The 219,273-nt window shown below is 43.9% G+C and overlaps 2 protein-coding genes across 7 annotated transcripts; one reads left to right on the top strand and one right to left on the bottom strand.

Annotated features, from left to right (window-relative positions):
* Nucleotides 1–22,149: 22,149 nt before the first annotated feature.
* akna (AT-hook transcription factor) lies at nt 22,150–103,524 on the top strand. Of its 5 annotated transcripts, none has more exons than XM_052036790.1 (23): nt 22,150–23,174; nt 37,663–38,158; nt 42,091–43,337; nt 44,853–44,927; nt 55,861–56,005; nt 59,552–59,685; nt 60,601–60,660; nt 62,921–63,054; nt 64,371–64,608; nt 68,047–68,198; nt 69,904–70,089; nt 70,259–70,517; nt 75,992–76,095; nt 77,068–77,300; nt 77,849–77,990; nt 78,470–78,622; nt 79,668–79,780; nt 88,499–88,630; nt 89,646–89,741; nt 90,154–90,270; nt 94,656–94,788; nt 95,538–95,706; nt 97,572–103,524. In XM_052036790.1, exons 2-23 carry the CDS (start codon nt 37,822–37,824, stop codon nt 97,689–97,691), a joined length of 4,479 nt encoding a protein of 1,492 aa, XP_051892750.1. In that variant the 5' UTR covers nt 22,150–23,174; nt 37,663–37,821; the 3' UTR covers nt 97,692–103,524. The 5 variants fall into 5 exon arrangements, with proteins under 5 accessions (XP_051892750.1, XP_051892751.1, XP_051892749.1 ...); XM_052036791.1 differs by having other exon boundaries at nt 59,537–59,685; nt 77,068–77,273; XM_052036789.1 differs by having other exon boundaries at nt 59,537–59,685.
* A 143-nt stretch (nt 103,525–103,667) lies between these two features.
* Nucleotides 103,668–217,342, bottom strand: LOC127581972 (syntaxin-binding protein 1). 2 transcript variants are annotated; one of them, XM_052036795.1, is made up of 20 exons: nt 216,709–217,342; nt 157,110–157,158; nt 155,800–155,882; nt 150,975–151,051; nt 149,359–149,437; nt 147,580–147,683; nt 137,009–137,157; nt 132,215–132,299; nt 127,316–127,446; nt 125,672–125,779; nt 124,568–124,628; nt 119,565–119,630; nt 119,314–119,394; nt 115,814–115,952; nt 114,140–114,249; nt 112,853–112,954; nt 110,107–110,192; nt 107,463–107,617; nt 106,769–106,894; nt 103,668–104,947 (listed from the first exon to the last, which is right to left on the bottom strand). In XM_052036795.1, exons 1-19 carry the CDS (start codon nt 216,743–216,745, stop codon nt 106,785–106,787), a joined length of 1,812 nt encoding a protein of 603 aa, XP_051892755.1. In that variant the 5' UTR covers nt 216,746–217,342; the 3' UTR covers nt 103,668–104,947; nt 106,769–106,784. The 2 variants fall into 2 exon arrangements, with proteins under 2 accessions (XP_051892755.1, XP_051892756.1); XM_052036796.1 differs by lacking the exon at nt 106,769–106,894 and having other exon boundaries at nt 216,709–217,339.
* Nucleotides 217,343–219,273: the final 1,931 nt, after the last annotated feature.

Below are 219,273 nucleotides of genomic sequence, written 5' to 3'. Positions count from 1 at the left end.
CACTGCAGTAATTCAGGAAGTTAGCTCACTGCTGGGAATGGACAATGACACAGAACAACACAGGAACAGGCCCTTTGGCCCACCAGGACTGGGCTTGCCAGTAGTGTACAGATCCCTACAAATAGATTAAAAAATCAAACCCAAATTAACGGTACCAACATTCAGTCTGGTCTACTTACATCTCCTGCTTCAGAAGATGGAATAGAAAATGCAATATTACAGAATGGAACTGATGTGTGTCCAGTTAAAGACCTCTTAAGACCACGGTGAGTACAGAACTAGTTACAGCAGCAACAATGAATTCACTGACAATACTCACCATAATACAAATCATTAGTGAAACAAAATCCTAAATTTCAGATGTTTCGAAATTCGAGAATTCTAAGGAGCTTAAGAAGGGACTTAGGAGAGCTAGAAGGGGACATGAGAAGGACTTGGTGAGTAGAATTAAGGAAAACCCCAAGACGTTCTACACGTACATGAGGAACAGGAGGATGACCAGGGTGAGGGTAGGACCGCTCAGGGATAAAGGGGGAAACGTGCCTGGAGGTAGGGGAGGTCCTTGATGAATATTTTGCTTCAGTGTTCACCAGGGAGAGGGACTTTGAAGAATGTGAGGTCAGCGTAGAACAGGCTAATGTGTTGGAGCAGGTTGAGTCAGTGTTGGAGCTTCTGAAAAACATTAGGATATATAAGTCCCCAGGACCAGACGGGATATACCCCAGGTTACCACAGGAAGCAAGGTAAGAGATTGCTGGGGCATTGACAATGATATTTGCATCCTCCCTGACCACAGGAGTGGTACCAGAGGATTGGAGGATGGCAAATGTTGTTCCGTTGTTGAAGAAAGGTAATAGGGATAATCCTGGAAATTATAGACCAGTGAGTCTTACGTCAGTGGTGGGCAAACTATTGGAGAGGATTCTTAGGGACAGGATTTATGAGCATTTGGAGAAGCATAGTCTTATTAGGGATAGTCAGCATGGCTTTGTGAAAGGCAGGTTGTGCTTCATGAACCTAATCGAGTTTTTCAAGGAGGTGACAAAACAAATTGAGAAAGGTAGAGTGGTGTATATGGACTTTAGTAAGGCATTTGACAAAGTTCCTGTAGCACGGAAATCAGTCCATGATTACACAATGATCCAGAGTATCTGCTAACTAAAGAGTAATGCTGTCTTTGCTCTGAAACTGACCGAGGCTTCTACACCCTGTACATGTGGAGTTAAACTTGGAAGTTCAAAGTTGTCACCCAAGAGTCCCGATTCCTCCAGAGGCTACACTGACGCAGAAAAAACATACTTCAACACTTCACTCTCTGTACTTCATGGAAGGCCTTGTTTACATGAGGTATCTGAGTGGTTTTACAGTTTTACAGTTTTCTAAGTCATAATTACAGCTGAACAATCCCTCTTGCCTTGAAAAACTAACTTTAGAAGGTGAGACATTCAGTCACTAAATAATGTTTAAAAATTGCAGAATTAAAAACAAAATTTCTCTCTCACCCAAAATGCGAGTCATGAGTCTGAGTCTTTACTTCATTCCTGTGTGATGATTTGCACGAGATTGTAGTCCCTGCCTTTCAACCTTCTGCTTTGCTGCCTATGAGAATTCTTTGATCTGACTGGTTAATCAGAGTCTTGTTGTGGGCCCAGTAATATGGATCACACAAAGGACAGATCAGTCTACAGTTGTCAGATTGGAGGCTCACACACACACTGGCTACTGGTTTGAGCACAACTTCTCTCTGAGTCCCTTCACTGCAAGTGCAGAACCCAACCCAACGTTGGCATTAAGCAATGGAGCATAAAGTGAGACAGATTCTGGTACATCCCAGATGGACTCACTCAATGGGAATATCTGTCCTGCTTTTCTGTATTTTTCTCCAATCACCATGAGACTGTTTCTTGGTTCTAGGTAATCCTCAGGAATGTTCCTTACAGCCTGGTTAAGTCTTAATCTGGTTAAGGTCTTTCAGAATCTAACTAATGTGGTTAAATATTCTGGACATACAACCATATCAGTATCGCTGGGCTGACCAACAAGTGGACTAGGGAAATATTGTCATAAATGTACTTGATACTGGTGAAACCACACCTGGGGCACGCTGTGTGGTTTTGGTTCATTTATATGAAGGATATACTGGCATTGGAGGCAGTGCAGAAGAGATTCAGTATGCTCACTCCTGGGATGAGAGGGTTCATGAACAACTAGAGAAGTTAGATCTATATTCTTTGGAGTTTAGAAGAACAAGGCGTGATGTTATTGAAACGTATAAAATTCTGAGGAGGCTTGAGAGGGTAGATAATCACAACAATCAGGGAAATGTGGTTAAGGGATAGGCAGGACTGGCAGCTCAGTGTTCTGGGGTATAGAGGTTTCAGACAGCAGGGTGCAAAAGGGGAGAGATGCTGCACAACTGATCAGAGAGACCATTAGAGTGGTATGTAGGGAGGATGTCCAGGAGGGATCAGTCAGTGAGGCTGTATGGGTAGAACTTAGGGCTAAGAGAGGGGCGCTCACCTTGACGGGGTTGTACTACCTGCCTCCAAATAGTCAGCGGGAATTAGAAGAACAGATAGGTCGGCAGATGGCAGAAAGGGTGTAAAGGCAATAGGGATGTAGAAGTGAGGAACTTTAACTTTCCCAATATCAACTGGGATTCTCTTAGTGCAAGGGGCTTGGATGGGGTGGGATTCATAAAATACATTCAAGAGGGTTTTCAGAAGTTGTATCTGGAGAGGAGGCTATACTCGACCTTACCTTAGGGAAGGGGAATGAGCAAGTGATTGAGATGTCTGTGCAGGAACCCTTTGGGAACAGTGACCATAGTTTAATGAGTTTCAAGGGAGTCATGGAAAAAAATGTTGGTCCATGAGATGGATCCCAAATCTGGGGGAAGGTGGATTTCAATGGGTGGAAGAGAAGACATAGTGAAAGTAGATTGGGAGCAGCCAACAAAGGAGAAAACAACATTTGGTAAGTGGGAGGTGTTTAAAAGCAAGATTGTAAAAGTTCAGGGTCAGCATGTCCCTGTGACGGTAAGAAGCAAAGATGGTAAGTTTAGGGAACCTTGGTTAGTGAAGGATATTGAAAGAAGGAAGTGTATGTCAGGTGTAGGAAATTGGTATCAAAGGATGTGGAAGATGGAGAGTTAGGGAGGGAGGGAGGGTTATGTGGTTACAAAACTTAGGAGCACCAAACAATCTGCTGGGGGAACTCAGCAAGTCAAGCAGCATCGGTGGGAGGAAAGGAACTGTCAACATTTCCTGCATAACCCTGCATTAGGACAAAATTTAGGGCCGGTTATACAGTATAAAACAGAATGGATGAGAACTGGTTCTTGCAGAGAATGGGAATTCTGTCCTTGAGGGTTGTGGAAGTTGGATCACTGGAGGTGCTTCAGGAGGAAGGAGATACATTTTTGGAAGATCAGGGAACTGAGGGTAATGGAGAAGAGGTGAGGCCTAGGACAGATCAGCCACGATCATACTGAAAGGCGGGACAGGCTTGAGTGGCCGACTCCGATTTTCTTGTGTCCCACTGAGCGCAGACAGGAGCAACCTGGTCTCTGGACTCCAGTGTCAGAGGGCTGTAAGGGGTGGGCTGGGGCTGAGGAGAAGTGCAGAGTAGGCGGTGGCTGCGTGGAGCATGAGTCTCTAACCTCATGACCCAGCCTCTCCCCAGACACTCTGCGGCCCTGGGGGAGCACCGTGTGGGAACGTGGAGACAGGTACTGATGGTGCACAAGGGTGACACTTGTCTGGTTTTTGTCTTGAATAGTTCTTTGACGAATATTGTTCAGACAATTTGGTTTGGACCTCACCAGGTGTGGCCAAGCGTATGTGAAGATGATCAGCACAGAACGAAGCTAAGATAGAAAGGTGTTTCCTGGGATAAAGGCATCATTGGCAGCATTTACCGATCATCTTCGAGAAGGAGGTGGTGTGTGGCCATCAAGAACCACTGCAGTCTGTCTGATGAAGATGCTCCTGCAGTGTCGTTAGGGAAAGTGCTCCAGAATTTAAGTCCAGCAATGATGGAGGAATTGCTGTCCATCTAAATTCAGGATGTTTTGCAACATGGAGAGGAATCTGCAAGTGGTGGTGTTCCCCTGTGCCTGCTGCCCTGGTCCTTTGAGGTAGAGGTCACAGGTTTGTAATGTGCTTTTGGAGTAGCCTATTCCATGGTCCACACTGCAGCCACTGTGAGCTGGTGGTGGAGAGTGAATGGTTAGACTGGTGACCAGGTGACCTATTCATCCTCTGGCTTTGATCTTTAAGGGTGGTCACTTGAGGATAGAGGGCATCTTCTGACCACTTGGTCCCTGTTGCAGTCTGAATCCAAGCACGAGAGGACTGGGGTGCCAATAAAGTGAGAGCTGATAGTACAGAGCTGCTTAAATGTTGTGTGAGCTGGTCTAATCCAGGCAAACGGAGAATATTCCATCACACTCCTGTCATTCCCTCCACCATGGTGGAAAGACTGTGGTCTGTCAGGAGATGGGATGCTCACTCCAGCCTCTGACATGCTCTTATAACCACATACTTCTGTAGTTGGGCACAGAGTTGTACAGAGCAGAAACAGGCCATTCGGCCCACCATGTCAACGCCAACTATTTTGCCCATCCATGGTAATCCCATCTACCCACATTAGGTACATATCCTTAAATGCCTTGCTCATTTATGTGCCTGTTCAAATGTCAAATAGTGATTGTGTTTGACTCCACCACCTTCCCTGGCAACAAGTTCCAGATATCAACCGCTCCCTGTGGGTAAAAACAATTTTCCCCTCAGATCCTCTCTAGATCTCTGCCCTCTCACCTTAACCTCATGCCCTCTTGTTTTTGACACCTTTATCATGAGTAATAGATTCCAACTATCTACCCCATGTACATAAATCCTATCCCGTAGAATACGAGTTTCTGGTAAGAGGTGAGCCTCAGGGTGCTGATGGTGGGATCTCAGCAATGGTGGTGCCATTGTATGTCAAGGGCAGGTAATTTGCCCCTCTCAAGTTGGAGACAGTCATTGCCTGGCATTTAGTTGCCACTTATCAGGCCATGCCTGAGTATTGCCTCAGACTTGCCACATGTAGGAGTGGACAGGTTTCATTATCTGCGACGATGCAAATGGAATTAAGATTCAATTGACATCTAAATGTTATGAGGTGTCTGCTGACAGTCTGACAGAAATGCAACCCAACATTTGCTCAATCTTCCTGTCCTCACCTTCCAACGGGGGCTGAGGCTGCAACTTTGGCAGCTTGTGGAGATCCCACCCAAAAATAGCGACATCCTGTTGCTCTCATTGTAGGTGCATTGCCCACTGACGGTTGGACTTCAACTGCAATGAGGAACTAAATGGTCAGAAAGTAGAGACACAAGTAGAGATGCTGGAATCTGGAGCAACGCACAACATGATGTTTTGGGTCTAAAGCCTTAGACCTGAAATGTGGACAATTCCTTCCCCCCAACCCCACCTCCCCCGCAGATGCTGCTCCACACGCTGAGTTCCTCCAGCAGATTGTTTGTTGGTCAGAAGATAGCTGTTGTCCTCAGGTAACCGCCTTTTGGTCCAAGTGTGGACAGTTCTGGGCTGGGCTGTCCTGAGAGCATGACCGCTCTCTGAATGTTGGTCACTTTTCTGGGTGTGTCTGCTGCCCAAGTGGAGATTTGGAGAGTGAGATCACATTGCGTACATCTCAGGGTGTGGTGTCCTCTGGCCGGTGTGGACACTGTCCCATACGGTGGGCATGGGGAGTGTTGACCAGCCCACTGCCAGCGCCCACCACCGTCTCTCCTCCCTCGTATCCTGCCCCATTCACCCTCCCACCGCCCTCAGACCCTGTTCAACGCCCACCACCTCTCCCCGCTGACGGGTACCCACCCCCACCAATCGTGGAGCAGTTCGACAACTGACCCCGCCCCATTCTTCGGCAAAAACCAATGGTCGCGGCGAAAACGCAATTTACCGGTGGATTAACATAAATTATGATAATAAACCGCCGCTCGGAAATTTGTTTACTTTGGAACAAAGTGAGGATTCGGCCGGTGGGCGGAGTCGACGCTGGGATCTTTCTGTGCACCTGCAACGCTGGCGGTAAGGGGTTGAATCGACCGAGAGGCGTCCCAACCGTCCCTCATCCCCCTTCCACCCCTCAATCCTTACCCCCCATCGCTCTCCTCAACCCATTCCCACCCCACCTCAATCCTCATCCCCTTCACACTCTAACCCGTCACCGCCCCCCTCCCATCCTTCTCAATCCCTTCCCATCTCATCCCCGTGTCGAAAGGAACAGGAGGGTTTTGTGTCTGGGAGGAGAGGAGGGGAGGGGAGATTTCAGTGCGGTTAATCTTCGGGATTCTCTGTGGAAGTTCAGTCCCTGAGTTCATTCAGAACTGAGGTGGTGGATGTCTGGATATGAGGGGATATGGGCACTGGGGTAGCAGGGCAGCTTCTGATCTTGTGGAATGGAGACACAAGGGACTGTGGATGCTGGAATCTGGATAAAAACCGAACTGCTGGAGGACCTCAGTGGGTCGGGCAGCATCCGTGAGGAAAGTGACAATTCCCTTCCACCCACAGATGCTGCTTCCACCTGTGAGTTCCTCCAATGGAGACACCTCCTCTTCATCACCATTCAGGGTCCCAGACAGTTCTTCCAGGTGAGGCAGTGCTTCACCTGTGAGTCCAAGGGTGTCATTTATTTCATCCGGTGTTCCCAGTGCAGCCTCCTGTACATTGGTGAGACCCGACGCAGATTGGGTGACCGCTTCATCAAGCACCTTCGATCTGTCCGCCGCAACAGTCAGGACCTCCCGGTGGCCACCCACTTCAATTCCACATCCCACTCCCATACTGACATGTCTATCCACAGCGTTCTCTGCTGCCACGCTGAGGCCAGATGCAGGTTCTGCAGACTGAGTCCATGCTGGAGTCTCCACTGCATCCCTCTCCATCTCATCTAACACCACATCCTTCTCTTAGAATCATACAAACAACAACACAGAAAGGGTCCCTTCAGCCCAATGTAATGTCTACCTACACTAATCCCATTTGCCTCAATTTTGTGCCCATATCTCTCAGCTTTCCTACCCTAGTACCTGTCCAAATGCCTTTTAAATGTTAGAATTATATCTGCCTCCACTACCTTCACTGGAAGCTTCATCCACCCTCTGTGTGGAAAACTTACCCCTCCAGTTCTAGACTCTCCTGCACTGGGTAAAAGGTTCTGACCATCTATCTTATCTCTGCCCCTCATAATTTTATAAATCTCTACAAGGTCACCCCTCCACCTCCTACATTCCAGTGAGAATAAACCCAGCCTCTCCAATCTCTCCTTATAAATACAGCCCTGCATTCCAGCCAACACCCCGGTGAATCTCTTCTGCAATCTCTCTATTGCTACCACATCCTTACGACCAAAAATCTGCACAATACTCATAAATACAATCCAACCAAATGTTGTATACAACTGCAACATGATATCCCAAAATGTTTACTCAATGCCTCGGCCTATGAAGGCAGAGGTACCATATGCCTTTTTCACTACGCTATCCACCTGTGACACCACTTCCAGGGAACCATTGACTTGCAACCCAAGGTCTCTCTGTAACTAAAAGTTACTCTATATGACCTACCAGAATGTGACCTCCCAAAGCACATTGCCTTACTGTTGTCTGGATTAAACTCCATCTGCCACCACTCTGCCCAACCTTCCAGTTGATCTATGTCCCGCTGTATCCTGGGACAACCTTCTTTGCTATCTACAACTCCAACAATGTTCATGTCACTTGCAGAGTTACTAATCATAACACCTTCATTCTTATCCAAGTCATTTATCTATATTACAAACGAAGGTATCAACGTCAATCCCTGTGGTACACCACTGGTTACTGACGTCCAGTCAGAAAACACCCTTCCATGACCACCCCCTGTCCGCTATCACCAAGCCAATTTTGGATCCATTTTGCCAACACCCTTGGACCTTATCCTTCTGGACCAGCCTACAATGTGGAACCTTATCAAAAGCCTTACAAAACGCCATATAGATGACATCTACTGCCCTGTCTTCATCAATTTCTTTGGTTACCTCCTCAAAAAATCCAATCAAATTTGTGAGACGTGATCTCCCTTGCACCAGATTATTCTGAATTCTAATTAGCCCTGTCCCTCAGAATCTTCCCCAAGGATTTCCTTACCACTGATGTAAAGCTCACTAGCCTGTAGTTTCCAGACTTATTCCCACAGCTCTTTCTGAACAGGGATACACATTAGCTATCCTCCAGTCATCTGGTACCTCATCCATGGCTAATGAAGATGGAAAAATCTTCATCAAAGCCTCAGCAATCTCCTCCCTTTCTCCCCTTAACGTCCTGGGATAGATCCCATCCAGCCCTGGGGACTTATCCACCCCAATGTGCTCCAATATATCGAGCACTTCCTCCTTCCTGAGATTGACATGCTTCAGAACGTTAGCGCACTCTCCCTTAACTCTCCATCCTTAACATCCTTCTCCCTGGTGAATACTGATGAAAACTATTCATTTAAGACCTTGCTCATATCCCCTTTGTCCCGCTTCCCTTCTGAGCCATGGAGCCAGACTCAGTGCCAGGTCTCTGGCACATGGAATTATGATGTCGTAGCCATTAGTGAGACTTGGTCACAGGATGGGCAGGACTGGCAGCTCAATGTTCTGGGGTTCTGATGTTTTAGACATGATAGAGGGGAAGGTATTAAAGGGGGAGGGGTAGCATTACTCAGCGGGGAAAATATCACAGCAGTGCTCAGAGAGGACATACTGGAGGGCTCGACTACTAAGGCAATACGGGTGGAATTGAGGAACAACAAAAAAACAATGACCATGTTCATGGGACCATATTATAGACCTCCCAATAGTCAGCAGGATTTAGGGGAACAAATTTGTACAGAGGTAACAGACAGTTGCAAGAAAAATAAGTTTGTGATAGTAGGTGATTTTAACTTTCCACATATTAACTGAGACTCCCATTCTGTAAAGGGATTGGATGGGATAGAGTTTGTCAAGTCTGTTCAGGAAAGTTTCCTTAATCAATATGTAAAGGTCCCAACTAGAGAGAGCGGGATACTGGATCTCCTCTTAGGGAATGAGACAGGGCAGGTGACAGAAGTGAGCGCAGGGGAACACAGTGGATCCAGTGATCATAATTCCATTAGTTTCAAGATAATTATGGAGAAGGACAGGGCTGGTCCTCGGGTTGAGATTCTAAATTGGAGTAAGGCTAATGTTGATGGCATCAGAAGGGATCTGGCAGGCATGGATTGAAATAGGCTGTTTTCTGGCGAAGAGATGTTTGGTAAGTGGGAGGCTTTCAAAAGTGAAATATTGCGAGTACAGAATCTGTATGTTGCTGTTAGAATAAAAGTGAAGGCTAACAGGTTTAGGGAACCTTGGTTATTGAGGGATATTGAAGCCCTAGTAAAGAAAAAGAAGGAGGTGCATATCAGGTATAGGCAGTTAGGATCAAATGAGGCACTTGAGGAGTATAAGAGAGAAATCAGGAGGGCAAAAAGAGGACATGAGGTTGCTCTGGCAGACAAGGTGAAAGAGAATCCCAAGGGTTCCTATAGCTATATTAAGAGCAAAAGGGTAGCAAGGGACAAAATTGGTCCTCTTGAAGATCAGCGTGGTCAATCTATGCATGGAGCTGAGAGAGATGGAGGAGATCTGAAATGAATTTTTTGTGTCTATATTTACTCTGGAGACAGACACAGAGGCTATAGAACTGAGGCAAAAGAGTAGTGAGGTCATGGACTGTATCCAGATAATGGAAGAGGAGCTGCTGGCTGTCTTGAGGCAAATTAAGGTGGATAAATCCCCAGGGCCTGACAAGGTGTCCCCTTGGACCTTGTTGGAGGCTAGTGCAGAAATTGCAGGGGCCCTGGCAGAGATATATAAAACATCCTTAGCCACAAGTGAGGTGCCAGAGGACTGAAGGATAGCGAATGTTGTTCCGTTGTTCAAGAAAGGCTCCAAGAATAAACCGGGAAATTATAGGCTGGTGACCGTAGGTAAATTATTGGAAGGTATTCTAAGGGACAGGATATATAAGTATTTGGATAGGCAGGGCCTGATTAGGGTTAGTCGACATGACTTTGTGCATGGTAGGTCATGTCTAACCAATCTAATAAGAGTTTTTCGAGGAGGTTACCAAGAAGGTTGATGAGGGAAAGGTGGTGGATGTTGCTTACATGAACTTGAGCAAGGCCTTTGACAAAGTCCCACATGGGAGGCTGATCCAGAAGGTGAAGTCATTTGGCATTCAGGATGAAGTAGCCAACTTGATTCAATGTTAGCTTAGCGGGAGAAGTCAGAGAGTGGTAGTAGATGGTTGTCTCTCTGACTGGAGGCCTGTGACTAGTGGTGTATGCCGCAGGGATCGTTGCTGGGTCCGTTGTTGCTTATCATTTATATTAATGATTTAGATGATAATGTGGTAAACTGGATCAGCAAATTGCGGATGACACCAAGACTGGGGGTGTAGTGGACAGTGAGGAAGACTATCAAAGCTTGCAGTGTGATCTTGACCAGCTAGGAAAATGGGCTGAAAAATAGCAGATGGAATTCAATGCAGACAAGTGCGAGGTGATGCACTTTGGGAGGATAAACTAGGGTAAGACTTGCATTGTGAATGGTCGGGCTCTAACGTGTGAGGTAGAACAAGGGGACCTGGGAATACAGATCCATATTTCCTTGAAAGTGGCATCACAGTTAGTTAGGATCGTAAAGAGAGCTTTTGGCACATTGGCCTTCATCAATCAGGGCATTGAGTACAGGAGTTGGGATGTTATGTTGAAGTTGTACAAAACGTTGGTGAGGCCAAATTTAGAGTATTGTGTGCAGTTCTGGTCACCTACCTACACGAAAGATATCAATAAGCTTGAAAGAGTGCAGAGAAAATTTTCACAGATGTTGCTGGGACTTGAGGACCTGAGTTATAGGGAAAGGTTGAATAGGTTAGGACTTTATTCCCTGGGGCGCTGGAGAATGAGGGGAGCTCTTATTGAGGTATACAAAATTATGAGGGGTATAGATAGGGTGAATGCATGCAGGCTTTTTCTCCTCAGGTTAGGTGACTCTAGAACTAGAGGTCATAGGTTTAGGGTGAAAGATGAAATATATATACTCTGTACTGACTCAAAGTAACTGCACTGTGTAATGAATTGACCTGTACGATCGGTTTGTAAGACAAGCTTTTCACAGTACCTCGGTACAAGTGACAATAATAAACCAATACCAATACCAATAAAGGGGAATCTGAGGGGGAACTTCTTCACTCAGAGGGTGGTGCGAGTGTGGAACGAGCTGCCATTGGAAGTGGTGGATGCAGGTTCAGTTGTAACATTTAAGAGAAGTTTGGATAGGTGCATGGATGGGAGTGGGTTGGAGGGATATGGTCCAGGTGCAGGGAGATGGGACTAGGCAGAAGATCAGGTTAGCATCGACTAGGTGGGCCGAAAGGCCTGTTTCTGTGCTGTAGTACTGTATGACTGTATCCCCTGCCTGCACACACAGATTACTCCTCTAGGCCCTGACGGGACCTATTCCTTTCTAAACTATTATCTTGCACTGATCATTCCTAATAAACTGATCAAAGGTTTCAGGATTCTCCGTAACCCTACTTGTCAAAATCACTTCATGGCTTCTTTTTTGCCTCCTGATTTATTTCTTTTCTCTCCTACATCCCCTATATACCAATTTCCTGACATACACGTCCTTCTTTTCTCAGATCAAGCCTTCAGTATCTTTTGATAACCAAGGATCCCTACACTTACCATCTTTGCCCCTTACCCTCACAGGGACATGCTGACTCTGAGCTCCCACTATCTCGTTCTTAAACCACTCCCATTTTTCAGATGTTGTTTGCCCTCTAGCAGCTGCTCCAATCCACTTCCTCCAGCTCCTGTCCTACACTATTGAAATTTGCCTTCCCCCAGTTTCGGGCTCTAACTCAAGGACTAACTTTACCTTGAAACTTACCAAACTATGGTCATTGTTCCCAAAGGGTTCCTGCGTGAACAATTTTATCTCCTGCCCATCCTCCTTCCCTAAGATAAGGTCAAGTACTGCCCCCTCCCTCGAAGGATTCTCAACATACTGCTTCAGAAAATACAAACTCCTCCCTGTGTAAGCCCCTAGCACGAAAGCAATCCCAGTCAATCTTGGGAAAGTTAAAGTCCCCACTACGACAACCCCATTGCATTTACACCTTTCTGCAATCTCCCTACATATCTTTTCTTTCAAATCCTGCTGACTATTGTGATGCCTATCATATAATCCCATCAAACTGACCACCCCTCTCGTATTCCTCGGTTCAGCCCATATTGACTCATTGACCGATCCCTGCAGGAATTCTCCCTGTATGGCCATGATGCTCTCCCTGATCAGCAGAGCAACACCCTCCCCTTTTGCACCCCCTCTGTCACACCTGAACTTCTAAACCCTGAGACATTGAGCTACCTGTCCTGCACTTCCCTTCCCTCAGCCACATTTCCATAATTGCAACAATATCACAATCCCACCCGCTGATCCACACCCTCAACTCACCCACCTTTCCTGTGAGGCTCCTTGCATTAAGTAAATCCATTTAAGCCTACTGGCCCTCTCAGGCTTCCCCTCCTGTCTCTGTCTGTCCTGCCCACTGGACTTGCCTGTTCAATTCAAGTCAGCATCCCCACCTGCTGCACTGTCATTTTGGTTCCCAACCCTTGCCTCACTGGTTTAAATCCTCCCGAGTGGCACTAACAAACCTCCCTGCAAGGATATCGGTCCCTCTCCAGTTCAGGTGCAACCCATCCTTCCAGTTCAGGTTACCCCTGTCCCAGAAGAGATCCCAATGATCCAAAAACCTGAAGTCCTCCCTCCTGCACCAGCTCGTTAACCCAATCTTCCTATTTCTATACTCACTGGACCATTGGTGAGTTTGTGTACGATCACAGCAGCTGGAGAATTTAACTTTTAAGTGATTAAACAACTTTGGAATGAGAAGCTGTTGGATTGTCGTTCTGGTTCAAGGAAGGAAATGTGCTGCCTTCACACAGCCTCCCCCAAATCTGTTTGACTCTTAACCTCCCTCTGAAATAGCTCAGGGGCATGTCACTGAACATCCCTGCGTTAACCCTTGTAGTTACCTGGGATGGTCATGGTGAACTCACAGTCAATCACTGAGCAGCAACCTGACCCAAAAATCCATGGCCATTAAAGGGTACACGTTTGGTCAGATACACACAAATCTTAATTTCTGTGTAGGTAGCACCCACAATAGCACTCAAAATGGAAGCACATTTCTCACACATAGTGTGACACTCTCACTGATATACTTCCCCCTTTACAGGAGATGCTGCCGTATAATCAGCCCCAGGGAGTGGCAGACTGGTGTGGTCGGACCCATGTCCATCTACTCAGTTGCCCAGAGGAGGAATCCTGCTGATCAGTCAGCTCAGAGGTCCTTGAAAATGACGGTATGGTCCTCCATAACACTTCTGCTCAATTCCCATCCTACTCTCTCTTCTGATTTACAAGCTGGAGGTAGGGTGGAGGTATACCCATTCCCCCATGTGGGAGATGATGAGGACACTCCGCACTCTCCCAGGGTGGAGATGATAGAGAGCACAAGCCACTTCCGGGGCCAGGACACAGGAGAGTGATGGTGAAGGTGCTCTGTCTCTCATTCTGACAACCACCTGTATAACAGCAGCACTTTGTTGTGTAGAGGTGGAGTCAGCAGGTGGGGAGTCACAGGGAAGAGAAAGGCCAACTCAGGTACGTGGCAGGGAGAGGTTACACCCGAGTTCTGCTGCCGAGAACTCGGGGAGGCAGCCAAACGATAGTTCAGACAGTGGCGGGTCCACAGAGGTCAGAAATAATCCCTTTTTGGGTTACTCTGTTATTTGTAGCCTTGAGGATGCTAGCAGAGTCTTGGGGACAACCCCCAACTTTGCTGATATGGGGAAGGCTGGAATGTGGAGTCTCTGAAGGCTGGTATTGGTATTGGATTATTATTGTTACTTGTACCAGGTCCAGTGAAAAACTTGTCTTGCATACCGATCGTACAGGTCAATTCATTACACAGTGCAGTTACATTGAGTTAGTACAGGAGTATAATTGAGGTAAGTACAGGTAAAAATAACAGTACAGAGTAAAGTGTCACAGCTGCAGAGGAAGTGCAGTGCAGGTAGACAATAAGGTGCAAGGTCACAACAAGGTAGATTGTGAGGTCAGAGTCCATCTCATCATATAAGGGAACCATTCAATAGTCTTACAGGGTGGAGAAGGTTGGTTCCTCACACTGAGTTATGCCGAGAGCTGGGGTTTGAAAGATGCCTCAGAGCTCAGGTGTGACAGAGCTGCCTTATAGGGTGGAGAGGCAGGAATATGTTTGGTGATTAAAATATCCTTCCCAAATCATCCATGAGTTGGGTTTATTTTAACATTATACAGTGCCGAAAGTCTCCAAGTGGATTGCATGTTACAGTGAAAGTCAGGCAGCATGGCATTGTTTGCCTGTCTAAACAATCCCTCAAGTACGGATCCTTCAGTCTTCAGTGGGAGTGCTGGTTGGTCCGGTCCAGTGCCTGGGGCCAGTGCACACACTGCACTGTGAACATGGTTTCGGGCTAAGCAGAGATTCCATTATGTCCTGATGTGTTTGCTTCAATGACAGCTTTAGGCCTTGAGGCAACATTATTAGCGATGAGAGGATCTCTAGCCTCATCAGGGAGACGTGCCGTGATCCTTGACCAAGACATCATCATTAATTACCCAGGCCAGCTCATGGCAGAGGTTGGGAGGTATAGATCTCCACCCAAATCTTACCCACAAAATGCAGATTTTGTGAGTAAACTCCAGTTCTATGTTATGAAAGAGAAATTTGTGGATCTGTTAATTTACTATTCAGAAACTTGATTCCATCAATATAAATTGAACACCAAAGTATGAATTTGTTTAATGGTACAGTCTGTAATAGTTCCTGTTCCTCACTGTTTGCAAGGAGTTGTGATCTCTGTGCTTTGCTGCCTGTATTAACACTGTATAGTTTGCTGTTTTGTGCTAAAGATTATGTTAACAAGTTCTGGTGTTTTGACAAGTGACAGCTGCCTTCTCTGTATGTCCTTGTGAATGGTCATGAATGAAAAGGTTGCACTTTTTTGTTTTCAGGGATTACTTGTTCAGTTTAATGATTCAGAAGAGACATTTGGGAACTGAGGAACTTAATCCTTTCTGAGGTTTACTGGTTACAGTTACAGATATAAAAGCAACTGAAGGCATATTGATCCCATTAAACATGCCTCAAATGGTTTAAATTCATACTTGGATCTGTCAACTGTTTGATTTAGAGTCAATAAAATATATCAATTTCTCGGTGCTTTCCGAAGCTGTTTCGTAAAGAAGTTAGTACATAACCTCCGGATCTCCCAAAGCTTTATTCAGCTGATGTCTGTCTGAAATGTAGTTACTGTTTTATCATGTTTTAACCATCCATCCAGTTGTTGTTGCTGTTGTTGGTGGTGGTGACGTGTGTCCTGATGCAGGGCTTCGACCTAAAATGTTGACGATTCCTCTCCTCCCACAGATGCTGCTTGACCTGCCCAGTTCAACCAGCAGTTTGTTTGTGGCCCATGTATCATCCAGTTAACATCATCTGGGGTATGTAAAGCCAAACCTGGAGAAATGCTTTGGGGGGTCTGAAAGTTATGAACTACTTTCTTTATGAAACAACTTTGGAAAGTATGAGAAGTTGTTGAATGCATTCTGTGTTAGTACATAGTCTGTTTGGTGTTTTCTCCACATGACCCTGTTCTCCAGAATTTTGGTTCACACATCATCCAATAGAGCTGGGATGATGACAGAATTGGAAGGTTAGGCTCCCTTCTCTGTGAAGAGGGCTTTATTCAATGTTCATTGTCCCAAAGTGGGTTGTGCAGTTGGACCAGGAGCTTCAGAGGAAGTAATGAGAACCCGCTGCTTTGTGCATCTTGCACTGAAACACTGGCAAATGGGAATGAAAACAGTGCAGTACCAACATCTTCTCCAGAGCTGCCATCTGTATAAAGACCTGCAGGATCCCCTCAATGTCAAAATCAGCCTCTGCTATCTCCATTGTGACTATTAAGACTTAGGGATCACTGTTCAAAAAAAGGCAGAGATGGAGGATCATGAGTCCATGGAACTCCCGTTCCCAAAAGACAATGGAAGAAAAGTTTCTGAATATTTTGAAGTAAGGTTAAATAGGTTCTTGATAGGCAGGAGGTGAAAGGTAACTGGGGTAGGAGGGGTTGTGGGATTAAGGTTACAGTGAGATCAACCGTGATCTTATGGATCTTGTGGAGCTGACTGGCCAACTGCAGCTCCTCGTTTTACACTTCCTATTGCACAGTGACTATTCTACAAAATTCTTCGCTGGATATAAAGCACTCTGTGGTGACCTGGAACTGCTTCATGAGTGCAAGTCTTGAATATTTTTTTTAACTAAACTTAGTTACCCATTAGCCTCAGAAGAGGGAGCTCCAAATCAAGTTCATGACAGGTGCTTCCACAGGTCAGGATCACTGCCGCATCCACCCCCCAGCACCCAACCCACCCACCCTGACTCAGAGCCAGCATCTGGCTCAGTTTTACATCAGTCTCAGATTTGTCCTCTTATTGCACCTTGTAATCTCACCCCGCACAAATTACAAAGTTAGATTCAGCTGTATAGCTGCCCTGAAGGTTTAAGGTATTTGTACATCAAGACAGGTTTCTATCTCAGTTGGAGTTGACTTAACTGCAGTAATTTAAAATCCTTGGATTCAAACCTCTTGTTGTGATCATTCAGTGATCCTTGGGCTGTATATGTGTACAAGTTCCACATCCTCATTGACTGGTTTCAGGGGGCATTCTGAACAAGTACCAGAATGTTCAGTCAGGTCACTGATTGATCATGATCTTGTGACATCATGGAGCACACCCAAGTGGCTGAACAACCTCACCTGACCCCAGACTCAGTGACAGTATCTTTGTCCCACAGTGATAGTTGTTGGCAGGTAGTGAGACCCAGGTACCGAGCTGTTGTGCTCAAACAACTGTCAGTGTTATTGACGAGTTAACTGCCCTGTACAATCTCAGTACAACTGTGTAACCTGCACAGTATTACAACAGAATTATGTGGCCAATAAAATCCCTTCTCTCTGCAAGGAAAGAAATCTCAGAAGAAGCTTACCTAAGGTTTAGAAAGCATGGATCAGACAGGCTCTGGACAGTTTACAAGGTAGCCAGGAGGGAACTTAAGAATGGACTTATGAGAGCTAGAAGGGGGCATGAGAAGTCCTTGGCGAGTAGGATCGAGGAAAACCCCAAGGCGGTCTACATGTATGTGAAGAATAGGAGGATGACTAGAGTGAGGGTAGGACCGATCAGGGATAAAAGAGGAAACATGTGCCTGGAGTCGGAAGGGTAGGGGAGGTCCTTAATGAATACTTTGCTTCAGTATTCACCAGTGAGAGAGACCTTGATGTTTGTGAGGATGGTGTACAACAGGCTGATACGCTAGGACATGTCGACGTGAGGAAAGAGGATGTGCTGGAACTTTTGAAAAACATTAATATAGATAAGCCGCCAGGGCCAGTCAGGATATATCAAAGGTTATTACGGGAAGCAAGGGAAGAGATTGCTGCGCCTTTGGCAATGATCGTTGCATCCTCACTGGCCACAGGAGTAGTGCCAGATGATTGGAGGGTGGCAAATGTTGTTCCTTTGACCAAGAAAGGGAGTAGGGATAACCCCGGGAATTACAGGCCAATGAGTCTTACTTCAGTGGTGGGCAAATTACTGGAGAAGATTCTTAGAGTTAGGATTTATGAGCATTTGGAGAAGCATAGGCTGATTAGGAACAGTCAGCATGGCTTTGTGAGGGGCAGACCATGCCTCATGAGCCTGATTTGAGGATGTGACAAAGCACATTGATGAAGGTAGAGCAGTGGATGTGGTGTACATGGATTTTAGTAAGGTGTTTGATAAGGTTCCTCATGGAAGGTTCATTCATAAAGTCAGGAGGCATGGATCCAGGGAAACTTGGCTGTGTGGATTCAGAATTGGCTTGCCCATAGAAGACAGAGGGTGGTTGTAGATGGAGCATATTCTGCCTGGAGGTCGGTGACCAGTGGTGTTCCTCAGGGATCTGTTCTGGGACCCCTGCTCTTAGTGATTTTTATAAGTCACTTGGAAGAGGATGTGGAAGAGTGGGTTGGTAAGTTTGCTGATGACACAAAGGTTGTGGTGTTGTGGATAGTGTAGAAGGTTGCTGTAGGTTACAACAGGACATTGATAAGAATGCAGACCTGGGCTGAGAAGTGCAGATGGAGTTCAACCTGGAAAAATGTGAAGTGATACACTTTGGAAGATCGAATTTGAAGGCAGAATACAAGGTCTCTTAGCAGTGTGGAGGAACAGAGAGATCTTAGGGTGTATGTCCATAGATTCCTCAAGGTTGCCGCGCAAGTTGATAGGGTTGTTAAGAAGGCGGATAGTGTGTTGGCCTTCATTAGTCGGGGTATTGAGTTCAAGGGTCTCGAGGTAATGTTGCAGTTCTATAAAACTCTGGTCAGACCACACTTGGAGTATTGTGTTCAGTTCTGGTCACCTCATTGTAGGAAAGATGTGGATGCTTTGGAGACAGTGCAGAGGAGATTTACCAGGATGCTGCCTGGATTGGAGAGCATGTTTTATGAGGATAGGTTGAGTGAGCTAAGTCTCTTCTTTTTGGAGAGAAGGAGGATGAGAGGTGACCTGGTAGAGGTGTACAAGATGATAAGAGGCATAGATCGAGTGGACAGTCAGAGACTTTTTCCCAGGCAAAAGTGGCTAACATGAGGGGGCATAATTTTAAGGTGATTGGAGGAAGGTATAGAGGGGATGTCAGAGGCAAATTTTTTACACAGAGAGTGGTGTTTGCGTGGAACGCACTGCTGGCAGAGGTGGTGGAGGCAGATACATTAGGGACATTTAAGAGACTCTTAGATAGGCACATGAATGATAGAGAAATGGGGAGCTGTGTAGGAGGAAAGGGTTAGATAGAGCAGGATAAAATGTTGGCACAATATTGTGGGCCGAAGGGCCTGTATTATGCTGTAATGTTCTATGTTCTAAGATTCTGGACCAGTATTTAGTGCACTAAGTGATGTGCACCTCCCCCAATCTGAAAGGGGAATGTTAATTATACTTTTAGTAATCTGCCCATCTTGATGCCGAGGCAGCTGGGGAGGTGGAAGGGTTATAATAATCCATTTATCATCTTGCAGTATTAAGTCTGCAGACGACACAGCATCTGGGTGTGTTGATCCTGCAGTCTGTGAACCAATCCCTGAGGCAGCAGCAATCCCCTGTGACCAGCTCTCACAGAAACGGGAGATATTGTGAGGGGGCCTCATCACTGCTGCAGAGTTTAAAGACCACCCTGATCTTCAAAGTCAGGGTCATTTGAACTCTTGGGAATTTCAAATAAAATGATAATTGTCACACATAGCAGAGATTAGGCTGGGGTGCCGAAGACACTGCAGTCAGGGAAACATCTTCCCTGCATCCAGCCTGCTGAGCTCTTTAACAACTTTGAAAGTTTCAATGAGATCTCGTCTCGTTCTTCCAAATTCTACAGAATACAGTCCCAGGTGACTCAATCTCTCCTCCCACAGTGAACCTGCCATCCAACTGGTGAATCTTCACTGCCCTCCCTCTGTGATGAGTATATCCTCTCTCTGTAAATGAAAGTTAAAGAAACTGCAGATGCTGGAAATCTCAAATAAAAACAGAAAATGCTGGAAACACTCAGCAGGTCAGGCTGCATCTGTGGGAAAAGAAACAGAGTCAATGTTTAGGGTCATCAAAACTGGGAAGGAGACAGAAGCTTTTAAGCTGCAGGGAAGGTGGAGGGAGGGGATGTGTCTGATGGGGTAAAACCGCAGTGACCATGGGGATAAAACTTTAAACAAGGTGATCTGGTCAGTGAGTGAATAGGAGCAGTTAGAGAGTGAGAACGTAGAGAAAAGAATGTAGGAGTTTGTGAAAATGCAGCGCAGGAGGCCATGCCTGGCAGGTCAGGCTGGGTGTGTCCTCCACTCCCAGAGGTAAAGGAAAAATAGGGGGAAAGAGAACAAAAAGCTACTGCGCACAGTTCTGGTCGCCCGGAGATAGGAAGGATTTCATTAAGCTGGAGAAGGTGCAGAAAAGATTCAGCAGGATGTTGCCGGGACTGGAGAGTTTGAATTATAAGGAGACACTGGACAGGCTGGGACTGTTTTCACTGGAAAGAAGGCTAAGAGGTGACCTTATAGAGGTTTATAAAGTCATATGGGGTATAGATAGGGTGAATAGCCACAGTCTTTTTCTCAGGGTAGGGGAGTCTAAAACTAGTGGGCATAAATTGAAAGTGAGGGGGAATTGGAAATTGGTTTATTATTGTCACTTGTACCCAGGAACAGTGAAAACTTGTCTTGCAAAACCGTTCATACAAATAATTTCATTACACAGTGCATTGAGGCAGTACAAGGGAAAACAATAACAGAATGCAGAATAAAGTGTAACAGCAACAGAGAAAGTGCAGTGCAGGTAGACATTAAGGTGCAAGGTCATAACAAGCTAGGTTGTGAGGTCCAAGAGTCCACCTTAAACGTACTAGGCAACCATTCAATAGTCTTATAACAGCGGGATAGAAGCTGTCCTTAAGTCTGGTGGAACATACTTTCAGACTTTTGGGAGGGAGGAGAAGAAAGAATGTCCCAGGTGGGTGGGGTCTTTGATTATGCTGGCTGCTTTACTGAGGCAGCGAGAAGTATAGACCAAGTCCATGGAGAGGAGGCTGGTTTCCATGATGTGCTGGGCTGTGTCCACAATCTCTGCAGTTTCTTGTGGTTCCAGGCAGAGCAGTTACCGTACCAAGCCGTGTGATTCATCCAGATCGGAGGCTTTCTATGGTGCATCGATAAAAATTGGTGTGTCAAGGGGATATGCCAAATTTCTTTAGCCTCCTGAGGAAGTAGAGGCGCTGGTGAGCTTTCATGGCCATGGCATCTGGAAAGATTTACAGGGGACCTGAGGGGCAAGTTTTCCACATGGAGTGTGGTGGATATATGGAACAAGCTGCCAGAGGAAACTGTAGAGGTGGGTACAGAAGCAATCTTTGAAAGACATTTGAACAGATCCATGGATAGGAAATGTTTAGAGGGATATGGGCCAAATGCGGGCAAGTGGGACTGGCTCAGGTGGGCAGCTTGGTCGGCGTGGATGAGTTGGGCTGAAGGGCCTGTTTCCGTGCTGTGTAACTCCATGTCTCTGTGACTGAGCCCACGTCACAGGTGGATGACTGACGCAGACAGAAACCAAGTTAACTGAAGTTGTAGAATTCACTATTAAGTCTGGATACTGAAACCACCAGGAACATCAGGGTAAGTGGTTGATGTCTGGAACGTGCTGCCAGAGGTGGTGGTGGAATCACTACAGCAGGCATTCAGACAGAAACTTCCAAGGCATGGAAGGATACGGCCCTAATGTGGGAAAATGGGATCTGTGTAGATGGGCAAAACAGCCAGCATGGGCATGATGGGCCGAAGGACCCATTTCTGTGCTGTATGACTCAATGACTGGGGTGAGCTGATGGTGGGAGTGATGTGGTTGAGGGCTGCAGTGCTGTCCACTGAACACAGATGTGAGAGCACGGAGCTGACATTGGGCTGAAGGGACCTCCCCTCCCCTTCCTCTCCCCCCCACAGACCACTTCCCTCCCCTCCTCCTGCTCCTCCCCTGCTCTCTCAGCTCCTCTCCTTCCTTCCTCCCCTCCCCTTCACCTCCCCTCCCCCACCCACTTCCTGCCGTATAAGGAATCATCAGGATCAGTTTGCAGGTGAATTTGCATCAGAACGGGTCCTGGAGGGGCACCTGGTGAATCTTCAGTTAGGTGTGTGGATAATTTGATGGGCAGGGCACTAGTAACTTCACAGAGTGGTGTGCTTGGCTGTTGTTTTAGTCACACAGACTCATGCTGAACTACAGATGCTGCCTCTGTAACTTTTAAATTCGCACATTTTATTGTGGCTGTTCACCAATAAAGCTTTGAAATCCGAGCAGAGGAAACGGAAACTATATTTACTGCTGAGCGCTTGACATCACATGAACTGCATGAGTCACTTCCCTCCCTTGTAATTTAGTTCCCTGAAGCTCATCTCCGGCTGATGAGCCTCTGACTTAAGTCTCCCCAGACAGTCCTGTTTGTGTCTGAGTCGCCTGTAAGTTTGTTCAACTTAGATGTGTGCCTTTTCAGAGAGAGCCTCTGCCTGTGCCTGCCATTCCTTGAGGAGCGGGAGGCACTGATGTGAATTTCTGCACCAATGTATCGAGGCTGATGAACTAAAGATGTCTTTGTTTCGAACTCAAGGGGATCTTCATTGGCTGCTCCTCCCTGTTGTGCAGTGTTGAGCCCGTCTGCTTTGTGGGATTTCAGTCTTGGAAATGTGCCAGAGGCCAGGGTGTGTGCAGTAGAATGGAGCTCCCCTGCTCTCTCTCTGTTGAACTGCAATCAGCTCACCTGCAGCCCAGCTGAATGTTCCTGCAGACAGGACAACTTGAACCAGTGCAGAAATCCAAACCAGTCTGCAAACCGTCTCTTGTGTACAGTCAGTCTGTGTGTACAGTCGGTCTGTGTGTACAGCCCACCGTGTTTAACTACCTTTGGGATCAGGACAAGACTTGACTGTAAAACTGCGATTGGTGTTTCAAGCCCTTTTTGTCATTTTCTGTGCAAGTTTTCCCCTGTTTCTGGAGCTTTGTCAGTTGTAGTGTTGTGAGATTGTGGATTGGGATTTGTCACAGGACAGAGACTGAAGAAACTGCGCAAAATGACCAGCTCTTTGCCTGTAAATCACAGGTTTTCTACACTCAGTGCTGCCATACTGAATCTACATGGAACCTGTAATTGGAGAAAGTTCTGTGTCAAATAACTATGCATGTGGCCTTAAAAGCATTATAACTCTGGCTGCCACAATGAGCCTTCCATTGCTTGGTTACTGCTTTGTATTCTGTGGTTACTAAGCTACCTCTCTCAAGTTGGAGCACAGAGCTCACTGGACATTCCGAAGACACCCTAAACCCTGTTCGTTCTGGCTGCAGAAATGGTGAGTTCCTGATTTGCTTACCTGATTCTCAATCCATTTTAGAACAAGTCTGTACTAGTGAATAAACTGAAAATTGAGCAGTCTGGTTTGAAACTCCCTGGAAGTAGTGTAATTCCTCTGTTGTTACCAGCAGTCTCCTGCAACCTGAGAACAAAGGCATGAAGATTTTTCCTGCACTCCTCACCAGTAAGCTTGAGAAAACATTGTATGGCCAGAAAGCTCCTTTCTCACTTTATTCCTTCTGTTCCTGTCCAGTAACCTCATGGGCCGAAGGGCTTGTTGCTGTGTTGTTCCAAATGAGCTTCCCAGAAAGACGTGGAATTAGGGGCTCCTGCACTCCCCACACACCACCAGCCACTTCCAATCCTTCTCTTGCACTTGGGGTCATCTGATCCCTGCAGCCCATGCACTGCCTCACCCCTGACCCCTCAGTGAGCACGCGCTGACTTTGACCAACTCTTGCCAGGCAACAGCTCAGTTTCAAGAGTCTTCCTTCTCCATTCTAGAGCCTCCAACACCTACTCCCCACCTCTGTAACCCCCTCCCAACACCACTCCCCAGCTCTGTAACCCCTCACAACACCCACTCCCAGCTCTGTAACCCCTCCCAACACCCACTCCCCAGCTCTGTAACCCTCCCAACACCCACTCCCCAGCTCTGTAACCCCTCCCAACACCCACTCCCAGCTCTGCAACCCCTCCCAGCACCCAATCCCCAGCTCTGCAACCCCTCCCAACACCCACTCCCCAGCTCTGTAACCCCTCCCAACACCCACTCCCCAGCTCTGCAACCCCTCCCAACACCCAATCCCCAGCTCTGCAACCCCTCCCAACACCCAATCCCAGCTCTGCAACCCCTCCCAACACCCAATCCCCAGCTCTGTAACCCTCCCAACACCCACTCCCCAGCTCTGTAACCCTCCCAACACCCACTCCCCAGCTCTGTAACCCCTCCCAACACCCATCCCCAGCTCTGCAACCCCTCCCAACACCCACTCCCCAGCTCTGCACCCACTCCCCAGCTCTGTAACCCTCCCAACACCCACTCCCCAGCTCTGTAACCCTCCCAACACCCACTCCCCAGCTCTGCAACTCCTCCCAACACCCACTCCCCAGCTCTGCAACCCCTCCCAACACCACTCCCCAGCTCAGTAACCCTCCCAACACCCACTCCCCAGCTCTGTAACCCCTCCCAACACCCATTCCCCAGCTCTGCAACCCTCCAACACCCACATCCCCAGCTCTGCAACCCCTCCCAACACCCACTCCCCAGCTCTGCAACCCCTCCAACACCCACTCCCCAGCTCTGCAACCCCTCCCACCCACTCCCCAGCTCTGCAACCCCTCCCACACCCAATCCCCAGCTCTGTAACCCCCTCCCAACACCCACTCCCCAGCTCTGCAACCCCTCCTATCACCCACTCCCCAGCTCTGTAACCCCTCCCAACACCCACTCCCCAACTCTGTAACCCCTCCCAACACCACTCCCCAGCTCTGCAACCCCTCCCAACACCAATCCCCAGCTCTGTAACCCCTCCCCAACACCCACTCCCCAGCTCTGTACCCCTTCCCAACCACCCAATCCCCAGCTCTGCAACCCCTCCCACACACCCACACTCCCCAGCTCTGTAACCCTCCCAACACCCACTCCCCAGCTCTGCAACCCTCCCAACACCCAATCCCCAGCTCTGCAACCCCTCCCACCCACTCCCCAGCTCTGCAACCCCTCCCAACACCCACTCCCCAACTCTGCAACCCCTCCCAACACCCATCCCCAGCTCTGCAACCCCTCCCAACACCCAATCCCCAGCTCTGTAAACCCCTCCCACACCCAATCCCCAGCTCTGTAACCCCTCCCAACACCCACTCCCCAGCTCTGTAACCCCTCCCAACACCCACTCCCCAGCTCTGCAACCCCTCCCAACACCCAATCCCCAGCTCTGTAACCCCTCCCCAACACCACTCCCCAGCTCTGTAACCCTCCCAACACCCACTCCCAACTCTGTAACCCCTCCGCACCTCCTTCCCTTTATTCCATGGTCCACTACCCTCTCCTTCTTCAGCCCTTTGCCTCTTCTACCTATCTCCTCTCAGCTTCTTGATCTCCCCCCTGCCCCGCCCTCCTACCTTCCCCCCCCTCACCTGGACTCACCCATCACCTGCCTGTGTATGCTCCTTCCCCTCCCTCGATCTTCTTATTCCAGTTTCAGCCCTCTTCTTTTCCAGTCCTGATGAAGAGTCTTGACATGAAATGTCGACTGTTTATTTCTCTCCATAGATGCTGCCTGACCTGCTGAGTTCCTCCAGTATTTTGTGTGTGTTGCTCCAGCTTCCAGCATCTGCAGGATCTCTTGGTCTCCTTTTAGTCTGTGTCCTGCGGAAGCCTAGTCTGTCTTATTTACTCTGTCTGGGTTCTGTTGACCCTCGAGGCTCTGGAATTGTCTCCTATTCCACTCTTCTCCTTTTAAGATGCTGATTAAAACTCACCTTTTGATGATGTGACCAAATATTTTCTCTTGTGGCTGATGAAGCTTAGTTTGATCACTCTCCCTTGAGCTGCTGTACAGGTATGGTGAAGGTCAGGTTGTCCAGCTGGTGACTGCGCAGGTGGAGTTTGCCCACAAACTGCTCCCCTGGAGCACCACTGGTTGGTACGGAGCCAATCTCTTCCATTGTGTGTTGCTTGATTAATGCCTCAGAAATCAGACTCTCCCATGTTCTGCACCGCACAGTTCCAGCACATTTTACTCTCCACTGCCCATCTTTCATCTCCTGCTATTCACACCTCATCCTGACAGATCAGCTGGGATTAAGACAAGACAAGACAAGACATCTTTATTAGTCAAATGTACATCGAAACACACAGTGAAATATATCTTTTGCGTAGAGTGTTCTGAGGGCAGCCCGCAAGTGTCCCCATGCTTAGAGCCGTAGAACCGTACAGCACAATACAGGCCCTTCGGCCCACAATGTTGTTCTGAACTTTAAACCTCGCCTAAATCTATCTAACCCCTTCCTACCACATATCCCCCTATTTTAAATTCTTCCATATGCTTATCTAACAATCTCTTGAATTTGACCAATGTACCTGCCTCCACCACCACCCCAGGCAGTGCATTCCATGCCCCAACCACTCTCTGGGTAAAAGACCTCCCTCCCTCTGATATCTTCCTTGAACTTCCCACCCATTACTTTAAACCCATGCCCTCTTGTATTGAGTATTGGTGCCCTGGAAAAGGGGTGCTGGCTGTCCACTCTATCTATTCCTCTTAATATTTTGTATACCTCTATCATGTCTCCCCTCATCCTCCTTCTCTCCAAAGATAAAAGCCCTACCTCCCTTAGTCTCTCCTCATAATCCATACTCTCCGAACCAGGCAGCATTCTGGTAAATCTCCTCTGCACCCTCCCGGTGCCAACGTAGCATGCCCACAGCTTTCTAACCCTTATGTCTTTGGAATGTGGGAGGAAACCAGAGCACCCGGAGGAAACCCACGCAGTCACGGGGAGAATGTACAAACTTCTTACAGACAGCAGCCGGAATTGAACCCGGGTCTCTGGTGCTGCAATAGTGTTACACTAACCGCCACACTATCGTGCCCGCCATTAGGAATAGTAAAGGGAAAAAAAAATTGGTGGAGTTGTCTATAGGCCACCAATAATAACATTTACAGTGGCACAGGCAATAAACCAAGAAATAGATATAGCGGAGGATGTGGAGAGTCTACAGAGCGATATAGATAGGTTAAGTGAGTGGGCAAGGGTCTGGCAGACCTCCCTTGGACAGCACCAACAGCAGTTGTGTCATCTGGGTGATCTTGGCTCCACCTTCTCACAGACTCTCCCTCTGCTATGCCCTCTCTGCAACTTGAACATGATTGTTTTGTCACCTCTCCAGTTCTAATGAAGGGTCTCGAATCTGAAACATAACTCAGTTTCTTCTTCCACAGATGCTGCCTAACCTGCTAAGGATCTCCAGCATTTATTATTTTTATTTCACGGACAGGTTGCATGCCAGTGTGGCCCAGCTCAGATGTAACCACATGATATAGGAGCAGAATTAGGCCATTCAGCCCATCGAGTCTGCTCTACCTTTCAATCATGGCTGATTATTTTTCCTCAACTCCATTTTTCTGCCTTCTCCCTGTAACCCTTAACCCCCTTGCCAATCAAGAACTGATCAATCGCTGCCTTAAATACACCCAAATCCACAACCCTCTTGAGCAATGAATTCCACAGATTCACCACCCTCTGGCTGAAGAAATTCCTCCTCATCTCAGCTGTAAAGGGATGTCCCTTTATTCTGAGGGTGTGCCCTCTGGTCCTAGACTCTCCCACTAATGGAAAGATCCTCTCCACGTCCACTCTGTCCAAGCCTTTCAGTATCCATGTAACCAATATGCCTGTTTGTATCATTGGCAGGCATGGACAGTGTAAAGTTCTATAGGTAGGCATGAACTGTGGGCTGGACTCCACGAGTATAGACCTCTGCCTTGGCACCTCATTCAGGGGAAGGCACCTTGGACGCAAGGGCCAGCTGTTGTCTGCAGTGCCCTCCCTCCTCTCTCTACTCCACACGGAGAGAGATCAACACCCATTGTCCAAGAACAATTTGATACCTTTTCTCTGTCACTAGCTCCAGTATTTAGTGATGTCACTGACTTTTTGATGCTAATGTACTGTTAATGGCTTTAGTCCTGCAAACTAACTCATTATGTGCATCTTGGATTAAACTACATTTGTTCACTGTCCAATAATGAACAAAGCTGTTCTCATCTCCCATGAACTGCCAGTGGTTTGTGAGTCTGAATGGAAGCCACTCCAGCATTAGCATCACCCAGGTGACTCCTGCTGACATCCAGACCACCTGAACGCTGGGAGCCCTCGGCATTCTGAGTTGTATCATTGGTCTTATTTAGGAATATGACCAAAGAGCATTGTTTTTCAAGTGTGTGGAAGATGTACCCATGTTGAAATTGAACAATTTGCTCTGTTCAGATAATAAAAGTTCCTTCTGAGCCTTTGGGTGGCCCTCCAAGAGGTTCAAGGCCTTGGAAACATTCCATTGTTTGGTGTTTCTGTTTTGAGACCTGTTGTCTCTCGGTGCCTCATGTACATTCTGGATTACTCCGAGCTCACCCTACATTAATATTAACAGATGAGCAAAGGGGTGTGTATTAAACTCTAGTCGTTTCACCTTTTTTACGCCTGTAAAGGTTCTCTCTTTTTCCAGCTGTGTAATGCTCAGTGCTGGGGGTTTCCTGCCTCCTGTCTGGGGCCCAGAGTTAGCGCATTTACGGTCTTTGTGCCATTAATGCTCGGATTGTTCAGGGAGTAAGTGAGTGGCAGAGATTAGCTGTGTCCCTGTCTGCACTCCATTAGCTGACCTCAGCCAAGACAATTAGTGTCCAGTTGCAGTTGATTGGGGGCGGGCAGCTGGCAGTGATTACAGGCACGCGATGGAGAATGGTCCAACCTTCTTTGGTGAATGTCACAGCTGTGACTTAACTGACAGCACTGGGGTAGTTGGCACACAGAGTTCATTAAGAAATAGAGCACATACAGTATCAGCAGTGTCAGCTACATCGCTGGAGGTGTGTGTGTTTCACTGCAAACTGCAACCTTAAAATTACTCCACACAATCTGGGCCCAATTAGGCACCGACCATTGTGTATCTCACTTCATTCAAAAGGCTGTGTTCATGTGAAACCTCTGAATGCTGCTTGATGCTGCGTGTTGAACACTAATAGTCTGTAACTGTCACTGTGCCTTGTAGATGATGAAATGCTTCTCGTGTGTTGCACAGTGAAGAGAAGCTGCATTTCCCAACAGGGCTCGGACATCCTCTCCGCCCATCCCACCCCACATCGCCTCATCTTCCAGACTCTCCCTCCCTCGGACATTCTCTCCGTCCATCCCACCCCACCCATTGCCTCAGACACACACCCCCCTCCATGGAGAATTGAGGTTGTTGTTGTAATGCTACAGATGTTGGAGAAATTAGGATTAATGTCCTCAGCCTCTTCTGTGTTTAAACTGTTGTTGGATCCTGAGTGTGATGTTTTCATTCTGTTCTTAGGCCATGTTAGAACAGGACAATTCTAATAATTGAATCCCCGATCAGCCCACAACATTGTCCCCCAACACCACTTGATTTTGGCCTTAAAACCCCCTTGCCCTCCACAAACCCTCCCTCCCTGCCTGCGCCCTCCACAAACCTTCCCTCCCTGCACCCTCCACAAACCCTCCCTCCCTGTGCCCTCCACAAACCCTCCCTCCCTCCCTGCGCCGTCCACAAACCCTCCCTCCCTGCGCCGACCACAAACCCTCCCTCTCTGCACCCTCCACAAACCCTCCCTCCCTGCACCCTCCACAAACCCCCCCTGCACCCTCCCCTCTCCCGACACTGTATCTGCCCCTTCTTCAAAATGTGTCCCAACTTCTCACACTCTGTCTCGTCAACTTGTGAGGAGCATCAGTGTTTATCTGGGAGCTGTTGGGATGAGAGATGTCACTCAACAGTGCAGCCAAGGGGAATCCAGTGGTTGTCCTCATCCTTCAGGGCAGCTGCACCACGTGGGGAGTTTCTGGTTTAAACCGCACTTCTGATGAATGTCGGGGAGGTCGCTGGTACCATGAAACAGTGTGTGGGAGATCATCAGATGCAGGTTCAGCGTTCAGGCACCCTGGACAGTGGAGAAAACATAAGCAAAACCAAAGTGGGAACACAGGAGATCACAGCAAAGGCACGAGCACTTCTGGATAACATAGAAACATGGAAATATAGAAAACCTACAGCACAATTCAGGCCCTTCAGCCCACAAAGCTGTGCCAAACATATCCCTACCTTAGAAATTACTAGGCTTACCCATAGCCCTCTATTTTTCTAAGCTCCATGTACCTATCCGACAGTCTCTTAAACGACCCTATCGTATCCGCCTCCACCACCGTTGCCGGCAGCCCATTCCACGCACTCACCACTCTCTGAGTAAAAAACTTACCGCTGATATCTCCTCTATACCTACTCCCCAGCACCTTAAACCTGTGTCCTCTTGTGGCAACCATTTCAGCCCTGGGAAAAATCCTCTGACTATCCACACGATCAATGCCTCTCATCATCTTATACAGCTCTATCAGGTCACCCCTCATCCTCCGTCGCTCCAAGGAGAAAAGGCCGAGTTCACTCAACCTGTTCTCATAAGGCATGCTCCCCAATCCAGGCAACATCCTTGTAAATCTCCTCTGCACCCTTTCTATGGCTTCCACATCCTTCCTGTAGTGAGGCAACCAGAATTGAGCACAGTACTCCAAGTGGGGTCTGACCAGGGACCTATACAGTTGCAACATTACCGCTCGGTTCCTAAATTCAATTCCACGATTGATGAAGGACAATACACCATATGCCTTCTTAACCACAGTCAACCTTTGCAGCTGCTTTGAGCGTCTTATGGACTCGGACCCCAAGATCCCTCTGATCCTCCACACTGCCAAGAGTCTTTAATACTATATTCTGCCATCATATTTGTCCTACCAAAATGAACCACTTCACACTTATCTGGGTTGAACTCCATCTGCCACTTCTCAGCCCAGTTTTGCATCCTATCTATGTCCCGCTGTAACCTCTGACAGCCCTCCAAACTATCCACAACACCCCCAACCTTTGTGTCATCAGCAAACTTACTAACCCACCCCTCCACTTCCTCATCCAGGTCGTTAATAAAAGTCACAAAGAGTAAGGATCCCAGAACAGATCCCTGAGGTACACCACTGGTCACTGACCTCCATGCAGAATACAACCCTTCAACAACCACTCTTTGCCTTCTGTGGGCCAGCCGGTTCTGGATCCACAAAGCAATGTCCCCTTGGATCCCATGCCTCCTTACTTTCTCAATAAGCCTTGCATGGGGTACCTTATCAAATGCCTTGCTGAAATCCATATACACTACATCTACTGCTCTTCCTTCATCAATGTGTTTAGTCACATCCTCAAAAAATTCAATCAGGCTCATAAGGCAGGACCTGCCCTTGACAAAGCTGTGCTGACTATTCCTAATCATATTATACCTCTCCAAATGTTCATAAGTCCTGCCTCTCAGCATCTTCTCCATCAACTTACCAACCACTGAAGTAAGACTCATTGGTCTATAATTTCCTGGGCTATCTCCCTTTCTTGAATAAGGGAACAACATCCGCAACCCTCCAATCCTCCGGAATCTCTCCCGTCCCCAGTGATGATGCAAAGATCATCACCAGAGGCTCTGCAATCTCCTCCCTCGCCTCCCACAGCAGCCGGGGTACATCTCATCCGATCCCGGCGACTTATCCAACTTGATGCTTTCCAAAAGTGTCCAGGACGGATTCCTGTCACAGTATGTTGACAGGCCAACTAGAGGGAATGCCATATTAGATCTAGTATTAGGTAATGAACCGGGTCAGGTGACAGATCTCTCGGTGGGTGAGCATTTGGGAGACAGTGACCACCACTCCCTAACCTTCAGCATTGTCATAGACAAGGATAGGAGCAAAGAGGACAGGAAGATGTTTAATTGGGGAAGGGCAAATTATGAGGCTATAAGGCTAGAACTTGCGAGTGTGAATTGGGATGACATTTTTGAAGGGAAATGTACTATGGAGATGTGGTCATTGTTGAGGGATCTCTTGCAGGATGTTAGAGATAAATTTGTCCCGGTGAGGCAGAGAAAGAATGGCAGGGTGAAGGAACCATGGGTGACAAGAGAGGTGGAACAAGTAGTTAGGAGGAAGAAGGCAGCATACATAAGGTGTAGGCAGCAAGGATCAGATAGGGCTCATGAGTAATATAGGGTAGGAAGGAAGGAACTTAAGAAGGGGCTGAGGAGAGCAAGAAGGGTACATGAAAAGGCCTTGGCGAGTAGGGTTAAGGAAAATCCCAAGGTTTTTTTCACATGTGAAGAGCAGAAGGATGACAAGAGTAAAGGTAGGACCGATTAGAGACAAAGGTGGGAAGATGTGCCTGTGGGTGGGTGAGGTTCTCAATGAATACTTCTCTTCGGTATTCACCAAGGATAGGGGCCTTGATGAGGCTGAGGACACTGGTGGTAAGGTTAATGTTCTGGACCATGTTGATATCAAGAGAGAGGATGTGTTGGAGCTGTTAGAAAATATTAAGACAGTTGAGTCCCTGGGGCCTGATGGAATATTCCCCAGGCTGCTCCGCGAGGTGAGGGAGGAGATTGCTGAACGGTTGGCTAGGATCTTTGAGTCCTCATTGTCCACGGGAATGGTACTGGAGGATTGGAGGGTGGCAAATGTTGTCCCCTTATTCAAAAAAGGTAGTAGGGATAGTCCAGGGAATTATAGACCAGTGAGCCTTGTGTCTGTGGTAGGCAAGCTATTGGAAAGGATTCTTAGAGATAGGATCTATGAGCATTTAGAGAATCATGGTCTGATTAGGGACAGCCAATATGGTTTTGTGAAGGGCAGATCATGCCTCACAAGCCTGATAGGGTTCTTTGAGGAGGTGATCAGGAAGATTGATGAGGGTAGTGTAGTAGATGTGGTCTACATGGATTTTAGTAAGGCATTTGACAAAGTTCCACATGGTAGGCTTCTTCAGAAGGTCAGAGGGCATGGGATCCAGGGAGGCTTGGCCATGTGAATTCAAAATTGGCTTGCATGTAGAAAGCAGAGGGTTGTGGTGGACGGAGTGCATTCAGAGTGGAGGGCTGCATGTAGCGGTGTCCCACAAGGATCGGTTCTGGGACCTCTACTTTTCGTGATTTTTATTAATGACTTGGATGAGGGGGTAGAAGGGGGGGTTGGCAAGTTTGCAGATGACACAAAGGTCGGCGGTGTTGTGAATAGTGTGGAGGACTGTCGAAGATTGCAAAGCTGAGAAGAGGCAGATGGAGTTCAATCCAGAGAAGTGTGAGGTGGTACACTTTGGAAGGACAAACTCCAACGCAAAGTACAAAGTTAATGGCAGGATTCTGGGTAGTGTGGAGGAGCAGAGGGATCTGGGGGTTCATATCCACAGATCACTGAAAGTTGCTTTGTAGGTGGATAGGGTAGTTAAGAAAGCTTATGGGATGTTAGCATTCCTAAGTCGTGGGATCAAGTTTAAGAACCGCGAGGTAATGATGCAGCTCTACAAAACTCTGGTTAGACCACACTTAGAGTACTGTGTCCGGTTCTGGTCGCTTCATTATAGGAAGGATGTGGAAGCGTTGGAAAGGGTGCAGAGGAGATTTACCAGGATGCTGCCTGGATTAGAGAGTATGGATTATGAGGGGAGACTAAAGGAGCTAGGGCTTTACTCTTTGGAGAGCAGGAGGATGAGGGGAGACATGAAAGAGGTATACAAAATATTAAGAGGAATAGATAGAGTGGACAGCCAGCGCCTCTTTCCAGGGCACCAATGCTCAATACAAGAGGGCATGGCTTTAAAGTAATGGGTAGGAAGTTCAAGGGAGATATCAGAGGAAGGTTTTTTACCCAGAGAGTGGTTGGGGCATGGAATGCACTGCCTGTGGTGGTGGCGGAGGCAGGTACATTGGTCAAATTCAAGAGATTGTTAGATAAGCATATGGAGGAATTTAAAATCGCGGGATATATGGGAGGAAGGGGTTAGATAGACTTAGGCGAGGTTTAAAGGTCGGCACAACATTGTGGGCCAAAGGGCCTGTATTGTGCTGTACTGTTCTATGTTCTATGGTTCAAAAGTTCCAGCACCTCCTCTTTCTTAATATCTACATGCTCAAGCTTTTCAGCCCGCGGCAAGTCCTCACTACAATCACCAAGATCTTTTTCCATAGTGAATACGGATGTAAAGTATTCATTTAGTACCTCTGCTATTTCTACCGGATCCATACACACTTTCCCACTGTTACACTTGATAGGTCCTATTCTTTCGCGTATTATCCTCGTGCTCTTCACATACTTGTAGAATGCCTTGGGGTTTTCCTTAATCCTGCCCACCAAGGCCTTCTCATGTCCCCTTCTGGCTCTCCTAATCTCTTTCTTAAGCTCCTTCCTGTTAGCCTTATACTCTTCCAGATCTCTAACATTACCTAGCTCTCTAAACCTTTTGCAAACTTTTCTTTTTGACTAGATTTATTACAGCCTTTGTACACCACGGTTCCTGTATCCTATTGTAACCTCCCTGTCTCATTGGAACATACCTATGCAAATCTCCACTCAAATATCCCCTGAACATTTGCCACATTTCTTCCATACTTTTCCCTGAGAACATCTGTTCCCAATTTACGCTTCCAATTTCTTGCCTGAGAGCCTCATAATTCCCCTTACTCCAATTAAACGCCTTTCTAATCTGTCTGTTCCTATCTCTCCCCAATGCTATTGTAAAGAAGATAGAATTATGATCACTATCTCCAAAATGCTCTGAGAGATCTGACACCTGACCAGGTTCATTTCCCAATACCAAATCAAGCAAAGTCTCTCCTCTTGTAGGCTTATCTACATATTGTGTCAAGAACCCTTCCTGAACACACGTAACAAACTCCATCCCATCTAAACCCCTTGCTGTATGGAGATGCCAATCGATATTTGGGAAATTAAAATCTCCCATCACAACAACTCTGTTATTATCGCACCTTTCCAGGATCTGTTTCCCTATCTGCTCCTCGATATCCCTGTTACTATTGGGCGGCCTATAAAAAACACCCAGTAAAGTTATTGACCCCTTCCTGTTCCTAACCTCCACCCACAGAGACTTTGTAGATAATCCCTCCATGTCGTCCACCTTTTCTGCAGCCATGACACTATCTCTGATCAACAGTTCCACTCCCCACCTCTTTTGCTTCCCCCCCTGTCCTTTCTGAAACATCTAAAACCTGGCACTTGAAGTAACCACTCCTGTCCCTGAGCCATCCAAGTCTCTGTAATGGCCACCACATCGTAGCTCCAAGTATTGATCTAAGCTGTAAGCTCATCCGCCTTGTTCACAATACTCCTTGCATTAAAATAGACACATCTCAACCCGTCGGTCTGAGCGCATCCCTTCTCTATCACCTGCCTATCCTCCCTCTTGCACTGTCTACAAGCTTTCTCTATCTGAGAGCCAACCGCCTCTTCCCTAGTCTCTCCAGTTTGGTTCCCACCCCCCAACAATTCTAGTTTAAACTCTCCCCAGTAGCCTTAGCAAACCTCCCTGCCAGGATGTTTGTCCCCCTGGGATTCAAGTGCAAACTGTCCTTTTTGTACAGGTCATACTTGCCCCAAAAGAGGCCCCAATGATCCAGCTAAAGCCCAATCACTCTGCTACCTCTCACTCCACTGCCCACTCCGAATGCTGCCCGCTGGATATGGCGGTCTTTTTAAACCTTGCGCGCCCTACCCGCTGACATCACGCGCCTGCGCAGTCTTGCCCCACTATGCCCAAGTAGTGAAAAAAAACACTTAGCTGCTCGGAAGTCCTCGGCCGATTCCTCTCGCTGAAACGAAACCTCCGAAGTTTTTTTCTTTGCTTTTTTGCATAAGCGTAAACGTAAAATGTTAATGTCCAGGCACCAGGCTTTCTAATGATACAGATGGTGCATGAATCCAGCTTGCATTTATCTGAAGCATCTCTTCTCTAGTGATCATATTTTAAAAAATTCAGTCTAATTTTACCACTCATATAAATGAAGACATGGTCCTTGAGCGTCAGTAGTTGAATGTACTGGGAATATGAATAGACTTTCACTCACAGGCAAGGCAGCATTTATTGCCCATCCCTAATTGCCCTTGAGAAAGTGGTGGTGAGCAGCCTTGAACCACTGCAATCTGAAGGTGCTCCCAAGGCGCTGTCAGGGAGGGAGTTCCAGGATTAGGACCCAGGGATGGTGAACAGCGGTATATAATATTTCCAATGGCATTTGGCTCCCTGGTCCCCTTTCTCTCAGCTAGTTGTCCACACACAGTCGTTGGTAATACGGATATGGTCAGATTATTGTGTAAATTACTCCACTGAGATTAATCGCGTTCCCATGGCAGCCCTGTTGGTCTCTTGGTGGTGTTTGTGGGGACGGGTTGGGTACTCTAACTGTACCTTCTGCAGTGTTGGTTCCATTTCAGTGATACACCTCTGTCTCCAGAAAGCACTCTCTCCCCACCTCCCTCTAGTTCCTGCTGCTGTAACTACTTCTTGTACAATAAAGTGAACCTTTTAAAACCAGCATCATGCTTAAGCTCTGTGTCACAATTAGTGAGTCAGTAAGTCAGTGATGTCACAGTCGGACTAGTAATGAGACCAGAGAGCAGCTCCCACTCCCGCCCCACCCCAACAAAACACTGTGGCAGGTTGGCTCCACCTGTTGGGATTTCTGATGAGGGGAGGATGATCTCCCAGCATCAACACTGATGTTGTTTATCGACTTATAATTTACAGGTACCGTGCGGTGAGAGATTGGTGTGAATCTTGTGTTTTCCATCCTGCAGACCAATGCCCTTCACACCCACTCCTTTACCAGTAGCAGGCGGGGAGTACTGTCAACCAAAACAAGTCACGTGATTCCCAGTGCTATGCAATGCTTGTCAAGAGTGCCCACGTGATTCCCATTAGGGATAAAGAGATTGCTAATATAAATGGCAATGGACATACTAACATTGATTGACCAGTGAAATTGCTGAAGATTGATTCTGAGGCTGCATAATTCGTGTTCAGGGACAACGTTGTTAAAGTAACATTCACTGTTTTTAAACTCCTTTTCTTGGTGATTGAGTAGCGAAAGTTACAATCGATTATACATCAGCTGCATTCAAAAGGAGAATAAAACTCTGAATATTTTTAGTACTTGGGATCCAAGTCCATAGCTCCCTGAAAGCAACTACACAAGTAGACAGGGTGGCAAAGAAGGTGTACGGCATACTTGCCTTCATCAGTCAGGGCATTGAGTTTAAGAATCAGGAAATCGTATTGCAGTTGTGTAAAACTCTGGTCAGGCTGCACTTGGAGTATTGTGTTCAGTTCTGGTCGCCCCATTACAGGAAGGATGTGGAGGCTTTGGAGAGGGTCCAGAAGAGGTTCACCAGGATGCTGCCTGGATTAGAGGGTATTAGCTATAAGGAGAGGTTGGACAAACTTGGATTGTTTTCTCTGGAGCATGAGAGGCTGAGGGGCAAATTTTGTATACACAGAGCGGTGGGTGCCTGGAATGTGCTGCAGGGGTGGTGGTGGAGGCAGATACAATCATGGAGTTTAAGAGCCATTTAGACAGGCACGTGAACAGGAAGGGAATGGAGGATATTGATCTTGTGCAAGCAGATGGGATTAGTTTAGATTGGGATCGTGGTCAGCACAGACATTGTGGGCCAAAGGGCCTGTTCCTGTTCTATGTTCTATTAACCTACACATGTTCTGTGCATGAACCCTAACTGTACCACGTGGCGCTCTGCTGACGCTCAGTTAATGTAATGCTAAGTGACAAGCTGACAGAGTAGATCAGCCTTCATTTTGGTGCATGCTTTTCCCGGATGCCCTGAAATATTCTATTACTGTTTCATTTTTGCAGGCGGGAGTCCTAAATTACTAAAGAGGCAACAGACTGAGCAAAGACCAAAGGCCCAACTGATCCTGATCAGAGACAGAATGGAGGATTGTGTGGACTCTGCCTTCAGCACTTGCAGTCCTTCTGTGGTCAGTCTGTAGCACAGTGAGCTGAAGGAACAGGATGGCAGTCTCTGAAACACCAGTGGTGGACACAGACCTGGATCCTGAAACCGATTTAGACGATGAAGACATTTTCAGTCAGATGGATGAGAATGGGATAATCGGAATGGACGAAGTCAATGAATATTATCTGCAGTACCATCCGAGGATGGAAGACAGTTTGGAAACGGTGGAGGAAGATGGAGAGATGATGGACGTGCACAATGACCCTAAACTCAGTGGCCCAGCACACCCACAGGACTCTGTGGATGATGAGAGCTTTAACATCAGTGAGTTCCAGGATTCAGATCCTGCTCCTTTGTCTGCAGAAGAAGATCCAAGCCCTAACCATCTGATGTGTAAGTAATTCAGTGCCTTGCACATTTCTGAAATGATCCGTGCTGCAGCTGTTACCTGCTCTTAAACTCATTATGATGATTGGAGCTCATCTAATCAGAGAGGCCAGTGAGGGAGGCATGTATTTAACTGACGTTCAGTCCAGGGAGGTGAAACTTGAAGGTGACATGGTTTGTCTTTTTCAGCGTAAATGTGCAGAATCAGATAACTAAGCTTGAACAGAGACCATTCTATTACATGTACTTAACTCATTATTTACATTTACATAAGAAAGGGCAGGAGATTATTTCCATTTTATTAATAACTTTGGTTAATTATCTGTTGTTGCTGAGCTTTGGTTTCAGGTGGTCTGACAAGAGTCACATTCCCACCTGTAGGCTGGACATTGCACTGTAATGTGGGGGAGCATGCCGCAGCCTGACCTCTGTAGTTACCCCGGCCCCTCACACCCACCACTCGGGAGTGAGGTGGGGCAGGGGGAGGTAGGACTGGAGCTCTGCTTAACTTTTCCTTTCTCTTCTCTGAAAATGTATTCACTCAGGACAAGAAGGCTTTGAAAGTCATCACTTGCTCAAACGGCATGCTTAGTTGTGGGCATACTATGTTGGCGCTGGAAGCGTGGTGACACTTGTGGGCTGCCTCCAGAACATTCTACGCAGAAGATGCATTTCATTTTGTGTTTCGATGTACATGTGACTAATAAAGATATCTTAACTACTGAGTCCACACTGAGCAGGGAGTGAACTCAGTAGTTAAGATAAGATATCTTTATTAGTCACATGTACATCGAAACACACAATGAAATTGTGTCGCCTCATCATAGGAAAGATGTGGAAGCTTTAGAGAGGGTGCAGAGGAGATTTACCAGGATGCTGCCTGGATTGGAGAGCATGTCTTACGAGGATAGGTTGAGTGAGCTCGGGCTTTTCTCTTTGGAGAGAAGGAGGATGAGCAGTGACTTGATAGAGGTGTACAAGATGATAAGAGGCAGAGATCGAGTGGACAGTCAGAGACTTTTTCCCAGGGCGACAAAGGCTAACACGAGGGGACATAATTTTAAGGTGATTGGAGGAAGTTATAAGGGGGATGTCAGGGGTAAGTTCTTTACACAGAGAGTGGTGGGTGCATGGAATGCACTGCCAGCAAAGGTTGCAGCAGCAGATACTTTAGGGACATTTAAGAGACTCTTAGGTAGACACATGAATGATAGAGAAATGGGGGGCTATGTAGGAGGGAAGGGTTAGATAGATCTTAGAGCAGAATAAAATGTCAGCACAACATGGTGGGACGAAGGGCCTGTACTGTGTTGTAATATTCTATGTTCTATGAAATGCAGGATAAAACTCCCAAAAAAACCAGTAGGGTGAATGTCAAATCATCTGGAGCAAACTAGTGTTCAACAAAATCATGTCAACTTGAAATTATTATTTCGTATATTTTCTTGACACAGAAGGAGGCCATTTGGCCCATTCAGTCTATGCCAGCTCTCAGAGTAATCCCATCCCCTACTTACCTCCCTGTAACCTGTTCTCTTTCACCTACCCATCACTCGTCACCTGTCTGCACTCAGGATAATGACAGTTAACCCACTGACCAGCACACCTTTGGGATGTGGGAGGAAACTGGATCATCCAAGGGAAACCCACGTGGTCACACGGAGGACATCCAGGCTCCACATAGACAGCAGCTGAGGTCAGAATCAAACTGGGGAGAGTGAGACAGCAGCCCTGTGTCACCTTCAACACTTCTCCATTTACGGCTGGTTAGAGTTCTCGCAGAGATTAAAAACAGCTTTTTTTTGGACAACTCTGCAAGGGGCAAAATGACAAACTTTGAGATGATCAGGAGCCTCATTAAGTGCAGCAACCATGTTAGGGATTTAAATCTGATCTGAAGATAGTACATGAGGATTCTGGCAATGTGTTCTGAAATGGCTGAGCATCAGAGTAGGCTGGTCCTTTTCGGATGAACAACAACATTTCCAGGCATATTCTGGTTGCCTGTATTTCGGATCTATTAAATTAGATGCACAAGGTCAACAAGTAGTCAAAAGGTGCTGGAAATCTTCAATAAAAACAGAAAATGGAGGAAATACTCAGCAGGTCAGGCTGCATCTGTGGGAAGAGAAGCAGAGTCAATGCTTCAGGTCAAAGGCCCTTTGTCAGAAATGGATAGGAGACAGAAGAAACTGGTTATGCTGCAGGGAGGGTGGGGAGGGGTTTGTATCTGGTAGGGTGAAACCGGGGAGACCATGGAGATAAGCTGTAAACAAGGTGATCTGGTCAGTGAATGAATAGGAACAGTTAGAGAGTGAGAAAGGAATGTAAGAGTTGGGAAACGCAGAGCAGGAGGACATCCCCAGCAGGTCAGGCTGGGCACATCCTCCACTCCCAGGTGCAGGGTCTGATGTAGGTCCTGATGCGGGTCTCAGCTGAAACGTTGACCAGTTTAATTAGTTTGGCACAACATTGTGGACCAAAGGGCCTGTTCCTGTGCTGTATGTTCTATGTTCTATGTGTGAAAGTGGCTCAGACTAATGATGCCTTTCCCCAGAATTTACCAACAAACTACTCACCACACATTTTAAAACACCAAGTCCAGTTCGTTTTCTTTCTGAGGAAAGTTTCCCATCCATTGTGCCCTGCAGATATTTTTATATCCCTGGTCTAATTTGCTTCAGTTGTAGATAGGTTGGCAGAGGGGCTCCTGGGAGATTCCCTTCAACAGTTAATCAACTTAAACAGATGTTGGGACCAGCAGCAGTAACACAGGTTTGTTTTAATTCAAAAATAGTGCAAGTGGTTCAGCTTCAGTTAGTTCAGGACAGCAGGTTATTCATTTTTCTGGGCCTGACACCTTCCTGTGAAAGAACAATGAAAGGTGTGGTATCAGGGAACTTGGAAAAACTCAAAGTAATAAAGCAAAGATTATTTCCATAATAAATTGGTTGTTCTTTGTAGGAGTAACCAGTGCTACACATTCTTGGAACTGTCCTCTTTGTAAACAAAATGTAAATCAACAACCTTAGGTACTTGCCATTGCCATTAATAATACTGAAGGTTCACATTGAATGCTGCTCATTCTCAAAGTGCCCCAGTCACATTTAGCAGGACTAGGAGTGCAGTAATTGAAGCATAAAGCTGCAGTGGGACAGATTCAAAACATTGTCCCACAATGCTGCCAGATGTTCCTCAGAAAGCACCTGCTCATCCCTTTGAAAATGATTCAGGATGAGGAAGAAGTGAAAGATGACAGTCTTGGTTCTGTGACAGCATCAGACAGACAGACAGACAGACAGACTGTGCTCTGTTGGAACAACATTGCTGCTTGGTTCACAGCTTAACTTGACTGACAATTTAGACAGGAGTTCAGCTTGGTCCAACCAGCTTCGGCGTTTAGTCCCAGTATGCTGCTTCTGATGACTGACAATGGAGATGAAGTGCATTGTTTGTTCAGTTAAGTCTAACTGAACACAGATTTTAAGCCATGAAAACACTGTGGCACCAGAATTCCTCCTTGACATCCTGCCAACTTCTCAGAGTCACTCCTCTGACTCCTTGCGAAGTCCTTAACCTGCGTTTTGCACCTTCCCACCATCAGCAGGCAAGCTACCTTCCAGCCACCAAAGTGCTCTTTCTTCACACACTGAACCTCACATTTTCTATTTTTGTCATATAATACAATAACAAGAGTTGAATTTGTTACTGAATTAATACAAAACTACTTCAAATGACTTAGAAGATACCACTGCCAAATTGTTACTGGCAAACACAATCTCAACTCAGCTCAGCTGCATGTAAACATTTTACTTCCATGAAAGTCACTGGGATGTGTGTGTACTGGGTGCTTGAGCTGGTTAGTATCGAGAATCAAAATAATCCCACTGAACTCTTTGTCCTACTTTCCTCTTACAATATTTTTTTCCAAATCCTAGATGAGTCAGACCCACAAGAGGAGGACGGGATTCTCAATAATCAGGATTCAAAATCTTTCTGGTATCATGAGCAAGATCAACAGATTGACAAAACTGAAGACAAGGAAGATCTAGGAACTTATAACTTTCAAAATAAAGTAGTTTCAGGGGAGCAGGATGAAGATGAAGAGGGATATGCCGGCCTGCTGTTCGAAGAGCAACCCAAGGAAACAAATCCAGGCATGATTGGAGACTCATGGGGCAGGTATATAAAAGCACCAAGTATACTAGACCACGGGGATGATTTTTCAGTGCAGAGAATAAGGGTTAACACAGAGAAACTTTCTGATCAATCCATTGAGAGTGTTAACTGCTCAAAAACTCAGGGTAAAGACTCCAGCCTATCAGCTCAGGATTATTACTCTGAAGACTTTGAAACAATGTTTTCCAATAACGTGGACCATTTGGGAGATGTGTTAGAACTCACCCATGATAGCAAAGGATGTGCCAGTGAGATTAGAAAGGAAGGGGAGGATAACTCTTCATCGAATCACCCAGTGTTACATTTTAATCAGGTGCTGCTAAGTCATCTCTCAGTTGAAGACCTGGTAAGTGAGGCAGATCTTGAGGCTGAAACTATTCCCGGGTCACCATGCTCCGACAGTGTTGGAGAATCAATGGGAAGTCCTACCAAAGGAAGAGCTTTTGTAAAAGGAAGTCCAGATCCAGGGAGTGGTAACACAAGACAAAATGATAAAATCAGACAACCTCAGGTCAGTAAAGCAGCATCTAATTGCCATGTCAAGCTAACCAATCATCAAAAATATCCTCTTAGCCTCAGTAAACCTTTGATATTAACAGATAAAAACAGCCAGGACAGCCGGCAGATAAAAACTCTAAACCCACAAAGAAGAACGGTTAATCAAAGAGGATCAACGAAGCCATTATCACGAAAGATAACCTCAGAAACTGCAATTTATGGCCGGGGTCAGCTCAATTACCCCCTGCCGGACTTCTCGAAGGTGGAGCCCCGCGTTAAGTTCCCCAAGGATGAGCAGACCTACCAGAAGCCCAGGAGTAAGACCACTAGCACGGGTACGAGCAGGAATGACCCTCAGCTTCTCGTCCGTTCTCCTGCAGATATTGTCCGTCAGGTGCTGCAGAGCAGCAATGATTGCCCTCTGATCACACCAACACCATCCGGGGTCAAGGTGGTGGAAGAGTTCAAGTGCCCACAACAAGCCACAGAAATGGTTTATCAGCTGCAGGTAAGAAGCCAGGAAGCTTGGTGGTTCCACCTTCAAATGATAACGTGAGGTGGCTCATTTGGTCAAAAGATTTGAATAGTTGGTCAAAGTCAAGATTTTTGGAGCTTCTCCATAGCTAAAGCAAGTAGAAATAACTTCCATTTCTATAGCACCTGCCACAGTGTCTGGTTGTCCCAGAGTGTATTAGAGACAATGACCTGTATTTGAAGTGTCTCTGGTGTTAGCACCCTGTATGCACACATTTGGTCAGATAGTCTGTTTCGGAGACATTGGCTGAAGGATAAACTTGATCCTGACACAAAAGAGCAGTCTTCTCATCTTCACACAGTACCATGGGATCTTAGAGGGCGGACACCCTAGTTTAACAAAGCAGCCAGAAAAGGTACCCTGACAATGCAGCCTACCCTTATTACTGCCACTGTAACAGTACAGTATTCCCACAGAATCATTCCTTCCATAGTACAGTGCTCCCTCAGAATTGTCACTCAGTGTGGCTGCCCCTTCAACAATTTGGCGCCCCTTCAACAATGTAGCACTCCTTCAGACCTGCCTCTCCGAGAGACAGTGTTCCCTCAGTACCAACCTCCGACAGATAGTGTTCCCTCAGTACCGACCTCCGACAGGGCAGTGTTCCCTCAGTACCAACCTCCAACAGGGCAGTGTTCCCTCAGTACTGACCTCCGACAGACAGTGTTCCCGCAATACCAACCTCCGACAGGGCAGTGTTCCCTTAGCAGTTACCCACTCATTTCGTTTCTCTGTCAGTGGGGCACTCCCTCACTCCTGTCCCTCCCCCAGTGTGGCTCTCCCTTAGTACCGTCCCTCCCCAGTGTGGCTCACCCTCAGTGATACCCCTCCCCCAGTGTGGCAGTCCCTCACTACTGTCCCTCCCCCAGTGTGGCTCTCCCTCAGTCCTGCCCTGCTGACAATGTTCAGTACCACAACTAACAATGCAGTGCTGCTCTGTTCTGCCCCTCCAGCCGGACAGCATTTCTGCAGCACTGCCCCATCAACAGCACTAATTGTTGTCCATATGTCAGTGTCCAGTTGTGTCTTTAGCTACACCCAGAAAATATCTCTTTGCTTTGGCCATTTGTCCAGTTGTTAATTTCAAATACCATTTGGAACGAAGGTTTAAATGAGCGTCTATCTAGAAATGTTGAGATGTGATATTAGAGATCAAATGCTTTATTCATCTGGAAAAAATGAGACTATTCATTACATTAGCAGAGAGACTAAGTTGTTTAGTAGAAAGCTGTTTACCAGGAATGAGTCAGAATTTGCCCGCTGACACCACAGGATCTAAACATTAATTGTGCTGTGCTTCTTTCAGAAGTTATGCCATTGATGGATTTGGTAAAATACCTCTGTGCTTCCATTTCCTCTTCTCACCTCTGCCAGAGGGCACAGAGGGATATTGAGAGAGGGCTGAGCCATGGTGGTGATTTAGGGTCAGTTGCCGTGTGCCCTGGGCTGTCAGCAGGCCGAAATCATAGCAGATGTTTCTTGTACTAGGAGGATTATCGGCGCCTGTTGACCAAGTACGCTGAAGCTGAGAACACCATTGACCGGCTGCGGATCGGGGCCAAGGTAGGACACACTGAGGCAGTGAATGTGGGAGGAATATTTTCATTGAAAAATTGAGGCTTGGAATTCACATCCATTGTGCACACAGCAGCCTGTTTAATGATGGAAAAAGTATTTGATCTTTATTAGAGGCCGTTAGAAGAATTTCCCAATTCCCAGAAGGAAATTCCTAATTCCAGCTATTGGTTTCTGTCCTGAGACAACGATGTCTGGAGTTGGTTATTGGCTGTAGATCTGCTGTTGACATGGTGCGGTGGATATCGTACACCTTTCCTTCACTCAGAACTCAAGTTACTCCAACCGACATTCAGATCAATGTTTGGTCTCCGGCTGCATGATCAGGGTTATTTGTCAAAACTTGGAGAATGTTGTCTGACTCTCACAGTCCCTCTTTTGGGGTTAGAAGAGCTGAGACTGAATAGAACCCAGACAGGCAGGTTGAAGAGGTGATACAAGATGGACCAACAGACGTTCAGGGCCCGACTGCTACAACATGCAGTAGTCTGCAGGACCCGGGGGATTGCATGCTCCCCATCGAGCTCTCACCAAAAAAGACCTCTGCCTCTGACACTCTCCTGTTGTGCTGCCATTGTAGGAGTTCTGGTCTGGATCATGGGCAAGGGACCTCGGGGAAAGGGTGCAGGGGTAAGGAGCGTTGTGACATGAGGGGATTGGGGCGGGGACCCAGAGGGTCCAGCTGGGTCAATGCATGGGGTTGCCAGTGCAGGTGACAGCTTCTTCCTGCATCAGCATATCAGGCATATGAGGGCACGGAAAGATTCACAGGCTTCAAGCGATTTAGTCGGTCTCCGTTTTCATTAATGAATGATTTTTCATTGAATCTGAATCATGAAAGAAAACGTGATTTTTCATGATCCAGTTCCAGGTACACTTGGTTTGTATGTTTTGAGGGAGGTTGTGATATGATTCCTGTAGGGCTCATGACTTCCTCTTTTTAAGTGGGTGAGCAGCATGTTTGAAATGGTCATATTAATGGTGATGGTTGGGTCAAGTTGGAAATTGTCACCCCTCAGACTTCAGTCAGGTGTGGATTGATAATTGGTAATTAGTTTATTATTGTCACATGTACCAAGGTACAGTGAAAAGCTTTTGCTTGCGTGCCAACCAGACGGATCATTCTGTACATAAGTACATCAAGGTAGTAAAGAGGAAAAAAAAACAGGACGCAGAATAAAGTGTTACAGTTACAGAGAAAGTGCAGTGCAGGCAGATAGTAAGGTGCAAGGGCCACGACGAGACTGTGGACAGGTTGGGTCGGGTATGGATTGGCTGTGGTCAAGTCAGGGTTTGATTGGCTGGGACAGAGTTGGGCTCTAGTCAGATTTCACCTTTATTTCTGAACAGACCAACTTGCCCGATCACTGTTTATCGCGTATTACCAATATTGATGGTAACGTCATCTCTGCACACCCTGGGGGCCAGTCTGGTGAGGTTGGTGTTAGTCAATCACTGGACAGGATATTTTTGCAGTAGCTGTTGCAGTCTGTTGTATCCTCAACCTTGCTTCAGGGACTCTTGCTCTCAGACCCTCCACTGTCAACTGCCTGGTTGTCACCATTACCATACATCTAAGCACCTCGGCATCTAGGCACCCAGACTTGGATGCAGGGTCCCTTCCCTCCTCAAAATTTAAACTCCTTGGAACTGCTCCCTCAACTTCCTCATTATCTGCAGTCACATCTGGAAGGGATTAATTATCATTCAGGCTGTTTGGTCAGTTGACACACCAGGGAGTCTGTAAGAACCGTTGGATGTTTAAAAGCTCTCTAATTGATACTGTCAATGTAAAGGCTGTGTGAATCCATCTTTGTCACTCTTCAGTTATCTTTGTTTCACAGTCGATTTAACCTGGTTCCTCTCAGAGTCCTGAATGAGCCCGGGCCCAGGGAATGGCTGTTGTTGATGGGCTTTCATGATGCTATTTTCACTGATAACTACCTTACCCTTCAAGGGTTCTCCGTGCTCATTAATTGTCTTGTAATCAAATTTACAAAGGAAATGCTTGTACCTGGATTTTGGATTACATCTATTCTCAGAGCTAACACTAAATTGGATCCCCTGCAAAAAATTCAGAATTGGCCAATATTCTTTTCAAACCCAGAAACAAACTATGGAGCATCAGAGGCTGCGGGGAGACTTGATAGAAGTTTATAAAATTACGAGAGGCAGAGACAGTGTAGACAGCCAGAGTCTTTTTCCCAGGGTAGAAATGTTAAATACTAGAGGACATGGGTTTAAGGTGAGAGGGGGAAAGTTTAAAGGAGATTTATGGGGGTGGGCGCCTGGAACGAGCTGCCAAGGGTGGTGGTGGAAGCAGATATGTGAATAACATTTAAGAGGCACTTGGACAGGCACATGGACAGGCGGGAACAGAAGGATTTAGATCATGTGCAAGCAGATGGGATTAGTTTAAACTGGCATCATGGTCAGCACAGACATGGTGGGCTGAAGAGCCTGTTCTTGTTCTACGTTCTATGTTTTGAAAAGGACTTGCACAATTCCCATGGGGACCCCACTCAGGTCAGTGCATCTATTGACACACTGCTGCTCAGTAGCCAGGGAACATTAGAGCACAAGTAGCAGTAGTCTCTGCTCTGCTATTAAATATCCTGGATGATCTTTCGCCTTTGTGCTATTTTCCTCAACTAACCACATATCCCTAATAGCCAAACATTTACCAATCTCTGTGTCGAAAATACTCAGCGTCTGAACCTCCACAGGCATTTGAGAACAGAATTCCAAAGATTCCCTACCCTCTGGGTGAAGAAATTATTTCTCACCTTTGTCTTAAATGATTAAGTCCTTGCTCTGAGATTGTGACCCCTGGTTCCAGATACCCCAGCCAGCAGAAACATCATCCCTGCATCTACCAGTCAAGCTCCGTAAGAATTCTGCATGCCTCAAAACGATCACCTCTCATTCTTCTAAACCCTTGAGTACAGCCCTAGTCTGGTTAATCTCTGGTAATGCTGCACACTCACCATCCCAAGGATCAATCAGGTGAACCTTTGTAGTACTCTCACTGTCAAAAGCATATCAAGGACCAATACATAGTAATTCCAGACGCAATCTCACTGGGGTTCTATACAATTGGAGCAAGATTTGTCCAATCTTGCAATAACGGCCAGCAGAAGATTTGCCTTCCTAGTTGCTTGCTGTACCTGGATGGACCAGGATACCTGGGTCTGTCCAAACACTAAAACCTTTGAATCACTCCCCATGAAAAGATTACCCCACCCTTTCACTTTTCTACCTCGCAGTTCTCCACACTATATTTCAGCTGACATCGCAACCCAAAAGTTATCTTTTAATTGCAACTCTTTTTATCTCTCCATAACCCTGGGATAAAGACTTGTACTACCTATGCCTATCTATCCTACCTACCACCAGCCTACCTACCTACCACCAGCCTACCTACCTACCAACAGCCTACCTACCACCAGCCTACCTACCTATCACCAGCCTACCTACCACCAGCCAATCTACCACCAGCCTACCTACCCTATTTATGCCTCTCATAATCACACTGACAGGAATTTCATGTCCTCACATGTTAAATCAGGGTGATGTGCACACCACTGCTCACACCTACAGAGTGGACATCTCGCCAAGAGTGTCTCTTATCCAGAGGTCAAGTTTCCACATCAAGAAATAATCAGATACTTTAACCAGATATTAAAGTAATTGGGGCAGGAATCAAGTATTTGCAAGTTCTATTCAAGTGGATCTGTAAGGGAGACGGAAATCTCTAACTGTTACATATTGAGAATAATTTTTCTCATATTTTGAAAACAATTTTAATTTAAAAGGGAATTATTTTCAAAATCTCTGATTTGGTGACTAAAACGCAGATATTGGCTGATACTGTTACGTTTTTATGGGTTTTTCCTTGTTTTTTCCATCAAACAGCTTCGGTTTTTGGTAGTGGGAGTAGACTTTTTTATAATAAAATACTTCAATTTTTTTTTCCTTTATTAACTATTACATGTGATTATTAACTGAGAGTATTGTGATCTTAAGTATGATTTAACACAACGTATTCAGTAGTATTTTTACTCTCTTTTTTGATGCATATATTCTGTATTTTTTTCATGGATTTAATAAAAATATTGTAAAAAAAAAGTAAATTAGCTTCAGGATTCCCTCTGTGACCACTTGTGGCCTTCATTCAGTGGAAGATTCAGAAGGGACAAGGTGATAAAGGATGCAGCCCCACTTGATATTTTGATTTTTTGAGTCATAGAGTCATACAGCAGAGAAACAGGCCCTTCAGCTCAACCGGTCCATGCCGACCACGATTCCCATCTAAGCCAGTTCCATCTGCCCACATTTGGCTCATATCCCTTGAAACCTCTCCCATCCATGGACCTGTCCAAGTACCTTTTAAATGTTGTTAATGTACCTGCCTCAACCACTTCCTCTGGCAGCTCATTCCACATACTGACCACACTCTGGGTAGAAAAAGTTGCCTCTCAGGTTCCTATCAAATCTCTCCCCTCTCACCTTAAACCCTGGGGTAACAGACTGCATATATTCACCCTATCCATGCCCCTCATAATTTTATATGCCTTTATAATATCACCCCTCATTCTCCTATGCTCCAATGAAAATAGTCCCAACCTGCTCAACCTCTCTCCATAACTCAGTCCCTCGAGTCCTGGCAATATCCTTGTAAATCTCCTCTATTATCTTTCCAGCTTAATGATATCTTTCCTATCGTAGGGCGATCAAAACTGAATACAATATTCCAAATGCGGCCTCACCAACTTCTTGTACAACTGCAACATTACATCCCAACTTCTCTACTCAATACCCTGACTGATAAAGGCCAGCATGCCAAAAGGCCTTCTTCACCACCCTGTGTATCTGTGACGCCACTTTCAGGGAACCATGTACTTATACTCCTAGGTCCCTCTGTTCTACAACACTCCCCAGGGCCCTACCGTTCACTGTGAAAGTCCTACCCTTATTTGTCTTGCTGTTCTGAGAAATTTTCTGGTCCCACAAAGGGCTTTAGACCTGAAGCATTAACTCTGTTTTCTCTCTCCACACATGCTGCCTGACCTGCTGAGTGTTTCCAGCATTCGCTGTTTTAATTTTAGATTTCTGTCCTCTGCTTTTTTTTGATTTTCCTCCCAATTTCACCTTGCCCCATCCCCCTGCTCTCCACCACGTCTCCCTTTCTTTGCCGTGCCCCTCACTTCTCCCACCCTAGCCCTTCCTGCCCTCTCACTCTCACCCCTCCCTTCTCCCTTACCTCACCCTCTCATCAACTCCAACCCCACCCAACCTCTCCCTGCCCTAGTACCAATCTCCCATGATCCCCCCTCCCCACCTCTCTGACCACCACCCCCACCATGCATTCTTCATGCTTCATTCTGTCCTGTAATTCTGTACATGGTGTTTGAATTATTTCAGACACAGAGGTCAGCATCAGAGAGCTGGTCTGTGGGGTCTGGGTGTGCTTTGAAGGGGCCTCAGTCAGGAGAGGCAGCTGCCATGAGCAATGTGTGTGCTGTGTGTGGACACTGCCAGTGCCTACAGAGTCCAACACTGACCCTGAGTAATGCTCCTTAATTTGCAGTTATTTGTAGTGAGGGATGAAGAATGTGAGAGATTGAATAGAGCCTGTTACTTAGCGAAATGAATGCACACAGATTGTCCAACAGCTTGATAAGTTTAAGTAGATCATAGAAATATATCACAAGGGCATTGATTGGGTTTTTTAATATTCACTATTTTTGAAAACACATTCTGGCTTTGTTGTTTGAACACAGTTTGAAATCCCAGCTGAGGGAGAGTGGGGATCCACAGTGGGAGGTATGTACTGAGGGGCTGTAATGTTGATTGTCAGGTCTGATTCCTTCAAGGGCTGGGGAGGAATCTCTGGCCTTTCACTCTGTGACTCTGAGTTTGGTTATCCTGTTGCTGTACAAACAGTGTACACTGATAGGCCTCCCACTGTGCACTAAAACCACCAGCAGTGTAAATCTGTGGAAGTTTATCAGTTTCTCTCTCTTTGTTCACCACCTGCTGAGCTTGTTCTTGTGGCAGGAAATTTGGCAAATCTCCATATGCTCCTTTTGCTGATTACATTGGCCAATTTATTCCCTTTGCCCATCGTCAGTAAGTCTGTAAGTCAGTAAGTCAGTAAGTCAGTAAGTCAGTGCAGATGGACTTGAACTGAGGTTCTGCACATTTCCAGACTAACTGCCCTCATAAACAAATGGAAAGCCGCAGCAGCATTGTGTAACGTTGGATCGGGTTTGTGTCATTCCAACATATTCCACACATTGACAGCTGGAATATTACATTTACCTCTCTGCGACCCCATAGGTTTCCTCTGGGTGTACTGGTTACCTCCCAGATTCCAATGCCCCTGTGGGATGGTGGGTTAATTGACTCTAAGTGTGTGGCTGACTGGTGGAATCTGTGGGGAGTTGATGATAATATGGAAAGAATAAAATAGGATTCATGTAGGTTTCTCTTTGTCTTCCTTACTTATTTTTTGCCCTACTCCTTCCTTTTCCCTCCTATACACTCCTCTGCTATCTGTGTACACACTGCTTCTTCGCAATGGTTCCCTATTGTCGTTCCTCCGTGGAGTCTCCACATTATAGTTTGTTCTTTCCTTTTAGCAGGATATATTTTTGAAGACTATTTAAATATTTCCTGTTGTTTACCAGTCATTCTTTCCCAATATTGTCACTTGTTTTATCTTCCAAAGTTTTATTCTCAACCCTCAAAATCACTTTCCCCAGCATACAATCTTGGCATTCATCATACCGAAGTTCCTCTCTATGATCATCTTAGAGGGTATTTTGTTATGTCAGCACTACCTTTCTGTTCCCTTACCCATTCTGGTCTTTCTCGATAACAAGACCAGAAGAGAATCCTTTGTTGGGGTTTTTACGTATTGAGTTACAAAGGAATCCGGCACACATTACAGAACAGCATTCCTTTGACCTCCCTCTTCTGTCCAGTCAATATTCTCCAGTAATTATTATTCTAAAGTGGCTACACAGGTAGATAGTGTGGTTAAGAAGGCTTATGGAATGCTTGCTTTCATTAATGGAAATATTGAGTATAGGAGTCAAGAAGTTATGATGCATCTCTATAGAACTCTGGTTAGGCCGCATTTAGAGTACTGTGTGCAATTCTGATCACCTCACTATAAGAAGGATATTGGAGGCATTGTGGACAGCGAGGAGGGCTTTCAAAGCTTGCAGAGAGATCTGGACCAACTGGAAAAATGGGCCAGAAAATGGCAGATAGAATTTAATGCAGACAAGTGTGAGGTGTTGCATTTTGGAAGGACAAATCAAGATAGGACATACACAGTAAATGGTAGGGCACTGAGGAGTGCAGAGGAACAATGGGATCTGGGAGTTCAGACACATAATTCCCTGAAAGTGGCATTACAGGTAGACAGGGTTGTAAAGAAGGCTTTTGGCATCCTGGCATTCATAAATCAAAGTATTGAGTATAGGAGTTGGGATGTTATGGTGAGGTTGTATAAGACATTGGTGAGGCCAAATTTGGAGTATTGTATACAGTTCTGGTCACCTAACTATAGGAAGGATATCAGTAAGATTGAAGTATTTACTAGAATGTTGCCGGGTCTTCAGGAGTTGAGTTACAGGGAAAGATTGAACAGGTGAGGACTTTATTCCTTGGAGTGTAGAAGAATGAGGGGAGATTTGATAGAGGTTTACAGAATTATGAGGGATATAGACAGAGTTAATGCGAGCAGGCTCTTTCCACCTAGATTAGGAGAGATAAGTACAAGGGGACATGGCTTTAGGGTGAAAGGGGAAAGGTTTAGTGGTAACATTAGGGGGAACTTCTTAACTCAGAGTGAGGGGAGTGTGGAACGAGCTGCCATCTGACATGGTAAATGCAGGCTCACTCTTAAGTTTTAAGAATACATTGGATAGATACATGGACAGGAGAGGTCTGGAGGGTTATGGACTGGGTGCAGGTCAATGGGACTAGCAGAATAAAGTTTTGGCACAGACTAGAAGGGCCGAATGGCCTGTTTTCTATGCTGTAGTGTTCTATGGTTCTATTGAGGCTTTAGAGAGGGTGCAGAGGAGGTTTACTAGGATGCTGCCTGGATTAGAGGGCACGTGCTATCAGGAGAGGCTGGGCAAACTTGAGCTCTTTTCTCTGGAGCGGCGGAGGCTGAGGGGTGATCTTTTGGAAATGAATAAAGTTATGAGGGGCATAGATAGGGTGGACAAGCAACATCTTTTTCTCATTATTGAGCGATTCAGTACCAGAGGACATGCATTTAAGGTGAGAGGGGGTAGGTTCAGAAGAGACACGAGGGGTACGTTTTTCACTCAGAGAGTGGTGGATGCCTGGAATGCGTTGCCTGATAGGGTGGTGGAGGCAAGTTCATTGGGGGCTTTTAAGGGGGGCTTGGATGGGCACATGAATGGGAGGAAAATGGAAAGATATGGGCATTCTGTAAATAGGAGGGATTAACTATGTCAGCACAGCATTGTGGGCCAAAAGGCCTGTTCTGTGCTGTACTGTTTTATGTTCTTTCTGTTTCTTATTTGTTTCCCTAATTTGTTGATATACTTAAGGTACATGGGATCCATGGAGACTTGGTAGATTGGATTCAAAATTGACTTGGCCACAGAAGACAGAGGGTAGTGATGGCGGGGTGTTATTCTGACTGGAGTCCTGTGACCAGTGGTGTTCCGCAGGAATCAGTGCTGAGACCTCTATTGTTTGTGTTCTATATACATATAAATGATTTGGATGAAAATGTGGGTGGGCCGATTAGAAAGTTTGCAGATGACACAAAAATTGGTGGAGCTGTGGATTAGTGAGGGAGGTCGTCAAAGAATTCAGCTGGATATAGATCAGTTGGAAATGTGGGTAGAGAAGTGGAAGATGAAGTTTAATCCGTAAAGTGTGAGGTGCTGCGCTTTGCGAGGTCAAATGTAAGAGGAAAGTATACAGTAAATGGCAGGACCCTTAAAGCATTGATGTGCAGAGGGATCTTGCGGTCCAAGTCCATAGCTCCCCGAAAGTGGCAACACAGGTAAATAGGGTGGTAAAGAAGGTGTACAGCATACTTGCTTTCATCAGTCGGGGCATTGAGTATAAAAGTCAGGAAACCATGTTGCAACTGTATAAAACTTGGGTCAGGTCACATTTGGATTATTGTGTGCAGTTTTGGTCACCACATTACAGGAAGGATGTGGAGGCTTTGGAGAGGGTGCAGAAGAGGTTCACCAGGATGCTGCCTGGGTTAGAGCGTATGAGCTATAAGGAGAGGTTGGACAAACTTGGATTGCTTTCTCTGGAGTGTCAGTGGCTGAGGATTGAGCTGAAAGAAGTTTATAAACTTATGAGAGGGAGAGATAGGGTAGACAGTCAGAGTCTTTTCCCAGGGTGGAAATGTCAAATACTAGAGAGCATAGGTTTAAGGTGAGAGGGGGAAAGTTTGAAAGAGATTTTAGAGGTAAATTTTATACAGAGAGTTGTGGGTGCCTGGACCTCGCTGCCAAGGGAAGTGATGGAAACAGGTATGATAACAATACTTAAGAGGCATTTAGACAAGAATGTGAACAGGCAGGAGATGGAGGGAAACAGACCATGTGCAGGCAGATGGGATTAGCAGGGGATGGAGGGATATAGACCATGTGCAGGCAGATGGGATTAGTTTAAATTGGCATCATGGTCAGCATAGACATGGTGGGCCGAAGGGCCTTTTGCTCTGCTGTACTGTTCAATGTTCTATGTTCTTCCTCTACCTTCCTTCCACGATTATGTGCTCTGAAGATTACATTTCTTATGTCATTGATCTTGTATCTATATCATTGTGGATTCTACTTTTGCCTTTTTTCTGCTGCCGTGTTGTTAGCAAAGAAACAAGCTCTTCAGCCCACATTGTCCATGCCTACCATCAGGTACCTCTCTATACTAGCCCTCCTCACATTATAAACTGAAGCTGGATTTGTTTCCACCTTTCAAGAGTATGAGAATTCTTCTTTGCAGTAATAGGCTTGAAAGTACCTTAAGCAAGTTCAGAGCTGTCTGTGTCAATATCAATCAGCAAAAAGCTATGATCTCCATCAGTAAAATTTATATAAAATAGATATTGCTGCAGATATTCGGCAGGTCAGACAGCATCTGTGAAGAGAGAAGCAGAGTTAATGTTTCAGGCTGATGACTTTTCATCTGAACTGTTGGTAAAGCTTGTGTTTTGAGAGGAATATTAAATAGAAACAATTCAACCTTCATCCATCTCTCTTGGTCATGAGGAGTTTGGACATGCTCTCAGCAACATAATTTGGCTGTGTAAATCACAATGGGCTGTGTACCCAATAAACACCTTACAGAATCTCAGTGCTATTCACTGTCGAGAGAATGGAGCAGCTTGCGGGCAGAATGTCCAGGAGTTCCCTCTGCACTGACACAGCACAAGCTGGGCTTGACCCCGTCTCTGGGATTCCTTACACTCTTGTATAGGGCAGGTTGACTTGGAGTCGCGATTCACCAGTGACACCACCACAAAGAGTTTGAATTATGACGCCAGGTGACATGGTCTGGGCTGAAGACAGAGGCAGAGAGACAGATAGCGAGAGATATGGCACAGAAACAGGCCCTTCAGCCCACCAATTCCCTGTTGGATTCTGTGGAGTTTCAAAGATTTGATCAAATGGAGGTGTTAAAGATGATGACAGCTTGATTGTCCGGGGAGAGAGAAACTATTTCCTCTGGTAGGGGCGAGAGCGACAGAGGTAACAGTTCAGATTGATGATCTTTCATCAGAACTGGAAGTTGTTCAGAATGAACGGGCAAGCCCGGGAGATTTTAATGCTTCAAGTTCTGTTTCCGTTACAGTTTCTGTCATGCTTTGGATCTGCGCTCAGTTTCATCTTTTATTATGTAGGTGAACCTGTTCACTGATCCTCCAAAACCAGGTCACAGTTTCCAGGGACCATCCCTGAATCGGCCTTCAAAGGTCATGACATTTGCTATCTCCTATCCACAAAAAGCCGAACTTGGCCCCCCTCTGGACTCCCGTGCTCAGACAGGTAAGAACGTCACATTTTGTTCATGCTTCATGAGAAATTCTGAAACATCAAACTCCAAGGGAAATGGAGAGCGTTTCTTTCAGCTTCCTGCGCATTGATGGTCATGTGCAGAATTTGTTTCTGTGTCCTTTGATCTCAGTGGTCACAACTTCATTTCATAAATAAAACACTTGTTTTGGAATCTTGAAGGATTTGGCACAGACTGTGTGACTTGAGAAAGAATTGTTTGAGGAGAGGCGCAATGGTTTGGGCAGGAGGATGTATGTTGGATTACCAGCGGTAATGGTCCGAATGTTTGAACCAGTCTCCATTCCTACAATGCAAAACTGATTTTAAACCAGCAATGAATTAGCGATCAGACTTGAGCACACCACGGAATGACAAGTGTGACAAATGTCTCCCATTGAAGGGTGGGGGGAGCTTGGCCATGAGTGGAGTGGAAGAAGTTTTAAGCTGAACACTGGCTGAACGGCTCGCTGCTGACAACAGTGTCTGAGACAGGAAGCCTTTTATTGCCAAGGCAACACTAACATCCTGAGATACACAGGGACTAATTGCTAGAACCCTGATCCTGGTCACGAGTCCAAAACCTACAATTTAGGAGTGACTGTGAAATTTCAACTGACTTCAGTGAATCAAATTTCAGAAGCAGAGTAAAACAGAACTAAGCCCGTTTAGCCCCACAGGTCTCCAACCATGCAGTCTTCAGGTATAGGATGAGGCGTGGATGGGGTGGAATTTGTTAAATGTGTCCAGGAGACTATCAATATGTAGATGGCCCTACTAGAGAGGAGGCAATACTGGACCTCCTGTGGGAAATGAAGCAGGACAAGTGACAGAAGTGACAGTGGGGGAGCACTTTGGGACCAGTGACCATAATTCTGTTAGTTTTTAAATAGTTATAGAAAAAGAAAGGACTGGCCCACAATTTAAAGTCCTAACGTGGGGCAAGGTTAATTTTGAGGCATTAGACAGGAATGAAAAGGTTGATTGGGAGAGTCTGTTTGCATGTGAAGGGACATCTGGCAAGTGGGAGGCTTTTGAAAGTGACTTAGGAGGAGTTCAAGGCCAGTATGTCCCTGTTAGAGTGAAGAACAAGGCTGGCAGGATTAAGGAATCCTGGCTGATGAAGAATATTGAGGTTCTGGTCAGGAAAAAGGAGCCATATGTCAGGTATAGGCAGCTGGGATTAAGCAAATCCCTTGAGAAAAGTATAAGGGATGTAGAAATACACATGAGTGAAATCAGGAGGGCAAAAAGAGGACGTGAGATTGCTCCGGCAGATCAGGTAAAGGGGAATCCGAAGAAATTCTATCAGTATATTAAGAGCAAAGGGGTAACTAGAGAGAGAATAGGTCCCCTTAAGGATCAGCATGGTCATCTATGTGTGGAGCCACGGGAGGTGGCAAGGTGTTAAATGAATATTTCTCATCTGTACATAGGAGGCTAAGGAATTAAGGGAAGTGAATAGTGATGTATGGTAATATATCCACAGAACAAAAGAGAAGATGCTGGTGGTCTTAAGGCATTTTAAAGTAGATAAATCCCCAGGGCCTGATCCTAGGACATTGTAGGAGCAAGGGAAGAAATTGCTGGGGCCCTGGGAGAGATGTTTGCATCATCTTTAGCCACAGGTGAGGTACCAGAAGACTGGAGGGTGGCTAATGTTGTGCCCTTATTTAAGAAGGGCTGCAAGGACAAGCCAGGCCTGACATCAGTGGTGCGTAAGTCACTGGAGGGGACTCTGAGGGAAGGATCTGCCAGCATTTGGAAAGGCAAGTACTGATTAGGGACAGTCAACATGGCTTTGTGTGTGGGAAATCATTCTCACGAATTTGATTGAGATTTTTGAAAAGGTGATAAACAGGATTGATGAGGGCAGGGCGGTTGACATTGTCTACCTGGACTTCAGCAAGGCCTTTCCGGATGAGCATTTAAATTATCAAGGCATAGAAGGCTAATGGGCAAGTGCTGGGACTAGTCTGGTTGGGTACTTGATGGTCATCATGGTCATGGTGGGCCAAAGGGCCTGTTTCTGTGTTGTAGGAATCCATTGCCCCAGGGTCAGAGTTTCAAAATAAGGGATCAGCCATTAAGGACTGCAGGGAGAACTTTGATCATGAAATTCTCTATCCAATTGGTTGTGGAGGTCAGATACTAATTATATCTTGGACAGAGATCGATCCATTCTTACATATTAAGGGTATCACGTGACATGGGGGTTCAGGAAAATAGTACTGAGGCAAAAGATCAGCATCAGTCTTCTTGAATGGTGGAGCAGGTATGAGAGACTGGATGACTTTCAGTTATTATCTCAATAGGCAGTAGGCATCTGGATTTTGTGCAAGGAAGTTTGATGGTTACAGGATGTAGCCAGTACACTTCACTCCTCTCCAATTACTATAGAACACAGAAAATAGAACAATACATCACAGGATGGAGGGTCTTGACCCAGGTCATCAACAATCTGGCCCTTCAGCCCACCGTGTCTGTGCCGACCATGATCCCATCTGCCTGCGTATAGTCCGTATTCCTGCATTCCCTACCTGTTCATGTGTCTGTATAAATGCTTCTCAAACATTGTTGTCATATTTACTTCCATCACCTCCCCTGGCAGAGTGTTCCAGGCACCCCTACTCTCTGTGTTAAAAAACTTACCTCATAAATCTCCTTTAAACTTTCTCCCTCTCACCTTAAACCTATGCTCTCTAGTATTTGACATTTCTACCCCAAGAAAAACACTCTGACTACCTACCCTATCTATGCCTCTGATAATTTTATATATTTCTATCAGGTCACTCCTCAGCCTCCAATGATCCAGAGAAAACAATCCAAGTTTGTCCAACCTCTCCTTATATGGAGCTAATACTCCGATCCAGGCAACATTCTGGTGAACCTTCCCTGGAATTTACAATTGTAAAAGTGTAACACAGACTCCCATTACTGGTTGTACAGCATCACACGGTGAGGACTACACTGCTAGTGTAGCAATGGCCCATGGAAGGAGAGATGCTGCAGAGTCAAAATCCTACTGACATTTCTTCATCTTCCAGAGTGTGCCTTTACAATCCATCCAAGTGACCTCCCTTTGCTTCTGTGCCGTCCCTCTCGTCTCACTGGACTTGATGTCAGATGCCAAATTTATACTGGCCCTTTCTTGGGGCAGTGTTGTATTTGAAGTTCAAGTGAGCACTCAAGCAAGTAACTGGCATCAAACAGACAGGCCAAAGGTGCTCTTAGTGCTAATGCTGGACAAACCGTCAGTACTTTTCTCATTGTGACCTTTGATATTTTTGCCAACTAAATTCTCCTTAAAGCAGAAAATCAAATCAGCAGCATCATTGTGACAACCAAAGGTGTTCCGTGATTATGCAAATTTGTTCTTAGATTTTCTTTATAAACGCTAACTGAAAATTACTGAATCACTTTATGCAAAGACGGCTTTAATTTTGAGTTGAAACTATTGGGTCTTGGGCTGAGCCAGCCACACCAGAAGGAGGTATCGGAGTGGAGCTGAATTATTCTTGTCAGGATTCCCTTTTTCAGAAACTCACAACACTCGGGAGCTGCCAGGATCATCGGGTGGGACCCCCAGCCAGAATGACCGCACCATGGAGCCCACAGCAGGGGACTGTCTGACCTGGGCTCTTGCCCAGCAGGCTGAGGCTCTGCAGAAACAGGTGAGAGTTGCTGAACATCTGCTTTACATTGAACGGGTCATCTGTTGTGTTTGGATGACATTTGTATGAGTTTTGATGATGGCCTGTCTGTTTGATGCCAGTTAGTTCTTGGGTGAGTCAATGAACCAATATTGCAACACGTTCACTGGGTTGATTGACTCACCCAAGTTATACATGAATAAATGGTGCAGGGGCTTGTTTCCCTTTGCAGATGAGTAATTCTGAGTCCCTCTGGGCTCCTGAGACCACTGTGCCCACACTTTCCGTATATATGGGAAATATCTTCTTTACATTTGCAAAAGTGGTGACTTTGAAGCTGTAGTTTGTCCAGATGGAGAGGACAGTGGCTGAAAGAGAATAAGAATTAGCTTAAAATGAGGAAGGCCTCAAAGTACTTGATAAAAATACCACAGAAGCCTTCAAATTAATTAGGTACATTTTGTGACTAAACATTAGGCGACACCAGCACCTTGCATTTTTAGTGTATTAGTTACTAAAATAGATAAATCCAAGACACTTTATAGGCCACTCAAGGGAGGAACTGAATGAGTAGCCATTAGGAGATATTGCCATAAGCTTAGACCTTGAGAAAGTTTCTGGAGGAGGGCAGGGAGTTGAAGGCAGACTGTTAGGGAGTGAGTCTCAGGGTGAAGAGTTGAAGCAGTTTAAAGCTCTGTCATTGTCAGTGGATCACACAGGAAGCTGATGCACACTCCCCAGGATTAGGGCAGAGGGAATTTGTGAAACACATCCCAGTAGAAGTTGACCACCATCTGGGGCACAGTTATCTTCAGTTTCCTGACTCTTACTCAAATAAAGTTTGTGAAAAATAGTGAGCAATTTTTTTGGCTTTGTCTATTTCAGTTTATTTTATTCCAATGACATGTGGATTTGTGTGATTTCTCTTCCGAACAGATGAATATATTTGAAGAGTTCCTTAAGGCTAGAAAGCTGGCATCAGCGGCTCAGCTAAAGGTAATGCATCCAGCTGGTAAGACAAGCACAGATTTGTGAGACAACAAGACATGAAGAGGAACAGGCAGACAGAGACGTGACAATGTTCACATGTTTAAAAGGGTGGGGATGGTTTTCTTGAAGTGGATTGATAGTTGCAGATTAAAGGAGGTGCAAACAGTACCTGAGGAAAAAGAACCATTAACTTCAGTCAACATTGGGACCAGGAAGGAAGGTGAGTGAGAATAGGGTTGAGGAAATAGGAGGTGGGTCTGGAAGGGCAAGATACGTTGCAGTTGTACAAGACGCTGGTGAAGCCGCATTTGACTGAGTTATGGAGAGAGGTTGAGCAGGTTGGGACTCTTTTCATTGGAGTGCAGGAGAATGAAGGGTGATCTTATAGAGGTGTATAAAATTGTGAGGGGCATAGATAGAGTGAATACACTCAGTCTTTTTCCCAGTTGGGGAATCAAGAACAATAGGACATAGGTTTAAGGTGAGAGGAGAGTGATTTAATAGGGACAACTTTTTCACCCAGAGAGTGGTCCATATATGGAATGAGCTGCCAGAGGAAGTGATTGAGCCAGGTACATTAATAACATTTAAAAGGTACCTGGACAGGTACATGGATAGGAAAGTTTCAGAGGGATATGGGCCAAACGCGCACAAATTGGACTAGCTTAGAATGGAATCTTGGTCGGTATGGACCAGTTGGGCTGAAGGACCTGTTTCCGCACTATATGACTCTGACTCTATGACTAAGCTCAGAAGCAGCATACATGGACCAAGGAAAGGAACTAAAGAAAGATATGAGTTTGGGACTGGAACTAAGCAGGGGTGAGGAACATTAGGACATTTTCCAGAGGCCAGAGGCTAGAGCAAGAGAGGGAAGCAGTAGGGGCAGGAGACGGAATACTCTGAAACTTAGTGGCAAGAATGTGCTCACACTTGTTATTGGATGGACAATGGAGATAGGATGAAGATGGAACGGGGGGGTAATGGGGCTTAGAGTAATGACAGCAGAGAAGAGACAACATTGAGCAGAGAAGGGGAAACCAGATGTTCAGGAGATGAAATCATTGACACACAGAACTGGTGGCAAATTGGAATCATTGGGGCTAATGTGCTTCTGTTGTGGCCACTCAGGTTAAACTGGTCCAGGGTCCTGTTATTCCAAATAGTAATTATGTGGTCACATTTTTCAAGGAGGCAAACAAATGCTGTCACATTTTTCAAGGAGGCAAACAAATGCTGTTAACTTCTTGTGTTAGATCTCATTAACCTTTAGCTTTGCTCATGATTGGTGTGTAAACTATGGAGCGTAGATTATACCAATATGCCTCAATTTGAGTAACTAAATGCACAAGTGGCAGGACTGGGACTGAGGTCTAATAGGGAGCATTCACCAAGGCTCCCTATGAGGGAGGGTTTAGAATAAAAAGGCAGAGGGATGGGATCACACACCAGAAGACATAGGTCGGGCAAACAAGAATGGAACCAATGGTCAAGCAGGGAAAGGCAAAAGTGGAAGATGGAGAAATCAAGAGCGAGAAACAAACGATGCAGATCAAAGACCAGTCTGATGGCTCAGTCCTCAGAACATCCACTGTAAGTGGATGAACTAATAGATGTAAATGGACCTTATATACCTATCCTTATTATTGAGTTAATCTCATAAACCAGCAACGCCACCCACCTTCTTTTCCTTTCTTTCTGTCCTTCTAAACATACAGACTTTTACCTAGGCAAGGCATAAAAGGATATCGTCCTAATGTGGTCAAGTGGGATTTGTGCAGATAGACAAAATGGTTGGCCTGGACATGATGTGCAGTACGACTCTATGTCCATGACACACTGGATGTTCTGTTCCCATCACTGGTTCCCCTGCAGACTGCAGGAAGGTTGTTCCTGATGGTGGCAAGTCTTGAACCAGGGCTCATTGCCTAAGGATACAGGGGAGGCCATTTAGGACTGAGATGAAGGGAAATGCTTTCACCCAAAGAGTGGTGAACCTGTGGAATACACTACCACAGAATGTATCTGACACAAATTTGTTAAGTATAATCAAGAAGGAGTTACATATAGTGTAATAGCTAAAGAGATCAAGGGATATAGGGAGAAAGCAAGAACCAGGTACTGAATGTGGGTGATCAGCTGTGCTTGAAGGGCCGAATGGCCTGCTGCTGCTTCTAATCTCTTGTCGTCCACTCAGGATTTTCCAGGTCCACCCACTGCCCTGAACTAACCTTAGGGTCCTTCTCTATTCCTCTTGTGTTTCCAGGCATTTCAGAAGCTGCGGGAAGGCCAGGATGCTCTGGAGCGAGGATATCTCCAGGCCCGAGAGGAATACCGTAGCCTCCAGCAGAAGGACACCAGCGCCAGCAGTTACATCATTGGCAAGTTTGACCCCAACAGGTAAGAGGTCAATTCCAGGTTTTGTTTGGCCATTTAGAGCAGCTGAAGGGACAAATCTGCATCTGCAGAGATCTGCCTTACATCTTGTAAACCTTGCAAGGATTATGTTGTTCTTGTTCTGGGTCAGAACAAAACTGGAACATTGACTGGTTTCTAGTCCTCATTCAGATGAGCAGGAGAGGTGCTGGTCCTGCTGTGTAGTTGTGGAGAAAGGGCAGGTTGTGGAGAATGCTGGTCTAGGTGGCTGCTGGTCTGGTCCTGGTCTAGGTGGCTGCTGGTCTAGTCCTGGTCTAGGTGGCTGCTGGTTCCGTGACCCGGGATTTGGGACCTACTGGTTCATCAGATGCAGGAGGAAACCAGAGCACCCAGGAAACCTGCATGGTCACAGGGAAAATGTGAAAACTCCACAAGTCAGTGCCTGAGGTCAGGATCAAACCTGGGTCCCTGGAGCTGTGAGACGATCCCACATCCCACCCTCATGGTAACATGCATTATACTCTCTTGATGCCATCTATGTATAGACTGCAGCTGCTGTAAATGGATAACTTATCATTATGTAAATTATAGCATCCTTCCATGTGTTCTTTTGATCACTGAGTGCTGAAGGAGTAGGGAGGGCAATAATTAACATGTATTAGTGCGAGATGTTGATAGTAGGTTTCAATGACACAGGCATTTCTCTTGCGTTTGTAAAGCTTTCCAACACAGACCCTCACCCAGCACTCTAGTGTCAGGTACCACATCCTCTGATGTCCCTGATATCCCCTAATTCCAGATCCCATCTTCCCCATGTGCCCCTGTGAACTTTGACCCACTTGACCTTCCACTAAGTAGCTGCTGTGAAGCAGAGTTAACTCGGGAAAAGCAATGTGTGCATTGAATTTGCTGCTGGGCCTCAGGCAAACTGGCACAAAGGCCTGCATGGTGCTGCTTTAGTTCAGTGTCTGGAGCAGGTTCATAAAGGAGGTATATAAGACGGTTAATGCTGTTGCAGAAAGACCTGAAGCTGTTGGCAAGCTTTATAAAGTGCAAAGACTTACTAATAACACGAGAGATGTTGATTATTGTGTGGTGAAACATTGAACAGGCTTTACACTGTGGCGTGTAAAATTTGAATAAATGCAGAAAGCCGGGAAACTTTAGTCCTGATGCAGGGTCTCAGCCTGAAACATCGACAGTTCCTTTCCCCCAACAGATGCTGCTGGACCTGCTGAGTTCCTCCAGCAGATTGTTTGTTGCCACAACATTTAAGATGTATATGGCTTATTTCTGCAACATTCAGTGGTTGACAGTGGTGCCTGCACTTTCCTTCCCAGAGAAGTAGAGGGGAACATTTTTCGGCTTGGAATGCGTTTAGAGGATGTGAGGGAGTGGATTGATCAAGTCCCTGAGACCAACGCCCCCACAGACCATCATTCCGATGAAGGAGCGAGTCCCAACTCCTGGGTCACCGAAGGACCTGCCCAGCAGCCAGCTAGACCAATGCCAATGGTGCAGCCTCCAAAACCTACCCTTCAAACCCCAGGAGACGCAGAGCAGGATCCCAAACATGAGGTAAGACTTGGATCTCTGTTCTAGTACTGGGAATTTCAGCCAAAGTGATCCATTTGTGTCCACCATCTTGAACCAGTGTAACCCTGTTTGCTTGTCCACCTTTCCCCATATCAGCATCACTGGCTGTCGGATGAACTGGTTGTGCCATTTGGAAAGTTCCTGACATTTATCCTTCCTTCCTCATGTGCTTCCATTTCCACTGCAGGCGGTGCCTGTGAGTAACCAAAGTATTCTGTAGAGTTTTGGTCTTCTTACCCTAAAAAGGATATACTTACACTAGAGTGAGTGCATTGATGACTCACCAGAGTAGTTCCATGTGAGGAGAGATTGAGTTGATTTGGCCTTTAGAATTTAGAAAAACGGAAGAAGATCTGTTTGAAACTTTCAAAATTCTTACAAGTTCATCAGGCTGAATGCAAGGAGGATGTTTCCCCTGAATGACACATCTAGAACCAGGGATCACAGACTCAGACTAGAATTAGGCTGTTTGGGACTGAGATGAGTAGAAATTCTTTCACGCAGAGGGTTAGGGTAAGGCTGTGGAGCCTCAGTCATTGAATTCATTCAAAAGGGAGATAGCGAGATTTCTGCATATTCTACGATCAAGGGATATGGAAATCAAGTGCAGGAAAATGGCTCTAAGGTGGAAGATCAGCCGTGATCTTGTTGAATGGCAAAGCAAGTTCGAAGAGTCGGGTGGATTCCTACCGCTCCTATTTTAAAGACAATGCCACAGTTTTTTATACCAGCTGCACAGTAAACTGCTTTAGAGAACTGTAATTAAACACTGAGTGAAGGAAAGGAATGTTAAGCAAGGATCCCAAAGCTTTGTTAAAGCAATGTTTTAATAAGAGTCTTCAGTAGAACAGGGAGGGGGCACTGGGAGGATCTAAGTGCTACCCCTGGTTGTGCAAGAAGCAGAGCTGCAGAAGGGCTGTCTTAACAAACAAACATTTTACTGATGTTTTTAACATGAGATTTACTGACGAGATTTAACAGTAAAAAAAGGTCCTGCAAAAGGAGAACATGAATGTGGATCTTAGTCTGGGGTACAGTGAGCAATACCCGACCTACCATTGACAAGTACAGTCTCTGTGACCTGATGGTTATGGAAAGTGAAGAGTGTTAGATTGTCCAGAATGACCGGTCATTGGAGAAAAATGTAACCAGGATGAAGCAGCCCATTGATCACCCTGAACATTCATTCTTTCCACCACTGGGGCACTACTGGCTGCAGTGTGCACCATTTACACAACTTACACACTTAGTGTACTCCAACAACATCTCCCAAATCTGTGACCTCTGTCACCAAGACAGATAAGGGCAGCAGGTGCTTGGGGACACCATCTTTGGCAGGTTCCCCACCAAGTCAAACACTGTCCTGAATTGGAAATATACGAAGAGTCCTTCATCATTACTGAATGTAAATTCTGGAACTTCTTCCCCAACAACAGGAGGGCTATGGGGGTTCAGGGAGACAAGTCACCTCCACTTTTTCAAGGGCAATTAAGGATGCGCAATAAGTGCTAGCCTGTGCAGCAACGCCCAGATCCCATAGATAAATTAAAATTTGCCTTTGGTTTCAATGGAACTGAATGATTTGTGTGAGAAAAATGTGAAAGGGGAGGGACAAGCAGCAGTCAATATTGTAGGCAACCAAAAATGAATTTCTATTTTGTTTTGGTGATAAAATTCTATTCAAGAGGCTTCAGTTCAGCAAAGTCTCTGTCAACATTGATGGGCTCTGCCTGGCCTGATGGTAAGGATTCTGTGAATCTCTAAGACATTAAAGCCAATGAACATGTCCCCTTCCAAACGGACAGAGAAGATCATATGAGACTGTTTGAAAAAGAGCAGATAATTCTCTGGCTGACCTGGCCATCATATCTCCCTCAATTAATGTTACCAAAACAGTCTGAATAAAACTGACCACACAAAAGAATTGTTTTTTTGGCCATGGCCAAGACAGCACACCAGCGCCTCTACTTCCTCAGGAGGCTAAAGAAATTTGGTTTGTCCCCTTTGACTCTCACCAACTTTTACCGATGCACCATAGAAAGCATCCTATCTGGACCTATCACGGCTTGGTACGGCAACTGCTCTGCCCAGGACCGCAAGAAACTGCAGAGAGTTGTGGACACAGCCCAGCGCATCACGGACACCAGCCTCCCCTCCTTGGACTCTGTCTTTACCTCTCGTTGTCTTGGTGCAGCAGCCAGCATAATCAAAGACCCCACCCACCCAGGACATTCTCTCTTCTCTCCTCTTCCATCGGGTAGGAGATACAGGTGCCTGAGGGCACATACCACCAGACTTAAGGACAGCTTTTCCCCCACTGTGATAAGACTATTGAACAGTTTGCTTATATAATGAGGTGGACTATGACCTCACGATCTACCTTGTTGTGACCTTGCACCTTATTGCACTGCACTTTCTCTGTAGCTGTAACACTTTACTCTGTACTGTTATTATTTCTACCTGTACTACATCAATGCACTTTGTACTAACTCAATGTAACTGCACTGTGTAATGAATTGACCTGTACGATCGGTTTGTAAGACAAGCTTTTCACTAAACCTCGGTACAAGTGACAATAATAAACCAGTACCAATACCAATACAACCAGCGTTGTAAAAACTATCCAGTTCACAAGTGTCCTTCAGGAGAGGGAATCTGCCGTTCTTACCCAGTCTGCCTGTATGTGACCCCAGACCCACGCATGTGGTTGACACCTGAAGAAGCCCATGGGCGGCACGGTAGCGCCATCGATAGGGGTTCAATTCATGTCGCTGTCTGTAAGGAGTTTGTACATTCTCCCCGTGTCTGCATGGGTTTTCTCCGGGTGCTCCCATTTCCTTCCACATTCCAAAGATGTTCGGGTTAGTAGGTTAACATGGTGTAATTGGGTGGCGCGGGCTCGTTGGGCTGGAAGGGCCTGTTACTGTGCTGTATAAATAAAGTCTCATATAAAGTTTTAAATAAAGTTTTTTTTATAAAACTCAAGGACGATTACTGAAGGGCAGTGAACCTCAGCTCCATTTTCCTGTCCTGTCCCCATATCCCATGATTCTCATAGTATCTAGAAATCTCATCAATTGCCAGTGATAGCCAGGTCCCAAAAACAGAAGGCCAAACAAAAATCTGGTTATTTATCTCAATGCTCTTTTTGTGACTTCCTATACACGAAACGGCTGCAGTGTTTATGACCACTGAAAACATGACCACACTTCAAAAATACTGATTCGTTTTGGAACACTCTTTAATATACTGAGAATGTGCCAGATGCTAAATAAATGCAAATTCTTACTTTCCATGATATCTTAAGTGTCCATTTACAAGTTGTTTATGATTGACATGTGCTAGCTGGACTTGCTGAAGTATTGTAGTTTGTTGAGGGAGCTGAGGGTGTTTAATGCTCACCTCTGGTATTTTCCAAAGAGCCTAGTTCTCAGTGCAACATTCCAACTTGAGAAGGTGGACGTGGAGGTGAGCTCAGTGAGTGGAGACAGTGAAAATGAGGATGCCATTCCTAGAACCCTCAAACGCAAGAAGATCCAATTGGAGGAAAGCTTTGACCAGCTGTTAGACCAGTGAGTATGGTTATAACTAACTAGTGTTGTCATCTCTTAAAATAGCAGCACTTCAGACCCTGTGAATAATCTCTGAATGTCCACTTTAAATGGAATACCACAAATCTGACCAGCAGTGAATTCCAATCAGTAGTACAGAGTGCAGTTGTGTCAGGAAAAAGATCATTATGATATTGCCTCACAATGCTGTGCTTAGATCTGATGGAATCTCACGTACATTGACCCTTTTACCCTTATTTTGAGATTCTAACCCCAGGGGAAGCAGAAGTTTTTCACTGTTCCGTGCTCTCTGCCCCAAGCAGAGAAGCAGACCCTTTGGCCCACCATGTCCATGCTGTCCTTAAGTACCTATCTATGGTAATCCCATTTTCCAGCACCACTTGATCTGTAGCCTTGTGTGCATTGGTGATTCAAGTGCTTGTCTAGATACAACTTAAATGTTGTGACAGTATTTGCCTCCACCAACCCCTCAGACTGTGTGTTCCAGATTCTGACCACCCTCTGGGTGAAAAATTTCTTCCTGAGATCTCCTTTAAACCTCTTACCCTTTACTCTAAATCTTTGCCCTCTGGTTTTAGATACCTCTGCAATATTTCCTACTGTCTAACCTGTCTGTGTCTCAAGGTGCTTCACAAAATGATGTCAGACAATTGGCACACAACAGATGTTCGGGGAAATGACCAAAGCCTAATCAGAAAGATTGAGCTTACTGAATGCCTGTAAGGAGAGAGTGGTAGAGAGGCAGAGCAGAGAGAAACACAATAGTGCATGAGGTCAGAACTGAAATAGTGGAAAGATCTTAGGGTGTCTGGGGGAGATTACAGAACGAGTCAGGGTGAGGATCTGCAGGAACTTGAAAGAAGTGATGAAAATTTTAAAATCAAGGTCTTGTTTAATCAGGAGCCAATGTAGACCAGGGAGCATAGGGTAACAGCATGATGCAGATTAGGATCCATACATTGGAAGTGTGAGGTGGGAGGTTGGTCAGGACTGCTTGAGTAAACAAAGGAAGACTTGGCAGCAGGAGCTGAGGTGGGGCAGAGGTGAGTGATGTTATGGAGATGGGAGCAGGCAGTGTTAGCGGTGGAGCACATTCATGGTCAGGTGCCCAATCTGGGGTCAAACAGGTCACCCACCCCATGGTATCTGCATTTCATATTTCCCACCGCACACCACTTGTCAAATGTTTCCAGCATGTTGCCACCACTAAAGAACATAGTTTTCCCGATTCCTGCTTCAGTATACATTCACTGTGGTTCTACAAACTTTCCAAATGGATGTGCTGGTTAGCTGATGAAGTGGAATTGACTACAGTTATATGTAATACTCTGAAAGTTTTTTTACAAGGGCTGAACCATTGCAATTTTCCTTTTTCCATATTCTTCACATAAATAATATCTTTAAAATCTTCAATTCCTTGTGTGTTTTTTGAATTAAGGCAGGAGATTGCTATAATTTTTCCATTGTAATTTTTCATTGTTAACTGCAGTGTGAAGTGCACAGGACTTGGCATTCTGCTCTACAGGGAGTAGGTATCAAACCACAGAGCAATTAGAGACAATGGCTGAAAGCTGATAGAGTTACCACATTAACAAATTGCTTATCCTCGCAACTCTTCAGGGTTCAGAGCTTTCAGCTTTGTCACAGCTTGTAAACACTTCCTCCTTTAACAGGCTAAACAACTTGTCTGATTTGTTGTTGCCAGATGTGAAAGCTTCAAGGACCTGCCTCTGTCACTGGAGCTCGACAAGGTGGGACGAGTCCCAGAATCTCCACACCGACCCCCAAAAGCACTTGCCCAAGAAATGGAAAAGGTGGAGCAGATGAAGGGAGCAAGGATAACAGCTTCTTACAGTGATCTGGATGTAGATAGCAGGAAGACACCTGAACCGTGAGTAGCAGGACATGCAAGAAATATTTTTTAAGGCTAATAAGTCAGCAGTCAATTCATGGAATGTTATATAACATTAGTGCTTTAATGCCCATTGTTAACATAGAGAGTTATATCACATTTTTCCAAATTTTTTAGAGGTTAATGATGTTTCCTTCACTTTAAAAAGGAGGCAACCAATGAAAATGCAAACGATGTTCTCCAGTGGTTTCAAGGACTTACAACAGCCGGTTCTGGATGGGGAGGAGATGCTCCCCAAAGTCAGGTCGTTCAGATCACATACCATATCTCCTGACTCTGAAGGAGCTCACCTGACAGAAAGGACGGGCCTTTCACCTGGCAAGAGTGAAACTTGCGTGGATGGAATTGCTTCTCCAGAACTTGTGCCTTGCAAGACTCTGTTCCAAGCTGCTTCAGTCCCACTGGAGGTAACCGCACAGTGAGAATGTCTAATGTCTATGGAAAGAATTTGGGCAGGGGATGTAATGCAGATTTTGCTGCTAATTTCTTTTTATAAGTAACCATTCCTAATCAAGGAAATTAGAGAAGTGACCAGGTAGGTCTGATTAAAGAAAAAAGTGCTGAAGGCACAGGAAATGTGCATCATCTCAAGAGAAGGTGGGTTTGCACAAGGTAAAGAACCAGTCATTAGGGCCCCCACCCAGGGAGTGTCCAGACCAGCATGGTGGAACTGTTGTAGATAGGAGGGCCGTGAGTCCCAAGGGACTCTTGTTTTCTAGTTCCTCTGTTGTCAGATGCTGCTCTGCTTCATCCTTCCACTTGTTTTTGTTTCATATCCGTTTCCACCACTGGGAAAAGTCCAGCTGCTTCCTTGTTTCCAAGCTGAAGGTTAAAGCGGGTTGCCACAAGGTAGAACAGCATACACTGCTGGAGGATGTTCCTCAATACCCAGGGAAGTGATGCCACACAGAACCCCACCAGCCATTGCAAGAGAGAACAGAGCACCCTCCCATGTAAGACAATAGACCTGACTACAGTTCACGCTAGAACTCCTTTTCTCAGACTGGGTCCAGAGCAGGGTCCTGGAATATCTGGTATTCACTCTGTTTTCAGTTTGTGGTGCTGATGTTTTGTAGATTTCAGTTCTAACTGGTGGTCTCCTGTCATTTCACATTCTCCCTCAGCTGCGAAAGTCAATCAGATGTTTGATGAAAATTTATACAGCTCACTCAACACTGCGATGATGTAGTTTTTATGTTGTAGTCTGAAGGATCAATATAATGACAGTTTCCTAGAACAGTACTTCGTCCATTGATAGCTCATGCTCATGAATTTTGATATCAGGCAGATGATTTGATTCTATTGTGTTTCCATATCCTGCCCCACATGCACCAGGATGTATTACATACTATTCACTCTATGCCTTGTGTTATTCCCTGTCGCTTTGTCCTCTACCTTGCTGTTGACACTGCATCCTCTGAGCTACTTATCCTAAATCTGTATCCCTGTGACTCATTGGTACTGTAAATAATATATTCTTTAAGAACTCTTTGGCATCAGTGATGGAAGGAAAGAAATGCCCTGAATTAACCATTTCTCGATGTTACCTTGCTAATCAAATTTATTTAGAAGCTTTCCAATTGTTAGAAAGTTACGTGCGAGAGACTTGGAAATATTGTATAAATCAGAAAGCAAACATTTGACCAGTCCTTCATGTTATAGGAGCGTGCAGAAAGCCCACCAATGCAACTCAGAAATGACACGGCAGTTTCAATGACCCTGTCAGTGAGTTCAGCACCAGGAGGAGGTGTCACCCTGGCTTGTTAAAAGGTGCTTGAGTTTTAATGTATCACCGCATGGAGCCCTCCTAAGTGGAGCCAATTAACTGGTCGTTTCCATTCACAAAACATAGAACAGTACAGCATAGTACAGGCCCTTCGGCCCACAATGTTGTGCTGACCTTTTAACCTACTCTAAGATCTATCTAACCCTTCCATCCCACATACCCCTCCATTTTTCTATCATCCATGTGCCTATCTAAGAGCCTCTTAAATGTCCCTGATGTATCTGCCTCTACCAGCACCTCTGGCAGTGCATTCCGCGCACCCACCACTCTCTGTGTAAAAAAACTCGCCTCTGATATCCCCCCTGTACTTTCCTCCAATCACCTTAAAATTATGCCCCTTCATGTGAGCCATTTTTACCCTGAGAAAAAGTCTCTGGCTGTCCACTCAATCTATGCCTCTTATCATCTTGTACACCTCTGTCAGGTCACTTCTCATCCTCCTTCACTCCAAAGAGAAGCCCTAGCTCGTTCAACCTATCCTCATAAGGCATGCTCTCCAATCCAGGCAGCATTCTGGTAAATCTCCTCTGCACCCTTTCTAAACCTTCCACACCATTCCTATAATGAGACGACCAGAATTGAACACAATATTCTAAGTGTGGTCTAACCAGGGTTTTATAGAGCTGCAACATTACCTCACGACTCTTGAACTCAATCCCCCAACTAATGAATGCCAACACGCCATACACCTTCTTAACAACCCGATCAACTTGCACAGCAACTTTGAGGCATCTATGGACTTGGACCTGAAGATCCCTCTGATCCTCCACACTGCTAAGAATCCTGCCATTAACCCTATATTCTGCCTTCAAATTCGACCTTCTAAAGTGAATCACTTCACACTTTTCCAGGTTGAACTCCATCTGTCACATTTCAGCCCAGCTTTGCATCCTATCAATGTCCCGTTGTAACCCTTGACAACCTTCTATACTATCCGCAACACCACCAACTTTCGTGTCATCTGCAAACTTATTAACCCACCCTTCCACATCCTCATCCAAGTCATTTATAAACATCACAAAGAGCAGGAGTCCCAGAAGAGATCCCTGCTGAACACCACTGGCCACTGACCTCCAGGCAGAATACGCTCCATCTACCACCACCCTCTGCCTTCTATGGGCAAGCGAATTCTGAATCCCCACAGCCAAGTTTCCCTGCATTCCATGACTCCTGACCTTCTGAATGAACCTTTCATGAGGAACCTTATCAAACACCTTACTAAAGTCCATATACACCACATCCACTGCTCTACCTTCATCAATGTGCTTTGTCACATCCTCAAAGAATTCAATCAGGCTCGTGAGGCACGACCTGCCTCTCACAAAGCCATGCTGATGATCCCTAATCAGACTATGCTTCTCCAAATGCTCATAAATTCTGTCCTTAAGAATCTTTTCCAATAATTTGCCCACCACTGAAGTAAGACTCACTGGTCTATAATTCCCAGGGTTATCCCTACTCCCTTTCTTGAACAAAGGAGTAACACTTACCACCCTCCAATCATCTGGTGCTACTGCTGTAGCCAGTGAGGATGTAAAGATCATCGCCCAGGGCTCAGAAATCTCTTCCCTTGCTTCCCATAGTATACTGGGATATATCCCATTTGGCCCAGGGGACTTATCCATCCTAAAGTTTTTCAGAAGTTCCAGCACATCCTCCTTCTTAGCATTGACATGTTCTAGCTTATCAGCCTGTTTTACGCCATCCTCACAAACGTCAAGGTCTCTCTCACAGGTGAACACTAAAGCAAAGTATTCATTAATGACCTCCTCTACTTCCTCCAACTCCTGGCACATGTTTCCTCCTCTATCCCCAGTCGGTCCTACCTTCACTCTAGTCATCCTCCTGTTCTTCATATACGTGTGGAACACCTTGGGGTTTTCCTTAATCCTACTCGCTAAGGCCTTCTCATGCCCCTTTCTAGCTCTCCTAAGTCCATTCTTAATCTCCTTTCTGGCTACCTCATAGCTCTCTAGAGCCCTGTCTGATCCTTGCTTCCTAAACCTTAAGTAAGCTTTCTTCCTCTTCACTAGATATTCCACATCTCTTGTCAACCATGGTTCCTTCACCCTACCATCCTTTTCTTGCCTCAATGAGACAAACCTATCCAGAACCCCCTGCAAGTGATCTCTAAACAACCTCCGCATTTCCATTGTGCATTTTCCTGAGTACATCTGCTCCCAATTTACACTCCCAAGTTCCTGCCTAATAGCATCATAATTCCCCCTCCCCCAATTAAATACTTTCCCATACCGTCTGCTCCTATCCCTCTCCAAGGCAAGGGTAAAGGTCAGGGAGTTGCGGTCACTGTCTCTGAAATGCTCACCCACCGAGAGATCTGACACCTGACCAGGTTCATTGCCTAGTACCAGATCCAGAATGGCCCCTCCTCTAGTCGGCCTGTCTACATATTTTGTCAGGAATCCTTCCTGGACTCATCTAACAAATTCTGTCGCATCCAAACCTTTTGCTCTAAGGAGGTGCCAATCAATATTTGGGAAGTTGAAATCATCCATGACAACAACCCTGTTATTTTTGCACCTTTCCAAAATCTGCCTCCCGATCCATTCCTTGGTGTCTCTGGTGCTACTGGGAGGTCTATAGAATACTCTCAATAGAGTGACTGCTCCCTTCCTGTTTCTGACCTCCACCCACACTGACTCAGTAGATGATCCCTCCGGGACATCTTCCCTTTCTGTAGCTGTGATACTATCCCTGATTAGCAGTGCTACAGCCCCACTTCTTTTACATGCCTCCCTGTCCCTTTTAAAACATCTAAACCCCAGAACATCCAGCAACCATTCCTGCCCTTGTGACAGCCAAGTCTCTGTAAAGGGTTAACATGGGTTACAGCCAACTGTAATATGTTTATGAACATATTAACATTAATCTTGTCCAGAACCTTGGACACCAGCTGTCATTACACTAACTTACACCAGATGGTGCCAGATGTGCTGGAAAGCTGCTGCCCTGGACTCCTCTCTGAGATACTGTGTTAGTTCCCAATGACCTGCCATCATTCAGTGCAGATTAACAGCCAGGGGGCACTGTAGAGCACACTAAGCTTTCAATGTGAAAACTTAATGAGCTTTCACTTCCATGGAATTATTTTAAGCAGCTTTATGACGCTGTAGGATGTGAAGGTGATATACTCCTTGTCGTGAAGAAATGTCCAAATGACCCAATTTGAACAGTTAATTCCATTGACAAAAATGCATATTGGAAAATAATAAGTGAGAGTTTATTTCAGAAATTAGTCACTGGTTTCAAAATTAATTGAGCTGAGAAATGAAGCTCCACTTGTGTCTCATCAGACAGATAGAAGAGTCCTTCTCTCCAAATTCCTTAGAGCTTTGAAATGAACACAGAACATGCTGGAAACACTCATCAGGTTGGGCAGCATCTGTGGAGAGAGAAACAGAGTTAACGTTTCAGGTCATTTCAAAATTCCATTCTGATGAAGGGTCTTTGACCCAAAATGTTAACCCTGTTTCTCTCTCCATTGATGCTGCCTGACCAGCTGAGTGTTTCCAGCATTTCTACTTTAAGTTCTGACTTATAGGATCTGAAGGTTTTTTTGCTTTTCCAAATGTATATCAAACATTACTGAGAACACATTTGCAGAGGGGTGTATGAGTATGCATGTTCATGATGTATGTGTACACACATGTGTATGTGTGTGGAAATGTGATGTGTTTGCACATGCATGTAAATGAGTGACTGTGCACACATGCACGTGGTATGTATGTGTGTATGTTTGAGACGGGTTTGTGTACGCACTTAAGGCAAGCCTATTCACTAACTTTGTTGGAAGGATAGAATTATATAACAATGATTTATATTTATTCTGTTTTTCTGGCCTCCCTTAGTAAGGTTAGCCTGGTCCTGCAGCCCATCAGTGACGGGGTAAAGGCATCCTCTTCTCTTCCATACAAGGGCAGCCTAGTGTTTTCTTGGGAAAAGTTTGTTCAGCTCTCTAGCCTGTTCAGACACTCAGTGACGTCATGGCTGACTTGTGACCTAATCCTGTCATTACCTCATTCAGCAGCTTTGTGTAGCTCACACCATTGACCAGTGTGTTCTTTTATTTTTCAGGAACGCATTGTCTCTCCAGAGACAGACAGTGGGTTTGTGGGGTCAGAGAGCAGTCGGATCACACCAGCTGTCCGTACTCCTGAACATCATCGCCCTCTCAGCAGGTAATCAAGGAATCACATTTACTGCTGAGCAGAATGAAATATTGTATGTTAGCAAAAAGATTTTGTGTCGTGATGCCAGGTAATTACAGACTGGAGCAATACACAAAAAGCTGGAGGAACTTAGTGGGTCAGGCAGCATCTGTGGAGGAAATGGACCGTTGACATTTTGGGCCAAGATGCTTCAGCTGGTCCATGTCCCACCGTAGGTGCTGCCTGACCCACTGAATTCCTCCAGCTTTTTGTGTGTTGCTCCAGATTCCAGCATCTGCATTTTCTTGTGTCTCAGTTACAGATTGGAGTTTGTTTCAAACACCAGAGGGGGTTTATGACATTGGCTTAATGTTACCAGCGCAGCAGCTTAAGCCAAAATCGAGCCAGTTAATGGAATAAACTGAAAGGGGCAAAGGGTGAAACATTCTGGCAAAGAAAGTTCTGTCAGACTCAGCTGGATGCCATGCTAGTGGGCACTCCACAAATACAGTCAGAGGGGAGTGCACAAAGGTCCCCGGGAAGTTGTGATTGGAGATGCCCTCCAACGTCAATATTTTACATCTCTAACCATTTGGATAGTCTGGGTCGCATTATTCTGTGTTGAGGTGTTCTGAAAGGAGCAGCTTGAGCTTTGTGCAATTGAAGGTCGAGTGTAGATCCCGTGGCCAGGAGGAGGGAAGAGCATTGATGGGTGAACATATTGATGCATTCAGGAGAGAGTGGGAGGGAGGGAACTCTCACGGTTCTCTCCAGAACCTGAACTCAGCACACTCGGTGCTGTGAGCTGAGTGTACCTCGGAACGGCACATGTCAGTACTGTTGTTAGTACAGAGGATCTCTTAGTCTGAATCTTTCTCACTTGGGACAAGGGAAAGTCACTGACATTATAGCTTACATTTCCTTGGGTTTACTCATATTAGTGGAAAGACTTACCACATCTCTGAACTGGTGAGTTCCAGTATTTACTTCTTCCTATCCCAGATCTCAAAGCCAAAGAGAAACGTTACTGAAATCTCCTGGAGGTGCTGCACGAGCTAAACAAACTTTCCATCGTCAGGAGGCTCCTCAGGGAGGTGTGAGTGACTACCGCACGATAATCAGTCAGAACAGACAACGGCAGGAAAGTGTTGCCCCAACAGGTCTTTCCCGGACCAGCTCTCCTCAGCAATGGGCTGGCAGCACAGTGAGTGAGTTTGAACAGGAGACCTTCGTCAGTAAGTGAAACATTTCTTGGATTTGTACGAAAGTGATTTGATGGAAGGGTCTTCAGTAGTAGACACTGTCAGTGGGTAATAGTGTGGGTTTGGGTGCAAACCCAACTGAACTTCTGGAAGCCTCTCATTTTTACACTTCTTTCTAACTCAGTTTCTGCCTCTCTGCAGTGTTAGTGTTCCAATGTCCCCCAATTCTTGCTTTGGGTGTTTGTGTTGGAACAGTTGGAAAATATTCTGAGGGACAGGATTAATAATCACTTAGTAAAGTAGGGACTAATCAGAGACACTACCCTTGGCTTTGTCAAGATCCTGTCTGACCAATTTGGATAAATTCTTTGAAGAGTTATCAAAGTGTATTGATGAAGGCAGCACAGAAGATGTACTTTGACAAGGTCCCACATGGGAGACTGGTTCAAAGGGTTAGGACCCATGGGATCCAGGGCAAGTTGGCAAACTGAATCCAGAATTGGCTTGGCAATAGGAGACAGAGGGTGATGGTAATGGGTTGTTTTTGTAACTGGCTGTGATTTGCTATTGCTTTATTTAAGGTCACACGGAGTCAGAGGCAGATGGTCTCAGTTCCTATGCCAAGCAGAGGTGTCAACACTCATCTCTGGTCTCATCACCTTTAACCTTCCATCCGAAAGTCCAGTACAGTTCAAGCCCTTTGAATATTCGCTCAGCTAGAGAGTGAGTAATGATAAAAATCTCATGACTTCCTGATATACAAATAGCACACATGTGGGGCTGAATAAATTCCAGTCAGGAGATCATTGAAAATTTGATCTTGACACAGTGAGCAGGTGCCCTGTCTATCACGGTTCTGGCTTAAAGTACATAACATTCAGTGTGGGACTCCCCATTCAGCAGTCCTGTGGGAGTGTCAGCACAACAAGCATAGCAGTGGTTCAACAAGGTGCTCAGCACCATTTCAGTTGGGTGCTCACACCCTGTGCATGGACATTAAAAAGCCCATTTAGAAAAACTATGTTTTTGAATCAAAAGGCACTTAAATAGTCCATTGGTCCAGATAAGTAACTGTGTCCTAAGAAGCATCAATTTCTCCAAGCTAATTTCTGGACTACAGTTACTTTGTGAATTCCCTGTGTAGCAATGTTGATACTTTGCTTGCATTCTTTAATCCTTGGTGTCTAACCTTGTGCCTGCAGTGAGCTGATTCAGGAATTGCAAGAAGAGGTTTCACAACTCAGGCATCGCCTGGAGCAGACTTTACAGAAGTCCCAAGGAGATTCTGAAGGGACTTCACCACCAGCAGTCGCCAGACCTCGAAAGCATCTTGTTCACCAGCATTCTCCAAGGAGGTCAGCAAGGTCTTGCTGTTTTCTCAGTAACCACTAGGTAGTGCAGGAAAACACTAATGTCTATCATTGATTCTCTGCACACCCACTTTAATGCCGGTGGGAAATTGGGCAAAGCTGTGCTGTGCAGTGTTTAACCAGGGCCCCACTGGTCCACACAGACAGCCAGTTGCAAACCCACACTGAGCTGTAAGTAAAAAAGCTCTTCCTCATTGCTCCTCTAATCCTTGTACCAATTACTTTATATCTGTGCCTTTTGACCCCCATCTAAGGTAAAATGATCCTAAATTTGATCTCATGGTTGACAGTGAGGAGGAACTTAGACTGCAAGGGGCTACCAATGGTCTGGTCACTGGGGAGAAAAGTGACCAATGGAATTGGATCCAGAGAAATGGGGGTTGTGCATTTGAGGAGGTGCAACACAGCACAGGAATGTACAGTGGATGGGAGGATATCGATAGGTGTGGAGGAACCTGGAGACCTTGGAGTGTACGTCCAGAGAATAGCACCAGGACAGGGTGATATCATTACCTAATGAACAGAGTTCAAGAACAGGGAAGTTATGTAAGAATTGTATGTGATGCTTGACAGGTTTGGATACTGTGAACTGTTCTGGTCACCATGTTACCAGAAAGGTGTAATAGCACAGGAGAGGATGCGGGGAGATTTACAAAGGGGTTGCCAGTTACAATGTAAAACTGGATAAGCTTGATTCCTTTGGAAAAGAGGAGGCTGAGGGGACACTGACCTGGGGAGGGTAAACAGAAAGGATCCATCTCCTTTAGGAGAGGTGTCAAAAAGCATTAGATTTGGTCACTGCCCCTGTCCCTGACCTCAGATCTCTGGTCCCGACCTCTGATCTCCTGTCTCTGACCTCTGATCCCGACCTCTGACCTCTGATCCCGACCTCTGACCTCCAACCCCAACCTCTAATCGACCTCTGATCTCTGGTCCCGACCTCTGATCTCCCGTCTCTGACCTGCAATGTGTTATGTCCCAAACCACAGAGTCACTTGTCTTCAGGCATCATTCTGATTCTTTTCTGAAGGAAACTCTCACGGGAAGATGAGGAGGAGGGAGAGGGCCGGACAGGCAACAAATCTTCAGCAAGTCACAACCGCTCAAAGTCATTCCCACATTTTGGATCAAAGCTTGACATCAGTAAGTGTGCTCGGAGTTTTTCACACTAATTAACTGTCTGTGACAAAATACCTGACAAAATTGGTCAAATTCAAGAGGTTGCTAGATAAGCATATGGAGGAATTTAAAATAGAGGGATATGTGGGAGGAAGGGGCTAGATAGTCTTAGGCAAGGTTTAAAGGTCAGCACAACATTGTGGGCCAAAGGGCCTGTATTGTGCTGTACTCTTCTATGATTCTATGCAAATAATTTGCTACTAACAGGGTGTAAAGTTCTGGTGCTCCAGTGGTCAGCACCACCTCTGATCACACGTCTTCTTGGCTCTGATGGTAGTTGTTCCATTAACTCTGCTCCCAATTACATCACCTCAGACATCCATGGGTCACCCTACCAACCAGTCTGTGTGGGTGCCTCTTGCCTGGTTCTATTGTTAGGTTTGGCAGTAGTTGCATTGAAGAGTTGCCATCCTGAACAGTGTGGTGGCATTGCGGTCAAGTTACTAGCCTAACATAAAGAGAACTGCTGACATCAAATCCCAGCATGGTAGCAGGGGAATTATATAAATTGGGAATTAAAACGGTGATCAGAAGACTACTGGGCAGTTGGTGAGTTCACTAGTGTCCTTCAGGGAAGGAAGTGTGAAATCCTTACCTACTATAGCCGATAGATGACTGTCAATGAGATTGCTAATTGCCCCCTATCGGATGGGGAATGAGCTGCCCCGAATAACATTGATATACAGGATGTCCTATTTCCTTTACTATTGGTAAACATCAGTGTTTAGGGACAGGTGGGTGTGTTGGTTCTCTAGACACTGAAAATGAACAAGTGACATTAAGTTTGAGGAGCCAAACTACAGGGCCAGGCTGGTGTGTTGCTTGTCTGTTCGAGTTGTTGCTCTGGAGATCACCAATCGATGTTCAGTCATCAAGTTGATTTTGTGGTGATTTGCCAGCATGGTCCTGTAAGTGTCTTGTGAACATGCTGAAGAATCCACACGAGGACTGGCATATGCTGTGAATATTCTCTCATATTGATAGTTACAGGTTGAGGTACTCCAAAAATTATTGAGACAGGGAAATTCATTCCTTGATTATAATTATTTTGAATGAATATTTAACTGGTTGTTTGTAATTTTAATCCCTAGATCTGTAGAATAAATCAGAGCAGAGATTAAAACGGCAGAACAATGAATTGGAATTGGTTTATTATTGTCACTTGCACTGAGGTACAATGAAAAACTTGTCTTGCAAACCATTCGTACATATCATTTCATTACACAGTACAAGATAAAACAATACAGAATGTAGTGTAAAGTGTCACAGCTACAGAGAAAGTGCGCTGCAGGTAGGCAATAAGGTGCAAGGTCATAACGAGGTTGATTTTGAGGTAAGAGTCCATCTTATCGTACTAGGGAACCATTCAATAGTCTTATAACAGTGGGATAGAAGCTGTCCTTGAGCCTGGTGGTACGTGCTTTCAGGCTTTTATATCTTCTGGTGATGGGAGAGGGAAGAAGAGAGAATATTCCGGGTGGGTGGGGGTCTTTGATTATGTTGGCTGCTTTACCTAAGGCAGCGAGAAATATGGACAGAGTCCATGGAGGGGAGGCTGGTTTCCATGATGTGCTGAGCTGTGTCCACAACTCTCTGCAGTCACAGGCAGAGCAGTTGCCGTACCAAGCCGTGATGTATCCAGATAGGATGCTTTCTATGGTGCATCGATAAAAGTGGGTGAGTGTCAAAGGGGACATGCCAAATTTCTTTAGCCTCCTGAGGAAGCAGAGGCGCTGTTGAGCTTTCTTGGTCGTAGCATCTACATGGTTGGACCAGGACAGGCTATTGGTGATATTCACTCCTTGGAACTTGAAGTATTGTTAGGTTAAAAGATCCAAAATTTTACACGCCTTTTAATGTCAAATGTTTTGTTACTAACACAGAAAGGCCCTCTTCACTTCAACATCTAAACCAGAAAGCAGAGAAAGAGATTAAAAAGAAGTTAGTCCCAGAAAAGAGAAAGGAAGAGAGTATGAAACACTTGAAGTTCAGAAGTGAAGAGACAGCCTCCTCAGTGCCGAGGCAGCAGACAGCGACGGGGGGAGGGAAGCAGAAATCTCAGAATTCAGACAGTTCCTTCTATTGGTTCAAGAATCATCTTAACCTGCAGCATGAGATCATGAAGGAACAAAGGAGAAACAATAAGTTATTAGAAGAACTTATTGAAATACACAGTGACATTAAAACCTTCATCCATAAGATCAGCTCCTCACTAGAGAATTTTAAAGCCAGCAATTTCCATCAGAGGCATTGTAAGACAGAGTATTGCTATATTTGATGTCAACACCTGAAATGGTCATCTGTTCACTTCTAGCTCACCCCAGCCCCAAGACACACCCAAACTCATTGATGCATTTCATCCACGACCTGTTCTGATCTAGCTGCTGCAGTGTTGTTACAGCTGATCCCACACATTGTGTCAGCAGCTTCAACAATGATCACATAACTGGGAGGACTTTGCCTCCAAGTGGTGACCAAGCATTGAAGCATGGAATTGTGATTGTTGTGTTTTCAGTTTGAGAGATTCATCTCCCACAAACTCCCTTCACTGTAACCCTTGAAGTGACGCAGTGTAAGTCCCTGTACTATGTTCCCCAAGGCAATGCCTGTCTAACGTTAAGGGTGGCGATCCTGGAGCACACACAGCAAACAATTTTGACCTCAATTACTCTGAAAACCAGAGACTATTCCTTACTTTCAGTGATGAATCATGGTAATAAAATTCAGATAAAACCTGTAATAATGTGTTGTTTCATTGAAAACAAATGTGGAAGAACCATCATTAAGTCAGGCTTTCACCCTGCCCAGTAGGATTTAGTCAGCAGCACACTGACGTCTTCAGTGGTCTCATCTTCCTTCCTTGCTGAGCTTTCCATATCCTGACCTATGTTTATTGGAACCTGATGTCCAGTCAGTCTTGATCAAAGGTAGTGTCTTTGAATAAAATAGCAGCATCATCAGAAATCAGAAACAGTGTCATATTTGGTGACCATTTCAAAACCAAAGGAACTTAAAGATAATTTTATTCCTTCCCACAAAATTTACAAGCCTCCAGCAAATGTGGTTGGCCAGATGTTTAGCTGCAGCAACAAGTGTCTCACTGTGTAACATGCAGAAAGTGAAGGAAAGGTTTGAGTAATGCAGGATCCCTGAGCCAGAGGAAGCTGGAAGAGTTAACACCATCAGCAAAGCAGTAACGGAGAAACGGAAGGATGGAAAAATAAGAGGAAGATTAAATGCAGTCCGCGGGCCTGTGTGTGACAGGGAGAACCCACCACAGTAATGTTCTGACAGTGTTTTATAGCTGAACTTCTTCCAGGCATTGCTCTGATTTCATGTGCCAGTGAGCTGTTTTCTTCCAGATGGTGCTTTGAGAAATGGTGGAATCGTTAAGTTAATAACGCATCAATCTATCCCTTTAGTTCTCACACTTTTTCGTAATAGATGACAGAGAACCCCGGAAATCAAGGAGGCATGCCCATCTAAGGAGGCATTTTGTGTTAACTGCTGCAGTATAGCTTCAGTCAAAGGGAATGCAGATCAGAGGGTCTGATACTCAGGATGACCAATTCAGTACATTGTAATTCATCATAAAAATACAATATCTGGGTTGTTCACACTGCTACACAGAAGCCTATCTCCACTCAGTTAGGACATGGGTGATTGGTTGTCTCAACAAGGTTATTTGGTCAGTGAGTGAATGGGAGCAGGTAGAGAGTGAGAATATAGGCAGAAGAACATAAACAGTACAGCATAACAACAGGCCCTTCAGCCCACCATGTCTGTACTGACCATAGTGCCAATCTAAACTGATCACATCTGCCTGCACATGGTCTATACCCCCCGTCGCCTGCCTGTTCATGTGCCTGTTTAAATGCCTCTTAAACGTTGCTGTCGTATCTACTTCCACCATCTCCCCGGCAGCACGTTCCAGGCACTCATCACTCTCTGTGTTTATCAAAAACTTACACATCTCCTTTAAACCTTTCCCCCATGGAGGGATATGGGCCAAACAGGGGCACATGGGACTAGCTTGGTGGGCACCACAGTCGGCGTGGATGATTTGGGCTGAAGGGCCTGTTTCCATGCTGTATTACTCTATGATTCCTTCAAACTTTCCCTCTCACACATTAAAGCTGTATCCTCTTATATTTGACATTATCCTATCTATGCCTCTAGTAGCTTTATAAACTTCTATCAGGTCACGCCTCAGCCTCCAATGCTCCAGAGAAAATAATCCAAGTTTGTCCAACTTCTCCTTATAGCTAATGCACTCCAATCCAGGAAACATCCTGCTGAACCTCTTCTGCACCCTCTCCAAAGCCTCCACATACTTCCTGTAATATGGCAACCATAACTGCACTCCAAATGTGGCCTAACCAAAGTTTTATACAGCTGCAACATTATACACCAATGTTTATACTCAACGCCCCGATTGATGAAGACAAGAATGCCATATGCCTTCTTTACCACCCCATCTACTTCTGTCGCCACTTTCAGGGAGCTATAGACTTGCATCCCAAGATCCCTTTGTACATCAATGCTCCTAAGAGTCCTGCCATTTACTGTATACTTTCCTCTTATATTTGACCTCCCAAAATTCATCACCTTTCACTTGTCCAGATTAAACTCCATCTGCCATTTGTCCACCCAAGTTTCTAACTAATCTATATCCTGCTGTTTCCTTTGACAACCTTCCTCACTCTCCAGAACATAGACAAAAGAATGTAGGAAACACAGGAGAGAAAGGATAGGGTGATCACTTCATCGAGCGCCTGTGCTCCATCCGCTGTGGCCATCTGCATCTCCCGATTGCCAGCTGTTTTAATTCTGTCCACCGCTCCCACACTTACATGTCTGTCCTCGGTCTCCTCCACTGCCAGGGTGAAGCTGAACACAAACTAAAGGAACAGCACCCCATATTCCCCCTGGGTAGTTTACAATCCAACAGCATTGAATTCTCCAGCTTCCGGTAACTGCTCCTCTGTCCCTTTTCTCTCTCCTCCTGATCGACCTGGCCCCCATCACCATGTCTCTTTCTCCTCCCCCCAACCTCTCCATCTGCCCATCACCCACACACTCCTCCCACTGGTTCCCCTCCCCACCTCCCTCCCTTGATTCCATGCTGCACCTTCCTCCCCTATCAGATTCCATCTTCTTCGGCCCCTTGTCACTTCCACCTATCACCTCAGAGCTTCTGACATCATTCCCACTCATCTGCCTCTCACCTGCCTATCATCCCCTCACCTGGATCCACCTGTCACCCATCAGCTCTTGCTCCACCCCTTCCCCCCACCTTATTATACCGGCTTCTCCCTTCCTTCCTTCAGTCCAGCTGATGGGTATTGACCTGAAATGTTGACTGTCCATTTACCTCCTCAGATGCTGCCTGACCCGCTGAGTTCCTCCAGCATGTGTGTTACAAAAGAATGTAGGAGTTGTGAAATGCAGAGCAGGAGGACATGCCCAGTAGGTCAGGCTGGGTGTGTCCTCCACTCCCAGAGAGAAAAGTTTACAGCTTATCTCCATGGCCACCCCGGTTTCACCCCATCAGAGACATCCCCCTACCCCACCCCCCTGCAGCGTAACCAGCTGCTTTTGTCTCCTTCCTAGTTCTGACGAAGGGTCTTTGACCTGAAGCATTGCTCTGTTTCTCTTCCCACAGAAGCGGCCTGACCTATTTCTAGCATTTTGTTTTTATTTCAGATTTCCTGCATCTGCAGTTTTTATTGATTTAAGTGTGTGACTGGTTCCCTTGTTCACTTAGGTCATGGGTGACACATTGCAATACCTCCGATCCTTTGGACTATAAGGGTTGAAGATTCACATCTTTGTGTTCAGGAAGGGGAGGGGAAATTCCAAAGCTTCAATGTCATGAGGATACAATGTCCAGACCTTATCCTCACTTTGGCTGATAGTCACTGTGTGATGGCACTGCACCAGAATCTGATATAAAGCCTGGTCACACTCTGGAGAAGGTCATTAGCTCAGAGTTTGAACTGCCTTGTTCTATAAAACCAAGTTCCTCCCTCCCTATTCAGCCAATGGAGATTGATGATGTTAGTCTTCAAAGCTATACAAATTGCTGAAGAACAACATGCAGGTACAGAAGTGATAAAGAAAAAAAACACTTTAGCCTTTGTTACCAGAGGATTTCATCACAGGAAGCTTCATACCACTGGATAAGCCCTGGTGAAACTACCTGGAGTATTGTGTACAGTTTTGGTCTCCTGACCTAAGAAAGGATGTGGAGCAATGACTAATCAGGCTGGTTCCAATGATGGCAGATCTGCCATGTGAAGGTAGATTGCATAGATTTGGATTGTATTGTTAAGAGTTTAATAGAATGAGTGGAGGTTTTATCCAAACCTGCAAAGGACATGACAGGCTAGATGCAGGGCACGGAGTCTAGAAACAGGGGGTAGTTTCAAAATCAGAGGTAGGCTGTCTAGGACTGAGATGAGAGGAGTGGAGAATGTTTGGATTTCTCAACCCCAGAGGGTTGTGGGATCTTAGTCACTGTGTTAAAAGCAAAGATTGATACGTTCCTGGGCATTCAGGGAATCAAGGGATATGGAGATAGTGCTGAGGTAGATCGGGCATGGTCTAATGAATGGCAGAGCAGGTTCGAAGGGTCAGATGGCCCACTCATACTCTTATTTTGTATGTTTTTAAGAATAATTAGTGACACAGTGGTAAGGGCCTTTTTTTCTGGAGAGCTGTTGCACGCATCCAATCGCCTGTGGAAGAACTGAAAAATTCTTTTAGTCTCAAATGAGGTTTCCAGGTTTTTAGGTGTGTGAGCTCCATTCTGCAATGCCAATCCAAGTTAAATATATTAAGATCTATGTCACTGAGACCTTTCAATATGTGTCCTAAATCTTGCCATATCTGTCTTCTCTCTAATGACAGGAACTTTAAATTAGTATGATTTTATGGATGCAATTTGGTGGAGATCATGACTTTACCCTGTACTAGAAAGTCCTACTACAACTGTACAAGGCACTAATGAGACTACATTTAGCGTACCGTGTGCAGTTTAAGAGTCATAGAGTTTATACAGCTTAGCAACAGGCCCTTCGGCCCAACTCGTCCATGCTGACCAAGTTCTAGTCCCCTATTGAGGGAAAGATCATTGGAGGCAGTTCAGAGAAGATTCTCTTAGATCATCCTGGGTTTGGATGGATTTTCTTATGAGGAAATGTTTGACAGGGAGGATATTCCCTCTCAAGGAACAGTCTAAGACCAGAGAGCAAAGTTAGATAAGATAAGATCTCTATTAGTCACATGTACAGTGAAATACATCTTTTGTGTGGAGTGTTCTGGGGGCAGCCCGCAAGTGTCACCATGCTTCCAGCGCCAACATAGCATGCCCACAACTTCCTAACCTGTATGTCTTTGGAATGTGGGAGCAAACCGGAGCACCCAGAGGAAACCCGCACAGACACGGGGAGAACGTATAAATTCCTTACGGACAGTGGCCAGAATTGAACCCGGGTCACTGGCGCTGTAAAGCGTCACACTAACCGCTATACTACCGTGCCTGCAAGGTCTCAGAAAAAGACTGAGGTGAGGAATAATTTCATCAAGAACAGAGCATCTGTCGCTAGGATGAAATGAAGAAGGGTTGGAGGAGAGCATGAACATCAGCACGAAACATCTAGGCCAAATGGCCTGTATCTGTGCTGGGGATTCTGTGTAAACCAGCCTAGAACCTGCATCCCATTGTGTTGTCCATTTGAATGGGATTCCGCAGATTATGTAATGTGCAAACATTGCTACTGGAATTTGATAGGTACAGGTTATTATAAGACCAGGTAGTTTGGATACCCCAAAGATTTCTATATGAACACTTTGAGCATTGAGATTTTAGCATCTGCAGTTCAGTTACTGTACAACTCTGCATTTTCCAAATTATTAGTCGGCTGCATTTCAATCAAGGAGTTACTTACGGCTGTGTTGTTGGTTGACCCCCACCTGACATGCCTTCATGAGTGTCAGATATTCTCTTAAGACATCTGACCAACTGCAGAGGGACACAGGTGCAGCAAGCACATTTGGATATTAGAGGGAGAGATTGAGCTTCACAGGAGAGTCCGATCTTGAAGATAAATGTGCTGAAAAAACTTCCAAAATAATAAGAACCCTCTCAATCCTGTGTACTTACTGAGAGAGTCAATTAATCCTGATGCAGGGTTTCAACCCAAAACATCGATAATTCCTTTCGTTCTGTTGAGTTCCTCCAGCAGATTGTCTGTTGCTCCGGATTCCAGCATCTGCAGTCTCTTGTGCCTCCTGATTTAATTAATAAACTGTTTTGTGAATTTGTACTTTGTTTATTAAATGCTGTTCATTGTAACAATTAACATTTTAAAAATTGATTCATTTTAAAATGAGTTTGTACCAAAGAGAAGCCACTGTAGAAACACATTGAAGCCATTGAGCTGCCTAAAGTCAGAGGAGTTGGTAGTTGCACTGTTACTGATAGAACCTGTGGAGGACAAAGTGAGATCAGCTAGGGAGGGAGAAAAGGGAAGGAACTGTCAGACACTGAAGATCTTTGCCTTCACTAACTTACAGAAGAGCGTCATTAGAACATAGAATGTATGTTGACTGAGTGACATCTAGATCGTTGAGTGAATGCTCACAAGGACAAGATGTTAATAATTGTGTTTCTTCCAGACACTGAATCTGAAACATCTTCCTCCATCCCACACCCTCTCACTTCAAAACAAGCTTCAGTCAGCCAGACCAATAAGAGGCCATCTTCTTGCAAGACCCAAAGATCCAGGCCTGTCAAAGGTCCTTATGCAGGTAAAAAGGCTACTAGTTTTAATTTAGTTGGATTAAGTAATGAAGAGCCTCAATAAAGTACATGGAAAGGACCTATTCCCTTAGCTGAGTGGTCAAAAACCAGGAGGTGTCAAGTAATTGGTGGTGAGATTAGAATAGGAATCGTTTTCTCACCCAGAGTTGGTGCGGGGGCAGAAACCTCCCCACCGTCAAACATGGCTGGACACGTGGTTGAAAAGCCATCACCTGCTGGGTTACAGACCCAGTGCTGGAAGGTGGGATTAGGGTGGACAGTCTCTCAATTGGCACCAACACAATGGGCTAAGGGAATCCTCTTCTGCAAATGTTCCACAGTTCCATGATTCTAGTTTTGTTGTAGATTAAAGAACAACTTTTACCAAGAGGTTAATTTAACATAATAAAATGTATCCTTCCACTGTCACAAGATGGTGCAGGCTTCACGGATTCCACCCCTGTCCCACTTAGCCTGGTGAGGATCAGAGACTCTTGGCCTCCCTCTCTGACTCGGCTGCCAAGGGCTGTTGGTCCCCTGTCCCACAGGTAACACCTAGGAACTGGACAAAGGGCCACTGTCAAACTGCCAGAGATGAAAGCCTTTCATTCTCGGCACACACTCACCCATCTGAAGGAAAACAATTGCCGCTAAATGTAATGTTCACTCTGCAGCCTCAGTGGGATGAGGGAGGTCAGCAGTTCAAGTTCCATTACCTGCACCATTCTTGCTGAACTATTTTAACTCACCAGATTTAGGGCAGGCTGGCTCCTGTGTAATCACAATCCCCTTTCCCCATCTCCCCCATTTCCCATCTCCCCCATTCCCGAGCTCCCCTTTCCCCATCTCCCCCTTCCTGAGCTCCCCTTTCCCCTCCCATGAGAACCTACATTGGCCTCTTCTGGGTGATGTAATGTCGTTGGAACTTTTGGTCAAAGAATTGATTTTGGAACATTAGTGTCCTTGAAGCAAAACCATGGGCGAGTAACCTGATGTTGATCAGTGGAAGTATTTTTCTCCCAGGCACAGATTACAGTTTCTTTGTACCATGGAACAGCGGGCAGGGATGTGGACATCTGCCCTGCCCCTCCTGTGGTGGATCTCCGACAGAGATGGCTGGTGAGTTTCATTTTCAAGCATGTTTCTCATTTTCAGATGCGAAGCTTCCCAATAACATGTAAGCCACTGAGTAAACCCTCGTTGAGGATGAAGCCATGAGACCTTGCATGATGGGAAGCGTCTGCCATTTACAGAAATAATGCAGTAATGGGCAGGAAGGGAGAGGAGAAATTGCTCCTGTAGCTTGCTCCCTCCTTCTGTGCCTGTACCCCTGTACCCACATTTCCTGTTATCCATTTCTCCACCTATCCCTGGGTCTCACAAAACTGGGCCATCAGGACCAAATGAGATTAAGAAAGAACATGAAGATGTAACATTCCTTTCAGTCAGAAATGAGGATTAATTTATTATTGAGCATTTTGGTCATATTGACTATCCAGTAGATGGTGAGGCTGTGTGTGACCTCTGGCAGATGCTTCAACAAGGACTGCAGACTTCCTCACCAGCAGCCCCAGAAGGAACCCTTGTCCTGCCTGTAAAGGGTTGGGAACAGACAATAAATGTGAATCCAAGAGGAAACCAAAACCTGGTGAGTGGATTCTGTACATTGATAACATTGGTTAAGGGTCAGTATTGGAGCTCAGCTTTGGGTTGCAGGATAACCGATGGTGCACATCAGAAGTTTTCCTTTTCTGAACTTTGAGATCAAACACCACAGATTCTCAACTGAGAAATCAACATTTAGCTCTCTTTGTTACATCAGAACTTTATGAGCATTATTCTTGTTCTATACCTGAGTTTAGTTTGTCTAACGAGCCGTATCAAGTCTCACTTCCTCGGTGCTGTCCATGGGCTGAGTTTAAAGAAAAGTCCAAAAACACAACATTGCAGATGCTAAAAATCTCAGATCAAAACCTCTGACATTCAGCAGGTCAGGCAGCATTTGGAGAGAGAAAAATAGAGTTAACTTTTCAGGTTAATAATCTTCCATCAAAACTCAAGAAAGGTTCTAATACAAGATCATTGATCTGAATTGTTAACTCGTTTTCTCTTTATTTAGGTGTTGCCTGACCTTCTGACTTCCAACAATTTTGGTTTTTACTTTAAAGGAAAGTCACAATACTGACATCTATTCTGAAGACCATCCGTCACCACATTGGGTTCTGCAGGTTGAGTGTGTGCTCTAGAAGAAAGACAATTGAAGTGGGATCAAGAGACAAGATGATGAGTACACAGAAGAGGAGTTGAGGCCAGCATAGATCAGCCATGATCATATAGGATGGCGGGCAGGCTTGAGTGACCTGGTGGCCCACTCCTGCTCCTATTTTGTTGTGTTCTAAGTCTGTCAAATGGTGGAAACATAGAGAAAAAAGATAAGCAAGAATTTCAGCAGGATATAGACCAGTTGGAAATGTGGGCAGAGAAATGACAGATGGAGTTTAATCCAGACAAGTGTGAGGTGTTGCACTTTGGGAGGTCAAATTTAAGAGGAAGGTGCACAGTAAATGACAGGGCTCTTAGGAGCATTGATGTACAGAGGTTTTTTGGGGTGCAAGTCCATAGCTCCCTGAAAGTGGAAATACAGGTAGTGGTAAAGAAGGCATACGGCACTCTTGCCTTCATCAGTCGGGGTGTTGAGTGTAAAGGTCAGGAAGTCATGTTGCAGCTGTATAAAACTTGGGTTAGGCCACGTTTAGAGCATTGTGTGCAGTTCTGGTCACCACATCACAGGAAGGATGTGGTAGCTTTGGAAAGGGTGCAGAAGAGGTTCACCAGGATGCTGCCTGAACTAGAGGGAATGAGCTATAAGAAGAGGTTGGACAAACTTGGACTGTTTTCTCTGGAGAGTCAGAAGCTGAGGAAGTTTCTGACAGAAGGAAGTTTCTGAGGAAGTTTCTGACCCTGATAGAAGTTTCTAAAGTTATACAGGGCATAGACAGGGTAGGTAGTCAGAGTCTCTTTCCCAGGATGGAAATGTCAAATACGAGAGATCACAGATTTAAGGTGTGAGGAGGAAAGTTTTAAGGAGATTTATATGGCAAATATTTTACAAGGAAAGTGGTAGGTGCCTGGAACACACTGCCAGAGGAAGTGGTGGAAGCAGAAACAACAGCAACATTTAAGAGGCATTTAGCCAGACACATGAACAGGCCGGGGATGAAAGTATATGGATCAAGTGCAGGTAGATGGGATTGGTTTATGGTTGCATCATGGTCTGCACAGACATGGTGGGGCCGAAGGTCCTGTTCCTGTGCTGTACTGTTCTCTGTTCTAATGTGCCATTCAGCCCTTTGATTCTGTTCTCCCTCTCAGTACCATATTCCCTCTCACTCACCATACCTATTGCTGGAGGAACTCAGCGGTTCAGGCAGCATCTGTGGAGGGAAATGGGCAGACGGTGTTTCGGATTGAGACCCTTCACCTGGATGAAAGATGGAGAGGAGATAGCCAAGCACATGTGCTCAGCATGGCCATCTTGAGCTCCTGTTAGCCATTTCAGTTCTCGTCCCCATTCCCACACTGACCTGTCTGTCCTCAGCCTCCTCTAGTGCCAAGGTGAGACCAAACGCAAACTGGAGGAACAACACCCCATATTCTGTCTGGGTAGTCTACAACCTGATGGTTTTCAGGTAACCTGCTCCCCCTCTGTTCCTTTTCCTCTCCTTCCTCCCAGCTCTTCCTACACCCAACCTTCCTCCCCCGAGCCGTACCCCCCCCACCCAGTCAATCTGCCCATCACCCACACACTCCTCCCACTGGGTCCCCGCCCCCCACTCTTCCCCGCCCCCCACTGTTCCCATCTGCCCTCCCCAACCCCCCTTTATTTGGTTCCATGCTCCACCTTCCTCTCCCATCAGATCCCACCATCTGCAGCCCTTTGTTGCCTCCACCCATCACCTCCCAGCCTCTGTCACTAGTTTCACTCTTCCATCTACCCGTCATCCCTCCTCACCAGGATCCACTTATCACTTGCTAGCTCTTGCCTCACCCCTAACCCTCACTTATTTATCCCTCAGCTCTACTCTTTCAGTCCAGATGAAGGATCTCAACCCGAAACGTCAACTGTCCATTTCCCTCCACAGATGCTGCCTGACCCACTGAGTTCCTCCAGTAGTTTGTATTTTGCTCCAGATTCCAGCATCTGCGGTCTCTCGTGTCTCTCACATATGCTAGAAGATGAACTCTTGATCTCCGAATCTACCTCATTATGGCCTTTGAACTTTATTTGTCTACTTGCACTACACTGTCTCTGTAACTGTAACACTTTATTCTGCATTCTGTTTTGCTTTTTAGTACATCAATGTACTTATGTATGGAATGATCTGTCTGGATGGCACTCAAACAAAAGCTTTTCACTGTATCTCAGTACATGTGATCATAATAAACCAAAATCAATTCGAATTCCTTTATCTGAAGTTAAATGTTTTTGTCAGCTTGGCATTTCTCAAATTGAATTCAGACAAATTATTCTGAAATGTATATTTAGAAAGCAGCAGCCATGCAGAAAAATGCATTTGGCTAATCTGTAGTAATTTGAGCTGCGACAGGTTAATCCTGCATGTTATTTCCACAAATGGATGAAACAGCACTTATTGGTAAATCACATCACATAATCTTTTCCCTGGCCTCTCTACACTCACAATAAAGCTTAACTGAAGACAGCATTATGATCGGCAGGTGGCTGTTACAGTCTGATTAGAGATGGCGCACAAATTGAGGAATTTTATACAATAAATGAGAAATAACAAGTTATAGCCGATTCTTTGTTCCATGTTCTGATGAGTAACCTATTCTGATGAATCTCTTGATGATCATTTTTGGTGATGCTAATATCACAGTCATCAGATTTTGAGGATAACAGTGCTATAAATAAACCATACGAAATAAAAGTGGCATTTAATATTGGCAAATGGTGGCAAGAAATGGACTGCAAAATAGGGTTCATGTTGGTTGTTTCACCTTCAGTTTCCACTGTTACTAAAAGGGTTGGTGTTGATTCCTTGAGTAAAATGTAACCTTCTTCCACAATCATTTAACCCAATGGACTTTACCCTAAGAACCAACTGTTTCATTAAAACAGTAAAAAAGCGCGCTGAGACTGACTGACTGACATACCAACAGACCAACGTGCTACCTGTGGCACTGCCACACCTCTTCCACAACATCCTATAGCAACCGCATGAAAGAACAAAATAGGTGAGGGCAATACTGATTAACAAAAGTGTTGTAGGTCTGGAGGTGGGGGTGGGGGTGGAAGAGAGGGAGAGAGGGGGGGAGAGGGAATATCCTCAAGCAGACAAGGACAGAACCTACTTGTTTAAGAAACAATGAGGAAACGATGACTCTGTGTGTCTATCATACTTCTGGGGAAACGCTACAGACCACCAAAGAGTGAGAGAGAGATGGAAGAGCAAATCTCCAGGGAGATTACAGAGATGTGCAAGATTATAGATACTAAGAGTTGATGATATTGAGGGATTTCAATTATCCCAATATCGACTGGAACAAGGTTAGACTAGATTAGGGCAAGGAAGTGAGCCCTTTCTAAAATGTGTTCCAGAAAACTACATTGATCAGTATCCATTCAGCACAAAGGGGAGAGATATTGTTGGATCTGGTTCTAAGCAATTGGGCAGACCAAGTGTCGGTGGGAGAACACTTCAGGAGCAGTGAACATCAGATCACAAGATTTAGCTTAAACCTGGATAGGAGCAAAAGCGTAGCAGCATACACATTAGGAGTGGGTGTAGGCCACTGCAGTCAGCAGCTCCAGCAGATCAAGCTGATTTGATTGTGCATCCGGAGTAGAACCTTGTGTCACAGCTCAGCATTAAGTGTATGAATGATTACATCTTGGATGTCCCACAGAACATGAAGGATTGTAAACATTGGGTTTAATTAGGTTTGGTTAAAGGTTTTCTCATGGATGTATATCGGTGCTGACTTAGTTTCCTCTCCCTTGTTCATTGGCAGTGACTAAAGAGGAGAGAAGATCATCTGAGAGGCATAAAGGCAGGGGGCAGCGAACTGTTCAAATGGAAGAGCCTCCTGTTGCCATTGGCTACATCCCACCACTATATTATGTGCCTCATGGTTCACAAGTGTAGTGAGTATAATCCAAAAGTAATTGCCCAAAAATTCATCCCAGCAAATAGTCGAATTGATTTCACTGAACTTCAAAGTGGGATGCAATGTTGCTACTTCATTTCTTTCTCCCTTTTTGTCAATGTACAAATAAATCAAATACTTCTCTTGTTTTTACCTTTGATTCTTACCGGCTGAAGTTAATTTCACTCCAGTTGCATTTTCCACCTCTCCACCCAACCCCAAGTATTTGTCCCTCAGTGCACTGGGTAATGAATTGATCTGTATGATTGGTATGCAAGACAAGTTTTCCACTGTACCTCGGTACAAGTGACAATAATAAACCTATTCCAATTCCCAGCCAACTAACCTCTCTGTCTCCTGATTTCACTACCTGCCCCCACCCAACACTGCTGCCCCTCTCCCTCACCACCTGGCCCCTCTCCCTCACCATTAATGCCACCAAGCCAGTGAGAAACACTGTGCTCTCTTGGGCAACAACAAAGCTCCATGCTAGGAGTACCCCAGAATTTAGGCCCCCTTCCCTCTTCTCCATCCACACCTTGCCTGCATCTGAGGAGATCAGAGTCACTGCTGTCTGTACATTCCTGCGGTGTCTGTGCAAGACCCCCATGTTTTTAAACCTTTCTGTGCAGCGCTTCCCCCTGGTGACCTAGACCCTCACTGTAGGGTTAAATACTGCTGGGTATTTAATAAATGTTATCACATTGTTTTGATGTGTTAATAATTAATTGTGTGTTCTTCTGTTAGTTACTCTGCTCCTGCCTGGACATGCACATCATCAACACAGTCACACTTTTACTACCCACTTGGACCTAAAGGTCTGGGCTCAAGCCTTGGAGCCAGAAGGTCAAACATCCAACATCAGCAATCGTCGCCGCCCAGTGATATCCCGTCCGTTAATGGTGAACCACTCACGGTACTGAGACTGTTCATTTTCTGTGGTTCTACATTTTCACCATTTTGCAGTATTTGCTACAATGATTTGTTAATGTTGGAAAGGCCAGCTGGAGGGTGTAAAAGTTCCGGGAGTTTCTGTGTTTTAAAGCTGAAGTCAGCCAGTGAATGTAATGGGTGGTGGGTGAGATGTAGAGAGGCTCTGCTCAGTGACGGAGGTGCCTACAGCCAGGTCTGCTGGACTGCTGTTGGTAACTCTGGCTGCAGATTTGACCATGTGATATTCTGATCTGAGCTGATCACGTGACTTCCATAAACATTATTGCTTTTACCTTTTAAAGACTGTCCCCAGTGGCTGAGTTTTCCTATTTTGTCATTTTTCAGGTCATGGGCATTCTAACAAGTCTAACATTTACTGCTGATTTCTAATTGCCCGTGAACATTGTGCTGAGCCACTATCTTGAAACACCTTTGCTTATGGTTCCAGGAAAGCCAAGGCGAGGATGGAGGCGAGAGGGGGAGGTGGGGACCACAATGGAGCTAGGGAGGGACGAGAGAGATAGGAGGAGGAATGGATGTGGAAGGGAGGGAGAGGGGACATCAATAATCCAAGGGCAAGGGAGGACAGGATTGTGCAGCAGGATGGGGAGGAGGGGAAGAGCTGAGGTGGGGTGAACAGTGGTTGACCAGATGAAGTGATGGCATGTTTGGATGTCATGGCGACACTGCTGGTGCTGACACTTGCAGTGAAATCCTAAAAAATGAAAATTAAACAATTTTTCCAAAATATTGAAAATATCCCTGTCACAAGCTGAAGATATGTAGGTTTAATAGAAACAACTTCACTTGTGAAATTTGAGCAATTATACCTGGAATAAATTCAGATGAAGAGCTGAAACTTTGGACCAGAGTTTGGTGTGAACTGTTGGCGGTTCCACATGGAACTCTCAGTATTTCTCAGTGTGTGCAGTCCCTTCAGGATGCCACACAAATGCAGAAGTGGTGAGGCTCTGCCAGTGTTCTCCTGGCTGCATCTCACCGCTAGGTTCCTGAGGACTCCCAACAGCAGAGCTAGAACCCTGGGGAATCCGCTCTCACTGCCTGTGTCAGGACAGACCAGGGCTTTGGGGCTTCAGGGAGCAAGATCAGGAGAAGGTACAGTCCGATCGGTTCAATTATTGGTGGTTTTTTTAAAGATTTTAATGTTTTGAAGTGGCTTTAGTTGATCTTCTTAATTTTTAAAAATATGTTAACAATCTTAATTTCCCTTTTAATAGTTTCTAGCTGTTTCTGTATGTCAGGTAGTCAGAAGCATTGAAAGTGCCTACCAACTTGGGCAGCCGGAAAGATGGGTTGCAGCTTTGTCAAGTGACAACTGCTTACAAGGGAGGTTTCTGGGTGGGACCTTCTGCCTTATTCATGTCTCCCTATTATGTCTGTACTGTTCTGGCTCCAGCCCCTGGGCTCTGTGTCACCTGACTGAGGAAGATCAGCTTTCTGGATTGGGCTGAGGTTGCAAGTTTGTTCAAGGTAATAGATATGGGCCAGTTAGTTCACAGTGTGGCTGGCCACAGGTCTGGTACTGGCTCATCTCTTGCTTTGAATGACTCCACATCAGGATTCAGGCTGCACACCTGTTGCACACTTGGAGGTTAACACACCAGGATTTAGGCTGCACACCTGGAGATGTATACACCAGGATTCAGGCTGCACACCTGGTGGTTAATACACCTGGCGTCAGGCCACACCTGGAGTCCGTGCACCTAAATTCTATCTAAAATGCTTCTGAAGTCTGGATCCAATGAGCTTCTATTTGGAAAAGATAAATAAAGAACAATCTTGTTGATGCAAAAATAATTGAAATCCTTGCTCACTGTGTCTCTGAAGGTGTTGGATCTCAATAGCTCCCTGGACCAGGCTATCAAGGCTGCAAAAAGCATGAAATGGACAACACTGAAAATGGTGAAGTCTCTCACGTCTGATCTTTGTAAGGCCAAAGCCACCTGACAAAGCTCTCTTCTGAGCAGACAGTTGTTTTATTTGTCATGTTTCTGCACCTCTGAATCCCCTCACTGTTTAGCTCAAGGTCATCACCAACACAATGTTTTGCACCATTTCTGTACTGGTTTACTTCCTTCGATTTTATGATATTTGTTGAAAGCTAACCTCAAAAGCACCAGGCCCATAAACAATCGGCTCCTGGTTCTGGGAGTGTATGTAGCCATATTTCAAAGGGAAAAATTGATGACCATTAAACAGCCCCTATCACAGTGCAGCAGTTATGATGCAATCTCATGCCAGTTCAATGAGACAGTGTTAAACTGCAGTCTGACTTCTGATTCACAGTTAACGTGGTGATGTGGTGTGCTGGGCAGAGTGAATCACCAGTCAATGGGGAACTTACAAATGGCATCAAGGCACTATAACTTGTGACTCTGACAAGCAAGAATGCAATGTTTCTAACACTGTGGGTGTTAGGTACTGACTTCATGGCTTTGCCCTTTTTGTGCCACGATAGTATGTAGCAGCATCTGACTTACTTTGTAAACAACCTCCTGCCTGAGAACAAACCGGAGGAGAGAAAAGCTCACCAAGAAACTTCAGGCCATCCCCATGATGTTACAGATTGCCAAAATACTTTAATCCCAGTGTGGCTGGATATAATTATCCCCAATTTATATTGGGTTTGGTATTGTAGGTGGCAGTCGTTATCAACATGAGAGAAGTATCTGTGTAATCAGCCACAGAGGTCTCGTGTGTGGCCCCAAGTTAGGTTATTGAAGTTATTTTACTGTCTGGTACATGTTTTCAGATTGTTCAAACTGTTGCAGTTTTAAATAATAGTATTTGGGATGTCTTTTTTTTACCTCAAGTGCCACCTAAGTATATCGGATAGAATGTAGGTTGTTAACTTTATAAGAGTCCTTGATAGGAATGATCCTAAACTTGCACTGTAACAATAATGTATGTTGCATCTTAGCACTTGCTTCATCATTAATTTATGGTGCCTCACACACTGTGAGTTGTTTCCTATGTTACATAGCTCTGCAACAGCTTGGTTAGATATTGAACTCGGTATCATGTTGCTTTCAAATTAGCAAAGACTTGATTCCATTCTAGCCCCAAAGCAAAGCAGAGCATCTGTTTTTAGTAACTAGGTTTTTCTAGATAAGTGATGAATTTTGTTCAAAAATCAATACAAGTTGAGACCAAAAAATCTACTGAGACCCAAAGTGATCCACACCAACTGGTGAAGATCTCAGAAAGGATGCTCAACTGGTGCTTTTATGTCAGTGTCTGGGGTTTGCTGATTTACTGGGACCAATAGTTTGCAGCAGATGAAGGACCAATCAGAGCCAACATCTTAATGTAATAAATCTCATTTGGGTTGGGTTTATTTATTTCTGTTCTGCCTCAGCTGGAGGATGCCAGTGGAAATCCAGTCAACTTCTGATTTATATAATTTGACTAGAATCAGAATTAGCATTTGAATGGCATAAAAGACAAAGTATTTCTGCTGGGATTGGACCAATCCACATTGATTTAAACAAGCAGCAGATATATACTTTGATTCCAGTTGTTAGGACTTTAGAAGTTTTTGTGGAAAATAGTTAAGATTTTCTGTTAACCTTTGAAGACCAGTTTCTAGGCTTGTGTATCTTGGGAGTACTCACTGTGCATATTCAAAACCAGGCTGCTGTTAGAAACAAATTTCCAGAATGCTTCTGTGAACTGAACCAATGTCGAACAAGTGCTGTTCATGGCATTGCCCACTGAATGCACCCAGTTAAACACACTGCACAAGTCTGTGGAGTTATACTTCATAGAGAATTTGCTAATAACTTCGTCAACCCTTCCTTTAGGGTGTGTATCTGGGTTTATTTTGTGATCTTCAGATCTGAATGTCTTTTTCAAGACTCTTAAACACAATTTCCTTGTCACTTTTACAGACTAAGTAGAACATTTGAAATAATAGATGATTATACTTCTGCCTTTCAATATAGCTAATTGGTTCAGGGACCTTAGGAAAGAAGAGCTCGGCACATAGAAATTGTCTGAGAAACATTTATTGTTATGTGGGGATATCTGTAGTCTGATAACTTTGTGCATATTGAGTAATGTTCTAAACTACCTGGAATGGAAACCTCTCTGAGCTTGGCACATGGTAACGGAGAACATGTCCAGTTTTACAAACATTGTTATCTTATTTGTGTATTGTGTAGCTGAAACTCATTTGCATACTTTTGGTGTGCTCAGCAGTTTTATGTTATAACTTTTAGGTGTTTACACTGTTTCAGTCAACTAATTCATTAATGTCAGTCCATTATAGTCAGGGAACGTGATCCTAATCTGGCAGATTTTTTTTATGAATCCTATGCATGGCTGAAACCACAGACTTGATTCTTCTCCTCTCCATTCAGTTGATCGAAACCAGTTCAGGATCCAGTACAGATCCCTCCCGAAAGCAACTATAACGGTTGCTGCAAGAATCAGAAGTGTTCTCCACGTTTTTCTTGAATATTTGAATAATAGCGTATTTTACATGAACTCCTGCATTTAATGGCAGGTAGTTTTGAACATTTTATGGACTTTTCTACAGAGTGTTCAGTTTCTCAAAAGTTGCTTTTGTTCTTTTGCTTTGGGCCCAGGCTGTAGTGCAAAAGAACAAGTTATGGTGTTTGTTAGTCATAATTAAAACTCTCATCTCTGGCCAATGCTCTTCTGTCTCTTAAATCATAAAACTGCCTGCTTTACTAAAGATTTTTTTCTGGGTAATGACTATGTTGGCACAGACCCGTTTTACAGAATCAATCACCCTGAAATGTGAGTTAATTATTAAAGCAAAGAAGTATTTTTTACACAATGAAGACAAACAATAAAGAATAATAACTAGTCTTGTATGCAGTAGTTTTACAAAATATTTATTGTAATTTTTGTAATAAATGTGATGTGGTACAAGTTAGAAACCTGAGAATTTCCATTGTTTTTATGAAAAATATTTTTCATTAGAATAAATTGATCCTCTGCAACCTGTGATGTTTCTGGCAATTTTTTATCATAGTTTAGTTATTATTGCACTTTGCAGAATTATGCCCAAAAAGCAGAAAGCACAGAAGATACCTGCCTTCAGCAAAGTTGAAGTTTATGGTGAAGTTGATGTGCAGGAAGGAGATTTAAACTATTTTAATAGTTCACGTTGCCGGCAGGAACAGCATTTATTGCTCATCCCCAACTGCCTGTGAGAAAGTGGTGGTGAGCCATCATCTTGAACCGGTGCAGTCCTTCTGGGGAAGTTTCTCCCACAATGCTGGGGAGGGGGGAAAGAATTCCAAGACTTAGCCCCAGCAATGATAAATAATCAGCAATGACGTTCCAAGTCAGTGACTCAGAGGGGAAGCTGCAGGTCGTGGTGTTCCAATGCTCCTTGGTGGTACAGGATTGGGAGGCACTGTTGGAGTATAGCCTGGGTGAGTAACTGCAGTACCTTTTGTAGCCAGTACATACTGAGGCCACTGTGTGCTGGCGTTGAAGGAAATGAAAATTCATGATGGAAGATTGGGTGCCAGTTGATCAGCAAACAGAGAGAAATATTGAATAGATTTCCTTTCAAAAGTACAAATCACCAACAAGAATCCAGCCCTAAACCACCATCTTTCTCTTGTGAGGCTGATTAAATTCCATTGACAAAGTACAAGATACAATGATTAATGAACCTTATGATTCACTTTGTGCCTGGTAATCTACAAGTGTCACTGCGATTGAAGACCTGGCTTATGAGCAATGTCATTGGTGTTTGCATTCTGTGTCTGTTCACCATGTTGACCAAAATGCACAGGCAACGATCTTTGTCAGCTGAGTCCTCTGAATCACTGCATCAGGTGAACTCCTCACCCAGATCCTGCCAATTTTATTTAAACACCCTGCGATGTGGCTGGTCCTAAATCACTGTAACTGGGATCCTCAACAATTGGTGAATACATGTATTCCACAGTTTGAGTCCATGGCTTGTTTACAATCAAGATGAGATGTCCACACACTGTCCTGAGCACATAATGCATACATGGACCAGTGTGTTCCATACTTCAGTTAGAGAAGGCAGAAAAGTGGAGACATTTAACTTGACATTGCTCACTGATGATGTCATGTGCATTTTCTGAAATTTGTCACAGATACAGGAATACAGTTGTTATCTTTATAAGGTTATAGTGTAAGTGTGTTCCTCCGTCTGTTTAAAATATTTTACTTCACTTTTAAAATGGATCTTGCTGTTGTGTTATGTTTTCTGGTGAAATGCTCCAGACTTACCAGCCGTCAGCCTTGAACATCTGTTAACATAATCCATCCTTTATCTGCATGATTAGCAATTACAGACGAGGGGGCAAAGCTTTCCACCTCTCATCACTGAAGCGTAAACCCTTACATTAAAAAATGTTCCAGAACAGAGGTTAAAATGCCTTTTAAACACATTAAAGTGCTTCCCGTGATTGCCAGAGTAGCATCATTGGAGACCTGGGAAGAATTGGGCGTGCTTGCCTTCATAGGCTGTGGCATTGAGTATCAGAGTTGGGATGTCATGTTGCAGCTGTACAAAACATTGGTTTGATTGCATGTGGAGCATTGTGTACAGTTCTGGTCGCCACACCGCAGGAAGGATGTGGTAGCAATAGAGAGAGTGCAGAAGAGATTCACCAGAATGTTTTCTGGAATGGAGGGCTGTATTTATAAGGACAGATTTTATAGGCTGGGTTTCTTCTCACTGGAATGTTGGAAGCTGAGGAGTGACCTTATAAAAGTTACAAAATTATGAGGGGCATGGATAGGGTAGATAGAATCTTTTTCCCAGTGCAGGTTTAAGGTGAGGGGGGAGAAATTTAAAGGCAATTTGCGGGGTACATTTTTCACACACTGGATGGTGAATATGTCGAATGAGTTGCCAGAAGAGGTGGTGGAGGCAGATAAAATTACAACATTTAAAAGGCACGTGGATAAGTACTTGAGTCAGAAAGACAGAGGGATAGGGGCCTAATGCAGGTAAATGCGATTAGTGTGGATAGGCATCACAGTTGGCATGGACAAGGTGGGTCAAAGGGCAATTTAATAATGCATTATCTGCTGTCCTTTAGACTAACTTTTGTACTGAGTTCTATAATTGAATAGTTATTTTCCATATTAATGACCAGGTTCAATGAAAACTTAACTGTTCTATTTTTTTAAAATTCATTTGAGCGGTTTAACACATTAGCAGGTGCTAAAATCTGCAACACTAGATAAATCCTGGGATATGCAACACGCAAATCAATTTTAAACTTGCGTTGTTTTACTATCTTATATAGTTACCAAGCTTATAGATTGGAAGAATATTGGTGTAGAAATGTATCAGCTTGTTGGGTTAGGGTTAGATTGGTTTGTCTGATTGATTGGTTGCTGGTTGGTCTGATTGAGGACAATGGTGAAAATCAAATGTATCAGTTGCATATTCTCTGGTGGGCACAGCACTCAGTTGGCAATGACAAAGAATCTAAACCAAAACCTCATTCTTTGCCAGTCTCTGCCTACTCAGGCAGAAGATCTGGGACTAAGAAGTGTCTGCAGCTGGTATCAAAGATCCTTGGGTAGATTCTAGATGTGAGGAGTAGGATTGGAGAGAGAGAACTCTTTTGAGGCACATACTGTAGATCCTGGAATCTGGAGCAACAAGCAATGTGCTGGAGGAACTCAGCGGGTCGAGCAGGAGGGATAGGACCTGAGACACAGTTTTGACCTGAAACATTGACAGTTCCTCCCCTCCCCCCGCCCCCACAGATGCTGCTCGACCCACTGAGTTACTGAGTTCCTCCAGCAGATTGTTTGTTACTCTAACTCTTTTGAATCTTCAGCAGTGCAAGAAATCACTCAAGATTATTTTTATTAAGAGGCAGCTCAGAGGGTTTATGCCATTCAGCAAACCAGGAGAGAGATTACAGCATACAATTCTACAAACAATCTGATCAGATTCAATTTATTTGTCCGTTCAGTATCAGTACCATGAAGTACAGTTTGTGCTTGAACATGTTGAATGCAGAATCTGATTAATTTTTAAAGGAACATGGGATCAAGGCAGACTAAATTCTCAGATAAATAACTTCAATATAAATATGACTTGACACAGAGATCATATACAATGGCAAAATAAGCTTTTTGCATTACAAAGCAGTCAGTGCATCACACAGCCTTTGCTCAAGTAAATAAACCAGCAGAGACTGGAAGGTAATATGCCTTTCAACAAATGTAAGATACAGCAATGCCCAGAGGAAAAATCTCCTCAATAACCACAAACCAGCTTCACACAACAACACAGACACAGGGCAGAGACACTCATAAATTAAAGGAGCTACTTCACATTGTCACCAGTGGACTATACAGTAACAAATGGCACACACACTACACATCTCAGTGCATTATGTTTACCTTGATACTAACCAATGAAACGGCATTTTGCTTAATACAATACTGAAATAACATTGGTCCTTTTTGCAAGCATGACTTTGACACTACACAGAAAAGATGAGAATACTTCAGTCTGAAAATTAGTGGAGGAATGAGTTCAGGAATTTTCATCCAAACATCACCTTCATCTGAAAAGTCCCACAGTAATTTCACACCAGTCTGATTTCAACAAACCTTGGTCCCAAGCGAATTGGGAAGAGCTGTATCTGGCTCTGAGATACAGCAAATACAGAAGGTAACTGGATTGTGTTAAAAGATCAATTTTATGTTGTTTGGTTGAAGACTATGAATGAGAAACAGTTCATTAATAGTCCTACCAATTCTGTCTCTGCTTACACTGGAATTATTATTTGCTTATTAAAGATTAACTACATGCAATTTGTTCCTCCACTAATGAAAATGTACACTAAATAAACAAACATAAATCTACCATTGACACATCCTAGCAGTACTTAGAGCATCCTTATAAGATTTGGTAATTACATTTTAATGTAGCTTTTTGTTTCAAAACGTTGCATCCATTGTTAAACAGGTTTAGTTAAGTTCACTAGCCTTATTTTTTTTAGCTCAATGCATACATGTTGAATTACAAAGATGCAACACCAAAACTTCACAGACAGTAATATTCTCCTCACTGGGAAGGAAACATTTGGGAATAAGAGTGTGTGAACGCCTCGATGTACAGCTTCACTCTTAACTGCTAGCTTCTTCATCTGGCTTATTCATTTTCTTTAGTGAGTTAAGTAACTTCTGGGGAGTAAGAATATGTGTCGACCCTGCAGTTATGAGACATAACACATGTTAGAACATGAAAATACAAATTCTTGTCATGAGCTGAATTAATGTAACTTTTTAAAGTAATGTTTTAAAACTGCATTCTCTCTTTTCCTTGTGGTATGGAACATCAGCAATCCTTTTCAGCTATAAGTATAATTTTATATTTTCAAAATCTCAGAATTGATTGACTTGCCTAGCAATTGGATTTTGCCCATTTTAGGTGTACGAAATGAATACTTCCAAATCAGATCATCTGCAAAAAATTACAAACTTGGCCCAAAACACCTTCCAAAGTGATGAAGGTGGTTTGAATTGGAACTGGTCTGCACACCTCCCATAGGGACATCACACAATGCAGCACCCCTGCCAATGGTTGTCTGTTCACCAGAGGGGCATCAACCCTCAAGGGCATCAACCCTGCAGGCACCAGCAGCAACATAAGTGACGGCTGCCAGGGAGGATCATCAGACTCTGATGGAGGGCAGTGAGCTCCCATATTTACCCAGTGGGAAATCCAGATGCTGGTGGCTCAGGCAGATGCGAGAGTGGAGACACTCTGTGCCACGGCCAGGAAACCCACCAGGGTGGCTGTACACAGCCCGGCTATGTCTGCCCACAGTAGGGATCCCTGAATTATGGAGGCACATTGAAAGAAATTTCATGCTCCCAACGATATGTAGAAGTGAACTCCACAGCTATTCAATTACAGCTCCCTCAGATTAACGCACATGCGCTATGAGCAGTGTCACCACTGAGGCATTCAGGGAATGAGTTTCTCAGCAACTAAATGTTGGGAAAAGCACCCACTGTTAATTTAAGCACACTCTTTGTATGGTGTCTGAGCATCCTACAGTCACTTCTGAAGCTGCCCGGCCATGGCTCCTGATGTCAGCACAGAGTCACTTTATATAGCATGTAAAGCAACAAAGGACAGGATGTGCTCCAAGTTTTACTGTGAATGTTCAACCAAGATTGAATGTTGCACCCGAAAGCTCAAAGTTATGCTTTTAACTCATATCCGCTCTTCATTTGGTGAGGGCCTGGCACAGGAAAACATCCCTGAGCTGAATCATGGAGGGAATTGTCTGCGTCAAGTTCCCCTCTGACCAGGATGTAATTGCTTACACAATCTTTAGTATGCAAAATATATTTTATGGTTTCCAATCTCTAGGCAATTGGCTGTAAGGTTATGATATAAAAACACAGGAATGCTGCTGATCACCACAATGCTAACAAAAGTTGAGACAATGAGATACTGCACATTTAATCATTGTTCAATTCACTAAGTGCTTCTTGTCTTACAGACAGAAAGTTAACTGAATGTTCTAAAAGCTGGAAAAGGCTACTTTTAATTAGAAATCTTTTTACCACAGATTTTTTTAACTATAAGGAAGATCTTTTTAAATAAAGAACTTGTGTTAACCCTTTGCAATTGCATTTCTCTGTAATAAATGGCATTTGATATTTATTTTGAGAACAGCAGTAATATTTCTCTCCAGGTTTAGTTTTTTTCTAACCATTTAATTTGAAAGGCTGGTCAGGAGGGACCAAAGTTTATATCTTATGTGCAAGAAACATGCTTGAAAAAATCTCAACGGTTTTCAAAGGATTAAGTGGAAAAGTCTGAATGGTAAACTGTATAGAATTCATCAAATAAGTGATAATTTATATCACCATTTTTCTAATATTTAAAAGTTTTTGTTTACATTGTTACAAGTTCATTAATCAAAAAGATTTTTAAGAATGGAGTTGTGAAAGAAAGGTTTCAGTAAACAAAGAAAACCCTTCGAAAGAGAAGAGTTTCTTTTTTGAGGCTTTACTTTTTATTGGCAATTTTCACTCCTCTTTAGGAGCTTGATCCTCAAAGGTAACCCTAGAGGACTCCCTGAAGTCCGGGTGTCTCAAGTCCATGAGAAACTTTGTTGGAGTTATAATGTGGGTAGAACCTGTGAGAGAACAAACGCCAGCTAACACCCTTACAACATGCTAATTTATGCCCATATTAACTTTCCTGGGTGGGTAAAAAGACATGCAAATTTACACAAGGTTTGAGCCTCTTCCCCAGCTGAAGTCACCAGGTGAAGTGGAAGCAACTCTGCTCTGGGAGAAGACCTCAGCCTCTGAGGTGAGGGTTCAGTGGAGGTAACCCAGAAGCAGGGAAGGACTCAAACAAGTTTATAAAATGGCAGAGAATAACCACTGCTAGAAAAAGAAGAAAATAAATGTGGTTAATGGACAACAGGCCAAAATGCTGCAACATAAACCAGCACCAATAACGATAAGCTCAGGAATTAGCATTCCAGAGGACAGCACAGCATGTAGACAGCAAAAATATAAGCAGTTATACAGACAACATTAAGCATGAACTATTTGACTATCAATTAGTTGAGACATCACAAATCAAAATAAAAAGCTATGATATTAATTTGATCAAATGAAGCAAAAAGTAGAAGATTTACTCAAACTAACTTACCACAATTAATAAACTGATGGCTGATCTTTTGTAATACTTACCTATTAGCACTTCCCACTTCCCATTGGCTTGTGTCACCTCATAAGCACAGCGCATCTCTGAGCACGAGGTTCCTCCGATGATGAAGATGATGAGCCGTGGTCCTGTTCTGTACTCTCCAGGAGTTTTATTCTTATGCCAGTGACCATATCGGGCACTGCATAAAAATGTTGCAGAAACATGAACAATCAGGATAATTCTCTAGAATCAACAAACAGAACCTGCCTCATGCAGGTCAATTCTGCAAAACTCTCCCAACAACAGACCGTTAAATGACCATGTGGAACAGTATGTCATTGATACAAGGTGCTTTTGCTTTCAGTTTTGCTGCTTTGGAATAATTCACCAGAGAAGATGTACCCAAAGTTCTCACAGCCGTATTGCTCCATTGGTCCCTTCCTTCTCTCCAACCTCCTCCTCTGCTCTCCCTTCTGTTTTCTCACCTCCTCTTTCCTACCTGTGGTGCTTTTCTCCTCTAGCCACAGTGTTCATGCCACATTTTATATTAACTACAAGGAGAGGGACTCAGGGAAATGAAAGGGTGCAAATGCAAGTGATAGCCTTTCTGTGCCAGTTCAGACACCTGCAATTGCTGAAGCACATGACAGCCCTTTCTCACCAAGTCATACCTTAAGGGGAATTAAATCACCCACCTAAAAGAGACTGACAAAAATATTGGCAAATTACATTGGAATAAAACAATCAAGCATCAAATCACTTGCCAGAAATGATTATTCTATCATTTTCCTAGTCAACTCTTTTACTTGCTGAAGATTACAGCTAAAGTTACCAAAGGTCAGGCAATAAACATATAACAGCTACACCAGTCCAAGCACATCCAGAGAAATATCAGTAACTGTTAACCTTCAAAATAATGTATCAACCTTGACTTTGTGCCACCACAAGTTACAAGTCTCATCAAATCCTAATTCTGTGACTTCAGTGTTTCATTTGGAGTCTGCCATTTAGGAATGAAAGGATCTGAATCCTTTTCACTCAGGAAGTTAGGAATCTTTGGAATAGTTTACTCAAATGGTAGATGGATGCTCAGTTGATGAGTACATTTAAGGCAGAGATTGATAGATTTTTGGAAACTAAGGAAATTTAGGGATATTGGTACAAAACTAAAATTGATTTAGGAAGTTGAGCCATGGTGTTGAATAGTGGCATACACTTAACAGGTTGTATGGCCTACCCTTGCTCATGTTCTGAATCCAATCAGACACTTCTGTGAAACACCAAAGAAATGATGCACTGCTGGAGGAGCCACCTTTTGACTGAGACTCCATCTAAAGAATAGCCACTGAGTATTAGCCAACTTCTAACCCTCAACCAACATCACAAAAAACAGATTTTCCTAGAAAGAGGAGTTCACTCTTCTTTGGTGTGCTAAATGTGCTAACATCCACATCTCCAGTCTAATACTACCATGCAATCACCCTACTGTACATTTTCTCTGCTGTATATATGAACTTTACCACACACTGACATTGAGTCAGGGTCTCACTCTGTCAAGTCCATGTGGTAGCCATCCCATCCTAAAAGAAACCACACTCAGCCAACTTGCACTCCACAACAATAAAGTTACATGGAGAGCATGGTTTTAGAGATGTTCCCCCTGCAGTTTAAGGCAATCAGAGAAGGAATGGGTGACCACCAGGCAGAGGGAGGGAAGGAGGCAGTCAGGGAAACCTCAGAGCCCATCTCATTCCAACACTATTTCTCTAGGCCAGAAAATGGTGGGAGTGAATGTACCTCTGGAGTCTAGCCAGAGCCAAGATCATGGCACTGTATCTAGTTCAGCTGCCCAAGGGGACAGGGGCAGGAATCTGAAGGACTTGTGGTAGGAAACATGATAGTGAAGGGAATGGACAGGCATTTCTTTGAACGTAGTCATGAATCCGGGATGGTGTGTGGCAACACAATACACAGACAAAGAAGCATAATCTGAGCCTAATAGTCACCCTAACTGCTACATTAACCCATTTAGTCTCATCTTACCAAAGATATCCCCTTCATTCTACCCAGCCCTCCCCTTCCTTCCTTGATACTGAAAACTAATTCGTTTTCTCTGGTCCAGTTCTGATGAAGGGACTCAGACCTGAAACGTTAACTCTGTCTCTCTTTCCACAGATGCTGCCTGACCTGCTGAGTGTCTTCTGCATTTTCAGTTTTAATTGAACATTAACTGCACTCTGTATTAACCCATTGGGCATCAACCACTATACATTAACTGTTCTTTGCAATGACTGCAGTGTAAGTTAGCTATACTGTGCATTATACATTAACCCTACAATACATTAATTCTGCAGGAGATACACCCCACTGTGCACCGATTCCACGGTGCTGACCTTGTTTATTCTTCACTTGTTTTTCCAAATTGATGTGGGAATCAAGTCCCAGCTCTAAACAACACTGTGATTTACAGTGCATTAGAAGTTTATTGCAAAACAATTAGAATGGAATAAAATGCATTGCCCAGCAAAAGTTCTTAATTCATCATTCAACAACTTCACCTTTGGTCTCTGTGAACCATCAGAATTGGCAACACAACAGACTGGACAAAATAATTATTAAAACATCACTTATTTACTTATCAACAAGGACTTCAACAAGCACCAATCAAGTTGTGCAACGAGACTGTACCTGACAGCAGTGGCACTGAAGGAAGCAGTAGAACGGGCAGAGATGTATGGGTAATGCTTGGTGTCCAACTTGTCATCAATGGCATCCTGCAGGAGAAGCATTTTGGTGAATATGAATCAGCGAACGGAAGAAGTGTGACAGCTTTCTACTCCGGACCAGAATGATGGAAGAATTATAATTTCTCAGAACAATATCCAACTCAGATTCTGTTCCTAATTACTCAATTACAATTTCTTAGTGGAATGCCGTGCTCCAGAATAAGTCAATGTAATTACAAAAAATGTGGAATTGGTTTTGACTCTATCAAGAATCAAATGCAATACTGCCCTCAAAAAAGTACTGCTTCCACTGAAATCATTTGTCCACATCTTCTTAACTCCTTCCTGCCTTTTCTAATGAACTGCATCTCGCACTCGGTGATGTTATCTACACCCCCTCTACCCTCTCCATCTGTCATCCTCCACTACCAATGCCTTGTATTTCCAGCAGTCCCTATCCAAGGTAACAAAATGAAGAACTCAGTGGAAGAGAGCTTCAGGCATCAATCAGTTCTCTGACCCTTCAGACAAACTGAGCCGTTGGACTGAGCCAGAAGGAACCTGGCAATGTGGATTGCATTTGTGGGTGCTGAAAAATAGGCTTAAAAATAAACATTTAAGATTAAGTGCCTGAGTATCAAGCCTGGTGAGTCTGCAAGGCAATGTGGAAAAATCCTTGCTTACTGTTGTGTGAGTTGACTTGAGTTTGGCTTTAATGCACCTCAGCAGTAATGTGCTTGTTGCTAAATCAACTTATTCTGTAAACATTGGTCACAACAGAACACGAACTTGACTACTTGTGGTTTCATGCTAAAACACAACACTGACACGTATTTTGTGCTACAAGGACTGAACACTAGAATCTTTCAATCAACAATCGGTTTTAATGCTACAGATTTTGTTAACTCAGAGACCTCACACTCCATTTCCCTGGTTTCTCAAAAGTGCTGTCACACAACAGGAGCTGCATCATTCCAATGTCAACTGTTGTTTAGCATTTCACTTTTGCCACCTTCTCCTTTTATTTGTTTTCAAAGTGGCAGTTGCCTGAGATGACATTAAATCAGCCACGGTGGCCAAACCTCTACTGGAATGTGCCTGAATCTCCACATGGACCCTCTGTTTCACATCCATCACAGCACGAACTCCAGCATCTTGTTTGTTGCTACAGATTCCAGTATTTCTGGAAGTTGCCATTTTTGATTTGCATTCTCAATGATTTTTGGTATTGGTTTATCATTGTCACTTGTACCGAGGTACAGTGAAAAGCTTGTCTTACAAACCGATCGTATAGGTCAATTCATTACACAGTGCAGTTACATTGAGTTAGTACAGAGTGCTTTGATGTAGTACAGGTAAAAACAGCAACAGTACAGAGTAAAGTGTCACAGCTACAGAGAAAGTGCAGTGCAATAAGGTGCAAGGTCACAACAAGGTAGATCGTGAGGTCATTGTCCATCTCATCATATAAGGGAACCGTTCAATATTCTTATCATAGTGGGGTAGAAGCTGTCCTTAAGTCTGGTGGTACGTGCCTTCAGGCTCCTGTATCTTCTACCCAATGGAGGAGGAGAGAAGAGAGAATGTCCCGGGTAGTTGGGGGGCTTTCAGTCTAACATAACAAACTACAATGCAGTACAAGTGTTTAATTCAGAAACTCAAGCATTGTACATAGTGATCTTTTCCCAGAATTTAACCCAGTTTGAGAAATGGCACAACACACACAAAATACTGGAGAAACTCAGCAGGTCAGGCAGCATCTGTGAAGGGAAATAGACAGTCGACGTTTTGGGTCAAGACCCTTCATCAGGACTGGAAAGGAAGAGGGCAGAAGCCAGAATAAGGAGGTCAGGGAGGAGAAGGAGCACGGGCTCGCAGGTGATAGGTGAGTCAGGTGAGAGGGGGACACCCAGACTCGCTGAGTTCCTCCAGCATTTTGTGTGTGTTGCTCCAGATCTTCACTGCAAAATCTCTTCGCAGTATGCCTACCCTGAAGAAGTTTTCCTCCTCTCTTTGACGGGAGTTTTATGAGACCTTCTCTCACTGCTTCCCCTGTGACCTCTGCTACTCTCCAGCTCTTCGACCATGTGCTCACCCAGACTTGCTTCCAACAGCCATGTGTCCTTCCTGGGCACTTGTCTCCCTCTCACCTGGACTCACTCATCACCTGCCAGCCCGTGCTCCTCCCCCTCCCACTACCTTCTTATTCTGGCTTCTGCCCTTTTCCTTTCCAGTCCTGTCTTGACCAGAAACATTTCCCTCCACAGATGCTGCTTGACCTGCTGAGTTCCTCCAGCATTTTGAGTGTGTTGTTGCAGATTCCAGCATCTGCAGAATCTCTTGTGTCTTGAGAATATGGCACTCCTTTTCAACACATTTCACAATGTCCCTTCATTCCAACTACTTAATGGATGGAAGATTCTGAGTCCACATGCCGATTACTAGCTATTTGATCTTCCCCCTTTTCTATTAGATCAGTTAAACAGCACTGGATTCAAGCTTTAGCCATGAACATGGCAATCTTCTGGAACGTTTCCAAAAGCCAGTGTGGAATAATTATTCTCTTCAAAACTAATGGGTTCACCCTCCAGCTGAAACTGGACGCTGATTACCAAGTTTCAAATTTCCATAAGTCCTGAAACTACTAAATCAGCAAACAAACTGAATCTTGTTTTATTCATTGACTGAGTCAACAAAAGCCCACTGACCTCCATGATGTCCTTGATGAGAGGTGTCCATCGAGACAGCTGATAAGTCTGTTCACTGATCCGCTCTTTGCGTTCTGGTTTGTTCCTACGGCGCAAAGTTGACTAAACACCAAGAACAGAATGTAAAAAGGTCCACATTTATTTGATAACATTTTTGTATATTCTTCAGTGCTGAATAAGTGATAAATGTTTAATGCTACCAGAGGATTTCTGATCATATCCTATCAATCAAGTGAGAATTAAAAATGTATCCATAGACTCAGAGCGCAGTTACAACACCTTTTCTGGGATCTCACAGCCTTCCCAAAATGTGAATACCAGATTGTGGCCTAACTAGTATTTTCTCAGCTTTGATGGAAACTCCCAACATTTGTACCCTTTAATCCTATTTATGCCTTGCAGAATGCAATATGTTATAATAACCATTCTCTCAACGTGCCCTACCACTTTCAAAGTTTATGCACATATACACCCAGATGTCTTTGTTCCTGCACTATCTACAAGTGTACCATTTAGTCCACATTTTCTGCCTCTGTACTAAATATCATCTGTTACCCAAATGCTGCCCATGCCCTCAATTACTATCCTCCCCACTGCTTACCACACATCCAAGTTCAGTGTCATTTGCAAATTTTAAAACTTGCTTTGTGACTGAAAGGATATTCACAAAAGGTTAAAACCCATTGGCAACCTTTACAAACAAATGCTCTAAGATATCATTCTTTGTTAACTATTAATATCAAAGTCCTTTTCCTTCTTTTCAGATCCAGCTATTTTACCATTCTCACACCTGTTCCTTCACTCGAGCATTATCAGACAAATAAATTTCAACTACAATATCCAGAATGGTCCAGACTTCAATATCTGAGACAGTTCAAACCCAGAACCCGAGTTAATCTGAAGGCTTCAGACTGTATCTGTGCCACACCCTACGAAACTGCAGGTGTTGGAGGCTATAGACTTGTTTTTCACCTTAATGTACCACATTTTCTGTGGGCAAAGTAGAACCTATTGCTAGCCTGAACTGAGTGTAGTAACAGGATACTTGTATTCCTCATCATGGCACCAAATTCTGGTGGGAGTTACGTGCCACTGTAAGAAGGATCTTCGTAAATATTTCTCCCACTTAGAACTTTCGAAAAGTACATGATACAATCTGATAATTCTGAAATAACGTTGGGATCCTTAGTATTCAAAGTTCTAGAAAAGTTGGTACCTGGGCATCACTGAACTTACTTCCTAGTTCATAAGTGAGCAAAGAATTGACAAACTGTTAATTGAACGTACATCTGTGATGATGGGGATTCCCAGATGAGCCATGTTGTTAATGATCTCACTGTCCTCAGGTGGAATCTGGGCATGCTGGATCAGTTTGTTCAGGTTCTCCTCAGTGATTCCTAATTTACAACAGAAAGAGAAAGGTGGATTGAACCTGAGATTATCATTCATACAATCCAACAGCAAAACTTTTAGAAACTTTTTGCTATGTTGATGTAACTGTCCAATAATCATACACATTTCAGGAGGATCATGGGATTAGCATGGAATAGTGTGTGCACCTTGCTTCTGATTCCCAGGAACACAAGAAATTCTGAAGATGCTGGATGTACCTGGAGCAATACACACAAAGTGCTGGAAGAACTCAGCAGGTCAGGCAGCATCCACGGAGGGAAATGAACAGTTGACGTTTCAGACCAAGACCCTTCATCAGGACTCAGCCCAAAAGGTCAACTGTTTATTTCCCTCCATGGATGCTGCCTGACCCGCTGAGTTCCTCCAGCACTTTTTGTGTATTGTTTCTGATTCCCAGGGCCAAATTTCTCATTTCAATAGGAACCAGGTTTATCCCTGGAGGATAATCATTGCCAGGGCATTTATGCATGTCCTTATGTATTAAAGATCAAGTGCAGAAGCCTCAGGAATTGAGGCATTTACAATTACAACATTTAAATGGCATTTGGACAGATACTTGGATAGAAAAGACATAGAGGGATACAGGGCTAATGCTGGCAAGTGGGATTAGCATAGATAGGCACCATGGTCAGTCTGGACGAGTTGGACCAAAGGGCCCATTTCTGTGCTGTACGATTCTGTGACTCCATGACACAACACATTTTATTCCCCAACAAGGTTATGTGGCAAGGGGAGGGTTCTGAAGGAGAGAAGGCCTTTCTTCATGCACAAAACTGAGTACGGCGAGCAGCCAGTCACTGCGGATCACACAATGGGCCCTGCTCCTTCATTATGGTGATAGCCCATATCGTTCATTCCAATTCCTTTACAGTCTTTCTCCTAATAATTAGGCTTCTATCATTCAAGTAAACCTCACAGGTATGTATGCAGCCCCATCTGAAGTACATTTACTCTCTTGGAGGTAATTCTGTCTTTGGTTTGATGGTATTACCAACTGCATCACACAAGCTGCCAGTAACACGTTTCTTTGACTCCTGGTCGGAGAAATTAAGCCTCTCTTTCAAACTCATTTCTGAACCTTTCCTGACGTGCACTGAGGTAGCCACTATTCCAATTTCACCATTCATTCATCTTTGCCAGAGGGTGTGTGAACTAACCCCCACCTGCTTTTTTACAACTCATTCTAACCATTGTCCCCCTTGCTGCCATACTGCCTGCAGAACACGTCCTTCATCAGACATCAGGATTTGGGTCAGATCACCAAGAAGTCCAAAGGAAAATAGTCAAACTTTACTGCTGAAAAGCAAAACACTGCAGATGCTGGAAATCTGAAGTAAAAACAGGACATGCTGCAAAAACTCAGCAGTTGGGCAGCTTCAATGGAGAAAGAAAGTTTGAGGTTAGTTCTGATGAAAGATCATTGACCAGAAACATCAATTTCATTTCTCTTTCTGCAAACTTTAACTTTATTCTCTGACACTTGGCACCATTTTAAGAATTAAGTCTACAGGTCAGCAGGCTATCAGTACATGAGCATTTCTCACTCACCATTCTTAAGAAAAATGTAGAGAAGGATGATGCGAATTTTATCATAAGTGGAGACATTGTTGTCCAGCAGTATGGGAACAATAGCTCGCATTGGATCTTTGATCTTCTCTCCTTCAGCATCAGTCCCCATGGCTAAATCCTAAAAACAAATTGACATTTGCAACACTTTAAAATCATAGAATCGTTATGGGACAGAAGACCATTTGGTTCATCAAGTCTGTTGTTAGTCCCAATCTCCTATTCCCTCATAATTCTGCACATTCCCTCCGCATGTTTAACCAGTTCCTTTTTGAAAGCTACAATTGAATTTCCATCCACCACATTTTCAGGTAGCAAGTTTCATATCATAACTACTCACTGGGATCTTTGAGCATGTTCCTTTCTGCAAGCTTCCCCCAAATTGTCCCTATTTATTAAACAATATTTGGTTTTTGACTTAGGACCAGGATTAGGCCACCTGTCCCCTCAAGTCTTTTACACCAGTTAAGATTATTCCAGGGAAATTTCTCACAACTTCCTCTACATCAGTCTTTCATTGTGTGAGTCTCGAATGAAATATAAAGTTTTAGTGACACAGCAGCTGGGCTTATGGTGCTGGAATTAGAGTTAAGTATAGGATACAGATGTGTGTAATTGTGGAAGAGCTGTGGTAACACACACTGGCACATCGCTATATATTTCAGAGTTCAGCTAATTAAATTAAAGTGAGATTCTAATAATTATAGCAATGAAAATGGGAACTCAACAGCATTAAGGGCAAGCCTTCATTTTCAGCATTGGCATTCTTATAAAAATTTAAATCTAAAGCTCTGATGGACTGAGTGTGGGATCCACATGTCCTCCCAAAAGTAGGGTCCTCGTTGCTGTCAACAAAGCAATGCTGAAGATTGTGTGAAACACAAATGGGGAGAGGAGGTAGCTTGGTTTTGGTGTGCACATAGCTTGGGTACATTCCTGTTTTCAGCTCTTGCACCTGGAAAATGATTTGCAAAATTCTAAGTTAACAATGGGCAGAAATGGAGGCTGAGTTTCAAGACAAGCTGCAAAGTGGACAACTGTTTTACACCCATCTGAACTTGTATCTGTCAACTTGCTATCACCTGTTTTTCATCATCACATAATTACAATGCATTCCAGCCATTTCTATCTAAGTATCTAAGTGCCTTTACAACACTTAAAAGGCACCTGGACAGATACCCGATAGATACGTGTCTAACGCAGGCAAATGGGATAAGTGTGGATGGGCATCAAGGCTGACATGGACCCAGTGGGCTGGAAAGGCCTGTTTCTGTGCTGTATGATTCCATGATTTAAGGAGATGAGGGGCATAACAGTGGGTAGGGAAGATTAAGATAAGATGAATAATGACAGTGCTCCTGAACAGTGAACATTACAATGCAGTATGGCAGAGAAAAGCCCCTAAATCTAGAATATACAATAAAGTGGCCACATTTCCTGCACAAAGCTCAGTAAAGAAACTACCCAGAAATCTGAAATTTTGCTTGTAAGTTAGATTAAGCATAAAGATGTGCACTACACTCTCGATTTTTCTAAAATCCCAATAAAAGGCTCTCCATCACCCAAAATGGGTCTAATTTTAATTTTCCACATTGAAAATTGATGAGATTTTTCTCAGATTTATTTCTGAGGTTCTAAATATTCCGGTGGACCTGACCCAAGCACTTCCGGTCTACCTGAAACACAAAGAAAAACTGAAAATTTGTGCACTGAGTTTCTGCAGGAGATCAGCTACACTTTAAATCAGTTAGACAAATATATGCAAGGGAAAGAACCAAGTTTAGTGAGATGCCAAAGAAATGCCTTTGATACTATTACAGAGGCAGCTTACATCAACCAAGGAATCATTTTTTTGGGTGCTTCTGGTGGAACGGGATAAACTTTCCTTATTAATCTACTTTTTGCTAAGGTTCAAAGACAAAACAAGATTGCCCTGCCCGTGACATTATCAGGCATTGCTTCAACACTTTTGACAGAAGAAAACTGCACATTCAGTTTTTAAACTCCCTTTAAATTTGACAAATGTGGAGACGCCAACATGTAACATTGGTTGGGGAATTACAAAAGAAAAAATTCTAAGATTATAAACTTATTGTCTGGGCTGAATGTACAAAAGCTCACAAAGCAGCCATTGAAGCATTAGATCAAACGTTGCAAGATCTTAGATAAAATAATCAATTAAAAGTATTACTTTAGTGCTGACTGGAGATTTTCATCAAACATTACCAGAAATTCAACAAGGTATTAAAGCAGAGGAATTGAAAGCCTGTATTAAAGCATCATATATCTGAGAAAACATTGAATGATTACACTTGAAAACCAATATGTGAGCATATTTGACAGATGATCTAATTGCAATAGAGCTTGTTTTGAATTTACTCAAATTAGGAAATGGGGAAATTAAACACAAAGACTCAACTGGAATGATTTTGATGAAAAATTTGGGCTGAATTGTTACATCACTTCATGACCTGATGCAAGCTGTTTTCCCAAATATCACTCAACACTATTTGAATTACAAATGGTTATGTGAAAGAGCAATTTTAGCACCATAAAATGAACCAGTGCAGGCAATGAATAAAGACCTTCTTTCAAAACTTCCCATTCAACTTGTACAATATGAATCTATTGACAGTATGACAGATATTAATGAGACTGTACATGTTTCTGTTGAATTTTTAAACGCTCCATCACCATCTGGTGTGCTGTTATGTAATTTTGAACTAAAAGGAGGAGCTCTAATCATGGTATTCCACAATTTGGATCCACCTATATTATGCAAAGGCACAAGATTATCAGTTCAAAAAATACCACATGTAATTGAGGTTACAATAATGACTGGTCACGCTGTTGTGGAAAACGTCTTCATCCCTTGCAGGCCAATATTCCCATCTGATCTATGTTTTAGATTCAAGCAACTTCAGTTCCCTGTTCATTAGTTTTGCTCTGAGCATTAACAAGGCACAAGTACAATCACTGAAAGTCATTGGCCTTAATCTTGAAACTCAGTGCTTTTCCCATGATCAGCTATATGTTGGTTGCTCCAGAGATGGAGGTAAAGATAATCCATACATTTTTACACAGGGTTCAAAAGAAAGAAATATAGTGTATTCTAAAGCACTTCAACACTGAAATTAAGTAAGTTTACACATCATGCATGGGTATATACCTACTTAAAGAGAATTACATTAAATGTAATTTTTGTATTCATATTTATTTTCAGTGTGATGTTTTGATTGGAAACTTTAGTTAAATTACCTCATTTTAATTCTCTAATTATATTATTCATGGAATAATCATATATTTGTTCGATTTTATTTTATTTATGAGAAGTGTTATAAAACCTGATTGCATGGAAATAAATGCAAATATTGTGATCAGCAGCATAATAATGCAAGCAGCCGGGTATTCCAGCTAGTGTTTTATAAAACTCTCTTGTCCTAAAAAATAACTTGTGTGCATCCAATGATCTAACATCTCACCTGTTCAACTCGACACAGTTTATCAACAGTGCCCTGATAGTGTTTCATACAGTCCTCCGCAAGGTGAAGGTGTGTGGAATACTGAAAGATAAAAATGGAACAACAGAATTAAACGAAATTCTTTAGTATAAATTTGCTCTAAATTCATAGAATTCTTCACAGTACTATCAACATAATTTCGTCAGTAACCAGTGAACATCCTGTTCTTTGAGCTGTTATTCTGTGAGCATTATTATGGAGACCATAAATACCTTGCTCAGCTCTTTCTGATACTGCGGCATCTTCTTCAGCATCTGAGACAAATCCCTCATGGTTGTCTGCAATGAGGACAAATGTAATTATTTTATTACACCAACTGTTGATGCCACAGATGTCATTCACAACTCAGATCTCTGCGATATGAAGATAATGGTCACAAATGCGTTCATAGTTCCTGTGCTGTACTGTTCTATGTTCTATAATTTCCCTCAATTCCCCTTCCTAGCTCACCATCCAGAGCAAACTCACCAACTGTACATGAACTGAAAGTATGAACCAGGATAGAACTGCAGGAACATTTCAGGATGAAACTCTACTCTAATATTCACAACAAAAATCAGTGATTATCCTATCCTAGGATTCAGGAAAGCAGATAGGTGGCTCATAGCTCAAAACAAACACATTATTGGAAGGCACCTCACAAACATGCACTTATTAAGTGCACGCACACACACACACACACACACACACACACACACACACACACACATATAAATGGATCCATGTGCAGACATACACACAAAGCACACATGCAGACACGCACACACAAACACATACACATAGTCATAGAGCACTACAGCACAGAAACAGGCCCTTCGGCCCATCTAGTTCATGCCAACCTTCTGCCTAGTCCCATCTACCTGCACCCGGACCATATCCCTTCAAACCCCTCCAATCTATGTACCTATCCAAACTTCTCTTAAACATTACAATTGAACCTGCATCCACCACTTCCACTGGCAGCTCGTTCCACACTCACTCCACCCTCTGAGTGAAGAAGCTTCCCCTCAGATTCCCCTTAAATATTTCACCTTTCACCCTAAACCTATGACCATGTACAAACCATATTTGTATGTACACACACAAATGTAGGACGTGTGTCCCTTCATGCCTACACCAACATACAATAACATCAAAACCGGTAAGAATTTTGTACTTTTCAATGAATCACCTCATGTTACTTTAAACTCAAGATAATAAAGGCCTGTAAAAAAAAAATACAATGCAGATGTTGGATAATTGACATAAGAACAAACAATGCAGAAAACACTCAGCAGGACAGGCAGCATCTGTGGAAAGAGTGGAACAATAAATGTTTCAGGTCAAAGACCCTTCGCCCAAGGACAAGGTGCCCTGGACCTAAAACATTAAATGTTTCTCTTTCCATGGATGCTGCCTGACCTGCTGAATGTTTCCAGCATTTTGAGTTTCCATAAAGGCCCAGTATGCTTAACTGCCCCTGAAATGACCAAACTACCATCTGAAGATGCAATCTTTTGAACCTTTGTTGAGCTTCACACCTCCATACAATTTTCCAGATGTGGTTTCAGCAAGACCCAATATAATTCAGAAATCTTTACTCGTGCCCAAATCCTCTTGTAACAATGGCCAACATACCATTTGCCTGCCTAATCGCTTGCTGTAACAGCATGCTAACTTTCAGTGATTCATCTAAAAGGTCCCTCTGATCACAACCTTTCAATTTCTCACCCTATAAAAGATAATGTTTTTTCCACCAAAGTGGATATTCTCACATTTTTCTACCTGCCGTGTCCTCATCCTTTCACTTAGCCTGTCTCTATTCCCTTGAGGTCTCAAAATCTTCCTCATAACCTAACTATGCATCATGAATTTATACATTTAATCTGCTAATTCAAATCACTGAAACAGATTGTGAACAACAGGGGCCCAGCACCAGACCCTGAGACACCCCACTAGTTATAGAACCATAGAACCATACAGCACAAAACAGGCCCTTCGGCCCACCGTGTCGTGCCGTCCATCAGACCACCCTCCCACTACCTAACCCTTTCCTCCCGCATATCCCTCTATCTCACATTCCTCCATATGCCTATCCAACAAGCTCTTGAACCTGTTCAATGTATCTGCCTCCACCACCACCCCAGGCAGTGCATTCCATGCACCAACCACTCTTTGGGTGAAAAACCTCCCTCTGACATCTCCCCTGAACCTCCCACCCATAACCTTAAAGCCATGACCTCTCGTCTTGAGCATTGGTGCCCTGGGAAGGAGGCGCTGTCTACTCTATCTATTCCTCTCAATATTTTATATACCTCTATCATGTCTCCTCTCATCCTCCTCCTTTCCAGTGAATAAAGCCCTAGCACCTTAAGCCTCTCCTCATATTCAATACTCTCCAATCCAGGCAGCATCCTGGTAAATCTCCTCTGCACCCTCTCCAATGCCTCCACATCCTTCCTATAATGAGGCGACCAGAACTGAACACAGTACTCTAAGTGTGGCCTAACTAGAGTTTTGTAAAGCTGCATCATAACCTCGCGGCTCTTAAACTCAATCCCGCGACTTATGAAAGCCAACATCCCGTTGGCCTTCTTAACTGCTCTTTCCACCTGTGAGGCAACTTTCAATGAACTGTGAATATGAACCCCCAGATCCCTCTGCTCCTCCACACTGCCAAGTACCTTGCCGTTTACCCTGTACTCTGCCCTGGAGTTTGTCCTTCCAAAGTGTACCACCTCACACTTCTCCGGATTGAACTCCATCTATCACTTGTCAGCCCAGCTCTGCATCCTATCAATATCCCTCTGTAAGCTCCGACAGCCCTCCACACTATCCACAACACCGCCGATCTTAGTCTCGTCCGCAAACTTACTAACCCAGCCCTCCACCCCCTCATCTAAGTCATCTATAAATATCACAAAAAGTAGAGGTCCCAGAACCGATCCCTGCGGGACACCACTAGTCACTGCCTTCCAATCCGAGGGCACTCCTTCCACCACAACCCTCTGCTTTCTACATGCAAGCTAATTCCTAATCCACACAGCCAAGCTTCCTTGGATCCCTTGGCCTCTGACCTTCTGAAGAAGCCTACCATGAGGAACCTTATCAAATGCCTTACTAAAATCCATGTAAACCACATCCACCACACTGCCCTCATCAATCTTCCTGGTCACCTCCTCAAAGAACTCTATCAGGCTTGTGAGGCAAGATCTTCCCTTCACAAAGCCATGCTGGCTGTCCCTAATCAGTCCATGATTCTCAAGGTGTTCATAAATCCTATCCCTTAGAATCCTTTCTAACAGCTTACCCACCACAGACGTGAGACTCACCGGTCTATAATTCCCTGGCCTATCCCTATTACCTTTTTTGAACAAGGGGAGCACATTCGCAACCCTCCAATCCTCCGGCACCACCCCCGTAGACAACGAGGACTCAAAGATCCTTACCAGCGGTTCAGCAATCTCCTCCCTAGCCTCTCGAAGCAGCCTGGGGAAAATCCCGTCAGGCCCCGGAGATTTATCTGTCTTAATATTATTTAACAACTTCAACACATCAGGTCTCCTAACCTGAAAATGATCCATCTCTGCTTTCTGTCCATCAGCCAACCCTCAGTCCAGACCAGAATATTACCCTCAATATCAACTACTTTGGTTTAATAATCTCTCATGTGCCCCTTAGTAAAGGCCTTCTGAAAGTCCAAATTCACAATTTATCTATATTGCCAATTACGACTTCATTCTATTCCATGGTTTCTCTTTCATATTATTATTACTTTCTCAGTGTCTTAGTAATAGATTTCTCCATTTTCCCTGCTATCGACACTGGGTTGACTGGTCTGTAGTTTCTCATTTTTACTCTCCTATTTTCTTAAAATGTGGGACAACATTTGCTACTTTCCAATATGTGGCAGCTGTTTTAGAATCTATGAAATTTTGGAAATATGAATCTGTGCATCTAAAATCTTCACAGCCATCTCCTTCAAAACACTGTGATATAGGTCATCAGGTCCTGGGGATTTATAAGCTTCCAATCTCATTAATTTCTTACATTTTATGAATGCTACTTTCCTTGAGTTCTTCATTCACTCTAGATAAGCTATCTTTATTAGTCACACGTACGTCGAAACACACAGTGAAATGCATCTTTTGCGTTGAGTGTTCTGGGGGCAGCCCGCAAGTGTCGCCACACTTCCAGCGCCAGCATAGCATGCCCACAACTTCCTAACCCATATGTCTTTGGAATGTGGTAGGAAACCCATGCAGTCACAGGCAGAACATACAAACTCCTTACAGACAGCAGCCAGAATTGAACCCGGGTCACTGGCACTGTAATAGTGTTATGCTAACTGCTACACTACCGTGCCTCCACTACATCAGGAAGTCTTCTGTGCCTCTTCCCATGAATGCCTTAAATGAAGTTATGTGCAAACACACATGAACACAAACATACCCACACACAGGAGCATGTCCTACCATCATGTACACACACAGATACGTTCATAAGCATTTGCACATTTGTGCACATAAGCACAAGCTTTGAGGAGAGACCTGTTAGTTATATTGTGGTTATTCCTTTCCTCATCCTTCCAAAATATCAATTCCATATAGTTCCCAGTGCAGTTTTGAGTTGTTAAGTGAATATAGTGTACTATTACTGTACGTTGTTTTAATGTCCTGATTATAAATGAAAATAGAGTCTCCAGTTTAGTGGGCAGGTACCTTGCACCTGATTGAGTTGAGTTAGGTAGATCAGGAGGTACTAGCTTTCAACTCCAATCAAGGGGAGCTTAGTCAAGGAAGTATGTTTGAATTGACCCAAGATCATAATTCCTGATAATTATCCATTATATTCCACTTTCATGTTGAAATTGGGTCAGGTTAGCTGAGAATTAGAAAAACAACTGCAGATGTTGGAAATCGGAAATAAAAGTAGAAAATGCTGTAAATACTTAGCATGTCAGGCATCATCTGTGGAAAGTCAACGTTTCAGGGAGAATCAGAGATGAAGGGTCTTCTACACAGATGTGGCTTGACTTGCTCACTACTTTCACTGTTTATATTTTATATTTTTATATTTTAGGTGGGAATACAGTTGACTGTGTGTCAGGCTGCTTGAACTATGTACCAGACAGCTGGTGCTTTAATATCCCAGTAAGACTCTTAGATTCTTAGTAAGTGGTAAAGGAGATTAGAAATAACACAAAGACAGAAAGATCCAAACTGTCTCCACAAACCTTTTCACCAGTTGCCATTCTCTTGCTTGAAGAGAAATCTTTCAATGACCGCGTCACTTCCCTAGAGAGAGAAAACTCATTGTGTTTCAACAGACACAGACGTAGGCTGATGTGCTTTACAGAAATGGATATTTTTCCTCCAAACAAATTCAGGAACAGTTCATTTTTGAACGCAGCACTGTTTGAACGTTATCCATTCAAACCTGGATTCTGCCTTAAGTAGTTTGTCTCCTATATTCTAATCTTCTGGAGCACTCACCCCAGCCTGGATGGGGGCCCCAGTAGTTTCAACCTTCTGGACTGCCTCTCCTATACACAAACCCTTTCAGGCAGAGGTGTGGAGACATCATTGGCTCCTCAGTGTATCGGCAAAGTTTTCAAATGTTTGTGTAATGACAGCCTGGCAGGACATGGGTCGTGAACATTGCTCTTCCAGAATCCCACACGGGTACAGCATGGAAATTGGTCTTTTGGCCGAACTACTCCATGCTGGAGTCCAGGCTTCACACGGCGGCCCCACACTCTAGCTGCACTTCCCTAATGTACCTTAAGGGCTTTCCTTAAATGGATCTATATTCAAATCTTCTGTGTGTGTGCATTTCTGCTGGTGTTTATCATTTAAGCACAAAGAGCTTTTTGCTGTGTTGGTACTTATTTGCTTCCAGTTGCTGACAAGGTCGTTTGGAATTGGGACAATGTCTGGCAGTTGCAAGGGGATTTCACAGGAAGTTTTTAAAACTGCTTCATAACAGGTTTGTTCTAAAGCCAGCAGTTATGAGTAAAATTATCAGGTTCAGTGCAAACTCATTCAGCTGATTCTCTCTCCCAATAAGCTGTAAATCATGGAGTATGCAGTCTTTTCATTATTGTACATTTCAGAAGCACTTCTTATACTAATGGCCTCTGGGCTATAATGAACTCCAAATGTAATACCTTCCAATTATGATGCATTTATAAGTGAAGTTTAAAACAATCTTCCATCAACACAAATTAGACACAAACTCTACTAATATGGGTAGAAATGGCAGAAAACATTGAGCAAAAGAATCAATGGAAGCACCATAACCAGTATGGAAAAGCAGAATGAAGACCATAGTTACTTACTGAGACACCTCTGCGATGTGCTTGTGACGGAGGGTAATCCAGAGATCATCATCCTCATCCAAAAGCACCTCTTTGACCCGGTTTTCACCAATTCCACTCGTTTCATACCTGAGAGGTGGAAAGAGATCAACTGAAGGTGATGAAATGACTGCAGTTTCTTCAGTCAACACTTGAAACCCTCCTGGGTCTATCTGTTGCACCGCTCTCCAGGCACAGTTCAATACTTGGGCTGTGCACATTAACAGCTCGAGGGAAGTTCTCACATTGATACATTTACATAGCACCTTAACTCCAGAACCTGTCCTAGGCACTGCACAGGAGTATTATCAAACAACGTTCACTGACAATGGCTTGCCACACCATCTCAGAGGACAGTTAAGCAATGTGATTAGCTCTGAAATGGCCTAATAATCTACTCTCAGCAACAAAGATTAGGGATGGGTAATAAATGAATGAATAAAGTGAAGACGAAAAGGTACATTGGGCAGAAAACTAAAAAGTTGGCGAAAGAGCAGAGTCTTAAAGAGAAGTAGAGAAATGGAAAGGTTTGGGGAGAGTATCCTAGAGTTCATGCCCTGGCAGCTGGAGGTAAGGCCACTCACAGTGTAAAGGATGCACAAGAGGCTGAGAGGATCACGGGGGTTGTAGGGATAGAGAGGATTCCAGAGATGGGCAAGGGGTGGAGACCTGGAGAGATCTGAAAAAGATGATATCAAAATTGAGTCTTTGTTTAAATAGGAAATAATGTGGGTCAGAAAAAAATTGATGTTTTTATGGTTTTAAACTGAATATAGCTGTAGAAAAGGTAAATAAATTGAGAATTCTGGAAACTGGATCAACAGTTTGAGGGTCAGGTTTACCTGAACTTTGAATTCAAGTCGAAAGAGAAAGAGAGTTTTCTTTTATCTTTTCCCTTTGACTTGATAAAGTTATTCATAAATTGAGTTTGGGTAATCTCAGTACTTCTCTAAATGGGCGTGGGTACAAAGTACCGAACTGAATGTAATTTGGCAATCCTGCCCAATGCAGGATGACAAGATAGAGATTTCAAGCTGGACAGGAGAAAATTAGGGTTTATTTGGTTGCTGTGGTGTCCTCATTTTAAACTGCAGCCATTAGTGCTAACAGTTGGAAAATGCATTACAGTGTAAGTAAGATCCACAAGGAGTAGAAGATAACTTTATTAGTCACGTGTACATCAAAACACACAGTGAAATGCATCTTTTGCGTAGAGTGTTCTCGGGGCAGCCCGCAAGTGTCGCCATGCTTCCAGCGCCAACACAGCATGCCCATAACTTCCTAACCTGTACGTCTTTGGAATGTGGGAGGAAACCGAAGCACCCGCAGGAAACCCACGCAGACACGGGGATAACGTACAAACTCCTTACAGACAGCAGCCGGAATTGAACCTGGATCACTGGCGCTGTAATAGTGTTAGTAAACACATAGCTATTGCCAGCTTATTTAGAAAACAAAGCTTCAAATTGTGATGTGTTGTGGAAAATCCTCTTGTTGCTTAGATATGGAAAATAGTCAGCATTAGCCTGAACTTGGGGTTATTTTTCTTTATCTAGTTGATATTACCTTACATTTCTGATCTAAACAGTAAAAAAGCTAAATTGAAAGCAGAAAAGTATTTCTCACTTGTAGACATCGTTTTCAACTGGCAGCAAGTCATACGCCATGGCCTGGAATGTCAGTTCATGGAGGACAGGAGATGCTGGGTCAAATCCACGGTCTATTATCAACAACTGTGAGCGAGCTTTATCAGGACCCTGAAATCAGATTTGTTTTAAGAAGTAGGTTAAATCTAGATAGCCACAAGTTCATTACACCTAATTTAATAATCATACAAAATTATTAAACAGAAATAGAAATTGCTGCAAAGATTCAGCAAGTCAGACACCAAAGCCACCGAGGTGACTTTTCAGGTCAAAGATTTTTCATCAGAACTCATCAGCTTCAACTAGCTCACTAACTATCTTGGAACAGTAGATCTTCACTGAAGCATTAATACCTCTGATCCAATAAACATTGACCAACATGCTAGCAGACCGAAACATTCTTTTTCCTTCAGTCAGATCCTCTGAAGTAACCAGTGCCACTGAAATTGGTAATAATCTAAAAAATGGCAAAAAACAGACTCCACAGCCCTCCATCCCAACTGGTGGGAGCTTGGATGAAGCATCATAGAATAATTTCTTCAGTCACTTCCTTCATCCTCTCTCTGGCCCTGACCACCTGCCAGCCTAGTTGAAATCAGGAAAGCTGTATGTTTGCAATTACTGTTCCAGTCCGACAGTTCTGTGCTTTTATTCAATGTGTTGATTATCAACTATTCCATCTTAAAAAGGGTCAGAAAATGAGAAAACAATAACACTGCACTGCCTCCAAGGCAAGTACATCCTCCCTTGATCAAAACTGTATGCAGTACTGCAGGTGCTTTCTCATTAACCCTGCAGAGGTGCATCAAAACTTCCTTATTTTTAACCTCCAGCAATAAAGGCCAACCCTCTAGTGGCCTTCCTAATTATTTGGAGTACCTGCATTCTGCATTTTATACTTCATGCACCAGTGCTCACAATTCAATTTGTCCCATAACATATTGTAGTTTTACTACAGTTAAATCATAATTTTACTTTTTCAGTCTTCCTTCTAAAGTGGATAACTTCACATTTTCCCACATCGTACTCCATGTGCCAACTTCTTGCTCATACATTTATCTAATCTATATCACACTGAGTCTCTTTGTGGAGACACAGGAGACTTCAGATGCTGTAACTTGGAGTTCCTCTAGAAGTTTATTTGCATTCTCATTGTCTTCTCTCACAACTTCCGATCCACCCAATCTGGTTGCAGCACACTCAGTCCTTCATTCTAATCAGTACTATGGATTGTAAATAACTGAAGCCTCAGCACTGATCCCTGTGAACCCCACTAGTCACTGACTGCCCATTTGAAATTACCCGTTGATCCTGACCGTGTTTTCTGTCAGTAAGCTACTCCCCTATCCAAACCCAGTATACTACTCTCAGCCCTGTGTGCTCTTATCTTGTACAGTAACCTTTTATGTGGCACCTAATCAAATATCTTCTGAAAATCCAAATACATTACATGCACTTATTCCACCTTGACTCCTCGGTTTGTTACATTCTCAAAGAACTCTAGAAAATTTGTCGAACACAATTTCCCTGTCATTAAACCATGCTCACTCTGCTTGGTTGTCTAAGGATTTTCTAATTGATCTGCTATTAGTTCCTTATGAAACATCACATCTAACCTAAGCATGCTTTTTTGGGATGCGGGTTCCCAGTCTACAGTGAGGTAACATGCAAACTGTACAGAATGATGCATGGGAAACATAGAACTCTCGACAATGTGTCTGGTTTGTTTGAGGTTCTTCTCATACTTTGCACATACCTGCAATGATACACACTCAGGGCAGGCATGGTAGTGTAGCAGTTAGTGTAACGTTATTACAGCGCCAGCGACCCGGGTTCAGTTGCCGCCACCATCTGTAAGGAGTTTGTACATTCTCCCTGTGATTGCGTGGGTTTCCTCTGGGTGCTCTGGTTTCCTCCCACACTCCAAAGACGTACGGGTTTGGAAGTTATGGGCATGCTATGTTGGCACCCAAAGCATGGCGACACTTGCGGGCTACCCCCAGAACACTCCATGCAAAAGATGCATTTCACTCTGTGTTTCGATGTACATGTGACTAATAAAGATATCTTATCTTATCTTAATAATGGATTCTATCATTTTCCCAAAGACAGGGTTTATTTGAGGTATAGACTCTTGCATTCTATATTGCTTCTTTCCTGAATACTGGCATAACATTTGTAGCTTTTCAAACCTCTGGGATTCCAAGAAATGTTTATAGATTACAACCAATGCATCCCCTCTCACTGTAGCCACTTCTGTTAAGACCCAAGGATGCAGGCCATCAGGTCCAGGGACTAGTCTGTCTTTAGTCCCATTAGTTTGCCTTGTAGTTATTTTCTAGTAATAGAGCTTAGAAACATAGAAAAACTACAGCACAATTCAGGCCCTTCAGCCCACAAAGCTGTGCCGAACATATCCCTACCCTAGAAATTACTAGGCTTACCCATAGCCCTCTACTTTTCTCAGCTCCATGTACCTATCCAACAGTACCTTAAAAGACGCTATCGTATCCGCCTCCACTACCGTGTCTGGTAGGCCATTCCACGCACTCACTACTCTCTGAGTAAAAAACTTATCCCTGACATCTCCTCTATACCTACTCCCCAGCATCTTAAACCTATGTCCTCTTGTGGCCACCATTTCAGCCCTGGGGAAAAGCCTCTGAACTATCTACCCAATCAATACCTCTCATCATCTTATATACCTCTATCAGGTCCCCCCTCATCCTCCGTCGCTCCAAGGAGAAAAGGCCGAGTTCCTTCAATCTGCTTTCATAAGGCATGCTCCGCATTCCAGGCAGCATCCTTGTAAATCTCCTCTGCACCCTTTCTATGGCTTCCACATCCTTCCTGTAGTGAGGTGACCAGAAATGAGCACAGTACTCCAAGTGGGGTCTGACCAGGGACCGATATAGCTGCAACAATACCTCCCGGCTCCTAAATTCAATTCCCCGATTGATGAAGGACAATACACCATATGCCTTCTTAACCACAAAGTCAACCTGCGCAGCCGCTTTGAGCGTCCTATGGACTCAGACTCGGCTTGTTTTGAGTTCCTCCCTCCTACAGTCCATTGATTACTTACTATCTTTAGGATCTTTTTAGTGTCTTCAACTATGATAAACAATCCAAAATAATTATTTGGAATCTTTGTTATTTCTCTTTTTCCCATTACTAATTTCCCAATCTCATGATTCATCTACATGCCTGTAATGCTGCTGCAAGCAAGTTTTTCATTGTACCTGTACCTCACTGTACTTGTGCACATGACAATAAACTCGACCTGAGCCTCAGGAGCATTGATGTACAGAGGGATCTTGGGGTGCGAGTCCACAGCTCCCTGAAAGTGGCAATACATATAGATAGGGTGGTAAACAAGGTGTATGTCTTGCTTGCCGTCTTTGGTCAGAACATTGAATATCAAAGTTTGGTTGGGCTACATTTGGGGTATTGTGTGCAGTTCTGGTTGCTGCATTACAGGAAGAATGTGCAGGCTTTGGAGTGGGTACAGAAGAGGTTCACCTGGATTAGAGAGTATTAGCTATAAGGAGAGGCTGGACAAACTTGGATTGTTTTCTCTGGAGTGTCAGAGGCTGAGGGGAGACCTGAAAGAAGTTTATAAAATTATGAGAGGAATAGATAGGGTAGATAGCAACATTTAAGAGGCATTTAGACAGGCACATGAACAGTCAGGGAATGGAGGAATCTAGGCCACGTGCAGCAGATGGGATTAGTTTGAATTGACCTCATGGTTGGCACAAATATTGTGGGCTGAAGGGCCTGTTCCTGTGCTGTACTGTTCTATGTTCTATGATCATCCTCTTAGGGACCAATGCTTACTTTAATTTCTCTCTTCCTTTTTATATACCAATAGAAACTCTGACTTACTGCTTTATATCATGAGCTGGTTTACTCTCATGTTTTATTTTCCCCTCTTTATAGTTTTTTTTTGTCATCCTTTGCTGATCATAAAAATTTACCCACTCCTCTGGTCTACCACTAATCTTCACAATACTGTATGCCTTTTCTTTCAATTTAATGCCATCTTTAACTTAGTTAGCCAATGGATAGAGCATCCTTCTTGTCACGCTCCTTTGCTGAAATTCATGAAATATCTTCTTAAAACAAATTCCACTGATGATCTATCATCTTGCCATTTCATCTATTTATCTTGACAACTTTAGCTAACTCTGTCCTCATACCACTGTTCTTCACAAATTGATTGATAAGATGATATCGTTATTAGTCACATGTACATCGAAACACACAGTGAAATGCATCTTTTTTGCGTAGAGTGATCTGGGGGCAGCCCACAAGTGTCGCCACTTTTCCAGCGCATGCCCACAACTTCCTAACCTGTACATCTTTGGAATGTGGGAGGAAACCAGAGCACCCAGAAGAAACCCACACAGACATGGGGAGAACGTACAAACTCCTTACAGACAGAGGCCGGAATTGAACCCGGGTCACTGGTGCTGTAATAGCATTACGCTAACCGCTGCACTACCGTGCCTGCAAACATGGCACTGTGAATTATAATCTCTTTCACAGTATTTGGGGGGGTAAGTCTTACCATGACAAGGAAAACTCCCCTGCTCTTATACAATATATTGAAGATTCTATGAATAGTTTTACATTAAAATTTAAAGCTGTATATAGGCCTTCAAATGTTTCTGCAAGTCCATGTTGAGGAAAAATGTCCTGATGTGATTTGGTTATTTAAATATATATCTCTCTGTAAACTGCGTAGATTGGAAGCAGTGAATCACTCGATGGAACTAACTTATTTTGAAAGGAAAGCTGCATGTTGGGGTGCAATAGATGCATTGAAAAGTTGGATATTAAAGCAGGACTATTTTTCTTTGTGTCAATCACTTACCTCACCCATAGTTGGATCATCAGCTTTGTAAGCATCAAGTTTATCTTGAACCAGTTGTGCAAGCATGGCATTTTCTTTATAATCTCTGCAAATGGAAAATGTAGCAATTTATTTGAAAAATACCACCATTTAGAAGCAGTTTTCCATGAATACCTTTGTTAAAGAGAAGTCCAATCTGAAATTGTCAGAGTGTTGGACAATGTGAATGCAAAGAAGGTCACAGAGTCAAAATGAGGGGTAGGCTGTTAAGGACTGAGATGAGGAGAAATTTCTTCATTCAAAGGGTGGTGAATCTTTGGAATTCTCTACCCATGGAACACGGTGGAGGTTCAGTCATTGGACGTATTCACAAAGTGCAAATCACTTAAAGTTTAAGAAGGGCTGCAGGATAAGCCAACAAACTACAGGCAGTGAGCCTAACATCAGTGGTGGGAAAGTTACTGGAGGGGATTCTGAGGGACAGGATCTACCAGCATTTGGAAAGGCAAGGACTGATAAAGGGATGGTCAGCAACTGTGGTGGGAAATCATGTTTCACAAACTTGATTGAGTTTTTTGAGGAAGTAACCAAGAAGATTGACGAGGGCAGGACAGTAGATGTTGTCTACATGGACTTTAGCAAGCCCTTTGACAATAGTAGGCTGGTCTGGAAGGTTAGATAACATGGGATCCAGGATGAGCTAGCCAATTGGATACAAAATTAGCTTGGTAGAAGGAGTCAAAGGGTGGTAGTGGAGGATTGTTATTCATAAAGGAGGCCTGTGACCAGTGGTGTGCCACAGGGATTGGTGCTGGGCCACTGTTGTTTGTCATCTATACTAACAATTTGGATGATAATCAGGGCAAGATTTGCACAGTAAATGACAGAGGCCTGGGCACGGATAGAGAGACCTAGGGGTACAGGTACATAATTCCCTGAAAATGGAGACACAGGTAGTCAAGGTGGTGAAGAAGGCATTTGGCATGCTTCTCTTCATCGGTCAGGGGATTGAGTGCAGGAGTTGGGATGTCATGTTGCAACTGTACAAGTTATTGGTGAGACTACACTTGGGGTACTGCGTACAGTTCTGGTCGCCCCACTATAGGAAGGATGTCATCAAGCTGGAAAGGGTGCAGAAAAGATTCAAGAGGATGTTCTGGGACTGGAGGAATTGAGCTATAAGGAGAGGCTGGATAGGCTGGGACCTTTTTCCCTGGAGCGAAGGAGGCTGAGGGGTGACCTTATAGAGGTTTATAAAATCATGAGGGGCATAGTTAAGGTGGATGGTCACTGACTTTTTCCCCAGGGTAGAGGAGTCTAAAACTAGAGGGCATAGACTTAAGGTGAGAGGGGAAAGATTTAAAAAGGAGCCGAGGGGAAACTTTTTCCACACAAAGGATGGTGGGTGCATAGAACGAGCTGTCAGAGGAAGCGGTAGAGGCGGGTACAATTGCAACACTTAAAAGACATTTAGACAGGTACATGGATAGAAAAGATTTAGAGGGATATGGGCCAAAGGTAGGCAAATGAGACCAGCTCAGATAGACATTTCAGTCAGCAGGGACAAGTTGGGCCAAAGGGCCCTTCTCCCTGCTGTATAACTCTACAGCTCTATGAGTTGAGTTCACTAGATTTCTGGATATTAGAGGAATTAAGGTACATGGGGGTAGGACCAGAAGATTGCATTGAAATAGAAAATGAAGAATGATCTTATTGAACCAGAATTGGTTCAGAGGGTGAATGGCTGACTCCTGTTTCTATTTCTTATCTTCTTATAACGCATTAAAGTAACAAAGCAGAGCTGGAAATTACACAACAAGGATTTTGCTAAACAGTAAATCCTCTTAATGACTGTCTCTCTTTTGAGTAAAACCCTTTCTTCAAACTTCTGTGTAATGTAGGTTAGATTTTACAGATCAGAACACTTAGTGTGCGAGTGTGTCACCCTACCCACACCAGAATCCATCTATTGAAATTACAAAGGAATCAATGCACAGGGTACCTGGGCTCCCAGCAGACATTTCCAACTACCCAAAGTTCTGGTCAGTCATGTTAATTTGAACTATCTATCAAATGGCTCAGAAGGCAAACATTCAAGCTGAGGTTGTGACTAAGAACAATAATGTAAAGTGAGTCACCTTTAAAAATCTTCTAATTTTTTTATTCTATGGATTCCACTGAAATACTCTTAATTATTGTGTAGAAATTGGATTTACCCATTTTCAATGTACGATGGTTTGCCCTAACATCAAAACACCCCACAAAGCTGGATCATCCTTGCTATAAGAAACAGTTGCCGTGGTTTCCTCATTTTAAGAAGCTTTAAGCACCATCCTGCACGTTCACAGATGGCAGCTGCTGACTGTGTGCAGCTGTCGTCCATCTCACAAGCCTCTCAGTGGGAAGCAGATCAATGCTGTTAAAGCAAACTCTCCATGGCAACCATTCAGGCTGCAGTGGAGATGAGGGAAACTAGGGATGGGGAGGATGGGACACAGAGTGGCAGGGAGCAAATCAAAGATGGGTGAAATTGGGACAATATTTGACAGCACTGTGATGTGGTGTCTCTGTGTCATGCACCCCAAAGGCACCAGAAGCTAGGGCAACATCAGGGCAACAGACCGAAATGCATGTTTACTGAAGTTACCAGAAGACAGAAGCTGCAGTCTTTGTTCAACACTGACGGCAATGGGAACCTAACCACTGAAAAAGCTGGAGGACGATTTATAAAATATAAATAAAATTATACCCCAATGGAGACACTTTAAATCACATATCATTCACCACTTTCAACATGATGTACTTCTTGATGAACAGGGGGGTTAACAACAAAGGTCATAATCCACAACCTTTTGATCCAATTTCTAATGGTGACTAATTAACAGGCACTTGTACATTTATAATGTCATCACCTGACAAATACAGGGAAATGACATCAGCACCATGGAGAAATGTGACAGCGAGTGCCCAGTCTAACTTTCTATTGGCTGTAACTTCAGCAGGAACCAGGGACTTCAAAACACAGATAAAATCACATTTTTATGCACAATTTTGCAACAAAATAGGGAGCTAATGGGTTCATTCTCCAGGCAACAGTGTTTTCCCTACTGCTACCTTCTCTAATTAATTGATATGATGTGGACATCACCAGCAAGGCCAATATCTGCTGCCCTGAGGCAGTGGTGAGGAGCCAGCTTCTCAGTCCTGCTAGTGGCGGTGCGCCCACAATATTGTTGGGGATTTAAACCTGTGACAGTGAAGGAAATGTAATATATTGCAATATGAAAAGAAGACAACAGTGGTCGGTTGTCGAGCATGCTGCTTCTCCAGTGTATTTGTGGATCTGTGCACTGGCAGGCCAACAATTCCAGCACTGAGGCACCAATTACACTCAGTCAGCCCGATTGAGCAGTTCACATTCTTGATATGACTTGTTCTGACAACAGGTCTTTGACCTGAGATGTAAAATCTGTTTCTCTTTCCACAGATGCTGCCTGACCTGCTGAGTGTTTCTAGTATTTTCTGTTTTTATTTCCAATTTCCTACATCAGCAGTTTTTTTGATTTTGTGTATGCTCTGTTGTATCCGTTCTGCTTCATTTCCTAATCTAAATGATCCATGTAAATGCTCACTGATGTCTATGAATCACGGAAATAAGTGGGATCCCCATCAATCAGCAATGGCTCATAGCCCACAAAAGGCAATATTCACTTCTGCACCTTCATCCCAAGCTGGTTGCTCTGAGACCCAGACTACATCCAGCAGGTCCTTTAATGCATTGGTAAGATACCACAACACTGCAAAATCCTCCAAATTCATGGGAAGCTCAATTGAGCCAACATCAGCACCTTCTCCAAGGCTAACATCCTGGTTACACTCAGTCAGCACTTTTGGCAGGTTAGTGTTCATACACCCAACACCAGACTCCCGAAACTGACACTGTCACAGAAAGAAATTACTGGGTGGACAGAAGAACCAATTTAAGGATGGGCTCAAAGCCTCCTTAAAAATAAAGATCATTCTCATAGAGTCACAGAGTTATACAGCACAGAAACAGGCCCTTAGGCCCAACTCATCCATACCGACCAAGGTGTCTTCCTGATCTAGTCCCATTTTGCTGCATTTGGCCCATATCCCTCTCAACCTTTCCTATCCATGTTCCTCTCCAAATGTCTTTTAAATGTTGTAATTGTACCCACCTCTACAGCTTGCTCTGGCAGCTCATTCCACATACCCACCACCCTCTGTATGAAAAATTTGCCACTCAGGTTCCCTTTAAATCTTCTCCCTCTCACCTTAAACCTGTGCCCTCTAGTTTTAGACTCTATTACCCTGGGATAAAGAGTGACATCCACCTTATTGTGGCCCTTATGATTTTTTTAAACTTCTATAAGGTAACCCCTCAGCCTCCTTTGCTCTGGGGAAACCAGACCCAGTCTATCCTCATAACTCAAGTCCTCCAGAACCAGCAACGTCCTTGTGAATTTTTTTTGCACCTTCTCTAGCTTATTCACATCCTTCCTGTAGTACGGTGACCAGAACTGCGTACAATATTCCAGGTACAGTCTCACCAACGTCCTATACCACTGTAACATGATAACCCTTGACCCATGACTGCTCAAAGTGGAGAAGGAACCCCAGCAGCAACTGTGGAAGAGTTTGCAGTATCCAGATTGACCTCATCAGTCACTTCTGAACAAACAAAACTAGAGTTTAAGGAAGTCATCCACAATCTCAAGCATGTCTAAGGAGACATTAGGACCACCCTCATAGATTTTTAGGAAATTGATAGGAGCTTTCTCTCAAACATCTTACCCCCTGTATCTGACTGCAGGATACTCCTTCAGTGTGGCACAGAGGGTTGCAATCTGCTCAGCTAATCGTTCCATCAGAGGGTTTCGCAACTGTGTCTTGTGGGGACTGTAGAAACTCTGGAAAGCATCTGGTACATCCAAAGAGTAAACCTGAAACACAAAAAACAACTGTGTAAACCCCTGACAAACAGGTCTTGTATCAATCAAGCATTTAAGGAGATACTCCAATATTCTCAAAAACACTTTTGCATTGAGAAATAGGGACTTTCCTTCTGTGGCTAACAAAGTAATTTTGGATTGTATCTAAATGAATAAAAAGGCATACAATATTGCAAAGATTAATGGTAGGCCAATGGATTGGGAAAACCTTACAAACCAACAAAGAATGACTAAACAAATTAAAATGGAAGAAAATAAGTGATGAGTAAGCCAGCAAGAAATATAAATGACAGTAAGAGCTTCTACAAGGATATAAAACAAAGAGCATAGCTGAGGTAAACATTTGTTCTGTAGAGACTGAGGAACTAATAATGGGAAATAAGGAACAAATACTTTATACCCCAATAATGGGGTAAGTCAGGAAGACCTCCAGTGTCCCTGATGACTACACCTGCGAGAAGTGCATCCAGCTGGAACTCCTTACAGACCGTATTAGGGAGCTGGAGCTGGATGAACTCCGGACTATTTGGGAAACTGAGGAGATAATAGACAGGAGATACAGGGAGGCAGTCACACCTAAGTTGCAGGATGCAGGTAGCTGGGTGACCGACAGGAGAGGGATAGGGATTAGGCAGCGAGTGCAGGGTACCCGCGGCCATTCCCCTCAATAACAAGTATATCATTTTGGATACTGTTGGGGGGTGGTGGGGGGGAACCTACCAAGGGAAAGCCACAGCAGCCAGGCCTCTGGCACTGAGTCTGACTCTGTGGCTCAGAAACGAAGGTGGGAGAAGAGGAGAGCTATAGTAACAGAGGATTCATTGGTTAGGGGAACAGACAGGAGATTCTGTGGACGAGAACGAGACTTCCGGATGGTAAGTTGCCTCCCAGGTGCCAGGGTCAGAGGTGTCTCAGATCGAGTCCACAGCATTCTTAAGGGGGAGGGGGAGGGGGAGGGGGAGCAGCCAGAAGTCGTGGTACACATTGGTACCAACGACATAGATAGGAAAAGATGTGAGGTTCTGAAGAGGGAAGATAAGGAGCTAGGAAGGAAGCTAAAAAAAACAGGACCTCAAGGGTGGTAATCTGTGGATTGCTGCCTGTGGCATGCGCCAGTGAGGGTGAGAATAGTAAGATATGGCCAACGAATAAGTGGCTGAAGAGTTGGTGCAGGGAGCAGGGTTTCAGGTTTATGGATCACTGGGATCTCTTCTGGGAAGGTATGACCTGTACACAAGGGACGAGTTGCACCTGAACTTGACAGGGACCAATGCCCTTGCAGGCAGGTTTGCTGGAGTTGTTGGGGAGGGTTTAAACTAGGTTGGCAGGGGGATGGGAAACAGCGTTAGGTCAGATGATGGAGCAGTTGGTGTAAAGGTTGATGCAATGTGCAGACCAACTGTGGGGAAGGATAAGTAGTGGATAGGGCATAAATGCAGTCAGTTGGATGGGTTGAAATGTGTTTAATGCAAGTAGTATAAAGAATAAAGGTGATGAACTTAAAGCATGGATCAGCACATGGAATTACAATGTTGTGGCCATTACAGAGACTTGGCTGTCACAAAGGCAGGATTGGCTGCTTGATGTTCCAGGGTTTAGATATTTCAAAAGGAATAGGGAGGGAGGTAAAAAGGGGGGTAAAGGGAGTGGCATTGCTAATCAGGGATAGTATCACAGCTGCAAAAAGGGAGTATGTTGTGGAGGAGTTGTCCATTGAGTCAGTGTAGGTGAAAATCAGAAACAGGAAGGGAGCAATCACTTTATTGGAAGCATTCTATAGGCACCCCAATAGCCACCAGGACACTGAGGAGCAGATAAGTGGGAAGAATTTGGAAAGGTGCAAAAATAACAGGGTTGTTGTCATGGGTGACTTCAACTTCTCTAATACTGATTGGTACCTCCTTAGTGCAAAAGGTTCAGATGGGGCAGATTTTGTTAGGTGTATCCAGAAACAGTATGTGGACAGGCCAATTTGAGAGGCCATACTGGATCTAGTACTAGGCAATGAACCTGGTCAGGTGACAGACCTCTTGGTGGACGAGCATTTCAGAGAGAGCGACCACAACTCTCTGACGTTTAGCATAGCCATGGAGAAGGATTGGAGTAGATTATATGGGGAAGGTTTTAATCAGGGGAGGGCAAATTATGATGCTAGTAGGCAGGAACTTGGGAGCATAAATTGGGAACAGATGCTCTCAGGCAAATGCACAGCAGAAATGTGGAGGTTGTTTAGGGAACACTTGCATGGGGTTCTGGAGAGGTTTGTCCCACTGAGACGGGGAAGGGATGGTAGGGTGAAGGAACCATGGTTGACAAGAGAGGTGAAACATTTAGTCAAGAGGAAGAAGGAAGCATACTTACAGCTTAGGAAGCAAAAATCAGGCAGGGCTCTTGAGAATTAGAAGATAGCCAAGAAGAAGCTTAAGAAGGGACTTAAGGGAGCTAGAAGGGGACATGAGAAGGCCTTGGCGAGTAGGATTAGGGAAAACCCCAAGGAGTCCTACACGTAGGTGAAGAACAGGAGGATGACTAGGGTGAGGGTAGGACTGCTCAAGGATAAAGGGGAAAATGTGCGCCGGGAGGCAGAGGAGGTAGGGGAGGTCCTGAATGAATACTTTACTTCGGTGTTCACTAGGGAGAGGGACTTTGACAAATATGAGGTCAGCGTAGAACAGGCTAATGTGCTGGAGAATGTTGAGGTAAAGAAAGAGGTAGTGTTGGAGCTTCTGAAAAACATTAAGATGGATAAGTCCCCAGGTCTGGACGGGATATACCCCAGGTTACTACAGGAAGCAAGGGAAGAGATTGCTGGGGTGTTGACAATGATATTTGTGTCCTCCCTGGCCACAGGAGTGTTACCAGAGGATTGGAGGATAGTTAATGTTGTTCCCTTGTTCAAGAAAGGTAATAGGGATAATCCTGGGAATTATAGACCAGTGAGTCTTACGTCAGTGGTGGGCAAGCTATTGGGGAGGATTCTTAGGGACAGGATTTACAAGCATTTGGAGAAGCACAGTCTTATTAGAGATAGTCAGCATGCCTTTGTGAGGGGCAGGTCGTGTCTCATGAGCCTGAGTTTTTCAAGGAGGTGACAAAATAAATTGATGAAGGTAGAACGGTGGATGTGGTGTATATGGACTTTAGTAAGGAGTTTGACAAGGTTCCCCATGGTAGGCTCATCCAGAAAGTCATGAGGCATGGGATCACAGAGAGTGGTGGGTGTCTGGAACACATTGCCAGGAGTGGTGGTAGAGGCTGATACAATAGGGGCATTTAAAAGACTCTTAGATAGGCACATGGATGTAAGAAAAATGGAGGGTTATGGGCTGTGTAGGAAGGAAGGGTTACATTGATCGTGGAGTAGGTTTATATGGGTTGGCACAACATCATGGCCCAAAGGGCCTGTACTGTGCTGTACTGTTCTATGTTCTAATAATAATAGAAAATTTGGAGCAAAAGGAGGAGGAACTGTAAGTGATTACTATAATTAAGCAAACAATTGAAACTAACAGCTGAAAAGCTCCTGCACATGATGACTTCCTCTTAAAAAAATGACTGTGTGAGAGTTAATATATTAGTTGTGTTCTTCCAAGTTCCACATATATCCAAGGTTATTACGGGAAGTGAGGGAAGACATTGCTGTGCCTTTGGCGACGATCTTTGCATCCTCACTGGCAACAAGAGTAGTGCCAGATGATTGGAGGGTGGCAAATGTTGTTCCTTTGTTCAATAAAGGGAGTAGGGATAACCCTGGGAATTATAGACCAGTGGGTCTTACTTCAGTAGTGGGCAAATTACTGGAGAAGATTCTTAGAGACAGGATTTTTGGGCATTTGGAGAAGCATAGGCTGATTAGGGACAGTCAGTATGGCTTTGTGAGGGGCAGGTCGTGCCTCACCAGCCTGATTGAATTCTTTGAGGATGTGACATTGATGAAGGTAGAGTAGTGGATGTGATGTATACAGACTTTAGTGAGGCATTTGATAAGGTTCCTCATGGAAGGCTCATTCATAAAGTCAGGAGGCATGGGATCCAGGGAAACTTGGCTGTGTGGATTCAGAATTGGCTCGCCCATAGAAGACAGAAGGTGGTGGTAGATGGAGCATATTCTGTCTGGAAGCCGATGACCAGTGGTGTTCCGCAGTGATCTGTTCTGGGACCCCTGCTCGTTGTGATTTTTATAAATTACTTGGATGAGGATGTGGAAGGGTGGGTTAGTAAGTTTACTGATGACATGAAGGTTGGTGGTGTTGTGGATAGTGTAGAAGGTTGCTGTGGATAGGATGCAGACCTGGGCTGAGAAGTGGCAAATGGAGTTCAACCCAGAAAAGTGTGAAGTTATACTTTGGAAGATCTAATTTGAAGGCAGAATACAGGGTTAGGGCAGGACTCTGAACACTGTGGAGGAACAGAGCAATCTTGGGGTCCATGTCCATAGATCCCTCAAGATTGCCGTGTAGGTTGATAGGGTTGTTAAGAAGGCGTATGGTGTGTTGGTCTTCATTAGTTGGGGTACTGAGTTCAAGAACCGCGCGGTAATGTTGCAGCTCTACAGAACTCTGGTTAGACCACACTTGGAGTATTGTGTTCAGTTCTGGTCACCTCATTATAGGAAGGATGTGGAAGTTTTAGAGAGAGTGCAGAGGAGATTTACCAGCATGTTGCCTGGATTGGAGACCATGTCTTATGAGGATAGGTTGAGTGAAGGAGGATGAGAGGTGACTTGATAGAGGTGTACAAGATGATAAGAGGCATAGATCCAGTGGACAGTCAGAGACTTTTTCCCAGGGTGAAAATGGCTAACACGAGGGGACGTAATTTTAAGGTGATTGGAGGAAGGTATAAGGGGGATGTCAGGGGTAAGTTTTTTTACACAGAGAGTGGTGGGTGCGTGGAAATCACTGTCGGCAGAGGTTGTGGGGGCAGATGCATTAGGGACATTTAAGAGACTCTTAGATGGGCACATGAATGATAGAAAAATGGAGGGCTATAATGGGAGGGAAGGGTTAAATAGATCTTAGAGCAGGATAAAATGTCGGCACAACATCGTGTATAATAACACTCAAGTATAATAACACTCCTACGTAAGGAAGAAGGGAGACTATGGGCCAGTTAAACTGACATCTGTTATTATGAAAATACTGGAATCCATTATTAAGGAAAGAGTAGCAGGACATTTAGAAAATCAAGGAAAGTTAACATGGTCTCATGAAAGGGTAAAGATGTTTTACAAACTAATTAGAATGCTTTGAGGATGGATTGAGTAGTGTGGATAAAGGAGTGCCAGTAGATGTAGTGTATTTGGATTTCTGGATGTTTTCAGTAAGCTATCGCATAAAAGGTTACTGCACACAACAAGTACACATGCAATGGGCTGAGGGTGGGGTTAACATATTAGCCTAGACAGAGGAATAGCTAATTAACAGAAAACAAGGTTGGAATAAATGTACTGTTTATAGTTTGGAAAGCTGTAACTAGTGGATTACCAGTGGGATCAGTGCTGGGACCTCAACTATTTACAGTCAATATTTACGATGGGATTGAGTTTATTGTAGCCAAGTTTGTTGATGATCAGAGGAGAGATGGAAAGAGAGTTCTAAGGAAGGCATGAAGAACCTGCAAAGGATGGTAGATAGGTTCAGCAAAGGGCATGAATTTGGCAGATAGAGTACAACATGGGAAATTGTGAGGTGATACACCTTGAAAGGAAGAATAGAAAAGCAGAATATTGGTTAAATGCAGTGGACAGAGAGATCTGGCTGTCCTCAATGATAAAACCTGGAAATTAGATTGGAGGTACGGCATAGTTAACAAGGCAAATGGAATGTTAGCTTTTATTGCAAACAGAATGGAGTATAAAGGTAGTAAGGTCTTGTTACAACTGTGCAGGAGATCACATATGGAGGATCAGATATAGTTTTGGTCTCATTACTTAAAGCTGAATATGTGTGCATTGGAGTAAGTTCAGAAAAGGTTCACTGTGTAGATTCCTGGGATGAATGGATTGTCTTATGAGAAAGGTTAAACGAGTTAGGCTGACACTGACTGGATCTAAGAAGAATGGAAAGTTATATTACTGAAACACATTGGAGGGGTTTTGCCAAGGTGGATGCAGAGAGAATGTTTCCCTTATGGGGGGGGGGGGGGGGGGTATAAAACTAGTAGGCATACTTTCAGAATAGGGGATCACCCATTTAAGAGGGGTTAAAAATAATTTCTTATCTCAAAGTGTCATAAATCGTTGTGATACTCCACACCAGAATCTCAGTGAATGAATATATTCAGGTGGGGGCTGAAGCCAAGCTCAGATCTAATTGAACAGCAGATCAGGCTGTTTTTGAATGGCCCTCCTCCCATTCCCATTCCTTACTTTACTGAGATGCATCAATGACAATTTATTCAGGAAATGCGTTTGCACTAATTGACCATCGGAGGCAGATTGATGACTGAAGTGTTATCGAAACATTCTGTACCGAGGAATCCGGTGTTGTTCAGCATGCTGATCACCAATTTGCAGGGTCATCTGTCCGCACTCTCACTGCGCCTGTACATTCAGCCCGGCTCCAGTGTGCTGTTTGTGTCCTGCCTGCAATTCCCAGGCAAACACAAAATCTGGCCACGGTTCAATTAATGCTGTTTTTTTTTAACCAGGCATTTCATTTCCTCTTCTGTGCTTTTAGATAAAACCTAAACAATTGCAGGGAAAGTCAATACTAACACAAGCCCTTGTATAAAGAAGCAAACACCAGAAAGCCAACTCCATCTGTTCTTGGTCATGTGACTGGTTCCCGAGTGTAATTAGAGAAACCGTCTGTTTGACAGATGGCCTCACAATGCTTGGTTCCAATGGTCAGCAAGTTCTGACTGTGCAGGAGAGAGCGAGAGAGAGACAGACAGACAGAGACAGAGACAAAGAGAGTGTGAGAGAGATAGAGCGAGAGAGAGAGAGCAAGAGTCACAGAGAGAGCAAGACAGAGAGAGAGACAGAGAGAGAGCGAGAAGCACAGAGAGTATGAGAGACAGAGAGAGAGACAGAGACAGAGAGAGAGACGGAGAGACACACGGAGAGAACGAGAGACACAGAGAGAGCGAGAGACACAGAGAGCGAGAGACATGGAGAAAGAGAGAGAGAGACCGAGACAGAGAGAGAGACACACACACACACAGAGACATAGAAAGAGAGCAAGACAGAGAGAGACACAGAGAGAGAGAGAGCCAGAGACACAGAGAGAGCGAGACAGAGACACAGCGAGACAGAGACAGAAAGAGAGCAAGACAGACACAGAGAGAGGCAGAGAGAGACACAGAGAGAGAGATGCAGAGACAGAGAGAGAGAGAGAGAGAGAGACACACACAGAGACACAGAGAGAGAGTGAGAGAGAGACAGAGAGAGAGAGAGACAGAGAGAGAGAGAGCCAGAGACACAGAGAGAGCGAGACAGAGAGAGAGAGTGAGACAGAGACAGAAAGAGAGCAAGACAGACAGAGAGAGAGAGGCAGAGAGAGAGACACAGAGAGAGAGAGAGATGCAGAGACAGTGAGAGACAGAGACACAGAGAGCGTGAGACAGAGAACAGAGAGAGAGAGAGAGCGAGACAGAGACAGAGAGACAGTGAGACAGATAAAGAGAGAGAGGCAGAGAGAGACACACAGAGAGCGAGAGCGAGAGACTGAGGGAGAGATCGAGAGACAGAGAGAGTGAGAGAGTGAGACGTACAGAGAGTGAGAGCGAGACAGAGACAAAGAAAGCGACAGAGAGACAGAGCGAGACAGAGAGAGAGCGAGATGGAGACAGAGAGAGAGCGAGACAGACACAGAGAGAGAGCGAGACGGAGACACAGAGAGAGAGAGAGATTGAGAGAGAGACAGAGAGAGTGAGAGACAGAGAGAGCAAGAGAGAGAGAGAGACAGAGAGAGGGAGTGAGAGATAGAGAGAGTGAGTGAGAGATCAAAAGACACAGAGAGGGTGAGAGACAGAGAGCGAGACGCAGAGAGAGTGAGAGCAAGAGTCAGAGAGCGAGAAACAGAGAGAGAGCAAGACAGAGACACAGAGAGAGAGAGAGTGAGACAGAGACACAGAGGGAGACAGAGCGAGAGAGCAGGACAGGCAGAGAGCGGGACAGAGACTCATGCTAAACTATACACGGCATGGATTATGAAAAGAATCTAACAAGACAAGCAATGTTAAAAGATTCCAGCAAAATTAGTAAATGCATTAAGGCTATTGCTATAAGTTCAATCTAGATAATTCTGGACATATTGAGTCACTTTTTCTGTCAGATAATAATCAAGCACAAAAGTTTTAATGAGTAAAAGGCAGTGCCAAAACAATCAAGAGAGTGCACAGGTGGTGTCCTCCACACCAGCTCAATAAATGCCTTTAATTAATCTCTAAACTGCAAAGTAGAGATTTTGTGCAGAAGATTTTCCATGTCAGGATCTAGCATGTTTGTTCAGACACTTAGAACAAGAGGAAGTTTGTTCACACTGTAAAAGGTGAAACAGGGGCTGGTAGGTGAAAGGTGGGACCAGGTGAGGTGGGGGATGGAGCTGGGAGGAGGGTGGGCATGGAGGGAGGTAGAGACAGAGGTCGGAAGGTGATGTGGAACCAGATAAAGGAGGGATGATGGGCAGCTGGAACCAGAGGGGCAGGTGATATAGGGGTAGAGGAAGGGACAAGAAACCCAGGTGGACAGGTGTGTGGGTCATGGGGAGACTAAACTTTAACTACACCTCCTCCCACCCTGTCTCAGAGATTGATACATTTGTTATGATGGAGCTGGCAGAAGGAACCAAAGGGGTCTTACTTTTCTGAGGTCGGACATGGGACATGAAGGTCCAAGTAGCTTGACGTTTCACCAGATTCCTGTGAAACTCTCCAATGATTTATCATGTGCTGTAAGAGGACTCGTTCATGGGGTTATGGGAAATACCTGGGATGAGGAACTAAACTGGATAGTTCTTTCAAAGAGCCAGCACTAGCATGAGGGCATGAATGGCCTCTCTTTGCTGAAAAGACCCCATGATACTCTCATTCTTCAACCCTTTACTTTGTGGTTGTGGCCCTGATTCCAGACACCCCAGCCATGGGAAACATCATCTCTGCATCTACCACATCAAGCCTGTCAGTCTTCAACCCCAATGACTTTAAAATTAAATTGACCAATATTGAAATAATATTAGAAGTCAACAGTAAAATTAACATGAAGCAAGGTTTCTGCTGACTGAAGCAAGCCCCTTAGTGACATACAGTGCATGAGCTGTTGCACCTGAGGATGTCGGGCCAGAGGGAGTGGTGGGGAAATGGGGCAAAGTGGGATCATTGCCAGAGGGAGGAGCCACAAAAGCTTGACTTCAGGCATTTGGGTTGTGTCTGTATCTGGTGCAGAACCTCTAGAGAGCTAAGAAATATTTACAGCCAACACCCAGTCTCTGGCCAGCTAAAGCCCCCTCTTTGTCAGGACACCTCTCTCCTGCATCATATTTACTCTGACACTGAAACTCCCCATCCAATATCCTAGTTAAATAATAAAAAAAATGTATTGTTTCTAGTCAGGAATGGAGTAAATATTTCTCAAAATCAACAGCAGAAAATCTCTCCCACAAATGTTTACTCCTCATTGCCTAGTGTTACGGAGTAGGTTGCTATTTGGCGAATGTCCCTTTAAAATATAGTACAATAGAGTAGTGTGTGTGTGTGTGTGTGTGTGTGTGTGTGTGTGTGTGTGTGTGTGTGTGTGTGTGTGTGTGTGTGTGTGTGTGTGTGTGTGTGTGTGTGTGTGGCGTCATCACGACAGCAAGAAGATAACAACGTGCTGACGTTTGGTCAGTGAGATGAAAGAGAGAGAGGGAGAGAGAGACACTGACTGCTGGTCTCTGTATCGACGGATGAAGAACAATAACTGTGTCTGTCACTACAATCCACATATGGATTTTTGGAGCAATCCAGTGGAGTCCACTTTATTGTTAACCTGTAGAGGGAAACAGGTATTTGTGTGGATGGCCACGTCTCGAATGCCTTTTGGGGTGGCAGATATTTCGGAACAAAGCAATGGAGATCATCAGTGATTGAGGTGTCATATGGGTTCCATCGTGGAACATTTGGATTTCGTAATTTCTCACTATTCTCTACATTTTCTCTTCTGTCAACGGTGGTTTTGCAAAAGCCTTTGCTCACGTTTCACCTTGTGACATGCTGAACTGAACTTTGAGACTTATTCCTGGACTTGGAGTTTGGGAATTTGCCACACACACACTTTGAGTTTAGTTTTGGGAATTATATTTGATATCCAACATTTTTAACTTTTCTTATTATTACAAGTAGTTATTAATAAAATAGTTTCTAACACTTATACATGACTCGGTGTGTTTCTATTGTTGCTGGTATGTAACACTAGTAGATAAAAGAACTCACCTGTGATTCATATGGAAGAAAAGCAATGTTGATCTCAGTGAGGGTTTTGATAACCTTTGATGTGCGGGACTTTACCAGCTCATTAAACAATGGGTCTGCACATGCTGTGAATGTTAAGGACAACAATTTTAAATGGTGAGGTCAACAGCAAAATCAACAAATCCATAGTCAGGTGGGAAGGATTATGGTGCTGGGACCTAGTCAAATCGGTAGTTATGAAAGTTACTTGTGTTCCACAACAATCACCACACATTGCTGACTCTGGCTTCCCAGGTACTTCCCACAGAAACCAGAAAGTCAAAAAAACATTGGGAACAATCAGCGAAGCCGTCACAAGTTACTCCCAAAAAATGCGCTCTTTGTCAAAAGTGAATCCTCCTCCACATGTTCCAGCTCAAACTTATTTGCATAACACCAAGTACAGATGTGAACCAGCAGAATTGGAAGAAATTAAAATGTAAACATGGGAGAGTGGTCTGGAAGGTTAGGTCATATGAGATCCAGGGTGAGCTAGACAATGAGATACAAAATTGGCTTGGTGGACGGAGTCAGAGGGTGGTAGTGGAGGGCTGTTTTTTCAGAATGGAGACCTGTGACCAGAGGTGTGACACATCCATCAGTGCTGGGTCCATTGCTGTTTGTCATATATATTAACGATTTGGATGAGAATGTAGGTAGCATGGTTGCGGCTGACACCAACATTGGAGGTGTGGTGGACAGTGAAGAAGGTTGTCTAAGGTTACAACAGGATCCAAATCAATTGGGAAAGTGGGCAAAGGATTGGCAGATGGAATTTAATTCAGAAAAGTGCAAAGTGATGCATTCTGGTAAATTAAACCAGGGCAGGACTAACACAGTGAATGTAACAGGGCCCTGGGGAGTGTTTATCAAACAGAGAGTCAAGGGGATTCATGTAAATGGGTACTTGGTAGGTTGAAGCGCCTGTTTCTGTGCTGTTTAACTCTATGATTCTAATAACATGGATTAACGCAATTGAAAACAGGCTTATCATAAAAATCACTATTTAACTGACAATGTCTTTAAATTATTTGTATATTACATGATTTTTATCACTGTAAAATATACTTTAGAAAATACTGTGAATCATTCTATAGTAACAATGGGGCATTGCAGTCAGTTCCTTCATAAAACCTAAATGATTCTTATTTAAAACTTTTAAAACATTTCTATTTTTGCCCTTGCAGCAAAAGCACATGCTGGTATTTTAGAGTTTCCTGAAAGGCTCACAAATGCTCAGATTTACCAGAAACATCCAACAAGTGATTGTTTAACTCACAGACTGTGGCTATCTTGTGGGTGGGACTTGCTTCCTACATGATAGTTTTTAATATAAAAAACAAAGATCCTGGAAATTCAATTTGAGCTGAAAGTTTGACATTCACATATTATAATTTATCAATTACCTCCTGCTTGGACTACTTTTTAGGACAGAAATTCTAATTTCTCATTGATAACGAGCAGTTTCAGAAGTGTGTAATACTCTCTTTTGCCTTCTGGGAACCATGATAATGATAATGCAACAATACTACCACAGCTTTCTATCAATCTATGGCGTTTAAGCACTAATTGTAAAACATTAAGTCAATCAATGTCCCGCGATATTACATCGTCAACAGTGGGCTGCAACTGATATGCAAGAAGCCAGTTTCTCAAAGATAGTCTGGATTTGTAATAAATTCAAAAATTGACATTATGGCATTCAAAGCTCTTAACATGAAGCACAGTACATAAGTGGAGTAAAGATTACTGTAAACTTACAGTCAGTGAAGAAGACGTGCGCAGCCCTGTACTTGGAGGAGGGTGCATCCTTAAAGTCATTGATCAGTGCACGCACAGACTGAAAAGATAAGTTCTCTGTTCAGTAATGTTCATTTAAATGTTGTGAACTACAATTCAAGGAAATATCCTTTAACTAAGCAGTTATTGTACTATTTTGTGGTAAGAACATTGTCATTGTAGAATTAGAAAAATAATGTTCAAGAGATGCACAAGTTGTTGGAGGATTAAACGGCTTGTGATCAGAAGTGCTAGTAGGGGCTTTCCTTGACAAAAGATTATTCTGATCAATTGAAATGAATTAATCTGAAGGAAGCAATGTCCTTTAATTCAGCATCGAAAGCTACACTCTGATAGACTTGTGACAGTGGCTGTGGAAATTGTAACATCTGGCTTCCTCGGTGAATATTCTCAAACTCAATGCACCCGCGTTTGACAATTTGAAGTTCAAATTTTAACAGGAGCTCAGATAATTCTCATCACCTAGGACAGTAATCTTCCATTGTTCACATTCCCTACTTTAGTCAAATCACTACTTCATCAGAGATCATGTGATCATTAGCAGACAGGTCAGTGATATCACAGGTCTCTACCCCATTACATCCCATCTTCTACTTAATCCTCCACTGATGTGCTTGTCACTTTGAAACTCAATGTTAGCCTGGGTCGCCTTCATTACCTTCCTTCCATTCACTCATTCAAAACCTTGCTGGTTGTCTTTTACCACATTCCAAGACCAAGACAGCATCAATTCATCTCTGTATTCAATATTGTACCAATCTCCATAGGCTGCACCTCATATTCATCCCTGTATTCAAGGCTCCTTCCTACTTGCAGTCTCCTCCTGAAGTGGAACTCACCAAACTCCATCGTTGGATTCCTGCTGGGTCCTTGCTCCAATCACATGGACAGCCAGGTGTTCAGATATCTGTCACTTCCCTTCCTCAATATCATTCATAGAACAAAGAACATGGAACAGTACGGCACAGTACGGGCCCTTCAGCCCACGATGTTGTGCCGACCTATATAAACATAAGCATTCTGGCTGCACCTTCAAAATTCTTCCGAAGTCTCACTCTTTGACCAAATTTTTTAAAAGTTTCCCCTTTGATTCTGCTTTTCTCCCTTTTGTTTGTGTGGTGGATACATTTTCACATTAGGAGCTTACTATAATGTTGGCTGTTGTTAGTGCTGTTGTCGTTTGGTTTGCAGGTTCCTTTGATGAGTTTGATTCCACAATTATATTGTTCCCAGATTTCAAGAAATAACGTCAGAACGATCTGACACCAGACATTTAGCAAACAATGATAGAAGGAGCACAGCTTGGGTAACACAGTCTTGCACCTCCATTGGTTTTACCACGATAAGGCAAGTGATCACTAAATGATCACTAGACACTAAATCATTACTTCTGACATGGTATTAATAGTATCTGAGCAGTAAACCCCTTGACGTGGTGTAAGCAATGCTATTTGTAGCAAGTGGCACTCAGTGAAATAACTTGCCCTTCCACAAGTCAAAGTAAATGCTGCAACCTGTACAGTCTGTATTTATACAAACTCCTTAGTGCACTGACATGGTTGAAAGTAGTCACTTACTTCTTCTGAGGGAGTGATGAGATAAACTGCTTCCAAACTGGGCAGGGGTTCTCTGCGTTTATTGATGTCCTCAACAACTTCACCCAATCACCATTAAAATAGAACAAAGAGAAGGTCAAGTCAGCAAAGGTCAGACACACAGAAAAAGCAGTTATCAAAACTTCAGACAGAGGCGAGGCTGGAGGAGTTCAGGAGGACCGGCTGGTGAAATGGGTGGGTACATGGACAGTGAAATTCAGTGTAGACAACGTGATTCACTGAGCTAGGAAGAGTAAAAGTAATCGTAAATTCAGAGTCATCCAGCAAGGAAACAAACCCCCAGTCCAAGGAGAGCACACCAACTATCAACCAGCCATTTGCATTTATCCTGTTTTATTCTCTCTATATTCCCATCATCCTCTTCAGGCTCTCACCCACCTCTACACAAATGATAATTTACAGTGGTCAATTAACCAACAATTCCACACATCTGTGGGAGGAACCTGGAATCCGAAAAGGAAAGCCACATGTGCAAACTCTTGCCAGAGAATACCCGAGGTCAGGAGTGAACCTGGGTCATTGGAGCTGTGAGGAGGCAGCTCTACAAGATGCACAACTTGCCATCCTAATCATGTTCATTAAATGTTAAATTTTAAAGTGGGTTGTAGGAAGAGAGTAACTTACAATATTTGTGCAGACTTTGGAGGACAGGACAGATGAACAAAGCAGTTAATAAAGCACATGGCATCCTTGGCTTTTTGAAGAGGTATGGGATACAGAAGATAGCAAGTTACACTAAATCTCTGCAAAGTGAGTTCAGCCCCAGCCGGGGCACTGAGTCTGACTTTGAGCTCCACAGGAAAGGCCTTGGTGCAATGAGAACTTAACAGACTGGTCCCAGGGACTAGAGATTATGGACAGATCAATGAAGCCAGGGTTGTTCTACATTAAACATGCACGTTTAAGAGATTTGATAAAATTAGATAAATGAAGAGAAACTGTTTCCTTTGGCTGTAGGTTCAATAGCCCTACCCCTAACAAGGTCATAGAGTAGGAGTCTACAGCACAGAAACAGTCCTTCAGCCCACATTGGCCTATTCACCCATCTACACTAATCGCATTTGCCTGAATTGAGTCCATACCTTTCCATGCCTTAATTATTTAAGTGTCTGTCCAATGACTGTATCTAACTCCAGCACCTCCTCTGGCAGCAAGTTCTAGATATCGACCACTCTGTGGTAGATACAGATTCAACAGGAGTTTTCAAAAAGGAATTGGATAAACACTTAAAGGAGCATAGAGTAACTCCAGTAACTCTTTGAAGGAGCTGGCATAACTTGATGGGCTGAATAGCTTTCCTTTGTGCTAAACTATTTGATATTTCTATAATTTATCCCTTCCGGCATGGACACATCATCTCCATGACGTACTACGATCTAAATAAGTAACTCACATAATTTAGATGGAACCAAGTTACGAACAGAACACAGGTCCTTCCAGCAATGGAGCTCCAGTCTTTCCAGTTGGCAATAGAACACGTGTCCTTATGGTTGGGTTTAGAACATGGGTCTTTCCGGTTGGGATTAGAACACGGGTTTTTCCAGTTGGGATTAGAACACAGGTCTTTCTGGTTGGGAATAGAACATGGGTCCTTCTGGTTGGGATTAGAACACGGGTCCTTCTGGTTGGGAATAGAACACCGGTCTTTCCAGTTGGGAATAGAACACGGGTCCTTCCAATTGTCCAATCTTGTTTTACATAAAATGGAAGTCCCACAATTCCACTTCAAGGGTCAAATGCAACCTAAACCTCCTGCCAAGGAGCAACCTTAGCTCCATCACAGCCAAGAATTGTATGTTTGTATTTGTATGCAAATACTTCAATCGTAAGTGTGCAGACCACAAATTTCATAATGACCTTTGTTGAAAAAAAGCAAAGAGTTTGATCTTCAGGTTTAAATAGATAACTGAGGGGGTGTAATTGTTGAAATTGAAAGGCCTTTTTCATACAGTTGAGCATAAGAATGATTCCTAAACACATGACAGTTGCCTGTCCGCTGTTCAATTCATTGCTATATATGTGAAAGAAAACAATTAGTGAGATACAATGAGGTCTCTTGTAGTCAGAAATGAGAGAATTTCTAATGGAACAAGAAATGGCAGTGAATTTAAACAAATATTTTGATTCTCTCTTCATGGATTGAGGACACAAGTAACTTTTTAGAATGCTGGGTAACCAAGAGTCCAATGAGAAAAAGGAATTGAAGGAAATGACTACAAGAAAGTGCTGAAGAAATTAATGGCACCAAAAGAGGTAACACATTAGTGCAGCAGATAGTGCTGCTGCCTCACAAGTCCAGCAACCCCATTTGATCCTGACCTTCAGTGCTGTCTGTATAGAGTTTGGGTTTCCACCAGATGCTCTGGTTTCCTCCCACATCCCAAAAATGTGCTGTAAATGAAAATCAGAAACTGCAGTTCTGAAAATAGGACATAGAACAGTACAGCACAGGAACAGGCCCTTCAGCCCACAATGTTGTGGCCGACTAATTAAATATACTGAAATCCCAAATAAAAATCAGAAAGTGTTGAAACTGTCCAGAGAGTCAGGCAGCATCTGTGGAAGGGAAAAAACAGAGTTACTTTTCAACTCAAAGACACTTCGGGGGAAGTCCTACCCTAAATACATCCCACAAATGACAGTGAACGTTAATGTCAAAAATGGACATTAGCACAGTGATAAGTATGTCACTCAGAGGAAAGTTGATTAAATTAAAAAGATACTGAATTTCCTTTGTTTATAATAACAAAAAATCAAATTTTAAGCCCTTAAATTTACATTTCCATAAAATTCCTCAATTTAAATACTTTACTGCAGTTTACTTTAACAGGAATGATCAGATCAGAACATGGCCTTGTACCTTTGGAGAGGCATAATCCAATTAAAAGTTAGAACTGTATATTCATTTCCTCTGGAGGTAAATTTACAGCAACGCCTAAAGGTAGAGAGTTAGGCAGAATTCTCCATATAGATCCTGCAATGTCCTTCACTCCATCAATGCCAGATCATGAGTCTGGATTAAATATCAACAATGGTATCATGGATCAAACGATATCGTCTTCATCAATTAGCTAAAATTCTTGGACTAACAATGTCACTCGTGTTGAAAAAAGAAATGGAATTGTGAAATGTCTTTCATGACTACATGTCTATCACAAAGTGTTTGACAACCAATAAAGTACTTTTGAAGTGTAGTACTGCAGAGAGAAACAAAAATCAGCCAAGTCATGCACAGCAAGATGCCACAAGAGCAAATTACAAGCAATTTGATAACAGCAGTCTGTGTTTGGGGAGAAATAACCCACACCCTGAATCCACAGACCATTTACAAACTTGCCAGAGACATTGGAGATAACCTCATGTCTCAAAATAGCATCCTTGCTGTCTCCATCTGAGAAGGTACACAGGGCCTTACCTTAACATTGCGTCTTAAAATCCAATCACATAGTACTGCTTATTTCAGCGACTGAGAATGGACATTTCTGGTACCGAACTCTGCTAACGATCATTATTGGTTGTTTCACGTCACTCCAGAAATTCAACCAGAGACACCTGCTTTGAGTCATACTTTTGCATCTGGCATGGGGGTAATTAGACCATGTCTAAGAGCAACCAGTAATGCCACCTCCAGAGCAACTAGATTTTAGTAGCCCAGTGCTGGAGGTATTCTGAGAACCCCGCTAAGGCAAGTCCCATTCCTTAGCCTTTATCCTTTGGCACCCACTACCTCTCCCAAACAGCCCTCCTCTACTTATCAGTCTCTGCTCTGACCCCCTAAACTCCTCTCTGACACAAGGTGCCAGCCTCTGACCAGCTGAAGCCCTATATCCCACTCCCTCCTTGGCCTTGACCAGTGTGGTCCTCTCTGCCTCCTGCCCAGCCTGTCCATACACCATATTTTCCACAGTACACAAAGGAGAGAGTGTAATACTGCTGCGGTAGTGTAGCAGTTAGCGTACCGCTATTACAGTGCCAGCGACCCGGGTTCAATTCCGGCCACTGTCTGTAAGGAGTTTGTACGTTCTCCCCGTGTCTGCGTGGGTTTCCTCCCAGTGCTCTGGTTTCCTCCCACATTCCAAAGACATACGGGTTAGGAAGTTGTGGGCATGCTATGCTGGCACCGGAAGCGTGGTGACACTTGCAGGCTGCCCCCAGAACATTCTAAGCAAAGATGTACTTCACTGTGTATTTCTATGTACATGTGACTAATAAAGAAGTCTTAAAAGTCTTAGTGCCCAAGGGTCCCTCTGGAGTTTGTAGTAGCCCCACAGACACAATAGTCAGTGCCATGCCACTGAACAACCAGAAGACACGCTACATTTTCAAGGCCAGCATTGTGACACTACAGATGTGTGCAAATATTAGCCTAGATAATGTGTCCAATTCTTTAGCAAGGAACTCAAACCCACAACCTGTATCAGAGTTTCCCATACATTGTAAATCACAGATCCAGCAGAAGACTGCTCCTTGTATTGGATCTATCTGAAACTCAGTGAAAATCCATTACGACCCACTTTCTTTGCTTGTTGCTCACTGAGTGAAGTATTAAAATAACTCACACTCTGAATTTCACAGAACAATTACAACCTTGCCATAAAACATAGCTGTATCGAACCATTACTAGAATTTCCAAAATCAATTGTAAGGAGTCTCAAGATTTGCAAATTAGATAGATAGCTAGATAGGTAGATACTGTAGCTGGAATTATCAAACTATCTTCATTAAACTTGGCTCAAAGCTGTCTGGTTCCAACTTGAAGAATGTCAGCAGTAACCTGAACACTCACTTGTAATGCCCTCCGTCATAATATCAGTCATCTTGCAGCAGGATGACAACATTCTCATGCTGAGCTGATCCACCACCAGCACCCGAAAATAACCAAGTACAAATATTAATAAAGATGTCAGCGGTGGCAGATTTGACGCAATGCCCCAGGCCCACAAATAAATTGTTTTTCAGCTCCATTATATCAGTCCGTTTCAAATAAATGTTTAATACACATGGATGAAGCAATTTGCATCATGAATAGACACCCAACCGTTACACATACAAAATCCAAAAGAGAAACTGAGAATTTTTATTCACAAGTGGGGTTTTGGTAACTCCTCCCACCAAGCATTGGTCAGTAATGTTCAGACAAATGGCCTCCTTCCAAGTCTCCACTCCTGCATTTGATTTGACCCCTGTGATGTTGTAACAAGATGGTAATAAGCCTCAGAATAGCCCCTAGTTCAGTCACTCATTCACAAAATAGATCACATCTTTTGTAACAAAGCAACATGGGCAAATCAGGCAAACATTACTCCTAAAATACAGTACAAATAGAAACCCCAATACTACCTGGCCAAGAAATTGGTTTGTTTAAGAAAGATGTTTTTACCAATGAAGGCAAGGGATCTCTCGCTCAGGTTTCAGTTCGATCCACCTATAACTTTCCAATCTCCTCCATTCGTTTCATCTACTCATTCCTGGGATATGGGCAGCTCAGTAAAGCCAGCACTTATTATCCTTCACTAATTGCCCAACTGAAGAGGCACGTCAAGAGTCCAACCTCATTGCTGAGCCTGGAATCACTGAGAAGCCAAAGTGGGTAAAAATGGGAAGGTTTTCTTTCCCAGACATTAATGTTTTCACTGGGCTTTTATGACAATCCAGTTTTTTTTCATTAAATTCTCCCACTGCTGTGGTGGGATTGAAATTGTGTCTCTGAATCAATGTCCTGGAATTCTGGCTACTAGTCCAGTAACTTAACCACTAGGACCACCACATTTTGTTGTTTGCACACAGATCATCCAATGTGATTAACATGACTGAGCAGCCTTTTCTACCAGTTGATGAAGAGCAAATTTCTGGTCCTTTACCCTAAACTAAATTGGCTTCTAATTTAGTCCGGGCTCTGTTGGAGCTTCCATTTCAGCCAATAGCCACTTCTGTAGCAAACATGCTACATGAGATTAGAACCTTGTTGATTTTATTATTTGATTGAGATTTGATGTAAATGAGGCTCCAAGACAAAGGTCTCCTACTAGTCCATTAACCAAACCAAATACCTCATCTGGTCATTAAACACTGGTTGAAATGGAGAGACTGAATACCTTCCATTCTCCCTTCTTCTTCACCTTCTTAATGACATCATTCATAATTTCTGTGATCAGAAAGAAATGAGTGTTAACATTCAAAGTGAACAAAAGAAATATTCTCCAATGCCCAGTGGTATACAACCTTCCCACAAAGACGTACCAAGAGCCATATTGGCTTTTCACAGGGGTGTGAAGTGAGTGAATCAGTGGCCCACTTCACATCTCTCCATTATTGTATTACTATTGAAGTATCTGTAAGGAGGCATCATCCTGCCTCTCAAATCGCAGCTTTCTTTCCTTCAGGAGATTGATAGATATCAGTGACAAAATGTTGAAGTGAGCACGAGATAAATGTTTACAACTTCATCACCTAACACCAGCCCGTTCACAGGACCACACACACTAAGTCACAATATGTCATTTTATCACCAGTGTTTTGCTCATGTAATACTGTTCCTGAGGACTGTCTCTGAAAGTCACAAAATCAAACTGTTGTCTTAAATAAACAGACCCAGATCAAACAGAATTTAATGATTTAGACAGCATCCATACAAGTTGAAGCCAGGAAGTAATTTTGCCTTTATTTGCTTTTAAAGTAAAAACTGTGTACTTGGATTGAGACTCCCTTTGCTGATTTTTATTAGTTGGCAAGATTACATTCCTCTTCCAAATGCTTTCTCTCCTTTCCAATCCTTGAGGATTAGAGTCATAGAGGTTATACAGCATGGAAATTATGCCCTTCAGCCCAACTCGTCCATGCTGACCAAGATGCCCCATGCCAAGCTGTCCCATTTGCGTTATGGCCCGTAACCTTTTGGACCATAACCTCCTAAACCTTTCCAATCCATGTACCTGTCCAACTGCCTTTTAAATGTGGTTATTGTACCTGTCTTAACTACATCCTCTGGCTAACTCATTCCACATAGATACTTACCCTTTGTGTGAAAACATTGCCCCTCAAGTTCCTATTAAATCTCTCCCCTCTCACCTTAAACCTATGCCCTCTAGTTCTTGATTCCCCAACTCTGGGAAAAAAGACTGAGTGCATTCATCCTATCTATGCCCATCATGATTTTATACACCTCTATAAGATCACCTCTTAGTCTCCTATGCTCCGAATAAAGTCCTGGTCTGTCTAACCTCTCCCTATAATTCAGTCCCTCAAAAGTTACCCTCCACCATCACTTTCTTCCTACTAATACCAAGGCAATTTTGGGTTCAGTTTGCTAACTTACCCTGATCCTTGGGCTCTAACATTTTGGACCAGTCTCCCATGTGGGACCTTGTCAAAGGTCCTACTGAAGACCATGTACACTATATAAACCGCACTGCCCTCATCAAGCCATTTTATTACCACTTCAAAAAATTAAATCAAGTTAATCAGATAGATGAAGACAAAAGAGACTACAGATCTAGAGCAAAAAAACACTCCTGATGCAGGATCTCACCACAAGACGTCAACTTACATCTTCTGCCTCACACAGATGCTGCTCGACCCACTGAGTTCTTTCCAGAGTTCTGTTTTTTTTGGTCAGATTGGATCTCCCCCTAACAAAACACACTGACTATCTTGATTAATGCCTGCCTTTCAAAGTGCAAATTAATACTGTTCCTCAGAACTTTTTCCAGTAACTTCCCTCCTACTGACATTAGGCTCACAGGTCTGTAATTATCAGATGCCCTTCTTGAATAAAGGTGCCACATTTGCTGTTGTCCAGTCTTCTGGTACCATCACCTGCCCCAGTGAAGATTTAAAAATCTCTATCCCCAGGGCCCCAAGCAATCTGCTCCCTTGTCTCCCATAGCAGCCTTTGTCTCATCAGGCCCTGGGATTTATTTCCTCCTTCTTAATGATAACAATGTTCGAAAATTTTCACTGTCCCTCTCCATGAATTCCCCAACCACAATGCCTTTCTCCTAAAGTGAGAGTAGCTGTCCTCGAGATCAAGGAGTGTGGCATCACGGCTGCGTGGGAAAACAGAAGTCAATGGATAGCAAAGGGAAACCAGTCCCATGGTTGGGAGGTCCTACCCTCACACAACGGAAAATAGTTCTTGTTGTCAGAGGCAAATCATCCCATTGCCAGGACATCCCTACAGGACTTCATCGCAGCAGACTCCTAGACCCAACTACCTTCAGCCGCTTCATCAACAACCTTCCTTCTAGCATAAAGAGGATGATTGTTGATAATTTACAGTCTTCCATTCCATTGGCAACTCTTCAGAAAATGAGGCAGTCCAATTCCTGCATGCAGCAAGACTTAGACCAACTTTCAAGCCTGGGCTGATGAGGGGAAAGTAACATTTGTGAAACAAAAGTGCCAGGCAATGACCAGCTCCAACAAGAAACCATCTAACGATCTACCCTTAACTTTCAATGCCATCACCAACACGGAACCCTCATCATCAATATCCTGGGGTCACCTTTGCCCAGAAACTCAATTGGAGCAGACACATAAATGCCATGGCTACAAGAACAGGTCAGAGGTGGGCTTCTTATGGCAGTGTCTTAACCCCTGACATCACAAAGCCTCATCATCTACAACACACAAATCAAGAGCGTGGTGAAATACTCTCTGCTTGCCTAGATGAGTGCATCTCCAACAATTGTCAGGAAGTTCAGCACTATTCAGGACAAAGCAGCCTATCTGGCTGACATCCCATCCTCCACCCAAACGTCTATTCCCTCCATCCCTGGTGCACTGCCATTGCACATTACAGCTACACAATTGCCCAAGTTGGAACTTTTGCCACCAAGAAAGACAAGAGCAGTAGGAGTACAGGAAGACCACCTGCAGGTTCCCCTCCGAGTCACACACCACCCTGACTTGGAACTATATGGTCACGCCACCATCAGTCGCACAGCACACAACAGGCCATTCATCCCACCAAGTACACAGTTACACTAATCCCAGTTTTTTATTCTCCTCACTTTCTCATTAACTCCGCTCATATTCTAACATTCATCATGAGCAGTAGGAGCAATTTACTGCAGCCAATTAACCTACCGACCTGCACGCCTTTAGGATGTAGGAGGAATCCAGAGGACACGGAGAAGATCCACACAGTCACAGGGAGAATGTGCAAACTCCACACTGACAGGTACCACATTGAACCATGGCTGCTGGATGCAACAGCTTCCACTGGCTGCACCACTGTACACCCCCCCCACCCCATGTTCTCCCTGTGACTGTGGGGATTTTCCCTGGGTGTTCATTTTCTCCCACATCCAAAAATGTGCAGATCGCTAGGTTAATTGGCCACTCTGGAGGGAGCTGATGAGAATGTGAGGAGAATAAAGTGGGAGTAGTGTAACCGGTTAGTTGATGCTCAGTGAGGACACAACGGTCAAAGCTTCCGTGCTGTGTGACTCTATGACTAAGGGGGAACTCCCTGCCTGACAGCATTGTGGGAGTGCCCTTACCAGAAGGAGTGCAGTGGTTCAAGAAGGCAACTTATCGCCATCTTCTTAAAATCCTGTGGAGCATACAGGTTGTAAAATGAGTTAAGGTAACTGTGTATGTTTGGTGAGAAGAGAGAACAAATGAGTGAATATAGAGAGAATAAAATGCTGACAGGAACGAAGGGTTCATTGCTACAAAAGGAAAATGGAAGCTGTTTCTGATTGTGGCAGAAGGATGCATGTAAATACTGGAGCAAGTTTACAGAAAGTAAATTAGCATTAATAAATACATCAAGATTCCTTATTGTTATTCAATCTGATTGGTTTTATTAAACTTACCAGTCACATTGGAGAGAGCAACAGATGCTACAATCTCATACAATGGGCATGGCTGTAAATAGCAGTATTGTCATGTCAGTGTTAAAAGGACAAGTATAATAAATGCTCTCGTCACTGCATTGTGCTTTCTAAGCATCAAACTGTAACAACAATGCTGCTCTTTTGTCTGATGCAAGATAAACACATTGGTGAGGGGCAATAAGACAAGGGAATACAAAATGTGCAAGGATACAGAGAGGACTGGAAGAATAAGGGGGCTTGGAGTATAGGTGGTCAGATCCATAAAGATACTGGACAGTTCCATAATGAGTTATAAAGGGATATAGGATGCTTTCATTTATTAGCTAGCATAACATATAATAGCAAGGACGTTATGCTAGAACTGTAGACAATATTGGTTAGACTACTGCATGTGTACAACCTACAGTCCTGGACACCACACTATGGGAAAGGGGTGATTATGAGCTAAATGGCTTCCTTCTTTGTCATAACATAGAACATAGAACAGTACAGAACAGAACAGGCCCTTTGGCCCACAATGTTGTGCCGACACAGCTAATCCCTTCTATCTACAGAATGCCCATATCCCTCTATTTTCCTCTTATCCATGTGCCCATCCAAGCCCCTCTTAAAAGCCCCCAAAGAATTTGCCTCCACCACCCTATCAGGCTACACATTCCAGGCATCCACCACTCTTTCAGTAAAAAAACTTACCCCTCACATCTGTTCTGAATTTACCCCACTCTCACCTTAAATGCATGGCCTCTGGTATTGGATCACTCAATAATGGGAAAAAGATATTGCTTGTCCACCCTATCTATGCCCCTCATAATTTTATACACTTCCAACAGATCACCCTCAGCCTCCGCCGACTCCAGAGAAAAGCCCAAGTTTGTCCAGCCTCTCCTGATAGCACATGCCCTCTAATCAGGCAGCATCCTAGTAACCTCCTCTGCCACCTTCTCTAAGCCTCAACATCCTTCTATAGTGAGGTGACCAGAACTGCACGCAAACACTCTATAAACTCTGGTTAGGCCGCATTTAGAGATGCATCATAACTTCTTGACTCCTATACTCAATACCTCCTATTAATAAATGCAAGCATTCCATAAGCCTTCTTAACCACCAAATCTACCTGTGTAGCCACTTTCAATGAGTCATGGACTTGTACCCCAAGGTCTCTCTGCTCTTCACTGTTAAGGGTCTTGCCCTTAAGAGTGTACTGCCAAGGTGCAACACCTCACATTTATCCGGGTTAAACTCCATCTGCCATTTTTCTGCCCACATCTGCAGCTGACCTACATCATGCTGTATTCGTCGCCAGTCTTCTACACTATTCACAACTCCACCAATCTTGGTATCATCTGCAAACTTACCAATCCATCCATCAACATACTCATGCAGGTCACTGATGTACATCACAAATAGCAGAGGTCCCAAGTACAGATCTCTGTGGGACACCACTACTCACAGGCCTCCAGCCTGAATAAGTCCCTTCAACCACCACCCTCTGTCTTCTACGGGCAAGCTTGTTCTGGATCCACACAGCCAATTCTCCACTGACCCCATGCATCCGAACTTTGTTGATCAACCGATTATGTGGGATCTTGTCAAATGCCTTACTGAAGTCCATATAGATGACATCCATAGCTCTGCTTTCCATCAATCTCTCTCATCATCTTGTCAAAAAACTCACCCAGGTTAGTAAGACACAACTTGCCCCGCACAAAGCCATGTTGGCTTTCCCTAATCAAGCCATTGGATTCCAGATGCTCTTATATCCTATCACTAAGAATTTTCTCCAGCAATTTCCCTACAACTGACATGAGACTCACACAGTCTATAGTTCCCCAGATTTTCCCTTGTTCCTTTCTTAAATAGAGGAACAACATTAGCCACTCGCCAGTCCTCCAGGACCTCATCCATAGTCAAAGAGGACACAAAGATACTGGTCAAGGCCCCAGCAATTTCCTCTCTCGCCTCCCTCAGTAACCTGGGGTATATCCCCATTGGGCCCCGGGGACATCCACCTTAATACTGTTTGGGAGACCTAACACTACCTCCTCCTTGACCTCTAAATGCCCTATCATGTTTCTGCCCTCAGTTCCAATTTCTGCATCCTACATGTCCCTTTCCTGGGTAAATACTGAAGAGAAATACTCATTCAGAACCTCACCCACATCCTCTGCGTCCATAGATTCCCTTCTTTGTCCTTAAGTGGTCCTACCCTTTCCTTCATTATCCTCATATTCCTGACATAGGGATAGAATGCCTTTGGATTCTCCTTAATCCTACTTGCTAAGGACTTTTCATGGCCCCTCCTGGTTTTCCTAATTCCTTTCTGGAGTTCACTTCTAGCTTCTTTATAGTCCTCACGTGCTCTGTCTGATCCTAACTTCCAAAGCTCTACACACTAGTCCTTTTCTTCTTGACTAAGTTCATCACTTCTCTGGACATCCAAGGTTCCCTTATTTTCTCATTCATGTCCTTCCTTCTAATCAGGACATACCTATTCTGAACCCTATGTATTTGATCCTTAAACACTTTCCACATGCTCGACGTGGACTTGCCAGCAAAAAGGTGTTCCCAGTTTACCCTACCTAGTTCCTGCCTTATGCCTTCATAATTAGCCCTCCTCCAATTTAAAACCCTCGTGCTAGCCCCATACCTACAAGCTCTTTGTATTAAAATTGTGCTAATGTATTTGGTATTGGTATTGGTTTGTTATTGTCATTTGTACCAAGGTACAGTGGAAAAACTTGACTTGATCAATTCATTACACAGTGCATTGAGGTAGAATTCTGGCACAGCTGGTGGCTTCATTTGGGGATTCTTCATCAAAAACCACACTATCCAAAACCTCTCCCTGAGATTCTCCTCAGTAGCGACCCGGGTTCAATTCCGGCCACTGTCTGTAAGGAGTTTGTATGTTCTCCCCGTGTCTGATTGGATTTCCTCCGGGTGCTCCGGTTTCCTCCTACATTACAAAGACGTATGGGTTAGGAAGCTGTGGGCATGCTATGTTGGCGCAGGAAGCATGGCGACACTTGCGGGCTGCCCCCAGAACACTCTACGCAAAAGATGCATTTCACTGTTTGTTTCGATGTACATGTGACTAATAAAGATCTTATATGTTCCTTGAACAATTTTATTTAACCCATGTGGTTAGTCAACAGTTGACCTTTGGGAAAAGGCTTTGTCAAGCAACTCCATCACCTGACTTCATCTACCAATCAACCCCACCTACCACTTGCCAACTCTTGCCTCATCCCTCCCCCTAACCCCTTTATACTGGCCATCTCCCCTCTACTCTTTCAAAGAACATAGAACAGTACAGGACAATACAGGCCCTTCGGCCCACAATGTTGTGCCAAATTTTAAAACTCGCCTAAGACTATCTCACCCCTTCCTCCCACATATCCCTCCATTTTAAATTCCTCCATATGCTTATCCAGTAATCCCTTGAATTTGACCAATGTGCCTGCCCCCACCACTGCCCCAGGTGGCGCATTCCACACCCCAACCACTCTCTGGGTAAAAAACCTTCCTCTGATATCTCCCTTGAACTTCCCACCTATTACTTTAAAGCCATGCCCTCTTGTATTGAGCACTGGTGCCCTGGAAAAGAGGCGCTGCTATCCACTCTATATTTTGTATACCTCTATCATGTCTCCTCTCATCCTCCTTCTCTCCAAAGCCCTCGCTCCCTTAGTCTCTCCTCATAATGCATACTCTCTAAACCAGGCAGAATCCTGGTAAATCTCCTCTGCACCTTTCCAACGCTTCCACATCCTTCCTATAAAGACGCCACCAGAACTGGACACAGTACTCTAAGTGTGGTCCAACCAGAGTTTTGTAGAGCTGCATCATCACCTCGCCGCTCTTAAACTCGATCCCTCAACTTATGAAAGCTAGCACCCCATAAGCTTTCTTAACTACCCCTATCCACCTGTGAGGCAACTTTCAGGGATCTGTGGATATGGACCCCCAAATCCCTCTGCTCCTTTAATCCTGCCATTAACTTTGTACTCTGCCTTGGAGTTTGTCCTTCCAAGATGTATCACCTCACATTTCTCTGGATTGAACTCCATCTGCCTCTTCTCAGCCTTGCAATCTTTGACAATCCTCTAAACAATCCACAACACCCCCATCTTGTGTCATCTGCAAACTTGCAACCCACCCTTCCACCCCCTCATCCAAGTCATTAATAAAAATTACGAAAAGCAGAGGTCCCAGAACCGATCCTTGTGGGACACCGCTAGTCACAGCCCTCCAATCTGAATGCACTCCTTCCACCACAACCCTCTGCCTTCTATAGGCAAGCCAATTCTGAATCCACATGGCCAAGCTTCCCTGGATCCCATGCCCCCTGACCTTCTGAAGAAGCCTACCATGTGGAACTTTGTCAAATGCCTTACTAAAATCCATGTAGACTACATCTACTGCAATACCCTCATCAATCTGCCTGGTCACCTCCTCAAAGAATCCTATCAGGCTTGTGAGACATGATCTGCCCTTCACAAAGCCATGCTGGCTGTCCCTGATCAGACCATGATTCTCTAAATGCTCATAGATCCTATCTCTAAGAATCCTTTCCAACAGCTTGCCCATCACAGACACAAGGCTCACTGGTCTATAATTCCCTGGACTATCCCTACTACCTTTTTTGAATAAGGGGACAACATTTGCCACCCTCCAATCCTCCAGTACCATTTCCGTGGACAACGAGGACTCAAAGATCCTAGCCAACGGTTCAGCAATCTCCTTGCTTGCCTCATGGAGCAGCCTGGGAAATATTCCGTCAGGCCCCGGGGACTTATCTGTCCTAATATTTTCTAACAGCTCACACACATACTCTCTCTTGATATCAACGTGCTCTAGAACATTAATCTTACCACCAGTGTCCTCAGCCTCATCAAGGCCCCTCTCCTTGGTGAATACTGAAGTGAAGTATTCATTGAGGACCTCACCCACCTCCACAGCTTCCAGGCACACCTTCCCGCCTTTGTCTTTAATCAGACCTACCTTTACTCTCGTCATCCTTCTGCTCTTCACATAAGAGAAAAATGCCTTGGGATTTTCCTTAACCCTGCTCACCAAGGCCTTTTCATGTCCCCTTCTTGCTCTCCTCAGCCCCTTCTTAAGTTCCTTCCTTGCTACCCTATCAAGAGAGCTATCTGATCCTTGCTGCCTAAACCTTATGTATGCTGCCTTCTTCCTCCTTACTAGATGTTCCACCTCTCTTGTCACCCATGGTTCCTTCACACTGCCATTCTTTCTCTGTCTCACTGGGACAAATTTATCCCTAACATCCTGCAAGAGATCCCTGAACAATGACCACATCTCTATAGTACCATTTCCCTTCAAAAATGTCATCCCAATTCACACTCGCACGTTCTTGCCTTATAACCTCATAATTTGCCCTTCCCCAATTAAATATCTTTCCTGTCCTCTTTGCTCCTATCCTTGTCCATGACAATGCTAAATGTTAGGGAGCGGTGGTCACTGTCACCCAAATGCTCACCCACTGAGAGATCTGTCACCTGAGCCAGTTCATTATATAATACTAGATCTAATATGGCATTCCCTCTAGTCGGCCTGTCAACATACTGTGACAGGAATCTGTCCTGGACACATTTAACAAACTCTGCCCCATCTAAACCTTTGGTACTAAGCAGGTGCAATCAATATTTGGGAAGTTGAAGTCTCCCATGATAAACAACCCTGTTATTTTTGCACCTTTCCAAAATCTGCCTCCCGATCTCCTCCTCAGTATCCCTGATGCTACCAGGGAGCCCTATAGAATACTCCCAGTAGAGTAACTGCTCCTTTCTTGATCCTAACTTCCACCCATACTGACTCTAGAGAGGATCCTGCAACATTATCCACCCTTTCTGCACCTCTAATAGTATCCCTGACCAGTAACACCACCCCCCCTCCCCACATCCCTTTAAAAAACTGAAATCCAGGAATAATCAGTATCCATTCGGGGCCCTGGCGACAGCCAAGTCTCTGCAAGAGCCACAATATCATAGTTCCATCTATTTATCCAAGCTCTCAGTTCATCACCCTTATTCCTGATACTTCTTGCATTTAAGTAAAGGCACTTTAGCCCATCCACCTTACTGCTTTTATACACTATACTCTGCTTCTCCTTCCTCAAAGCCTCTCTATATGTTAGATCTGACTTTACTCCATGCACTTCTTCACTGACCTATCCCTCCAGTTCTCATCCCCCTTGCAAACTAGTTTAAACCCTCCCGAGCCACACTAGTAAACCTGCCTGCAAGGATATCGGTCCCCCTCGAGTTCAGATGGAACCTGTCCAATCTGTACAGGTCCCACCTTCCCCAGAAGAGATCCAATGATCCAAAAAATCTAAAACCTTGCCCTCTGCACCAACTCCTCGGCCACGCATTCATCTGCCATCTCCTCCTATTCTTACCTTCACTTTCAATCGAGATTAAAGGTCTCGGCCCAAAACATTGACTGTACATTTCCCTCTACACATGTTGCTCACTGAGTTCCTCCGGTTGCTTGTTTTTTTTGCTCCAGATCCAGCACCTGCGGTCTCTTGTCTCTCTAACTCTGCACCCCACCACCAAGCAGACCTTCCCCTCCCACCTCTTTCTGCCTTTTGTAGGGACCGCTCTCTCCGCGACTCCCCAGTTCACTCCTCCCCACCCCGGGAACTTTCCACTGCTCCCACCATAGGTGCAACAGTCCCTCTCTCTTACTTTGCAGTTTACAGCTTCTAATTTACATTAGTTTTGAACTCTTATGAAAATGCAATGGTTAGGATAATGCAAACTAATATACTGGATTAGAAATGATTTTGGATTGACAGTAATGGACTGCAGGAATCTTTGTAAATATAACAAAATCCCAATCCCAGCCCTCCTGACTACCCTCACTTTGAGGTTGTTTATAATTGATTCATAAGGAACAAGGTGCTCATAAACAAGAGGTGTTAAATTGCTGGACTGGAGAGGAAAAGTCAGCCCAGTTCCCATTCCTGATCACCATCCATGGTGTCATTTGTGTAAGTGCACATCAGTGAGGTAAAGGATCAGCACTTGGCTTAAGCCCGTCTCATTGATAAAGGCTGTCTTATGCATAACCACCTAAGATGTTGTCACCCCAGGTCAGCTGATACCCATTGAATGCTTCAGGAACTCTGAAGAACTGCATGTCAGGAAACTACATGTCAACAGCAAGAATACCTTTTTATTAAATAGGATATCAGGAACTCATAATCCAGATACTATATCTAATCAGTGCAAAAACATATGGATTCTATCTCTTCTGTTGTTGAGCACAAGGCACAAACAGCCCAAATAGTGAAAAGGGCAGATTCCAGTCTTGTCCTTTAATGAATAAATCAGACTGATGGGATACGGCCAATGACTGGTGACATAGTGATAGAAAGGAAAAATATAAAAGAATTCTTCAAGCATTCCGTGAGTTATTACAGCATCTACATTCATCTACATGTTCCAATTGGTTTCTGCTCCTACTTGACTTGGTGCACAGTTCTCCTCAACTGCAATCTGAAAAAAAACAGGAAGGATTAAATCTAATTATAGAAACAAAGACGTGAGCTTGTTTCCTGTTCCAAATTCTTTCAATCTCAGCTGCAAGATTAGTTCTAAAGGAAATGACATCACAAATTCATGACAAAGCGGCTGTATTTAATGGTTTTTTAGTTTTAATAGAAAGAATAAAGGACAAGTTTAGGGACTGTGATGATTTGGGTGAACCCATGAAAGGGTAAACCTATGAAAGGTGTCTGGTCCTGGCTGAGTACTCAAGATACTATTGTACTGGTGCCCAAGAAGTGCGTGGTGACCTGCCTCACTGTCTACCGTCCAGTAGCACTTACATTAACCGTAATGAAGTGCTTCCAGAGGTTGGTTATAGCATGAATCAACTCCTGCCTCAGAGATTACCTGGATCTGCTTCAATTTGCCTACTGCCACAACAAGTCAACAGCAGATGTGATTCCTCTGGTCTGGACCATCTGGACAGGAACATACACATCAGGCTGCTGTTCATCGACTACAGCTTGGTATTCAACACAATCATCCCATCCAAACTCATCATCAAGCTTCAAGGCTTGGGCCGCTGTACCTCCCTCTGCAACTGGACTCTCAACTTCCTCATTGGCAGACCTCAAGCAGTGAGGATTGGTAACATCTCCTCCTTGCTAACCATCAACACAGGTGCACACTCAAGGCTACGTGCTTGGCCTTCTCCTCTTCACCATATACACAGCTGCCTGTGTGGCTAAGCACAGCACCAATGCCATATACAAATTCACCAACGACACCACTGTTGTTGGATGAATCACAGGTGCTGATGAGTCAGCATACAAGAGCGAGGTAGGACATCTGCCTGAATGCTGCTGCAACAACAACCTCTCGCTCAACGTCAGAAAAACTAAAGAGTTTAATGTTGGAAAGGGAAGGAAAGCCAACATATTCAGTCTACGTTGGGAGAATCGGTGGTGGAAAAAGTCAGCAACTTCAAATTTCTGGGCATTAGCATATCGGATGACCTGTCCTGGGCCCAGCACATAGATGCGATCACAAGGAAGATGCGCCTGTGTCTTTACTTTCTTAGAGGGTTAAGGAGATTTGACATGTCACCAAACACTCTAACAAATTCTTACAAATCTACTGTTGAAATTCTTGTCTTGCACTGTACTGCTGCCACAAAACAACAAATCTCACGACATGTCAGTGATAATAAACCTGATTCTAAATATCCTGACTGGTTGCATCTTGGTCTGGTCGAGCAATTCAAATCCACAAGAACGCAAGAAGCCACAGAGAGTAGTGCACTCAGCCCAATACATCACAGGCACATCCCTCCCCACCATCAGCAGTATCTACAGGAGGTGCTGCCTCGAAGGCAACATCTATCATCAAAGATCCCCACCATCCAGGCCATGCCATCTTCTTGCAGCTACCATTGGGCAGGGGCTACAGAAGCCTGAAGTTCCACACCACCAGGTTCATGGACAGCTACTTCCCTTCAAGACATACAGGTTAGGAGCTGTGGGCATGCTATGTTGGCGTCAGAAGGGTGATGACACTTGCAGGCTGCCCCCAGCACATTCTCAGTAATGCAAAAAGATGCATTTCACTGTGTGTTTCTATGTACATGTGACTAATAAATAAATATCTTATCTCAGTATAGCAACACTATGAAGACTTTGACTACTTTGCACTACACAGACTTTGTTTTTTATTGTTCTAATGTGTTCTTTCTTGTAAGAACTGTGTATAATTTTTATCATTTTCTTGTGAATGTTATTATCTAATGCCATGTGCCTGTGATGCTGCTGCAGGTAAGTTTTTCACTGCACCTGTGCAGACATGTACTTGTGCATATGACAACAAACTGACATTGAATTGTTAATAAACCTTTACTATTTCAAATCATTTTCTCAATTTATTTAAATTCCTCATTTTTAATCATTTCCTTTTGGTTATATTCAAATATACTTTTATATTTGGGGAAAATAAATGCCGTATAGATTTGTCCTGTTCAGTTTTGCTTCTAAATGTATCCCGGTGAAGTGGCATCCTCACAGTCTGTCAAGGTAAATTGAGCAAAATCTGTTTGAAATACTAAATATTTAACTTCTTCAGTCTCAACAGTCAAACAATTTGCATTTATAAAGCTGCCTCAAACTAAATTTAACAAAAGCCACGAGGCCAGAATTAACACTAGCTTAGAAATATTCTTTGCTATGAATTTCTTACTGATGATGTTTGCTGCAAATGGCTTCGCATTTTCCATCAGACTTGAAGCAAGGCAGACACTTCCCACAACTAAATAAAGACTATGAAATTACTCTGATTTTCAAAACCTTTAAAGTAGCTTGAATTTTTCCGAAATGTGGCTGTAACTCATGTTGTCTGCTCAGCCCTTGTTTGAAATGGACTTCAAACAGCTGTTCATTCCAGTTATTTCCAATTCTTTGCAGAAAACCTGGGCTGCAAAGATCCACAGCTGATTCTAATTTCACCCAGGAAAGCTGATCTGCTATCAAATGGACATCCCATTCACTGCACCTTATAAATCTGCTAGGCAATTCACAGCAATTTATTCTAATCTCAAATCAGTAATACATTATACTCAATATTAATTAACAGTTAAAAAGCTAATTTCATTAAAATCGAGACTACGTTTTTGGCTATCTTTAATTTTCCTCCTTTATTCGAAATCCCTTGCACTACGGTTAGGGTTAGGGTCTGAACTTTGTAACCTCCCTTTCTGCAGGAAATGCATTGATTTAATGTTTAGCGTTGCTAATCCTGTAATGTACAGGGGACCCCCACACTATTGGGGGGGGGGGGGGAGGTGGAGAAATTGCTAGAAAACTGTCTGTAAAGCAATTGTCTGTAATGCAAAGTCACATCATCTGCGAGAGTTGAAAACAGTTTTTGTGTTTATTTCTTTACTTCTTTCACATAAATTCTGTAAAAGTGAATTTTATTCTGTTTCTCAGATTTTTGGGAAGTGATTTGTGAATTCTGTACTGGTGAAGTTCCGTTACCCGAATGGACAGAATGGCGTGGGTCACCCGTACACCTCTCCTGATGTAGGGTGCTATTTGGAAGGGCAGGTTGTTGACTGCGGAAGTGATCTGTAATGCAGGGAGTGCAGGGATGCCGCTGTCAGGATTTCAATGGTATGTTATAAGACAACTTGGAACAGGTAACAGTGGGTTGGGCTAGTGGTTTCTGCCCAGTCAGGAACTAGGCAAGTGGATGGTATGGTCTGGGCACTGGAATGCACAGCAATCTGAGTCCATAAGCGGCGTGTGTCCAGAGAGGGGGTATCAACAGGATTTTGTTTTTAAGTTGTCCATCCTGAATTGTCCTTGAGCCAAGCAGTCACTTAAATAATCAATCACATTGGTCACTTCCAGACCAGACCAGGTAGAGACAGCAGCTTCCCATTCCTGAAATAAACCATATGTGACTTTACAACAATCCAGTGGTTTCATGGTTATGCAACAGAAATTTATTTAAATGAATGCCTTTGGTCGCTAAGCCAGTAACTTGACTATTATGGGGTGTTGGTACAGCAGGGAAAGTCTTAGAATTCAGAAGGACTAAGAAGAATGAAGACAATGTCTTCATGAGATCTACATCAGAGACTTTACAATAAATGCCATAACTGCTGACTATCCTTTAGCAAGCATGGATCTTTCAGTTTAATACCAGAAAACCTGATCAGGAAACCCACCTACACACCTTCAGAAAAGAACCACACACAATGGCTTAGCTTTGTCAAGGGCAAGTCCTGTCTGACCAACCTGACAGAATTATTTGAGGAGGTAAAAAAGTGTAGTGACAAGGGCAATGAAGTAGATGTGGTTTACGTGAACTTCAGTAAGGCCTTTGACAAGGTCCCACATGGGAAACTGATCCAAAAGGTGAGGCCCAAGGGATCCAGGGCAAGGTTGCAAATTGGATCCAAATTTGGCTTGGTGATAGGAGATAGAGGGTGATGGTTTTTGTGATTGGATGCCTGTGACTAGTGGTGTTCCTTGTGGTGACAAGTGGGACACTTGTTGTTTGTAATATATGCGAGTGATCTGGATGTGGATCTGGATGTAGATAGCATGATCAGCAAGTCTGCAGGTGACACCAACATTGGTGGAGTTGTTGACATTGTAGAGGGTGGTCTTAGGCAACAGGGTGATAGCAATGTGATGGTGAAATGGGCTGAGAAACTGCAAATGGAGTTTAATGCAGATAAGTGTGAGGTGATGCATTTTAGGAGCACTAATCATACAGCTTTGAGCATCCCAATTTTGGGAATATGACGTCATACACCATGAATGGTAAGGTCCTTGAGTGTATTGAGGAATAGAAGAACCTTGGTGTGCATTGAATACAAGAGCAGAGAGGTTATGCTCCAACTTTATAAAACATTTTTCAGACCTCAGCCACATGTAGTTCTTGTCATCACACTATAGGAAGGATTGGGCAGTGCTGGAGAGGGCAGAGGGGATTCACCAGGATGTTGCAGAGGGTGGAGCGTTTCAGTTATGATGAGAGACTAGATCTGCTCTCCCTAGACAATCATTTCTGACTATCTTAGGAAAAAACCAAAAGTACTGCAAACCATCTCAAAGTTTGCTTGGTTCCAAGCTGGGAACAGAGCCACAAATGTTGTCTTTGTGTAGAACAGGAGGAATATAGATGGCATTGCTGTACAGCACAAGGAACTGCTGAGCAAGGAGTGCATTTGTACTTGGAGTGTCTGGGAGCTGGAGAGTCATTCTGTTAGCAGGAGAGGGTATATAAGAGTTTTCCAAGAGACTTAGACACTAGAGGAGGGTACTGCAGATGGAAGTGAAGCTGAGAGAACTTATTCAGAAACAGCAGAAGGAATAAATGATAAGAACAAAGAATACTGAAAATAGTTATAGGGAAAGGTTGAATAGGTTAGGACCTTATTCCCTGGAGCACAGGAGAATGAAGGGAGATCTTAAGAAGGGGCTTAGGAGAGCAAGAACGGGACAAAAAAAAGCCTTGGCGAGTAGGGTTAAGGAAAATCCCAAGGCTTTTTTCACTTATGTGAAGAGCACAAGGAAGACGAGAGTAAAGGTAGGACCGGTTAAAGACAAAGGTGGGAAGATGTGCCTAGAAGCTGTGGAAGTGGGTGAGGTCCTCAATGAATATTTCTCTTCAGTATTCAACAAGAAGAGGGGCCTTGATGATGCTGAGGACAGCTTTGGTAAGGTTAATGTTCTGAATCATGTAGATATCAAGAGGGAGGATGTGTTGGAGCTGTTAGAAAATATTAGGACAGATAAGTCCCCGGGGCCCGACGGAATATTCCCCAGGCTGCTCCACGAGGCAAGGAAAGAGATTGCTGAACCGTTGGCTAGGATCTTTGAGTCCTCGTTGTCCACGGGAATGGTACTGGAGGATTGGAGGGTGGCAAATGTTGTCCCCTTATTCAAAAAAGGTAGTAGGGATAGTCCAGGGAATTATAGACCAGTGAGCCTTGTGTCCGTGGTGGGCAAGCTATTGGAAAGGATTCTTAGAGATAGGATCTATGGGCATTTAGAGAATCATGGTCTGATCAGGGACAGCCAGCATGGCTTTGTGAAGGGCAGATCATGTCTCACAAGCCAGATAGGGTTCTTTGAGGAGGTGACCAGGCAGATTGATGAGGGTATTGCAGTAGATGTAGTCTACATGGATTTTAGTAAGGCATTTGACAGAGTTCCACATGGTCGCCTTCTTCCAGAAGGTCAGGGGGCATGGGATCCAGGGATGAGGCTTAGCCGTGGTGGATTCATAATTGGCTTGCCTGTAGAAAGCAGAGGGTGTGGTGGAGGGAGTGCATTCAGATTGGAGGGCTGTGACTGGCGGTGTCCCACAGGATCGGTTCTGGGACCTCTACTTTTCGTGATTTTTATTAATGACTTGGATGAGTGGGTAGAAGGCAAGTTTGCAGATGACACAAAGGTTGGTGGTGTTGTGGATAGTGTGGAGGGCTGTCGAAGATTGTAGAGGGACATTGATAGGATGCAGAGCTGGGCTGAGAAGTGGCAGATGGAGTTCAATCCGGAGAAGTATGAAGTGGTACACTTTGGAAGGACAAACTCCAAGGCGGAGTACAAAGTTAATGGCAGGATTCTGGGTAGTGTGGAGGAGCAGAGTATCTTGGGGGTTCATATCCACAGATCCCTGAAAGTTTGCCTCACAGGTGGGTAGGGTAGTTAAGAAAGCTTATGAAATGTTAGCATTCATAAGTCATGGGGATCGAGTTTAAGAGCCGTGAAGTGATGTTGCAGCTCTATAGAACTCTGGTCAGACCATTGTGTCCAGTTGTGGTCGCCTCATTATAGGAAGTACGAGGAAGCGTTGGAAAGGGTGCAGAAGAGATTTACCAGGCTGCTGCCTCGTTTAGAGAATATGGATTATGAGGAGAGACTAAGGGAGCTAGGGCTTTACTCTTTGGAGAAAAGGAGGATGAGAGGAGACATGATAGAGGTAATACAAAATATTAAGAGGAATATATAGAGTAGATAGCCAGTGCCTCTTTTCCAGGGCACCAATGCTCAATACAAGAGGGCATAGCTTTAAAGTAATGGCTGGGAAGTTCAAGGGAGATATCAGAGGGAGGTTTTTTACCCAGAGAATGGTTGGGGCATGGAATGCGCTGCCTAGGGTGGTGGCGGAGGGAAGTACATTGGTCAAATTGAAGAGATTGCTAGATAAGCATATGGAAGAATTTAAAATAGAGGGATATGTGGGAGGAAGGGGTTAGATAGTCTTAGGCAAGGTTTAAAGGTTGGCACAACATGGTGGGCCGAAGGGCCTGTATTGTGCTGTACTGTTCTATGATTCTAATAGAGGTAGACAAAATTATGAGGGGTATAGATAGGGTGAATGCATGCAGGGCTTTTCCCCCAAGGTTAGATGAGACTAGAACTAGAGGACATAGGTTTAGGGTGGAAGGTGAAATATTTAAGGGGAACCTGAGGGGAAACTTCTTCACTCAGAGGGTGGTGCGAGTGTAATATGAGTTGCCATAGGAAGTGATAGATGTGGGTCAATTGTACATTTAAGAGAAGTTTGGAATGGTACATGGATGGGAGGGGTTTGGAGGGATATGGTCCTGGTGCAGGTAGATGGGGACTAGGCAGAAGATCAGGTCAGTATGGGCTAGATAGGCTGAACAGCCTGTTTCTGTGTTGAAGCACTTTATGACTCCATGACTTCATAGATTAGGTAGCATCTGCAGGGAGAGAAAAAAATTAACTTTTCAAGACCTGAAATGTTAATTCTATTTCTCCCTGCATGGATACTCTCCTGAGCTGCTGTATAATTTCTGGCATTTTTTGTTTCTATTTCAGACTTTCAAGTATTCACAGTTTTGTTTTTGAAAGAAATACATTTCTTCCAAGGAACCATTATAGATAGAGGTGATAAAAACAGAGGTGATTATACAACTCTTTAAGAAATAATGGAATACAAGTTGCAAAGGATACATGTTTCTGCAGCACACACAGTGGAGGAACTCAGCAGGTCAAGCAGCATCCATGGAGGGAAATGAACAGTCAGCATTTTGGGCCGAGACTCTTCATCAGGACTGGACGAGAGACTGCAGATTTCCAGCATCTGCAGTCTCTCGTGTCTACATGTTTATGTAGGAAAGCTGTGCATCTCCTTAAAAAGTCTTGTCTCCATGTTCCCTGATCCAATTATCCAATATCCATTAACCCCACCACACTACAAGGATCATTGAGGGGCATGCTGCTGATGAAGGATGCATTACTCAGTTAATTATTTCTTGTATATTTTGTTTGTATTCTGAGTAACTGCAAATTTATGATGAGATTTTAACCATTCTGCTAGTTGTCAGTCACTAATCAGCTATTGTTCTTTACCAAAATCATACAGAACATCTGCCGTTAGCTTTGTTTCCTGATAGTTTTCATTCTTGACCCTGTGCATTGTGAAGACTGTGCAACATCTTGGCAGATGAAAGGAGACCCAACAATTGGTCAAGTCATGTCATAGCAAGGTGGGAGAAGGGTCTGATAGAAGGGTGTCAAACCATCTGCCTAGACACAGGTCATTCACTAAATGGAGCTTGGAGCAGTCACATTTTCCTACTTCACCTGTGAGCCTCAGCACGTTGTCCCTGGCAGCTGTGTGTAAATGGAGAACTACAAACTGCACCCAAGTTATACCACCTCCTCCATTGAAGATTGACAGGGGATATAAATAGGCTGCAATTTTATTATTGACCATATTGCACCATCACACCAAGTTAAAACCTATGACTTTATATTTAGAAGGTGAAAATGTGAATTATAAGTGTTAACAGCTGGAGTGCTGGAGTGTTTGACACACTAATCCACAGCAGTGGTGTTTGTGCCAGCAATAAACTGCTGTATGCACCAAAAACAGATCCTCCCAAGAACAGCTGTTCTACAGAATTCTTTGGAAAACTGGTGTGAACAACCTCCAGTTTGATCCACTGAAAACCACATCTTGTTTGAACATTTCAGAAATGCCCAAATAATTCTCCTCATGAAAGGTTCTCCACTGCCACAAGAAGAATTCAGTCCATTTCAACATAATTGTAATGTAACAGGATTGAGTAGAATTTCCAAAATCAAGATTAACACTCAGTGAAATTCTATATCCAAGAGGATGAAAAAGAATTTTTATCGACTGAGTTCAAAAGCATTACGTTTCTGCTCTCGAAATGTCCGAAAATGAGCAGATAAGTTTTCCCTCAAATGAAGGTTTACATTTGGGATGGATTGAACTTTCATCTGCCGTCTCACACTGGCACTGACTCCATGAAGCTGGGCCTACTGAAGCAGTTAATCTTCAAAGCAAAGAACTTCAGCTTTGGAAACCTTTGTGTTCAGCAGCAGAGGTGAGCAAGAAACTATATCCTTGATGCTACTGTTCTTTTAAATGTTTTGAACAGAAACACTCCATCTGGTCTGTGCAATGAATCAACACCTAGCTGTTATTACTTTCCCCCAACCAATTTCTCTTCATGTTTTGTCACTGGTTTTATCAATTTTGAAGAGAAGGGCCACAGCAGAGAATACCATGAGCCCTCCAGGAACAGTTCCTTGGTGCTCAGCCTATTTAGCCTCCACCCAAACAAGACAAACATCAACATTCCTTAGCAAATCTAGTAAAGGAAAGACAAGTTAATAATGTTGACATAAATCCTCTTCCAAGGATGAGCCATCATCTAAACATTAACCAGTCTTTTCTCTTTTGTGGAGGCTGAAGAACTTTCTATGTCCAGCAATTTCAGCTTTCTATCAAATGCAGTTTTCTGCTTTACATGAAAAATATTTCTTAGCAATCAGATATACTATCTACTCAAAATTCAACTGATCTGAGTAATTGTAGGTTGGGAAATATCGCAATATTCAAACTAAAGTTTAATTCCAGGAATCATGGAAAATATCTAATGGTGACAAATGAAAGCAAAACAGTAAGATACGAAAACCAAATTCAAATCTGAAACAAAGTTTGTTTATAAATTGATTGCTGAGATACTAAGAGATAACAAAGGTATTTCTGGTATAATTCCTGTGATTTCAGCTTGAGCACCAATATCCACCTCTCCCAATGTTTTTATTCAAAGTGGGTAAGGTGTTTCTCAGATGTGATTGTTTACAACTGTTTGTAGAGTTAAAAGTACCTTCATTATGTGCAAATATTTTCAGAATATTTCATCTCCACTGTGATTGAGAATTACGTGACACTGGAAAAGTTTGAGATTTTTAGTTAGCAATACTTTAACTGTCAAGATCTGTGGCCTACCAGTGCTGGAATTCAATTCTCACTCAGGCAGAAACAAGGCTACCACTCACATATGAAAAGCATATGAGAACTTCTATGAAAAATTAAATTAGGAAATGATGGTGGGATGGGGGAGGTTGATTCAATACAGGACATTTGTTTTACTGCAGGATACTCATCTGAAAGCAAAAAAATATCATATTACCATTTTGGCAGTAAACCAATGGTGTCCTGCCAAAAGCCATGACCACCTGCCAATGAAAATCCCACATAGTTAGTAATACAGGGGGCTTTGCTGATTTATACACATTAAAATCGACTTAATGTCTCGGAATGGAGAGGAAATGAGTAACCACGCAGTCTTTCAACATCGTGCTGCTGCTTCACAGCTCCAGCGACCCAGGTTCAATTCTGACTTCCTGTGCTGTCTGTGTGGTGTTTGCACGTTCTCTCTGTGATCATGTGGGTTTCCTCCAGGTATTCCAGTTTCTTCCCACATCCCCAAAACTTGTAGGTTGATTGGCCACTGTAAATTGCCCTTAGTGTGTGGATGAATGGTAGAATCTGGGAGGGACCAGATCAAAATTTGGAGAGAATAAAATGGGTTAGGGCAGGATCAGTGTAAAAATGGTTGCTTGCTGGTCGGCATGGTTTCAGTGGGCCGAAGGGCCTGTTTCCATGATGTATCCCTCTGTGGTTCTGTCTATATATATGCACAGAAATGCACCCAAGTGCCAAAATCAGAAGTATTTATTACAAATGAAACCATGCCTTTCTGCAATAGGCAGAACATTTACATATATATTTCAAAATAAATCTTTTATAATTCTATAAGGTAGTCCTATTTATCATGGCTACCAGTGAAACAAGGTGATGTGAAATTTGCTCATGGACTGAATTTGTTATTTGTTGTGTAAGTGTAGATATTTTATGGAAGTCTTATAAAATTTAAGTGAAAAGTATTATTTTCAAATTAAGTTAATTTCACAGTATTCTCTCAAAGAAATTGGTATAGCAGTCCTGGTGAAGGGCTTCAACCCAAAATGTTGACTGTCCATTTCCCTCCATGCCTGAACTGCTGAGTTCCTCCAACTTTTTTTTTGTGTGTTTCTCTACTCAGCAGGTTTCTGGCTTGTAAATTCAATGCAACTTCTTTGTGATGCTGGACAATGAAGTTAATGATCAAATGCTCCTGGTGCTGTATGGGGTAAATATATCCATGTTTCATCTGCACTGCGTGATTCTGGATCAGGTACAGAATGAGTTGGGTGCATAGTAAATGTACCCTTGGCATTGATGGATTACTGGAATTAAAGCCTCAGTTTCTTGTTAAGATGAAGAGACTGTCCATGGGTTCCAGGAAAATCACTGAATTTTGTCACAGTCATACAGGCTCTTCAGCCCATCATGTCCATGCTGACCTACCTATAGTAATCCCATTTACCAGCACTCAGTCCATAGCCTTCTATGCCTTGGTGATTCAAGTGCTTGTCTACGTACAACTTAAATGTTGTGAGAATCTCTACAGTCATCACTTCTTCAGACAGTGTGTTCCAGATTCCAAACCCACTCGGGAAATATTCTTCCTTACTGCCCCACTGAATCTCTTACTCTTCACCTTAAACCTATGGCCTCTCATTATAAACAGCCCTCCACAAGGAAACACTTACTACTGTCTACCCTCTGTGCCCTTCAAAATTTTGTACAGTTCCATCAGCCTTCTCCGCTCCAAGGAAAACAAATCCAGTCTTTCCAGTAATGGAAAGCAAATAAAAACTGCAGGTGACAAGAAGCTGAAGCAAAAACAAAAATGATTGAAGAATTAGGCCAATCAAGCAGCACCTTTGGAAAGAGAAACCAGTTAACATTTTGGGGTCAGGGACACTTCCTCAGAATGGGACCATTCCTCCATCTGCAAACTTACCAACCACAGCTCCTGTATTAACATCCAAGTTGTTAATGTACACAACAGTAAGGGTCTCCATATGGATCCCTGTGGTACACCACTAGTCACAAGAATTCAATCAGAATCAATCAGATCTATTATCACCGACTTGTATGGTGTGAAATTTGTTATTTTGCGGCAGCAGTACTGTGCAAAGACATAAAATTACTATAAATTACAAAATAAATAAATAGTGGAAAAGAAAAAGGAATAATGTGGTAGCATTCGTGGACTGTTCAGAAATCTGATGGCAGAGAGGAAGAAGCTGTTCCTAGATTGTTGAGTGTGGGTCTCAACCCTCCACCTCTCTCTGCCTCCCATCACCAAGTCAATTTTGGATCCAACTTGCCTTGGATCCAGTGGAATCTTAACCTTTCAGACCAATCTTCAATGTGAGAGTTTGTAAAATTCTTATCCTAAATTACAATGAATCATAAAGTACAACATAAAGTATTTCTAAGAACAAAGTTTCTAAAAATACTGCTGATTGCAAGTATGTTTTTCAGTTTGTGGACCCTGTTTAGCAGGCATATCTACAAATATGTTGCTGTGGTGTCTCACCAATCGTTATGCCTGAACAGCCTCACTGCTGTTAGGTCACCCAGTGTGAATGCAAATGACAGCTGTGAGTAATCGGGGGTCCTCTGGAACAAACGTGACATTCCCGGGGCTGGTTTCCTCTTCTGTAGCACCGTAATGATTTGAGAAAAAGATCTGACCCCAGAACTGCGTTGGTGGCAGCCCTGCCCAGCGCAGCACAAGCCCCGAGGCCGTGTGATGGAAATGCTGAGCATCTTGCTGTGAAAGAAGAAACATGCACTGGAACGAAAGTTGACGTTGTCCATTAACCAGACCTTCAGTCATTTGATCAAACAAACGAGTTCACAAGCAGCAAACACGCTTGAGAATTAAGCTCACCTCAAAAATCAATCATGCTTATTTAAAATATGTCCTTTATTTCGTAAATTCCAAGTACAGGCGACCCTCGTGTTACGGCCGTTCAGTTAACGGAGATTCGCCGTTACAGAATTCACAAATTACTACCCAAAGATTTGAGATCTGGAATAAAATTCACTCTCACAGAAATTATGTGAAAAATAAACAAATTCATTTTTCTTCAACTCGCATTTCTTGATGAAGTGCAGATGACGCAGTTTCATGTTACGGAAAATCGCGGTACGGGCCGTTTTCTCAGAACACAAACCCTGCAACACGGGGTCGCCTCTGCTGAACGAGTAGCCGGACAACCCTGCGGTGCATCAGACGTGTTAGTGGAACTGTGAAGGGGCAAGGTGGAGAAGTGATGGGTCTGTACGATCGGAAGGTGGACATAAAACACCAACATCATTCACAGTCAGCACTGGACCGAAAGCAATGGACAGTGGGAGTCACAGGTACGTCTGCAAGGTTTATAAATGTTTAGAACCGGCCCTCTTGAGTTGGGAGCAGCAGAGAGGTTCCTTACGGAAATCTGCCCAGCAAAAACACTGGCAAGCAACTTTATCCTACTTTCAGCTGTTTAGCTATTTAACTCTCTGCCTTAACACAACTGAGATATCACAATATGTTCTTTTAATTATTTCCAACAACAAGGATCAGAAGATATCTGGGGTAATTGGTCTTTGTCCAGGCACACAGGAATACAAGAATACATGGGAATATACAAATTAGGGGCAGAGAAAAGCCAGCCAGCCCTTCATGCCTGCCCCACCATTCTCTTCAACAGCAGCTCCATCTACCGTTGTCCCCATATCCCTCAATTCTCTTAATATTCAGAAATTCATCAATTTCTGTTTTGAATGAACTCCATGACAAAATCTCCACAGCCATCTGATGTAGAGAATTCCAAAGACTCACAAACCTGTGTGTGAAGAAATTTCTCCTTATCTCAGTCCTAAATAACCAAATCCTTATTTCAAGTCTGTAACCCCTGGAATGGAAATCTGTAACAAGTGGTGTACTGTGGGCATCAGTGGTGGGGCCTTTGCTGGTTGTAATATTTATAAATGACTTAGATAAGAATGTAGGGGGTATGATTAGTAAGTCTGCAGATGATGAGTCATAGATAGTGAAGTTGTTTAAATATACGGCAGCACATAGATGAGCATATATATTTGCTGGGCAGAGCAGTGGCAGATGGAATTTAATCCAGACAAGTGCGAGGTCAACTTTGGGAGGTCAAATTCTGATAGGACATATAGAGTAAATAGTAGGGACTTTCAGGAGTGTTGATGTACAGAGAGACCTTGGGGTGCAATTCCATAGCTCATTGAAAGTGGTGACACAGGTGGATAGGGTAGTGAAAAAGGCATTTGGCATGCTTGCCTTCATAGGCCAAGGCATTGAGTATACGAGTTGGGACATCACGTTAAACCACACTGTATTGTGTACAGTTCTGGTCACCAAAGTACAGGAAGGATGTGGTAGCAATAGCGAGAGTGAAAAGGGGTTCACCAGGATGTTGCCTGGAATGGAGGGCTGTAGTTATATAGGACAGGCTGGGTTTATTCTTACTGGAATATAGGAGGCAGAGCAGTGACCTTAAAGGTTTACAGAATTAGGAGGGGCATAAGACAGGACAGATGGTGAAATTTTTTTTTTATCATGAAAGGGGAGTCTAAAACTAGACAGCACAGGTTTAAGGTGAGAGAGGAGAAATATAAAAGAGAGGGTGGTAAATATTTGGAAAGAGCTGCCAGAGGATGTAGTGGAGGCAGATACAATTACAACATTTAAAAGGCATTTGGACAGGTACCTGGATAGGAAAGAATAGAGGGATATGGGCTAATGCGAGTAAATAGGATCAGTGTAAATAGGCATCATGGTTGGCATGGACGAGGTAGACCATAAGGGCCTGTTCCTGTGCTGTACAAGAGGAAATGTGCTCTTTTCCCCAGCCTGTCAGAACTCCCTGTAATATACTTTACAGCACCAGCGACCCAGGTTCAATTCTGGCCACCGTCTGTAAGGAGTTTGTACGTTCTCCCCGTGTCTGCGTGGGTCTTCTCCAGGCGCTCCAGTTTCCTCCCACATTCCAAAGACGTACAGGTTAGGAAGTTGTGGGCATGCTATGTTGGCACTGGAAGCATGGCGACATTTGCGGGCTGCCCCCAGGACACTCTGCGTAAAAGATGCATTTCACTGTGTGTTTTGATGTACGTGTGACTAATAAAGATATCTTATCTTGTCTTATCATTCTTCTAAACTTTAGAGAATACAGGCCTAATCTACTTAAATCTCTTCTATGGCTAACCTGTCATGTAAGCACAAAGTCATTGCTGGAGCAGAGGTTTTTATTGTAGCTTTGGCACACAAGGTTTTCCAAGAACCAAATTGGGCCATGAGCCATGGCCCTGTTGTTCCAAGTGAGACTGCTTTATTAACTGCTGAACTGAACAAGCAGCATTGTTGCCAACCATTTTTAAGTCATTTTTTTTTTACTAAAAATAAAGTTACATGGTACATTTTTATGACAGCAATAGAAGAAAATTAGCTTCTACTTGTGAATGCTTTCACATGTGGACCTTTTTGCTCATCTCTGAATAAAAGCCCAATATTTATCCATTTCCCATTTATTTTGCATCCAACCCACACCTTCAGGTTAGATCATCATTACCTTCAGTCCACATATTCCCCAGTAGGTTTTGCCCATCTCTTTCAAACCGTGTCATCTGCTTCTTGAACCATCTACTAATGCTAACAACTTTGCTCTGTCTACCCAGCTAAATCCACCCAGGATAAAAGTAATTTAAATGTCTCACTAAAATTGTTGTATTGCTAATATTGCCAAATTAGTCCCTTTGTATTGACTGCATTGGTCCATCACACAGCCCAAACAGAATTACTTTCACCTCTGAAACCATCACAAAATTTTGCATCTCTAATAAATCTCCATTCCATCTTTTTCATCTGCAAGGACATCTCAGCTTCTCCAATCTGTCCTCACACTGAAATAACTCATCCCTGGAACCATTCTAGTAAATCTGTACCCTCTCTAAGGCCTTAACTTTAACACAGTAGAAGGCAATACTTAGTTGTGGCCTAACCAGTATCTTTTTAAGGTTCAGCATACCATCTTTGCTTCTATGAAGTCCTGGATTCCAAATCCACCTCCTTTATCATTCTCTACAGTCATGCATACACTTTAGAACTATGCCATTTAGTCGAAACTGTCCTTTCGTCTGCCGAATTGTAAAACTTCACACCTCTCTGTATTAAATTTTACCTTCCCTTTATCTCCCCCACACTGCCAGGTTACGCCTACTCTCAAAATCTACGATTTTGCTCGTTTTACCACATTTCAGCTTTTTGTTAACTGCAAATTTGGAAACTTCATCCCACACACCCATGTTTAAGATCACTGATATAAAAAAAAGTGCTTTCAGCACTGACCCCAAGAAGCAGGACTTCCCCCCCATCCTTTAGTCTGAAAACCAGCCATTTAGAGTGGTTTTCTACTCTTTGCCCTTCAGTCAATGTTTTATCCATGATACTATTGACCCTTTAAACCCATGGAACTCAATTTTACAGGCCTGTCTTTTATGTAGGACTTTAGCAAATGCATTCTGAAAATCCACAAAGATTAATGTCTGCATTATTTTTAACCTACCTCCTCAGTTACAAAACACAATCATGTTCGTCAAACATAATCAGCCTTCACCAGGGAACAGTGCCCATAATTTCATAACTTTGAAGATAGTTATGGATAAGGATAACATTAGTCCTTTGGTGAAAATATTTAGACAGGTACATGGACAGGAAAGGTTTAAAGGGAGAAGGGCCAAATGCGGGCAAAAGGGATTAGTTTAAATCAGCATCTTGGTCAGCATGAACAAGTTGGGCCAAAGGGCCTGATTTTGTTCTGTATAACTCTGTGAATCCATGCAGACTCTCCTTTATTAACTCTTCTTTCCTTGAACATTCCTTCTAAAAGCTTCTCCACTGCCAAGGATAATCCAAGCATTCCTTAGTTGCCAGGCTTGCCCTTCCACCCCTTTATAAACAAAGGTGCCACATCAGCTAATCTCCAATTCTCTGCAGCGTCCCTTACACCAACAGACAATTGGCAAGCCCTTGTGCAACTTGTACCCCCACTTCCCTCAGGAGCTGGGTGCATCCATCTAGACCAGGTAACTTATCTCATTTCAGCATTGTTTACCTTGCCAGAAGAATCAAACTGCTGAAACACAGAATGAGGCCATTTGGCCAATCAAGTATATGCTGGTTTGTAGAATAATCCTGTCAGTCCCATTTCCATGATCTCCCTCCTCAGCCTTGTATATTATTCTTGCTCAAGTGCCTGTTCAATTTACTTCTGAAAGCAGTTATAGATTCCGTTTCTGTCACTCTTACCAGCAGTGAATTCTAGATTCCAACTACTCTGACTAAAAACTTTTCTTTGCCTCACATTCTCCCAGGTTTCTTTTGTCCAAAACTTTAGACATGTGTCCCTGTTCCTTGAACATCCATTAATAGCTACAGCTTCCCTTCATTTACTCTGCCTAATCCAGCCACAATCTTGTACACCTCCGTCAAATTTCTCCTCGATCTTCTTTGCTGCAAAGCAAACAAGCCCAGCTTCTCCATTTTAATCTTATCACTCAAATCCCTCATCCCTGGAGCAATTGAAGAAAATCCTTTCTGCACCTTTGCATCCTTTCTAAAGTGTCGTGACCAGAATGTATGTATTATGTCAGCTGTGCCTTACGAATATGTGCTTTGTATTCGTCCTTATCCAACTCTTCCATAATCTCTTCTACCTCCCATTCTACTAAAATTTTAGCATCATTTTCTAACTTTGTAAATGCAGATATGAAGTGCTCATTAAATATTTCAGTGAGGTGCTGTGACTCAAAGGGAGGAGATGGCACAGTGGTATTATCACTGAATTAATAATCTTGATACCCAGGGAAAAGTCCTGGGGATATGAGTTCAAATCCCACCATGGCAGATGGTGAGAAACTTGAATTTGAATCAACCATGGTTCGATGAAGAGCACAGGAGGGCATGACCAGGAACAGCACCAGGCACACCTCAGAATGAGGGATCAACCTGGGGAAGCTACAAGATAGAACTACTTGCATGCTAAACAACATTAACAGCATGCAATAAACAGAGCTAAGTGATCCCACAACTAACAGATCAGATCTAAGCTCTGCAGTCCTGCCACATCCAGTCATGAATGGTAGTGGACAATTAAACAACTCACTGGAGGCGGCGGCTCCCCAAGTATCCCCATTCTCAACAATGGGGGAGACCAGCACATCATCTGCAAGAATCTTCAGCCAGAAGTGCCGAGTGGATGATCCATTTTGGACTCCTTCAGTGGTCCCCAGCATGATAGATACCAGTCTTCAGCCAATTCCATTCACTGCACATGATATCAAGAAATAGCGAAAGACATTGGATACAGCAAAGGCTCTGGGCCCTGATAACATTCCAGCAATAGTATTAAAGACTTCTGCTTCAGAAGTTGCCACACCCTTGGCCAAGCTGTTCCAGTACAGCTACAACACTGGCATCTACCCAACAATGTGGAAAATTGCCCAGGTATATGCTGTCCACAAGAAGCAGGACAAATCCAACCCAGCCAGTGATGGATCTTGGGGTCCGAGTCCATAGGACGCTCAAAACAGCTGCACAGGTTGACTGTGGTTAAGAGACATACGGTGTATTGTCCTTCATCTATCATGGAATTGACTTTAAGAGTCAAGAGGTAATGTTGCAGCTATATAGGACCCTGTTCAGACCCCACTTGGAGAACTGTGCTCATTTCTGGTCACCTCACTACAGGAAGGATGTGGAAGCCATAGAAAGGGTACAGAAGAGATTTACAAGAATGTTGCCCAGATTGGGGAGCATGCCTTTTGAAAAAAGGTTGAGTGATCTTGGCCTTTTCTCCTTGGAGCGATGGAGGATGAGGGGGGACCTGATAGAGGTGTATAAGATGATGAGAGGCATTGATTGTATGGATAGTCAGAGGCTTTTTCCCAGGGCTGAAATGGTTACCACAAGAGGACACAGGTTTAAGGTGCTGGCAAGTAGGTACAGAGGAGCTGTCACGGGTAAGTTTTTTTACTCAGAGTGGTGAGTATGTGGAATGGGCTGCCGGCAATGGTGGTGGAGACGGAAATGATAGGGTCTTTTAAGAGATTTTTGGATAGGTACACGGAGCTTAGAAAAATTGAGGTCTATGGGTAAGCCTAGTAATTTCTAAGGTAGGGACATGTTCAGCACAACTTTGTGGGCCAAAGGGCCTGTATGTGCTGTAGGTTTTCTATGTTTCTAAGGACAAAAGAGCTAAACTCCAGAGGTGAAGTGAAAGTAACTGCTCTTGACATTAAGGCAGCATTTGATCGAGTATGGTATCCCCTGGCTAAACTGGAGTCAATAGGAATCAGGGGGGAACCCTCTGCTAACTGAAAAAAATATCCAGCACAAAGGAAGGTGGTTATGGTGGTTGGAGGGCAATCATCTCAGCCACAGGACATCTCTGCAGGAGTTCATCAGGGTAGTGTCCTTGGCCTAACCATCTTTAACTGCTTCATCAATGACCTTCCTTCCACCCTAAGGTTAGAGGCCAGAATGTGCACTGATGATTGCATACAGTTCAGCACCGTTCATGACGCCTCAGATAATGAAGCAGTCCAGAACCAAATGCAGCATGACTTGGATAATATCCAGGCCTGGGCTGAGAGGTGTAGCATGAATGTTACTTGCCACAAGTGCCAGGCAATGATGATATCCAACAAGAGAAAATCCACTATCAACCACTGATATTCAATGGCATTACTATCACTGAATATCTATCAATACCTTGGGGGTTTCCATTGACCAGAAACTGAACTGGAGTAGCCATAAAAAGGTATTTGGACAGGTACATGGGTAGGAAAGATTTAGAGAGATATGAGCCAAAAGTAGGCCACTAGGCTTTTACTAGCTTAGATGGGAATCTTGGTTGACATGGACCAGTCGGGCTGAACGGCCTGTTTCCATGCTGTATGACTCTATTACATAATATGGCTGCAAGAGCAGGTCAGAGGCTAGGAATCCTGTGGCAATTAACTCACCTCCCAACTCCTGTCCACCATCCACAAGGCTCAAGTCAAGAGTGTGATGGAACACTCTTCACTTGCCTGGATGAGTGCAGCTTCAACAATACTCAAGAAGCACAACACCATACAGTACATACAGCACCCCATCCACAATAATCCACTCACTCCACCACCAACGCACAGTAGCCACAGTTTATACCATCTACAGGATGCACTGTAACAACTCACCAAGACTCCTTAGATAGCACCTTCTAAACTCACCACTTCTATCAGCTTGAAGGACAAGGGCAGCAAAAGCATGGGAACGCCACCCCTGGAAGTTGCCCTCCAAGCCACCATCTTGATGAGAAATATATCGCCATTCCTTCATTGTCATTGGGTCAAAATCCTGCAACTCCCTCCCAAGCAGCCCCACAGCTCAAGGACTGCAGTGGTTCAAGGCAGCCTACCATCACCTTCTCAAGGGCAATTAAATGCTGGCTCAGTCTACATCCTTGAATGAATGTATATGAAAAAAAATTCCATGCATAAATCATCTTTTTTGGGGGCCATAATCAGACACATCCTTGCTTTATAACTTGCTTTCAGTTTTTATGTCTATATAAGACTTATGGGTTTCCTTTTACACTCCCTCCTACCTATTCAAAAATTATCTCTATTCCCTTCTTATTTCCTTTCTGATCTCTCAGTGCTTCCAGCCCAATTCTTGCTTGTATTATTAATCTGATGTATGTCAAGTATCCAGTTTTCTACTTCAACTCATTCTCTTTCTTCCAGTGAACTCTCTGATTTTGTTAACCATCCTCAATCCATGAAGGGATGTGCATCAACTCCGCATGCACTATCTCCTCTTTAAAAGTCTACCACAATTTTGCTTGCCAATGTATGATTGCAATTTAACTAGACTAGATTCCTTTTCGCCCCAGTGTGGTTGGCTCTCCTAACTGAGAATTTTTGTTATAGATTGTGCCATGTCCTTCTCCAATGCGAATTTAGATCTTTGACGAAATGATCACTGCTCAAGTGCTCCTTCTCTATCACTTGGTCCACATGTTCTATTTCTTACCCGCAACAGATCCAATAAGGCCCCCTTCGTTTATGCAAGTGGATCACACTGTTCAAAATTGTTCCCCTTCCCCTCCCCCCCAACCAATGCTCACCCCAGCTCCTTGCTCTAATCTTAGCATTTCCCAGTCAATGTTTGGAGAGTCGAATAGCCTTTTCTTTGTATAAATTTATGGGATGTGGGCCAGTATTTATTGCCCTCCTTTGCAATTGGTTCTGCTCTCTGTATTTTGCAGATTGTGTCCTGACCAAGGTGCCTGGAGCAGACATAATTTCACCACCCATCTCTTACTCAGCCTTATCAATGATACAAAAGTTCATTGTTGAAAAATCGATCCCCTTGGTGCTTTTCCACTGCCAACTAAATTAAACCTATTCCACACATTACTCTTGACAGAGGTCAAACTACACTCCAAAGGAATTATGGTCAAGTTACTCCATCTAGCTCTCCCATAGCTAGAGTTTTATTTCACAATATTCCTTGTTTTGCTTATTTCAATATCATGAGAACAACTTTAATGGGGATACACTTTGAACCTGTCTATAAGCATACATAACAGTAGCGGCAGGCTCCAACAAACACTACCGTCAGGCTTGCAGTCACACATTCATCTGTAAATTTCTTTTTATATATCAGATAGTGCGACTTCTTCTGCCTTCAATAAAGGCTCTAGGAGATCAGTCTGGACTCAAGGAATTAAAATACTATCAAAATCCAATCATAAATTCTTTTCAGTGAGTTAAGGGCAGATATGGGTGGAGAAATGGCAGATGGAGTTTAACCTGGCCAAATGTAAATGTTGCACTTTGGGAGGTCAAATGTAACGAGACAGTACACTGTTAGTGGCAGGACCTCTGATAGTGTCGATGTGCAGAGGGATCTTAGAGTTGAGGTCCATAGTTCCCTTAAAGTGGCTACACAGATCGATAGGGTGGTAAAGAAGGTGTACGGCACGCTTGCCTTTATTAGTTGAGGAAATGAGCTCAAGAATCAGCAAATTATGTTGCAGCTTTATAAAACTCTAGTTAGGCCATATCTGGAGTATTGCAATCAATTCTGGTTGCCCCGTTACAGGAAGGATGTGGAGGCTTTAGAGACGGGGCAGAAGAGGTTCACCAGGATGCTGGCTGGATTAGAGGGCCTTGCTACAAGGAGAGGTTGGACAGACTTGGGTTGTTTTCTCTGGAGCAGCAGAGGCTGAGGGGAGATCGGATAGAGGTTTACAAGATTACGAGAGGCACAGATAGACAGCGGTATATTTTTCCCAGGGTTGAAATGTCCAATACTAGAGGGCATGGATTTAAGGCGACAGGGGGAAAGTTCAGAAGGGGATGTGCGAAGCAAGTTTTTTTTTAAAAACCAGAGTGGTGGGTGCCTGGAATATGCTGCCTGGGGTGGTGGTGGAGGCAAATATGACAGAGGCATTCAAAAGGCTCTTTGACAGACATGAATGTACAGGAAATGGAGGGATATGGACATTGTGCAGGCAGAAGGGATTAGTTTAGTTGGGCATTTGATTTCTAATCTAATTAGTTTGGTACATCATGGGTTGAAGGGCATGTTCCTGTACTGTATTATTCTATGGTCTATGTCTGATGCTGCTCAATCTATCTGGTATGGATTGTTTGCAATTAATACCACAATTAAAAAGAGCTCAATAATGAAGCTGAAGTCTTAAATGCATCAAAATAATCTTAGTTTCACATCCAGATAAATACTAACACGGTACTAACAACATAGGCAGGAAGAGAGATGAGGTCCTGTGTAGAGAATTTAGGGAGCTAGGTCGAAAGTTAAACCTCTAGGATTGTAATCTTAGGATTATTCCCTGTGCTTCATGTCAGTGAGGCCAGAAATAGGAAGATAGTACAGTTAAACGTTTGGCTAAGGAGCTGTTCTAGGAGAGAGAACTTGCACATACCTGGATCATTGGAACGTCTTCTTAGGGCAAGCAGGACCTATACAACAAGGGCAGGTTGTACCTAAACTGGAGGGGCACCAATATCCTTGCAGGGAGGTTTGCTGGTGCTGGTTGGGAGGGCTTAAATTAGTGTAGCGGGGGTGAGAACTGGAGCAGATGGAGTGATTGAGGAGAAGGAAGAGGCTAAGTCAAGTAAGTCAAATGGCAAAGACAGCCAGGGCCAGGATAATGAATACAGCAGGAATGATGGTCTGAAGTGCATTAATTTTAATATAAGTGGTAATAATGGGTAAAGCAGATGATCTTAGAGCTTGGATTAGTACATGGAACTACAGTACTGTAGCCATTATAAAAACTTGGTTGAGAAAAGGGCAGGACCAGCAGCTCAATGATCCAGGTAAAGATGTGACAGAGGGATGTAAAAAAAAGGAGGGAGATTTGTTTACTGATTAGGGAGAATGTCCTTGCTGCACTTAGAGAAGACATCTTGGAGGACTCTTCCAGCAAGGCCATCTGGGTGGAACTCAGTAATAAGAAAGGTGATGGGGTTAAACTCTAGGCCTCCCAATAGCCAGCAGGAGCACAAGGAATGGATATGCAGTAGACCGTGGAAAGTTGTTAAAATCAGGTTATTGCAGTGGGTGAATTTAATTTCCCCAATAATAACTGATCAGGGACTTAGATAGGGCAGAATTTGTTACGTGCATCCAGAAGGGTTTCTTGAAACAATATGTAGTCTAACCAGGGATGGGGCTGTCGTAGACCTTACATTGGGAAATGAGCTTGGCAAGGTGAACAAATTTTCGGTGGGGGAGCATTTTGGGAAGAGTGCCCATAATTCCGTGACTTTTAAGATAGTTATGGATAAGGCTGGTCCTTGGTGAAAGTGCTAAATTGGGGGAAGGTTAGTTACAACAGTATTAGGCAGGAACTGGAGAAATTAGATTGGGAGCAGTTGCTCGAGGGTAAATCCACATCTGACATGTGGGAGTCCTTTAAAGGCCAGTTAGTTGGAGTTCAGGACCAGCATCGTCCTATGAGGGTGAAAGACAAGGATGGCAAGGTTCAGGAACCTTGGATGACAAGAAATATCGTAAGTTTACTCAAAACAGAAAAAATCATATGCAAGGTTTAGGAAGCCAACGTTAGACAAGGTCCTTGATAATATAAAGGAATCAGGAAAGACCTTAAACAAAAAATTAGGAGGACTAATAGAGACCAGGAAATGTTCTTGGCAAGTAGGAATAAGGAGAATCCCAAGGTATTTTTTTTTACAAATATTAGGAACAAGGGGGTAGGTCAGGAAAAAAAAATAGGTCCACTCAAGGTCAAGAGGGAATTTATGCATGGTCAGAGGAAGTGGGCGAGGTCCTTAATGAGTACCTTGCATCGGTATTCACCAAAAAGAGGGACATAGATGATTCATAGAGTCATACAACAGCACAAAAACAGGCCCTTTGGCCCAACTTGTCCACGCTGACCATCTAAACTAATCCCTTTTTCCCCACATTTGACCCTTCTCCCTCTAAACCTTTCCTATCCATGTACCTGTCCGAATATTTTCACCAAAGGACCAATGTTATCCTTATCCAGAGCTATCTTCAAAGTTATGAAATTATGGGTACTGATCCCAAAATTTCCTCTATTGCACTTGTTAGCTCTCAGTTTCTTCACTTGTCTTTTTGTACAGACACCTTTAGGACTAAGACTTTCAGATTACAATGTCATCTTATGTGTTGGCTCCTGGGTTTATTAATATCCAGAATATATGAAGAATGCAACAAAATTGAGAGGATAGTTAGTGCTGAAAGTCTGACATTTGTTTCTTTGGTAGAAAGTGTAGTCTGAAGTCACATCCCTCCATAATAAAATTCAACATTTTTACATTTGATTTAGTGCCAACTCTGGCATTTTGCAGCTTATTGTCAATCTGGAAGTAAATTTTTGAAATCATTTTTAATTAAGATTCAAACCCCATTTACCATTTTATTTTTGGATCCATGTGCATTCACTGTTTAAAAAAAAGGCCAAAGGATGCATTGATACCAAGGACCATCTCATTATCAAAAGAAATGACCTCAACCAATAGCATAAACAAGGAAGTTACATAAAAGAACAGCCCAGTGTACCCTGGAAAATTCCATTATGGAAATGAAATGTTTTCATAAGTTTTAAATGTTATCAGCTTATTTGTTATTTTCACCAGTGGGAGAATCTCAAATCTCAGTTTCAAGATATGGGGCTGGTCATTTAAAACCAAGTTACAAAGATTCTTTTTTCTTGCAGTAGGTTGTGAATCTCTGGAATTCTTTGACCCAGTAAGTTATGGATGCTGGATGATTAGAAGTACTTAAAGTGGAGGTAGATAAATGTTTTAAAAGATCAAGGGATTGAGGGCTACAGGGATCTAGCACAGAGGCCTGGGGTAGATCAGCCATGATCAAATTAAATAGTGGGGCAAGCTTGAAGGGCCAAGTGGCCTACTCCTATTTTCTTGTGTCCTTGTGTTCAGTTGGAGTCAGCATGGGGGAAATGGTAAAAAGACAAAAAGGACCTTTTATCTGATTGCATACAGCACTAATAATAAGGCAAGCAAATATATGGCACAAAATAGAAATAAGCAAGTACATCTAATAGCTTTACAAAGATTCTGTTACAAACTAACCAAAGTTGAGAATTAAATATTCAGAAATGTTAACTTTTACAGGACACATGCAAAATGGGGAAAAAAAGGGGGAGCCCTGTTATAAAGAATGGGCTGAACAGCAGAGAGAAAGAATCTTAACTCAATCAAATAGGATTATTTGGATGCAACAAGCAGAAACATTGCAGCGAATGGTCTAATGGCCCCAAGCATCAATGGTAATGGAGGGTATAGTATAAATCAATAAATTAGAGATGCATATAACAAAGGAGGCACAGTAATTTTGGGAGCCTTTCATCTACATATAGACTGAAAAACAAAGCGGTGTAAATTGTGTGTTGAATAAAACTGGGCTGAGAAGTGGCAGATGGAGTTCAACCCAGATAAGTGTGAAGTGGTTCATTTTGGTAGGTCAAATATGATGGCAGAATATAGTATTAATGGTAGGACTCTTAGCAGTGTGGAGGATCAGAGGGATCTTGGGGTCCGAGTCCATAGGATGCTCAAAGCAGCTGCACAGGTTGACTGTGGTTAAGAAGGCATAGGGTATATTGTCCTTCATCAATCATGGAATTGAATTTAGGAGTCGAGAGGTAATGTTGCAGCTACATAGGACTCTGGTCAGACCCCACTTGGGAGTATTGTGCTCAGTTCTGGTCGCCTCACTACAGGAAGGATGTGGAAGCCATAGAAAGGGTGCAGAGGAGATTTACAAGGATGCTGCCTGGAATGCAGAGCATGCCTTATGAAAGCAGGTTGAGGGAACTCAGCCTTTTCGCCTTGGAGCAACAGAGGATGACGGGTGACCTGAGAGGCATTGATCGTGTGGATAGTCAGAGGCTTTTTCCCAGGGCTGAAATGGTTGCCACAAGAGGACACAGTTTTAAGGCGCTGGGGAGTAGGTACAGAGGAGATGTCAGGGGTAAGTTTTTTACTCAGAGAGTGGTGAGTGCGTGGAATGGGCTGCCGGCAACGGTGGTGGAGGCAGATATGATAGGGTCTTTTAAGAGACTTTTGGATAGGTACATGGAGCTTAGAAAAATAGAGGGCTATGGGTAAGCCTAGTAATTTCTAAGGTAGGGACATGTTTGGCATAGCTTTGTGGGCCAAAGGGCTTGAGTGCTGTAGGCTTTCTATGTTTCTATGTATACAGGATGTTTTTCCAAATGTATATTTTGAGAATGTACTAGTAAATAATACTGTGCAATCATAAGGGATTAATCAATAATCTTGTAGTTAAGAGGCTTTTAGGAAAGAATATAAGATTCTATTGTTTAATGATTATTAAGATTCAATCCAAAATTAGCACCTCAAATCTAAACAAACTACAAAGATTTGAGGTGTAATTTGACGGTAGATTGGGAAACTACATTAAAAGGTATGATAGTAAACAAGCAATAGCTAACACTTAAAGAATTAATACACAGTTTATAACAAATGGATAACAAATATAATATATAGATAAGGAATTAGAGGAGCAAATATGTGGAGAGATCACAGATAGCTGTAGGAATAATAGTGTTGTAATAATAGGCAATTTTATCTTCCCTAATATGGACTGCCATAGTGCTGAGGGATTAGATGGGGCAGCATTTGTTAAATGTGTCCAGGAAGTTTTCTCAATCAATAACCAATAAATGGTCTCACTAGAGAGGAGGCAACACTGAAACTCCTCTTGGGAAATGAGGCTGGGCAAGTAACAGGAGTGTCAGTGGGCAAGCACTCTGGGACCAGCGACCATAATTCTAGTAATTTTAAAGTAGTTATGCAAAGAGATAGGACTGGTCCACAAGTTAAAGTCCTAAATTGGTGCAAGGTTAATTTTGAAGGCACTAGATAGGAACTTGCAAAGGTTGATTGGGAAAGGCAGGTAAAGGGACAAATGGTAAGTAGGAGGTTTTTAAAAAGTGAGATGGGGAGAGTTCAGAGCCAACATGTTCCTGTTAGAGTGAAGGGCAAGGCTGGCAGTATTAGGGAACCCTCACTGACAAGGGTATCAAGACTCTGGTCAGGAAAAAGGAGTCAGGTATAGGCAGCTGGGATCAAGCGAATCCCTTGAGGGGTATAAGGGATGTAGAAGTACATTTGAAGAAATCAGGAGGACGAAAAGGAGACCTCAGATATCCTTGGCAGAGATGATGAAGAAGAATCCCAAGAGATTCTATCAGTATATTAAGAGCCAAAGGGTAACTAGGGAGAGAATGGGTCCCCTTAAGGATCAGTGTGGACCCACAGGATATGGGTGAGGTCTTAAATGAATATTTCTTGTCTTTATTTACTGTGGAGAAACTCAGGGAAGCTAGGGAGTTCAGGGAAGAGAACAGTGATGTCTTGAAATTTATCACTATTTCAAAAGAGGTGGTGTTGGTAGTCTTGAGGGGCATAAAGGTGGATAAGTCACCAGGACCTGACCATTGTGGGAAGCAAGAGAAGAAATTGCAGGGGCCCTGGCAGAGATTTTTGCACCTTCCATAGTGACAGGTGAGGTACCGGAAGACTGAGTAGTAGCTAATGTTGTGCCTTTATGTAAGTAAGACTTCGAGGACAAGCCAGGGAATTACAGGCTGGTGAGCCCTACATCAGTGGTGGGTAAATCAATGGAGGGGATTCTGAGAGACTGGATCTGTCTGCACTTGGAAAGGCAAAGACTGATTAGGGATAGTCAGCAAGGCTTTAAGCATAGGAAATAGTGTCTCACAAATTTAATTGATTTTTTTTTGGAAAAGGTGACAGGAGGATTAACGAGGACAGAGTGGTAGGCATTGTCTACAAGGACTTTAGCAAGGCAAGTCCCTCCTGGCAGACTGATCTGGAAAGTGAGATCACACGGAATCCAGGGCCAGCTATACAATTGGATACAAAATTGGTTTGAGGAAGGAGTCAGAGGGTGGAAGGGAAGGGGTTTTTTCCAGATTGCAGGCCTGTGGTCAGTGGTGTTCTGCAGGGATCAGTGCTGGGTCCTCTATTGTTTGTCACATATATTAATGATCCAGATGAGAATGTAGGTGGCATGAATAGCAAGTGTGCAGATGACACCAAAATGGGTGGTGTGATGGACCGTGAAGAAGGTTGTCCAAGGTTACAACAGGATCTACATCAAGTGGGAAAGGGGGCAAAGGAACAGCAATGGAACTTAATTCAGACAAGTGTGAAGTGAAGTATTTTGGGAAGTTAAAGAAGGGCAGGTTTACACAGTAAATGAAAGGGCCTTGCGGAGTGTTGATCAGAGAGATCGATGCGTTCCCTGAAAGTGGCAACACAGGTAGACAAGATGGTGAAGACCTATGGCAATTGTGCCTCCATTCGATGGGGCACTGAGTACAAGAGTTAGGACGTTATGTTACAGCTGTATAGAATGTTGGTGAGACCGCACCTGGAATATTGTGTGCAGCTCTAGTCACCATACTATAGGAAGTATGTGATTAAGTTGGAGAGAGTGTAGAAAAGCTTGCTGATGACACAAAGGTTGGTGGTGTTGTGGATTGTACAGAAGGTTGCTGTATATTGCATATTGCAACAGGATATTAATAGGATGCAGACCTGGGCTGAGAAGTGGCAGATGGAGTTCAACGTGGAAAAGTGTGAAGGTACACTTTGGAAGATCCAATTTGAAGGCAGAATACAAGGTTAATGGCAGGACTCTTAGCAGTGTGGTGGAACAGAGGGATCTTGGGGTCCAAGTCCATAGATCCCGCAAGGTTGCCGCGCAGGTTGAAAGGGTTGTTAAGAAGGCATATGGTGTGTTGGCCTTCATTAGTCGGGGTATTGAGTTCAAGAGCCGTGAGGTAACGTTGCAACTCTGTAGAACCCTGGTTAGACCACATTTAGAATATTGTGTTCAGTTCTGGTCACCTCATTATAGGAAGGATGTAGAAGCTTTAGCGAGGGTGCAGAGGAGATTTACCAGGATGCTGCCTGGATTGAAGAGCATGTGTCTTATGAGGACAGGTTGATTGAGCTAGTGCTTTTCTCTTTGGAGAGGAGGAGGATTAGAGGTGACTTGATAGAGGTGTACAAGATGATAAGAGACGTAGATCAAGTGGACAGTCAGAGACTTTTTCCCCAGGGCAAAGATGGCTAACATGTAGGGGCATAATTTTAAGGTGATTGGAGGAAGGTATCGGGGGATATCAGAGATAAGTTGTTTTTTGTTTTGAAACACACACAGAGCACGGTGGGTGCGTGAAACACACTGCCGGCAGAGGTTGTGGGGGCAGATACATTAGTTCAAGTTCAAGTTACTTTATTGTCATTCATCCATGCTATAAAAACGCACAGCAGAACGAAATGTCGTTTCCCCCAGACTCTCACAACAGAGGACATACATAGAACAGAAGACATACAATAAACACAAGCAAAAAAATAAAAAAAAGTCCAAGTACAAATAGTGCAAAGAAAAAGTACATACAAAATACAAATTTAGTGCAGAGTTAATGCAAAACCAAGTTGGACAAGCGAAGTACAAGCTCAGTGTGTTGTACTCATTGTATAAACATGTTCAGCAGCAGCCAAAGTTCTTATACGCCATTGTGCAAACCAGAGCTTTTGACACGGCATTTATCTACCAGGGTATTCAGAAACCTGGGGGAAAAGACTGTTGCGCAATCTAGTAGTTCTGGCCCGGATGCTCCGGTGCCGCTTGCCAGACAGCAGTGGGACAAATAGGTCGTGGGAGGGATGAGAAGGGTCGTCTATGATTCTATAAACTTTACGTGTACATCGTGTATTGTAAATATCTGAGATGGAGGGAAGAGGTACTCCAATGATCTTTTTTGCTGTACTTGCAATTCTCTGCAAAGACTTACAGTCAGAGATGCTACAGTTACCATACCAGGCAGAGATGCAGCTAGTCAGGACACTCTCAATGGTACCCCTGTAGAATGTGGTGAGGGTGGGGGAGGGCAGGTTTGCTCTTTTCAGCCACCGTAAAGTGGAGATGCTGCTGTGCCTTCTTGGCGAGGGAAGAGATGTTAGTTGACCAGGACAGGTCATCTGCCATATGTATTCCCAAGAATTTATAACAGCTGACTCTATGTACAATGATGCCATTGATGCACAGGGGTAAGTGGTCAGCCTGAGCCTTTCTAAAATCCACAATCATCTCTCGTTTTGTCCATGTTCAAGAAGAGATTGTTGAGTGAGCACCAATCCGCCAGCCTCGCCACCTCCTCTCTGTAAGCTGTTTCATCATTCCTGCTGATTACATTAGGGACATTTAAGAGACTCTTAGATAGACACATGAATGATAGAGAAATGGAGAGCTATGTGGAAGGGAAGGGTTAGATAGATATTAGAGCAGGATAAAATGTCAGCACAACATTGTGGGCTGAAGGGCCTGTACTGTGCTGTAATGTTCTATATTCTAAAAGATTCAGAAGGATGTTGCCAAAATTAGACAGCTTGTGTTGTAAGGAGAGACCGGATTGGCTGGAGCGAAGGAGATGAGGGGTGACCTTACAGAGATTTATAAAATCATCTTTTGAGATTTTATAAATGACTTGGATGAGGAAGTGGAAGGATGGGTTAATATGTTTGCTGATGACATGAAGGTTGGTGTTGTATAGTGTAGAAGGTTGTCGACGGTTACAACAGGACATTAATAGGATGCAAAGCTGGGCTGAGAAGTGACAGATGGAGTTCAACCCAGAAAAATGTGAAGTGGTTCACTTTGGTAGGTCAAATTTGAAGGCAGAGTACAGGGTTATCAGCAGATTCTTAGCAGCTCCAAGTCCATAGATCCCTCAAAGTTGCTGCTCAGGTTAATAGGGCATGTTGGCCTTCATTAGTCAGGGATTGAGTTCAAGAGCCCGAGGTAATGTTGCAGCTCTATAAAACCCTGGTTGGACCACACTTGGAGTATTGTGTTCAGTTCTGGTCACCTCATTATAGGAAGGATGTGAAAGCTCTAGAGAGGGTGCAGAGGAGATTTACTAGGATGCTCCCTGGATTGGAGAGTATCTCTTGTGAAGACAGGTTGAGTGAGCTCAGGCTTTTCTCTTTGGAGTGAAGGAGAATAAGAGGTGAACTGATATAGGTTTACAAGATAAGAGGCATAGATCGAGTGGACAGCCAGAGACTTTTTCCCAGGGTGGAAATGGCTAACACAAGGGGGCATCATTTTAAAATGATTGAAGGAAAGTACAGGGGAGGATACTGGAGGTTCATTTTTTTTTTACATACAGAGAGTGCTGGGTGCGTGGAACATGGTGCCAGCGGTGCTGGTAGAGGCAGATACATTAGGGACATTTAAGAGACTCTTAGATAGGCACATGGATGATAGAAAGAGGGAGGGGTACGTGAGAGGGAATGATTAGATTGATCTTAAGAGTAGGCTAAAAGGTCAGCACAACATTGTGGGCCAAAGGGCCTGTATTGTGCTGTAATGTTCCATGGGGGGGGCACAGATATGGTGGATGGTAACAGTCTTTTGCCCATGGTTGGGGAGCCTAAGATGAGAGGGCATAGGTTTAAGTCAAGAGGGGAAAGATTTAAAGTGGACCTAAGGGACAGATTTTTCACACTGAGGGTGATGGGTATGTGGAACAAGCTGCTAGATGAAGTGGTAGAGGCAGGTACAATTACAACATTGAAGAGGTATTTGGACAGGTTCATGGCTAGGAAAGGTTTAGAGGGACATGGGCCAAATGCAGGCAATTAGGACTAGCTCAGGAGGCACCTTGGTCTGCATGGATGAGTTGGGCTGAAGGGCTTGTTTCCATGCTATATAACTTTATGACTCTATGAATCTATATCTAAGGCACAAAAGCCCAACCGGAAAAGTGGTCCAACTGTGGCTAACAAGAAATTTAAAATAGTATTGGATCAAAAGAAAAAAAGTCCAATGTGGCAAAAAGAGCAGGTAAGCTTGAGAATTGGGAAACATTCAGAATTCGGCAGAGGACCACCAAGACATTGCTGAGGAAAGAGAACGTAGCAAATGAAGTAAAATCCAGCGAGAAACAAAGACGTGTTATGAAAACTTCTGCAAATGTGTAAAAAGGAAAAGTTTGAAAAATGTGGGTTATTTACCAGTTGAGACAAGAGTAATCTGGAGAATGAGGAAATGGAAGAGAAATTAAGCAAATATTTCAATTTTACTTTGTGGAAAAGACACAAATCACCTGCTGACAATGGTGGAGAACAACAGATCTACAGGGAATGAGGAGCTGAAAGAAATCAGCAAAAAGATTAAAATCGGACAGTAGAAATGAATCCTCAGCACTTGATGATCTGCATTCCAGAGCAATTAAAGAAGTGACTTTGGAGACAGTGCATGCACTAACTGTCATCTTCCAGAATTCCATTGACCCAGAAATATTCCTACTAAATGGGAAGGAGTAAATGAAACCCCCATTGTTTGAGAAAGGAGGGGAGAGAGTGAAAGAATAAGAAACTGCATCTGTAGTGGAGCAAATGCCAGCGTCATTAAAGAAAGTGGTAACCAAACACTTATAATAGGAGTGAGTTAACATGGATTTATGAAAAGGGAACTCATATTTAACATTAGTTAGTTTTTTTTCTGAGATTGTAGCTAGCAGTATACACAAGGGTAAACCAGTGCATTTAGATTTTCAGAAGTCCATCCTACAAAGCACAGGACCTAGTGATCTGGATGAAGACACTGACGGCATTGTGGCCACGTTTGCAGATGATACAAAGATAGATGGAGGGATGTGTAGTGTTGCAGAGGCAGGGAGTCTGCAGAAGGACTTGGACGGGTTAGGAGAGTGGGCAAAGTAGTGGCAGATGGAATACAGTGTAGGGAAGTGTAGACAGTGTAGGATTATGCACTTTGGTAGGAAGAATACAGGTGTGGACTATTTTCTGAATGGGGAGGGAACTCAGAAATTGGAGGTGCAAAGGGACTTGGGAGCCCTAGTTCAGGATTCCCTTAAGGTTTAACTTGCAGGTTGAGTTGGTAGTAAGGAAGGCAAATGCAATGTTAGCACTCATTTCAAGAGGATTAGAATATTAAAAAAGTAAGGATGTAATGCTGAGGCTTTATAAGGCATTGATCAGACCACATTTGGAAGACTGTGAGCAATTTTGGACTACGTAACTAAGAAAAGATATGCTGGCCCTGGAGAGAGAGTCCAGAGGAGGTTCACAAGAATGGTCCCAGGAATGAATGGCTTTGGGCCTGTACTCAATGATGTTCAGAAGGATGAGGGGGCATCTCATTGAAACCTACAGAATACTGAAAGGCCTGGATAGAGTGGATGTGGAGAGGATGTTTCCATTAGTAGGAGAATCTAGGATCTGTGGGCACAGCCTCAAAATAAAGGGGCATGCCTTTAGAACAGAGATGAGGAGGAATTTCATCATCTGGAGGGTGGTGAATCTGTGGAATTCGTTGCCAGAGGGCTGTGGAGGCCAAGTCATTGGGTGTCCTTAAGGCAGAGACTGAGAGCTTCTTGACTGGGGTCAAGGGTTATGGGGAGAAGAGAGGAGAATGGGGTTGAGGAAAAATGAAAATCAGCCACGACCAGACTCGATGGACCAAATGGCCTCATTCTGGTCCTATATCTTATGGTCTTATAATGTTATGGAAAGTGTTCAAGTGTCAGTAGCAGAGAATTTTGGAGATGATGACCGTAACTCTAAGTTTCAAGGTAGTTATGGAAAGGATTATCATGGACTAGAAGTTAAATTCCTAAATTAGGGTAAGGCTGATTTCAACATCAAAAAGCAGGGCATGACAAAAGTACACTAGCAACAACTACTTGCAAGTCAGTCTACATCTAACCAGTGGGAGTAATTCAAAAGTGAATTAGTGAGAGCTCAGGGATGTTCCCACAAGGATGAAGGGTACGGGAACCCTGGATGTCAAGAGCCATCAAGGATTGGATGATAAAATGGAAGCATGCAACAGGTATGAAGAACTGAAAACAGGGAGGCCCTTCAGGGGTATAGAAATTGTGAGGGATACTTGAAACAAAAAGTTAGCAGGACAAATAGATAGCATGAAATATCACGAATGGACAAGATTAAGGAAAATCACAAAGGAAGGAAAAGGAAATTGTATTCCAAGGGAGGCCAGTGAGAGCTTAGAGCAAGTTACTATAAAAAAGGAACAGGTATTAGATGTCTTAGTAGGTTTAATAGCAGATAAAAACCCCAGGGCCTGATTAGATGTATCCCAGACTGCTATAACAGGTGAGAGAGAAGATTGCTGGGACCCTGACAGAGATTTTTATATCTTTGCTGGCCAAATGCCAGATGACTGGAGGACAACAAATGTGGTCCTTTATTTAAGAAGGGCAGCAGGAATCAGCCAGATATTTGCAGGCCAGTAAGTCTAATGTCTAGGGAAGTTAATGAGAAATATTCTGAGGGACAGGATTCATCTATGCTTGGAAAGGTAGCAATTAATCAAAATAAACATGGCTTATCAGGCAGGTGGGTGATAGATGGAAGCAGAAATGGGGAAAAAAGGAAGAGAAGATGGAGCCAGGTGGGGAATGAGAGGGCGAAGGCGGAGACAACTGCTGAAAGGTGATAGATAAATGGGGACACAAAAGTTACAAGTGCTGGAATCTGATAAGGAAGGAAGGTGATAATAGGAACCATTTAAGGAAGGGATAGTCGGATGGAACCTAATGAGGGAGGGGAATGGGTGGCTGGTGTGTAGGTAGTAGGTGGATGGAACTAGGAATAGAAGGGGGAAGAACTTAGGTGATGGGGGGCTGGAGGGGAAAGGGAAAGGGAGCAAAAATGGGAGGACCAGGGATGGATTGGCGGGGGGGTGGGGGGTGGTGTGGGGAAGCACAAGAGTTACCTTAAGTTGGAAAATTCAGTGTTCATGGCACTGGATTGTAGACTACCCAGGTGGAATAGACAACCCAGGTAGAGATTAAAAGGAACGTGGAAACCAGCACACTGGTGCAAAGGAACTTGGGCCTCAGTGAGTTGAGAGGGAACACAGCAAACACCACCCGGATTTCTAAAGTCAGACAGTGGATAACTAGAGTTTTGCTGTAAATGGGCAGGATGGTCAGCATGAACTGAGTGGGCCATGGGAACTATACGACTCCATAGCAAGCAGTTAAGAAAGCAACAAGTTTGTTGGTCTTCATTGCAAAAGGACATGGATGCAATAGTGAGAGTTCTTACTCCAATAGTACACTGCAAATGCAATGTTGTGTTTGGACTCTCTACCCAAGGAAGGATATACTTGCGACAGAGGAAGTGCAATGAAGATTAATTCCTGGGTTGGGAAATATTGCCTTACGAGGAGAGATTAAGCAGGCTAGATCTGTATTCTCGAGTCTGAATAAGGTGGTAATCTCTTTGAAACATACAACATTCTTACGGGATTTGACAGGATAGATAAAGGTATGACATTTCCCTTAGTTGCTGACCCCTGGTTTTAGATGTTCCATCTCAAGATGAGCATTGGCCAAAATGAGAACTAATTTCTTTGTCCAGGAGGATAGTGAATTTTTGGAATTCTCTACCCAGAAGAACTACAGAGGCTCAGTCACAGAGTACATCCAGGACAAAGATTAGCAGACAGATTTTTAGCATTAGAGGAATCAAGGGATATTGAGTTAGAACAGGAAAGTGGCCCCGAGGTAAAAGATTGGCCAGGATCTTATCCAATGGCAAGGAAGGTGTGAGGGGGCATATTGCCTGCTTTTGTTTCTTATGTCCTGATGATCTTAAACCCAATGTACAGTATTCTCAGAAGCCAGTCATTTGGTAGTTGTTTCTCTGCCTCATTTGAGCACAACTCACAGGGGAGGAGGATCATTCCCAATTGCTTCAAACTGATTCGCGTTTGCTCTCCATTCAAGTAAATTTATTCTAACAACTTCTGGTTCTCCCCTGAAAATAATCCAAACTTCAGTGAATAGGTTGTACAATATTGATGTCTTCCAACCACAATGGGGAATACTGATTAGCATGAATGTGTTTTTTTTCCGAAGAATCCTTCTTTCTGAACTGTTTCAGACTCTACACGTTAATAGCCAAGACATTTATGTTTCTGCACACAGTGACACTTTTCTTTAATCCATTCGTGGGCTTTTATTTTGAAGCAGTTAAGTCAACCACACTGGTGGGTCAGGAGTCACATATAGGCCAAGCAGGGCAAGGATGGTTGAAGGGCAGTAACGAACCAATCGGACTTTTAACAATCCACTTGTTTCATGGTTACTATTCCTGATACCAACTACATTAATCTGGAATTAAAAAGCTGATCTCTTACTTAAATTTAAATTTCCCCAGGTGCCATAGAGACATGAACTCAGAGCTCCAGATATTATGAACTCCAGAGACATGAACTCAGACCTCTGGATATTAGCCCTGCAACTTTCTGAAGTTATGTTTATCCCTTGGCTGATTTTGGAAGAGCCCCAGTGTGTAGGACTCAGCTCCCAGACCAATGAAGAGCTTGATATAAGCCCAACTTTATCACCCAGTTTCTTGGAGAACTGTTGTTATCTGCCAGCAGAAACCAGGCCACAAGCCTAAAATGCTCCTCCAGTATTTTAGCTGAAGTGATGGAAAAGAATTTCTCAACATGTACAAACACAATTTCATGGAGATACAGGAGAATGCAGATGCTGGAACCTGAAGCAAGAAACAAACTGCTGGATGAACTCAGGGGGTTAAGCAGCATCGGTGGAGGCAAAGGGATGATCAACATTTCAGCCATGACCTTGAATCAGGACAGAGAGTGTAGAGGGAAGATGGCCGGTATATAGAAGTGAAAGGGAGGGGTGATGCAGGGGTTGATAGGTGGAACTAGATGACAGATGGGGGGCGGGGAGGGGGGGGATAATGGGTAGATGGAGCTAGGTGGGGGAGGGGAGGAGGGGACAGATAAAGAAAGAGGTTGGTAGGTGATGGTGGAACCCAATAAGGGAGGGATGATAGGCAGATGAAACCAGGAGAGGGAAGGAATAGGAAAGGTGAACCGAGGGTGAAGAAACCCAGGTGGATAGGTATGTGGGTGATGGGCAGATGGAACCAGGTGGGGGAGGGCGATGTCTGGGTAACGAGGGGAGAGAGGATGTAAAAGGTGAATTAAGGGAAAGAGAACCTGACTGAATTGGTGGGGAGTGGGAAGGGAACACAGAGGGAGTGGGTTACCTGAAACTGGAAATTTCAGTGTTCATGCCATTGGGCAGTAGGCTACCCAAGCAGAACATATTTTGTGTTTGGCCTCACTGCGGCAGTAGAGAAGGCCAAGAACTAACAGGTCAGAGTGGAATTGGGAAGGGGTGTTGAAGTGATGTCCAGCCAGAAGCTTAAGATAAAGTCATAGAGTAATACAGTATGGAAACAGGCCCTTCAGCCCAACTCATCCATGCCAACCAAGATGCCTACCTGAGCTAGTCCCATTTTCCTGTGTTTGGCCCACATCACTCTAAACCTTTCTTATCCATGTAACTGTCCACTCTGTCTGCAATGTCCACAAGATGGCTGTTGGGGACAGAGTCCAGGTGTTCTGCAAAACAGTCACCTAGAGAAGGCCACATTGTGGACGCTGAATGCAATCGACCCGGTTAGAAGAGCTACAGTGAATTTCTGCCTCTGCTGGAAGGACTGTTTAGGTCCCTGGATGGTGGTGAGGGAAGAGGTGTAGGGCCAAGTGTTATACCCTGTACAGTTATGGGTGGGGGGGTTGGGGGGAGTACCACCAGGAGCTGGGGAGGGGTGGGTGGGAAGGAAGAGATGAGCAGACCAGGGAGTCATGGAGAGAGTGGTCCTTGCAGAAAGTTGACAGAGTCAGAGTGAGTGGCTTTGGCACAACAGGCTTCGGCATCAAGAGGTGGAGGCCATTTGCAAACAACACTGGTAAGCGGCTGGTAAGTAAGGGTAAGTTTTACTGTTATTGTTATAACTTTGGAGGGCAAGGCAATGTGCTGCAGCTGCATGATGTGGGAGCTAGTGGACCCTGCTGTGGAGCATGGTGACCACATCTACAGTAAGTGCTTGAGGCTGCAGGAACTTCAGCTCAGAATTGATGAGCTGGAGTAACAGCTTCAAACACTGCGAAGCATCGGGGAAGGAGAGAGTTATGTAGATGCTGTGCATCGGGAGGCAGTCACCCCCCCCCCCTTAGAGCAGGTACTTCTAGGGTCCAGGAGGCAGATAGATGGGTGACTGTCAGGGCATAGAAAGAGAAAGGGAACAGGCAGACAGAGCAGAGCACCCCGGAGGCTGTTCCCCTCAAAAACAGGTATTCCGCTTTGGATGCTGTTGAGGAGGATGACCTACAGGGATCAAGTGGCAGTAGCCAGGTCTCTGGCACTGGGACTGGTCCTGCTGCTCAGAGGGGAAGGGAGAAGAGGAGGGCAATAGTGATAGGGGACTCGATAGTCAGGGGAACAGACAGGAGGTTCAATGGACATGAGCGAGAATCCTGGATGGTATGTTACCTCCCAGGTGACAGGTTCAGGATGTCTCTGATCAGGTCCACAGCATTCTTGAGCGGGAGGGAAGACAGCCAGAAGTCATGGTACATGTTGGTACCAACAATATAGGTAGACAGAGGGATGAGGTCCTAAAAAGTGAGTTTAGGGAGCTAGGCAGAAGGCTGAAGAACAGGACCACAAAGGTAGTAATCTCGGGATTACTGCCTGTGCCACGTGACAGTGAGTATAGGAATAGAATGAGGTGGAGGATAAATGCGTGGCTGAGGGATTGGAGCGGGGGCAAGGACACAGATTTCTGGATCATTGGGACCTCTTTTGGACCTCTGTACAAAAAGGACGGGTTGCACTTGAATCCCAGGGATTGAATCCTGGCAGGGAGGTTTGCTGGGGAGGATTTAAACTAGAATTGTTGGGGGGTGGGAACCGAACTGAAGAGACCGGGGAAGAGGTGGTTAGCTCTCAAGTAGACAAAGCTTGTAGACAGTGCGGGAGGGAGGATAGGCAGGTGATAGAGAAGGGACGTGCTCAGACCGACAGTTTGAGATGAGTCTATTTCAACGCAAGGAGTATTGTGAACAAAGCAGATAAGCCCAGAGCGTGGATCAGTACTTGGGGCTATGATGTGGTGGCCATTACAGAGACTTGGATGGCTCAGAGACAGGAATAGTTACTTCAAGTGCCGGGTTTTAGATGTTTCAGAAAGGACAGAGGGGGGGACAAAAGAGGTGGGGGAGCGGCACTGTTGATCTGAGATAGTGTCACAGCTGCAGAAAAGGTGGACATCATGGAGGGATTGTCTATGGAGTCTCTGTGAGTGGAGGTTAGGAACAGGAAGGGGTCAATAACTTTACTGGGTGTTTTTTTTATAGGCCACCCAATAGTAACAGGGATATCAAGGAGCAGATAGGGAAACAGATCCTGGAAAGGTGCGATAATAACAGTTGTTGTGATGGGAGATTTTAATTTTCCAAATATCGACTGGCATCTCCATACAGCAAGGGGTTTAGATGGGGTGGAGTTTGTTAGATGTGTTCAGGAAGGTGTTTTGACACTATATGTAGATAAGCCTACAAGAGGAGAGACTGTACTTGATTTGGTATTGAGAAATGAACCTGGTTAGGTGTCAGATCTCTCAGTGGGAGAGCATTTTGGAGATAGTGATCATAATTCTATCTCCTTTACAACAGCATTGGAGAGAGATAGGAACAGACAAGTTAGAAAAGAGTATAATTGGAGTAAGGGGAATTATGAGGCTCTCAGGCAAGAAATTAGAAGCGTAAATTGGGAACAGATGTTCGCAAGGAAAAGTACAGAAGAAATGTGGCACATGTTCAGGGGTTATTTGTGTGGAGTTCTGCATAGGTACATTCCAATGAGATAGGGAAGTTACGATAGGGTACAGGAACCATGGTGTACAAAGGCTGTAATAAATCTAGTCAAGAAGAAAAGCTTACAAAAGGTCCAGAGAGCTAGGAAATGTTAGAGATCTGGAAGATTATAAGGCTAACAGGAAGGAGCTTAAGAAGGAAATTAGGAAAGCCAGAAGGGGCCATGAGAAGGCCTTGGCAGGCAGGATTAAGGAAAACCCCAAGGCATTCTACAAGTACGTGAAGAGCAAGAGGATAAGATGTGAAAGAATAGGACCTATCAAGTGTAACTGTGGGAAAGTGTGTATGGATCCCGAGGAAACAGCAGAGGTACTTAATGAATACTTCAGTATTCACTAAGAAAAAGGATCTTGATGATTGCAGTGATGACTTGCAGCAGACTGAATATCTACATGCTCAAGCTTTAAAGAAAGAGGATGTGCTGGAGCTCTTAGAAAGCATCAAGTTGGATAAGTCGCCGGGACCAGATGAGATGTACCCCAGGTTACTGTGGGAGGCGAGAGAGGATATTGCTGAGCCTCTGGCGATGATCTTTGCATCATCATTGGGGATGGGAGAGGTTCCAGAGGATTGGATGGTTGCAGATGTTGTTCCTTTATTCAAGAAAGGGAGTTGAGATAGGCCAGGATATTATAGACCATTGAGTCTTACTTCAGTGGTTGGTAAGTTGATGGAGAAGATCCTGAGAGGCAGGATTTATGAACATTTGGGGTATAGATTGATTAGAAATAGTCAGCATGGCTTTGTCAAGGGCAGGTCCTGCCTTACGAGCCTGACTGAATTTTGAGGATGTGACTAAACACATTGATGAAGGAAGAGCAGTAGATGTAGTGTATATGGATTTCAGCAAGGCATTTGATAAGATACCCCATGTAAGGCTTACTGAGAAAGTGAGGCAGCATGGGATCCAAGGGGACATTGATTTGTGGATCCAGAACTGGCTGGCCCACAGAAGGCAAAGAGTGGTTATTGACGGGTCATATTCTGCATGGAGGTCGGTGACCAGTGGTGTACCTCAGGGATCTGTTCTGGGACCCTTACTCTTCGTGATTTTTATCAATGACCTGGATGAGGAAGTGGAGGGATGGGTTAGTAAGTTTGCTGATGACACAAAGGTTGGATGTGTTGTGGATAGTGTGGAGGGTTGTCAGAGATTGCAGCAAGACATAGATAGGATGCAAAACTGGGCTGAGAAGTAGCAGGTGGAGTTCAACCCAGATAAGTGTGAAGTGGTTCATTTTGGTCAGTCAAGTATGATGGCCGAATATGGTATTAATGGTAGGACTCTTGGCGGTGTGGAGGATCAGAGGGATCTTGGGGTCCAAGTCCATAGGATGCTCAAAACAGCTGCACAGGTTGACTCTGTGGTTAAGAAGGCATACGGTGTATTGTCCTTCATCTATTGTGGAATTGACTTTAAGAGCCGAGAGGTAATGTTGCAGCTATATGGGTCCCTGGTCAGACCCCACTTGAAGAACTGTGCTCAGTTCCGGTCACCTCACTAAAGGAAGGATGTGGAAGCCATAGAAAGGGTGCAGAAGAGATTTACAGGGATGTCACCTGAACTGGGGAGTATGCCTTATGAAAGCAGGTTGAGTGATCTTGGAATGACAGAGGATGAGGGGGGGGGAGCTGATAGAGGTGTATAAGATGATGAGAGGCATTGATCGTGTGGATAGTCAGAGGCTTTTTCCCAGGGCTGAAATGGTTGCCACAAGAGGACACAGGTTTAAGGTGCTGAGGAGTAGGTACAGAGGAGATGTCACGGGTAAGTTTTTTTTACTTAGAGAGTGGCGAGTGTGTGGAATGGGCTGCCGGCAACGGTGGCGGAGGCGGATACGATAGAGTCTTTTAAGAGACTTTTGGATAGGTACATGGAGCTGAGAAAGATAGAGGGCTATGGGTAAGCCTAGTAATTTCTAAGGTAGGGACATGTTCGGCACAACTTTGTGGGTGGAAGGGCCTGTATGTGCTGTAGGTTTTCTATGTAAAAGGGAGAGGAAGATGTGGCTAGTGGTGAGATCACGTTGGAACATAATTTCATGCCCAGAGTGTAAACGGATAGATCTGCTTCTCACATAGATCATCAACATGCATGAATATATTGTGGAAATGTAAGCAATGAAACAAACAGAATTCCAAATCCTATTGAACCAACTTGATTCATATTCATTGCAATGTCCCACTATGAAGGGTCCCATTTAGTTGACCATTTAGTTCAAAGTAAATGGCAGCAAAGTACACTGTAACCACATTTCCACTTTCAAGCTAGCAGCATCAACATGTGTGTTCCAGGATAAGTATGGAAAGAGATGCACAGAAACAGAATCTGGCATCCCTTTGTCCTTAACCTCTCCATCATAATTAACAGAATCCTATCCATCTCTCACCTATTTCCTGCTCCTCTACTCTCATCCCCACTCCTTCCAGCAAGAGTATAGAAAGTCTTTTTATACCGAAACATAACTATTACCCTAACTCTGGAATCCTAACCCCAAGGTGGAAATATGAAATTAAAACAAAAATGCTAGAAATACTCAGCAGGTCAGACAGCATCCGTGGAGAGACAGAGACAGTGACAGACACACAGAGAGACAAACAGAAACACAGAGTGTTAATGCTTCAGGTTGATAACATTTTCTCCATTTGAACTCTTAATTCTGTTTCTCTCTCCACATATACTGCCTGACCTAGTCAATGATCTGGTGAGGAACCCTTCACTCCTGAGAAATCAAACAGGGAATGCGTCATTAGCAATGAGATTTAAAGTGTGTGGTTGATTCTTCTCACCTTCGATAGTCAACCAGGAGTTATGGGAAATATATATAAATAGTATTTATTTGTACACAAAATATTCTGCTTCTTCCTACAAGTTGTTCCTGCTGTGAAATCTAGAATGGTAACCCACCTTTAGACATTCCAGGATTAGGCAAGGTATCCAAGTATTTAGCTGAAAATCCACAACAGATTATACAGTTTCAAGACTGTCAGCAGAATGACAGTTACATTTCTACAACCAATGTGCTTGTGCTGATTCCAAGTTTTGTTTTGAAACAATGCTCACACAAGTTTAATTACTTGAGTATGCTTTTATGACAAAAGTCTTGTTTGCATTTGATGCCTACGTTTCAGTGACATTTCACTGCGGGTAAAGCATGCTGGAATATACCAAGGTTGGTATATTCTTTGTTTCTTTCTAGATTTTGCATTCTTTATACATGATATACAACTTTACTAAGCATAGTCCATGGAGCAATTCCTTCTTCAATATAAAACATTAACACCAAAAATCCAACAATATTACAAAGGAACTGAATAGAAATGGGTTTGGATATCTGCTTGGTTGCATTTTTTATTCAATACAATTTCCCAAAAGCCTGCTCAATTGGTGCAAAATATCATGAAGTCATAAGCACAAATTCCATCCAATGTAATTGGAGATTTTACAACGTTTTGCACAAGTTTAAGATATCACACTAGAAGCCAGCCCCACAAAGTAAATCAATTTATGTTCCACATTTCCACTAGTTGTACTTGTTTGCAGGCATTCAAGGCACCTCCTAAAATTGAGTTAGTTCTTTTGAGGCACAAGTACACCCGTTGATACAATTTAAAAGCATTTGATATAATTGTTGATGTATTCAGTGAAAATACCTGGTCATAACATGTCAGTTGCAGCACTGTCCAGCTCTCTTCCTTCTACCCCTCTAAAACCAGTAACAACCAGTTGTCCATTAAATATTAAAACTGTACAAATCTGTAGTGTCTGCATTGCAACTGAAGGAATCTGGCAGATATACTGCAGGCACAATTGTTGAAAAGATATTGTATTAAACTCTCAGTTGTTTATGAATATTTTGTAAAATACTTTTTGTTTTATCTCTCGCCTAATGTAAAATAAGTTCAATGTGATGTGCAGTTCTGCAATCAACATTTCTGTTAATCTAACATTCATCAATTCCTTTCTTCCCTTTTCTATTATATTTTCATTCCGCTTTTTATTAAGCTTTCTTTTCCTGATTTTTTTTGTTGCATTTGTCCTTTTTCCTTGCAAGGATTTATGGAAGCTGTTCTCTGCTGGAACTCCACTGCTATTATCATATTGCTGGATTTTGAGGTCCCATGATTTTCACCCACACTTACATCCTAAGTTGCAATAAGGTGTTGATGAAGAACATGGTGTTTCTTCATTGCAAGGCAAATTTAGCTTGTACACCTTGACCACTTGTAGGTAGGGGCAGCCTGAAAATAGTTCAAATGTTCAGGAGGAAAATAAAATCCTGGAACTTTCAACAACTCTATTATTAAGCTTTCCTGCTTTAAAATCTATTTATACTTTTTCCTCAAAGTTCACAGCACTTTCCCATCTCCTGGGTTACATACTGACATCAGACAGCTTTTCTTTGTAAGGAAGGATATTCCCTAATACCCAATATTGGTGCCCGTAGATTTCCTCTCCCTTTCAGAGTAATCTCTTCCTTTAAATTAATGTCTCCTTTTACTATAATTAACACCAAAAATATAGTACACGATACTAATCAGTATACACCGTCTCAACCAATATCCCGCAAATAATTATAAATTCTGAAACTCAGAGGCAAGTTGCTATGAATATCAAGATATAATATTTCCTTATGGATTATAACATGCACACAAATTGTTAACAACCAGCCCGGAAGAACCTTAACTCAGCTGACCGGAATAGAAGTGTCCTGTGACTTCCTTTAAAATTATTGGCTTGTCAGATAGCCCATATTAGACCCTGTGATAACAGGCAATGCTATTTACAATGACTCAAGTACTTGAATACAACCAGACAAACTGTTCAGCTATTCCCAGTTCAACAAGTCCCAGACTAAGTGCAAACCAGGACATGTTGGAGAATTTGCTTCTGCAATCCTGTGCTAATGTGGGTGCGTGTCAATGGCAATTCCCAACATAATCCTTGATCTTAAGAGGGAAAAGGTAAGCTCAGTTATTTAATTCTCACTTTTGTTATTTCCATCTGTTTTAACCAATATTTAAATTTTTTTCACTATTTAAAGAAATTTTAATTATTTTTAAATATCTGAACATCAGAGACATTTAAAATCTGATACAACACCTAACTGAACTCTTTCAAACCTGGAATCATTTTAGCAAATCCCTTCTGCAGCCTCTGCAACACCTTTATATCTTCCCTGAAGTGCAGTGCTCAGAAATGTGCACAGTACTCTAGTTGCGGCTGTACCACTGTTTTATAAACATTCAAGACTCTCTTGCTCTTTATATAAAGTCCAGGATCCTGTTTGCTGTTTTAAAATCGCTTTCTCAATCTACCCTGCTACTTTCAGCGAACTATTCTCTGTTAGAATTGTATTACCTCATCTCATTCTTCCAGCCATTCACAAGCCCAAGTTTTACATTTCATCTGTCACCTATCTGCCCATTCCATCCGCTGGCTCCAACTCCTCAAAGTCTGTAACTGTTCTCCTCTCATGTCACTATGCTTCCAAGTTTATCACGCCACTTAGACACAATTTGCCTTTATCAAATGCATGCTAGCATTCTCTAATTAATTCACACTTCTCCATGTACCTGCTAATTCTTTCCCTGATTATTGTGTCTGGAACCTACCCCACCACCAAGGTTAAACTGAGTGATTTGCAGTTAAACCCTTTTTGGACAAAGGTGTAACACTCACAATTTTCTAGTCCTCAAACACCACCTACATATACAGATTGACAGAGACTTAAATAGGCAAGACAGAAGGATACAGCCCTTGTGCAGGCACATGGGATTGGTGTAGATGGCCAAAAAGGTTGGCCTGTTTCTATGCTATACAACACTGACACCATGTCTGGAAGATTATAACCTCTGCAATTTTCACCTTTACATCCCTCAGCAACCAAGGATCATCCCATCAGGACCAGGTGATTTATCCATTGTAAGTGCAGCTAGTCTTTCCAGTACCTCCTGCCTCTACTGAGCCCATCCAGAATCTCAACTCCACCCTCCTTGGCTGAAACTACAGCCGCACCTTCTTTCTTGGTGAAGAAAAGGATTCATTTAGTATCTCACCCATGGCCTCTGCTCCACGAGTTTCCCATTATCACAACCCTTATGGCTTGTCTACATCAGAATTCATCTCTGATCAACTTCACTTCCCCACTTGTAACCCCTTTCCTGTTCACATGCCAATAGAATATTTTGGAAATCATAGAAACTGCAGATGCCGAGAATCTGAAAAAGCCGGAAATGCTAGAAACTCTCAGCAGGTGAAAGTGTCTGTGAGAAGAGAAACAAAGTTAATGTTTCAGTTAAAAGACAGAGGAAGGGTCTTCAATCTGAAATGTTCAGCAGCCTATAAAATAGTCCTAGCAGTGTAAATACACCTCATTTCCTAACTAAATAATTAGATTCTGTCCTTGATCTTTGGTGTAACCTCCAGGTTAAGGAGTGACTCATGTGGCTAGCCACTCTCACTGAACACTTGCATGCTGGTGCTTCACACAAATGAAGAGGTCTAATGAGGAGGATGGGAATATCAACAGGCAATGCAGCAAAATAGAGACAGATTCTGCAGATGCTGGAAGCTGGAGCAGCACACAAAATGCCAGAGAAACTCAGCAGGTCAGGCAGCATCTCTGGAGGAAAATAAACATTCGACATTTTGGGTGGAGATTCTTCATCAGGACTGCAACAGACTATAGCTTCCTCTCAATCCTGCTATGGGAATTGAGTCTACAGCATTGTGTCTCTGAACTGAACCTGTCACCGACTGAGATTGGCTAAAACACGGTGGACTATTAAGTTATGAATAGCTGACACACGTGTTATTACTCACGTGGCATAAAGGAAATCACAGAGACAAATCACCAAAATGATCACATCTCAATTATTAGACACGCCATCCAAGCACACCACCTGATTATACTTAAAGCAAACTTTCATCGTTGAGAGTTACAAAATGCTATCTCCCGTTCCAAGATTATTCAAAATGAATGCGGGGCCCTTCTGTGAGATAACTGTACCTTTCCGAAGGATAACAAGACAAAGTAAAACGGCAGAATCTGCCACTCGCAGAACGCGGGGCTCCTTTGTGTGTAACTAAGACCTACATTTAACTGGAAGCTTCGGTAATCCAGGAAAAGCCCACTGCTACGCATTTAATAATTGTTTTAATTGGACACTACAAATGAAACCATCACCATAAAAAATGACACGTTCGGAGTTACTGTAAGTACACCTTCATGGCAAATATTAATTGCAGCTGAAGGAAGCCGTTTGACAAATGTATCTCAATTCAAAGGAAGAGGCAACAGGCCCGGTCCCTGAAACGACTGCAGTCTCGCTCAGGATGGGAAGCCCACTGGGTCTGAGCAGAGGCCGGCCACAGATCAGATACCACGCAGCACGGTTAGAACTTCACTTCCACCCCTGCACGGGCACATATTCGGTAATTCGCGTGGTTTCCCCATCGCGATCGTCAACACTGCGCCAATGCTGCAGGTACATCAGTGCAGGGTGTTGTCGGAGCGGAGCCAGGCGGTGTGGTGGGAAATGAGGCGGTGGGGGGGGGGGGATGGGGGGTGGGTTTGGAGCGGTGGGGGGGAAGCGATAGGGCGGTGTGGGGTGGGGATGGGGCGGTGGGACAGGTGACGGGCTCGCCCGCACTCGGCGCCGCCTGAACACACTGCGGCAGAGCTGCTTCGGCGCCGACACCCGCGGCTGGAGCTCCGGCGGGAGGGTTGAAGAACACACAGCCCACGGTGTGGGGACTCAGGAACACTCGGCGCCGACGGTCCGCAGACATTTTATCCCAGGAGCGTGTTGATGTTGTAGCGGAGCCCGGCGCTCGGGGGACCTGCCACACGCCCGGCCCCCGACTGCACCGCGCTCACGGGGAGAGCGGAGGATTTAGCTCAATAAGCTGTTTTGCCGGGACCGTTGGCCCCACTGACGACCGAAGCCCGACCGGGCTGATCACACGGTGATGCCCGGGGGCTGTGCCCGGCACCGCCGCCCCGCCGCGGCGCTCACCGACCGGCGGAAGCCAGCCCCACATCCGCACCAAGCCCGCAACAAACAACGGCCTCGGCTGCGAAGCTTCTCGCTCCCCGCCCCGCATTAAACCGTCCCCGCTACCGAACACCGCTGCTGCTTACTCTCGCCGACCACCGCCTTCAGCCCGATGGGAGCCATGGTGCTTGCAGCCGCTCTGAATCCTTTGCCAATCAGCTGACTGCAGTCAGGAGGCTCACGTCACTGGCCACAGCCAATTCCCGGGTGGATTAACATCGCCTCAGCCGGCGCTGTCTGCTCGCACAACACTGAAGATACAATCAACACCGCAGCCCCCCTGTTAGAAATCGCCCGTATCCAGGGAGCGCGGCGATGCCTCGCAATGTGGCTCGGACAAGGGGCAACCTGCCGCGTTCACCAGTGCAACATTCTGGAACCATCCACCCAGGCTACAGGTTTTAAAAAAAAATCACAGGTGTGCCTTCCATTCAAGAGGTGGCAACCAGGCGATTTAAACGTCGTGAAGCTGTTGGACAGTTCAACAGTCCGCCGCCTTCCATCGCTTATAACGCAGATTTTCAAAATGCAAAGTATTTCAAACCGAATTCCAACAATGCCCACATTAAGTGTCCCCGGCACCGCCACGTTTCACAGCGCCCGGCGGAGCCGCAAGTCCAGGACCAAGGTGGATGAAGTTTGTGTTATCTTGAACTGTAAACCAATCCCAGTGAGAAAATCGGTAAAATAAGAAACATTCACGGGATGAACAGTCAAAGCCGCTCACGGAGATTCCCGCGGAACACACGCAGCCAATGCTCAGGGGAAAGTGTGTGTGTAGGGGGGGTGGGTGTGGGATGGGTGTGTGTGGAGGGGGGGTGGGTGTGTGTGTGTGGAGGGGGGTGGGGGGTGTGTATAGGGGGGTAGGGTGGGATGGGTGTGTGTGGAGGGGGTGGGTGTGTGTGTAGGGGGGTTGGGTGTGGGATGGGTGTGTGTGGAGGGGGGTGGGTGTGTGTGTAGGGAGGTTGGGTGTGGGATGGGTGTGTGTGGAGGGGGGGTGGGTGTGGGATGGGTGTGTGTGGAGGGGGGTGGGTGTGTGCTTGTGTAGGGGGGACGGGGTTGAGGTACACAGCTGTCAAGTGGCAGGGTTCCCGTTTGCTGATAGCACCGCATTGTACAAAGAAACTGCTGACAGAGTGAGCGGAGACTGGTGAGAAGAGGTCTCAGCGAGGGAGAGTGGAAATGTGTCAGAAAACACACGAGCAGGACAAGTGGGGAATTGAATATCGTTTTGCGAATTCTGCTGTCGTAAAATTACAGAAAGTAATCGAAAAAAATACCAATACCAATATATCACTAGCTGAAATGATGAAGGGAGATTTCACAAGTGTTTTACACTGATTGGAAAAAGTTAAATAGTGTTCAGGATGATTAGGGAGTAGTTCAGTGAGGTAAGTGGGGGAGGAGGGGTGCTGAGCATGGAATTCACGGTCAAGGTGCAGTGGACGCAGAATGATGTGGAACAGAGAATAGGTTGTTCCTTGGAAAAAAGAACAGATGAATAAGGCGAGTGTGCAGGAAAACTGAGCGGGTAGCTCAGACAGAGAAACACCAGATAGTGCTGTCACCTTAACTTTCCTGATTCAGTGAAATATCGCACACGGAGACCGGTGTTACCTGAGAAAACCGAGGTCTGGAGTTCGTAAAATAGATATAAAACAGAACAAAAATGATAGTTAAGGATTCGATTGATTCTGGCTCTCCATGTAATTGATATGGAATATGATCAAAACCGGGTTTATGTGGTTATTATATGCTCATTAATGATGTAAAGCTTCACATTTCTGATAATGGTTTAATATTTCTGCAAAAGGGTTGAAGGTCCTTTAGATTGTGTCAATGGTAGGACAGAATTATTGCAGTACTGAAGGAGGTCATTGAGCCCATTGAGTTCTTGCCAGTATTTCGTAAAAGCAACCCAGTTAGTCTGCACCTTGGGGAGTGTTACTTAAGGTACTGTGTAAACTGTGGAGAGTGTTTGTCCTTGTCTGAACTTTGAAATGTTGTCTCTCCACTTTGACAATTATCTTTATGCTGTTAGGGTTACTTGAGTACAGTTGCCTGGGAGACCAGGCACAAAGAGGGGTAGAGAACAAGACCAATTCAGCTGTGATTTTATTGACTGGCAGAGTAGGACATTTAACCGTTCAGACCTGTTCTGCTATTCAGCACAATCACGGCTGATCACCTGTTCCTGCTTTTTCCCCATATCTCTTGATCCTTCTAACCATAAGAACTATATCTAACTCTTGAATATATTTAATGATTTGGCCTCTGTGACTGCCTTCTGTGATAGAGAATTCAACAGGTTCACCACTCTGTGAGTAAAGACATTTCTCCTCATCTCAGTTCTTAATGGGTTATTCCATATATTTAGACTGTGACCCTTAGTTCTGGACTTCCACATCATTGGGAAGGATAGGATGGGATAGGATATCTTTATTAGTCACATGTACATCGAAACACACAGTGAAATACATCTTTTGCGTAGAGTGTTCTGGGGGCAGCCCGCAAGTGTCGCCACGCTTATTTATTTATTTTAGATAGATTATTTATTTTAGATAGATGAATTAGCAGTATAAAATGACGTTACATTTTTCTATGGCAGGCACGGTAGTGTAGCGGTTAGCATAATGCTTTATAGTGCCAGT

Source organism: Pristis pectinata, chromosome 23, assembly GCF_009764475.1.
Source record: "Pristis pectinata isolate sPriPec2 chromosome 23, sPriPec2.1.pri, whole genome shotgun sequence".
Taxonomy (NCBI): Eukaryota; Metazoa; Chordata; class Chondrichthyes; order Rhinopristiformes; family Pristidae; genus Pristis; species Pristis pectinata.
Note: the sequence above shows the minus strand (reverse complement) of the source record. Positions and strands in the feature narration are given on the sequence as shown.

Coding starts and splice junctions, on each gene's coding strand:
- LOC127581972 (XM_052036795.1), bottom strand. CDS start 216,745: ATGGCTCCCATCGGGCTGAAGGCGGTGGTCGGCGAGA. Junction 115,953..119,313: donor AACTGTGTCGAGTTGAACAG/GTGAGATGTTAG, acceptor ATTTGTTTTTAG/GATTTAGCCATGGGGACTGA. Junction 114,250..115,813: donor CTACATTTTTCTTAAGAATG/GTGAGTGAGAAA, acceptor GTTGTAAATTAG/GAATCACTGAGGAGAACCTG.
- akna (XM_052036789.1), top strand. CDS start 37,822: ATGGCAGTCTCTGAAACACCAGTGGTGGACACAGACCTGGATCCTGAA. Junction 59,686..60,600: donor CTGAGGCTCTGCAGAAACAG/GTGAGAGTTGCT, acceptor TCTTCCGAACAG/ATGAATATATTTGAAGAGTT. Junction 70,090..70,258: donor AGCAGGAAGACACCTGAACC/GTGAGTAGCAGG, acceptor CACTTTAAAAAG/GAGGCAACCAATGAAAATGC.